Source organism: Ranitomeya imitator, chromosome 3 (genome assembly GCF_032444005.1).
Source record: "Ranitomeya imitator isolate aRanImi1 chromosome 3, aRanImi1.pri, whole genome shotgun sequence".
NCBI lineage: Eukaryota > Metazoa > Chordata > Amphibia > Anura > Dendrobatidae > Ranitomeya > Ranitomeya imitator.
In genome coordinates, this window is record NC_091284.1 from 14,068,061 (window position 1) to 14,343,502 (window position 275,442).

At 50.3% G+C, this 275,442-nt stretch overlaps 9 protein-coding genes across 9 annotated transcripts; 5 read left to right on the forward strand and 4 right to left on the reverse strand.

The window, feature by feature from the left end:
- Positions 1-4,354: 4,354 nt before the first annotated feature.
- Positions 4,355-44,716, reverse strand: NDC80 (NDC80 kinetochore complex component). Its single transcript, XM_069760510.1, has 17 exons — positions 44,614-44,716; positions 38,996-39,089; positions 36,074-36,154; positions 35,627-35,744; positions 34,204-34,376; positions 16,746-16,848; positions 16,404-16,490; positions 13,962-14,055; positions 13,576-13,682; positions 13,162-13,306; positions 12,863-13,068; positions 11,396-11,548; positions 11,192-11,281; positions 9,464-9,556; positions 9,227-9,357; positions 8,949-9,051; positions 4,355-4,735 (listed from the first exon to the last, which is right to left on the reverse strand). Exons 2-17 carry the CDS (start codon positions 39,082-39,084, stop codon positions 4,595-4,597), a joined length of 1,914 nt encoding a protein of 637 aa, XP_069616611.1. The 5' UTR covers positions 39,085-39,089; positions 44,614-44,716; the 3' UTR covers positions 4,355-4,594.
- Positions 39,083-41,974, forward strand: LOC138671519 (collagen alpha-2(I) chain-like). Its single transcript, XM_069759694.1, has one exon. The coding sequence runs from the start codon at positions 39,083-39,085 to the stop codon at positions 41,972-41,974; it is 2,892 nt and encodes a 963-aa protein (XP_069615795.1).
- TAF13 (TATA-box binding protein associated factor 13) lies at positions 44,707-50,795 on the forward strand. Its single transcript, XM_069760511.1, has 4 exons — positions 44,707-44,834; positions 44,989-45,067; positions 45,365-45,462; positions 50,537-50,795. The coding sequence occupies exons 1-4, from the start codon at positions 44,808-44,810 to the stop codon at positions 50,705-50,707; spliced, it is 375 nt and encodes a 124-aa protein (XP_069616612.1). The 5' UTR covers positions 44,707-44,807; the 3' UTR covers positions 50,708-50,795.
- Positions 50,796-53,778: 2,983 nt separating this feature from the next.
- On the forward strand, positions 53,779-101,776 carry KPNA1 (karyopherin subunit alpha 1). The gene is made up of 14 exons (XM_069760513.1): positions 53,779-53,936; positions 73,253-73,386; positions 73,945-74,052; positions 74,263-74,362; positions 80,651-80,745; positions 84,086-84,217; positions 84,340-84,428; positions 84,653-84,752; positions 88,874-89,037; positions 89,122-89,200; positions 89,355-89,480; positions 95,932-96,059; positions 97,545-97,723; positions 100,436-101,776. The coding sequence occupies exons 1-14, from the start codon at positions 53,810-53,812 to the stop codon at positions 100,621-100,623; spliced, it is 1,749 nt and encodes a 582-aa protein (XP_069616614.1). The 5' UTR covers positions 53,779-53,809; the 3' UTR covers positions 100,624-101,776.
- Positions 101,777-112,576: 10,800 nt separating this feature from the next.
- LOC138672492 (protein FAM162A-like) lies at positions 112,577-129,943 on the reverse strand. Its single transcript, XM_069760515.1, has 5 exons — positions 129,815-129,943; positions 127,809-127,895; positions 127,299-127,404; positions 127,093-127,201; positions 112,577-113,041 (listed from the first exon to the last, which is right to left on the reverse strand). The coding sequence occupies exons 1-5, from the start codon at positions 129,858-129,860 to the stop codon at positions 112,964-112,966; spliced, it is 426 nt and encodes a 141-aa protein (XP_069616616.1). The 5' UTR covers positions 129,861-129,943; the 3' UTR covers positions 112,577-112,963.
- A 338-nt stretch (positions 129,944-130,281) lies between these two features.
- On the forward strand, positions 130,282-137,251 carry MIX23 (mitochondrial matrix import factor 23). Its single transcript, XM_069760514.1, has 5 exons — positions 130,282-130,445; positions 131,874-131,999; positions 132,135-132,281; positions 134,087-134,146; positions 136,964-137,251. The coding sequence occupies exons 1-5, from the start codon at positions 130,395-130,397 to the stop codon at positions 137,012-137,014; spliced, it is 435 nt and encodes a 144-aa protein (XP_069616615.1). The 5' UTR covers positions 130,282-130,394; the 3' UTR covers positions 137,015-137,251.
- Positions 137,252-159,506: 22,255 nt separating this feature from the next.
- LOC138672493 (cystatin-B-like) lies at positions 159,507-163,276 on the reverse strand. The gene is made up of 3 exons (XM_069760516.1): positions 163,122-163,276; positions 162,351-162,452; positions 159,507-159,774 (listed from the first exon to the last, which is right to left on the reverse strand). The coding sequence occupies exons 1-3, from the start codon at positions 163,188-163,190 to the stop codon at positions 159,643-159,645; spliced, it is 303 nt and encodes a 100-aa protein (XP_069616617.1). The 5' UTR covers positions 163,191-163,276; the 3' UTR covers positions 159,507-159,642.
- Positions 163,277-180,405: 17,129 nt separating this feature from the next.
- LOC138672494 (leukocyte cysteine proteinase inhibitor 1-like) lies at positions 180,406-199,983 on the reverse strand. Its single transcript, XM_069760517.1, has 3 exons — positions 199,827-199,983; positions 189,272-189,373; positions 180,406-180,610 (listed from the first exon to the last, which is right to left on the reverse strand). The coding sequence occupies exons 1-3, from the start codon at positions 199,902-199,904 to the stop codon at positions 180,485-180,487; spliced, it is 306 nt and encodes a 101-aa protein (XP_069616618.1). The 5' UTR covers positions 199,905-199,983; the 3' UTR covers positions 180,406-180,484.
- A 36,981-nt stretch (positions 199,984-236,964) lies between these two features.
- On the forward strand, positions 236,965-242,510 carry LOC138672495 (cystatin-A1-like). Its single transcript, XM_069760518.1, has 3 exons — positions 236,965-237,122; positions 239,139-239,240; positions 242,291-242,510. The coding sequence occupies exons 1-3, from the start codon at positions 237,051-237,053 to the stop codon at positions 242,414-242,416; spliced, it is 300 nt and encodes a 99-aa protein (XP_069616619.1). The 5' UTR covers positions 236,965-237,050; the 3' UTR covers positions 242,417-242,510.
- Positions 242,511-275,442: the final 32,932 nt, after the last annotated feature.

The following is a 275,442-nucleotide window of genomic DNA, read 5'->3' on the forward strand; positions in this document are numbered from 1 at the left end:
AAGGGAACCCTTCCTTTCAGGCTTATTCCACTCTTTCTGTACCAGCGCCTGGATTTTCTCATTTAACAGGAAACACCTTTTCTTCCTTTTATCCAGGCCACGGAATATCAAATCCTGCACTGACCTCTCAGGCCTAGCGTCCACAATGCCCATGGTAGATTGGACTGTTTAATCGATCCATCAATCTTTTTTTTTTTTATAACTAATTTTTATTACATTTTATAATTTTAACATTCAAAAACAAGAATTTAAACAATTACATAAATAAAACAATGTTAAGAATCCTCAAAGACGAAGAATAAAGATGGATGGGAACAATTTGAAAAAAAATTTCTGTTGAGTTAGGTTTTTGAGCTGATTTATACTAAAATTGGCATGCTGATTCCAAAAATGTAGTCAGTTTTTTTCTAGCACGTCAAGTTTTTCCTCCACAACTTACCTGCCAGAGAAGCATAATTGCACTGATATCTGTAATAAGACTCGTTATCTGATTACAATTCGACTCATATAGAGCTACGTGGCAACTTGTAAGAGTAGTCACAACTTTGTCATGCCTATTTCTTATATATTTCATTTTTTGTTCATATTTGTACTATTTAATAAAAAAAAACACTTTTTAGGTACAGTAGTTTACATAGTTTTGAGAAGACAAAAATCCTATAGTTCAAAAACTTGACGTGATAGAGAAAAACTGAGATCATTTCTGGATTCAGCATCCAAAAATTAATTTAGAACAGTTGTCTGACCTAACTCCTAAAAAATTGTGTTCCCCAGTGTTATTGGGGAACACTCCCCCTAGTGGTGACAGACGAAATTACATAGTAAAACAGTAAGAGCTAAAGTTTAAGTAGGTCACCATAGAGGTTATATTCAACGCCACATTAGACCAACTCCGTCCTTATAACAGAATACTTGTACTTGTCAACACATAAAAAAACACAAAGAGGGGAATGGAAGACACAAGGGTCCGAAGAAACAGAAAACCTAGCTGTTATTTTGAGCCCAGTAGAGTTCCAGGCAGCCCAGACAACACCCAGTCTGTGCACTCTCCCTCCCGATCATGGCCGTCATATACAGGTCCTTCTCAAAAAATTAGCATATAGTGTTAAATTTCATTATTTCCCATAATGTAATGATTACAATTAAACTTTCATATATTATAGATTCATTATCCACCAACTGAAATTTGTCAGGTCTTTTATTGTTTTAATACTGATGATTTTGGCATACAACTCCTGATAACCCAAAAAACCTGTCTCAATAAATTAGCATATTTCACCCATCCAATCAAATAAAAGTGTTTTTTAATAACAAACAAAAAAACCATCAAATAATAATGTTCAGTTATGCACTCAATACTTGGTCGGGAATCCTTTGGCAGAAATGACTGCTTCAATGCGGCGTGGCATGGAGGCAATCAGCCTGTGACACTGCTGAGATGTTATGGAGGCCCAGGATGCTTCAATAGCGGCCTTAAGCTCATCCAGAGTGTTGGGTCTTGCGTCTCTCAACTTTCTCTTCACAATATCCCACAGATTCTCTATGGGGTTCAGGTCAGGAGAGTTGGCAGGCCAATTGAGCACAGTAATACCATGGTCAGTAAACCATTTACCAGTGGTTTTGGCACTGTGAGCAGGTGCCAGGTCGTGCTGAAAAATGAAATCTTCATCTCCATAAAGCATTTCAGCCGATGGAAGCATGAAGTGCTCCAAAATCTCCTGATAGCTAGCTGCATTGACCCTGCCCTTGATGAAACACAGTGGACCAACACCAGCAGCTGACATGGCACCCCACACCATCACTGACTGTGGGTACTTGACACTGGACTTCAGGCATTTTGGCATTTCCTTCTCCCCAGTCTTCCTCCAGACTCTGGCACCTTGATTTCCGAATGACATGCAAAATTTGCTTTCATCAGAAAAAGTACTTGGGACCACTTAGCAACAGTCCAGTGCTGCTTCTCTGTAGCCCAGGTCAGGCGCCTCTGCCGCTGTTTATGGTTCAAAAGTGGCTTTACCTGGGGAATGCGGCACCTGTAGCCCATTTCCTGCACACGCCTGTGCACGGTGGCTCTGGATGTTTCCACACCAGACTCAGTCCACTGCTTCCTCAGGTTCCCCAAGGTCTGGAATCGCTCCTTCTCCACAATCTTCCTCAGGGTCCGGTCTCCTCTTCTCGTTGTACAGCGTTTTCTGCCACATTGTTTCCTTCCAACAGACTTACCATTGAGGTGCCTTGATACAGCACTCTGGGAACAGCCTATTTGTTGAGAAATTTCTTTCTGGGTCTTACCCTCTTGCTTGAGGGTGTCAATGATGGCCTTCTTGACATCTGTCAGGTCGCTAGTCTTACCCATGATGGGGGTTTTGAGTAATGAACCAGGCAGGGAGTTTATAAAAGCCTCAGGTATCTTTTGCATGTGTTTAGAGTTAATTAGTTGATTCAGAAGATTAGGGTAATAGGTCGTTTAGAGAACCTTTTCTTGATATGCTAATTTATTGAGACAGGTTTTTTGGGTTATCAGGAGTTGTATGCCAAAATCATCAGTATTAAAACAATAAAAGACCTGACAAATTTCAGTTGGTGGATAATGAATCTATAATATATGAAAGTTTAATTGTAATCATTACATTATGGTAAATAATGAAATTTAACACTATATGCTAATTTTTTGAGAAGGACCTGTATTCCTTCCTATGATTGTCAGCTATTCTGTTTATTAAGCTTTGATGAGGAGAGGACCGCTTCCACTGAAGAGCGATCAATCATCTCGCTGCAGTCGGAATACGTAGTGTTAATCCAGCGGCGCTCGTCCACGTTCCTCTGGGAGAAGTTTAATAGATTTGGCCGCTTTTTCCCCCAAATGTGCTGCCAACATTGGGGGGACGGCTCCTTCCCATCTGCTGATATAGGAATGTATGACTGGTGGTCCCCGCTGAGGGTGGTTTATAATCTTATAAATGTCCGATATTAACCGTTTAGTCGACGGTTCCTTTTGCATGGCCTTTCAAAACCATTCAGTAAAGACGCCCTCGTAGAGCCGTATAGTGAGGTTACATCTGCATAACCTGAAAAAAACTATTTACTGGTTATAGCAAATTTAGACTTCATAGCATCAAATGAAAGAACCTCCGATGTGTCCCCATCCACCAAGTCTACGAATCTGAATAAGCCATTGTGGAATCCAGACTACGTGGGATCAGCGATTGATAAATAACAGATCTAAACCGCTTCATCCATGAAAACCAAACCTCCCTCGTAAACTACATGGAACCCAATAAAGTACATGGAATCGTCATGGACTTGGTTGTCCACAAAATCGAATTTGGATTAATGGGGGCCAACCATAATTGTTCTATTTCTGTCCATTTATTATAAGCCCATAGTGAAGCCCATGAAGGATCCTTCTCAGGGGGCCGCCCAGTAGTATTTAACGATGTCCGGGACCAACAGACCCCCTGTGATTTATGAGAGGTGAGGACACGCTTGGAGATCCGGTGATCTCTGTCATTCCAAATAAACCTCATTATGAAGAGACCACAGTTCCCCAAAGGGACCCTGACAGGGAGGATCTCAAAATAATAGGGGAACTCGGAAAGGAGAGATCTTAATTGAAGCTATACAACTTATGAACGAGAGCGGCGTTCATTCAGAGATCAGTCTTTTCACTGAAGATGGACGGGCAGGTGCAATTATATAGACCATTATAGGTGGAGGATAGATGGACCCCCAGATATTTCACCGCTTTGTTTTTCCATCTGAATTTAAAGTTAATTTTTGATGGTCAAGAACGTTAGAGGGAATATTCAGAGGTAAGGCTTCTGTCCAATCTATATCCTGGTGACTACACTCAGTGTCCACGAGATTACGGAGCGCTGTGTGACGCCTAGTGAGGCCAGAGGGACGTCACCCGCAAACCTTATAAACTTGGTTTATAATTTCCACTCCTGAGATATTAGGGTTTTAATGGGTCATTGCCGCCATTGTTTTAGACAAGAACCAATTAAGGCCAAAATCCTTCTCTGCATCAGCGATCAGTACGAGGGTCTGTGAGTTACTTTCCTTAGATACATCTATTAGATCTATCGCCCGTCTAGTGTCGTCTCCACCCTGACGGAGGGGACAAAACCCACCTGGTCCTTAGGGTGAAGTGTTCTTACCCCAGCCTATTAATATTTTCAGATCTGAGACTAATAAGGCCGGTGGACGGTAGTTGGGGCAGTCCAGGGGTCCCTTCCCAATTTAGGGATGAGGATCATGTAGGAGTGCGACATTGTATCCGGGAAGGGAGAACCTTCCATGTAAGGAGCCAACTCTTCTGGAATAAATCGCCATGAAGAAAACGCGAGGAAACAAATAAAATCCTTTTATTCTTCGTCACATCAGAAAGGGAACAAAGCAAAACTGTAAATATCATAAAAAAAAAAAAAGACTCAAGAGCGGCATAAATAGGAAATGTGGAGGGGGAACATATATAAGACGAGACTCGTATAAAAAAAAAATCAAACTAAAAATACACAGGAGTAAAACCCACGGGCAGCTCCTGAACAGCGTGGAGAACTTGGAGGAGGAGTCACAAGCATGGAGGCGGAGTCTACATCCCTGGTGCGGTGTGTAAGGCTTTGGCGACTTCCTTGTATTTTGCCACCAGCTCCCGCAGGTCGCGCAGCGGATCCTCCCGGTTGAACTCCTCGTATTGCCGCTCCGTCTGCAGCCGCTTCTCTTCAATGTGTTTCTGTAAAAAGTGTAGAGAAGGTTACATCTTAAAGGGATAGTCCTGAATCACCGCCACATTGATGACCGGCCATTATCCTGCACAGTGAGGGGAGGCCTCCTAATCCTACAAAGCAGGGGTCCGACTGCTGACACCCACCTGGATCGTGAGAATCGGGGTCCTAAAGCCACATATTTGAGTGCAGCGTTACTGAGCATGTGCGACCACCTCTCCCATATCCAGTGGGTGGAGCAGTGGTCGCACATGCTCAGTGCTGCTGTTTGAGACCCCCATTCTTGTGATCGGTAGAGTTCCCAGCAATCAGACCCTCACTGATCAAACACTTATCTTTCATACTGAGGATTTATGTTTATGAGACAACTCCTTTAACCCCTTTACCCCCAAGGGTGGTTTGCACGTCAATGACCAGGCCACTTTTTACAATTCTGACCACTGTCCCTTTATGAGGTTATAACTCTGGAACGCTTCAACGGATCCTGGTGATTCTGACATTGTTTTCTCGTGACATATTGTACTTCATGATAGTGGTAAAATTTCTTTGATAGTACCTGCGTTTATTTGTGAAAAAAACGGAAATTTGGCGAAAATTTTTAAAATGTCGCAATTTTCAAACTTTGAATTTTTATGCAATTAAATCACAGAGATATGTCACACAAAATACTTAATAAGTAACATTTCCAACATGTCTCCTTTACATCAGCATAATTTTGGAACCAAAATTTTTTTTTGTTAGGGAGTTATAAGGGTTAAAAGTTGACCAGCATTTCTCATTTTTACAACACCATTTTTTTTTAGGGACCACATCTCATTTGAAGTCATTTTGAGGGGTCTATATGATAGAAAATGCCCAAGTGTGACACCATTCTAAAAACTGCACCCCTCAAGGTGCTCAAAACCACATTCAAGAAGTTTATTAACCCTTCAGGTGTTTAACAGGAATTTTTGGAATGTTTAAATAAAAATGAACATTTAACTTTTTTTCACAAAAAATTTACTTCAGCTCCAATTTGTTTTATTTTACCAAGGGTAACAGGAGAAAATGGATCCCAAAGTTGTTGTACAATTTGTCCTGAGTACGCTGATACCCCATATGTGGGGGTAAACCACTGTTTGGGCGCATGACAGAGCTCGGAAGCGAAGGAGGGCAATTTGACTTTTCAATGCAAAATTGACAGGAATTGAGATGGGACGACATGTTGCGTTTGGAGAGCTCCTGATGTGCCTAAACATTGAAACCCCCCACAAGTGACACCATTTTGGAAAGTAGACCCCCTAAGGAATTTATCTAGAGGTGTGGTGAGCACTTTGACCCACCAAGTGCGTCACAGAAGTTTATAATGCAGAACCGTAAAAATAAAAAATCATATTTTTTCACAAAAATTATATTTTTGCCCCCAATTTTTTATTTTTCCAAGGGTAAGAGAAGAAATTGGACCTCAAAAGTTGTTGTACAATTTGTCCTGAGTACGCTGATACCCCATATGTGGGGGTAAATCACTGTTTGGGCGCATGGGAGAGCTCGGAAGGGAAGGAGCACCGTTTGACTTTTCATGCCAAAATTGACAGGAATTGAGATGGGGCGCCATGTTGCATTTGGGGAGCCACTGATGTGCCTAAACATTGAAACCCCCCACAAGTGACACCATTTTGGAAAGTAGACCCCCTAAGGAACTTATCTGGATGTGTGGTGAGCACTTTGACCCACCAAGGGCTTCACAGAAGTTTATAATGCAGAGCCATAAAAATAAAACTAAATTTTTTTCCCACAAAAATTATTTTTTAGCCCCCAGTTTTGTATTTTCCCTAGGGTAACAGGAGAAATTGGACCCCAAAAGTTGTTGTCCAATTTGTCCTGAGTACGCTGATACCCGATATGTGGGGGGGAACCACCGTTTGGGCGCATGGGAGGGCTCGGAAGGGAAGGAGCATCATTTGGAATGCAGACTTAGATGGATTGGTCTGCAGGCGTCACATTGCGTTTGCAGAGCCCCTAATGTACCTAAACAGTAGAAACCCCCCACAAGTGACACCATATTGGAAACTAGACCCCTCAATGAACTTATCTAGATGTGTTGTGAGAACTTTGAACCCCCAAGTGATTCACTACAGTTTATAACGCAGAGCCGTGAAAATAAAAAAATCTTTGTTTTCCCACAAAAATTATTTTTTAGCCCCCAGTTTTGTATTTTCCCAACAGGGTAACAGGATAAATTGGACCCCAAAAGTTGTTGTCCTATTTGTCCTGAGTACGCTGATACCCGATATGTTGAGGGGAACCCCTGTTTGGGCACACGGGAGAGCTCGGAAGGGAAGAAGCACTGTTTTACTTTTTCAACGCAGAATTGGCTGGAATTGAGATCGGACGCCATGTCGTGTTTGGAGAGCCCCTGATGTGCCGAAACAGTGGAAACCCCCCAATTATAACTGAAACCCTAATCCAAACACATCCCTAACCCTAATCCCAACAGTAACCCTAACCACACCTCTAACCCTGACACACCCCTAATCCCAACCCTATTCCCAACTGTAAATGTAATCTAAACCCCAACCCTAACTTTAGCCCCAACCCTAACTGTAGCCCTAGCCCTAACCCTAGCCCTAACCCTAGCCCTAACCCTAGCCCTTACCCTAATGGGAAAATGGAAATAAATACATTTTTTAAATTTTTCTCTAACTAAGGGGGTGATGAAGGGGGGTTTGATTTACTTTTATAGCGAGTTTTTTAGCGGATTTTTATGATTGGCAGCCGTCACACACTGAAAGACGCTTTTTATTGCAAAAAATATTTTTTGCGTTACCACATTTTGAGAGCTATAATTTTTCCATATTTTGGTCCACAGAGTCATGTGAGGTCTTGTTTTTTGCGGGACGAGTTGACGTTTTTATTGGTAACATTTTCGGGCACGTGACATTTTTTGATCGCTTTTTATTCCGATTTTTGTGAGGAAGAATGACCAAAAACCAGCTATTCATGAATTTCTTTTGGGGGAGGCGTTTATACCGTTCCGCGTTTGGTAAAATTGATAAATCAGTTTTATTCTTCGGGTCAGTACGATTACAGCGACACCTCATTTATATCTTTTTTTATGTTTTGGCGCTTTTATACGATAAAAACTATTTTACAGAAAAAATAATTATTTTTGCATCGCTTTATTCTCAGGACTATAACTTTTTTATTTTTTTGCTGATGATGCTGTATGGCGGTTCGATTTTTGCGGGACAAGATGACGCTTTCAGCGGTACCATGGTTATTTATATCCGTCTTTTTGATCGCGTGTTATTCCACTTTTTGTTCGGCGGTATGATAATAAAGCGTTGTTTTTTGCCTCGATTTTTTCTTTTTTCTTACGGTGTTTACTGAAGGGGTTAACTAGTGGGCCAGTTTTATAGGTCGGGTCGTTACGGACGCGGCGATACTAAATATGTGTACTTTTGTTTTTTTTTTTTATTATTTAGATGAAGAAATGTATTTATGGGAATAATATATATATTTTTTTTCATTATTTAGGAATATTTTTTTTTTTTTTTTTTACACATTTGGAAATTTTTTTTTTAACTTTTTTACTTTGTCCCAGGGGGGGACATCACAGATCGCTGATCTGACAGTTTGCACAGCACTCTGTCAGATCACTGATCTGATAGGAGTGCAGGCTGCTTCACAGTGCCTGCTCTGAGCAGGCTCTGTGAAGCCACCTCCCTCCCTGCAGGACCCGGATCCGCGGCCATCTTGGATCCGGGCCTGGAGCAAGCAGGGAGGGTGGTAAGACCCTCGCAGCAACGCGATCACATCGCGTTGCTGCGGGGGGCTCAGGGAAGCCCGCAGGGAGCCCCCTCCCTGCGCGGTGCTTCCCTGGACCGCCGGCACATCGCGATCATCTTTGATCGCGGTGTGCCGGGGGTAAATGTGCCGGGGGCGGTCCGTGACCGCTCCTGGCACATAGTGCCGGATGTCAGCTGCGATAAGCAGCTGACACCCGGCCGCGATCGGCGGCGCTCCCCCCGTGAGCGCTGCCGATCGCTATGACGTACTATCCCGTCCAGGGTCAGATAGGCCCAGGGCACCTGGACGGGATAGTACGTCTAAGGTCACAGAGGGGTTAAATAATGTCAGCGGGATCAGTGCAGTGTGTGCACGTTAAAGGGGTTGTCTGGTGTAAACAAGTTATTATCCATCTATGGGATGGGCGACCTCTTGTGCCCACGATTTCCTCACCTCGATGGTGCCCATGTGAGAGGCCACGGCGTTCACCACCCGCACCAGCTTGCTCTCCATGTGCCTCATCTGCTCTTCCGTCTGATGCTCCACCAGCTGCAGCCTGTGGACGGGGACACGGCGTCACTGACATTACATGGACGGCGGCAGCCAGGAGAGGGCGCTATATTCTGCCCTATAACCTCGGTCTCTGGGCTCCGCAGAGACACCGGGAGATCGCCAGACACTGCGGCATATGAATACATGAGCACTCATCATCCGCCCCGCTCATCACTCACTCCTGCTGAGCCTTCTCCAGATCCTTCATGGCCTCCTCCAGACTCTTGTTCACCCCGGACTCCAGCAGGTGGCGATGTTTCTCCAGAGACTTTATCTCCTCTGTCCACCTCTTCTCCTCCTCGTCCGCTTCCTGAGAGGAGAGTAGGGATCACATATATGAAAGAAATGTGCCGATTCCTCCCGTCAGCCGCTATGACACTGACACTGCCCGTCCATTCTGCCCACCCGACCCTCACCTCCGCTTTCTTCGCTAACAGCTCATCCAACTTCTGCGCTTCTTCCTTCAGGATCTTTACATCATTTCTCTTTTCTCCAATCAATGAATTCAACTAAAGGAAAAAAAAAAAAACCAACATGAAATCCTTCCTCCGTGCGGAAACGAGGGGAGCACAATCTGTGGGGTACAGCGGAGGTGAATGTCCCCCGCTACACGTCCTGCAGAGAGAAGCACAATCTGTGGGGTACAGAGGAGGTGAATGCCCCCCGCTACACGTCCTGCAGACAGGAGCACAATCTGTGGGGTACAGAGGAGGTGAATGCCCCCCGCTACACGTCCTGCAGACAGGAGCACAATCTGTGGGGTACAGAGGAGGTGAATGCCCCCCGCTACACGTCCTGCAGACAGGAGCACAATCTGTGGGGTACAGCGGAGGTGAATGCCCCCCGCTACATGTCCTGCAGAGAGGAGCACAATCTGTGGGGTACAGCGGAGGTGAATGCCACCCCCTACTCGTCCTGTAGACAGGAGCACAATCTGTGGGGTACAGAGGAGGTGACCGCCCCCCGCTACACGTCCTGTAGACAGGAGCACAATCTGTGGGGTACAGAGGAGGTGAATGCCCCCCGCTACACGTCCTGTAGACAGGAGCACAATCTGTGGGGTACAGAGGAGGTGACCGCCCCCCGCTACATGTCCTGTAGACAGGAGCACAATCTGTGGGGTACAGAGGGGGTGAATGCCCCCCACTACACGTCCTGCAGAGGAGCACAATCTGTGGGGTACAGAGGAGGTGACCGCCCCCCGCTACACGTCCTGTAGACAGGAGCACAATCTGTGGGGTACAGAGGAGGTGACCGCCCCCCGCTACACGTCCTGTAGACAGGAGCACAATCTGTGGGGTACAGAGGAGGTGAATGCCCCGCGCTACACGTCCTCCAGAGAGGAGCACAATCTGTGGGGTACAGAGGAGGTGAATGCCCCCCGCTACACGTCCTGTAGAGAGGAGCACAATCTGTGGGGTACAGAGGGGGTGAATGCCCCCGCTACACGTCCTGTAGAGAGGAGCACAATCTGTGGGGTACAGAGGAGGTGAATGGCCCCCGCTACACGTCCTGCAGAGGAGCACAATCTGTGGGATACAGAGGAGGTGAATGCCCCCCGCTACACGTCCTGTAGAGAGGAGCACAATCTGTGGGGTACAGCGGAGGTGAATGCCCCCGCTACACGTCCTGTAGACAGGAGCACAATCTGTGGGGTACAGAGGGGGTGAATGCCCCCCACTACACGTCCTGCAGAGGAGCACAATCTGTGGGGTACAGAGGAGGTGAATGCCCCCCGCTACACGTCCTGCAGAGAGGAGCACAATCTGTGGGGTACAGAGGAGGTGACCGCCCCCCGCTACACGTCCTGTAGACAGGAGCACAATCTGTGGGGTACAGAGGGGGTGAATGCCCCCCACTACACGTCCTGTAGACAGGAGCACAATCTGTGGGGTACAGAGGGGGTGAATGCCCCCGCTACACGTCCTGCAGAGGAGCACAATCTGTGGGGTACAGAAGAGGTAAAGGCCCCCCGCACAGCTGCCCACACCAATAATGGCGGCAGCGATAACTCTACATCACTGAGGGTCTCCTTAGTAACAATGAGGGACACACATCGAATATTGGAGGGGGACACAAACATGGGACGTAGATGTAAGATCCAGGGGGGTGGGGGGCTTTGGGGGGGGATGTGCGGCTCTCACCTGCTCCAGCACCTCGTCCGCTTCCATATTCTTGTTGGTGGCGCTGGTGACCTGCTCTTCGGTCTTTGTTAGCAGCTCCAGCAGGGGGAGCTGTGCGAGGAGGAAGAGAGAAGAAACATAAGTGTCCGCTCCTCCCCTGTACTCAGAGCCGCGTCCCCCGGACACGCCGCCTCCGATATCGCAGCGGGGCTGCAGGCGACTCACGCTGATCTTGTTCCTGCACACGTTCAGGCCGTGCTGCTCTCCGTCCAGGTTGCACTCAATCTGGAAGTCGTGGCCGTTGGCGTTTTCTGCCGAGGACGGAATCAGCCGCAGTTTCCGCGCTACTTTGTGGAACTCGGCCACCTGCGTCTCCACCTACAAGACAGACGGAGGGTCACACACCGCACTGGACGCCGCGGCTTCACCTGCTCTGCAGTCATTGGTTCAGTGACGTTGTTCATGAGCAGTTACAGGATCTCTCCTGACTGAGCAGCAGCTTGTGCTCCGGAGCAGCACTTCCTCCTATAACTAATGAGTGTCTGCTGAAAGGGTATGTTCGGGTGCGTGTCCACGGGCCGGATTACATCCGGATTAGGTGCGTACAACCGCAGCATCCACATGTTACATCGTAGTGGAGGGGAGTTTATGAAATCCCGTCTCCACTATGCGTGCGAGCATGCATCCGGCGGCCCTGCATTTCCGGACATGCAGCGCGTCTTTTTAGAACGCAGCATGTGTTAACCTTACGCTCCGTGACCGCAAGGTAAATACCTGTTATTTATGTATGGGGTGCGGAGATTCTGGATGTCTCCAAAGCGCCGACAATCTGGACCGTGGACACTTGGCCTTAGAGGCAGTGGAGCTGCAGACAAACCCCCAGGACCCCCGGCCACAAGACCGCCCCCCAGCACTGTCTGCGGCTATGGAAATACATCAGATTTTCGGGCTCGTCTTGTGGCGCTCTCTGTGTAACGTGATTCTCCCGCCCACCACAATCACAGCGATTCCTCGCTTTTATTGTTTTTTTTATTTTTTGATTTGGCAGTAAAATAGGAAAAAGAAAAAAAATCAAGTTTGCATTAGAAAAAAAAAAAAAAAAAAAAAGTTTTTTTTATTATGTCGCTCTTTTCAAACACCCAAAACTTTTTTTTTAAAGTTTGGCTAGATGGGGCGGGCGAGGGTTTGTTCCCCGTGTGCCGAGCTTACGTTTTTATTAATTACATTTTTCGGCGATGTTGTGGTGTCTGAACAGGGACAATTCTGGGATTTTTATTTTTTTGGAGTTATAAGGAGAGAGGATATGATACACACGCTGCTGGCCACATTCAGACTAGACTTTCCAGCCTCGGCCAATGTAAGGGCACGTCTAGTGGGCATGTGACCGCACGTATGCACATCACACACTCACGGTCAGGTGCCGGCCGCTCCGGGGGAATCCTCACACTGTGCGTCATGTCAGGATTCACAAGTCTGCAGTCACATAGAATAACTGCAGACTTGTAGCCTAAGGCCGGACGACTTCTTTAACCCGTCCACAGTATCGCAGACCGTATGGCGGTATATGGCTGAGAATGCCAGCTGGCTGCTGTAGGAGAACCAAGAAAGCAGTGGTCTCCGGGAGGGCTAGATGGGCATCTCCATGGCTTGGCCCCCCATCATGCTGGACCCATGCGCAGAGCTCCTCATTACCGACTCCTTGATCTTGGCGTACTTCAGCTCCTCGCTCCACAGATGCTGCTTGTCCTCGTCCAGCTCTTTGCTCAGCTTGCTGATGGTCTCCTGCAGCTCGTTCTCTTCGTACTTGATCCTCTCGATGTCGGCCACGGAGTACTTCTGGTGCGCCAGGACGTTCTTCAGCCGCAGGTTCTCCTGTCTTATGGCCTCACTTTCCAACTCTGCAGAAAGAGAAGAGGTGCAGGGAGGTTAACAAGACTCGGCCCACCAGGGCAGAGGACCCCCGTAAGGCAGCTCCGTTTCCTTGGCCTCACCTGCGGCCTCCAGCTCCTCGCTCAGGCTGTGGACTCGCTTTTCCAGTAAGGAGGAGTGAGACTCCATCTCCGTCAGGTAGTTCTGGTATTTCTGGATGTCGGCTTGGAGGGAAACCTTCAGCTTCCTCATGGAGGCCAAGCGGTCCTGGGAGCCCAAAAACACAGAATCAGGTACCCCAACATCCCACCTGAATCAGAAAAACATGGCTGAAATCTCCCAGGAGCAGCGCCGCCCCTGCATGCAGGTTGTGTCTGGTATTACAGCTTCACTGAAACTTATGGTGCTTAGCTGCAGTACCAAACACAACCTGGAGACAGGGGTGGCGCTGTTCTAGAAAAGATGGCCATGATTTCCTAATCCATCTGTACCTGCAGCCGCCATACTGGTCGTCACCCCTCGAGGCCGACACTCACCGGCTCCCGCTCCTTGTCCTTCTCCAGGCGCTCGATCTCCTCCATCAGTCTCCGGATCTCGGCCTGCAGAGACTCCACCTGAGACTCCTCCACGGCGTACATGTCCTCTGCCAGGAGAAGAACCAGTGAGGGGAAGCTACAAAGCCCGAGACCTCTGCCTGCTGTCACACCTGTCTTCTGTTACAGTGCATCAGCGCAGGGAAAATATATCACATTCATCGGCTCAGAGGATTGTCTGCACCGGACAGAACTGCAACAAACCCTCAGCTGTGAAGCTGCAAATTAGGAAAAGATTCCCAGTGGCTCCATGTAAACAAGACGGCCGACAGCAAGCGGAGATCCTGAAAACGGGGCCGGGATGAAATTCAGAGAACAATGGAACTTACTGAGCCGGGAATAAACCTCCGCGTCAATCTCCTCAAACGTGTCCCGGCCATCCATGAACTGCTCGTAGCACCGCGCCGTGTAATCCAAGAAGAGCTGCAGCAGGAGCGACAGATCATTGCACAAGTCACAGCAGAAGAACAGTGAGCGCAGCTCCGGAGAATAATACAGGACATGCAATGTAATGTATGTACACAGTGACTGCACCAGCAGAATAGTGAGTGCAGCTCTGGGGTATAATACAGGATGTAACTCAGGATCAGTAATGTATGTACACAGTGACTGCACCAGCAGAATAGTGAGTGCAGCTCTGGGGTATAATACAGGATGTAACTCAGGATCAGTAATGTAATGTATGTACACAGTGACTGTACCAGCAGAATAGTGAGTGCAGCTCTGGAGTGTAATACAGGAGGTAACTCAGGATCAGTAATGTAATGTATGTACACAGTGACTGCACCAGCAGAATAGTGAGTGCAGCTCTGGAGTGTAATACAGGAGGTAACTCAGGATCAGTAATGTAATGTATGTACACAGTGACTGCACCAGCAGAATAGTGAGTGCAGCTCTGGAGTATAATACAGGATGTAACTCAGGATCAGTAATGTAATGTATGTACACAGTGACTGCACCAGCAGAATAGTGAGTGCAGCTCTGGGGTATAATACAGGATGTAACTCAGGATCAGTAATGTATGTACACAGTGACTGCACCAGTAGTATAGTGAGTGCAGCTCTGGGGTATAATACAGGAGGTAACTCAGGATCAGTACTGTAATGTATGTACACAGTGACTGCACCAGCAGAATAGTGAGTGCAGCTCTGGGGTATAATACAGGAGGTAACTCAGGATCAGTACTGTAATGTATGTACACAGTGACTGCACCGGCAGAATAGTGAGTGCAGCTCTGGGGTATAATACAGGATGTAACTCAGGATCAGTAATGTAATGTATGTACACAGTGACTGCACCAGCAGAATAGTGAGTGCAGCTCTGGGGTATAATACAGGATGTAACTCAGGATCAGTAATGTAATGTATGTACACAGTGACTGCACCAGCAGAATAGTGAGTGCAGCTCTGGAGTATAATACAGGATGTAACTCAGGATCAGTAATGTAATGTATGTACACAGTGACTGCACCAGCAGAATAGTGAGTGCAGCTCTGGAGTATAATACAGGATGTAACTCAGGATCAGTAATGTAATGTATGTACACAGTGACTGCACCAGCAGAATAGTGAGTGCAGCTCTGGGGTATAATACAGGATGTAACTCAGGATCAGTAATGTATGTACACAGTGACTGCACCAGCAGAATAGTGAGTGCAGCTCTGGAGTATAATACAGGATGTAACTCAGGATCAGTAATGTAATGTATGTACACAGTGACTGCACCAGCAGAATAATGAGTGCAGCTCTGGAGTATAATACAGGAGGTAACTCAGGATCAGTAATGTAATGTATGTACACAGTGACTGCACCAGTAGTATAGTGAGTGCAGCTCTGGGGTATAATACAGGAGGTAACTCAGGATCAGTACTGTAATGTATGTACACAGTGACTGCACCAGCAGAATAGTGAGTGCAGCTCTGGGGTATAATACAGGAGGTAACTCAGGATCAGTACTGTAATGTATGTACACAGTGACTGCACCGGCAGAATAGTGAGTGCAGCTCTGGGGTATAATACAGGATGTAACTCAGGATCAGTAATGTAATGTATGTACACAGTGACTGCACCAGCAGAATAGTGAGTGCAGCTCTGGGGTATAATACAGGATGTAACTCAGGATCAGTAATGTAATGTATGTACACAGTGACTGCACCAGCAGAATAGTGAGTGCAGCTCTGGAGTATAATACAGGATGTAACTCAGGATCAGTAATGTAATGTATGTACACAGTGACTGCACCAGCAGAATAGTGAGTGCAGCTCTGGGGTATAATACAGGATGTAACTCAGGATCAGTAATGTATGTACACAGTGACTGCACCAGCAGAATAGTGAGTGCAGCTCTGGGGTATAATACAGGATGTAACTCAGGATCAGTAATGTAATGTATGTACACAGTGACTGCACCAGCAGAATAATGAGTGCAGCTCTGGAGTATAATACAGGAGGTAACTCAGGATCAGTAATGTAATGTATGTACACAGTGACTGCACCAGCAGAATAGTGAGTGCAGCTCTGGAGTATAATACAGGATGTAACTCAGGATCAGTAATGTAATGTATGTACACAGTGACTGCACCAGCAGAATAGTGAGTGCAGCTCTGGGGTATAATACAGGATGTAACTCAGGATCAGTAATGTAATGTATGTACACAGTGACTGCACCAGCAGAATAGTGAGTGCAGCTCTGCAGTATAATACAGGATGTAACCTGTAGAACGACAGCAGATCATCTGTTTGTTCTAGGTTGTATTGCGCTGATGTTTCTGTACCTTGTTGAAGTCGATTCCTTCATCACTTGGTTCTGACGTCTGTGGCTCCTCGAACACGTGTTCGTCTTTCGTCAGCACAATGGACAGCTGGGAGGTGAAGACAGAGGAGAGGTCGGTAATCGTGAGATTTGCATTAAAGCAGAGATTTAGTTATTGTCTCTTCACCGTGGGGCACACGACCGGTCACTGCCTGCACCATAGGGGGGGGGGACATGACCCAGTGCAGGGTCTCCTGTGCTCTCAGGCTGTGGCTCGGCCCCATGCTTTACACTGCAGCTCTTCCCACACACACACACACTTCTGACTGGTCACATGAACTGATTATTACAGAAAAGTCTCCACCTTAATACAGTCCAACAGCCAGACCAGAGCTGCCACGATCTGCGGCCACGTGTGGGGGGCACCAACGGTGTACATGGAGCTTTTGGACAACGCAAAGGGATATCTGCGAGAGAAAAACAGATTTCATTAAGACAATTAAGGGGAGTCGGTCACCCCCAACATACATTTTATAGAGGCAGCACAGTGTTGTAGGGGGATTGCCCCCGTAACATGCACACCAGCACTGCCTGAGAACATGAGGGGCCGTGGGACCCCTGTACAGTATCAGATAGGATCCTGCACGTTAGATACAATGTATACGGCCTGATGATAGGAGAAAATAGATTAGTGACACAAGAACAAGAAAGAAGAAAAGACGAGAATCTCTGCTCTCCGGATACAATGTACAAGTGGACGATCCCGTCAGGGGGCAGGGAGACGGCCGGACGACCCCTGCGGGAAGAAATAGAAGATATATATATATATATATATATATATATATATATATATATATATATATATACATATACAGTGGGGCAAAAAAGTATTTAGTCAGTCAGCAATAGTGCAAGTTCCACCACTTAAAAAGATGAGAGGTGTCTGTAATTTACATCATAGGTAGACCTCAACTATGGGAGACAAACTGAGAAAAAAAAATCCAGAAAATCACATTGTCTGTTTTTTTAACAATTTATTTGCATATTATGGTGGAAAATAAGTATTTGGTCAGAAACAAAATTTCATCTCAATACTTTGTAATATATCCTTTGTTGGCAATGACAGAGGTCAAACGTTTTCTGTAAGTCTTCACAAGGTTGCCACACACTGTTGTTGGTATGTTGGCCCATTCCTCCATGCAGATCTCCTCTAGAGCAGTGATGTTTTTGGCTTTTCGCTTGGCAACACGGACTTTCAACTCCCTCCAAAGGTTTTCTATAGGGTTGAGATCTGGAGACTGGCTAGGCCACTCCAGGACCTTGAAATGCTTCTTACAAAGCCACTCCTTCGTTGCCCTGGCGGTGTGCTTTGGATCATTGTCATGTTGAAAGACCCAGCCACGTTTCATCTTCAATGCCCTTGCTGATGGAAGGAGGTTTGCACTCAAAATCTCACGATACATGGCCCCACTCATTCTTTCATGTACCCGGATCAGTTGTCCTGGCCCCTTTGCAGAGAAACAACCCCAAAGCATGATGTTTCCACCACCATGCTTTACAGTAGGTATGGTGTTTGATGGATGCAACTCAGTATTCTTTTTCCTCCAAACACAAGTTGTGTTTCTACCAAACAGTTCCAGTTTGGTTTCATTAGACCATAGGACATTCTCCAAAAACTCCTCTGGATCATCCAAATGCTCTCTAGCAAACTTCAGATGGGCCCGGACATGTACTGGCTTAAGCAGTAGGACACGTCTGGCACTGCAGGATCTGAGTCCATGGTGGCGTAGTGTGTTACTTATGGTAGGCCTTGTTACATTGGTCCCAGCTCTCTGCAGTTCATTCACTAGGTCCCCCCGCGTGGTTCTGGGATTTTTGCTCACCGTTCTTGTGATCATTCTGACCCCACGGGGTGGGATTTTGCGTGGAGCCCCAGATCGAGGGAGATTATCAGTGGTCATGTATGTCTTCCATTTTCTAATTATTGCTCCCACTGTTGATTTCTTCACTCCAAGCTGGTTGGCTATTGCAGATTCAGTCTTCCCAGCCTGGTGCAGGGCTACAATTTTATTTCAACTCCCTCCAAAGGTTTTCTATAGGGTTGAGATCTGGAGACTGGCTAGGCCACTCCAGGACCTTGAAATGCTTCTTACGAAGCCACTCCTTCGTTGCCCTGGCGGTGTGCTTTGGATCATTGTCATGTTGAAAGACCCAGCCATGTTTCATCTTCAATGAAGATGATGGAAGGAGGTTTGCACTCAAAATCTCACGATACATGGCCCCATTCATTCTTTCATGCACCCGGATCAGTCGTACTGGCCCCTTTGCAGAGAAACAGCCCCAAAGCATGATGTTTCCACCACCATGCTTTACAGTAGGTATGGTGTTTGATGGATGCAACTCAGTATTCTTTTTCCTCCAAACACGACAAGTTGTGTTTCTACCAAACAGTTCCAGTTTGGTTTCATCAGAGAATAGGACTTTCTCCCAAAACTTCTCTGGATCATCCAAATGCTCTCTAACAAACTTCAGACGGGCCCGGACATGTACTGGCTTAAGCAGTGGGACACGTCTGGCACTGCAGGATCTGAGTCCATGGTGGCGTAGTGTGTTACTTATGGTAGGCCTTGTTACATTGGTCCCAGCTCTCTGCAGTTCATTCACTAGGTCCCCCCGCATGGTTCTGGGATTTTTGCTCACCGTTCTTGTGATCATTCTGACCCCACGGGGTGGGATTTTGCGTGGAGCCCCAGATCGAGGGAGATTATCAGTGGTCTTGTATGTCTTCCATTTTCTAATTATTGCTCCCACTGTTGATTTCTTCACTCCAAGGTGGTTGGCTATTGCAGATTCAGTCTTCCCAGCCTGGTGCAGGGCTACAATTTTGTTTCTGGTGTCCTTTGACAGCTCTTTGGTCTTCACCATAGTGGAGTTTGGAGTCAGACTGTTTGAGGGTGTGCACAGGTGTCTTTTTATACTGATAACAAGTTTAAACAGGTGCCATTACTACAGGTAATGAGTGGAGGAAAGAGGAGACTCTTAAAAAAGAAGTTACAGGTCTGTGAGAGCCAGAAATCTTGATTGTTTGTTTCTGACCAAATACTTATTTTCCACCATAATATGCAAATAAATTGTTAAAAAAACAGACAATGTGATTTTCTGGATTTTTTTTTCTCAGTTTGTCTCCCATAGTTGAGGTCTACCTATGATGTAAATTACAGACGCCTCTCATCTTTTTAAGTGGTGGAACTTGCACTATTGCTGACTGACTAAATACTTTTTTGCCCCACTGTATGTATGTATGTATGTATGTATGTATGTATGTATGTATGTATGTATGTATGTATGTATATATATATATATATATATATATATATATATATATATATATATATATATATATATATACACACACATACGCACATATACACTAGCTGAAGAGCCCGGCGTTGCCTGGGCATAGTAAATATCTGTGGTTAGTTATAGCACGTCACTTCTCTTATTTTCCCATCACGCCTCTCATTTTCCCAATCACATCTTTCATTTTCCCCCTCACATCTCTCATTTTCTCCCTCACTCCTCTCATTCCCCCCTAACACTTGTCATTTCAACCTCACATCTGTCATTTTCCGATCACTCCACTATTTGCACTCACACCTTTTCATTTTCACCTCACACCTCTCATTTTCACCTCATCACCTCAGTATATACATGTTTGTCATCTCCCTTATATATAGTATACATCTGTATGTCATCTCCTGTATATAGCATATACCTGTGTGTCATCTCCTCCTGTATATAGTATATACCTGTATGTCATCTCCCCTATATATAGTATATACCTGAATGTCATCTCCTTCTATATATAGTATATACCTGTATGTCATCTCCTCCTGTATATAGTATATACCTGTGTGTCATCTCCCCTGTATATAGTATATACCTGTATGTCATCTCCTCCTGTATATAGTATATACCTATATGTCATCTCCTCCTCTATATAGTATATACCTGTGTGTCATCTCCCCTGTATATAGTATATATCTGAGTGTCATCTCCTCCTGTATATAGTATATACCTATATGTCATCTCCTCCTCTATATAGTATATACCTGTGTGTCATCTCTCCTGTATATAGTATATACCTGTGTGTCATCTCCTCTGTATATAGTATATACCTGTATGTCATCTCCTCCTCTATATAGTATATACCTGTGTGTCATCTCTCCTGTATATAGTATATACCTGTGTGTCATCTCCTCCTGTATATAGTATATACCTGTATGTCATCTCCTCCTGTATATAGTATGTACCTATATGTCATCTCCTCCTCTATATAGTATATACCTGTGTGTCATCTCTCCTGTATATAGTATATATCTGTGTGTCATCTCCCCTGTATATAGTATATACCTGTGTGATCTCCTGTATTAGACCTCGTTCGCACGTTATTTGCTCAGTATTTTTACCTCAGTATTTGTAAGCTAAATTGGCAGCCTGATAAATCCCCAGCCAACAGGAAGCCCTCCCCCTGGCAGTATATATTAGCTCACACATACACATAATAGACAGGTCATGTGACTGACAGCTGCCGTATTTCCTATATGGTGCAATTGTTGTAGTTTGTCTGCTTATTAATCAGATTTTTATTTTTGAAGGCTAATACCAGACTTGTGTGTGTTTTAGGGCGAGTTTCGTTTGTCAAGTTGTGTGTGTTGAGTTTTGTGTGGCGACATGCGTGTAGCAACTTTTTGTGTCGAGTTGCATGTGACAGGTTAGTGTAGCAAGTTGTGTGCAGCAAGTTTTGCGCATGGCGAGTTTTGCGCGTTGCGAGTATTATGTGTGGTGCCTTTTGAGTATGTGCAAGTTTTGCATGTGGCAACTTTTACATGTGTTGCAACTTTTGTGCATGTGGCAATTTTTCCGCGTGTGCAAGTTTTGCGTGTGGCGAGTTTTCCATGAGATGAGTTTTGCACTTGTGGCGAGTTTTGCGTGAGCCTAGTTTTTGCATGTGGCGAGTTTTGCGTGTGACGAGTTTTGAGCGGCGACTTTTGTGTTTCGACTTTTATGTGGTGAGGTTGGTGTATGTGTGGTGAAATGTGTGCTGAGGGTGGTATATGTGTTCAAGCACGTGGTAGTGTGTGGCGCATTTTGTGTGTGTGTTCATATCCCCGTGTGTGGTGAGTATCCCATGTCGGGGTCCCACCTTAGCAACTGTACGGTATATACTCTTTGGCGCCATCGCTCTCATTCTTTAAGTCCCCCTTGTTCACATCTGGCAGCTGTCAATTTGCCTCCAACACTTTTCCTTTCATTTTTTCCCCATTATGTAGATAGGGGCAAAATTGTTTGGTGAATTGGAAAGTGCGGGGTTAAAATTTCACCTCACAACGTAGCCTATGACGCTCTCAGGGTCCAGACGTGTGACTGTGCAAAATTTTGTTTCTGTAGCTGCGATGCCTCCAACACTTTTCCTTTCACTTTTTCCCCATTATGTAGATAGGGGCAAAATTGTTTGGTGAATTGGAACGCGCGGGGTTAAAATTTCGCCTCACAATATAGCCTATGACGCTCTCGGGGTCCAGACGTGTGACCGTGCAAAATTTTGTGGCTGTAGCTGCGACGGTGCAGATGCCAATCCCGGACACACACACACATTCAGCTTTATATAGTAGAGATAGATATATATATATATATATATATATATACACACAGTGGGGCAAAAAAGTATTTAGTCAGTCAGCAATAGTGCAAGTTCCACCACTTAAAAAGATGAGAGGCGTCTGTAATTTACATCATAGGTAGACCTCAACTATGGGAGACAAACTGAGAAAAAAAAATCCAGAAAATCACATTGTCTGTTTTTTTAACATTTTATTTGCATATTATGGTGGAAAATAAGTATTTGGTCAGAAACAAACAATCAAGATTTCTGGCTCTCACAGACCTGTAACTTCTTCTTTAAGAGTCTCCTCTTTCCTCCACTCATTACCTGTAGTAATGGCACCTGTTTAAACTTGTTATCAGTATAAAAAGACACCTGTGCACACCCTCAAACAGTCTGACTCCAAACTCCACTATGGTGAAGACCAAAGAGCTGTCAAAGGACACCAGAAATAAAATTGTAGCCCTGCACCAGGCTGGGAAGACTGAATCTGCAATAGCCAACCAGCTTGGAGTGAAGAAATCAACAGTGGGAGCAATAATTAGAAAATGGAAGACATACATGACCACTGATAATCTCCCTCGATCTGGGGCTCCACGCAAAATCCCACCCCGTGGGGTCAGAATGATCACAAGAACGGTGAGCAAAAATCCCAGAACCACGCGGGGGGACCTAGTGAATGAACTGCAGAGAGCTGGGACCAATGTAACAAGGCCTACCATAAGTAACACACTACGCCACCATGGACTCAGATCCTGCAGTGCCAGACGTGTCCTACTGCTTAAGCCAGTACATGTCCGGGCCCATCTGAAGTTTGCTAGAGAGCATTTGGATGATCCAGAGGAGTTTTTGGAGAATGTCCTATGGTCTAATGAAACCAAACTGGAACTGTTTGGTAGAAACACAACTTGTGTTTGGAGGAAAAAGAATACTGAGTTGCATCCATCAAACACCATACCTACTGTAAAGCATGGTGGTGGAAACATCATGCTTTGGGGTTGTTTCTCTGCAAAGGGGCCAGGACAACTGATCCGGGTACATGAAAGAATGAGTGGGGCCATGTATCGTGAGATTTTGAGTGCAAACCTCCTTCCATCAGCAAGGGCATTGAAGATGAAACGTGGCTGGGTCTTTCAACATGACAATGATCCAAAGCACACCGCCAGGGCAACGAAGGAGTGGCTTTGTAAGAAGCATTTCAAGGTCCTGGAGTGGCCTAGCCAGTCTCCAGATCTCAACCCTATAGAAAACCTTTGGAGGGAGTTGAAAGTCCGTGTTGCCAAGCGAAAAGCCAAAAACATCACTGCTCTAGAGGAGATCTGCATGGAGGAATGGGCCAACATACCAACAACAGTGTGTGGCAACCTTGTGAAGACTTACAGAAAACGTTTGACCTCTGTCATTGCCAACAAAGGATATATTACAAAGTATTGAGATGAAATTTTGTTTCTGACCAAATAACAGGATTTTTGGTTGCTTACCGTAAAATCTGTTTCTTGAAGCCTCCATTGGGGGACACAGGAACCATGGGTGTATGCTGCTGCCACTAGGAGGCTGACACTATGCAAATAAAAAAAAATTAGCTCCTCCTCTGCAGTGTACACCCCACCGACTGGCATTATACTCTTCAGTTAGTGAGAAAGCAGTAGGAGATAATGAAACAAGGTTAAAAAAAACCATAACCACAAACTTGAGAACTGTAACGTGAGAACAGTCATAGAACAGATAACAACAGAAAACATTGGGAGGGAGCTGTGTCCCCCAATGGAGGCTTCAAGAAACAGATTTTACGGTAAGCAACCAAAAATCCTGTTTTCTTTATCGCCTCTCATTGGGGGACACAGGAACCATGGGACGTCCCAAAGCAGTCCCAAGGGCGGGAAAACAGACTTCCATCAGGTCAGAGGACTCACCACTGCCGCCTGCAGGATCCTTCTGCCTAGGCTGGCGTCCGCCGATGCGTAGGTATGGACCTTGTAAAATTTGGCGAACGTGTGGATGGAAGACCAAGTTGCCGCTTTGCAAAGCTGTAGGGCGGAAGCCCTGTGGTGCACCGCCCAGGAGGCGCCGACTGCCCGGGTAGAGTGAGCCTTAATCCCAGGAGGGGGCACTCTGTTCTTGACCCGGTAAGCCTCCAAAATTGCCGTTCTGATCCAGCGAGCAATAGTCGCTTTAGAAGCCGGCTGGCCTCTGCGCGTGCCATCAGGAATGACGAAAAATGAATCCGTCTTCCGGAAAGAGGATGTTCTATCCAGATAAATCCTCACTGCCCTGACTAGGTCCAGCTTGTTCAACGATCGCTCCAGAGGATGAGTCGGAGCTGGACAAAAGGAAGGTAGAACAATGTCCTCGTTGAGGTGGAAGGTGGAAACCACCTTAGGAAGAAAAGAAGGTGGAGGTCGGAAGACCACCTTGTCCTGGTGAATGACCAAAAACGGAGGGCGGCAAGACAGTGCCGCCAGCTCGGAAACGCGGCGAATGGACGTGATGGCCACAAGAAAGGCCACCTTCCAAGATAAAACTGATAGAGGAATCTCCCTAAGAGGTTCAAAGGGAGAAACCTTCAAAACGTCCAGTACCAGGTTTAGGTCCCATGCCTCCACAGGGGCCCTGTACGGCGGAACGGCGTGGGCTACCCCCTGAAAGAAGGTCTTAATCTGTGGCCGAGAGGCCAAGGTCTTCTGAAAGAGGATGGAAAGCGCAGAGACCTGACCCTTCAGGGAACTAAGAGCCAGGCCCGAATCCAGTCCTGCCTGAAGGAAGGCCAAAAGAGAAGGCAGGGAAAAAACCATAGGCGGCACGCGGTTGGACTCGCACCAACGGAAGTAGGCCTTCCAGGTGCGGTAGTAGATCCTGGAAGACGAAGGCTTCCGAGCCTGAATCATGGTGTGAATCACCCGGTCCGAAAGGCCGGACGCTCTTAGAACCGCGGTCTCAACAGCCACGCCGTTAAACTGAGCGACCGAGAATTCGGGTGGCAGATCGGACCCTGGGACAGCAGATCGGGCCTGTCTGGAAGGCACCAGGGAGCGTCCGCGAGAAGGTTGACGAGCTCCGCGAACCAAGCTCTCCTGGGCCAATCCGGGGCGATCAGGATGACCGGCACCCCTTCCGCTTTGATCTTCTTCAACAGTTTGGGAAGTAATGGAAGGGGTGGGAACAGATAGGGCAGCTCGAACTGTGACCAAGGAATGGCCAGAGCATCGACGCCCACTGCGAGAGGATCGCGTGACCTGGAGACGAATTGTGGAACCTTCCTGTTGATCCGAGACGCCGTGAGATCCACATCCGGAGTTCCCCATCGAAGACAAATCTGATGGAAAACCTCCGGATGCAGGGACCATTCCCCTGCCGCGAGACCCTCGCGGCTGAGGAAGTCGGCGGCCCAGTTTTCTACGCCGGGGATATGCACCGCGGATATCACCGGAACCGTTGCCTCTGCCCAAAGGAGGATCTTGGACACCTCGGCAAGGGCCAAGGAGCTCCGAGTCCCCCCCTGATGGTTGACATATGCCACAGCCGTGGCATTGTCCGTTTGGATCCGGACTGGAAGGCCCCTGAGAATCCTTTCCCAATGGCGGAGGGACAGAAAGATGGCCCGAATTTCGAGGACGTTGATCGGCAGCGCGGACTCCTGCAGCGACCAACGGCCCTGAACCGTCAGGTGGCGAAAAACCGCACCCCAGCCGATCAGGCTGGCATCCGTTGTCACCACCTGCCAGTGAACCGGAAGGAAGGACCTGCCCTGGGAGATGAGAGGAGACGTCAGCCACCAGTTGAGAGACCGCTTGACCCGAAAGGAGAGTCTGATCGGCCGATCCAGGGAGAAGACCGACCTGTCCCACTGAGACAGAATGGCTTGCTGAAGGGGTCGAGAATGGAATTGGGCGAAGGGAATCGCTTCCAAGGTAGCTACCATCCTCCCCAGAACCTTCATGGCCGATCGGAGGGAGGGAGGCCGAGGACCCTGGAGCAAGAGTATGTCCCGACAAAGGGTGGATCTCTTGTCCTTGGGAAGGAAGACTCTGGACTGACGAGTGTCGAAGAGCATGCCCAGAAAGATGATGCGCTGAGAAGGAATAAGGCAGGACTTCTTCCGGTTGACCAGCCATCCGAAACGGGATAAGGTGTCGAGAACAATGGACAAGCTTTCGTGGGCCTGAGCAAAGGACGGAGCCTTGATGAGGATGTCGTCGAGGTATGGAAACAGAACCAAGCCTCTGACTCTCAAAATGGCCATCAGCGCCGCCATGATTTTCGTGAACACCCTTGGCGCGGTTGCGAGACCGAACGGCAGGGCGACGAACTGAAAATGATCTTGTTGCACTGCGAAGCGCAGGAAACGGTGATGTCCGGGAAATATTGGAACATGTAGGTAGGCGTCCTGGATATCTATAGAGCATAGAAATTCCTGAGCCTCCATGGAAGCAATTACTGAACGAAGGGATTCCATCCTGAAGTGTCTCAGGCGAACCCTCCTGTTCAACAATTTGAGGTCCAGAATGGGACGAACCTTGCCGTCTTTTTTCGGTACCACAAAGAGGTTCGAGTAGAAACCCGTGTACCGTTCCTTTTCTGGGACGGGAACGATTACCCCGGATTTGAGCAGAGAAGCGATGGCTGCGAAGAAGCCCGGAACCAAAGCGGGATCTTTTGGAGGACGAGATTGGAAGAAACGATCTCTGGGTCGGGAGGCGAACTCTATTTTGTATCCCGAAGACACAACTTCCCTGACCCATGCATCCTCTACTGCGGAAATCCAGACGTCCCTGAAACGGAGAAGACGGCCCCCCAACCTGGGAGTTGGGCTGGAGTCTTGCCGAGAGTCATGCGGAAGTGGATCTTCCAGTCCTGGGCCTGGACGATCTACCCTGGGAATAGCGAGGACGCCAGGACGGAGTGGGCCTGAAGGACACCGCCTTCTTCTCTTGACGTGCCTGTGGCCTCTGTTGCTGCTGGGAAAAGGAGTTTGACGCAGCGAAGCGACGAAAAGGCCGGAACGAGCGAAACTGCCGTCTAGGAGGAGGGCGACGAGGTTTAGCCTGGGGGAGAAGAGAACTTGTGCCCCCAGTGGCGTCCTTAATGATCTGGTCCAGCTGGGAACCAAAGAGACGAGAGCCCTGGAAGGGCAGACTAGTGAGGGACTTTTTGGAGGACAAGTCCGCCTGCCAGGCCTTGAGCCAAACGGTCCGGCGGATGGCAACGGCATTGCTGGAAGCCTGAGCCGCACAAGAGGCGACATCCAGGGAGGCGGAAACCAGGTATTCACCAGCGTGGGAAATCTGGTTGGCAAGTTCCGCTAATTGCGCGGGAGGAGCCCCGTCCAGGATACCTCGCCGCAGATCCTTGGCCCATTTTGAGATGGATTTTGAGGCCCAAGTGGAAGCAAAGGCCGGGCATAGCGCTGCTGAAGCCGCTTCGAAGGCAGATTTTGCGAAGGATTCTATAACTCTGTCGTTAGAATCCTTCAGAGACGCTCCGCCGGACAGTGGGAGCACCGTGTTGGTGGACAGCCTGGACACAGGTGGATCCACCGAGGGAGAGACCGTCCAATTGGCGGTAAGATCTGGTGAAAAAGGATATAACACCCCCAGGCGTTTTCCCCTCTGAAAACGTCTGGTCGGATTCTCTCTCTCTCTGGCCAGGATTTCCTCGAATTCAGGATGAGGGGCAAAAAATCTTGAAGGTGGTTTGGCCCGTCTAAACGAAACCGCCTGATCTGCGGGTTCCGTAGAGGGATCCTTAATGCCACAGGTTTGGTTTATAGCCCGAATGAGGTTCTGGACCGACTCACTCATGGTGGCGATTTGGCTAGGATCCAACTCCGACATCTCCTCTGAGGGCGCATCAGATAAAGCCTCGCCTGACTCAGGGGAGGAGGAACGGTGCGACACCAACCGCGGGGGAGGACCGTGCGGCGAGATGGAACGCGAAGAGGACTCAGACCGACGTTCCTGTCTGGACCTTTTGTGGCTAATCAAGGAGGGCTCGGGCGGCGGTTCCTGCGACCCGCTGGCCACTGCAGGGGTCTGCAGGGGTAACCGATCCAGCGCGGACACCAGGGTTTGAGACACCCGTGTTAAATCGGCCACCGATTGTGACAGAGAAGCGGCCCAGCCTGGGATGGGGGGATCACTCTCGGGCGGAACAGCCGGGGGATCCTGGGCGGTGGGAGCAATCGGGTTGCTGCAGGACTGACACAGCGGGGAGGACTGACCTGAGGGAAGTTTGCTGTTACAGGACGAACATGCAAAGTACGTGACTAAGGTAGTAGATGAAGAAGAAGTAGGGGGGCGAGAGCGGCCCCCTTTAGAGGAAGACATTTTGAGGGACCCTGAAGATGCCAGTTGGTTAGGGGACAGTGGGCAGAGGGGGGTGTCAGACTGCAGTGCAGCTACTTACGGACCCGGTCCTGGAAGATGTCCCACTTGTCCTTGGTGGAGAAAACCCCTGGTGCTGAGCTCACAGAAGATGCGGGCGACGGAGCGTGGCGCGCTGCGTGAGGCACTGCAAGGGCTGCTGCTGTGGTGTGAAGCGATGCTCACACCAGACGAGTGTCCCACAAGGAAGGGGGCGGAGCTAGTCGCAGAGGCGCCGGTGGGCAGGTCATAGTATGTCGGGCGGGAAAAAGCCCGCCCGCAGAAGCGGAAGTGACAGATCCGAAGACCGGAAGTAGGCCCCGGCCGAAGCCGGGGCCTAAATTAGGAACCGGCGGCCGGGAAACGAGCCGCGGCGCCGGGATAGAGCGCCGGAACTATGCGCCGCGACGGGAGGCTGGCGGCACAGGCGCCGCAGCCTGCTAGGCTGCGCCGCTGAAGGGCGCCGCAGATCCACCTCCTGCGGCGCCGGAGCAGTGCGCCGCGACGAGAGGCTGGCGGCACAGGCGCCGCAGCCTGCTAGGCTGCGCCGCTGAAGGGCGCCGCAGATTCACCTCCTGCGGCGCCGGAGCAGTGCGCCGCGACGGGAGGCTGGCGGCACAGGCGCCGCAGCCTGCTAGGCTGCGCCGCTGAAGGGCGCCGCAGATCCACCTCCTGCGGCGCCGGAGCAATGCGCTGCAGCGATAAGCAGCGCGATAGACTGCAGGGCTGCTGCGCTGAGGACTGTGCCTGGTCACGGGTGAGAGCGCTGCGGCCAGAAAAGGGCCCCGCGCTGGAGCAGAAGGCCCTTGCAGAATGGGGAAAATGCTGGATCCGATAAAATATCGACCGCGCCGCAAGGATACAGGCGATGACCGGGTAAGAGAGGGTCACCGTCTGGGAGCCCTTAACAAGAATCCCCCCCCTAACAAGGATCTGGGATGGGATAGGGGAAATACTCACCTAAAACACATCCCACGCCGTACTAACCTTAAAAGAGGGTGAGACATCTAGGGCTGATGGACGTCCTCGTCTCCTCCAACCGACAGGCTCTGGTGGGCGAGTGGGTGGGGGACGGAGCCAGGACCGGACTTCTGAGCACGCTGGTGTGCTAGGATCTTGGTCCTGGAGAGGGATCTATGAGGATACGGGATGGCAGTACACACCGTACTCATAGTCCGCATTGTGGGACTACAGGTGTGACTGTTCACCCTGTATCCCTCCGAGGAAAACTGAAAGAAAACGACGCACATTGAGGTAGATAAGGGTCTAATGAAAGACCCGTGTCCACCTCCTACTGACACTAAGCTAAACTGAAGAGTATAATGCCAGTCGGTGGGGTGTACACTGCAGAGGAGGAGCTAATTTTTTTTTATTTGCATAGTGTCAGCCTCCTAGTGGCAGCAGCATACACCCATGGTTCCTGTGTCCCCCAATGAGAGGCGATAAAGAAACTTATTTTCCACCATAATATGCAAATAAAATGTTAAAAAAACAGACAATGTGATTTTCTGGATTTTTTTTTCTCAGTTTGTCTCCCATAGTTGAGGTCTACCTATGATGTAAATTACAGACGCCTCTCATCTTTTTAAGTGGTGGAACTTGCACTATTGCTGACTGACTAAATACTTTTTTGCCCCACTGTATATAAGATGTGGGTTCCCTATGTGAGGAACAATGGGGTGCCGGATCTAATTCCTACATTATCCTTGTCCGCATCACAAAGGCTGTCCCAAATCTTTCTTATTCACAGATTACATAAGACCCCACGTATCCCATTTAAAATTGGCATAAGAGTTGACATGTGTACAAGATGTGGGAAAAATGATGCTCACTTAATGCCCATGATGTGGGAGTGTGTGAACAATGGGAACTACGTCCCCTGAAGAAGCTGAGGGGAAACGCGCGTTGGGGTCTGTCACCTCCCAGTATCAGGTAAATTCTGGACCTTGCCCTGTACTCTGCTCCCCCTTAGGACCTTTATATTCCTCAGTTATTAGGAGAGGGTGTATCTGTCCTTGGACTCCATGCTTTTTGCTATGAGGAGGTGTGCTGCCACATTCTGGGAACTCTCCCAACTTGACAGAGAATGTATTACTATTCCCCATGTGATGCCCGTCTATGCGAGTTCTTCCGAGACTGAACGTCTGCTCTTACGCACGTAGCACTTTATTATTGCCCCTTACAATGGTCGTGTAATTTATCTGCCACCACATATCAATTATGGGTCTATAACTACTGATTACCTTGGTGCTGTGTGACACTTCTAGTTTATCTTGTACACTGTCTAATAAAGTACAATTTTTTTTACTTTTACGTGTCTGTTGCTTCCCATCTTATAGGATAATTATTGGAGGTGGTCGTACAGATGACCATTGGGCAGCCTATTTAAGGGGGAAGTTGACTTGATAAAATCTGTGCTCGGAGTCCACGCACCGCTGGGACCCAGAATCTGGTCCTTGGTCCGGGGGAGGGGCGCTGGATTCGGACTCCCCTATAGCGCGACACTGCATATAAAAATCCCCCAACAATAGAAGAATTGAAATCCAAACTAAAATGTCTTATGTATGAAAAGGAAAACACATTAAAAAGAAACATCCTCATAACAATGTATAAAGATATGGGAACAATAGGGAACTACGGCGGGGATTGCATGGGAAAGCCGGAGACACCGTGACCGACGTCTGTACATCTCCGGCATGGACCTGTGAAATCTCAGGTCCCCAAGTCACAGACCCAAAGTGAGTGCTTCCCAAGGCTGGGTTCACATTGCTTCCTGGCAGTCTGTTAGATGGACTACGTTACATCGCGGCATAAACGCGGTGTAACGTAGTCCGTTAAGGCCGCCATTGACTGCAATGTCGGACACATCGCTAGCACACGCCCACAATGGGCATGCGCTAGGGATGTGCCGTCATTGAGTGACGGACCTGGAGACGCGGGCTGCAGCGTTTCCGGGTCCATCACTGCTAGTGCAGATAGAGCTAGAGGATGCGCTAGCGCGATGCAAACGTTGGCACTTGCGTTAACAGCAGCCTGTTAGCGTATGTGCTGAACAGGCTGCTGCTAACGCAGTGTGAACCCGGCCTAAGGGTCCTCGATAACTACACGCAAACGCCTCCATTCTCTACTTCTTGGCGCAATACGCGAGCCATCCGACGGTAATCCTTCACATCTGTGTTCATGGAGGAAAACTGGAGGACGCCAAGGAGAAAACAACATGATAGATCATAGGAACAGGCTTTATTTGGTTCCTAAGGATTTAGGTGCGTGCTTTTTTTTTTTTTTTTTTATTTAGTTTTGTTTCTAAAAACAAAATTAAAATGTGAATGTAATATTTTTCACAATAAAAAAAGTTTAAAAAAATGATCCGACTTAAAAAAAAAAAAAAAAAAAAAACACACAGGAAAATGGAAAGCAAGAAGAAAGTAATCAGAAAACAGGAGAAGAAGAAAGTCTCCAGACCGGTCAGTCCAAGACTACACTAATAATGAGACCAAAGCTCCAACCTCAACCAGGAAAGATGGACCCCAATGTATGAGTGATATCAGCCCCTCTTATAACGCTCCAGTACTGATATAACCCCCAGACATTACACCGTATGTCCGCTGGTTTACTTCAGGTCACTGGCCCTTTTTTTTAATCAGATAAATTTTTATTGATCATAATAAATGTTATCTACTTATACAACAAGGTGCATTTGTGTTTTTTATTTTAACAAGAAAATATACCCCTTCTCCCCCCTCCCTCCCTCAGATAACCAACCCCAACTTCCCCCCCTCCTCCCCAAGAAGATCTTCTTTATTACATATTGCATTATTAACATTGTTTTCCACAACCTCTTAATCATTCCCATTTAGCCATGGCTGCCATAGCTTTTGAAAAAACCCCATCCTATTCCTCTTGGTATAGATGCTTTTTTCGAGCTGGACAATATGATTCACTTGTGCAACAAACTCTCGTCTGGTTGGAGGTTCCTCCCTAATCCAGTATCTCACAATCACTTTCCTTGCAACGAAGAGCAATCTAGCTATTGCCATTTTGGCAGTTTCATCGGCCGACAACTCCTCCACATACCCAAGTATACAAACCACTGGATCCCTGGGAACCGCACATCCATAAAGCACCCCAATTTGGTTCAACACTGCTACCCAATACGAAAAGAGCCTGGGGCACCCCCACAACATGTGCAGCATACCCGCCTCAGTCTGAGTGCACCTAGGGCACTCAGAATCCAATCTCACTCCGGCTTTGAACAACAAGTCAGGTGTCCTATAGACCCTATTAACCACATACAGTTGCGACAGTCTCCCAGGCTCACTCATTGACAATTTAGGAATGTATTCCAGAATAGACCCCCATTTGTCATCGTCTATTTCCCCCAGTTCGGCCTCCCATTTCTCTCTAGCTTTAATCGGGTAATCCTCCAAAAATGTGTGTAGTAAATCCCCATATACTTCCGATATAGCCCCCTTTGTTCCATTATTATTTAGTATACAGTCTAACATGAGATCCTTCTGAATCACTATGGGCCCCCTCTTCCTCTGTGCCTGAAAAGCGTGCTGAACTCTCCTATATTGATACCATTTCAACCCCGGGAACTGAAATTCCTGCTGGAGGGCATCATAAGACCTAAGACTCCCATTGGGAATCAGTTGTCCTAATAGCCTAATACCCTTTTCCCTCCATTCTCCCATTCCTTCCATATGGTTAAATTCTTGAAGAGATGAGTTATCCCAGATAGGTGAAAATTCCGTGAATCCCCCAATTCCCTTCAGCATCTGCCATACTCTATGAATTAAATTCATGGTGGGACAACCAGTCCCCAATTTCCTAAATAGTCCTGATTCCAGACCCAAACTCAAGGGCCACACCCCGCTGATATGCACCAGACTACTGTGACCCATTTCTTCCTCTAACCCTTTCCCCCATCCCCTAAGATGTTGGCTCTGTGCAGCCAGAAAGTATAACCATGGGTTGGGTAACGCAAGCCCCCCCTCATCTTTGGGTCTCTGCAAAGTCTCCTGCCTAATCCTCGGGCTCTTCTTTCCCCACACCAACTCTCCGAATAACGATCTCAGCTTACGGAATGTTCTCATCGGGATCCATACCGGAGAATTATGTAGGACATACAAGATCTGAGGCATCACCACCATCTTAAGGAGATTTACTCTTCCTACCACTGACAAATTTAGCTTACTCCAAGCTGAGATCTTAGTGCGTATCTTAGTTACTAAAGGCTCGAGATTAAGTTCCTCAAATCTAGTTAAGGGAAGAGTTACTTGAATCCCCAAATATTTAAACTGAGTGACCACCCTTAATTTTGTATCTTCTTCCACCTCCCTTGTACAATCCACTTCTCTATCTATCTGCATAACGCTCGATTTGTCCCAATTAATAACTAGCCCTGAAATTTGCCCAAATCTCTCGATTAATGCTATTACGTTCCTCAATGGTTCCCCAGAGCTCTCAAGAAAAAGCAGTATGTCATCTGCATATAAGGCGATTTTTTCCTCCATCTTCCCATATAAAAACCCTTTCACCATTTGAGACCTTCTGATAGTCGCTGCCAGTGGTTCCACCGCCAAAGCAAATAGCAGCGGGGACAACGGGCACCCCTGCCTTGTACCTCTAAAAAGCTGAAAGCTGTCTGACATCATATTGTTCACCTTGATTTTGGCCACCGGAGAGGAGTATAGGAGTCTCACCCATGACATAAAGACTGGCCCAAACCCACAACGACTCAGCACCGACCACAGGTACTGGCCCTTTAATAGGGTGTGATCCGGGGCCGCACTCACCCCAGCTCTTTGAACACTTTAGGAATTTCCTCCTCAAACTTGGAATCAGGGAGTTCGTAGTTTGGGCAGATGAAGCTGTAGATGAAAGCGAAGATTTTGAGGAAATCCTTGGTGGAGGGGCCTTGTAAGGACTTCACCGTGAGGGTCTGCGAGTAGCCGTTCTCATTGAGAAACTGCAAAACACAACAAGAAAGGAGACGGGTGAGACGGAGGGGAGGAGACCCCACAGAGCGCCCAGCGAGACCCCCCCAACATCCGTCAGGGAACCAACATGGGAAATCACACAGATCCCACTGCTGCCTCCGACCGCCAGGCTCTGTGCACACGCTGCGGATTTGGCCCTGCGGATCCGCCGCAGTTTTCCATGCGTTGTACAGCACCATGTAAACCTATGGAAAACCAAATCCGCAGTGCCCATGGTGCGGAAAATACAGTGTGGAAACGCTGCGCTGTTTTAGCGGCATGGCAATGCTTTGTGCGGATTCCGCAGCGGTTCACACCTGCTCCTCAATAGGAATCCGCAGGTGTAAAACCGCAGCTGGAATACACAAACAAAAAAAACCCGCTGGAAATCCGCAGTGCGTTTTACATGCGGATTTTGCAAAAACTGTGCGAAAAATCCGCGCACAAATCCGCACCGTGGGCACAGCCTCAGGACAATCGCGCCATTGCCTGATGAGTGATGGACGCGGCTGCTTCCACTACTAGGCCGGGTACTGGGGAAGTCACAGGGAGCGTACGGTATATACACCTCCAATTCCAACACATGGAATATAAAAGATAAATTATACACACTAACAAGAGAATCACTATCTAGAGTTTTTTATACCGTGATTGGATTCCGGTTACAGGCAGCGAATGGCTTCAGGGTGCGGTTTACACGACCGCGCATTATGTACACCGCCATGTGTCAGGCAGGGAGCGGAGCACTCAGCACGGCCGATCCCTCCGTGTCACAGCCTGACTATACACGGCTCCGTCGCCCTCTGCTGCCTCCAGTCCACCAATAGCAATAAATGTCATAAACTCTAGATTGTGAGCCCCAATGGGGACAGAGCCAATAGTGTACGTAAACCGCTGTGGAATTAATGGCGCTATATAAGTGAGTAATATAAATAAAATGTCGCATACTGGATTTGGATTTGCCTTTGTCCATATTACTTCACATGTAGATGCATAATGTAACACAGGAGGAAACTGTCAGCAGGTTGGGCCCCTTTACATTAGTTTTTACAGAGGCTCAGCGAAGGGCAAGGAAAAAGCCCAACCTTCCCCTTATGAGCCAGTAATAATTGTGTGTGCGCCACCTGATTGGGGGGACCCATTATACACAGGATCGCATAGGGGCGGCTTTTTAGGTCAGACTCTCCACATGGCCGGCAGCGTGATCTGATGCGATATAACTCAGGCCGAAGACACTCACCTCGCACAGCTGTCGGATGCACTGCTGGATGAAGGACTTATCGTGTAGAGGTCGGGGGTCCTTAATCTTCTCAGGGGCACCAAAAACCCCATACTGACTGTTCCTGTTATTACTGCTCCTAGAGGAGAAATGTACGGTACACATCGTTACCACAGGTCACTGAAAACACGGCCAGGGACCTCACCCCCAACGGCCCGCCGGGGGACCTCACCCCCAACGGCCCGCCGGGGGACCTCACCCCCAACGGCCCGCCGGGGGACCTCACCCCCAACGGCCCGCCGGGGGACCTCACCCCCAACGGCCCGCCGGGGGACCTCACCCCCAACGGCCCGCCGGGGGACCTCACCCCCAACGGCCTGCCAGGAGTGACTACACACCCAATGGCCCGCCGGGGGACCTCACCCCCAATGGCCGGCTGAGCTCAGTTACCCTATAATGACGTTTTACCTTCTCCCGAAGAAGCTGGTCTTGCGGTCGGAGGCTCCGGAGAGCGGTTTGCTCATACTCAATTTTCCCAGTCGCTCCTTCCTACAAGTGAAAGACAAAAATCAGCAAAGAAAAGATTAAAAACGCACACGGTTCCTGAACAGTACAGGGGATCAGGCTTGTCAGAACACGTCTCCACCGCTGCCTCTAATCTTCAGGATAATTACACCATTGACTGACGAGGCCGTTTCCACTACTAGGCCGGTTATTGGGGATCGCACAGTGAGCGTATGGTATATACACCTCCGATTCCAACATATGGAATATATACAAAAACACACACCCTGGTACAGTCACTGCTAAATCCACAATAACAGGATCCACAGGAACTAGTAGCTGTCACCACCAATCTTCAGGGGCGCGGTTTACAGAGCAAAAGGAAAAAAGCTATTAAATATTATGGAGTGGCATGCCAAAGTATTCACCCCCCTTGGCATTTTTTGTGATTTGCTACCTCACAACCTGGAATTTCAGGGGTTGTTTTTTTTTATTTTTTAAAGAGTTTGCATTAATTCATGTAGAGAAGATGCCGACAACTGTGAATATTTGGTTCTCTTTTTATTGTGAAGTACTCTGCCATAAAGGCCACCTCTATGTGATCATTGTGGTCGTAGGGACAGATGCTCCAGCGTCTGCTTGGGAACTCTGCTGCTCCTTCAGGGTCATCTTTGGTCTTTGTGCTGACTCTATGATTATCATAGGGAGATTATCAGAGACTGGGATATTATTTATAAACCAAAACAAATCAGGGACAAAGTTGTCGAGGTCTCCCTGGTCTGCGTGGTGAAGTTTGGAGGGCTCCCTGGTCTGCGTGGTGAAGTTTGGAGGGCTCCCTGGTCTGCGTGGTGAAGTTTGGAGGTCTCCCCAGTCTTCGAGGTGGAGTTTGGAGGTCTCCCTGGTCACGTTTGGAGATCTCCTTGGTCATCATGGTGGTGTTTGGTTTGTGGTGCCTCTTGTTAATGGTGTTTCAGCCTCTGTAACCTTACAGGAAGATACGGTATATACAGACGTGTGACACTTAGACTGAGGTTTTGTCACCAAGCATGGGACTTATGAAGGGAATTGTTTGCACATGGCATTTTTAGGGGATTCATCGCAAAAGGGGTGAATACATATGTACATAAGTACAAGTTGTTTTATCCCATAAGTTTAATTTAAGCCTTCTATTTTTCTTACTTCACCAACTTGGACTACTTAGTGCTACTTTCACACATCAGGTTTTTGCAGTCAGGCTCAATCCGGTGAATTTTGAAAAAAAAACAGAACAAAAACAAAAACAAAAGAAAAACGGATCCGTCCAAGAGAGACCAAGAATGGAAAACGCATGCTTAGTTTAAAAAACAAACAAAAAAAAAAACAAAAAACACGGAATAAGTCGCCGGATTTCATCATTTGACAGATCCAGCGCAATAGGATTCCATTATAGCAAATGACGGACGGTGTTTTCCTGACGGACACAAAAAAGTTCCTGTATCCATTTTCTCTGGACGCCGGAAAATGATTTTTTTGACAGATCCGGCAAAAAACGGATGAAACGTGATACCATCCATCGCTAGAACAAGTCTATGAGACAAAAAAAAAAAAACGGCTCCGGCGGCAACTTTTGCTGTTTTCTCAAAACTCAAAACCGACGACAAAAAAAAAAAATGGTGTGTGAAAGGGGCCTTAGTGATGACGTATCACACACAAATCTGATTACCAAAATATTTATTAATCAGGCTGTAGTGTAACAGAGTAGGTAAAAAAAAAAAATTGCGGAAGGTCGGGGGGAATACTTTTGCAAGTCACTTTATTTAATCCAGAAAAGTAGGCAGTGTTTATAAAAATATACAAGAAGGAACAAAAACGGGAACAAACAATATAATCTGTACAATCACAAAGGGGAGAAATGTACTAAACCGGATGTCGCAGGGTTGGGGAGCGGTAACAGTAGTGAACGGCAGCACCGGGCCCCAGGACAGGCACTGATCAGAGTAAGGCCGGGTTCACATTGCGTTAACAGCAGCCCGTTCAATACATGCGTTAACGGGCGGCTGTTAACGCAAGTGCCGATATGTCGTATCACTAGCGCAGATAGGGCTAGCAGATGCGCTATCCGTGCTAGCAGTGACGGACGCGGAAAAGCTGCAGCCCGCGTCCCAGGTAAGGTCACTCAATGACAGCACATCTCTAGCGATGCGCCCGAAATAGAGCTAAATGGCAGCGTTAATGGACTGCGTTACACCGCGTTATGTCCGTCTAACGGACTGCTAAAATGCAATCTGAACCTAGCCCTAGTCTTTGGTCACGACCACACACCTCCCCTTCGGTGAATCATAACAGGGATAGTCAGTGATGTGGCTAGTTCCTTCACAAAACTATGGGCTCCCCAACTTTCATATTTTCAACCCTGGGAGGTCCCAGGTGGGAGATATTATGGTCATGTTTCATTATTATTATTATATCATCTATCCATAGAGAGGAAACCTGGTATGGATAGCATCATCCATCTGACAGATATTTCTTTGGAGGTGCTGCCACGAGTGCCATGTGTTGTAAGACAATGTCTATACAGTTCATAAAATTTCAAAAATGAATACTGGATCTTTAACTCAGGCAGTCTGCTTGTATTTGTGGTCACAGTGAGGCCAAGGGTGATATTGGTGGGGGGGGCGCCCTAAGTCCGTCATCTCACAAATGCCTCTGTCAGCGGTGCCTGATCTGCAATCCATCACATAAACAACTTTAATTACTTTTCACAGCAGGGGGGTCCCCACTGCATAGGGGTCATGTAGAAGTTACAAGAGTGAGGTCCTTGAGGTTCACTATGATAACTGTGAGACTCCTTTAGATTTTGCAAATACATCTCTGACCAGGATAAAACAGTTCTGCAGCAGCACTTACGTCTGGGGCGTGGTGAGACCCGTGCGGTTGGTGTCCTGGACCCGCAGAGGCTGCAGGGACTGCCTGCTAGAGACCGAGCTCTTCCGCATGGTTCCTGCAGAAAGAAGAGAGAACATCAACGATCTGAAAACTGGAGGAGGGGAGAGGCCAAGAATAGAGGGTCAGCTCCCGGCGGACTCCTCACTACCAGGGGGCAGCTCCCGGCCCCGCTCCCTCCCGGGCCCCTCACTATCAGGGGGCAGCTCCCGACCCCGCTCCCTCCCGGCTCCTCACTATCAGGGGGCAGCTCCCGGCTCCGCTCCCTCCCGGGCTCCTCACTATCAGGGGGCAGCTCCCGGCCCGCATCCTCCCAGCTCCTCACTATCAGGGGGCAGCTCCCTCCCCCGCTCCCTCCCGGCCACTCACTATAAGGGGGCAGCTCACGGCCCCGATCCCTCCCGGGCTCCTCACTATCAGGGGGCAGCTCCCGGCCCAGCTCCTATCAGGGGGAAGCTCCCGGCCCCGCTCCCTCCCAGCTCCTCACTATCAGGGGGCAGCTCCCTCCCCCGCTCCCTCCCGGCCCCTCACTATCAGGGGGCAGCTCCAGGCCCCGCTCCCTCCCGGCTCCTCACTATCAGGGGGCAGCTCCCGGCCCCGCTCCCTCCCGGGCTCCTCACTATCAGGGGGCAGCTCCCGGCCCCGCTCCCTCCCGGGCTCCTCACTATCAGGGGGCAGCTCCCGGCCCCGCTCCCTCCCGGGCTCCTCACTATCGGGGGGCAGCTCCAGGCCCCGCTCCCTCCCGGCTCCTCACTATCAGGGGGCAGCTCCCGGCCCCGCTCCCTCCCGGGCTCCTCACTATCAGGGGGCAGCTCCCGGCCCCGCTCCCTCCCGGGCTCCTCACTATCAGGGGGCAGCTCCCGGCTCCGCTCCCTCCCGGCTCCTCACTATCAGGGGGCAGCTCCCTCCCAACCCGCTCCCTCCGGGCTCCTCACTATCAGGCGGCAGCTCCCGGCCCCGCTCCCGGCTCCTCACTATCAGGGGGCAGCTCCCGGCTCCTCACTATCAGGGGGCAGCTCCCGGCTCCGCTCCCTCTGGCTCCTCACTATCAGGGGGCAGCTCCCGGCCCCGCTCCCTCCCGGCTCCTCACTATCACGGGGCAGCTCCCGGCCCCGCTCCCTCCCGGCTCCTCACTATCAGGGGGCAGCTCCCGGCCACGCTCCCTCTGGCTCCTCACTATCAGGGGGCAGCTCCCGGCCCAGCTCCCTCCCGGCTCCTCACTATCAGGGGGCAGCTCCCGGCCCCGCTCCTCACTATCAGGGGGCAGCTCCCGGCTCCGCTCCCTCTGGCTCCTCACTATCAGGGGGCAGCTCCCGGCCCCGCTCCCTCCCGGCTCCTCACTATCAGGGGGCAGCTCCCGGCCCCGCTCCCTCCCGGCTCCTCACTATCAGGGAGCAGCTCACGGCTCCGCTCCCTCTGGCTCCTCACTATCAGGGGGCAGCTCCCTCCCCCGCTCCCTCCAGGCCCCTCACTATCAGGGGGCAGCTCTCTCCCCGCTCCCTCCCGGCTCCTCACTATCAGGGGGGCAGCTCCCGGCCCCGCTCCCTCCCGGACTCCTCATTATCAGGGGGCAGCTCCCGGCCCTGCTCCCTCCCGGCTCCTCACTATCAGGGGGCAGCTCCCGGCCCCGCTCCCTCCCGGGCTCCTCACTATCAGGGGGCAGCTCCCGACCCCGCTCCCTCCCGGGCTCCTCACTATCAGGGGGCAGCTCCCGGCCCCGCTCCCTCCCGGGCTCCTCACTATCAGGGGGCAGCTCCCGGCCCCGCTCCCTCCCAGCTCCTCACTATCAGGGGGCAGCTCCCGGCCCGCACCCTCCCGGCTCCTCACTATCAGGGGGCAGCTCCCTCCCCCGCTCCCTCCCGGCTCCTCACTATCAGGGGGCAGCTCCCAGCCCCGCTCCCTCCCGGGCTCCTCACTATCAGGGGGCAGCTCCCGGCTCCACTCCCTCCCGGCTCCTCACTATCAGGGGGCAGCTCCCGTCCCCGCTACCTCCCGCCCCGCTCCCTCCGGGCTCCTCACTATCAGGCGGCAGCTCCCGGCCCCGCTCCCTCTGGCTCCTCACTATCAGGGGGCAGCTCCCGGCTCCGCTCCCTCTGGCTCCTCACTATCAGGGGGCAGCTCCCGGCCCCGCTCCCTCCCGGCTCCTCACTATCAGGGGGCAGCTCCCGGCCCCGATCCTTCCCGGCTCCTCACTATCAGGGGGCAGCTCCCGGCCCCTCTCCCTCCTCACTACCAGGGGGCAGCTCCCAGCCCCGCTCCATCCGGGCTCCTCACTATCAGGGAGCAGCTCCCAGCTCCGCTCCCTCTGGCTCCTCACTATCAGGGGGCAGCTCCCGACCCCGCTCCCTCCGGGCTCCTCACTATCAGGGGGCAGCTCCCGGCTCCGCTCCCGGCTCCTCACTACCAGGGGGCATCTCCCAGCCCCGCTCCATCCGGGCTCCTCACTATCAGGGGGCAGCTCCCGGCCCCGCTCCCTCCCGGCTCCTCTCTATCAGGCGGCAGCTCCTGGCCCAGCTCCCTCCGGGCTCCTCATTATCAGGGGGCAGCTCCCTCCCCCGCTCCCTCCCGGCCCCTCACTATCAGGGGGCAGCTCTCTCCCCAGCTCCCTCCCGGCTCCTCACTATCAGGGGGCAGCTCCCGGCCCCGCTCCCTCCCGGGCTCCTCACTATCAGGGGGCAGCTCCCGGCCCCGCTCCCTCCCGGCTCCTCACTTTCAGGGGGCAGCTCCCGGCCCCGCTCCATCCCGGGCTCCTCACTATCAGGGGGCAGCTCCCGGCCCCTCTCCCTCCTCACTACCAGGGGGCAGCTCCCAGCCCTGCTCCCTCCCGGCTCCTCCCTATCAGGGGGCAGCTCCCGGCCCCGCTCCCTCCCGGCTCCTCACTATCAGGGGGCAGCTCCCAGCTCCGCTCCCTCTGGCTCCTCACTATCAGGGGGCAGCTCCTGACCCCGCTCCCTCCAGGCTCCTCACTATCAGGGGGCAGCTCCCGGCCCCGCTCCCTCCCGGCTCCTCACTATCAGGGGGCAGCTCCCGGCTCCGCTCCCTCCGGGCTCCTCACTATCAGGGGGCAGCTCCCGGCTCCGCTCCCTCCGGGCTCCTCACTATCAGGGGGAAGCTCCCGGCCCCGCTCCCTCCCGGACTCATCACTATCAGGGGGCAGCTCCCATGCCCCGCTCCCTCCCGGCTCCTCACTATCAGGTGGCAGCTCCCGGCCCCGCTCCCTCCCGGGCTCCTCACTATCAGGGGGCAGCTCCCGGCCCCGCTCCCTCCCGGCTCCTCACTATCAGGGGGCAGCTCCCGGCTCCGCTCCCTCCTCCTCACTATCAGGGGGCAGCTCCCATCCCCGCTCCTCACTATCAGGGGGCAGCTCCTGGCCCCGCTCCCTCCCGGCTCCTCACTATCAGGGGGCAGCTCCTGGCCCCGCTCCCTCCCGGCTCCTCACTATCAGGGGGCAGCTCCCGGCTCCGCTCCCTCCTCCTCACTATCAGGGGGCAGCTCCCATCCCCGCTCCCTCTGGCTCCTCACTATCAGGGGGCAGCTCCCGGCCCCGCTCCCTCTGGCTCCTCACTATCAGGGGGCAGCTCCCGGCCCCGCTCCCTCCCGGCTCCTCACTATCAGGGGGCAGCTCCTGGCCCCGCTCCCTCCCGGCTCCTCACTATCAGGGGGCAGCTCCCGGCTCCGCTCCCTCCTCCTCACTATCAGGGGGCAGCTCCCATCCCCGCTCCCTCTGGCTCCTCACTATCAGGGGGCAGCTCCCGGCCCCGCTCCCTCCCGGCTCCTCACTATCAGGGGGCAGCTCCCGGCCCCGCTCCCTCCCGGCTCCTCACTATCAGGGAGCAGCTCCCGGCTCTGCTCCCCCCCGGCTCCTCACTATCAGGGGGCAGCTCCCGGCCACGCTCCATCCGGGCTCCTCACTATCAGGGGGCAGCTCCCGGCTCCTCACTATCAGGGGGCAGCTCCCGGCTCCGCTCCCCCCCGGCTCCTCACTATCAGGGGGCAGCTCCCGGCTCCGCTCCCTCCCGGCTCCTCACTATCAGGGGGCAGCTCCCGGCCACGCTCCATCCGGGCTCCTCACTATCAGGGGGCAGCTCCCGGCTCCGCTCCCCCCCGGCTCCTCACTACCAGGGGGCAGCTCCTGGCCACGCTCCCTCCCGGCTCCTCACTATCAGGCGGCAGCTCCCGGCTCCGCTCCCTCCCGGCTCCTCACTATCAGGGGGCAGCTCCCGGCTCCGCTCCCCCCCGGCTCCTCACTATCAGGGGGCAGCTCCCGGCTCCGCTCCCCCCCGGCTCCTCACTATCAGGGGGCAGCTCCCGGCTCCGCTCCCCCCCGGCTCCTCACTATCAGGGGGCAGCTCCCGGCTCCGCTCCCCCCCGGCTCCTCACTATCAGGGGGCAGCTCCCGGCTCCGAACTATCAGGGGGCAGCTCCCGGCCCCGTTCCCTCCCGGCTCCTCACTATCAGGGGGCAGCTCCCTCGCTCCCCCCCGGCTCCTCACTATCAGGGGGCAGCTCCCTCGCTCCCCCCCGGCTCCTCACTATCAGGGGGCAGCTCCCGGCTCCGCTCCCCCCCGGCTCCTCACTACCAGGGGGCAGCTCCTGGCCACGCTCCCTCCCGGCTCCTCACTATCAGGCGGCAGCTCCCGGCTCCGCTCCCTCCCGGCTCCTCACTATCAGGGGGCAGCTCCCGGCTCCGCTCCCCCCCGGCTCCTCACTATCAGGGGGCAGCTCCCGGCTCCTCACTATCAGGGGGCAGCTCCCGGCCCCGTTCCCTCCCGGCTCCTCACTATCAGGGGGCAGCTCCCTCGCTCCCCCCCGGCTCCTCACTATCAGGGGGCAGCTCCCTCGCTCCCCCCCGGCTCCTCACTATCAGGGGGCAGCTCCCGGCTCCGCTCCCCCCCGGCTCCTCACTACCAGGGGGCAGCTCCTGGCCACGCTCCCTCCCGGCTCCTCACTATCAGGCGGCAGCTCCCGGCTCCGCTCCCCCCCGGCTCCTCACTATCAGGGGGCAGCTCCCGGCTCCGCTCCCCCCCGGCTCCTCACTATCAGGGGGCAGCTCCCGGCTCCGCTCCCCCCCGGCTCCTCACTATCAGGGGGCAGCTCCCGGCTCCGCTCCCCCCCGGCTCCTCACTATCAGGGGGCAGCTCCCGGCCCCGCTCCCTCCGGCTCCTCACTATCAGGGGGCAGCTCCCGGCTCCTCACTATCAGGGGGCAGCTCCCGGCTCCTCACTATCAGGGGGCAGCTCCCGGCTCCGCTCCCCCCCGGCTCCTCACTATCAGGGGGAAGCTCCCGGCTCCGCACCCTCCCGGCTCCGCTCCCTCCCGGCCCCGCTCCCTCCCGGCTCCCCTTCTCCCGGCTCCGCTCCCTCCCGGCTCCGCTCCCTTCCTTCCTTCCTCCCGGCTCCGCTCCCTCCCCCGGCTCCGCTCCCTCCCGGCTCCGCTCCCTTCCTTCCTCCCGGCTCCGCTCCCTCCCGTCTCCGCTTCCTCCCGGCTCCGCTCCCTCTCCCGGCTTCCTTCCTTCCTTCCTTCCTCCCGGCTCCGCTCTCTCCCGGCTCCCTTCCTTCCTTCCTTCCTTTCTCCCGTTCTCACCGTCGCTGTTTCTGTCTTTTTCTTTATTTCGTCGTTTCCAGCAGTTAATTTTAAACTGAGGCGCCGCGCGGTCACGTGGTGTTTGACGTTGGATCACGTGCCGTCGCTTGACATTGACATGGTGGGAGAGGTCCACTTCCTGTTTACCGGCGCCATATTGGTGCTCCCGGAAGTTGTTTCTTGAAGACGGTAAGATGGCGGATGAGGACGAAGATCAGCCGGTGAGCGGAATAATGGGGTGACAATGTTTGTTTCTTGTGTTTCTGTTTGGGGGAGGTCCGTCTGTAGAACCATAAGTCCCAGCATGTCTCCTCCCTCGGTTTTCTGCACGTCCCGTGATTGTTTTCTTCTGACTTCTAATCACTTTCTTTGTAGTTTGAGGAGGAGACTGACGACCCGGCGGGAGGAGCGGAGGGCGGCGGAGGACGCAGGAAGCGGCTGTTCTCCAAAGAGCGTAAGTGCCACTGTCCGCCGTGTCCCCCGTCCTCTGCTGGATGGGGGCGCTGAGAACTACAACTCCCAGCATGCTCCTGTGTGGTAATGCTTTATGGCAGTGCTGTGAGACCGGTCACCTGTATTCCCAGCGCTGCCATAAAGCACAGACCGGGGCTGGTCCTGCTCTGAGGCGCGGGGTCCGGCCGTGCTGGGAGTTGTAGTTCCCCCAGCTGGTGGTGTAGACCCCATGTTGTGTATCCTGCCTGTATCCGTAGAGCCGGAGCCTCCACCGCTCACCGCCGTCTCTTCTCCGCAGTGCGGTGTATGATGTACGGCTTCGGGGACGATCAGAATCCCTACACCGAGTCCGTGGACATCCTGGAAGATCTGGTGATCGAGTTCATCACAGAGATGGTGAGGACACGGCTGATGGCGGGGTGCGGAGCTCGGCAGATGGGGGGGGCCGCGGGGTGCGGAGCTCAGCAGATGGGGGGCCACGGGGGTCAGCTGTGTTGGCGGGTGCAGAGTATTCTGGGGGTGAGCTGTGCTGGTGGGTGCAGAGTATTCTGGGGGTGAGCTGTGCTGGCGGGTGCAGAGCATTCTGGGGGTGAGCTGTGCTGGCGGGTGCAGAGTATTCTGGGGGTGAGCTGTGCTGGTGGGTGCAGAGCATTCTGGGGGTGAGCTGTGCTGGCGGGTGCAGAGCATTCTGGGGGTGAGCTGTGCTGGTGGGTGCAGAGTATTCTGGGGGTGAGCTGTGCTGGTGGGTGCAGAGCATTCTGGGGGTGAGCTGTGCTGGCGGGTGCAGAGCATTCTGGGGGTGAGCTGTACTGGCGGGTGCAGAGCATTCTGGGGGTGAGCTGTGCTGGCGGGTGCAGAGCATTCTGGGGGTGAGCTGTGCTGGCGGGTGCAGAGCATTCTTGAGGTGAGCTGTGCTGGTGGGTGCAGAGCATTCTGGGGGTGAGCTGTGCTGGCGGGTGCAGAGCATTCTGGGGGTGAGCTGTGCTGGCGGGTGCAGAGCATTCTGGGGGTGAGCTGTGCTGGCGGGTGCAGAGCATTCTGGGGGTGAGCTGTGCTGGCGGGTGCAGAGCATTCTGGGGGTGAGCTGTGCTGGCGGGTGCAGAGCATTCTGGGGGTGAGCTGTGCTATCGGGTGCAGAGCATTCTGGGGGTGAGCTGTGCTGGCGGGTGCAGAGCATTCTGGGGGTGAGCTGTGCTGGTGGGTGCAGAGCATTCTGGGGGTGAGCTGTGCTGGCGGGTGCAGAGCATTCTGGGGGTGAGCTGTGCTGGCGGGTGCAGAGCATTCTGGGGGTGAGCTGTGCTGGCGGGTGCAGAGCATTCTGGGGGTGAGCTGTGCTGGCGGGTGCAGAGCATTCTGGGGGTGAGCTGTGCTGGCGGGTGCAGAGCATTCTGGGGGTGAGCTGTGCTGGCGGGTGCAGAGCATTCTTGAGGTGAGCTGTGCTGGCGGGTGCAGAGCATTCTGGGGGTGAGCTGTCCTGGTGGGTGCAGAGCATTTTGGGGGTGAGCTGTGCTGGCGGATGCAGAGCATTCTGGGGGTGAGCTGTGCTGGCGGGTGCAGAGCATTCTGGGGGTGAGCTGTCCTGGCGGGTGCAGAGCATTCTGGGGGTGAGCTGTCCTGGCGGGTGCAGAGCATTCTGGGGGTGAGCTGTCCTGGCGGGTGCAGAGCATTCTGGGGGTGAGCTGTCCTGGCGGGTGCAGAGCATTCTGGGGGTGAGCTGTGCTGGCGGGTGCAGAGCATTCTGGGGGTGAGCTGTTCTGGCGGGTGCAGAGCATTCTGGGGGTGAGCTGTGCTGGCGGGTGCAGAGCATTCTGGGGGTGAGCTGTGCTGGCGGGTGCAGAGCATTCTGGGGGTGAGCTGTGCTGGCGGGTGCAGAGCATTCTGGGGGTGAGCTGTGCTGGCGGATGCAGAGCATTCTGGGGGTGAGCTGTGCTGGCGGATGCAGAGCATTCTGGGGGTGAGCTGTGCTGACATTTATCAATAACCCGTGGCTCCTGGCGGCTTTCTGCCACCTGCGCGGGTGGAGGCGACGTCTGCGGAGCGCGCAGTGCCGCTTCCTCACCTGCCTGTAGTGATGTTACTGAGGCCTCCTGTAGATTCCGGCTCCATGTAGAATATGACTGAATCATCCAGATTTGTGTCTGTTCCCTGTGGGGTGCGCAGTGTACGGGGGGTAATGAGACCTGGGGGCATCTACATACACAGTGCGACTCGTACACACCGGGGCCGTTCTCCAGGGCCGGACTGGGACTAACATTCATCCTTGGCATTTGCAGTCACACAGGCCCACGTGTGACTGTTTAATATCTGTGCAGACTTGTAGGTTATAAGAAGTGAGGGGAACACGACTATATAACATATAATCACCGCTGTATCCAGCATTACAGCACAGCCCCCATAGAATGTAATGCAGCTCAGTGATATTTATGGCTTTTAGTACCAAGAAAAGCCGCTACTTTACCTCCATAACTGGATCTCGTAGATAATGAAGGATTGTGGAACCTCATTCTGATGCTCCATACACTTTGCCTACAGCCACTGTTGGTTCCGCTGCGCAGCACGAGACCCGGTGACTCTGAAGAGCGGAGACATCAATAGAATGTAATACAGCAACCCCCCCCCCCCCCCGTAGAATGTAATACAGCCCCCCCGTAGAATGTAATACAGCCCCCCCGTAGAATGTAATACAGCCCCCCCCGTAGAATGTAATACAGCCCCCCCGTAGAATGTAATACAGCCCCCCCGTAGAATGTAATACAGCCCCCCCGTAGAATGTAATACAGCCCCCCCCGTAGAATGTAATACAGCCCCCTCGTAGAATGTAATACAGCCCCCCCGTAGAATGTAATACAGCCCCCCCGTAGAATGTAATACAGCCCCCCCGTAGAATGTAATACAGCCCCCCCGTAGAATGTAATACAGCCCCCCCCGTAGAATGTAATACAGCCCCCCCGTAGAATGTAATACAGCCCCCCCGTAGAATGTAATACAGCCCCCCCGTAGAATGTAATACAGCCCCCCCGTAGAATGTAATACAGCCCCCCCGTAGAATGTAATGCAGCCCCCCCGTAGAATGTAATGCAGCCCCCCCGTAGAATGTAATGCAGCCCCCCCGTAGAATGTAATGCAGCCCCACCGTAGAATGTAATGCAGCCCCCCCGTAGAATGTAATGCAGCCCCCCCGTAGAATGTAATGCAGCCCCCCCGTAGAATGTAATGCAGCCCCCCCGTAGAATGTAATGCAGCCCCCCCGTAGAATGTAATGCAGCCCCCCCGTAGAATGTAATGCAGCCCCCCCGTAGAATGTAATGCAGCCCCCCCGTAGAATGTAATGCAGCCCCCCCGTAGAATGTAATGCAGCCCCCCCGTAGAATGTAATGCAGCCCCCCCGTAGAATGTAATGCAGCCCCCCCGTAGAATGTAATGCAGCCCCCCCGTAGAATGTAATGCAGCCCCCCCGTAGAATGTAATGCAGCCCCCCCGTAGAATGTAATGCAGCCCCCCCGTAGAATGTAATGCAGCCCCCCCGTAGAATGTAATGCAGCCCCCCCGTAGAATGTAATGCAGCCCCCCCGTAGAATGTAATGCAGCCCCCCCGTAGAATGTAATGCAGCCCCCCGTAGAATGTAATGCAGCCCCCCCGTAGAATGTAATGCAGCCCCCCCGTAGAATGTAATGCAGCCCCCCCGTAGAATGTAATGCAGCCCCCCCCGTAGAATGTAATGCAGCCCCCCCGTAGAATGTAATGCAGCCCCCCCGTAGAATGTAATGCAGCCCCCCCGTAGAATGTAATGCAGCCCCCCCGTAGAATGTAATGCAGCCCCCCCCGTAGAATGTAATGCAGCCCCCCCCGTAGAATGTAATGCAGCCCCCCCGTAGAATGTAATGCAGCCCCCCCGTAGAATGTAATGCAGCCCCCCCCGTAGAATGTAATGCAGCCCCCCCCGTAGAATGTAATGCAGCCCCCCCGTAGAATGTAATGCAGCCCCCCCGTAGAATGTAATGCAGCCCCCCCGTAGAATGTAATGCAGCCCCCCGTAGAATGTAATGCAGCCCCCCGTAGAATGTAATGCAGCCCCCCGTAGAATGTAATGCAGCCCCCCCGTAGAATGTAATGCAGCCCCCCCGTAGAATGTAATGCAGCCCCCCCGTAGAATGTAATGCAGCCCCCCCGTAGAATGTAATGCAGCCCCCCCGTAGAATGTAATGCAGCCCCCCCGTAGAATGTAATGCAGCCCCCCCGTAGAATGTAATGCAGCCCCCCCGTAGAATGTAATGCAGCCCCCCCGTAGAATGTAATGCAGCCCCCCCGTAGAATGTAATGCAGCCCCCCCGTAGAATGTAATGCAGCCCCCCCGTAGAATGTAATGCAGCCCCCCCGTAGAATGTAATGCAGCCCCCCCGTAGAATGTAATGCAGCCCCCCCCCCGTAGAATGTAATGCAGCCCCCCCCCCCGTAGAATGTAATGCAGCCCCCCCCCCGTAGAATGTAATGCAGCCCCCCCACGTAGAATGTAATGCAGCCCCCCCGTGGAATGTAATGCAGCCCCCCCCCCCCGTAGAATGTATTGCAGCCCCCCCCGTAGAATGTAATGCAGCCCCCCCCCCCCCGTAGAATGTAATGCAGCCCCCCCACGTAGAATGTAATGCAGCCCCCCCGTGGAATGTAATGCAGCCCCCCCCCCCGTAGAATGTATTGCAGCCCCCCCCCCGTAGAATGTAATGCAGCCCCCCCCCCCCCCCGTAGAATGTAATGCAGCCCCCCCACGTAGAATGCAATGCAGCCCCCCCGTGGAATGTAATGCAGCCCCCCCCCCCCGTAGAATGTAATGCAGCCCCCCCCGTAGAATGTAATGCAGCCCCCCCCCCCCGTAGAATGTAGCCCCCCCCATAGCCCCATGATCCAGTTATCACTCATTGATATACTGATTAAACCCCCACTCTCCTCACCTCTCTTCTCCTCTCATCCTCGTGCTCCCGGCTCCGGTCTCGGTGGCTGCAGTCTGCCCGGTACACAGCAGGTACGTGGTGATATGACGTCATCGCGCACCCGCAGTGTCAGAGGCAGAGCAGGGAATGATGGGAGAGGGAGCGACAGCGGACGCTCTCTCCTCCATCATTGCATTCAACTAGTAGAAAATAGTTGAAATAGTTGAATGTGGCGGCGCTGGTGGGGGGGGAGTCGGCCCAGTGGCAAAGCGTGCGGGGACCGAGCGGCCCACTACTGGCACCGACCTTCTGGCATTTGCCAGAAGTGCCCGATGGCCAGTCTGCTGTCCTCAGTGCTGCGCCCCTGCTGCTGTTGTGGCATTTAGGAAGCATAAGAAGAGCCTGGATTTCGGGCGCAGGAGCGAGGAGCGGTCTCTGGCACTGAGGGGGCGCAGGGCGATGATGGACCGTGATGCTCAGTGCTGGGGGTGGAGGTCTCCGCAGCAGCCGCTTCTGTCTCCTGATTCTACTCTTCTTCTTCCAGACCCATAAAGCCATGTCTATCGGGCGGCAGGGCCGGGTGCAGGTGGAGGACATCGTCTTCCTGATCCGGAAGGACCCGCGCAAGTTCGCAAGAGTGAAGGATCTACTGACCATGAATGAGGAGCTGAAGAGGGCGAGGAAGGCCTTCGACGAAGCCAATTATGGCTCCTAGTGACTCTGCCTGCTCTGTGGGGGCGGGGCTCTGCCTGCTCTGCGGGGGCGGGGCTCTGCCTGCTCTGCGGGGGCGGGGCTCTGCCTGCTCTGTGGGGGGCGGGGCTCTGCCTGCTCTGTGGGGGGCGGGGCTCTGCCTGCTCTGTGGGGGGCGGGGCTCTGCCTGCTCTGTGGGGGGCGGGGCTCTGCCTGCTCTGTGGGGGGCGGGGCTCTGCCTGCTCTGTGGGGGGCGGGGCTCTGCCTGCTCTGTGGGGGGCGGGGCTCTGTTGATGTGGGCTTCATTATGGTAACAAGGTCATATTTTATTTTATTTTTTTTAAATTATTAAATGTTCTGTAAAACAAAAAAAAAATAAACCCCTTTTTACACCTCGGTGCTGGAGGACTCTGGTGTCTTTAGAGAGGTTTCGCGCTGCTGCTGCTGCAGCAGGAGGTCGGGGCAACGTTTCATCTTTATGACGAGTAGATCGGTGGTTTGAGCCTCGGGCTGAAGGTCAGATGATGCCTCTGTGGAGCTGCGGACTGTTGTGCAGTGTTATCACTGGCTGTCCAGCGTCCAATAAGCTTCAGGCGGCCTCAGTTCTCCCCCCCCCTTGCTCTACACTGCAGCTCTGATTCTATTGGCTTCTGTACACATTGAGCTCACGTCCATTCTACAGAGAACAGTGATTGTCAGCTGCTGGGCCCCGCCTCTGTGGGTGTGGGGGCTGCTGCCTCTGGTGCTGGGCCCCGCCTCTGTGGTGGTGCTGGGCCCCGCCTCTGTGGGTGTGGGGGCTGCTGCCTCTGGTGCTGGGCCCCGCCTCTGTGGTGGTGCTGGGCCCCGCCTCTGTGGGTGTGGGGGCTGCTGCCTCTGGTGCTGGGCCCCGCCTCTGTGGTGGTGCTGGGCCCCGCCTCTGTGGTGGTGCTGGGCCCCGCCTCTGTGGGTGTGGGGGCTGCTGCCTCTGGTGCTGGGCCCCGCCTCTGTGGTGGTGCTGGGCCCCGCCTCTGTGGGTGTGGGGGCTGCTGCCTCTGGTGCTGGGCCCCGCCTCTGTGGTGGTGCTGGGCCCCGCCTCTGTGGGTGTGGGGGCTGCTGCCTCTGGTGCTGGGCCCCGCCTCTGTGGTGGTGCTGGGCCCCGCCTCTGTGGTGGTGCTGGGCCCCGCCTCTGTGGGTGTGGGGGCTGCTGCCTCTGGTGCTGGGCCCCCCTCTGTGGTGGTGCTGGGCCCCCCTCTGTGGTGGTGCTGGGGCCCCCTCTGTGGGTGTGGGGGCTGCTGCCTCTGGTGCTGGGCCCCCCTCTGTGGTGGTGCTGGGCCCCCCTCTGTGGTGGTGCTGGGCCCCCCTCTGTGGTGGTGCTGGGCCCCCCCTCTGTGGTGGTGCTGGGCCCCGCCTCTGTGGGTGTGGGGGCTGCTGCCTCTGGTGCTGGGCCCCCCTCTGTGGTGGTGCTGGGCCCCCCTCTGTGGTGGTGCTGGGGCCCCCTCTGTGGGTGTGGGGGCTGCTGCCTCTGGTGCTGGGCCCCCCTCTGTGGTGGTGCTGGGCCCCCCTCTGTGGTGGTGCTGGGCCCCCCTCTGTGGTGGTGCTGGGCCCCCCTCTGTGGTGGTGCTGGGCCCCCCCTCTGTGGTGGTGCTGGGCCCCGCCTCTGTGGGTGTGGGGGCTGCTGCCTCTGGTGCTGGGCCCCCCTCTGTGGTGGTGCTGGGCCCCCCTCTGTGGTGGTGCTGGGGCCCCCTCTGTGGGTGTGGGGGCTGCTGCCTCTGGTGCTGGGCCCCCCTCTGTGGTGGTGCTGGGCCCCCCTCTGTGGTGGTGCTGGGCCCCCCTCTGTGGTGGTGCTGGGCCCCGCCTCTGTGGTGGTGCTGGGCCCCGCCTCTGTGGGTGTGGGGGCTGCTGCCTCTGGTGCTGGGCCCCCCTCTGTGGTGGTGCTGGGCCCCCCTCTGTGGTGGTGCTGGGCCCCCCCTCTGTGGTGGTGCTGGGCCCCCTCTCTGTGGTGGTGCTGGGCCCCCTCTCTGTGGTGGTGCTGGGCCCCCTCTCTGTGGTGGTGCTGGGCCCCCTCTCTGTGGTGGTGCTGGGCCCCCCCTCTGTGGTGGTGCTGGGCCCCCCCTCTGTGGTGGTGCTGGGCCCCCCTCTGTGGTGGTGCTGGGCCCCCCCTCTGTGGTGGTGCTGGGCCCCCTCTCTGTGGTGGTGCTGGGCCCCCCCTCTGTGGTGGTGCTGGGCCCCCTCTCTGTGGTGGTGCTGGGCCCCCTCTCTGTGGTGGTGCTGGGCCCCCCCTCTGTGGTGGTGCTGGGCCCCCCCTCTGTGGTGGTGCTGGGCCCCCCTCTGTGGTGGTGCTGGGCCCCCCCTCTGTGGTGGTGCTGGGCCCCCTCTCTGTGGTGGTGCTGGGCCCCCCCTCTGTGGTGGTGCTGGGCCCCCTCTCTGTGGTGGTGCTGGGCCCCCCCTCTGTGGTGGTGCTGGGCCCCCTCTCTGTGGTGGTGCTGGGCCCCCCTCTGTGGTGGTGCTGGGCCCCCCTCTGTGGTGGTGCTGGGCCCCCCTCTGTGGTGTGGGGGGGTGTGGGCTGCTGCCTCTGTGGTGTTGGGAGGCCCTCCTCTGTGGGGGTGGGGGCTGCTGCCTCTGTGGTGTCGGGGGCCCTCTGTGGTGTAGGGGGGGGGGGCATCTGTGGGGGGGGGGGGCTGCTGCCTGTGGTGTCGGCCGCCTCTTCTCTACTCTCCTGTGACCTCTGCACTTTGTGGATTTCCCTCTGATGCTTACACTACCTAAACTGAACCAGCAGGTGGCGCCCTGACAGCAGTTAACATCCCGCTGCTGTGCGCTCTTTCCACCAGGCGGTGGCGCTCGCTTCTTCTGGCCGCGTTCTCCATGCGATGTCGTGTTGGTGACAGCAGGCGGCGCTGTTTCCTCTGCTTTTTTACTGGCGATAACACTGAATGTAACAAACGACTGGGATCACCGATTTCTGTACGAGGATTAAAAGATCAAGGTTAATCTCTGGGAGTACCATAATGGCGGATCCCCGTCTACAACGCAGGGGAGTACTAACATGGCGTCCGCTACAGGAGCCGCGGAGGGTCAAAGCGCGTGTCCTGCGTCTGTCATTAGACGAGCCCTTACCAGAAGCGTCCGTGGGGTTCGGCCACTGCGCATGCGCACTTGCCTCACACGCAGGACTAATACCGGCAGCGGCGGCGGAGGGCCTGACACCGGAGACAGCGGCTACCGAGCAGGACAGCGGCGGCAGCGGAGCCAGGAGACCCCGGAGGAGGCAGCAGGTGAGCGGCGGGGCCCGTGCTCTCACGGTGGGATCCTCCGGGCCGGTGCAGACCGAGCGTCCCCGGGAGTGCGGCATTACCGCGGTATACGGCTGCCCCCGGTGACCCCCGTGCGGTATTACTGCTGTGTGTACAGGGCTCTACCACCATTACTATTATTACTACTATTATTATTATTAGTGCTTCCTCTGGTTTTTACAGTAATGTTTCCTGTTCTCATTTTTCTATAAATATTTCTATTATTTCTCTAGAATCTTCCGTTCTCTGCGTTTCTCCGCTTTGTCCCCTTCTCCTCCCGGTACGAGGTCGCAGCTTTTTGCCTTCTGTAATTTTTATATATTTTTTTCATGATACAAAAAATCAGGTGAAAATGTTATTATTTATTTACGTTCCAGGAAGCGGTCGGGACGTAGGTGTCGTCATGGTTACCGTATATTGTGTATATCTGGGCCCGGCAGGACCGCACCCTGCGACCCCCGATGCTTGTGCTGCGATGGGGGTAACGCTACTGATGTGCTATGGCGCAGACAGCGGAGGACACACAGGGGGTCTTCAGTCGCCCCCGCTGCCAGGAGACCATCGGCCGCCATGATGGAGATGCCGCTGTCACTAGGACCAGATTCAGCTCTGGTGTAATGCAGGAGGGAGCCTGTAATGGGGGGCAATCACCTGTGCTGTAATGGGGGGCAATCACCTGTAGTGTAATGGGGGGCAATCACCCGTGCTGTAATGGGGGGCAATCACCCGTGCTGTAATGGGGGGCAATCACCTGTGCTGTAATGGGGGGCAATCACTTGTGCTGTAATGGGGGGCAATCACCCGTGCTGTAATGGGGGGCAATCACCCGTGCTGTAATGGGGGGCAATCACCCGTGCTGTAATGGGGGGCAATCACCCGTGCTGTAATGGGGGGCAATCACCTGTGCTGTAATGGGGGGCAATCACCTGTGCTGTAATGGGGGGGCAATCACCTGTGCTGTAATGGGGGGCAATCACCTGTGCTGTAATGGGGGGCAATCACCTGTGCTGTAATGGGGGGCAATCCCCTGTGCTGTAATGGGGGGCAATCCCCTGTGCTGTAATGGGGGGCAATCCCCTGTGCTGTAATGGGGGGCAATCACCCGTGCTGTAATGGGGGGCAATCACCCGTGCTGTAATGGGGGGCAATCACCCGTGCTGTAATGGGGGGCAATCACCCGTGCTGTAATGGGGGGCAATCACCCGTGCTGTAATGGGGGGCAATCACCCGTGCTGTAATGGGGGGCAATCACCCGTGCTGTAATGGGGGGCAATCACCCGTGCTGTAATGGGGGGCAATCACCCGTGCTGTAATGGGGGGCAATCACCCGTGCTGTAATGGGGGGCAATCACCCGTGCTGTAATGGGGGGGCAATCACCTGTGCTGTAATGGGGGGCAATCACCTGTGCTGTAATGGGGGGCAATCACCTGTGCTGTAATGGGGGGCAATCCCCTGTGCTGTAATGGGGGGCAATCCCCTGTGCTGTAATGGGGGGCAATCCCCTGTGCTGTAATGGGGGGCAATCACCCGTGCTGTAATGGGGGGCAATCACCCGTGCTGTAATGGGGGGCAATCACCCGTGCTGTAATGGGGGGCAATCACCCGTGCTGTAATGGGGGGCAATCACCCGTGCTGTAATGGGGGGCAATCACCCGTGCTGTAATGGGGGGCAATCACCCGTGCTGTAATGGGGGGCAATCACCCGTGCTGTATTGTGTATGAGTCCATCGCCCGCACTGTAGGGGGCCAATCACCCTCTCTATATGGGGGACATTGGCCCACACTGGGGGCTGGCAAGGACGGTGCAGCACACGCATTAATGGCGGACCTGGAGACGGTGCAGCAGACACATTAATGGCGGACCTAGAGAAGGTGCAGCAAACAAATTAATAGTTTTTTTTTTCTTTGTCGCCTCTGAATTCGGGATTTTTCCCCAAAAAATGTCATCACTGTGAGCGTCCCCTGTATGTAAACCTCTAACACAATGGAAATATTCTCCTCATTCAGTAAATTTAATAAACTTATCTTCTCAGGATTTCTACTAATAAAACATAACTTTTAATATTAAATGCTAAAAACTGCACATCCAACAGGACACAAACGAAAAAAACATACAAAGTGCTCAGGTGAACCAGTGCTCAATAAAAAAGAATGGTTGGATCTCACCCAAGCTGCCGGACACTGTATACTTCCGTACGACACAGTAGAGATCCAATTAGATGAGGAGGGGCAGGGCTGAAGTAGTATGTCTACCCTGTAACCCCTCTGTAACTCCTGTCCTGACAAGGACAGGCCCCAAATGGACCTCGCTCTAAGGGACCAGCCCACCCAATGTGTATAAAGGCAGAGTCCCAAAACCTCTTGAAACGTAGAATCTTCCTCCCTACGCGTTTCAACTCCGGTCATGGAGAATCATCAGGGGAGTCATATGGAAAAAAGTGCCAACGGGCACAGAGATGTAAGTCCGTCTAAATTGTGGGGCCTGCAGTGGCTAGGTAACCCACGCTGGAGATGACCGTCTGTGTCCACAGTCTCTGGTAGAGTACTCTACCCCTAGCGGTTTTTTCGTGACATATTGGGCTTCATGTTAGTGGTAAATTTAGGTCAATAAATTCTGCGTTTATTTGTGATAAAAACGGAAATTTGGCGAAAATTTTGAAAATTTCGCAATTTTCACATTTTGAAATTTTATTCTGTTAAACCAGAGAGTTATGTGACACAAAATAGTTAATAAATAACATTTCCCACATGTTTACTTTACATCAGCACAATTTTGGAAATAAAATTTTTTTTTTGTTAGGAAGTTATAAGGGTTAAAATTTGACCAGCGATTTGTCATTTTTACAACGAAATTTACAAAACCATTTTTTTAGGGACCACCTCACATTTGAAGTCAGTTTGAGGGGTCTATATGGCTGAAAATACCCAAAAGTGACACCATTCTAAAAACTGCACCCCTCAAGGTGCTCAAAACCACATTCAAGAAGTTTATTAACCCTTCAGGTGCTTCACAGCAGCAGAAGCAACATGGAAGGAAAAAATGAACATTTAACTTTTTAGTCACAAAAATTATCTTTTAGCAACAATTTTTTTATTTTCCCAATGGTAAAAAGAGAAACTGAACCACAAAATTTGTTGGGCAATTTCTCCTGAGTACGCTGATACCTCATATGTGGGGGTAAACCACTGTTTGGGCGCACGGCAGGGCTCGGAAGGGAAGGAGCGCCATTTGACTTTTTGAATGAAAAATTATCTCCATCGTTAGCGGACACCATGTCACGTTTGGAGAGCCCCCGTGTGCCTAAACATTGGAGCTCCCCCACAAGTGACCCCATTTTGGAAACTGGACGCCCCAAGGAACTTATCTAGATGCATACTGAGCACTTTAAACCCCCAGGTGCTTCACAGAAGTTTATAATGCAGGGCCATGAAAATAAAAAATAATTTTTCTTTCCTCAAAAATGATTTTTTTAGCCTGGAATTTCCTATTTTGCCAAGGATAATAGGAGAAATTGGACCCCAAATATTGTTGTCCAGTTTGTCCTGAGTGCGGTGATACCCCATATGACATTAGTGTTTCCAGCCACGGCCGATGATATTGCAGCATCGGCCAGGGCTGGATTGTAATATTTCACCAGTAATAATAGGTGAAATATTACACATCGCTCTGATTGGCAGTTTCACTTTCAACAGCCAATCAGAGTGATCGTAGCCACGGTGGGGGGTGAAGCCACCCCCCCTGGGCTAAACTACCACTCCCCCTGTCCCTGCAGATCAGGTGAAATGGGAGTTAACCCTTTCACCGGATCTGCAGGGACGCGATCTTTCCATGACGCCACATAGGCGTCATGGGTCGGATTAGCACCGACTTTCATGACGCCTACTTGGCGTCATGGGTCGGGAAGGGGTTAATAACCGGATCCTCCAAGGACCCGACCCCAGAAACCAGCAGTGATCTCAGTCATCCCGCACTCCGGTGACCTCACGGGTTATTTATCCCCCAGTGTATGACCAGGAATGGATGATGTCAACGGGAGCAGTGACATCACACCTCAATATACAACAGCCTCCTGTCCATATCCTGGGTTATAGTAGTTATATTCTTGTACATAGGGGCAGTATTATAGCAGTTATATTCTTGTATATAGGGGCAGTATTATAGTAGTTATATTCTTGTACATAGGGGCAGTGTTATAGTAGTTATATTCTTGTATATAGGGGCAGTATTATAGTAGTTATATTCTTGTATATAGGGGCAGTATTATAGTAGTTATATTCTTGTACATAGGGGCAGTGTTATAGTAGTTATATTCTTGTACATAGGGGCAGTGTTATAGTAGTTATATTCTTGTATATAGGGGCAGTATTATAGTAGTTATATTCTTGTATATAGGGGCAGTATTATAGTAGTTATATTCTTGTATATAGGAGCAGTATTATAGTAGTTATATTCTTGTACATAGGAGCAGTATTATAGTAGTTATATTCTTGTATATAGGGGCAGTATTATAGTAGTTATATTCTTGTATATAGGGGCAGTATTATAGTAGTTATATTCTTGTATATAGGGGCAGTATTATAGTAGTTATATTCTTGTATATAGGGGCAGTATTATAGTAGTTATATTCTTGTATATAGGGGCAGTATTATAGTAGTTATATTCTTGTATATAGGAGCAGTATTATAGTAGTTATATTCTTGTACATAGGGGGCAGTATTATAGTAGTTATATTCTTGTATATAGGGGCAGTATTATAGTAGTTATATTCTTGTACATAGAGAGCAGTATTATAGCAGTTATATTCTTGTATATAGGTGCAGTATTATAGTAGTTATATTCTTGTACATAGGGGCAGTATTATAGCAGTTATATTCTTGTACATAGGGGCAGTATTATAGTAGTTATATTCTTGTACATAGGGGCAGTATTGTAGTAATTATATTCTTGTACATAGGAGCAGTATTATAGTAGTTATATTCTTGTACATAGGGGCAGTATTATAGTAGTTATATTCTTGTACATAGGAGCAGTATTATAGTAGTTATATTCTTGTACATAGGGGCAGTATTATAGTAGTTATAGTCTTGTACATAGGAGCAGTATTATAGTAGTTATATTCTTGTACATAGGGGCAGTATTGTAGTAATTATATTCTTGTACATAGGAGCAGTATTATAGTAGTTATATTCTTGTACATAGGGGCAGTATTATAGTAGTTATATTCTTGTACATAGGAGCAGTATTATAGTAGTTATATTCTTGTACATAGGGGCAGTATTATAGTAGTTATAGTCTTGTACATAGGAGCAGTATTATAGTAGTTATATTCTTGTATATAGGGGCAGTATTATAGTAGTTATATTCTTGTACATAGGGGCAGTATTATAGTAGTTATATTCTTGTACATAGGGGCAGTATTATAGTAGTTATATTCTTGTACATAGGGGCAGTATTATAGTAGTTATATTCTTGTACATAGGAGCAGTATTATAGTAGTTATATTCTTGTATATAGGGGCAGTATTATAGTAGTTATATTCTTGTACATAGGAGCAGTATTATAGTAGTTATATTCTTGTACATAGGGGCAGTATTATAGTAGTTATATTCTTGTACATAGGAGCAGTATTATAGTAGTTATAGTCTTGTACATAGGAGCAGTATTATAGTAGTTATATTCTTGTACATAGGAGCAGTATTATAGTAGTTATATTCTTGTACATAGGAGCAGTATTATAGTAGTTATATTCTTGTACATAGAGAGCAGTATTATAGCAGTTATATTCTTGTATATAGGGGCAGTATTATAGTAGTTATATTATTGTATATAGGAGCAGTATTATAGCAGTTATATTCTTGTATATAGGGGCAGTATTATAGTAGTTATATTCTTGTATATAGGGGCAGTATTATAGTAGTTATATTCTTGTATATAGGGGCAGTATTATAGTAGTTATATTCTTGTATATAGGAGCAGTATTATAGTAGTTATATTCTTGTATATAGGGGCAGTATTATAGTAGTTATATTCTTGTACATAGAGAGCAGTATTATAGCAGTTATATTCTTGTATATAGGTGCAGTATTATAGCAGTTATATTCTTGTATATAGGGGCAGTATTATAGTAGTTATATTCTTGTATATAGGAGCAGTATTATAGCAGTTATATTCTTGTATATAGGGGCAGTATTATAGTAGTTATATTCTTGTATATAGGAGCAGTATTATAGTAGTTATATTCTTGTATATAGGTGCAGTATTATAGTAGTTATATTCTTGTACATAGGGGCAGTATTATAGTAGTTATATTCTTGTACATAGGGGCAGTATTATAGTAGTTATATTCTTGTACATAGGGGCAGTATTGTAGTAATTATATTCTTGTACATAGGAGCAGTATTATAGTAGTTATATTCTTGTACATAGGGGCAGTATTATAGTAGTTATATTCTTGTACATAGGAGCAGTATTATAGTAGTTATATTCTTGTACATAGGGGCAGTATTATAGTAGTTATAGTCTTGTACATAGGAGCAGTATTATAGTAGTTATATTCTTGTATATAGGGGCAGTATTATAGTAGTTATATTCTTGTACATAGGGGCAGTATTATAGTAGTTATATTCTTGTACATAGGGGCAGTATTATAGTAGTTATATTCTTGTACATAGGAGCAGTATTATAGTAGTTATATTCTTGTACATAGGAGCAGTATTATAGTAGTTATATTCTTGTATATAGGGGCAGTATTATAGTAGTTATATTCTTGTACATAGGAGCAGTATTATAGTAGTTATATTCTTGTACATAGGGGCAGTATTATAGTAGTTATATTCTTGTACATAGGAGCAGTATTATAGTAGTTATAGTCTTGTACATAGGAGCAGTATTATAGTAGTTATATTCTTGTACATAGGAGCAGTATTATAGTAGTTATATTCTTGTACATAGGAGCAGTATTATAGTAGTTATATTCTTGTACATAGAGAGCAGTATTATAGCAGTTATATTCTTGTATATAGGGGCAGTATTATAGTAGTTATATTATTGTATATAGGAGCAGTATTATAGCAGTTATATTCTTGTATATAGGGGCAGTATTATAGTAGTTATATTCTTGTATATAGGGGCAGTATTATAGTAGTTATATTCTTGTATATAGGGGCAGTATTATAGTAGTTATAGTCTTGTACATAGGAGCAGTATTATAGTAGTTATAGTCTTGTACATAGAGAGCAGTATTATAGCAGTTATATTCTTGTATATAGGGGCAGTATTATAGTAGTTATATTATTGTATATAGGAGCAGTATTATAGCAGTTATATTCTTGTATATAGGGGCAGTATTATAGTAGTTATATTCTTGTATATAGGGGCAGTATTATAGTAGTTATAGTCTTGTACATAGGAGCAGTATTATAGTAGTTATATTCTTGTGCGGTGTCTGCGCTCTATATCTACAGTTGCATGTAAGTTTGTGCACCCCTGGTCCAAATTACTTTTATCGTGAACAGTTAAGCAAGTTGAAGATGAAATGATCTGTGTATTTTAGGCCCCCAAAAGTACATTGTCCTCCCTTTTTTAACTCTTTCCTGACCTGTGAAGTGTATATATACATCATGAGGACTTTGCCCGCACAGGAGTTGCGCGCGGAGCGATCTCTTCTGGGTGTTCAGGTGATGTGACAGCTGACACCTGACACTCGCTGCCCGGAGCGGTGCCATCACGGTTCCCAACAGTTTAACCCTCTAAATGCTGCTATCGATATTGATCACACCATTTAGAAGGCAGAGCGAGGGGCTGATAATTGCGTGATGACATTTGGGTCACCAGAGCGAGCAAACTTGTTGCACCATGCTAAAATCCTGGTGCATTAAGCTTGTGCATCAGTGCAAAGCTGACGGGTTATGAAGCATAGCAACGCTCGTGCATTGCTATGCTTTATAATAATAATAATAATAATAATGCTTTATAAGCGATCTTAGAGAAAAAAGTGAAATTCCCATAGCGGAACTACGGCAAATAAAAAAGTTTACATTTTTTTGATTTTCCCCGTTAAAGCCAATTCTTCACCTGCTGTTGATTTGTTCATTCTGCCTCCCAGAGATCGCAGTAAGGCTCGGTGCACATTTATCCTTCTCTCTGCGCTGAGCGCTTACATTGTGGGGTTTCCATGTAAATCTCTGAAATACGTGTTTCAGACAGAACCTTTGGCGATGGCGGAAGATTCCCTATAATGAGGCAGATGGACCTGTGATCTGGCGGTGTCTGTCTTTTTAGGATTGCATTAAAGCGTCGTTGGCCACAGTTTTGTGCACTATTGAAAAGCAGGTCACCGCTGAACAGAGGCCATATGGAGTCCAGAGTAACTCTGCTGCCTCATTACAGTGAGTGGATCCCTTGGGGGTTTCACCTGAATCACGTCACTCAGAGATTTAGATGGAAACCCCAAAGTAAGTGATTGGCGTAGAGCGCCGGATAACTGTGATCCCAAGCGTTATGTAAAATGTTCCCATTGTGTGATATCACTATAATCACTGCACCCCTGGATGAATTCAATGAGATCTGTAGTTTGTAAAGTGGGGTCACTTTCGGGGGATTCTGCTATTCTGGCACCTTAGGGGCTCTCCCAATGTGTCATGGCACTCTCAAACAAGTCCCCACAAAATCTGAACTCCAATATGGTGCTTCTTGCCTTCTGAGCTTTGCACTGTGCCCCCAAACAGTAGTTTCCCCCCACATATGAGGTATCTCTGTACTCAGGAGAAATTATACAACAAATTCTGTGGTGCAATATTTCCAGTTACCCTTGGAAAAATGCAAAATTTGGGGCCAAAAACATTTTTGTGGGTAATTTTTTTTTTTTTCACTACTTTACATTATAAACTTCTATGAAGCAGTTAGGGGTTCAAGGTGCTCACCACACATTTAGATATATTCCTCAAGGGGGTCTGTGTTTCCAAATTGGAGAGTACATCAGGGGCTCTCCAAATGCAACATGGCGTCCGTTAGCGATTCTAGCCAATTTGACCTCCAAAAGTCAAATGGCTCTCATTCCCTTCTGAATCCTGCCGTGCACCCAAACAGTTATTTCCCCCCCACTTATGTGGTATCGGCGTACTCAGGAGAAAACGGACCCCACAATTTGTTCTACAATTTCTCTTGTTACCCTGTGAAAATAAAAAATTGAGGTTAAAAGAATATTTTTGTGAGAAAAATTATTATTATTATTTTTTTTTCATGGCTTAACGTTATAAACTTCTGTGAAGCACCTGGGGGTTCAAGGTGCTCACCACACATCTAGATACATTTCTCGAGGGGTCTAGTTGTCAAAATGGTGTCACTTGTGGGGAGTTTCCACTGTTTAGCACATCAGGGGCTCTCCAAATTTCGAAAAGGTGTCCGCAAATTATTCCAGCAAGTTTTGAATTCTAAAAGTCAAACGGTGCTTCTTCCCTTCCGAGTTCTGCTGTGCACCCAAACAGTGGTTTTCCCCCACATATGGGGTATTAGCCTAGGATAAATTGAGCAATAAATTGCATGATGAAATTTCTACTTTTTACATGAGGTACAATATGTCACGAAAAAACAATCTCAGAATCAATGGGATCCATTGAAGTGTTCTAGTGTTATAAACACAAAGTGACAGTGGTCAGAATTGTAAAATTTGACCTGGTCATGAAGGTGAAAACTCGGGCGTGAAAGGTTTAAAACTTACGAAAATGGCCCGATTCAAAAGTTTGTGCACCCTTACATACAGGTCCTTCTCAAAAAATTAGCATATAGTGTTAAATTTCATTATTTACCATAATGTAATGATTACAATTAAACTTTCATATATTATAGATTCATTATCCACCAACTGAAATTTGTCAGGTCTTTTATTGTTTTAATACTGATGATTTTGGCATACAACTCCTGATAACCCAAAAAACCTGTCTCAATAAATTAGCATATTTCACCCATCCAATCAAATAAAAGTGTTTTTTAATAACAAACAAAAAAAACCATCAAATAATAATGTTCAGTTATGCACTCAATACTTGGTCGGGAATCCTTTGGCAGAAATGACTGCTTCAATGCGGCGTGGCATGGAGGCAATCAGCCTGTGACACTGCTGAGATGTTATGGAGGCCCAGGATGCTTCAATAGTGGCCTTAAGCTCATCCAGAGTGTTGGGTCTTGCGTCTCTCAACTTTCTCTTCACAATATCCCACAGATTCTCTATGGGGTTCAGGTCAGGAGAGTTGGCAGGCCAATTGAGCACAGTAATACCATGGTCAGTAAACCATTTACCAGTGGTTTTGGCACTGTGAGCAGGTGCCAGGTCGTGCTGAAAAATGAAATCTTCATCTCCATAAAGCATTTCAGCCGATGGAAGCATGAAGTGCTCCAAAATCTCCTGATAGCTAGCTGCATTGACCCTGCCCTTGATGAAACACAGTGGACCAACACCAGCAGCTGACATGGCACCCCACACCATCACTGACTGTGGGTACTTGACACTGGACTTCAGGCATTTTGGCATTTCCTTCTCCCCAGTCTTCCTCCAGACTCTGGCACCTTGATTTCCGAATGACATGCAAAATTTGCTTTCATCAGAAAAAAGTACTTGGGACCACTTAGCAACAGTCCAGTGCTGCTTCTCTGTAGCCCAGGTCAGGCGCCTCTGCCGCTGTTTATGGTTCAAAAGTGGCTTTACCTGGGGAATGCGGCACCTGTAGCCCATTTCCTGCACACGCCTGTGCACGGTGGCTCTGGATGTTTCCACACCAGACTCAGTCCACTGCTTCCTCAGGTTCCCCAAGGTCTGGAATCGGTCCTTCTCCACAATCTTCCTCAGGGTCCGGTCTCCTCTTCTCGTTGTACAGCGTTTTCTGCCACATTGTTTCCTTCCAACAGACTTACCATTGAGGTGCCTTGATACAGCACTCTGGGAACAGCCTATTTGTTGAGAAATTTCTTTCTGGGTCTTACCCTCTTGCTTGAGGGTGTCAATGATGGCCTTCTTGACATCTGTCAGGTCGCTAGTCTTACCCATGATGGGGGTTTTGAGTAATGAACCAGGCAGGGAGTTTATAAAAGCCTCAGGTATCTTTTGCATGTGTTTAGAGTTAATTAGTTGATTCAGAAGATTAGGGTAATAGGTCGTTTAGAGAACCTTTTCTTGATATGCTAATTTATTGAGACAGGTTTTTTGGGTTATCAGGAGTTGTATGCCAAAATCATCAGTATTAAAACAATAAAAGACCTGACAAATTTCAGTTGGTGGATAATGAATCTATAATATATGAAAGTTTAATTGTAATCATTACATTATGGTAAATAATGAAATTTAACACTATATGCTAATTTTTTGAGAAGGACCTGTATTTGTGTGCTCAGATAATTATGACCGAGGTTTCAAACACAATCAACCTGTTAGGGTTATTTTTCCTTCACCATTATCGTTAGGAAAGGCCAGGTGATACAAGTTTCCCAGCTTTATAAAAAAAAAAAAACAGCCTCCTTTAACCTTCTGCCAAAAACCATCAGCCATAGATTCTTCTAAGCAGCGGCCGAGCACTCTGAAAATGAAAATGGTGGAGGCCCACAAAGCAGGAGAAGGTGTAAGAAGATGGCAACACATTTTCAAGTTGCCCTTTTCCTCAGTTTGAAATGTAATTAAGAAATGGCTGTTACCAGGAACAGTGGAGGTCAAGATAAGGTCTGGAAGACCAAGCAAAATTTTAGTGAGCTGCTTGTAGGATTGCTAGAGAGGCAAATCAGAGCACCTGCTTGGCTGCAAGAGACCTTCAGAAAGATTTTGCAGCCTCTGGAGTTGTGGAACATTGTTGTATTGTTCATAGACACCTGCGCAAATATCGCCTTCATGGAAGAGTCATCAGAAGAAATCCTCTCCTGCGCCCTCACCATAAGTCAGCATCAGAAGTTTGCAAAAGAACATATGTAGATTGTGAGCCTTCGCATGCAGGGTCCTCTCTCCTCCTGTTCCAGTCATGACCTGTATTGTACTTGTGTTTTAATATGTATACCTCTTTTCACATGTAAAGCGCCATGTAATAAATGGTGCTATAATAATAATAATCTAAACAAGTCTGATGCATTTTGGAAACAAGTCCTGTGACCTATGAGGATAAAATAGAACTGTGTGGCCACAATGACCAAAGCTATGTGTGGAGAAAAGGGACACAGAATTTCAGGAGTAGAACATCTCGCCAACCATGAAGCCTGGAGATGGATCAATCATTCTTTGTGTTGTGTTGCAGCTATTGGCACAGGGAAAATTTCACTGATCGAGTGAAGAATGGATTCAATGACATTTCAACAACAAATTCTGTATGAAAACATAACATCATCTGTAAAAAAAAAGGCTAAAGGTGAGAAGAGGAAGAGGATGGCTTCTACAAATGGAGAATGATCCTAAACACACATCACACTCCACAGTAGACCACCTCAAAAGGCGCAAGCTGAAGGTTTTACAATGGCCCTCACAGTCCCCTGATCTGAGCCTCATTGAAAATCTGTGGCGAGACCTCACAATAGCAGAGGATGCAAAACGCCCCTGAAATCTCACAGAAATGGAGGAATTCTCCAAGGAAGAACGGAGGAAAATCCCTCAAAGAAGAACTGAAAGACTCTTGTCTGGCTGCTAGTGATGAGCGAGTGTGCTCGTTATTCGAGTTTTCCGAGTATTTTGGGCGTGCTCGTAGATTGTGACTCTGCAGCTGCAGTCTGTTAGACAACCTGAACCCATGCCGGAATTGCCTGTTTGTTAGGGATTCCCCACATGTATTCAGGCTGTCTAGCAGCTGCGGAGTCCAAAACAACCTATGAGCAGCACTACAAAATACTCGGAGACCACCTGAGCATGCTCAGGAAAACTCAAGCAACGAGCATACTCGCTCATCACTACTGGCTACAAAAAGCGTTTACAAGATGTGATACTTGTGAAAGGGGGTGTTACTAGGTACATCGACCCATTTTCCTTTTTGTAATGTTTAAAATGTAAAAGATTATAATGTATTTTTCATCTGTAACTTTAGGCCTTTTAGAGATCATTTCATCTTCCACTTGCTTAAATGTTCACAATAACAGTAATTCTGACCAGTGGTGCACAGACTTTTAAATGCCGCTGTACTGGATATATTCTTCTGTGTATGTGATCAGTAGTGGCACATTATTATTTTATATCACAATATTTCGTACTGTTCCTGGTGTGTTCTATATCTGCATGTAGCGGTGTTAGTTGCAGTGTGTTGGTTGCGGTGTGTTGGTTGAGGTGTGAGGCGGTGTGTTGGTTGAGGTGTTGCGGTGTGTTGGTTGAGGTGTGTTGCGGTGTGTTGGTTGAGGTGTGGCAGCATGTCGGTTGCGGTGTGAGGTGGTGTGTTGGTTGAGGTTTGTGTTGGTTGCAGTGTGTAGCAGTGTGTTGGTTGCAGTGTGTATAGTGGTATGTTGGTTGCGGTGTGAGGCGGTGTGTTGGTTGCAGTGTGTAGTGGTGTGTTGGTTGCGGTGTGTTGGTTGCGGCATGTTCGTTGCAGTGTGTAGCGGTGTGTTGGTTGCGGTGTGTAGCGTTGTGTTGGTTGCGGTGTGTAGGTTGCGGCATGTTGGTTGTGGCATGTTCGCTGCAGTGTGTAGCGGTGTGTTGGTTGCGGTGTGTAGCGGTGTGGTGGTTGCGGTGTGTAGTGGTGTTTGGTTGCGGTGTGTAGCGGTGTGTTGGTTACGGCATGTTGGTTGTGGCATGTTCGTTGCGGCGTGTAGCGGTGTGTTGGTTGCGGCGTATAGCGGTGTGTTGGTTGCGGTGTGTTGGTTGCTGCGTGAGGTGGTGTGTTGGTTGCGGTGTGTTGGTTGCTGTGTGAGGCGGTGTGTTGGTTGCTGCATGTTGGTTGCGGTGTGTAGCGGTGTGTTGGTTGCTGAATGAGGTGGTGTGTTGGTTGCGGTGTGTTGGTTGCTGCGTGAGGTGGTGTGTTGGTTGCGGTGTGTTTGTTGCTGCGTGAGGCGGTGTGTTGGTTGCTGCATGTTGGTTGCAGTGTGTTGCGATGTGTTGGTTGCTGCGTGAGGCGGTGTGTTGGTTGCGGTGTGTTGGTTGTTGCGTGAGGCGGTGTGTTGGTTGTTGCGTGAGGCGGTGTGTTGGTTGCTGCATGTTGGTTGCGGTGTGTAGCGGTGTGTTGGTTGCTGCGTGAGGTGGTGTGTTGGTTGCGGTGTGTTGGTTGCTGCGTGAGGCGGTGTGTTGGTTGCGGGGTGTAATGGTGTGTTGATTGCGGTGTTGTGTCTGGGTGCAGTTGTCTCCCGCCTTGGTGGAATCTGTTCTCCGGAGATCAGGAAAGCTTTCTTCTCGTGCCCCCATTATTGTGAGTTGCTGTGTGGTGTATTGAGCTGATCTCTCATCCTCGGGGTCCCCAGTCCCTGGTGCGGGGTCTTCCCTGTCTCTCCAGTCCATTATTGCGGGTGAGATCTGTGTAAATCCTGATAATCCCCCCTGGGAGGCCGCTCCATCTGTCCCTGCGCCAGCGCTGACCGTGCTGCCACCATTAATCTGTCATATATCAGGTAATGACCTGAAGTCCTGCGTCGTCCTCCTGTGGCAGCAGATGAGCGCCGGACGTCCCGAGTCATCATCCTGTGGCAGCAGATCAGCGCTGGACATGCCGGGTCATCCTCTTGTGGCAGCAGGTGAGAGCTGGACGTCCCGGGTCGTCCTCCTGTGGCAGCAGGTGAGCACTGGATGTCCCGGGTCGTCCTCCTGTGGCAGCAGGTGAGCACTGGACGTCCCGGGTCGTCCTCCTGTGGCAGCAGATCAGCACTGGACGTCCCGGGTCGTCCTCCTGTGGCAGCAGATCAGCGCTGGACGTCCCGGGTCGTCCTCCTGTGGCAGCAGGTGAGCGCTGGACGTCCCGGGTCATCCTCCTGTGGCAGCAGATCAGCGCTGGATGTCCCGGGTCGTCCTCCTTTGGCAGCAGATGAGCGCTGGACGTCCCGGGTCGTCCTCCTTTGGCAGCAGATGAGCGCTGGACGTCCCGGGTCATCCTCCTGTGGCAGCAGATCAGCGCTGGATGTCCCGGGTCGTCCTCCTTTGGCAGCAGGTGAGTGCTGGACGTCCCGGGTCGTCCTCCTGTGGCAACAGATCAGCGCTGGACGTCCCGGGTCGTCCTCCTGTGGCAGCAGATCAGCGCTGGACGTCCCGGGTCGTCCTCCTGTGGCAGCATGTGAGCGCTGGACGTCCCGGGTCGTCCTCCTTTGGCAGTAGATCAGCGCTGGATGTCCCGGGTCGTCCTCCTTTGGCAGCAGATCAGCGCTGGATGTCCCGGGTCGTCCTCCTGTGGCAGCAGATGAGCGCTGGGCGTCCCGGGTTGTCGTCCTGTGGCAGCAGATGAGCGCTGGATGTCCCGGGTCGTCCTCCTGTGGCAGCAGATGAGCGCTGGATGTCCTGGGTTGTCGTCCTGTGGCAGCAGATGAGCGCTGGACGTCCCGGGTCGTCCTCCTGTGGCAGCAGATGAGCGCTGGATGTCCTGGGTTGTCGTCCTGTGGCAGCAGATGAGCGCTGGACGTCCCGGGTCGTCCTCCTGTGGCAGCAGATGAGCGCTGGGTGTCCCGGGTCGTCCTCCTTTGGCAGTAGATCAGCGCTGGATGTCCCGGGTCGTCCTCCTTTGGCAGTAGATGAGCGCTGGATGTCCCGGGTCGTCCTCCTTTGGCAGCAGATCAGCGCTGGATGTCCCGGGTCGTCCTCCTTTGGCAGCAGATCAGCGCTGGACGTCCCGGGTCGTCCTCCTTTGGCAGTAGATCAGCGCTGGATGTCCCGGGTCGTCCTCCTTTGGCAGCAGATCAGCGCTGGATGTCCCGGGTCGTCCTCCTGTGGCAGCAGATGAGCGCTGGGCGTCCCGGGTTGTCGTCCTGTGGCAGCAGATGAGCGCTGGACGTCCCGGGTCGTCCTCCTGTGGCAGCAGGTGAGCACTGGACGTCCCGGGTCGTCCTCCTGTGGCAGTAGATCAGCGCTGGATGTCCCGGGTCGTCCTCCTGTGGCAGCAGGTGAGCGCTGGACGTCCCGGGTCATCCTCCTGTGGCAGCAGATCAGCGCTGGATGTCCCGGGTCGTCCTCCTTTGGCAGCAGGTGAGCGCTGGACGTCCCGGGTCGTCCTCCTGTGGCAGTAGATCAGCGCTGGACGTCCCGGGTCGTCCTCCTGTGGCAGCAGATCAGCGCTGGACGTCCCGGGTTGTCCTCCTGTGGCAGCATGTGAGCGCTGGACGTCCCGGGTCGTCCTCCTTTGGCAGCAAATCAGCGCTGGACGTCCCGGGTCGTCCTCCTTTGGCAGCAGATCAGCGCTGGATGTCCCAGGTCGTCCTCCTTTGGCAGTAGATCAGCGCTGGATGTCCCGGGTCGTCCTCCTTTGGCAGCAGATCAGCGCTGGATGTCCCGGGTCGTCCTCCTGTGGCAGCAGATGAGCGCTGAGCGTCCCGGGTTGTCGTCCTGTGGCAGCAGATGAGCGCTGGACGTCCCGGGTCGTCCTCCTGTGGCAGCAGATGAGCGCTGAGCGTCCCGGGTTGTCGTCCTGTGGCAGCAGATGAGCGCTGGACGTCCCGGGTCGTCCTCCTGTGGCAGCAGATCAGCGCTGGATGTCCCGGGTCGTCCTCCTTTGGCAGCAGATGAGCGCTGGACGTCCCGGGTCGTCCTCCTGTGGCAGCAGATGAGCGCTGGACGTCCCGGGTCGTCCTCCTGTGGCAGCAGATCAGCGCTGGACGTCCCGGGTCGTCCTCCTGTGGCAGCAGATGAGCGCTGGATGTCCCGGGTCGTCCTCCTTTGGCAGCAGATCAGTGCTGGATGTCCCGGGTCGTCCTCCTTTGGCAGCAGATCAGCGCTGGATGTCCCGGGTCGTCGTCCTGTGGCAGCAGATCAGCGCTGGACGTCCTGGGTCGTCCTCCTTTGGCAGCAGATCAGCGCTGGATGTCCCGGGTCGTCCTCCTGTGGCAGCAGATCAGCGCTGGATGTCCCGGGTCGTCCTCCTTTGGCAGCATGTGAGCGCTGGACGTCCCGGGTCGTCCTCCTGTGGCAGCAGATCAGCGCTGGACGTCCTGGGTCGTCCTCCTTTGGCAGCAGATCAGCGCTGGATGTCCCGGGTCGTCCTCCTGTGGCAGCAGATCAGTGCTGGACGTCCCGGGTCGTCCTCCTGTGGCAGCAGATCAGCGCTGGACGTCCCGGGTCGTCCTCCTGTGGCAGCAGATGAGCGCTGGACGTCCCGGGTCGTCCTCCTTTGGCAGCAGATCAGTGCTGGATGTCCCGGGTCGTCGTCCTTTGGCAGCAGATCAGCGCTGGATGTCCCGGGTTGTCCTCCTGTGGCAGCAGATGAGCGCTGGACGTCCCGGGTCGTCCTCCTTTGGCAGCAGATCAGTGCTGGATGTCCCGGGTCGTCCTCCTTTGGCAGCAGATCAGCGCTGGATGTCCCGGGTCGTCGTCCTGTGGCAGCAGATCAGCGCTGGATGTCCCGGGTCGTCGTCCTGTGGCAGCAGATCAGCGCTGGACGTCCCGGGTCGTCCTCCTTTGGCAGCAGATCAGTGCTGGATGTCCCGGGTCGTCCTCCTTTGGCAGCAGATCAGCGCTGGATGTCCCGGGTCGTCGTCCTGTGGCAGCAGATCAGCGCTGGATGTCCCGGGTCGTCCTCCTGTGGCAGCAGATCAGCGCTGGACGTCCCGGGTCGTCCTCCTGTGGCAGCAGATCAGCGCTGGATGTCCCGGGTCGTCCTCCTGTGGCAGCAGGTGAGCGCTGGACGTCCCGGGTCGTCCTCCTGTGGCAGCAGGTGAGCGCTGGACGTCCCGGGTCGTCCTCCTGTGGCAGCAGATCAGCGCTGGATGTCCCGGGTCGTCCTCCTTTGGCAGCAGATCAGCGCTGGATGTCCCGGGTCGTCCTCCTTTAGTAGCAGCTGAGCGCTGGACGTCTCGGGTCGTCCTCCTGTGGCAGCAGATCAGCGCTGGACGTCCCGGGTCATCCTCCTGTCGCAGCAGATCAGCGCTGGATGTCCCGGGTCGTCCTCCTTTGGCAGCAGATGAGCGCTGGACGTCCCGGGTCGTCCTTTGGCAGCAAATCAGCGCTGGACGTCCCGGGTCGTCCTCCTTTGGCAGCAGATGAGCGCTGGATGTCCCGGGTCGTCCTCCTTTGGCAGTAGATCAGCGCTGGACATCCCGGGTCGTCCTCCTGTGGCAGCAGATGAGCGCTGGACGTCCCGGGTCGTCCTCCTGTGGCAGCAGATCAGCGCTTGATGTCCCAGGTCGTCCTCCTTTGGCAGCAGATCAGCGCTGGATGTCCCGGGTCGTCCTCCTTTGGCAGCAGATCAGCGCTGGACGTCCCGGGTCGTCCTCCTGTGGCAGAGTGATGGTGTGACGGCGGCCGGGCTTGTAACATAACCATCAATGACACCATTGCCGGGGTCATACACCGCAGTTATATAACATAGAGCGCCCTCCGGTGGTGAGATCATGATAGATCTGTACACACAATGCGGCTGCAGTCACAGCGAGAGCTGAGATTACACTCCTGCCGCCATCAGTCAGGGTTTCTGCAGCTGATGTTTCTTTACCGTCTTATCTGATAAACCGCACAATGGCGGACAGTAGAGGACGTCCCTCGTCCAGCAGTGTAATGTCCGGCCTCATGAGCGCAGCTCTGGAGGTGATTGGAGTAGAACACGTGATGCCTGGAGCTCTCCACCGCAGCAGATGGGGAATAGTAATGTAGATAATGGGCGATGATCACAAACAAAAAAAAAATTACGGACTGTCCTAGAATTTCTGGATGGTGGCGACTGCGATCTGGGGGCGGCCGGTCTCTTTCAGCGCCTGTGTGCGAGCGGCCGCGGTATAAAGCCCCAACCACCTCCGGCCCATAGATCCTGGCGGATATAGAGCCCCTCCATGTCCGCAGGGTGGGGACCCCCTCACTGGAGGAGCCTTTATCCACGCCGGGGGTCCAGGTCGTGTGGATCGTCCCATATAGCAGAGGGCTTGTGAGCTTTGTTCCCTGCTTGCTGACTGTCTCCCCTGCCGGAGGCAGCAGATACAATGTGGCCCCGGAGTTATACACAGTGACGATCACCGGTCTGTGCGGCCAGGATTCAAGAGGCGCTGCAGGATCCCATTAAGTAGTAATGTCTCTGGCCTGGGATTGGGCGGCGCCCCCTGCTGGTGGTCATTGCAGCCCATGGTTATTTGGGGTCCGGAGCCCCTCGGTGATGCCGTCTGCAGACCTGGCCCCCCGGAGGACGCCTCCTGGTGGTACATAGACACATTGTCGGCTCCGTTCTCTTCCAGCGACGATGACGAGCTCCGGAAAGGAAAACTCGCGGCTGAAGAGCTACAAGAACAAGTCCCTGAACCCGGACGAGATGCGGCGGAGGCGAGAGGAAGAGGGGCTGCAGCTGCGGAAACAGAAGCGAGAGGAGCAGGTGGGTGCGGGGGTCCAGGGACACACAGGGGGGCCACTACTTATAAAGCTCAACATCGTCACCATCTCTGCTTGCTGTCAGTGAGCGGGAATAGGTTAAAAATAAATGTTGCGGTCCGAATGTTCCCGATTGGTTTTAATGATTTTGTTTTATTTAACCCTTTGCTGTAAAGCGGCAGAGCGGTGCGATGAGATCGGAACCCCGAGGCGTTACGTGTAACCCCTTAGATGCCACGCGGTAACAATGGGGCCCCCACCTGTGTCGTGATGATGGGGCCTGTTAATAGCAGGAGGGGTGAGATAAGCCAGGCTCGGCCAGGACCCCAGAGCAGCCATAGCCACCTGGCGCCATCGATGCATTCACTGACAGCAAGCAGAAATCCTGGAAATAGTGAGTGAAGGATGCGCCGCCTTCATCCTATCCGTTTTTATGGGGTTTTCCCCAATTATAAGGTGACCTTTTTCTACTCACGGGGTCAGGGGGCATCTCACAGGTTGTGGGGTCCGAGCGGCCGGCACCTTCAGGACCTGATCGTCCGATCTTCGCTTTTTCTTGCAGTTATTCAAAAGAAGAAATGTGGCCACCGCAGAAGAAGCGGCCGAAGACGACGGCATGTTTGACCCCAACTACCACGAAGCCCCCACAAATAATATGGAGATGGCAGCGGTGAGTGCGGGAACCCCTGATGGGACGCGGATGGTGACGGGGCCGGCAGACATCTTCTGCTCCACCATTGTGGTCTATTAACGAGGCAGGAAACCAATCAGGAGGGTCCCCCATAATCAGCGAGTGGTGGGACCCCCCAGGGGACAGCGGGAAGGGAGAAAGGGCAGAATGTTCTCCTGTATCTGCGTCACCTCCTCCTTCTCTCCACAGAGCGGCGTCATCACCTCCGACATGATTGACATGATCTTCTCCAATAATCCGGAGCAGCAGCTCGCAGCCACCCAGAAATTCCGGAAACTCCTGTCCAAAGGTAATTTCCCTGCGCCCCCCGTTATATCTGTGCACCCCAGGGACATCCGGCCCTATATCTGTGCACCCCGGGGACATCCGGCCTTATATCTGTGCACCCCGAGGACATCCCGCCCCATATCTGTGCACCCCGAGGACATCTGGCCCTATATCTGTGCACCCCGGGGACATCCGGCCCTATATCTGTGCACCCCGGGGACATCCGGCCCTATATCTGTGCACCCCGAGGACATCCCGCCCCATATCTGTGCACCCCGAGGACATCTGGCCCTATATCTGTGCACCCCGGGGACATCCGGCCCTATATCTGTGCACCCCGGGGACATCCGGCCCTATATCTGTGCACCCCGAGGACATCCCGCCCCATATCTGTGCACCCCGAGGACATCTGGCCCTATATCTGTGCACCCCGAGGACATCTGGCCCTATATCTGTGCACCCCGGGGACATCCGGCCCTATATTTGTGCACCCCGGGGACATCCGGCCTTATATCTGTGCACCCCGAGGACATCCCGCCCCATATCTGTGCACCCCGGGGACATCTGGCCCTATATCTGTGCACCCTGGGGACATCCGGCCCTATATCTGTGCACCCCGGGGACATCCGGCCCTATATCTGTACATGCCGGGGACATCCGGCCCTATATCTGAGCACCCCCCGGCCCTATATCTGTGCACCCTAGGGACATCCGGCCCCATATCTGTGCACCCCGAGGACATCTGGCCCTATATCTGTGCACCCCGGGGACATCCGGCCCCATATCTGTGCACCCCGAGGACATCCGGCCCCATATCTGTGCTCCCCGGGGACATCCGGCCCTATATCTGTGCACCCCGAGGACATCTGGCCCTATATCTGTGCACCCCGAGGACATCCGGCCCTATATCTGTGCACCCCGAGGACATCCCGCCCCATATCTGTGCACCCCGAGGACATCTGGCCCTATATCTGTGCACCCCGAGGACATCTGCCCCTATATCTGTGCACCCCGGGGACATCCGGCCCTATATCTGTGCACCCCGGGGACATCCGGCCCTATATTTGTGCACCCCGGGGACATCCGGCCCTATATCTGTGCACCCCAGGGAAATCTGGCCCCATATCTGTGCACCCCGGGGACATCCCGACCCATATCTGTGCACCCCGGGACATCTGGCCCTATATCTGTGCACCCTGGGGACATCCGGCCCTATATCTGTGCACCCCGGGGACATCCGGCCCTATATCTGTGCACCCCGAGGACTTCCGGCCCTATATCTGAGCACCCCCCGGCCCTATATCTGTGCACCCCAGGGACATCCGGCCCTATATCTGTGCACCCCGAGGACATCCGGCCCCATATCTGTGCACCCCGAGGACATCCGGCCCCATATCTGTGCACCCCGAGGACATCCGGCCCCATATCTGTGCACCCCGAGGACATCCGGCCCTATATCTGTGCACCCCGAGGACATCTGGCCCTATATCTGTGCACCCCGGTGATATCCGACCCCATATCTGTGCACCCCGGGGACATCCGGCCCTATATCTGTGCACCCCGGGGACTTCCGGCCCTATATCTGTGCTCCCCGGGGATATCCGGCTCTATATCTGTGCACCCTAGGGACATCCGGCCCCATATCTGTGCACCCCGAAGACATCCAGCCCTATATCTGTGCACCCCGAGGACATCCGGCCCCATATCTGTGCACCCCGGTGATATCCGGCCCCATATCTGTGCACCCCGAGGACATCCGGCCCCATATCTGTGCACCCCGAAGACATCCAGCCCTATATCTGTGCACCCCGAGGACATCCGGCCCCATATCTGTGCACCCCGGGGAAATCTGGCCCCATATCTGTGCACCCCGGGGACATCTGGCCCTATATCTGTGCACCCCGGGGACATCCCGACCCATATCTGTGCACCCGGGGACATCTGGCCCTATATCTGAGCACCCCCCGGCCCTATATCTGTGCACCCTAGGGACATCCGGCCCTATATCTGCGCACCCCGTGGGCATCCGGCTGTATATCTGTGCACCCCGAGGACATCCGGCCCTATATCTGTGCACCCCGAGGACATCCGGCCCCATATCTGTGCACCCCGGTGACATCCGGCCCTATATCTGTGCACCCCGGGGACATCCAGCCCTATATCTGTGCACCCCAGACAGATATCTGTGCACCCCGGGGACATCCGGCCCTATATCTGTGCACCCCGGGGACATCCGGCCCTATATCTGTGCACCCCAGGGACATCTGGCCCTATATCTGTGCATCCTGGGGACATCCAGCCCTATATCTGTGCACGCCAGGCACATCCGGCCTTATATCTGTGCACCCTGGGGACATCCGGCCCTATATTTGTGCACCCCGGGGACATCCGGCCCTATATCTGTGCACCCCGGGGACATCCGGCCCTATATCTGTGCACCCCGAGGACATGCGGCCCTATATCTGTGCACCCTGGGGACATCCGTCCCTATATCTGTGCACCCCGGGGACATCCGTCCCTATATCTGTGCACCCCGGGGACATCCGGCCCTATATCTGTTCACCCCGGGGACATCTGGCCCTATATCTGTGCACCTCGGGGACATCCGGCTCTATATCTGAGCACCCCCCGGCCCTATATCTGAGCACCCCCCGGCCCTATATCTGTGCACCCTAGGGACATCCGGCCCTATATCTGCGCACCCCGAGGGCATCCGGCTGTATATCTGTGCACCCCGAGGACATCCGGCCCCATATCTGTGCTTCCCGGGGATTTCCGGCCCTATATCTGTGCTCCCTGGGGATTTCCGGCCCTATATCTGTGCACCCCGGGGACATCCGGCCGTATATCTGTGCACCCCGGGGATTTCCGGCCTTATATCTGTGCTCCCCGGGGACATCCGGCCCTATATCTGTGCACCCCGGGGATTTCTGGCCCTATATCTGTGCACCCCGGGGACATCCGGCCCTATATCTGTGCTCCCCGGGGACTTCCGGCCCTATATCTGTGCACCCCGGGACATCCGACCCCATTTCTGTGCTCCCCGGGGACTTCCGGCCCTATATCTGTGCATCCCGGGAACATCCGGCCCTATATCTGTGCTCCCCAGGGACATCCTGCCCTATATCTGTGCTCCCCGGGGATATCTGGCTCTATATCTGTGCATCCCGGGGACATCCTGCCCTTTATCTGTGCTCCCCGGGGACATCCGGCCGTATATCTGTGCTCCCCGGGGATATCCGGCTCTATATCTGTGCTCCCCGGGGACATCCAGCCCTATATCTGTGCATCCCGGGGACATCCGGCCGTATATCTGTGCTCCCCGGGGATATCCGGCTCTATATCTGTGCTCCCCGGGGATATCCGGCTCTATATCTGTGCACCCCGGGGACATCCGGCCCCATATCTGTGCACCCCGAGGACATCCGGCCCCATATCTGTGCTCCCCGGGGATATCCGGCTCTATATCTGTGCTCCCCGGGGACATCCGGCCCTATATCTGTGCACCCCGGGGACATCCGGCCCCATATCTGTGCACCCCGAGGACATCCGGCCCCATATCTGTGCTCCCCGGGGATATCCGGCTCTATATCTGTGCACCCCGGGGACATCCGGCCCCATATCTGTGCACCCCGAGGACATCCGGCCCCATATCTGTGCTCCCCGGGGATATCCGGCTCTATATCTGTGCTCCCCGGGGATATCCGGCTCTATATCTGTGCTCCCCGGGGACATCCGGCCCTATATCTGTGCACCCTGGGGACATCCGGCCCCATATCTGTGCACCCCGAGGACATCCGGCCCCATATCTGTGCTCCCCGGGGATATCCGGCTCTATATCTGTGCACCCCGGGGACATCCGGCCCCATATCTGTGCTCCCCGGGGATATCCGGCTCTATATCTGTGCATCCCGGGGACATCCGTCCCTATATCTGTGCACCCCGGGGACATCCAGCCCTATATCTGTGCATCCCGGGGACATCCGGCCGTATATCTGTGCTCCCCGGGGATATCCGGCTCTATATCTGTGCTCCCCGGGGACATCCAGCCCTATATCTGTGCATCCCGGGGACATCCGTCCCTATATCTGTGCATCCCGGGGACATCCGTCCCTATATCTGTGCACCCCGGGGACATCCGTCCCTATATCTGTGCTCCCCGGGGACATCCTGCCCTATATCTGTGCTCCCCGGGGACATCCTGCCCTATATCTGTGCTCCCCGGGGACATCCTGCCCTATATCTGTGCTCCCCGGGGATATCTGGCTCTATATCTGTGCTCCCCGGGGACATCCTGCCCTATATCTGTGCTCCCCGGGGATATCTGGCTCTATATCTGTGCTCCCCAGGGACATCCGGCCCTATATCTGTGCACCCCGGGGACATCCGGCCCTATATCTGTGCTCCCCGGGGATATCCGGCTCTATATCTGTGCTCCCCAGGGACATCCGGCCCTATATCTGTGCACCCCGGGGACATCCTGCCCTTTATCTGTGCTCCCCGGGGACATCCGGCCGTATATCTGTGCTCCCCGGGGATATCCGGCTCTATATCTGTGCTCCCCGGGGACATCCAGCCCTATATCTGTGCATCCCGGGGACATCCGGCCGTATATCTGTGCTCCCCGGGGATATCCGGCTCTATATCTGTGCTCCCCGGGGATATCCGGCTCTATATCTGTGCACCCCGGGGACATCCGGCCCCATATCTGTGCACCCCGAGGACATCCGGCCCCATATCTGTGCTCCCCGGGGATATCCGGCTCTATATCTGTGCTCCCCGGGGACATCCGGCCCTATATCTGTGCACCCCGGGGACATCCGGCCCCATATCTGTGCACCCCGAGGACATCCGGCCCCATATCTGTGCTCCCCGGGGATATCCGGCTCTATATCTGTGCACCCCGGGGACATCCGGCCCCATATCTGTGCACCCCGAGGACATCCGGCCCCATATCTGTGCTCCCCGGGGATATCCGGCTCTATATCTGTGCTCCCCGGGGATATCCGGCTCTATATCTGTGCTCCCCGGGGACATCCGGCCCTATATCTGTGCACCCTGGGGACATCCGGCCCCATATCTGTGCACCCCGAGGACATCCGGCCCCATATCTGTGCTCCCCGGGGATATCCGGCTCTATATCTGTGCACCCCGGGGACATCCGGCCCCATATCTGTGCTCCCCGGGGATATCCGGCTCTATATCTGTGCATCCCGGGGACATCCGTCCCTATATCTGTGCACCCCGGGGACATCCAGCCCTATATCTGTGCATCCCGGGGACATCCGGCCGTATATCTGTGCTCCCCGGGGATATCCGGCTCTATATCTGTGCTCCCCGGGGACATCCAGCCCTATATCTGTGCATCCCGGGGACATCCGTCCCTATATCTGTGCATCCCGGGGACATCCGTCCCTATATCTGTGCACCCCGGGGACATCCGTCCCTATATCTGTGCTCCCCGGGGACATCCTGCCCTATATCTGTGCTCCCCGGGGACATCCTGCCCTATATCTGTGCTCCCCGGGGACATCCTGCCCTATATCTGTGCTCCCCGGGGATATCTGGCTCTATATCTGTGCTCCCCGGGGACATCCTGCCCTATATCTGTGCTCCCCGGGGATATCTGGCTCTATATCTGTGCTCCCCAGGGACATCCGGCCCTATATCTGTGCACCCCGGGGACATCCGGCCCTATATCTGTGCTCCCCGGGGATATCCGGCTCTATATCTGTGCTCCCCAGGGACATCCGGCCCTATATCTGTGCACCCCGGGGACATCCGGCCCTATATCTGTGCTCCCCGGGGATATCTGGCTCTATATCTGTGCTCCCCAGGGACATCCGGCCCTATATCTGGGCACCCCGGGGACATCCGTCCCTATATCTGTGCACCCCGGGGACATCCGTCCCTATATCTGTGCACCCCGGGGACATCCGGCCCTATATCTGTGCACCCCGGGGACATTCGGCCCTATATCTGTGCTCCCCGGGGATATCCGGCTCTATATCTGTGCCGCCCCACGGACCATCCAGACATCCTGATGATCAGGAATCTGCTCCACTGTCGTGGCCGCTGCTGAAGATGGCGCAGCGCAGGGGATTGCTCCCCATCGTCTAATGTCTGCGCCTGCCCTGGCATCATGCATTTGTGTATAGGCATCCAGTAATCCAGAATATCTGATAATCTGGCATCCTGTATACTATGAGGAAGGCGAATGATCTTTTCCTCCTCGTGGTTCTGTAGATATCGCAGTGGTCGGATTCACACCAGGGCTTAGTGACGTCCCCTCCTCTATTTGTTTTCTCAGAGCCAAACCCCCCGATAGATGAAGTGATCGGGACGCACGGGGTGGTCGCCAGATTCGTGGAGTTTCTGAAGAGGAAAGAGAACTGCACTTTACAGGTGAGAGGAGACCCCCAAAGTGTAATAATAGGAGTCCGCACATTACAGGTGAGGGGAGACCCCCAAAGTGTAATAATAGGAGTCCGCACATTACAGGTGAGGGGAGACCCCCAAAGTGTAATAAAAGGAGTCCGCACATTACAGGTGAGGGGAGACCCAGCAGTGTAATAGTAAATCCTAGAATTTGAGAGCTGGAAGGGACCCGCAGGTTCATCTTGTCCAACCCCCTGCTCAATACAGGAGTCACTAAATCATCCCAGACAGATGTCTGTCCAGCCTCTGTGTGAAGACTTCCATTGAACGAGAACTCACCACCTCTCGTGGCCGCCTGTTCCACTCATTGATCGCCCTCACTGTCAAAAAGTTTTTTCTAATATCTAATCTGTGTCTCCTCCCATTTAGTTTCCTCCCATTGCTTCTAGTCTTTCCTTGTGTAAATGAGAATAAAGATGATCCTTCTACACTGTGACAGCCCTTCAGATATTTGTAGAGAGCTATTAAGTCTTCTCTTTGCCTTCTTTTTTGCAGCTAAACATTCCCAGATCCTTTAACGGTTCCTCGTAGGACATAGTTGTCACCATTCTGGTCGCTCTTCTCTGAACTTGCACCAGTTTTTCAATGTATTTATTAAAATGTGGTTCCCAGAACTGGACACAGTATTCTACATGAGGCCTGACCAAGGAGGAGGAGGGGATAATTACTTCTATACATCCTAGAACTGTGTTTGTCTTTTGCCCTTTTTGCTGCTGCATCACACTGTTGACTCCTGTGCAGTCTGTCATCTATTAGTATACCCAAGTCTTTTTCACACGTGCTGTTGCTTTGTTCTATTCCTCCCATTCTGTAGATTTAATTTTAGTTTTTCTTGCCCAGATGTAGAATCTTGCATTTCTCCCTGTTAAATACCATTCTATTAGTCACTGCCCATTGTTCAAGCTTATCTAGATCCTTCTGAATACTTTCTCTGTCTGCTCTAGTGTTAAGGTACCGTCACACTCAGCGACGCTGTAGAGATATAGACAACGAGCCGATCGCTGGAGCGTCGCTGTTTAGGTCGCTGTAGAGACGTCAAACACGGCAACTCCAGAACGATGCAGGAGCGATCCAGTGACATAACGGCGACTCACTTATCGTTCTCACTGGTTGTTAGCTCCATGTAAAACGTTGCAAGCGTCGTTGCTTTTGATGTCAAACATGACGATACACGCCAACCTGACGACCAAATAAAGTTCTGGACTTCTAGCTCCGACCAGTGATGGCACAGCGGGATCCAGATCGCTGCTGCGTGTCAAACACAACAAGATCGCTATCCAGGACGCTGCAACGTCACGGATTGTTGTCGTTCTCGTTGCAAAGTTGCTGAGTGTGACGGTACCTTTAGCTATCCCTACTAGCTTTGCGTAGTCTAGATTAGATAAGTTTACCTTCAGTTTACTTATCTAGATAATTTATAAAAATGTTGAACAACACTGGGGCGAGGACAGAGCCTTGTGGTCCCCGCTTGAAACACTCTTCCAACTGGATGTGCAGCCATTTATTACCACTCTTTGAGTCTGATCATTGAGCCAGTTATAAATCCACCTAATCGTAGCCTTGTCAATCCCATACTTAGTCATTTTTTTTCAATAAGGATAGTATGAGATACTTTATCAAAGACTTTGTTGAAGTCGAGATATACTATACCACATTTCCATGATCCACCCAGTCAGTGATTCCATCTTAGAAGGAAATTAGATTAGTCTGATATGACTTGTTTGCTGCAAACCCATGCTGGCTCTGGTTAATTACTGTATCCTTATCCAAGTACTTACATACATGCTGTTTAATAACTTGTTCACAGATCTTCCCTGGTATAGAAGGAAGACTCACTGGCCTGTAATTTCCTGGCTTCAACTTCTTTCCTTTTTTGAAGATAGGGTGAACATTTGCCTTTCTCCAATCTTCTGGGACTTCTGTTCTCCAGGATTTTTCAAGGATTCTGTCTAGTGGTTCAGCAGTTTCCTCTGCTAACTCTTTCAGTGCGCTAGGATGTAATTCATCTGGACCAGGAGATGTAAATTCATGTAAATTAGCTCAGTGTTCCCTCACCACCTCTCTGTTTATGGATAGTGGGGATTCTTTTATTCCTTCGATGACATTGAAGATCAGTTGAGGTTACATTTACTTTCTTAGAGAACACAGAAGCAAAATAGGAATTTAAATATTCATCCTTCTCAACATCATTTCTGACCACTTCACTCTTTTCATCCTGTGAAAATCCTATAGCATCTTCACTTTTCTTTTACCTCCAAATCCTTTTTTGCTGCTTTTGGTCTCTCTTACAAGCCTCACTTCATTACTGACTTTAGCTCCTCTAACTCTTGCCCTGCATTCCCTGCAGACAGCATTATATTCTTCTTTAGATATGTCTCATCTTTCCATCTAATATACGTTTCTTTTTAACAAGTGATTAAGTTCTGTGTTCATCCATCCTGATCTCTTTAAATGACTCCAATTCTTCCTTCTTTTCGGGATTGTTACCGATTGTGCGGTGATAATTTCATTTAGTAAAATCGCCCATCCTTCTCGGACATTTCTGTCCTTTAGAACATCTGGCCATTGGACCTTTCCTACCCTCTTCCTGAGTCCATTAAAATCTACCTTTCTGAAGTCCAACCCTAAAGGTCTTCATCTTCTTGTAATCCAAAATTCAAGGATAGTACGATCTCTGTCTCCTAAATTCCCGGCCACCTTTACTCCCTCAACCATTTCCTCCCTGTTGGTAAGAATTAGGTCCAAGATAAGATTGCAGATTATCTTGTTCTCTCTTCTACTTTTTGAAAGATAAAGTTGTCAGCGAGAGAAGATAAGACATTTCTGGACAAAGTATTTTTGCCTGAGAGAGATTCCCAACAAATATCTGGATAGTTAAAATCTCCCATGATCACTATGTCGTACTTTTTTGAGAACAGAGACATCTGATGTAAAAAAAAGTTCATCCATATCTTCAGTCTGTCCTGTCTAGTAAACATCTACAATAGTGTCCTTTCTGGTCTTCTCTCCTTGAATTCTTACCCAAACAGTTTCTGCAGAGCTACCAGTCTCTGAAGCTTGGATCTCTGTGGAGATATAGTTTTCCTAACATACAATGCAACACCCCCTCCCCTCTTGTTAATCCTGTTTATAATAAGTACATGTATTATGGGGGTCTGCATGTTACAGGGGAGAGTAGACCCCACAGTTTAATAATACATGTTTTATGGGGGTTCGCACATTACAGGTGAGAGAAGACATGTAGTAGTGCGTGTGACATGGTGGGGGGGCACTCACACTCACGTTGGGGTCCCATTGTCACCCGCAGTTCGAGGCCGCCTGGGTGTTAACAAACATCGCCTCGGGAAACTCGCTGCAGACCCGGATTGTCATCCAGGCAGGGGCCGTGCCCATCTTTATAGAGCTGCTGAGCTCGGAGTTTGAGGACGTGCAGGAACAGGTAAAGTAATGTTGCCCCTTTCTGTCTGTGTCGCCCTGTTTTGCGTTGTCCCATTTTGTGCCGCCCCGTTCTGTGCCGCCTGCTCGTGTGCCGTCCTTACATGCGTGTTTCCTCTTCGGCAGGCGGTGTGGGCTCTGGGGAACATCGCTGGAGACAGCACGGTGTGCAGGGACTACGTTCTGGACTGTAACATCCTGCCCCCGCTGCTACAGTGAGTGCAATGCGGCCCCTCCTATAGTGACGGTACTGAGTGTTGGGGAGGAGGACGACGGCGCATCCCCTCAGTCAGACAGCAGCCGCTTCTCCGTGGTGTCACCTAGTAATAGATGGACAGACTTCCCCGACCTGCCTGATGTAGATACATAGACACCGCCGGCAGCTTCCCGCGATATGTGTGGTACCGCACATGTCACCTACTGTCATTATATATTGCAGGTTACTCGCCAAACAGAACCGCCTGACAATGACCCGGAACGCTGTCTGGGCCTTGTCGAACCTGTGCCGAGGGAAGAACCCACCTCCGGAGTTTGCCAAGGTGAGAGACGCCATCTGTGTGTGATTGTGAGCGGAGGAACGAGGACCCTTCAGGCTCAAGTAAAGGGGTCTATAGTCTGGGACGGCCCCTTCTATGAGCCGGAGTTGAGCGCTGCTGACAGTCACCGTCCTCGCCTGTCTACGGATGACCGATAGTCTGACAAGCTGCCATGTGAAACTGCCGCACCGCAGGATAGAGAGGGCCGACTGTGACTTCATGGTGGAGATGATTGCTGGGGGGATTCTGAGGCTTGATCTGCACTGTTTACGGTGGGATTCTGAAGCTTGATCTGCACTGTTTACGGGGGGATTCTGAAGCTTTATCTGCACTGATTGCGGGGGGATTCTGAAGCTTGATCTGCACTGATTGCGGGGGGTTTGAAGCTTGATCTGCGCTGATTGCTCGGGGATTCTGAAGCTCGATCTGTACTGATTGTGGGGGATTCTGAAGCTAGATCTGCGCTGATTGCGAGAGATTCTGAAGTTTGATCTGTACTGATTGCGGAGGGGGATTCTGAAGCTTGATCTGCGCTGATTGTGAGGAGGATTCTGAAGCTCGATCTGCACTGATTGCCGGGGGATTCTGAAGCTCGATCTGTACTGATTGCCGGGGGATTCTGAAGCTAGATCTGTACTGATTGCCGGGGGATTCTGAAGCTCGATCTGTACTGATTGTGGGGGATTCTGAAGCTAGATCTGCGCTGATTGCGAGAGATTCTGAAGTTTGATCTGTACTGATTGCGGAGGGGGATTCTGAAGCTTGGTCTGTACTGATTGCGGGGGGATTCTGAAGCTCGATCTGCGCTGATTGCGGGGGGATTCTGAAGCTCGATCTGCACTGATTGTGGGGGGATTCTGAAGCTCGATCTGCGCTGATTGTGGGGGGATTCTGAAGCTCGATCTGCTCTGATTGCGGGGGGATTCTGAAGCTTGATCTGCACTGAATGGGGGATCCTGAAGCTCGATCTGCACTGATTGGGGGGGTTTGAAGCTCGATCTGCGCTGATTGGAGGGAGGATTCTGAAGCTTGATCTGCACTGAATGGGGGGGTTTCTGAAGCTTGATCACTGATTGCGGGGGGATTCTGAAGCTCGATCTGCACTGATTGGGGGGGGTTTGAAGCTTGATCTGTGCTGATTGGAGGCAGGATTCTGAAGCTCGATCTGCACTGATTGCGGGGGGATTCTGAAGCTCCATCTGCGCTGACTGCAGGGGATTCTGAAGCTCCATCTGCGCTGACTGCAGGAGATTCTGAAGCTTGATCACTGATTGCGGGGGGATTCTGAAGCTCGATCTGCACTGATTGCGGGGGATTCTGAAGCTCGATCTGTACTGATTGGGGGGAGGATTCTGAAGCTTGATCTGCGCTTTTTGCGGAGGGGGATTCTGAACCTCGATCTGCACTGACTGCGAGAGATTCTTAAGCTTGATCTGCACTGATTGCGAGGGAATATTGAAGCTCGATCTGCGATGATTGTGGGGGATTCTGAAGCTCGATCTGGGCTGATTACGGGGGGATTTTGAAGCTCGATCTGCGCTGATTACGGGGGGATTCTGAAGCTCGATCTGCGCTGATTGCGGGGGATTCTGAAGCTTGATCTGCGCTGATTGCGGGGGGATTCTGAAGCTTGATCTGCGCTGATTGCGGGGGATTCTGAAGCTCGATCTGCGCTGATTGCGGGGGATTCTGAAGCTTGATCTGCGCTAATTGCGGGGGATTCTGAAGCTTGATCTGTGCTGATTGCAGGGGATTCTGAAGCTTGATCTGCGCTAATTGCGGGGGATTCTGAAGCTTGATCTGTGCTGATTGCAGGGGATTCTGAAGCTCGATCTGCGCTGATTGCGGAGGATTCTAAAGCTCGATCTGCGCTGATTACGGGGGGATTCTGAAGCTTGATCTGCACTGATTGCGGGGGAACATTGAAGCTTGATCTGCACTGATTGCGGGGGAATATTGAAGCTTGATCTGCGCTGATTGCGGGGGGATTCTGAAGCTCGATCTGCGCTGATTACCGGGGATTCTGAAGCTCGATCTGCGCTGATTGCGGGGGATTCTGAAGCTCGATCTGCGCTCATTGCGGGGGATTCTGAAGCTCGATCTGCACTGATTATGGGGGGATTCTGAAGCTCGATCTGCGCTGATTGCGGGGGATTCTGAAGCTTGATCTGCGCTGATTGCGGGGGATTCTGAAGCTTGATCTGTGCTGATTGCGGAGGATTCTAAAGCTCGATCTGCGCTGATTACGGGGGATTCTGAAGCTCAATCTGCGCTGATTGCGGGGGAATATTGAAGCTTGATCTGCGCTGATTGCGGGGGGATTCTGAAGCTCAATCTGCGCTGATTGCGGGGGAATATTGAAGCTCGATCTGCGCTGATTGCGGGGGATTCTGAAGCTTGATCTGCGCTAATTGCGGGGGATTCTGAAGCTTGATCTGTGCTGATTGCAGGGGATTCTGAAGCTCGATCTGCGCTGATTGCGGAAGATTCTAAAGCTCGATCTGCGCTGATTACGGGGGGATTCTGAAGCTTGATCTGCGCTGATTGCGGGGGATTCTGAAGCTCGATCTGCGCTGATTGCGGGGGATTCTGAAGCTTGATCTGCGCTGATTGCGGAGGGGGATTCTGAAGCTTGATCTGTGCTGATTGCAGGGGATTCTGAAGCTCGATCTGCGCTGATTGCGGAAGATTCTAAAGCTCGATCTGCGCTGATTACGGGGGGATTCTGAAGCTTGATCTGCACTGATTGCGGGGGAACATTGAAGCTTGATCTGCACTGATTGCGGGGGAATATTGAAGCTTGATCTGCGCTGATTGCGGGGGGATTCTGAAGCTCGATCTGCGCTGATTGCCGGGGGATTCTGAAGCTCGATCTGCGCTCATTGCGGGGGATTCTGAAGCTCGATCTGCACTGATTATGGGGGGATTCTGAAGCTCGATCTGCGCTGATTGCGGGGGATTCTGAAGCTTGATCTGCGCTGATTGCGGGGGATTCTGAAGCTCGATCTGTGCTGATTGCAAGGGATTCTGAAGCTCGATCTGCGCTGATTGCGGAGGATTCTAAAGCTCGATCTGCGCTGATTACGGGGGGATTCTGAAGCTCAATCTGCGCTGATTGCGGGGGATTCTGAAGCTTGATCTGCGCTGATTGCGGGGGGATTCTGAAGCTCGATCTGCGCTGAAGGCGGGGGATTCTGAAGCTCGATCTTCGCTGATTGCGGGGGGATTCTGAAGCTCGATCTGCGCTGATTTGGGGGGATTCTGAAGCTCGATCTGCGCTGATTACGGGGGGATTCTGAAGCTTGATCTGCACTGATTGCGGGAGAATATTGAAGCTTGATCTGCGCTGATTGCGGGGGGATTCTGAAGCTCGATCTGCGCTGATTGTGGGGGATTCTGAAGCTCGATCTGCGCTGATTGCGGGGGATTCTGAAGCTTGATCTGCGCTGATTGTGGGGGATTCTGAAGCTCGATCTGCCCTGATTACGGGGGGATTCTGAAGCTCGATCTGCGCTGATTGCGGGGGATTCTGAAGCTCGATCTGCGCTGATTGCGGGGGATTCTGAAGCTCGATCTGCGCTGATTGTGGGGGAATATTGAAGCTCGATCTGCGCTGATTGCGGGGGATTCTGAAGCTCGATCTGCGCTGATTGCGGGGGATTCTGAAGCTCGATCTGCACTGATTGTGGGGGATTCTGAAGCTCGATCTGCACTGATTACGGGGGAATATTGAAGCTTGATCTGTGCTGATTGCGGCGGTTTCCTTGTTTGATCAGTCCTTTCCTGCTGTATGCGCCGTGTGGATCCGTGCGACCTCCTCCCTGTGACTACATGATGGGACTGGACTGTGACGATTGAGTCTTGGTGGTCCCCGCGTTTCTCAGGGGTCACCACGCATCTTGCCCTACATCGGGGGGGTGTGTTATGGTCCGCTGCGCTCATGGGCAGCAGATGGTGTTTTTCCCTCACCCTCTTAATCATGGGAGCAGCGTGTGATCCCCGCAAGGCCTGACGGGCGGCTGACGGACGTCGCCTCGTTAGTGACGGTGCCGGACATCCCCTTTAATGTGCAGTAATGGTGATTCCTGGTCTCCGGCATTGATGCGCTGCCGCTGTCTCCGCAGGTCTCCCCGTGTCTGACCGTGCTGTCATGGCTGCTCTTCGTCAGTGACATCGATGTCCTCGCCGACGCCTGCTGGGCGCTCTCTTACCTGTCGGACGGGCCAAACGATAAAATCCAGGCGGTGATCGATGCCGGAGTGTGCAGGCGGCTGGTGGAGCTCCTCCTGTAAGACATGGCGGACGGGCCGAGATCGCTGGGATGAGCGGCGCCTGCTGAGCCGGTAACAACCTTCTGCCTCTCTCCTTCCAGGCACAGCGACTACAAAGTGGTGTCACCGGCCCTGAGAGCGGTGGGGAATATTGTCACCGGGGATGACGTGCAGACTCAGGTACGGAGCAGACGAGAGAGAGAAGTCCATAGATGTGTCAGGTATTCATGCGAGAGTATGACCCCTCCGGTGAACGAGTGCATGAACCGCAGGTGACTCTGCGACCACGTGGGCGACTGTGCCGTGATATAAGAGTGGCGCCTCTGCTCCGCAGGTCATCCTGAACTGCTCCGCTCTGCAGAGCTTACTGCACCTACTGAGCAGCCCCAAGGAGTCGATAAAGAAGGAGGCGTGCTGGACGATATCCAACATCACCGCCGGGAACCGAGCTCAGATCCAGGTCAGTGCGGCCTCCGTGGCCCGGGAGACTGCCCAGGTCCAGCCGGCCACTGATAGACTATAGAGGTGGCCGGTAACCTTGGCAACGAGCTGTAAACTAAACAAAAATCCCTATCTTCTTGAGAACGGAGGGAAATCATCACACCGCTCGAGTCTAAAGGAAATTTACTTATTTAATAAGGTGAGAAACCCCCGTGTCCCATGCCGGACCTGGAGCTTTGTGCGCTGGGTCGGTGCAGTTCTGGTGCCGGGGCCGCTGTAGTTTTTATTATTTTGGGGTACAACCAACGTCTTGATTTTTTTTTTCCATATTTGTCAGGAGGTAAATTGACCACATAACAGCGATTGTTCCGTTATTTATCTTCTTGCCCGTGATCTCCATATTGGGTGGAGGGTTAATAGGACGTTTAGTTTGTGCGGCTCGCGGCGCTCCGAAAAGTGATGATTCTTTTTCTTTTTTTCTTTAACCCCTTCCCGACCTTTGACGCATACGCTGCGTCATGAAAGTCGGTGCCATTCCGACCCATGACGCAGCATATGCGTCATGGAAAGATCGCGTCCCTGCAGGCCGGGTGAAAGGGTTAACTCCCATTTCACCCGATCTGCAGGGACAGGGGGAGTGGTAGTTTAGCCCAGGGGGGGTGGCTTCACCCCCTCGTGGCTACGATCGCTCTGATTGGCTGTTGAAAGTGAAACTGCCAATCAGAGCGATTTGTAATATTTCACCTAAAAAACTGGTGAAATATTACAATCCAGCCATGGCCGATGCTGCAATATCATCGGCCATGGCTGGACACACTAATGTGCACCCACCCCACCCCTCCGATCGCCCCCCCAGCCCCCCGATCTGTGGTCCGCTCCCCTCCGTCCTGTGCTCCGCTCCCCCGTCCTCCTGTCCGCTCCCCCCGTGCTCCAATCACACCCCCCGTGCTCCAATCAAACCCCGCACACTCTGATCCCCCCCCCCGCACACAGCGACCCCCCCCCGTGCTCTGATCCACCCCCCCGCACAGCGATCCCTCACCCCGTGCTCCAATCCTTCCCCGTGCTCCAATCCTCCCTCCCGTGTTCCGATCCACCCCCCCCATGCTCCGATCCACCCCCCCGTGCTCCGACGCCCCCCCCGTGCCCTGATCTCCCCCCCTTATACTTACCTGGCCGCCCGAGGTCCGTCCGTCTTCTTTCCTGGGCGCCGCCATCTTCCAAAATGGCGGGCGCATGTGCAGTGCGCCCGCCGAATCTGCCGGCCGGCAGATTCGTTCCAGAGTGAATTTTGATCACTGAGATATAACCTATCTCAGTGATCAAAATAAAAAAAATAGTAAATGACCCCCCCCTTTGTCACCCCCATAGATAGGGACAATAAAAAAAATAAAGATTTTTTTTTTTTTCACTAAGGTTGGGGTAAGAACTAGGGTTAGGGTTAGGGGTAGGGTTAGGGGTAGGGTTAGGGTTAGGGTTAGGGGTAGGGTTAGGGTTAGGGGTAGCGTTAGGGGTAGGGCTAGGGGTAGGGTTAGGGTTAGGGGTAGGGTTAGGGCTAGGGTTAGGGTTTCGGTATGTGCACACGTATTCTGGTCCTATGCGGATTTTTCCGCAGCGGATTTGAAAAATCCACAGTGCTAAACCGCTGCCGATTTATCGTGGATTTACCGCGGTTTTTCTGCGCATTTCACTGCGGTTTTACAACTGCGATTTTCTATTGGAGCAGTTGTAAAACCGCTGCGGAGTCCGCAGAAAGAAGTGACATGCTGCGGAATGTAAACCGCTGCGTTTCCGTGCAGTTTTTCCGCAGCATGTGTACAGCGATTTTTGGTTCCCATAGGTTCACATTGAACTGTAAACTCATGGGAAACTGCTGCGGATCCGCAGCGTTTTCCGCAGCGTGTGCACATACCTTTAGAATTAGGCTATGTGCACACGGTGCGGATTGGCCGCTGCGGATCCGCAGCAGTGTTCCATCAGGTTTACAGTACCATGTAAACATATGGAAAACCAAATCCGCTGTGCCCATGGTGCAGAAAATACCGCGCGGGAACGCTGCGTTGTATTTTCCGCAGCATGCCAATTCTTTGTGCGGATTCCGCAGCGTTTTACACCTGTTCCTCAATAGGAATCCACAGGTGAAATCCGCACAAAAAACACTGGAAATCCACGGTAAATCCACAGGTAAAACGCAGTGCCTTTTACCCGCGGATTTTTCAAAAATGATGCTGAAAAATCTCATACGAATCCGCAACGTTGGCACATAGCCTTAGAGTTGGGTTGGAATTAGGGTTGTGGTTAGGGTTAGGGGTGTGTTGGGGTTAGGGTTGTGGTTTGGGGTGTGTTGGGGTTAGGGTTGTGATTAGGGTTACGGCTACAGTTGGGATAAGGGTTAGGGGTGTGTTGGAGGTAGAATTGAGGGGTTTCCACTGTTTAGGCACTTCAGGGGGTCTCCAAACGCAACATGGCGCCACCATTGATTCCAGCCAATCTTGTATTCAAAAATTCAAATGGTGCTCCCTCACTTCCGAACCCCGACGTGTGCCCAAACAGTGGTTTACCCCCACATATGGGGTACCATCATACTCAGGACAAACTGCGCAACAATTACTGGGGTCCAATTTCTCCTGTTACCCTTGAGAAAATAAAAAATTGCTTGCTAAAACATCATTTTTGAGGAAAGAAAAATGATTTTTTATTTTCACGGCTCTGCGTTGTAAACGTCTGTGAAGCACTTGGGGGTTCAAAGTGCTCACCACATATCTAGATAAGTTCCTTGGGGGGTCTAGTTTCCAAAATGGGGTCACTTGTGGGGGGTTTCTACTGTTTAGGCACACCAGGGGCTCTGCAAACGCAACGTGACGCCCGCAGACCATTCCATCAAAGTCTGCATTTCAAAAGTCACTACTTCCCTTCTGAGCCCCCACGTGTGCCCAAACAGTGGTTTACCCCCACACATGGGGTATCAGCGTACTCAGGAGAAACTGGACAACAACTTTTGTGGTCCAATTTCTCCTGTAACCCTTGGGAAAATAAAAAATTCTGGGCTAAAAAATTATTTTTGAGGAAAGAAAACGTATTTATTATTTTCACTGCTCTGTGTTATGAACTTCTGTGAAGCACTTGGGGGTTCAAAGTGCTCACCTCACATCTAGATAAGTTCCTTTCGGGGTCTAGTTTCCAAAATGGGGTCACTTGTGGGGGGTTTCTACTGTTTAGCCACATCAGGGGCTCTGCAAACGCAACGTGACGCCCACAGAGCATTCCATCAAAGTCTGCATTTCAAAACGTCACTACTTCACTTCCGAGCCCCAGCATGTGCCTAAACAGTGGTTTACCCCCACATATGGGGTATCAGCGTACTCAGGAGAAACTGGACAACAACTTTTGGGGTCAAATTTCTCCTGTTACCCTTGGGAAAATAAAAAATTGCGGGCTAAAATTCATTTTTGAGAAAATAATTTTTTTTTTTTATTTTCATGGCTCTGCGTTATAAACTTCTGTGAAGCACTTGAGGGTTCAAAGTGCTCACTACACATCTAGATTAGTTCCTTTGGGGGTCTAGTTTCCAAAATGGGGTAATTTGTGGGGGATCTCCAATGTTTAGGCACACAGGGGCTCTCCAAACGCGACATGGTGTCCGCTAATGATTGGAGATAATTTTCCATTTAAAAAGCCAAATGGCGTGCCTTCCCTTCTGAGCCCTGCCGTGCGCCCAAACAGTGGTTTACCCCCACATATGGGGTATCTGCATACTCAGGACAAACTGGACAACAACATTTGTGGTCCAATTTCTCCTATTACCATTGGCAAAATAGGAAATTCCAGGCTAAAAAATCATTTTTGAGAAAAGAAAAATTATTTTTTATTTTCATGGCTCTGCATTATAAACTTCTGTGAAGCACCTGGGGGTTTAAAGTGCTCAGTATGCATCTAGATAAGTTCCTTGGGGGGTCTAGTTTCCAAAATGGGGTCACTTGTGGGGGAGCTCCATTGCATAGGCACACAGGGGCTCTCCAAATGCGACATGGTGTCCGCTAACAATTGGAGCTAATTTTCCATTCAAAAAGTTAAAAGGCGCGCCTTCCCTTCCGAGCCCTGCCGTGTGCCCAAACAGTGGTTTACCCCCACATATGAGGTATCGGCGTACTCGGGAGAAATTGCTCAACAAATTTTAGGATCCATTTTATCCTATTGCCCATGTGAAAATGAAAAAATTGAGGCGAAAATAAATTTTTTGTAAAAAAAAAGTACTTTTTCATTTTTACGGATCAATTTGTGAAGCACCTGAGGGTTTAAAGTGCTCACTAGGCATCTAGATAAGTTCCTTGGGGGGTCCAGTTTCCAAAATGGGGTCACTTGTGGGGGAGCTCCAATGTTTAAGCACACAGGGTCTCTCCAAACGCGACATGGTGTCCGCTAACGATGGAGATAATTTTTCATTCAAAAAGTCAAATGGCGCTCCTTCCCTTCCGAGCCTTACCATGTGCCCAAACAGTGGTTTACCCCCACATGTGAGGTATCGGTGTACTCAGGAGAAATTGCCAAACAAATTTTAGGATCCATTTTATCCTGTTGTCCATGTGAAAATGAAAAAATTGAGGCGAAAATAAATTTTTTGTAAAAAAAAAGTACTTTTTCATTTTTACGGATCAATTTGTGAAGCACCTGAGGGTTTAAAGTGCTCACTAGGGATCTAGATAAGTTCCTTGGGGGGTCCAGTTTCCAAAATGGGGTCACTTGTGGGGGAGCTCCAATGTTTAAGCACACAGGGTCTCTCCAAACGCGACATGGTGTCCGCTAACGATGGAGATAATTTTTCATTCAAAAAGTCAAATGGCGCTCCTTCCCTTCCGAGCCTTACCATGTGCCCAAACAGTGGTTTACCCCCACATGTGAAGTATCGGTGTACTCAGGAGAAATTGCCAAACAAATTTTAGGATCCATTTTATCCTGTTGTCCATGTGAAAATGAAAAAATTGAGGCTAAAAGAATTTTTTTGTGAAAAAAAAGTACTTTTTCATTTTTACGGATCAATTTGTGAAGCACCTGGGGGTTTAAAGGGCTCACTATGCATCTAGATAAGTTCCTTGGGGTGTCTAGTTTCCAAAATGGGGTCACTTGTGGGGGAGCTCCAATTTTTAGGCACACGGGGGCTCTCCAAATGTGACATGGTGTCCGCTAAAGAGTGCAGCCAATTTTTCATTCAAAAAGTCAAATGGTGCTCCCTCACTTCCAAGCCCTGCCGTGCGCCCAAACAGTGGTTTACCCCCACATATGAGGTATCAGCGTACTCAGGACAAATTGGACAACAACTTTCGTGGTTCAGTTTCTCCTTTTACCATTGGGAAAATAAAAAAATTGTTGCTGAAAAATCATTTTTGTGACTAAAAAGTTAAATGTTCATTTTTTCCTTCCATGTTGCTTCTGCTGCTGTGAAGCACCTGAAGGGTTAATAAACTTCTTGAATGTGGTTTTGTGCACCTTGAGGGGTGCAGTTTTTATAATGGTGTCACTTTTGGGTATTTTCAGCCATATAGACCCCTCAAGCTGACTTCAAATGTGAGGTGGTCCCTAAAAAAAATGGTTTTGTAAATTTCGTTGTAAAAATGAGAAATCGCTAGTCAAATTTTAACCCTTATAACTTCCTAGCAAAAAAAAATTTTGTTTCCAAAATTGTGCTGATGTAAAGTAGACGTGTGGGAAATGTTATTTATTAACTATTTTGTGTCACATAACTCTCTGGTTTAACAGAATAAAAATTCAAAATGTGAAAATTGCGAAATTTTCAAAATTTTCGCCAAATTTCCGTTTTTATCACAAATAAACACAGAATTTATTGACCTAAATTTACCACTAACATGAAGCCCAATATGTCACGAAAAAACAATCTCAGAACCGCTAGGATCCATTGAAGCGTTCCTGAGTTATTACCTCATGAAGGGACACTGGTCAGAATTGCAAAAAACAGCCAGGTCATTAAGGTCAAAATAGGCTGGGTCATGAAGGGGTTAAAGGGGTTTTCCATTTATAATGAAGTGGTCCCCAAACGGTGCCAGTAATATAATAAGCAATGACAGATAGTTTTGCTCCAGCGCAGTGTCGGTGCTCTGGTCTGAGTGATTGGCTGCAGCGGTGACATCACACTGACGGCTCACATCACTGCTGCAGCCGATCACTGAACTTGGCGGCTTTTTTGCTTTTTGCTTTCACCTTCTGTCATAGTTTGTCCTGTTTTAAAATGAGACCAAATATCTTCATTTTATTTTACATTTTGGGAAAAGGGGGATTTAATTTTTTTTAAAGATTTTTACCCTTTTGCACATATAGGAGCCGCGGTCACAAACTGTAAGATTCCCATTATCCGCCATTTGCTGGAAGCTCCGGTGCGCGGTCCCGGTGTCTGCGGGGGTGGATGATGGGGGTTCTGCTCCGTGTTAACCCTTCCCCCACCTCTCCTCTCTCTACAGACTGTGATTGAAGCCGACATCTTCCCTGCTCTTATTAACATCCTGCAGACGGCCGAATTCAGGACCCGGAAGGAGGCGGCGTGGGCGATCACAAACGCCACGTCCGGGGGCTCCGCAGAGCAGATAAAGTAAGGCTCCGGATACATGTGTGTACAGGGTCCACCGCTGATAGCAGTGCGGTGCTGGTGCGGTGTTGGTAACGGTGCAGTGCTGGTGCGGTGTTGGTAACGGTGCGGTGCTGGTAGTGGTGCGCTGCAGGTAACGGTGCGGTGCAGGTAGCGGTGCGCTGCAGGTAACGGTGTGGTGCAGGTAGCGGTGCGGTGCAAGTAGCGGTGCGCTGCAGGTAACGGTGTGGTGCTGGTGCGCTGCAGGTAGCGGTGCGCTGCAGGTAGCGGTGTGCTGCAGGTAACGGTGCGGTGCAGGTAGCGGTGCGCTGCAGGTAACGGTGCGGTGCAGGTAGCGGTGCGCTGCAGGTAACGGTGCGGTGCAGGTAGCGGTGTGCTGCAGGTAACGGTGCGGTGCAGGTAGCGGTGCGCTGCAGGTAACGGTGCGGTGCAGGTAGCGGTGCGCTGCAGGTAACGGTGCGGTGCAGGTAGCGGTGCGCTGCAGGTAACGGTGCGGTGCAGGTAGCGGTGCGGTGCAGGTAACGGTGCGGTGCAGGTAGCGGTGCGCTGCAGGTAACGGTGCGGTGCAGGTAGCGGTGCGCTGCAGGTAACGGTGCGGTGCAGGTAGCGGTGCGCTGCAGGTAACGGTGTGGTGCTGGTGCGCTGCAGGTAGCGGTGCGCTGCAGGTAGCGGTGCGGTGCAGGTAGCGGTGCGCTGCAGGTAACGGTGCGGTGCTGGTAGCGGTGCGCTGCAGGTAACGGTGCGGTGCAGGTAGCGGTGCGCTGCAGGTAACGGTGCGGTGCAGGTAGCGGTGCGCTGCAGGTAACGGTGTGGTGCTGGTGCGCTGCAGGTAGCGGTGCGCTGCAGGTAGCGGTGCGGTGCAGGTAGCGGTGCGCTGCAGGTAACGGTGCGGTGCTGGTAGCGGTGCGCTGCAGGTAACGGTGCGGTGCAGGTAGTGGTGCGCTGCAGGTAACGGTGCGCTGCAGGTAATGGTGCGGTGCAGGTAGTGGTGCGCTGCAGGTAGCGGTGCGCTGCAGGTAACGGTGGTGCTGGTGCGCTGCAGGTAGCGGTGCGCTGCAGGTAGCGGTGCGGTGCAGGTAGCGGTGTGCTGCAGGTAACGGTGCGGTGCAGGTAGCGGTGCGCTGCAGGTAACGGTGCGGTGCAGGTAGCGGTGCGCTGCAGGTAACGGTGTGGTGCTGGTGCGCTGCAGGTAGCGGTGCGCTGCAGGTAGCGGTGCGGTGCAGGTAACGGTGCGGTGCTGGTAGCGGTGCGCTGCAGGTAACGGTGCGGTGCAGGTAGCGGTGCGCTGCAGGTAACGGTGCGGTGCAGGTAGTGGTGCGCTGCAGGTAACGGTGCGCTGCAGGTAACGGTGCGGTGCAGGTAGTGGTGCGCTGCAGGTAACGGTGCGCTGCAGGTAGCGGTGCGCTGCAGGTAGCGGTGCGGTGCTGGTGCGGTGCTGGTAGCGCACACGGTTCCGCTGATTCTCGTCCTTGTCGTCTTCTGTGTCAGGTACCTGGTGGATCTGGGCTGCATCAAACCGCTCTGTGACCTCCTCACCGTCATGGATTCCAAGATCGTGCAGGTGGCATTGAACGGCTTAGAAAATATCCTGAGACTGGGCGAGCAGGAATCGAAGCGAAGCGGCTCGGGCATAAACCCGTACTGCGCTCTCATCGAGGAAGCCTACGGTAAGGATGAGAAGGACTGCGCGACCAGGGATCGGGAGACTCGGCCTCCGTCTATTATACTCCAGTCACATCCAGAGCTGCTGGCACAAAGTTCACTGCACAGAACCCTGTACGTCCTTATAAATCATTAGGTGAGCATTGAGCTCACAGGGGTCATCGGAGAAATGAAGCGGCAGCGTTGTGAGTGCAGCTCTGGATATACAGGGGCTTGTGATAGTATTCACCCCCTTGGTATTTTTCATAGTTTATCTCATAATCTGGAATTTTACAGGTTTTTTTGAGGGTTTGCATCATTCATGTAGAGAAGATGCCGACAACTGAGAGCGTTTGGTTTACTTTACTTATTGTGAAGCAAACAACAAATAGGGCAAAATAACTGAGTATTTCAGTGTGCATGTCAGTGTGCAAAACTCTTCACCCCCCTAAAGTCAGTACTTTGTGGAGCCTCCTTTTGCGGCAGTTACAGCTGCAGTCACTTTGGATAAGTCTCTATGACTTTTCCACATCTTGTCACTGGGATTTTTCCCCTTCCTCAAGGCCAAACTGCTCCAGCTCCTTCAGGTTAGATGTTTCCTCTGGTGAACCGCGATCTTCACGTCTGACCACAGATTCTCCATTGGATTAAGCTCTGGGCTGTGACTCGGCCGCTCCAGAACATCTCCATGTTTCCCCTTACTCCCCTCGAGTGTTGCTCTAGCAGTATTCTTCGGGTCATTGTCTTGTTGGAAGGTGAATCTCTTTCCCAGTCTCAGATCACTAACCGACTGAAACAGGTTTTGCTCATGAATATCCCTGTATTTCGCACCATCCTCTTCTCTTGGCAGGTTGTTGTGTACCATGTTCTTTACATTTCATGATAATTAATTTTGTGGTTCTCCGGGGATGATCAGAGATTGGGATATTTTCTTATAACTCAACCCTGACTTGTACTTATCAACAATTGTCCCTGACTTGATCTCCTTGGTCTTCATTGTGTTGTTTGGAGATCTCTTTGATATTCATGGTGGTGGTTGGAGATCTCCTTGGTGTTCATGATGGTGTTTTGAGATCTCCTTGGTCTTGTCAGTGTTGTTTGGAGATCTCCTTGGTCTTCATGGTGGTGTTTGGAGATCTTCTTGGTCTGCATGGTGTTGTTTGGAGATCTCCTTGGTGTTCGTGATGGTGTTTGGAGATCTCCTTGGTCTTGTCAGTGTTGTTTGGAGATCTTGGTTTTCATGGTGGTGTTTGGAGATCTCCTTGGTGTTCATGGTGATGTTTGGAGATCTCCTTGATCTTCATGGTTTTGTTTGGAGATCTCCTTGATCTTCATGGTGTTGCTTGGAGAGCTTGTTGATGTTCATGGTGGTGGTTGGAGATCTCCTTGGTCTTCATGGTGGTGGTTGAAGATCTCCTTGGTCTTCAGGGTGGAACTTGGCGATCTCCTTGGTCTTCATGGTGGTTGGAGATCTCCTTGGTCTTCAGGGTGGAAGTTGGAGATCTCCTTGGTCTTCATGGTGGTGTTTGGAGATCTCCTTGATCTTCATAGTGTTGTTTGGAAATCTTCTTGGTCTGCATGGTGTTGTTTGGAGATCTCCTTGGTGTTCATGATGGTGTTTGGAGATCTCCTTGGTCTTGTCAATGTTGTTTGGAGATCTCCTTGGTCTTAATGGTGGTGTTTGGAGATCTCCTTGGTGTTCATGATGGTGTTTTGAGATCTCCTTGGTCTTGTCAGTGTTGTTTGGAGATCTCCTTGGTGTTCATGGTGGTGTTTGGAGATCAATTTGGTCTTCATGGTGGTGTTTGGAGATCTCCTTGGTCTTGTCAGTGTTTTTTGGTGATCCCCTTGGTGTTCATGGTGTTGTGTGGAGATCTCCTATGTCTTCATGGTGTTGTGTGGATATCTCCTATGTCTTTATGGTGATGTTTGGAGATCTCCTTTGTCTTCATGATGTTGTTTGGAGATCTCCTTGGTCTTCATGGTGGTGTTTGGAGATCTCCTTGGTCTTCATGGTGGTGTTTGGAGATCTCCTTGGTCTTCATGGTGGTGTTTGGAGATCTCCTTGGTCTTCATGGTGGTGTTTGGAGATCTCCTTGGTCTTCATGGTGGTGTTTGGAGATCTCCTTGGTCTTCATGGTGGTGTTTGGAGATCTCCTTTGTCTTCATGGTGGTGTTTGGAGATCTCCTTGGTCTTCATGGTGGTGTTTGGAGATCTTCTTGGTCTTCATGGTGGTGTTTGGAGATCTCCTTGGTCTTCATGGTGGTGTTTGGAGATCTCCTTGGTCTTCATGGTGGTGTTTGGTTAGTGGTGCCTCTTGTTAATGGTTTTTCAGCCTCTGTGGCCTTTCAGAGAAGGTAAAGTATATACTGACAGACATGTGACACTTAGATTGCACACAGGGGGACGTCCTGTCACTAAGCATGGGACTTATGAAGTGAATTGCTTGCACCAGAAATTTTTAGGAGCTTCATCGCAAGAGGGGTGAATACATATGCACATGCCAATTTTTAGTTACCTGATCCCATACATTTAATTTGTGTCCATATTTTTCGCATTTCACTTTACCCACTTAGACTATTTAGTGCTGATTCATCACACATAGATCAGATGCCAAAATAGGTAAAAAGCCAAGGGGGTGAATATTGTCGCAAGCCCCTTTAGAGTAAGTCCAGGTGGGTGACGCAGAGATATTCTTACCCGGTCTCACCTTTCCGCGTCTTTCTCCCCCGTCCAGGCCTTGACAAGATCGAGTTCCTGCAGAGCCACGAGAACCAGGAGATTTACCAGAAGGCGTTTGACCTGATCGAGCATTACTTCGGCACGGAGGATGAAGACAGCAGTATTGCCCCCCAAGTAGACCTGAGCCAGCAGCAGTACATCTTCCAGCAGTGTGAGACCCCAGTAGAGCGATTCCAGCTGTAACGCCATCCTCCGGGGCTCAGCATGCCACACAGTTAGATCTCCACCATCCTCCTCCATCTGTCTGCCGCGTGCACAATTTTCTCTTCCCTCTCTCTTTCCACACCGTAAATCTTTATTTCTTCTTTTCCTCTGTATTTTTTTTTTTTTTTTTCCGTTTCTTTTTTTTCCAAACCTTCTTCGCCTTTCCTTTTTGGCGCCCCCCAACCTACGCCATGACGGAATGGCGTCGCCCATCTGATTGCTTTTAAACATATCTCCATTATTTCACCTCCGACATCAAGGACACAATGACAAAAGGAAAAGACCAGACCAACCGCACACACCTGACTGTACTGACAAAGCGAGGCCCGGACCCAGGAGACTGGCTCCGCCGGGAAATGGACCCTCCCGATACAAGATGTCAGAGAAGGACGAAGTAAAAGACTTCTTCTACGAGGCCGAGGGACACGGAAAGTCCAGGATGGACCTAGCGCCGGGATCGGCCGATCACTACTGACCATCTCACTCCCTGGTGGTTCAGATCTCACCGCGATCTTCAGGCTGCCTTGATTTTTTTTTTTTCCCCATTTTGCTCCATTTTGTGTCTCTTCCCTCGGACCCCATGAGACTGTGGACGGCTGATGTCCTTACTCTCTTCCCCAGAGACACGACGGACTTTGGAAAATTCTTTTTGTGGAGACTTTTCTAGTGACTCTTTAAATTAAAAAAAAAAAAACATGAAAAAAATGACAAAAAAAAAAGTTCCCCGTCCCTTTAAACGGACCTCCTCCAATCACAACACAAAAAAATAATAGTAATAATAATAATAATGTGACGGGACTGAATCTTGGACGCCGCTGTCGGCCGTGACGTTCCTGAGTGAGGTCTCCTCCTCCCCTCTCATCTGTCTGGTTTACAAAGAGAAGCCGCCGTAGGTTAGAGTATATATATATATTTTTATTTTACGTTGATGCAGCAATTTTTTCTTTGCTGTGTAAATTATTGCATTATTTTAATGTCGTTTATTGTTCCCACGGCCATTTTACAGGTCACAGGGCGGTGACCCTCTAGAGATCTATACAGAGCATTTCCCGGAGCGGACGCCCGGCGTCCTCAGGGCTCTCCTGCATTTTCTGGATTTGCCACAATTAAACCATGCTCATTTCTCTCCGTACGGTGATTCCTGTCTGTGACGACCGAGCACAAACGTGTAAATTATATGTGTGTGTACAGCGCCGTGCGGAAGAGGCGCAGCAACGGAGGAAGCCGCAGACATAGAAGGGTTAATTGTATCCGCAAAATACTGAGCAAACAAGAGAAATGTAAATACCATCAGTATCTGGTGACCGCCCGTCTCCTCCATCATCAGTATCTGGTGACCGCCCATCACCTCTATCATCAGTATCTGGTGACCGCCCGTCCCCGCCATCATCAGTATCTGGTGACCGCCCGTCCCTTCCATCATCATTATCTGGTGACCGCCCGTCATCTCCATCATCAGTATCTGGTGACCACTCGTCACCTTCATCATCAGTATCTGGTGACCGCCCGTCTCCTCCATCATCAGTATCTGGTGAACGCCCGTCACCTCCATCATCAGTATCTGGTGACCACTCGTCACCTTCATCATCAGTATCTGGTGACCGCCCGTCTCCTCCATCATCAGTATCTGGTGACCGCCCGTCTCCTCCATCATCAGTATCTGGTGACCGCCCGTCTCCTCCATCATCAGTATCTGGTGACCGCCCGTCTCCTCCATCATCAGTATCTGGTGAACGCCCATCACCTCCATCATCAGTATCTGGTGACCACTCGTCACCTTCATCATCAGTATCTGGTGACCGCCCGTCCCCTCCATCATCAGTATCTGGTGACCACCTGTCACCTCCATCATCAGTATCTGGTGACCGCCCGTCACCTCCATCATCAGTATCTGGTGACCGCCCGTCATCTCCATCATCAGTATCTGGAGACCGCCCATCTCCTCCATCATCAGTATCTGGTAACATTTCTCTTTACATTCTGGTAATTGATACAAATAATCTATTAACCCTTTTCCTGCTGACATCTTCCCGCGGTGCCGCCCGTTTCCACCTCTGCACGATACGTTATATATGTAGATAGCAGGCGTTATTACATTATACAGTGTGTAGAGCCGGGTCCGTCCCAGGAGGACGAGGTGATCTCTGGTAAGTACTTTTCTCCTTCGCCACATTGGGGGACACAGGACCATGGGTTATGCTGCTGTCACTAGGAGGCTGACACTAAGCTGAGACAAACAAAGGTTCGCTCCTCCCCTGCAGTATACACCCTCATGCTGGCTTCCAGAGACCCAGTTCAAGCTTAGTGTCCGTAGGAGGCACACTGATTTTTACTCTTTCTATCCGGACGAAGGGGGCGACGGATTCTTTCATGTTCCGATCTCCCCCGAACCTACAACAGGCGAGCACGGGAGTTTCACCTCTCCGTATCCTCTCCTGCGACGTGGGAGCCACTGCCTGAGCTGACCCTTTTGGGCGACGGTCCCTTTCACGGGCGCCGATCTCCCCACGAAGTACAGACGAGCACTGGTGTTTTACCTCCAGTATCCTCTTCTGCAGCCAGGCCTTTTTATTGCCAGACATCAGCCTTGTCCACCAGGTTTCACCCTCTGCTGTACAGAGGCACTATTACCCGTGGCGTCCGTGCAGCCCACTCTGCATCACCACTGTTTATGCGGCTGATTCAGGTGGTTGGCGGTTCCTCTCCACCCCCCTTTCTGGGGTTGGTGGATGGAGGCTTCCCAACCCCTGCACCGTCCCTGTCTTTCACCCCAGGCACTCCTCACCTCAGGCCCCTTGTGCAGCAGCTGCTCCATCGGGGTAAGTGTCTGGGGGGGGCTCTCTCTTAGTGGTGGCACACTTTTTTCTGGGCCCCTTATATTCCGGCCATCAGCAGCCACGCGCCGGGCCGAAGCCGCAAATTTAGTCCCCGGCTTCGGCCTAGCCGCAGGCCGCATCCCGATAGGCTCCGCCCCCTCTTTCGCGTCATCTTGCGGCGGCGCCTCCCGGTCCTGGCGCTTCTCGCCGCCTGCGAGATCTCTCTCCCTGATCTCGGCGACCATCTTGGATTTTTTTCACTGCACGCCGCAGCTCCAGCTCTCTCAGCCGCAGCTTCCCCCACATGCAGCGCTGTTATCGCCGGCCGTCGCCTACGTCTTCTGCGGGACACAGGACCTCGGGTAAGGAGACTACGTCAGCCTCTCCTCTGCAGTGCCGCCCTCGCTTCCGTAGTTTATAGACCCTGTAGTCTATTTTTCATTAGGTACACCATGTCCCAGTCAAGGTCTAAAAAATCCTCTAAGGTGCATACGACCTTTTTTTCTGCGTGTACCACAGGCTCCACTTCCTCGGCCTCAAAGTTCCCCCCTCTGCTCAGCCTGCGATGCCCCATGTACCCAGGAGCCCTCCACCGCCACCGCCTCCGGCGTACCTAGTCCCCCCGCGTGGGTCGCGTCACTTTCGCAGTCCGTGGATTTTTTTTAGCCAATGCCATCAAATCCATTCAGAACCCTCCTGGTGAACGGGGCAATCCGTTACAGGTGTTAAGAGATCCCTCCGTAGCAGGGGAATCGTCGGCCAGCAGGGGCCGCTCTCTCCGGAAAGAGGCACGGTCATCCAGAAAACGGATCCGCACTACCTCTCCTGAGCGCTCACCTCGCCACTCAGCTTCTTGCAGCTCCACCTCTCGCTCACCCTCTTTGGGGGCTCGCAGCGTTCACGACTCTGAATAGGAATCTGATGTATCCTTAGACCCGGAGGCTCCGGAGTTTAGATCTACGGTTGACTCCCTCATTGTAGCAGTCAATCACGCACTTAAAGTGGACGATGACTAATTCTACTCTGGACCACGCAGTCTCCTTTACTAGAACCAAGCGTTCTCATAAGACTTTCGCCTCTCACCCAGATTTTCTGGATATAGTCAGGCGACACAGGGAGCGTCCAGATAAGCGTTTCACGGGAAAAAAGGACCTGGTATCGAAGTATCCTTTTTCAGCAGATCTCGTGAAAGACTGGACGGATCCCCCACTAGTAGATCCTCCGGTTTCGCGCCTTGCTTCCAAAACGCTCCTATCCGTTCCGGATGGCGCTTCGATTAAGAGTCCCACTGAACGCCAGCTAGATGCCCAAGCTCGCTCAGTGTACGAAGCCTCAGGTTCTTCCCTATCTCCCTCCTTCGCCGCGGCTTGGGTGGCCAAGGCAATGGTTTCCTGGGCGGATGCTCTAGCGAAATCCATTCATGAACAGGATCTCCCGTCTGTGATGGCGGACCTTGCTAAACAGATAGCCATGGCTGGTGATTACGTGATGTACGCATCTCTCAATGCAGCGAATTGCGCAGCATCGGCGGCCTCAAACGCCATCACTATCAGAAGGGCTATTTGGCTCAGAGAGTGGCGCGCAGATTCCTCCTCTAAAAAATCTCTGATTTCTCTCCCTTTTCAGAGCGGGCGTCTTATTGGTGAAAAGCTAGACCAGCTTATTTCCGACGCTACAGGGGAAAAGAGCAAGTTCCTTCCCCAACAGAGGCCCAAGGCGGCCTTCCAGCGCCAGCCATATTTTCGCTTTCGGCCCTTTCGTACCAGCCCAGCCTGGTCCAATCCTGCCGGTTTTTTCCAGATCAGACCGATCCGCTCGCTCAGACAGAGACGTTCGTCCCTCTTTCAGGCCAAATCCGTCCTGGCGAGGAAAGCCTAGGCAGCCCAGGACCAGAGGTTCCAGACCCCCCAGATTCCCTTCTCAATGACTCGGGAACGGCGCCAGTCGATACCACCAGAGTAGGCGGACGCCTACTTCTTTTTCAGCAAGCCTGGCTCTCCGTCGTTCACGACGAATGGGTCAGGGATCTGGTGTCGTCTGGCTACAAAATAGAGTTCTCCGCTCCTCCTCCAACTCGTTTTTTTCCCTCTCGTCTCCCCAGTTCGGGAGCTCAGACTCGCGCCCTCCTTTGCGCCATTCACTCCCTCCGCCAGAGCGGGGTCATTGTTCCGGAACACGAGAAGTTCAAAGGTTTCTACTCAAACCTCTTCGTCGTGCCAAAGAAGGACGGGAAAGTGCGCCCCATTTTGGATCTGAAGCTCCTGAACAAGTGCGTAAAGGTACGGCACTTCAGGATGGAATCGCTCAGGTCGGTCATCTCCTCGATGGAAAGAGGGGAATTCTTGGCATCGATAGACATCAAGGATGCCTATCTTCACATTCCAATATTCCCGCCACATCAAAGGTTCCTCCGCTTTGCCATTCTAGAGGACCATTTCCAGTTCACGGCCTTACCCTTCGGTCTTGCCACGGCACCCAGGGTATTCACGAAGGTCATGGCGGCTGTCATGGCGGCTGTCATGGCCATTCTTCATTCTCGAGGAGTCGTCGTGTTGCCTTACTTAGACGACCTCCTCATAAAGGGTCCGTCTTATCAGGCCTGCGAGGCAAGCGTCCACATTACCTTGGATTCTCTTTCGGGCCTGGGCTGGTTGATCAACTTGGACAAGTCCTCTCCCGTTCCTGCCCGACGGATCTCCTTTCTGGGAATGATCCTGGACACTTCAAGGGGTCTGGTCTTGCTTCCTCGGTCCAAGGCCCAAGCGCTTTAGCAAGGAACCCGAACGCTCTGCCATCCTCGCCCGCGACCCATTCGATTCGCCATGAAGATCCTGGGAAAGATGGTTGCAGCAATCGAAGCGGTTCCTTTTGCTCAACTCCATCTCCGCCCCTTGCAACAGGCTCTGCTGGACAACTAGGACAGGAGTCTCATCTCTCGACCGTCCTTGCCCGTTGTCTCCGCGGATCAGACAATCTCTTGTATGGTGGACCCTGGGTCCATCTCTTCTCCAGGGGAAGTCCTTTCTCCCGATCCGCTGGTTAGTGGTAACTACCGACGCCAGTCTCCTCGGCTGGGGTGCGGTGTTTCTTCACCACTCTGCCCAGGGCCGTTGGACAGTTCGGGAGTCAAGGCTCCCTATCAACATCCTGGAGATTCGTGCGATCAGACTTGCCCTGAGTCGCTTTCACGCCCTGCTCGCGGGTCACCCAATACGAGTCCAATCGGACAACGTCACAGCGGTGGCTTACATAAACCACCAGGGGGGTACCCGCAGCAGGGCGGTGATGCAGGAAGTCTCCCACATTCTTTGTTGGGCCGAAACCAACCATTCCACCATTTCCGCAGTGCACATTCCGGGAGTCGAAAACTGGGCGGCGGACTTTCTGAGCCGCCAGGGCCTTGCCTCGGGGGAGTGGGAACTCCAAGAGGTTTTTCGACAGATCTGCCTTCGCTGGGGGACCCCGGACGTGGATCTGATGGCGTCCAGATTGAACGCCAAGGTCCACAACTTCATTGCGCATTCTCGGGATACCCAGGCTATAGGAGTGGACGCGTTGATATCCCCGTGGCATCAGTTTCAACTCCCATACGTGTTTCCTCCCCTTCCCTTACTGCCGAAGGTGATCCGAAAGATCAAGACGGAGGGGGTTCCGGTCATTCTGGTCGCCCCAGATTGGCCACGTCGCGCTTGGTACGCGGAGCTCGTTCAGCTCGTAGCCGACGTTCCCTGGCGGTTACCAGACCGCCCAGACCTGCTTCGCCAAGGACCGATCTACCACCAGAGCTCAGGGGCCCTACGTTTAACGGTGTGGCTGTTGAAACCTGGATTCTAACTCGAGCCGGTTTCTCTCAGCAGGTCATTCCCACCATGTTAAGCGCTCGCAAGGCGTCTTCCGCCTCCATTTACCACCGCGCCTGGAAAACCTTCTTCTCATGGTGCAGGCTCCGAGGTCACCCTCCGCTCGTTTTCTCTATCCCTTGCATCTTGGATTTCCTTCAGTCCGGTTTGGACTCCGGCTTGGCACTGAGTTCCCTCAAAGGTCAGATCTCAGCGTTATCCGTGCTGTTCCAGCGCAGAATCGCCGCCAACCTTCAAGTCAAGACTTTCATTCAGGGAGTCTCCCATGTGGTACCCCGCTACAGAATGCCGTTAGAGACCTGGGATCTCAACTTGGTCCTGGGGGTTCTTCAGGAACCTCTGTTTGAACCCCTTCAGGACGTTCCGCTTTCTGTACTCTCCTGGAAGGTTGCCTTCCTGGTAGCTGTGACGTCTATCAGAAGGGTCTCAGAGTTGGCCGCTTTATCCTGCCGGGCTCCTTTTCTTGCCTTTCATCAGGACAAGGTAGTCCTACGTCCTTCTCCGGCCTTTCTTCCTAAGGTGGTCTCATATTTTCATCTTAACGAGGACATCATTCTTCCCTCTTTTTGCCCGCAGCCCAAACACAGGGTTGAGAAGGCCCTTCCTACCCTGGATGTGGTACGGGCCCTTAGGAGGTACATTTCCAGAACGGCTCATTTCAGAAAATCGGACGCCCTTTTCGTGCTCCCGGAGGGTCACAGAAAGGGTTTGGCTGCGTCTAAAGCCACGATAGCCAGATGGATTCGATCTGCTATCCAGGAATCCTATCGGGTCAGGGGCAGCCCTATCCCGGCGGGGATTAGAGCACACTCCACTCGGTCGATGGGTGCTTCCTGGGCCATCCGGCACCAGGCAACAGCGGAGCAGGTTTGCAAGGCCGCAACGTGGTCCAGCCTGCATACTTTCTCAAAGCACTACAATGTCCACATTCACTCCTCTGCGGACGCGGCCCTTGGCAGGCGTATCCTGCAAGCGGCCGTTGCGCATCTGTAGTCAGATGGTACACGGAGTTATTTGGTTGTATTGTTTCCCTCCCAGGGACTGCTTTGGTACGTCCCATGGTCCTGTGTCCCCCAATGTGGCGAAGGAGAAATAGGGATTTTTGTGTGTACTCACCGTAAAATCCTTTTCTCCGAGCCACTCATTGGGGGACACAGCACCCACCCTGGTAGCCTTACAGCTCGTTACCTTTTTTAGTTTTTGACTGTTTTGTTGACATGTTATACTCTAATGTTACTTGATATTTTGTTGTTATTATCCTACTGCTTTTGCACTGAACTGGGTCTCTGGAAGCCAGCATGAGGGTGTATACTGCAGGGGAGGAGCTAACCTTTTTTTGTCTCAGCTTAGTGTCAGCCTCCTAGTGACAGCAGCATAACACCCATGGTCCTGTGTCCCCCAATGAGTGGCTCGGAGAAAAGGATTTTACGGTGAGTACACACAAAAATCCCTATTTCCATGATGTCTTATATTCCAGTCACCTCCAGAGCAGCCCTCTCCATCCATCAGCGGTTTCTCTGTACAGATATTCTGCCAGCGGTGCCGAACCTGAGAGCTAACAGAAAGGCAGCAGGATTCTGTCAATGTGAAATAATACAGGATCAGAGGAGGATAAGGCACATGGCTGCACAGAGAAATGGTGTACTGGGGATCCAGGAGGTGGTTCTGTGCAGGGACCTGTCTCTGCGGTGCGACCCGTCTCTGCGGTGCGGCCCCTGCTGTACAGCCTGTCTCTGCGGTGAGGCCCCTGTCTCTGCGGTGCGGCCCCTGTCTCTGACCTGCCATCCCTCAGGCCACCAGTTATTGTATCACCTGGTGCAGGTTCCCATTTAATGCCACCAGTGACCCCCAGATACACGTCCTGACCCGGGAAACCAAATGCTCCATATCCTGCACTCGTCTCATCTGCTCCATGTCCCAGAGAACTTCATCTGTGGTGTTCAGTCCTAAGAGGCGTCATGTCCTCTCTGCTGCAGATAACATCACCCGAGGACGGCCGCCAAATACCCGAGCTCAGAATATTCCTGACCAGCACAGCATCATCTGTGAGCTCACTGATAGTTATCACAAGTGTCTGTAGCTGCAATGATTACACTTATCTGCAGTCAAAGCTCCAGCACAACGCTCCATTACTGGGAGAGAACTCACATCTATGTCTAGGCAGTACCTACCGTATATGACAAGCATACAGCAACCTAACATTACATTACTGATCCCGAATTACATTCCTATTATACTCCAGAGCTGCAGTCACTATTCTGCTGGTGCACTCACTATTCTGCTGGTGCAGTCACTGTGTACATACATTACATTACTGATCCTGAGTTACATCCTGTATTATACTCCAGAGCTGCACTCACTATTCTGCTTGTGCAGTCACTGTGTACATATGTTACATTACTGATCCCGAATTACATTCCTATTATACTCCAGAGCTGCACTCACTATTCTGCTGGTGCAGTCACTGTGTACATACATTACATTACTGATCCTGAGTTACCTCCTGTATTATACCCCAGAGCTGCACTCACTATTCTGCTGGTGCAGTCACTGTGTACATACATTACATTACTGATTCTGAGTTACATCCTGTATTATACCCCAGAGCTGCACTCACTATTCTGCTGGTGCAGTCACTGTGTACATACATTACTGATCCTGAGTTACATCCTGTATTATACTCCAGAGCTGCACTCACTATTCTGCTGGTGCAGTCACTGTGTACATATGTTACATTACTGATCCAGAATTACATTCCTATTATACTCCAGAGCTGCACTCACTATTCTGCTGGTGCAGCCACTGTGTACATACACTACTGATCCTACGTTACATCCTGTATTATACCCCAGAGCTGCACTCACTATTCTGCTGGTGCAGTCACTGTGTACATACATTACTGATCCCGAATTACATTCCTATTATACTCCAGAGCTGCAGTCACTATTCTGCTGGTGCAGTCACTGTGTACATACATTACATTACTGATCCTGAGTTACCTCCTGTATTATACCCCAGAGCTGCACTCACTATTCTGCTGGTGCAGTCACTGTGTACATACATTACATTACTGATTCTGAGTTACATCCTGTATTATACCCCAGAGCTGCACTCACTATTCTGCTGGTGCAGTCACTGTGTACATACACTACTGATCCTACGTTACATCCTGTATTATACCCCAGAGCTGCACTCACTATTCTGCTGGTGCAGTAAGAAAGGGTTAATAAAACACGCACACATTAGGAAAAAAGTATGTTAATATTCTTCATTTAATATACTTACCATACTTCAGTGCCTGGAAAAAACGTAAAATAAACCGTATACAACCTGTCCGCCGTAGTCCAATTAATAACGTGTGTCCCACGACGATCTCCCCTATAGAACAGTGACATCGGGTGATGTCACTGCTCTGTAGGACCCTCAGTGACACACTGACAGGAGACAATGGCTCCTGCAGTGCATCACTGAGAGGTTGCCTAAGGGTACCGTCACACAGTGGCATTTTGATCGCTACGACGGCACGATTCGTGACGCTCCAGCATCATAACAATATCGCTCCAGCGTCGTAGACTGCTGTCACACTGCAATGCACGACGCTGGAGCGATAATTTCATGACGTATGTGCGATGTAGAAGACGTTGGTTACTATGCGCACATCGTATACAATATCGTGCACACCTTTGTTACACCATGCGATCATGCCGCCACAGCGGGACACTAGACGACGAAAGAAAGTTTCAAACGATCTGCTACGACGTACGATTCTCAGCGGGGTCCCTGATCGCAGGAGCGTGTCAGACACAGCGAGATCGCTGGAACGTCACGGATATATCGCTCGAACGTCACGCCGTCGTAGCGATCAAAATGCCACTGTGTGACGGTACCCTTAGGACAAAGTCTCACTTTATGGCAATTGCTGCGTGGGAAAATTTCTCACCCAGCAATGCCAAAAGTGAGACTAGGGACTATTTTTTTTTTTTTTTACAGCGGTGGAGGAATACAGTGAGGAAGGATACCTCCCTCCCGTCATTGTGTTCCTGGAGCCCCTAGAGAGCGGTCGCATCAGCTGATGCTGCCGTTCTCCACGGGAGATCATCGTGGGACACTCGTGGATTTCTGCGGACAGGGAGTATATTGGTTGTTTGTTCCCCGAAGCCAGTGTCAACCTGTAAAAAAGATTAAAATGACAAAGTGACAAGTAATGGTGAGTATGTAATCTATATTATATGTACTGTATGTCTATATGAATGTATTGTATGGAGTATGTATGTGGGTTTTTTTTTTTCATTCAACACATTAGCCGGATGATGGGACTACTCCTGTCCCATCATTGGCTAATGTGTCAATCACTGTCAGTGTAGCAGGCATCGTCCGATGGGACTTGTAGTCCCATCGAACAATGCCTGCACACACGTACAGAGCCCCGGCAGGCCCGCACAGAGCCCCGAGAGGCCCGTACAGATATCCAGCAGGCCCGCACAGACCCCGCCCGCACACACAAACACGCACAGTGTTCGCCCACACTCTTCCCCTCTCCGGAACAGGATGTAGAAGGACAGAAAGGGCTTATTTACGTTCCGATATTTGTGTCCCATTGACTTGCATGGGTATCGGTATCAGTGATATCCGATATTTTTTGGATATCGGCCGATCCAATCCGATACTTCTGGATATCGGGAGGTATCGCTCAACACTAATCATGTTCATTATTTTTGCGGATTTTATGCGCATTTCCCATTATATTATGGCATTTGGAGTGTCTGAGAAAAAACGCAAAAAATCTGCATAAAATCCACAAAAAAATATGCATGCAGAATTCCTGTAGGTTTATCTCAGGAGAATTCTGCATGGATTCCGGACGTGTGCACACACCCTTAATGTTCAAGATTTGGAGCTCAGTAGCAAAATCCTGGAGGCCAACTACGCTGGGTCTTTTTCCATAGAAGTGAATGGCGACGTGACGGCACATCCCCTTCTAAAATTAAAATTTATGTAAGTTATTGAGCAGCCGCAGTGCGGACCCCGTTACATCCCCTCTTATATTATGTTCGTGCCATAAAGCTGAAGCTCAATAAACCCCATTTCAGGGATTAAAGCTTCAAGTTGGGTTAGGAAAAGGAAATCCTGGTTTTTGGACAGGTATTCACTTAAACATTTTACTCCTTTTTAAAAGGTGCGGTCTGCTATTAAAGGGATTGTCCCGCGTACACTGAGCAGCCGCCCTCCACACACAAACTGTCCTGCTACCGGATCGGTGATAACTTAGTTTATTGTGCACAAAAACCTGTGAAATGAAACGAAGGACCGCCGAAATAATACTGGGGAGCGGCGACATGATATGGGGACCCATGTAACATTAGATTACGCACGTGTTCCTCTCGCACCCTCCATGATGGCTTCCGGGGAGCCTCCGAGAACCTTCCCTACAGCAGCCGATATCTCAGCTTCCGGAACCATTGTGCCATATCAGATGCAGCTTTGCGGACCCCCTCCCATTCCCCAGCAGTGAGCCGGACCCCCTGTCTCTCATAATGGGGACATAGACAATCACATGTGGGGAAGAGACATGACTACAGCTACAATCTAGGTGTCAATGGCGGGTGAGACCCTGCGCAGCGTCCTCGTCACCCTGTGCTGCGGCTACTTCTCCGCTTCGCTCCGGAGACGCGCCTTCTTCTCCAGGTTTATCTTGGCCAACGTCTCCTGCTTCCGCGCGGCCTGAGAAAAGACAAGAAGAAACCCAGGAGGAGTCAGCAGTGTTCATGTCCGGGCGTCTACAGGGGCGGTTGGGGTCTTCTTCCAAAATCTAGAAACTCCTTATTTTTCCTTCCCTAAATCTGGATGAACTTGGCTTATTTTGGGACGAGTTGTAATTTTCAAGAACGTCATTCACTTTGCTAAAGGAAAAAAAAAATGCATAAACCCCCCCACCATTTCCGCCATTTTTCTTAATTTTGCTTTAAATCGGGAAATGTTCGTTGTGCAATAAAAGTGTCCCGAGCGCAGGATTCTCTCACTCTACCGGAATCCGGTGATTCCATTTTTTGTGGTTTTTTAAATATTTACTAATTTAAAAAAAATTCAGAAAATGGTTAAAAAAAACAAAACAAACAAACATCTGTCATTTGTATTTTCTGAGATCTGTAACTTTACTCCTTAGTTGTTGGAGCCTCGTCGGGTCTCGGTTTTTGCGCTCTGAGCCGCAGGTTTCATAGACTCCATTGTGGGGGGGGCGGCGCACCATTATTTTTTATTCCATTTTTTTTTTTTTTTTTTTTTTAAGTGGATAACAAAAACACAGTTTTGGTGTTTTCTTTTTTTTTTTTTTTTTACAGGTAATTTAATATTTTCACAGACTGGAGTTTCACAGACTCGGTGATAAATATCTGGGGATTTGTACTTATATTTTCCAGATTGGGAAAATTAGAAAGATTTGAACTTAAGAATAATTTAAAAAATTGCACAAAACTTTTTCCTTCCCCCAAAAACTTAATATTTTTTTTATCCCCATTCTTTACCCCTCTGATGGCTGTGACCTGTAGACGGCCGATAGCTCGCGCTTCCATAATATCCAGGTTTATTGCATTAGAGATCAGCTCTGAAGCCGCAGGGGCTGCCGGAGACAGAGATGACGGTGATTTAGGGGGACCCTGGCTACAGGATTACCCATCTGCACCCCACCCTTAGACTGTGGTGGTACGGCGGGAAATGGCGTCGGAACAGAAGTCGGGGCCGATCAGAGCCTTCTAAATGCTGCAGACAGAGGCATCTAAGTGGTTAACAGCAGCGACTGCGGCCCTGCTGTCAGCGCTCCGCACACCGGTCACCGACATACAATGTCCCATGTCAGGAAGGGGGTCAAATAAATAAACATATGTACATATATTTGGTACTGCCACAATGGTAACAACTCTGGGATTAAATATCATTTTTTTAAAAATTGCTGGGTTTTTTTTTCAATTAACTCAGGTCGTGCATTTTTGCGGTAAATAGATGCAAATTTGCAGCTTTTTCTCTTTTTTTTTTGGTGCAAATTCCACGCGTGTTTTGCTGTTTAATAAAGTTAGTTTTACACGGGTTTCCTGTTTTTTTTTTGCATCAATTTATTTTTTTCACCGTCTCATTGTTTTCGCCGAAAGGAAGAATCGACGCTGCAGATTTTCAGTTCAATCAAAAAAAACAAAAGAAGAATTTTGTGCAGATTTCGGACATCTCGCAGGTTTTGCTGTAAAAAAGAAGATTTTAACTTGCATTAAAAAAAAAAAATGCTGCTGCAAATCCGCACCGTGTGCACACGGCCTTATGGCGTCATTTTTGCTGCATCTTTTTCTTTCCAGGTGACTATGAGAGAATCACTGTGCGACATAAAATAATAACTACAATCACTGCCAACATTTCATAATGGAAGATCTAAAAAAACAAACAAGTAACAAGTGTGTGTGTGTGTGTGTGTGTGTGTGTGTGTGTGTGTGTGTGTGTGTGTGTGTGTGTGTGTGTGTGTGTGTGTGTGTGTGTTGTCAGGACTTTCTCACAGGCGCCGGGCGTGGGGAGCGATGTGATGAGCGGCCGGGGTCATGCGAGGACGCCGCTCTCCGGCACATCTACACCAGGCATGAGAATGACACAGGAGTGGGAGGACTACAAAGCCCAGCAGTGCCCCTACATACCGCACATCACTAGGACTACCTCCCCTGTGGCTCCTGCTCTCAGCACGGGGCCCCATCAAGTGCGGCCTCTATCAGGGAGGAGTAAAATAAAAAAAAATCAGTGATCACTGTGGTCTCATATTATAATCAGGGGTCTTTACCAAGCAGGGGTCACACAAAGCAGAGACAACAGGGCTGACAGATACCAGAACCTGCAGAGGACGAGGAGGAGGCAGAGCCCCAGCTACTAATACACAGCGAGCGACACGAGCACAGGAGGACGAGGGTCACAGAGAAGGACAAAGAGAAGGAGAAGGACAAAGAGGAGGAGGAGGACAAAGAGGAGGAGGAGGCAGAGCCTCAGCTACTAATACACAGCAAGCGACACGAGCACAGGAGGACGAGAGTCACGGAGGAAGACAGAGGAGGAGAAGGACAAAGAAGAGGAGGAGGAGGTAGAGCCTCAGCTACTAATACACAGCAAGCGACCTGAGCACGGGAAAAATACGAAAAGGAGGAGGAGGACAAAGAGGAGGAGGCAGAGCCTCAGCTACTAATACACAGCGAGCGAACTGAGCACGTGAGGATGAAGAGGAGGAGGAGAAGGAGGAAGCAGAGCCCCAGCTACTAATACACAGCGAGCGAACTGAGCATGGGAGGACGAGGAAGAGGAGGAGGCAGAGCCTCAGCTACTAATACACAGCGAGCGAACTGAGCCCGGGAGGATGAAGAGGAGGAGGAGAAGGAGGAAGCAGAGCCTCAGCTACTAATACACAGCGAGCGAACTGAGCCCGGGAGGATGAAGAGGAGGAGAAGGAGGAAGCAGAGCCTCAGCTACTAATACACAGCGAGCGAACTGAGCCCGGGAGGATGAAGAGGAGGAGGAGAAGGAGGAAGCAGAGCCTCAGCTACTAATACACAGCGAGCGAACTGAGCTCGGGAGGGCAAGGAAGGAGGAGGACGAAGAGGAGGAGGAGGCACAGCCTCAGCTACTAATACACAGCGAGCGACCTGAGCACGGAAGGACGAAGAAGAGGAGGAGGAGGAGAAGGAGGAAGCAGAGCCCCAGCTACTAATACACAGCGAGCGAACTGAGCATGGGAGGAAGAGGAGGACGAAGAGGAGGAGGAAGCAGAGCCCCAGCTACTAATACACAGCGAGCGACCTGAGCACGGAAGGACGAAGAAGAGGAGGAGGAGGAGAAGGAGGAAGCAGAGCCCCAGCTACTAATACACAGCGAGCGAACTGAGCATGGGAGGAAGAGGAGGACGAAGAGGAGGAAGCAGAGCCCCAGCTACTAATACACAGCGAGCGACCTGAACACGGGAGGACGAAGAAGAGGAGGAGGAGGAAGAGGCAGAGCCCCAGCTACTAATACACAGCGAGCGACCTGAACACGGGAGGACGAAGAAGAAGAGGAGGAGGAGGAGGAGGAGGAGGCAGAGCCCCAGCTACTAATACACAGCGAGCGACCTGAGCATGGGAGGACGACGAAGAGGAAGAGGAGGAGGAGGAAAAGGAGGCACAGCCTCAGCTGCTAATACACAGCGAGCGACCTGAGCACAGGAGGACAAAGAAAAGGAGGACGAAGAGGAGGAGGAGCCCCAGCTACTAATACACAGCAAGCGACCTGAGCATGGGAAGACGAAGAAGAGGAAGAGGAGGAGAAGTACAAAGAGGACGAGGAGGCAGAGCCCCAGCTACTAATACACTGCGAGCGACCTGAACACGGGAGGACGAAGAAGAGGATGAAGAGGAGGAGGAGGAAGAGCCTCAGCTACTAACAGAGAGCGACCTGAGCACGGGAAAAATACGAAGAGGAGGAGAACGACAAAGAGGAGGAGGCACAGCCTCAGCTACTAATACACAGCGAGCGACCTGAGCACGGGAGGACAAAGAAGAGGAGGACGAAGAGGAGGCAGAGCCTCAGCTACTAACAGAGAGCGACCTGAGCACGGGAAAAATACGAAGAGGAGGAGGCACAGCCTCAGCTACTAATACACAGCGAGCGAAACGAGCACAGGAGGACGAGAGTCACGGAGGAAGACAGGAGGAGGAGGACAAAGAGGGGGAGGCAGAGCCTCAGCTACTAATACACAGCGAGCGACCTGAGCAAGGGAGGACGAAGAAGAGGAGGAGTACAAGGGCGGCGGCGGACAAAGAGGAGAAGGACAAAGGAGGAGGAGGACAAAGAGGAGGAGGACAAAGAGGAAGAGGAGGACAAAGGAGGAGGAGGACAAAGAGGAGGAGGAGGAGGAGGAGGAGGACAAAGAGGAGGAGGCAGAGCCTCAGCTACTAATACACAGGGAGCGACCTGAGCACGGGAGGATGAAGAAGACGATGACGACAAAGGAGGAGGATGAGGACAGAGGAGGAGGAGGAGGAGGAGGAGGAGGAGGACGACAAAAGAGGAGGAGGAGAGGACGACAAAAGAGGAGGAGGAGAGGACGACAAAGGAGGAGGAGGAGGACGACAAAGGAGGAGGAGGAGGACGACAAAGGAGGAGGAGGAGGACGACAAAGGAGGAGGAGGAGGACGACAAAGGAGGAGGAGGAGGACGACAAAGGAGGAGGAGGAGGACGACAAAGGAGGAGGAGGAGGACGACAAAGGAGGAGGAGGAGGACGACAAAGGAGGAGGAGGAGGACGACAAAGGAGGAGGAGGAGGACGACAAAGGAGGAGGAGGAGGACGACAAAGGAGGAGGAGGAGGACGACAAAGGAGGAGGAGGAGGACGACAAAGGAGGAGGAGGAGGACGACAAAGGAGGAGGAGGAGGACGACAAAGGAGGAGGAGGAGGACGACAAAGGAGGAGGAGGAGGACGACAAAGGAGGAGGAGGAGGACGACAAAGGAGGAGGAGGAGGACGACAAAGGAGGAGGAGGAGGACGACAAAGGAGGAGGAGGAGGACGACAAAGGAGGAAGAGGAGGACGACAAAGGAGGAAGAGGAGGAGGAGGACGACAAAGGAGGAAGAGGAGGAGGACGACGACAAAGGAGGAAGAGGAGGAGGATGACGACAAAGGAGGAGGACAAAGGAGGAGGAGGACAAAGGAGGAGGAGGACAAAGGAGGAGGAGGAGGACAAAGGAGGAGGAGGAGGACAAAGGAGGAGGAGGAGGACAAAGGAGGAGGAGGAGGACAAAGGAGGAAAAAGGAGGAGGAGGAGGAGGACAAAGGAGGAGGAGGAGGAGGACAAAGGAGGAGGAGGAGGACAAAGGAGGAGGAGGAGGACAAAGGAGGAGGAGGACAAAGGAGGAGGAGGAGGACAAAGGAGGAGGACAAAGTAGGAGGAGGAGGACGACAAAGGAGGAGGACAAAGGAGGAGGAGGGGAGGAGTACAAAGAGGAGGGGGCGGAGTACAAAGAAGAGGGGGAGGACGAGTAGGACAAAGGAGGAGGAGGAGAGGACGACAAAGGAGGAGGAGGAGGAGGAGGACGACAAAGGAGGAGGAGGAGGACGACAAAGGAGGAGGAGAAGAGGACGACAAAGGAGGAGGAGGAGGAGAGGACGACAAAGGAGGAGGAGGAGGAGAGGACGACAAAGGAGGAGGAGGAGGAGGAGGAGAGGACGACAAAGGAGGAGGAGGAGGAGGAGGACGACAAAGGAGGAGGAGGAGGAGGACGACAAAGGAGGAGGAGGAGGAGGACGACAAAGGAGGAGGAGGAGGACGACAAAAGAGGAGGAGGAGAGGACGACAAAGGAGGAGGAGGAGAGGACGACAAAGGAGGAGGAGGAGAGGACGACAAAGGAGGAGGAGGAGAGGACGACAAAGGAGGAGGAGGAGAGGACGACAAAGGAGGAGGAGGAGAGGACGACAAAGGAGGAGGAGGAGAGGACGACAAAGGAGGAGGAGGAGGAGGACGACAAAGGAGGAGGAGGAGGAGGACGACAAAGGAGGAGGAGGAGAGGACGACAAAGGAGGAGGAGGAGGAGGAGGAGGAGGACGACAAAGGAGGAGGAGGAGGAGGACGACAAAGGAGGAGGAGGAGGAGGACGACAAAGGAGGAGGAGGAGAGGACGACAAAGGAGGAGGAGGAGGAGAGGACGACAAAGGAGGAGGAGGAGGACGACAAAGGAGGAGGAGGAGGACGACAAAGGAGGAGGAGGAGGACGACAAAGGAGGAGGAGGAGGACGACAAAGGAGGAGGAGGAGGACGACAAAGGAGGAGGAGGAGGACGACAAAGGAGGAGGAGGAGGAGAGGACGACAAAGGAGGAGGAGGAGGAGAGGACGACAAAGGAGGAGGAGGAGAGGACGACAAAGGAGGAGGAGGAGGAGAGGACGACAAAGGAGGAGGACGACAAAGGAGGAGGAGGAGGACGACAAAGGAGGAGGACGACAAAGGAGGAGGAGGAGGACGACAAAGGAGGAGGAGGAGGACGACAAAGGAGGAGGAGGAGGACGACAAAGGAGGAGGAGGAGGACGACAAAGGAGGAGGAGGAGGACGACAAAGGAGGAGGAGGAGGAGGACGACAAAGGAGGAGGAGGAGGACGACAAAGGAGGAGGAGGAGGAGGACGACAAAGGAGGAGGAGGAGGACGACAAAGGAGGAGGAGGAGGACGACAAAGGAGGAGGAGGAGGAGGACGACAAAGGAGGAGGAGGAGGACGACAAAGGAGGAGGAGGAGGAGGACGACAAAGGAGGAGGAGGAGGACGACAAAGGAGGAGGAGGAGGAGGACGACAAAGGAGGAGGAGGAGGACGACAAAGGAGGAGGAGGAGGACGACAAAGGAGGAGGAGGAGGAGGACGACAAAGGAGGAGGAGGAGGACGACAAAGGAGGAGGAGGAGGAGGACGACAAAGGAGGAGGAGGAGGACGACAAAGGAGGAGGAGGAGGACGACAAAGGAGGAGGAGGAGGACGACAAAGGAGGAGGAGGAGGACGACAAAGGAGGAGGAGGAGGAGGACGACAAAGGAGGAGGAGGAGGACGACAAAGGAGGAGGAGGAGGACGACAAAGGAGGAGGAGGAGGACGACAAAGGAGGAGGAGGAGGACGACAAAGGAGGAGGAGGACGACGACAAAGGAGGAAGAGGAGGAGGAGGAGGACGACAAAGGAGGAAGAGGAGGAGGAGGACGACAAAGGAGGAAGAGGAGGAGGACGACGACAAAGGAGGAAGAGGAGGAGGATGACGACAAAGGAGGAGGAGGACAAAGGAGGAGGAGGACAAAGGAGGAGGAGGACAAAGGAGGAGGAGGACAAAGGAGGAGGACAAAGGAGGAGGACAAAGGAGGAGGAGGAGGACAAAGGAGGAGGAGGAGGAAAAAGGAGGAGGAGGAAAAAGGAGGAGGAGGAGGAGGAAAAAGGAGGAGGAGGAGGAGGACAAAGGAGGAGGAGGAGGACAAAGGAGGAGGAGGAGGACAAAGGAGGAGGAGGAGGACAAAGGAGGAGGAGGACAAAGGAGGAGGAGGACAAAGGAGGAGGAGGACAAAGGAGGAGGAGGACAAAGGAGGAGGAGGACAAAGGAGGAGGAGGACAAAGGAGAAGGAGGAGGAGGAGGAGGAGGACAAAGGAGGAGGACAAAGTAGGAGGAGGAGGACGACAAAGGAGGAGGACAAAGGAGGAGGAGGGGAGGAGTACAAAGAGGAGGGGGCGGAGTACAAAGAAGAGGGGGAGGACGAGTAGGACAAAGGAGGAGGAGGACAAAGAGGAGGAGGATGATGACGACAAAGAGGAGGAAGATAAAGATGAGGAGGAGGAGGACAGAGGAGGACGATGACGAGAAGGCAGAGCCTCAGCTACTAATAAACAGCGAGCGACCTGAGCACGGGAGAACAAAGAGGAGGACGACTACGAGGACAAGGAAGAGGACACCCACACTGCTTACCAGCAGAATAGTGAGCGCAGCTCTGGGGTATAATACAGGATGTAACTCAGGATCAGTAATGTAATGTATGTACACAGTGACTGCACCAGCAGAATAGTGAGTGCAGCTCTGGAGTATAATACAAAATGTAACTCAGGATCAGTAATGTATGTACACAGTGACTGCACCAGCAGAATAGTGAGTGCAGCTCTGGGGTATAATACAGGATGTAACTCGGGATCAGTAATGTAATGTATGTACACAGTGACTGCACCAGCAGAATAGTGAGTGTAGCTCTGGAGTATAATACAGGATGTAACTCAGGATCAGTAATGTAATGTATGTACACAGTGACTGCACCAGCAGAATAGTGAGTGCAGCTCTGGAGTATAATACAGGAGGTAACTCAGGATCAGTAATGTAATGTATGTACACAGTGACTGCACCAGCAGAATAGTGAGTGCAGCTCTGGGGTATAATACAGGATGTAACTCGGGATCATTAATGTAATGTATGTACACAGTGACTGCACCAGTAGAATAGTGAGTGCAGCTCTGGGGTATAATACAGGGTGTAACTCAGGATCAGTAATGTATGTACACAGTGACTGCACCAGCAGAATAGTGAGTGCAGCTCTGGGGTATAATACAGGATGTAACTCAGGATCAGTAATGTAATGTATGTACACAGTGACTGCACCAGCAGAATAGTGAGTGCAGCTCTGGGGTATAATACAGGATAAATAATAGCCTTAAGGTACCGTCACACTAAGCGACGCTGCAGCGATACTGACAACGATCCGGATCGCTGCAGCGTTGCTGTTTGGTCGCTGGAGAGCTGTCACACAGACCGCTCTCCAGCGACCAACGATGCCGGTAACCAGGGTAAACATCGGGTAACTAAGCGCAGGGCCGCGCTTAGTAACCCGATGTTTACCCTGGTTACCATCGTTAAAGTAAAAAAACAACCGCTACATACTTACCTACCGCTGTCTGTCCCCGGCGCTGTGCTTCTCTGCTCCGGCTGTGAGCACAGCGGCCGGTTACGTCACCGCTCTGCTTTCCGGCCGCTGTGCTCACAGCCGGAGCAGAGAAGCACAGCGCCGGGGACAGACAGCGGTAGGTAAGTATGTAGCGGTTGTTTTTTTACTTTAACGATGGTAACCAGGGTAAACATCGGGTTACTAAGCGCGGCCCTGCGCTTAGTTACCCGATGTTTACCCTGGTTACCAGTGAAGACATCGCTGAATCGGTGTCACACACGCCGATTCAGCGATGTCAGCGGGAGATCCAGCGACGAAACAAAGTTCTGGACTTTCTTCCCCGACCAGCGACAGCACAGCAGGGGCCTGATCGCTGCTGCCTGTCACACTGGACGATATCACTAGCCAGGACGCTGCAACGTCACGGATCGCTAGCGATATCGTCTAGTGTGACGGTACCTTTAGTTGCACCTAGTTTGTCGAGGCAAAATGGATCACAGTGTTGGATACATTAACCCCTAAGGGGCTGAATGAGTCCCTTTCCTTTGCCTCCTTTCTGGGACCGTAATCATTTACTCCTTATACTTTATTGGCATCTGCTCCTGTCTTGGCCCTGTGGATACTATGGATATTTTGGTTAGGGTGTTAAGTTGTTTTTATCGTTTTTTATTTCTTTTTATATGGTGTATAATTGTGTTTTATTTATAACCTTGCAGTGGGACCTCAAAAGTCTGTGGCCCTCCTTTATATTGGACACTGGATACTAACTGTCACCATCTGCGTTATGTGACAAGCACCGGATGAGGCATAAGATAATAGGATGGGAAACTGATGGACTGAGAACTATCTTCTGGATCGGCTTTTTATTGTACGATTTATGACATGACTGTTATTATACTATGATCCCCATGATGTTGTACATATATGTCCAATTTCCCACCTTTGGGTGCCTTACTTAATACTGCACTTCCGGTGCAATGTAGAGACTTCTGTTCCTTACGTTGGTGATATAGTGGTTGCGCGCATGCGCGCCGAGGCCCGGGATCCCTGCTGTGCGACGGCGCGTCCTTTTGCCTTGCTCGCACGCCTGGGGATTCTCTTCTGATCCCCGCGCGTGCGCAGTAACGCGGACGCTCCTTTGCACTGTCAGGACCTGTGGCGTGCGGTGCGCATGCGCCGCTAATTGGCCACTTTGATTGGCTCATTATGGGCATGTGATGAATTTCTTGACTTTAAAAGGTCCTCCTATATGGGTTAATGTCACTTCCCTTGAGAAAGCGTTCTATTGGAGACGCGAAACGCGCGTCGGGCTTTGTCTACACCCACCCCAGGTTCCATTCAGTGTGTGCCCGTGGTAAGTGTGTCCTGACCCTGTTGGGTACTATGTTACATGGACCCCCTTCCTTATTATAAGTACTATACTGGGCAGGGCCGCTTACTAGTGCTATATCCGAATGCACATGCACTTTATGATTAGATGGATTACTTTGCACTAAGGGAAAAACTCTGTTTGTGATTCCTGGTTCCCCCTGTTTTGTATCTGCACATGTGTCACTTTATTTGATTGCTGTATTTATTAAAATCTATTATATGTAATATGAATTATCAATAAATTTTGACCTTTTTACTCTTATTACCCAAGAAAACTCGTTTTCCTCCTTATAAATATAGTTTGTCCTTATGTTGGTATGTCCCTGTATGTTTCATGTTTACCTTTCCTTTTCCGGGTATTCAAGATAAGTAATACATCAGATTTGCCAACTTCCAGGGAAGGGCGAGACATTTGCACAATGTAAAAGGTGACTGTTATTACACATAAGCAGATGTCAGACTCTAGTAACAGATGTCACTGGCTCACGGTGTCCGGTCGGTGTCGGTGTGCACACTGTATCTATCGTTTATTCCGGTCCGGTTCTGTGTTAGCAGCAAACTTTCCTGTTAATTTTTACCATTGTTTTAATCATCCTGCGGGTCTCCCTGTGATCTCTCCCTTCTTAGATTTAGATGTGCAGCATTGGCGAGTGCACATCACAAATCTACCAGAAGATTAGAGCCCCAGCTGCTTGCTGACTGTCTCCACCACTATAGTATACATAGCCCCAATACTGTCCATGGGTTTCAATGCAGTGGACTTCAGGAAAATGGCAGCCGGAGGCGGTGCATGTGCACATTACGATCTTGGTACCTTCTTCACCCTCCTCGTATCATCTTTATCCCACAACCCCAAACAGTTATACATCACTTTTAACTCCCTTCTCGGCCCATCACTGCCCCTCCGACTTCCCTAATCTCTGCAAAAGACTTTGCCGTACACTTCAACAAGATCGATCAAATCAGGCAAGACTTTACTACTCAACCACCACAACCCCTATGTATACCAGACCACTGCCCTCCCCCACTAGCCTTCCTCCCACCATCACTGCAGGAGATCACACCTCACCACCTGTGCACTGGACCCCATCCCATCTCCTCCCCAACCTCGCCACCACGACACTTATCCCAGCCCTAACCCATCTATTCAACCTATCAATCAATACTGGCACCTTATCTTTTGCTTTTGAACATGCCACGATCCCACCTATTGTCAGCAATCCCTCGACCAGACCTCCACGTCCAGCTATCGCCCCATATCGCTGCTCCCGTTCACCTTCAAACTCCTCGAAAACCATGTCCACCTTGTACTTCCCACCTCTTATGTAATCTACTCTACCAACCGTCAATACGGCTTCCGTCTTCACCTCTTCTCCGAAACTGCGCTGACAAAATGACTAACTACTTACAGCCTAAGTGACCAGACACTTCTCTGCACTCCTCCTTCTAGACCAGTCGTCTGCCGTTAACACAGTTGAGCACTGCCTCCTACTACACATCCTCTCTTCCCTCGTATCACAGTCCTCGCCCGCTCCTAAATCTCTTCATACCTTACTAACCGCACATTTACCGTCTCACACTCCCACATTACCTCCTCGTCCTGCCCTCTCTCTGTCAATGTTCCTCAAGACTCTGTCTCGGGACCCCTCTTCTCAATCTATATCTTTGGCTTGGGACAACTGACAGTCCCACGGCTTCCAGTAACATCTATATGCTATATGTCTGTCAGCCATATCCTCCTTCTCCTCTCGCTTTCTAATGATCAACGTACACAAAACTGACCTCATCATCTTTCCTCCATCTCACCTAACTCCCCTACCCGATCTAACGATCACAGTAGCTGATATCACTCTTTCCCTTGTAGCGGACGCCCATTGCCTCGGAGTAACCATCGACTTTGCTCTGTCCTTCACACCGACGCCAAGCTCTCGCCACCTCCAACCCAAAAATATTTCCAGAATCCGTCCTTTCTTCAACCCTCAATCTACTAAAATAATTGTGCCTTCATTATGTCCAACCTCGACTACTGCAATATCCTCCTCTGTGGCCTCCCCGCTAACACTCGCCCACCTCTCCAGTCCATCCTTAACTCTGCTGCCACCTCTCTCCTCACTGCTCCTCCATTTCTCCCCTCTGAAAATCCCTTCATTGACTCACAATTCCCACTTGAAGCTACTAACACTGACCTACAAAGCCATCCATAAACTGTCTCCTCCATGTATCTCTGAACTAATCTCCCTATATCTCCCACCACATAGTCTCCGGTCCTCCCAAGACTTTCTCTCTTCCACGATCGCACGTTCCTCATCCAATTGCCTGCAAGACTTCGCCCGAGTGTCCCCATCCTCTGGAATTCTTATCCCCTACATTCAGAACTTTCAAGCAAAACTTGAAAACCCATCTCTTCAGAACAGTTTACAGCCTGCAATGACCATGATGACACATCACCACCACAAAGCTTCGCCTCACCACCAGAGCTGCTGCCTCACCAACCAACACCAGAGCTGAAGCCTCACCAACACCATAGCTACTGCCTCACCAACATCGGAGCTGTTTACTCACCAACATCGGAGCTGTTTACTCACCAACATCGGAGCTGCCGCCTCACCAACACCAGAGCTGCCGCCTCACCAACACCAGAGCTGCCGCCTCACCAACACCAGAGCTGCCGCCTCACCAACACAAGAGCTGCCGCCTCACCAACACAAGAGCTGCCGCCTCACCAACACAAGAGCTGCCCGCTCACCAACACCGGAGCTGCCGCCTCAACAACACCAGAGCTGCCACCTCACCAACACCACCAGAGCTGCCGCCTCACCAACACCACCAGAGCTGCCGCCTCACCAACACCACCAGAGCTGCCGCCTCACCAACACCACCAGAGCTGCCGCCTCACCAACACCACCAGAGCTGCCGCCTCACCAACACCACCAGAGCTGCAGTCTCACCACCCAATACCATAGCTACTGCCTTACCGACACCATAGCTGCCGCCTCACCAACACCAAAAGAGCTGCCGCCTCACCACCCAACACCAGAGCTGCCGCCTCACCAACACCAGAGCTGCCGCCTCACCAACACCACCAGAGCTGCCGCCTCACCACCCAATACCATAGCTACTGCCTTACCGACACCATAGCTGCCGCCTCACCAACACCAAAAGAGCTGCCGCCTCACCACCCAACACCAGAGCTGCCGCCTCACCAACACCAGAGCTGCCGCCTCACCAACACCACCAGAGCTGCAGTCTCACCACCCAATACCATAGCTACTGCCTTACCGACACCATAGCTGCCGCCTCACCAACACCAAAAGAGCTGCCGCCTCACCACCCAACACCAGAGCTGCCGCCTCACCAACACCAGAGCTGCCGCCTCACCAACACCACCAGAGCTGCCGCCTCACCACCCAACACCAGAGCTGCCACCTCACCACCCAACACCAGAGCTGCCACCTCACCACCACCAGAGCTGCCGCCTCACCAACATCAGAGCTGCCACCTCACCAACATCAGAGCTGCCACCTCACCAACACCACCAGAGCTGCCACCTCACCAACACCACCAGAGCTGCCGCCTCACCAACACCAGAGCTGCCGCCTCACCAACACCAGAGCTGCCGCCTCACCAACACCAGAGCTGCCGCCTCACCACCCAACACCAGAGCTGCCACCTCACCACCCAACACCAGAGCTGCCACCTCACCACCACCAGAGCTGCTGCCTCACCAACACCACCAGAGCTGCCACAGCCCCCAAACCTACTCTCCGCTTCCCAATTATCCTGTAGGCTACAAGCTGCGGGGCCGGGCCCGCTCCTCTCTGTACCCGTCTGTCACTATTAATAATAACAATCCACACACTGCGATCGTACAGACCCAGTAATGGGACGATCAGTGTCAGTGTTACAGATTTGCCCCCTCGCCCCATAGTAACCAGTGCCCCCAGTACAGAAGCCGCTCACCTGCTTCCCAGATATGACCATTACGATGCAGCCCGCGATGGTCAGAAGCATCATCAGGACGGAGAACTTGACTCGCACTTTGCTCTTGGCTGAATCCACCATCTCGTATCTGGGAGAGAAGACAGACGCCATTTATACTGGGAAGAGCGGCCCCCGGTGTGAGCAGCACCACAACCCCCATTCTCCCCCACAGATCATAAACTTACGAGACAATTTCAGGAATATCGGATTCGTTCTTGAATCGTCCTCCCCAGACCAAAATCTTCTTCTCGAAGTTGGTGGGTTTATGGCCGGGGATTTTGAAGGACTGACCTGGAAGATAAGAAGGAGCTGGATGACAGGGGGACTGGGGGCAGCAATATCCCTCTGACCACCGGGGGCGCTGCGACACGTGTCTGAGATAACGCGACCTCCATCCAGGAGGACACTGACATCACACAAGGGCTTTCTGGATAAGAAGTGGTGTGTGCAGTCTGCAGAGACGCGGCCCCTCGCTGTGGGGTGCGGGGGCAGCTTGGTGGCTGAGGGAACACAGGATTTGGTCACAAACATATAAAATATCAGCTATGGAAGGAAATTATATCTCCAGGGGTAAACCCCACCTGGACGGCCTCGTTATTACAGGGATTTCTCTTTGGACATCACACAAGGGGTTAATCAGGCAGGAATGGTGGGGACCCAGGAGCGCGGCCCCCCGGCAGTGACGCTGGACTCACCTTCTGCTTTGGTCTTGTCCCCCTCGGGTTTGCTGCACTGCCATCTCCTGCCCACCAGAGACTGAGGGACGGGAACCACAGACCTCCCTGGAAAAAGACAATAAACTGGTCATGTACACAGGGGGACTACAACTCCCAGCAGGCTACAGCTCAGGGCACGTGGAGAGCTGGAGAAAGTACAGCGGAATGATAGGGGGAACACTAATCCGGGAGACCCCCACAAGACCCGCCGCATACCGGGAACCCCCCACAAGACCCGCCGTATAGCGGGAACCCCCCACAAGACCCGCCGTATAGCGGGAACCCCCCACAAGACCCGCCGTATAGCGGGAACCCCCCACAAGACCCGCCGTATACCGGGAACCCCCCCACAAGACCCGCCGTATACCGGGAACCCCCCCACAAGACCTGCCGTATACCGGGAACACCCCACAAGACCCGCCGTATACCGGGAACCCCCCCACAAGACCCGCCGTATACCGGGAACCCCCCCACAAGACCCGCCGTATACCGGGAACACCCCACAAGACCCGCCGTATACCGGGAACCCCCCACAAGACCTGCCGTATACCGGGAACCCCCCACAAGACCCGCCGTATACCGGGAACACCCCACAAGACCCTCCGTATACCGGGAACACCCCACAAGACCTGCCGTATACCGGGAACCCCCCACAAGACCCTTCATATACCGGGAACCCCCCACAAGACCTGCCGTATACCGGGAACCCCCCACAAGACCCTTCATTATTATTATTTATTATTATTATTATACATTTTTATAGCGCCATTTATTCCATGGCGCTTTACATGTGAATACGGGCAAATATAGACAAATACATTAAACATAAGCAGATAACAAGGCACACGAGTACATAAGGAGGGAGGACCCTGCCCGCGAGGGCTCAGTCTGCAGGGGATGGGTGAGGATACACTAGGAGAGGGAAGAGCTGGCTGTGCGGCAGTTCAGTAGGTTGAGGATCACTGCAGGCTGTAGGCTTGTCGGAAGAGGTGGGTCTTCAGGTTCTTTTCATATACCGGGAACCCCCCACAAGACCTGCCGTATATCGGGAACACCCCACAAGACCCTTCATATACCGGGAACACCCCACAAGACCTTTCATATACCGGGAACACCCCACAAGACCCGCCGTATACCGGGAACACCCCACAAGACCCGCCGTATACCGGGAACCCCCCACAAGACCCTTCATATACCGGGAACGCCCGACAAGACCTGCCGTATACCGGGAACCCCCCACAAGACCCGCCGTATACCGGGAACACCCCCACAAGACCCGCCGTATACCGGGAACACCCCCACAAGACCCGCCGTATACCGGGAACCCCCCACAAGACCCGCCGTATACCGGGAACACCCCCACAAGACCCGCCGTATACCGGGAACCCCCCACAAGACCCGCCGTATACCGGGAACCCCCCACAAGACCCGCCGTATACCGGGAACCCCCCACAAGACCCGCCGTATACCGGGAACCCCCCACAAGACCCTTCATATACCGGGAACGCCCCACAAGACCTGCCGTATACCGGGAACACCCCCACAAGACCCGCCGTATACCGGGAACGCCCCACAAGACCCGCCGTATACCGGGAACAACCCACAAGACCCGCCGTATACCGGGAACACCCCACAAGACCCGCCGTATACCGGGAACGCCCCACAAGACCTGCCGTATACCGGGAACACCCCACAAGACCCTCCGTATACCGTTCACAGTGAGTACTGGGGTCCTGCACTTTCCAGGTGACGATCGGTCGCAGCGCTGCCGCCTGCACAGCTCTGTACCCTCGGTGTATATATATATATATATATATATATATATATATATATATATATATATATATAGGTCACACTGTCCCCTCCCCCGCTCACATTACTCCGGCTATACAGTACTATGGGGGCGGGAATCAGCAGCCCCTTCCCCCGTAGTGACAGCCCGGGGCCCTCCTCCTCCTCAGCTCCGCGGTCACCTGACCACTCACCAGCCAATAGCCGCGTCCCGCTCCTCCCGAGCGCCGCTCGCAACATCTTTACATTCACAGTTTCACACAATGTCAAACTGCTGTCTGACGTCACTGCTCATAGGCCCCGCCCAGGACAGAACAGCCAATGGAATGTCGACGAGAAAATGCAGAATTAACCAATAGTAAAAGTCACATTGTTTGTCGTTAACCAATGAGATAACAAAATAAACAATTATTTGACCAATAAGAGAAAGGCACTGTGGCGCAGTAGCCAATCAGATTGACCAGAACGTTGTCAAACGTTCAGGCGTTAGTGAGTCGCCATTTTCTTGTAGCCAAATCCTGACATTCCTATAAAGAATCACCGAGAAAATGGCGGCCTCACCGTCTGTGTCGGAGACATATGTTGAAGTGAAACATGGGTCCGTGAGACGCAGACTGCGTGTCACCGCTGCTCCGTAGAGCTGATGACAACGTGTAACCAGTAAAGCAGATTTACGTCATGGATGCGGCGCCGTACGCGGGTCAGGCGGTCTCCGCGGACACCTCATGAGGAGGTCAGAGGTCGGGGACGCGGAGGACCCCTGGCTGTCCCAATATGGCGGCGCCCAGTGGAGAGGTGAGCTGCGAGGATTTCACCGAGTTCCAGGTGAGGATTGTGTGAGACGTTACCGGGGACCGGGGAGTGCGAGAGCCGGAGAGGGAGGCCCGGGGCTGCGGGGGGTTCTGTGCCGCTGCCTGGTCAATGGGACGGCGCTGCCTGTGACCTCCGGGGCCCCTGGTAGAGAGCTCACGTGGTGCTGAGGGGGCCCTGGTGGAGAGCTCACGTGGTGCTGAGGGGCCCCTGGTGGAGAGCTCACGTGGTGCTGAGGGGCCCCTGGTGGAGAGCTCACGTGGTGCTGGGGGGGCCCCTGGTGGAGAGCTCACGTGGTGCTGGGGGGGCCCCTGGTGGAGAGCTCACGTGGTGCTGGGGGGGCCCCTGGTGGAGAGCTCACGTGGTGCTGAGGGGCCCCTGGTGGAGAGCTCACGTGGTGCTGAGGGGCCCCTGGTGGAGAGCTCACGTGGTGCTGGGGGGGCCCCTGGTGGAGAGCTCACGTGGTGCTGGGGGGGCCCCTGGTGGAGAGCTCACGTGGTGGTGGGAGGAGGGCCTCATAGAGAGCTTGGCATTATCTCCAGCGGCTGCAGGACTACAAGTCCCAGCTCTGAGATCGGTCTGTGTGGCGGCTGCCAATAGAATCCTGGGAGAGCTGGTGCCGCCCGACACGTCTGATATTGGGGTCTCGGCCCCCTTCCATCACTGATCTCGGCATGTTTGCAGTTCTGAGTGTGGAGATGGCGGCCGTATAGAGTCCGTTCTGCGGCCCCCGGACTTGATGTTTCCGGCCTCGGTGTCAGGGCTGAGAAAGTGATCAGAGCCGAAATCCAGCATCCCTGGTCTGACAACATGGGGATCAGAGCTGTGGCCGGGACCCCCAGTGACCGCGGAGCCCCCTGCAGTGCCGGCCCCTGTGCCCATGGGAATGTACGGCACAATATGGGGTGGAGGGGGGATGCAGACCTCAGCGCTGCTGTTTAAAGTTTTCATAGATTTCCACAGGGGGGGGGAGAGGGGTAAGTTGTGTATTATACTCCGGTCACACCCAGAGCTGCGCTCAGTGCTCTCATACGCCCCCCGCAGGGCGTGCACTTATCCAGCAGATGGTGCTGGTCATTGGGATAGCTGTCAGGTTGGCAGCAGGACTGGTAGCGCAGCTTTGAATGTGACTGGAGTAAAATCTGTATTGGAGCTTGATGCACATTATGTCAGATCCTGCAGCCGTGACCCGGGAGTGATCCCATGATGCACTGCGCTCAGACATCAGGCTGCCTGTCAAGGTGGTAATGAAGCTTTGGGTGTGGCTAGAGTAATGTACATGTTACACTTTAGTTTCACAGTTTCTTATGCTCCAGTCACAGCCATAGCTGTATTTGCTTTGTTCACTGTTGTGCCTGTTTAACGAAATCAGAATAACGCCTGCAGCTTTGGCTGTGACTGGAGTAGCGCTGATTTTAGTTGTGCTGTCACCGGTCTCTGCAGGAAATCCTCCGGGTGATGAGAACGATAGACGACCGGATCGTCCACGAGCTGAATACGACCGTCCCCACTGTGTCCTTCGCTGGAAAGATCGATGCCAGTCAGACGTGCCGGCAGCTGTACGAGTCTGTGAGTGCCCGCGCTGCCTCCCTGGGGCCCGGTCCCCCGCGCTGCCTCCCTGGGGCCCGGTCCCCCGCGCTGCCTCCCTGGGGCTCCGTCCACGCGTCAAAATCACCTCCCCCGTTCACTGTGTTTCCTCCTCAGCTCCTCGCCGCTCACCGCTCCCGGGAAAAGACCATAAAGAGCTGCATATCTCAGACGTCCATTACTGTGAATAGCTTCCAGGAGGAGAGAAAGAGGAACCCGGACAACCTGGCGGTAATGAGGCAGCTCAGGAAGGAGCAGACTAAGGTGAGGGCGCCTGGTGCTGTTGTCCCCGGACACTGCTGTCTCCATGTCTGCTCCTGTGCCGGTCTCTACCCTCGTTCCCTTCTCGGGCCGCGCTCACATCATTTATCATCCTCTCTGATTTTTTTGTACCATCATTAATTTCTGTGTGTGATTTCATTGCAATGTCCGGGAAATCTGACGAGATTCCCGGCTGCCTCATTTTTGACATTATTATCTTACTGTTCGCCTCTGGCAGCTGCTCGCGGTGTGCGGGCGGCTGCTGCTGCTCGGGGTGTGCGGGCGGCTGCTGCTGCTCGGGGTGTGCGGGCGGCTGCTGCTGCTGCTCGGGGTGTGCGGGCGGCTGCTGCTGCTGCTCGGGGTGTGCGGGCGGCTGCTGCTGCTGCTGCTCGGGGTGTGCGGGCGGCTGCTGCTGCTCGGGGTGTGCGGGCGGCTGCTGCTGCTCAGTGTGACCTCCGGCCTTTTTGCATGGAATCTTTGTGGTGTGGCTGCAGGCGGGTGATCCGGGACTTGCTGCCTGTGGACAGAACATAGAGAGTTTCCTGCTCAGCGTCACGGTTCCCATCATTGTTTGCTGCGTTGTCGACGTGTCGTGCAGAACGCTGGGGGTGCGGAGACCGCCGCACATGTGGTAGAGAATCTGCAGGAAGAGGAGCTGTGACGCAGGTGGAGCAGAATGTGCGGCGTCCTGATAACAGAAATCATCGCCATATAATGGTGATTTCCGGCCCCCCTCCTGTGATGTAGAAGGCTCTGCTCTGCTGCTGCCTCTGCAGGTGCCATTGTGTCTACTGATAACCACGGTGTCGTGTGCGCCGTCAGCAGGTATGATGCACATGTCCCATTAATTAAAATGGCAGCACAGAGACCACTTCAATGAAAGGTCTTGTATACGAATGACCTCTCCTCAGGATAAATTGTTATTTTCTGATTAGTGGGGGTCCGGGACCCTCAGCGACCATCTGCTTGTAGCAGCACGATATGACCCATGTCCAGCTCCTATTGTAGTGATTGCAGTACCTGAGCTCGGCCACCTGATGGTGCTCTGGTGCTTAGCAGCTGACTATTGGGGGCTGAGTGTCTGACCCCACAGATTTTGTCATTAATGATTTGCCCTAATGAGAGGTCATCAATATATGACCTGGACATCCCCTCTAAGGTGGATCCAGGGCAGGAGGCGTCATGGAGGCTTCTGGGACTGGTTAGTACCAGGCAGTCGCGGTGTTGCGGGATTTTTCTCTCTTCCCTGCGGCTCTTCAGTAGTTCGCTGACCCGTCCTCTCGCTCTCTGGAGGACGTCGGCCCCGTGTGATGCAGTTTCCTGTATGACCTCGCTGCTGATTTTTCCAGGGTTGTCGATGTCTATTTATTTATTCTCCGTATTTTTCGTTTTTCTTCCATTGCTTCGTTTCCGGGAGGTTTTCGCCGCTGACGAGCTGTAACATTCACCTATTTCTGGGCTCAGTGCAGGCGGGGGCCGCGACAACCCACGGCACGGCCCTGACAACCTGCCGGCAGCACGGCCCTGGGCACCAATTACCTCTCCTCCACTATCGTCAATAATATCTGCACTGGTCGTCACTGTCTGCGGCACCTAACAGGTTAAACCGGAAGATCCCGACTATTGCAGGTCGGTGTTGGCTCCATTACACGGCAGCGGGGTAAATGTCAGCACGTCGTCCAGCTGTCCCCCCATTACTAAACTACATCTCCCACAATGCACTGCACCGCACTGCGAGCTATTGCTCCCTGTTATCTGGCGGTGATGACCTCTGACCCCTCCTCACCGTTGTTTGTTTTTTTTCTCAGTTGAAGCTTCTGCAATCTGAGCTGAATGTGGAGGAAGTGGTGAACGACCGGAGCTGGAAGGTAAGAAGCGGCCTCCACCTCTGCCGTAAACTTGTCGGTGACGCCCCCCATGCCCGCTGCCCCCCCCCCCCCGTAAGGACATAAGTCGCCCCCGCGTGGAGGATGTGCGCGTCCTGTATAGCTGGGTATATAGAAGCTCGCTGCACACATGGACGCCATCTGCGCCTGGCGGACCCCACTGATTGTAATGGGGTCTGCTGCAGACACACCGGACTCTCTTCACTGCAGTGACAGAAGGCACCTGAGCGCCACATTGCTGCTCCTATGAAGACCATGATTGGATCTAAAGAGGATACAAAAAGTCTACACGCCCCATTTGATATGTTAAAAAAAAAAAATCCTAAGAACGTTTTCCACCTTTATATGTCGCCCATAATCTCTACAGATCAATTGAGAAGGAAACTGGAAAAAAAAAATACGGTTGCATAAGTCTGCACACCCTTAAACTAATACTTTGTTGTAGTTCCCTGTGAGTTTCTGGCAGTGTTCACTGTTTTTGGGTCGGGTCTATCAGAATTGTCGATCTTTGCCGGCTCCTCCTTGCAGTAGCTCCCCCATCTGTCAGATTATGGGGGCTCCTACTGTGCACAGCGCCCTCTTCAGGTCACCACAGATTGGCCCTTGGGTTCAGGTCTGGGCTCGGCCGTTCCAGAACTTCCACTTTCTTCTGGAGAAGTCGTTCTTTTCGTGATTTGGAGGTCATTTAGGGTTGTTTTCCGTTGAAAGGTGAAATTTCTCCTCCTCCTTCCGCTATTTAGAAGAGGCCGAAAGGTTTTGTGATGAATTTGACTGATCTTTGTTCTGTATATATCTCCTCCCTCTTGTTTAAAGCCCCAGTTGCAGCTGCTGAGAAAAACAACCCAGAGCAAACTGCTGCCTCCACCATGCCTCACTGGGGGGATGGTGATCTTCTGGCGATGTCCAGTTGCAGCTGCTGAGAAAAACAACCCAGAGCAAACTGCTGCCTCCACCATGCCTCACTGGGGGGATGGTGATCTTCTGGCGATGTCCAGTTGCAGCTGCTGAGAAAAACAACCCAGAGCAAACTGCTGCCTCCACCATGCCTCACTGGGGGGATGGTGATCTTCTGGCGATTGTGTGTTGTTGGGTTTGCACCTTTTGGGATTATGGCCCATAACTTCTCCTTTGGTCTCATCAGAGAGAACACATTCCCCACATATTTGGCAGACGTTTTAAAGGTTTGACAAAATATAACTGGGCTTGAATGTTGTTTTTTTTTTGGAAAAAAAAGTCTTCCATCTTGCCCCTCGACCCAACAGACCGGTCAGATGGATACTACGGAAGAGTGTCACACGCAGGACACAACCAGGACAGGCCAGAAATTCGGCAGCACCTCTAAATTGCGATCTGGCCCTGGCAACCTCCAGGGACAATTTTCTTGTCTTTTCATCAATTTTTGAGGGGCGTCCATATCTAGGTAAAGTCACTGTTGTGTCAAACTGAAGCCTCTTTTTGATGACGTCTTCACAATACTCCATCTAATGCCGGGGGAATGTTTTTATACTCTTCTCCTGGCTAATAACGTTCCACATTGAGATCCTTTGCTGTGTTGTCAGCTGTTTACAGACCAGGAAAATCCTTATAGAGCAGCCACACTTTCTCTGGGGTTAATCAGAATCGCAGTAAATGACGGCGGCTGAGCGCTGACTACCGTGTAATATGGGGGAAACGTGCCCGGCTGATCCTCAACACAACCACATCCACAATCATAAGGCAGTCTATAAAAGGGTATGTGCACACGTAGAATGGTCCACTGCAGATTTTTCCGCAGTGGATTTGCTAAATCCGTAGGGCAAAAACACAGCGTTTTTCCTGCGGATTAACCGCGGTTTTTGTGCGGATTCCACTGCGGTTTTACACCTGCGGTTTTCTATTATGGAGCAGGTGTAAAACCGCTGCGGATTCCGCACAAAGAAGTGACATTCTGTGGAATGTAAACCGTTTCGTTTCCGCGTGTTTTTTTTCCGCAGCATGGGCACAGCGTTTTCGGTTTCCCATAGGTTTACATTGTACTGTAAACTCATGGGAAACTGCTGCGAACCCATTGTGTGCACAGAGCCTTAAGCTGACCACTGGCAGCGCAAAATACCACCCGGCCCTCTCACTGCTCAATTGACGGACAGATAAAAAAAAAATAATACGGATCTCAGAAAAAGGTGACAAAACAAATTTCCTTTTGTATTTGGTTAGCAAAGTTCTGTAATTTTAGTGTTTTTATAGTAAAAAATAAAATCTATAACTGCAGAGGTTTGGTGTCGCCGTAATCGCGGTGACCAGGAGAATTGTTTGCCTGGGTCATTCTTACTGACTAATGAACGCTACAAAAACTCCAAAATCAATGACGGAATTTGTTTTTTGTTTCCCATTTTACCACATTTGCAGTTTTTTTTTTTTTTTTTTTAGTATATTATAAAATGGTAAATTTCAAATCTACAACTCGTCCCTCAAAAACAAACAAAAAAAAACAACAATCCCTCGTATAGATGTGGAGACAACATAGAACTGTTATGGATCTTGAAAAAAGGGAGGAAAATGCAAAAATTAAAATTGGCCTAAGCGGGAAGGGGTTAAATCTGAGAGGGCAGAAGTTAGTATGGTCAGTTACATTGTGTCTGTTTCCTCCAGTAATTCCGCTGCTTTGCTGCTAGCTCTCAGGCGCTGCACCTTTTATCTTCCTGCAGGTTTCGGGGGAGATGTAGCAGTAATCTGATGTTACAAGGATTGTCTGTCCGTGGGGATGCGTGCGCCGCTCTGGATGTGATATTTTCATTATTCTCATCGTCTTTGTGATTGCAGGTATTCAGCGAGCGCTGTCGACTGCACTACAAGCCCCCAAAGGAGCAGTAACTCAGGGACTGTGATCTGAGACCGCCGCGCTCCCGTCTGGGGATGTGAACGTTTCCTCCGAGGAGCCCGAGCCGGGACAATAGGATGAAGAATATTTTTATCTCGTCTATTATCAGACGTAGCCCGAAATGAGCGCAATTCATTGTGACTGCGAGGAGGACGGCGTCCGGAGACGAGGACAAGCTGACGTTTTCTATTAAATCTGTAGTTTTATTACCATTAAATATCATTTTCAGACGCAGCGTGACACGTTTTTTTCCTCCATCTTCTCACAGTAACGATAGATTGTCATCATCGGATGTAAGACCAAGACGTGGTGCACCTTCTCGTGTTTGGTGGTATTCCTCCACCAGGAAAGAAGTATCTACATCTGTACATTGTGCCAGAAACCCATCATGTTTTAGATGACATTGACAATTTTATTTTTTTCTCTGATCGGTTTTTATGTTGGCTTTATTTTTACCTGTGATCTATTTGCACAAGAAAAATGTTGATAAGGAATATTACCCACACAGAAAAGTGTCCACATGTAAAATTACTTGTGTGCTGCATAAAGCTCACACGTGCTCTGCGATCCTGGCAGCTCAGTTATTGGAGCAGCTCGGTGATGTCTCATAACTGAGCAGTCAGATCCTGACTAGTGGTAACGTCTGAAGGTCCAGTGTACAGATGACACGAAGTTCAGTAATCTGGGCTGGTTCTGAGCTGTCAAGACGTCCTAGCCATGTCCCAGTTCCAATAACTGCACTGCCAGACTCGCACAATGTGCATGTGAGCTTTATACAGCGTCACTAATTTTACATGTGGACATTTGTCACAGATGGTTGGGTTTTTTTTTTTTTTACCCTATAGGATTTTTCATTGAACCTTTTTACATATATTTGCACATTTTATTCAATTACAGGGAACCGTAATGGGGTCAATTTTCATCCCTAATACCTCCATACTGTAATATCCAATGGATATTCTCTCCTCTTCCCACAGGTATGCACTGACTTTACCCAGCTCTCCCTGGCTCCAGAATATCTCTGTATACTGCATTGATTTTCCATGGTATGCACTGACTTTACCCAGCTCTCCCTGGCTTCTGAATGTCTCTGTGTACTGCACTGGCTTTTCTATGCTTCCCCTGGATCTGAGTGTCTTGGTGCAGCACATATAATCCTTTTAGTATGCTTTCTTACCTATCAGCTTGTTTCCACCACCTGTTTTCATGTCTCTCATTGTGTGATCCTGGCATCTCTTTGAGTGGTCAGTCTTACCCCTCCCTCACTTTATGACCTTTGCTTAACTCTCTACATCTGGTCTCCCATACCCAGCCACCCCCTCATTCACACCTGATTGCCCTTAACTGGGGATATATTCACATGCAGGAGTCTGCTATAGACTCAGTCTGCTGCAAATCATCTTTTAACTTCCATCTTTTAAATTACATCTTTTTAATTATGATTCTGAATTAGACTGAATTGGACTGGAATTGACTGGAAGGTAACAGACTACTAACCACTACAATGTTTCGGTTTCTTTTCTCTTTCACCCCCATACTACTTTCCTTCTTACAATCTCCTGCAATCACTCCACCTAGTAAGGAACTAGTCATTTCTTCCTCCATACTCCCCAGCCATCTCACCTTCTCCTCAGAACTGTTCCTCCACATACAATCCTTTCTCTCCAGACACACACGGCCGCATCATGTCCTATCCTGCTCCCACCTTCTAATGCTCTGTCTGTTACTCCTCATTGCTGGTGACATATCCCCAAATCCCGGCCCTCCCCAATTCATCCCCACACTCGTTTCTAACCCCCTGCCACGATCCTCCGCATGTTTTCCCAACCACGACAACCTCATACCCATTCATCCAGCCCCCACTCCCCAGCTCCCCCTACTTGGAGCACTATGGAACGCACGCTCCATCTGCAACAAACTGACATTTATCCATGACCTCTTCATCACCAACAAACTCTCCTTCCTCGGCCTCACTGAAACCTGGCTCACCCCCTCTGACTCGGCCTCTCCAGCTGCGCTCTCCTATGGCGGATTCCACCTCTCTCACACCCCTCGCCCCAGCAACAAACGCGGTGGAGGAGTTGGCTTGCTCCTGTCCGACACCTGCTCCTTCACTCCAATCCCGCTACCACCCTCCGCTACTCTTCCCTCGTTTGAGGTGCACTCTGTCCGCATCTATACCCCCTCCAACCTCCAGCTGGCTGTCATCTACCGCCCCCCAGAACTAGCCATCTCCACCTTTCTCGACCACTTCACCACCTGGCTACTTCATTTCCTTTCTGTTGACATCCCCACTATCATCATGGGTGATTTCAATGTCCCCATAGACACTTTCACCTCAGCTACCTCTAAACTTTTATCACTGACTGCCTCCTTTGGCCTCACTCAATGGTCCTCTGAGGCCACTCACAAAGATGGCCACACGCTGGACCTCATCTTCACCCGCCTCTGCTCCCTTACTAACCTCACTAACACACCCCTCCCCCTGTCTGACCACAACCTACTGACATTCTCGTCCCTCTCCTCTCCTAGTGTGCAACCCCCACTCCACAAACTCACTCACCCTCGCCGAAATCTCAAACATCTCAACTTACAATCACTCTCTGAGTCCCTTCTCCCTCTCACAGACATAGCTTCCCTTCATGACACAGATGCTGCTGCCACTTTTTATAACACCACAATAACAACAACACTCGATTCGGCCGCCCCACTCATGCATAGTAAAACTCGTACAATTAACAGGCAGCCCTGGCTGACCAGCCTGACCAAAGAATTGAGACGGGCTTCCAGGATTGCTGAGCGGAGATGGAAGCGATCCCACTCTGCCGACCACTTCACTGCATACAAGCAGTCCCTCGCCAGCTTCAAGTCTGCGCTCACTGCCGCAAAACAAACTTACTTCTCATCCCTCATATCCTCCCTGTCCCACAACCCTAAACAGCTTTTCAACACCTTCAATTCTCTACTCCGTCCCCCCGCACCTCCTCCTTCCCCCCTCATTTCTGCTGATGACTTCGCCTCTTTCTTTAAACAGAAGATCGATACGATCAGAGAAAGCTTTGGCCCACAGCGCCCACTGCCCCTCTTAGCTGCTCAACCCTGCTCCTCCAAAACCAGCTTCTCCACCATGACAGAAGATCAGCTCTCCACCCTCCTGTCAAGATCACACCTCACCACCTGCACGCTTGACCCACTCCCATCCCACCTCATCCCTAACCTTTCCACGGTCTTCATCCCAACCCTAACGCACCTCTTCAACCTCTCACTCACAACAGGTGTCTTTCCCTCATCCTTCAAGCATGCCAAGATCACACCCATCCTCAAAAAGCCCTCCCTCGACCCATCCTCTGTGTCTAGCTATCGCCCGATATCTCTTCTCCCTTATGCCTCCAAATTGCTGGAGCAACACGTCCATCTTGAACTGTCCTCCCACTTCTCCTCCTGCTCCCTCTTTGATCGGTTACAATCAGGCTTCCGTTCCCATCACTCAACTGAAACTGCCCTAACTAAAGTCACCAATGACCTACTAACTGCCAGGAGCAAGCGACACTACTCTGTCCTCCTTCTCCTGGACTTGTCTTCTGCCTTTGACACTGTAGACCACTCCCTTTTGCTACAAATCCTCTCATCCCTTGGCATCACAGACTTGGCCCTTTCCTGGATCTCGTCATATCTGACAGACCGAACATTCAGTGTCTCCCTCCCCCACACCACCTCCTCACTTCGCCCCTTGTCAGTCGGTGTTCCTCAAGGCTCTGTTCTAGGACCCCTACTCTTCTCCATCTACACTTTCGGCCTGGGACAGCTCATAGAACCCCACGGTATGCAGTACCATCTCTACGCTGACGACACGCAGATCTACCTCTCCGGACCTGACCTCTCCTCCTTGCTTACCAAAATCCCGCACTATCTGTCTGCCATTTCAGCCTTCTTTTCTGCTCGCTTTCTACAACTGAACATGGACAAAACAGAATTCATCATCTTTCCCCCATCTCACTCTACCCCTCCACCAGACCTATCCATCAATGTCAATGGCTGCTCACTATCCCCAGTCCCACACGCCCGGTGCCTCGGGGTGATCCTCGACTCTGCCCTCTCTTTCAAGCCACATATCCAAGCCCTTGCCTCCTCCTGTCGTCTCAAACTCAAAAATATTTCCCGGATCCGTGCTTTCCTTGACCGCAACACTGCAAAAACGCTAGTGCATGCCCTTATCATCTCCCGCCTCGACTACTGCAACCTCCTACTCTCTGGACTCCCCTCTAGCACTCTGGCACCACTCCAATCCATCCTACACTCTGCTGCCCGACTAATCCACCTGTCCCCCCGCTATTCCCCAGCCTCTCCCCTGTGTCAAGCCCTTCACTGGCTTCCTATCGCCCACAGACTCCAGTTCAAAACCCTCACACTGACATACAAAGCCATCCACAACCTGTCTCCTCCATACATCTGTGACATGGTCTCCCGGTACCTACCTACACGCGACCTCCGATCCTCCCAAGACCTCCTTCTCTACTCCCCTCTCATCTCTTCTTCCCATAACCGCATCCAAGACTTCTCCCGTGCTTCCCCCATACTCTGGAACTCTCTACCCCAGCACATCAGACTTGCGCCTACCATAGAAACCTTCAAAAAGAACCTGAAGACTCATCTCTTCCGACAAGCCTACAGCCTGCAGTGATCCTCAACCTACTGAACAGCCGTACAGCCAGCTCTTCCCTCTCCTAGTGTATCCTCACCCACCCCCTGCAGACTGTGAGCCCTCGCGGGCAGGGTCCTCCCTCCTTATGTACCCGTGTGCCTTGTTATCTGCTCATGTTTAATGTATTTGTCTATATTTGCCCCGTATTCACATGTAAAGCGCCATGGAATAAATGGCGCTATAAAAATGTATAATAATAATAATAATAATATATACACTGTGTTCCAAATTATTATGCAAATGATATTTTTCTCGGATTTTCCTAAATGGTTGGTGCAAATGACAGTCAGTCTAATAAAAATCATCACCCGTTAGATTATACCTCAAATTTTATTGAAGAAACCTCCCAATGATAACAGTATAATTTCCAAAATAAATAAAAACTCAAAATGCACTGTTCCAAATTATTAGGCACAGTAGAATTTCGAAACATTTGATATAAAGAACTGAAAAGTCTCATTTGTGGAATTTGCAGCATTTTGGAGGTCACATTCACTGAGCAAAAAAGCGATTTAACTCCAAAACATCTTAACAGGCCAAGTTACATGTTAACATAGGAGCCTTCTGTGATTTCACCTACACAATTCTTGCCTCCATTGAGTTTCTGCTTGTATTTCTTCTCTCCCAGAGCTGCTGTTTTGATGTGAGCGGCCTGCCACCCTCGTAGATCTTTTGATGATTCTCCAAAGGTTCCCTATAGGGTTGAGGTCAGGGGAAGATGGTGGCCGCACCATGAGTTTATCTCCTTTCATGGCCATAGCAGCCAATGACTAAGATGTTTCTTTGCAGCAGATGGTGCATTGTCACCATGAAGATGATTTTGCTCCTGGTTTCTGCTTTTTAGACCATGGAAGAAAGTTGTCAGTCAGAAACTCTATTTACTTTGCAGAGGTCATTTTCAAACTTTTAGGAACCTTAAAGGGCCCACCAGCTGTTTCCTCATGATTCCGGCCCAAAACACGACTCCACCACCTCCTTGATGACGTTGCAGCCTTGTTGGGACATGGTGGCCATCCACAACCATCCACTACTCCATCCATCTGGACCATCCAGGGTTGCTCGACACTCATCAGTAAACAAGCTATTTGGAAATTAGTGTTCATGTATGTCATAGTAACATAGTTAGTAAGGCCGAAAAAAGACATTTGTCCATCCAGTTCAGCCTATATTCCATCATAATAAATCCCCAGATCTACGTCCTTCTACAGAATCTAATAATTGTATGATACAATATTGTTCTGCTCCAGGAAGACATCCAGGCCTCTCTTGAACCCCTCGACTGAGTTCGCCATCACCACCTCCTCAGGCAAGCAATTCCAGATTCTGACTGCCCTAACAGTAAAGAATCCTCTTCTATGTTGGTGGAAAAACCTTCTCTCCTCCAGACGCAAAGAATGCCCCCTTGTGCCGTCACCTTCCTTGGTATAAACAGATCCTCAGCGAGATATTTGTATTGTCCCCTTATATACTTATACATGGTTATTAGATCGCCCTTCAGTCGTCTTTTTTCTAGACTAAATAATCCTAATTTCGCTAATCTATCTGGGTATTGTAGTTCTCCCATCCCCTTTATTAATTTTGTTGCCCTCCTTTGTACTCTCTCTAGTTCCATTATATCCTTCCTGAGCACCGGTGCCCAAAACTGGACACAGTACTCCATGTGCGGTCTAACTAGGGATTTGTACAGAGGCAGTATAATGCTCTCATCATGTGTATCCAGACCTCTTTTAATGCACCCCATGATCCTGTTTGCCTTGGCAGCTGCTGCCTGGCACTGGCTGCTCCAGGTAAGTTTATCATTAACTAGGATCCCCAAGTCCTTCTCCCTGTCAGATTTACCCAGTGGTTTCCCGTTCAGTGTGTAATGGTGATATTGATTCCTTCTTCCCATGTGTATAACCTTACATTTATCATTGTTAAACCTCATCTGCCACCTTTCAGCCCAAGTTTCCAACTTATCCAGATCCATCTGTAGCAGAATACTATCTTCTCTTGTATTAACTGCTTTACATAGTTTTGTATCATCTGCAAATATCGATATTTTACTGTGTAAACCTTCTACCAGATCATTAATGAATATGTTGAAGAGAACAGGTCCCAATACTGACCCCTGCGGTACCCCACTGGTCACAGCGACCCAGTTAGAGACTATACCATTTATAACCACCCTCTGCTTTCTATCACTAAGCCAGTTACTAACCCATTTACACACATTTTCCCCCAGACCAAGCATTCTCATTTTGTGTACCAACCTCTTGTGCGGCACGGTATCAAACGCTTTGGAAAAATCGAGATATACCACGTCCAATGACTCACCGTGGTCCAGCCTATAGCTTACCTCTTCATAAAAACTGATTAGATTGGTTTGACAGGAGCGATTTCTCATAAACCCATGCTGATATGGAGTTAAACAGTTATTCTCATTGAGATAATCCAGAATAACATCCCTCAGAAACCCTTCAAATATTTTACCAACAATAGAGGTTAGACTTACTGGCCTATAATTTCCAGGTTCACTTTTAGAGCCCTTTTTGAATATTGGCACCACATTTGCTATGCGCCAGTCCTGCGGAACAGACCCTGTCGCTATAGAGTCACTAAAAATAAGAAATAATGGTTTATCTATTACATTACTTAGTTCTCTTAGTACTCGTGGGTGTATGCCATCCGGACCCGGAGATTTATCTATTTTCATCTTATTTAGCCGGTTTCGCACCTCTTCTTGGGTTAGATTGGTGACCCTTAATATAGGGTTTTCATTGTTTCTTGGGATTTCACCTAGCATTTCATTTTCCACCGTGAATACCGTGGAGAAGAAGGTGTTTAATATGTTAGCTTTTTCCTCGTCATCTACAACCATTCTTTCCTCACTATTTTTAAGGGGCCTACATTTTCAGTTTTTATTCTTTTACTATTGATATAGTTGAAGAACAGTTTGGGATTAGTTTTACTCTCCTTAGCAATGTGCTTCTCTGCTTCCTTTTTGGCAGCTTTAATTAGATTTTTAGATAAAGTATTTTTCTCCCTATAGTTTTTTAGAGCTTCAATGGTGCCATCCTGCTTTAGTAGTGCAAATGCTTTCTTTTTACTGTTAATTGCCTGTCTTACTTCTTTGTTTAGCCACATTGGGTTTTTCCTATTTCTAGTCCTTGTATTCCCACAAGGTATAAACCGCTTACACTGCTTATTTAGGATGTTCTTAAACATTTCCCATTTATTATCTGTATTCTTATTTCTGGGCCCACTGCAATGGTTTCTGCTCATGAACACTGTTTAGCGGTGGCCGAATAGTGGGTTTATGCACCACAGCAAGCCTTTGAAGGATCCTACACCTTGAGGTTCGAGCGACTCCAGAGGCACCAGCAGCTTCAAATAACTGTTTGCTACTTTGTAATGGTATTTTGGCAGCTGCTCTCTTAATCCCATGAATTTGTCTGGCAGAAACCTTCCTCATTATGCCTTTATCAGCACAAACACGTCTGTGCTCAGATTCGGCCACAAATCTTTTAAAAGTACAATGATCACTCTTAAGTTTTAGGGAAATATCTAATGCTTTCATCCCTTGACCAAGGCATTGCACTATTTGATGCTTTTAGGGTATGTGCACACGTAGAAATCTACTCTGCGGATTTTTTCCGCAGCTGATTTGATAAATCCACAGTGCAAAAACTGCTGCGGTTTTTACTGTGGATTTATCGCGGTTTCTATTGCGGATTCCGCTGCGGTTTTACATCTGCAGTTTTCTATTGGAGCAGATGTAAAAACGCTGCGGATTCCGCACAAAGAATTGACATGCTGCGGAAAATAATAAAATGTCCTGATTCTGTTCTGCAGTATCTATTGGACGCAGACTGAAGAGATGATGGAGGTATAATACAAAGCAGATCTACACTCATCAAGTCAGGTGTCATAAATAATGACTTCATGATGCATAAACAACAGCCTCATGAATTTACTATTTCTGACATATGTTCAGGTGAGTATAGAGACCTCCATCGTCTCTTTCGTTTGTGTGAAATAGATTACGTACACTGAAGAAAAAATGGAGGTTATACAAGGCAGTTCTCTACTCACCAGGTCAGGTGTCATAAGTAATGAGTTCATGACGCAGAGTTTTGTGCATCGTGAACTCACTATTTATGACACATGACCTTGTTAATTATACTTCTGCTTTGTATTACCGCCATTTTCTCTTCAGTCTGCGACACAGATTACTCCGACTGAAGAGATTATGGAGAAAATACAAGTTATGTTTATTTTTTGCCACCTCATAGCTCTATACCAAACACACAAAGCTGCACTCTTGTACTTAATAACTACTGGAGCTATGTGTTGGCAAAACAATATAGTGTGCGGCGCAGTGTTTTATAGGCGCACGGTGTGTGTTGTCGGCGGCAAAATACACAAATAACCAAACATTGGGGGCAAAAAAACATTATTATTTATTTTGTTAACAATAAAAAAAAATGTAACTGCGCCTGCTTGGGGTAGAGTGACGGATCTGTGGTGTCTGTGAGGCCTGGCTAAGTGTGGACGATGCAGGGGTGGCAGGAGAAGGGGCAATTAAAGTAGTGGGGTCTGGGAGTTCGTGGATGGGACTTCACGCATGAGAAGAAGACAGAGACACAGGGGTTTGGTAAAGGATCCAAATAGGGAGAATCACAACCCCCGGGGGAGAAGTCCTCCATACTACTGTCTGAGGAGTGTGAAGATTATTCGTATGAATCATGCGTTAGTGGAGAATGTTCACATAGGGAAGATCTTGAGGAGGATAAGGACGAGGAGGAATGCAGACTTTCCGCAATGGATGTCAACGCACCCTCTATGTATGACTCTGATGCTATAGCTGTGCTGGGTGGTCGAGTGCTTGGCGGATTAAAAGAAAGTAATATTTTGTCCATTATTAGGGAATGTTCTTCCACTTTTTTGTTGAAGCGGTCGCAGAAGACTTTCATCACATTGTCTATAAACAGTTCAGACGGGGGTTTTCCTGTAGCTCTTAACCCTTCTGCCCTGGGGAAAGATTCTGTGTTTTCTGTAACATAGCTCTTCTCCCCCATGATTGGTGCACTCATTGGGTTTCTGTAAAGATGCCACTTGTGAAAGGCGATTTATGTGTGGCATGTCACCTGACATCACTTTGTCGCCTTCAGCCCTGTGCCTCTCTATCATTTGGTATTTGGGCTGGGGTACGAAAGCGGGGGCATTGTAGTTCAGTGTGCGACAGGGAGCCAGACTTTTTGTTTCCCCAGCTGCGGTTCCTCTGTTAAATGTGGGCGGGGTTTCATCTTCCCTCCTGCTCCCCATCCCCCCCCCAGTGATTGTAAAGCCACTGCGCCATTTATGGGTATCGCGCCGGTCTGGGGGGGGCATTATTATTCAATATGCGGCAAGCAGCTTGTCTAGATGTTTCCCCAGCTGCGGTGCCGAATGTGGGCGGAGTCGAGGGCGGGGTTTCATCTTCCCTCCTGCTCCCCTTCCGCTGCTCTAGTTTTACTCATTTCGCCGGTCTGGGGGGTCGGAGCGGGCGGACCCAGAGATTGTGGAGCGGGAGTCGCCGGTAAATGAGACTCACCCGCTGTTCCTACTGTGATCGGTCCGATGCCTCTGCTTCTTGCAGCCATGCCGGCACGAGCCGTGAGCGGAACAGTGGGCGGCGCCACCGCGAGCCTTCTGCCTCCCGCTCTCGCTTGTTCATGCGATGCCGCTGCTTTGAGTCCTTTCCCGGCGGCTTCCCTAGAGTGCGCGCACGTAGCAGGGAGCCCCGGGGACTTCAGGGCGGGGGCCGCTTGTAGAAGAGGTTTATCCGGAGTCTCACCCGCAGCTGTGTCCGGGTTCCTCATTTTGGAAGCGGCGCTGCTGCGCATTGTGGGCGTGGTTTCAGGCGGGGTTTCAGCGCTACTTTTTCCTCCCGGTCTTGCCTGTCCAGACCGCGGCTTTAGGCCTACCTCAGTCAGCGGCAGCGTTCTCTGAGCTCCTCATGTAGGGTCCTGCGGGCCTCAGCTTGGGAGTCGCTGTGGACGGGAGCCCGTCCAGAGATCTTCCTTGACGTGAAATCAGTCCGGGGCTTGATGGCACCGATGAGTGCAGCCTCTTGTTTTCTGGTGGACCCATGCCTGCAGCAGGGCCACAGCTAGAGTCCGCATGTCCCAGATTTGCTTTTGCTTTCTTAAAAGCCGTTTTCTTCATTGTGTGTCCTGGTCCTGAAGGTTTCAAATAAAGATTTATGCAGTTTCTTACCAAAATGTAAGCATATTGCCGCTTATAATAAAGGAATTTTCAGGAGCTCCTGTAGCACAGGTCTACTCCTGATCCTTAGCAAGCCACGCCCCCTTACATCAGTATTCGGTCAGTATTTTACATCAGTATTTGTAGCCAAAATCAGGAGTGGAACAATTAGAGGAGACGTATAATAGAAACATCTGCACCAGTTCTGTATTATCACCCACTGCTGGTTTTGGCTACAAATACTGATGTAAAATACTGACCAAATACTGATAGTGTGACGGCAGCCGAAGGGTGAGACAAACCTGACATTACAGACACATTGGGAGGTGAGGGGGGAGGAATTGAGATAGTCCGCTGTTTCTTTTTCCCTTTTTGGGATCGGCGCTGCTGTCTGGGGAGCCTCGGTGGGATCATTTCTTGCGGCCTGGTCATAGTGGCCGAACTGTTAGGGTCTTTGTGCCGCTGCTGCTGCATGGTTGTGGTGGGAGAGCAGAAGGCCATGCCAGGGTCCTGCCGCTGCATGGTTGTGGGAGAGCAGAAGGCCATGCCAGGGTCCTGCCGCTGCATGGTTGTGGGAGAGCAGAAGGCCATGCCAGGGTCCTGCCGCTGCATGGTTGTGGGAGAGCAGAAGGCCATGCCAGGGTCCTGCCGCTGCATGGTGGAGGCAGTGGAGGAGGTCCAAGCAGGAGCAGCTGTTGTCATGGTGGTGGCGGTGGGCTGTCCAACAGCACTCGGAATGGTGGTGGTGCTGTTGTGGTGTCCGGCAGTGCTTGGAATGGAGGTGGCCGTGCAGTAGTATGCAGCAGAGCTCGGCATTGAGGTCAAGCATGACAGTGTTGGCACAGGTGGATATGCCGCCACTGTCTGCTGAAAATACCGACTCTAGCCTGCATGTAAGCAGCATTGCAGGCCTGCATGACACTAATGCCGGGATCACACACAGCGAGATACGGCCGAGTCTCGCAGGTTAAAACCAAGTTCTGGCACCTGCACTCCAAAGCGTAGCATGTGGCCGCATAGCAATACATGGAGCCTTTGGCAAAATGGGTCAGAAGAGAGATTTGACGGTCTCTGAAAAGTCCACAATTGTGAGATGTCTTGCAGAGGGATGCAGCAGTCTGGAAATTGCCGAACTTTTGAAGCGCGATCACCGAACAATCAAGCGTTTCATGGCAAATAGCCAACAGGGTGGCAAGAAGTGTGTTGGGCAAAAAAGGCGCAAAATAACTGCCCATGAATTGAGGAAAATCAAGCGTGAAGCTGCCAAGAAGCCATTTGCCCCCAGTTTTGCCGTATTTCAGAGCTGCAACGTTACTGGAGTAACAAAAAGCACAAGGTGTGCGATACTCAGGGACATGGCCAAGGTAAGGAAGGCTGAAAATGAGAAACAGAAGATAAAACGTCAAGACTGGGCCAAGAAATATCTGAAGACTGACTTCTCACAGGTTTTATGGAGTGATGAGATGAGAGTGACTCTTGATGGGCCGGATGGACGGGCCGGAGGCCGGATCAGTAAAGGGCAGAGAGCTCCACTCCGACTCAGACACCAGCAAGGTGGAGGTGGGGGACTGGCAGGGCCGGCGTTAGGGCCAGGCAGACTAGGCAGCTGCCTGGGGCCCCCACTCCCTTGGGGGCCCCCAGAATCTACAGCAGAAGCTTCACTGCAAAGGGCATTATCAGTGAAGCTTCCGATGTAGAGACTGGTTCAGGATCTGTAGTGAGGTCACGATCAGGTGACCTGCCATGTGACTGTGATGTCACCACAGGCCATGTACTCTGGGACTGTTTGGACTCTGGATGTTTCTGGCACAGTCAGTGGCAGTGAAGAAAAAAAGAGTGCGCAGTGAAGCACAGGAGCAGCGGCCACTGAACCTCCCCCATCATAGTGATAGAAGTGCTCATTGGCCAGTGCTCCTGTCCTCCTGCATGGAGCCTCTGAGGGGAGAGACACCTACAGATGGCAGCTACCAACCTGAGCTGTGAGGTAAGTAGTGCAGCACTGTGTGTGCTGGGGATGATGTCGGCAGCCCCAGCAGAGCAGAGGGCAGGGAAGTGCTGGGACAGTGCTGCAGGAGGAGCTGCATTGGATAGTGTGCAACATGTCATTCCCTCCAGCATAAAGCAGTGTGTGTGTATCTGAGGTGTGTGTATGTGTGGTGTGTATAGTGTGTGTTGTGTACTATGTGCTGTCTGTGAGCTATGTGGTTATGTGAATCACATGTATCAAATTTGTTGTGCAGCATGTGTGTGCCATTTATGCCTGTATGTATAAATGTGTGCTGTGTGTGTCTATATCTAAGTGCGTGCCATGTATGTGTGTGTATAATTGTGTGCTATATATGTATGTATAAATGCGTGCCATGTATGTGTGTGTGTATAAGTACATGCCATGTGTGTGTATATGAATAAGTGTGCGCCATGTATGTGTGTATAAGTGCGTGCCATGTATGCATTTGTGTATATAAGTATGTGCCATGTGTGTGTATAAGTATGTGCCATGTGTGTGTATAAGTATGTGCCATGTGTGTGTATAAGTATGTGCCATGTGTGTGTATAAGTATGTGCCATGTGTGTGTATGTATGAATAAGTGTGTGCCATGTATGTGTGTGTGTATAAGTGTGTGCCATGTATGTATGTGTGTGTATAAATGCGTGCCATGTACATGTATGTATGTGTGTATATAAGTGTGTGCCATGTATGTATGTGTGTGTATAAATGCGTGCCATGTACATGTATGTATGTGTGTATATAAGTGTGTGCCATGTATGTATGTGTGTGTATAAATGCGTGCCATGTACATGTATGTATGTGTGTATATAAGTGTGTGCCATGTATGTATGTGTGTGTATAAATGCGTGCCATGTACATGTATGTATGTGTGTATATAAGTGTGTGCCATGTATGTATGTGTGTGTATAAATGCGTGCCATGTACATGTATGTATGTGTGTATATGTGCTTGCAATGCATGTGTGTATAAGCATGTGCCATGTAGATGTGTGTGTGTTTAAATGTGTGATATATGTATGTATGTGTGTATAGATAGATATATACATATATATATATATATATTTATATATATACTGAACAGACGGGAGTTCATATATATAAACATGTTGGCAATTGTTCACGAATTAGCAAAATGCTCATTTATAGAACATTTCATAACGTTCCCACATTATTATGAAAAAATTACAGCACATCCTGCACCCAATGTATTATATAATGTATTTAAGGAGTCAGAGTCTGTCCATTTGATACCAACTCCACCAAAATGGACACTGACTCCGGACTCGCCAGCCCTGCTGCTTATAACATGATACTATATGGAGACAGATTGATCTTCTAGTGTTCTGTCTCCATCATTCTTCATTAGTGTAAAGAGGCCGAGAAACAAGAGCCAAACGACTTCAATATTGTCGATCACACGCATCGAATGGTCTGAACTCAATGCATGTCAATACAACCAAAATGTTTGAGTGTCATGGTGCAATATGTGAGCATTTGGGGCCTCATTTTAAACTTTTGCCTAGGGCCCCACTTTGTCTAAAACCGGCCCTGGGTACTGGTCTGGGCTGGTATCATCAAAGATGGACTTGTGGGACCTTTTCGGGTTGAGGATGGAGTTAAGCTCAACTCCCAGACCTCCTGCCAGTTTCTGGAAGACTTCTTCAAACAGTGGTACAGGAAGAAGTCGGTATCGTTCAATAAAAACATGATTTTCATGCCGGACAATGCTCCATCACAGCCTCCTACTACTCCACAGCGTGGCTGGCCAGTAAAGGTCTCAAAGAAGAACAAATAATGACATGGCCCCTTGTTCCCCCGATCTGAACCCCATAGAGAACCTGTGAGATCTACAGGGAGGGAGAACAGTCCACCTCTCGGAGCAGTGTCTGGAGGCTGTGGTGGCCGCTGCACCAATGTTGGTCGTAAACAGATGAAGCAACTGACAGAATCTATGGATGGAGGCTGCCGAGTGTCATCATAAAGAAAGGGGGCTGTATTGGGCACTAAGTTTTTGGGGTTTTGTTTTTGCATGTCAGAAATGTTTATATCTAAATTTTGTGCAGTTATATTGGTTTACCTGGTGAAAATAAACAAGTGAGATGGGAATATATTTGGTTTTTATTAAGTTGCCTAATAATTCTGCACAGTAATAGTTACCTGCACAAACAGATATCCTCCTAAGAGCCAAATCTAAAAAAAAACCACTCCAACTTCCAAAAATATTAATCTTTGATATTTACGAGTCGTTTGGGATGATTGAGAACATAGTTGTTGATCAATAATAAAAATAATCCTCTAAAATACACAGTTGTGTGATCACGGCCAAGGTCGCTGCTGCAACACACGGCATTGCAATACTTAAAAAATGCATTTCGGACCCGAGTCGGGGCGTTGTCCCAGCCATCCCACATCGCTTTGGCCACCTCATTCCATAGCCTCCGGATCGTCACGTTGTCCGAGTGCTGCGGAACCTGGTTGTCCAACAACAGGACTCACTCATGGACCAGGGAGATAAGGAGGTCATTTTCAATGAGGTCCTCATCCCGTTCTGGAACCTAAAAAATAAATAAATATATTAATGTTGGAGAGATTAACATAAGAAGAAGAAAGAAGACAGACAGAAACCTGGCATGAATATTGAAAGTCAAGAAAAAAAAAGAAGCCAAGAAGAAAAAAGTAAAGAAAGAGGAAAGTAAAGAAATGAACATTCAAGAATAGTAAAGTCAGGATACAATAGTCAGCCAGGTATATTTACACTCTGTCGCCTTGCCACCCGACCGTGTCCCCGCTGCTCCTGCTCAGCCTCTGCCGCAGTGGAAGAAGTGCTGTAAAGAGAGGGAAAAAAAAAATTTGACACGAGTAGATGTGACAGTGAATACTTACCAATCTGAGGAGGTGAGTACTCGCTTCACTGACATGTTCAGCTTGTCCAGGCCCAGGATGTTGCTCCTTTTCAGAAGAAGAAGACAATAATGACATTGGCTTTGATACTCACATTGTTCAGAGTCTTCTTTGCTCCAAGGTTCTTGCCTGCGTCTGCACTGCTTCACTGTCTGCTGGGTAGTGATCTGCCAATGCCCACTCCCTCCCTTTATCACCTAGTATGTGGGGGGTGGCTAATCAGTGTCTAGACATGTTTTTCTGTGGTGCTACGCATGCGTTCACAAACGCAAGCAAACGCATGTGCTTGCGAACGCATGCGTTCACATAGACCGTGATGCCTTTTTGTTGCCGCATTCCTTCCGCTAACAACCGCATACGTTTAGAGGCGGCAAATTGACGCCTCTAAAATTACTACATGTAGCGTTTACCGCGCCAAACCGCAGACGACGAAACGACACATGCGTTGTCAAACACGGCAAAACGCAACTGATCGCAGACACATGCGTCCCTAATGTTAAAGATAGGAATACAAGATGCATGCGGAAAGTTGCGGCACAAGCGCTGCGGACACAACCGCAAATGTGAAATCAGCCATAAAGATGAAACTGGAACCCAAATCTTCTGATTGTTTTTCCAATGGGTCGAGAAGAGAGTTATCCGAGAGATAGCGGATTAGATGGGAGTGGACCAAGCGTTCCAGAGATGAAGGAAAGGTTAGAGACAGGTCTGTAGTTAGCCGTGCAGTTCTGGTACAGGGATGGCTTTTTAAGTAAAGGGGTAATGATGGCATGTTTAAATGAGGAGGGAAAGATACCTGAAGAAAAAGAGAGGTTAAATATTTTACTCAGGTGAGTGGTGACCACTGGTGAGAGAGACTGCATGAGAGGTGAAGGAATGGGGTCACTATTGCAGGTTGTAGGCCGAGCAGAAGCGATGAGCTTGGAAACTTCTTCTTCTGAAACAGGCTCAAAGATGTCTAATGAGCTTGAGGTGCGGCAGGGAAGGGGATCTAGGCACTGAGGAGAGTGGGCTGAGATATCCTGATGGATGTGATTGATTTTTTCTAGGAAATAAGTGGCCAGATCCTCACCACTGAGATTGGAGATGGGGGTCTGTACTTTAGGTTTCATGAGGGAGTTTAAGGTTTCAAAAAGTCGTTTAGGGTTGTTGGATAGTGAGGTGATGATGGTGGTGAAGTAGGATTGTTTGGCCAGATGAAGGGCAGAGTTATAGGTTTTGAGCATGAACTTATAGTGGATGAAGGCTTCTGCTAAGAGAGATTTTCTCCACTGCCGCTCTGCACACCTTGAGCAGCGCTGAAGAAAGCGTGTTTGCATAGTGTGCCAGGGCTGCCGTTGTCTGTGTCGGGTCTTTCTACGTGTAGAAGGTGCTGCTTCATCCAGGGCATTCTTCAGTGTAATATTGAAGTGTGACAATGATAAGTCTGGACAGGAGAGGGAGGAGATGGGGGCTAAAGATGTGTGGAGGTTGTCCATAAGCTGCTGGGTATTAATGGTACGTGTATTCCGATAAGTGTGGTAAGTGGGGGTGTCCCGGGTGAGGAGACAATTCTTGACAGAGAAGGAAAGAAGGTTGTGGTCCGAGAGCGGGAGAGGGGAGTTAGTAAAGTCGTGCAGCAATCCGGAACGGGAGAAAACCAGGTCCAGAGTATTCCCGTCCTCATGCGTAGGAGAATTAGTAAACTGTGAGAGGCCGAATGAAGAAGTTAGAGAAAGAAGATGAGAGGCAGATTGGGAGAGGGGATCATTGATGGGGATGTTAAAGTCTCCCATGATGAGGGCGGGGATGTCACAGGATAGAAAGTGAGTAAGCCAGGTGGCAAAGTGGTCTAGAAACAGGTGGGAGGAGCCTGGAGGGCGATAAACAACCACCACTCGCAAGGAGAAGGGCTTAAAGAGTCTGACGGCATGGACTTCAAAGGAAGGAAATGTAAGTGAGGGAACCGGGGGGGATGACCTGGAAAGCACATTGTGATGAAAGGAGCAAACCAACACCTCCACCCTGTCTGTTCTCAGGTCTGGCGGTATGTGAAAATTTCAGCCCACCAAACGAGAGAGTGGCAGCGGCGGTGGTGTCTGAATGCTGGATCCAGGTTTCTGTAATAGCCAAAAGGTTAAGTATGAGGATAAGTAAAGGATGAGTAAAAAGGATAAGTGTAAGGATGAGTAAAACCCCCAAAACACCGTCCCAAAGGTGAAGCATGGTGGGAAAAAAATCGTACTTTGGGGGTTCTTTTCTGCAAAGGGACAGGATGACTGCATTGTATAGAAGGGAGGATGGATGGGGTCGTGTACCTTAAGAATTTGGCCAACATTCTCCTTCCCTCAGTAAAAGTATTGAAGATGGGTCATAGCTGGGTCTTCCAAGATGAGAATGACCTGGAACACAGCCAGGGCAACGAAGGAGTCGCTATGTAAGGCCGGGATCACACATGCGAGAAACACGTCCGTGTCTCGCATGTGATATCCAAGCTCTGGCGCCGGCACTCCAGAGCGGAGCGTGCGGCTCCATGTGTTGTTATGCGGCCGCACGCTCCGCTCCACAGTGCCGGCGCCAGAGTTTGGATTTCACATGCGAGACACGGACGTGTTTCTCGCATGTGTGATCCCGGCCTAATAAGTATTTCAAGGTCCTAGTCAGTCCCCAGACCTGAACCCAACAGAAAATCTTTGGAGACAGTTGAAATTCAAAGTTGCCCAGCAACAGCCCCGAAACATCTGGAGAAGATCTGTAGGGAAGAGTGGGCCAAAATCCCGGCTGCAGTGTTTGCAATCCTGGCCAAGAACTACAGGAAACATCTGACCTCTGTAATTGCAAACAAAGGTTTCTGGACCAAATATTAAATTCTGTTTTATCAAATACGTATTTCATGCAAACTATGTAAAAATCATAGATTTTATTTTTAGATTATCTCTAAGGTGAGTGTATAAGTATCATCAGTATCTGGTGACCGCCCATCACCTCCATCATCAGTATCTGGTGACCGCCCGTCACCTCCATCATCAGTATCTGGTGACCGCCCGTCTCCTCTATCATCAGTATCTGGTGACCGCCCGTCTCCTCCATCATCAGTATCTGGTGACCGCCCGTCACCTCCATCATCAGTATCTGGTGACCGCCCGTCTCCTCTATCATCAGTATCTGGTGACCGCCTGTCACCTCCATCATCAGTATCTGGTGACCGCCCGTCTCCTCTATCATCAGTATCTGGTGACCGCCCGTCACCTCCATCATCAGTATCTGGTGACCGCCCGTCTCCTCTATCATCAGTATCTGGTGACCGCCCATCACCTCCATCATCAGTATCTGGTGACCGCCCGTCACCTCCATCATCAGTATCTGGTGACCGCCCGTCACCTCCATCATCAGTATCTGGTGACCGCCCGTCTCCTCTATCATCAGTATCTGGTGACCGCCCGTCACCTCCATCATCAGTATCTGGTGACCGCCCGTCTCCTCTATCATCAGTATCTGGTGACCGCCCGTCACCTCCATCATCAGTATCTGGTGACTGCCCGTCCCCTCCATCATCAGTATCTGGTGACCGCCCGCCTCCTCCATCATCAGTATCTGGTGACCGCCCGTCTCCTCTATCATCAGTATCTGGTGACCGCCCATCACCTCCATCATCAGTATCTGGTGACCGCCCATCACCTCCATCATCAGTATCTGGTGACCGCCCATCACCTCCATCATCAGTATCTGGTGACCGCCCATCACCTCCATCATCAGTATCTGGTGACCGCCCGTCTCCTCTATCATCAGTATCTGGTGACCGCCCGTCACCTCTATCATCAGTATCTGGTGACCGCCCGTCACCTCCATCATCAGTATCTGGTGACTGCCCGTCTCCTCCATCATCAGTATCTGGTGACCGCCCGTCTCCCCCATCATCAGTATCTGGTGACCATCACCTCCATCATCAGTTTCTGGTGACTGCCCGTCTCCTCCATCATCAGTATCTGGTGACTGCCCATCACCTCCATCATCAGTATCTGGTGACCGCCTGTCTCCTCCATCATCAGTATCTGGTGACTGCCCATCACCTCCATCATCAGTATCTGGTGACCGCCTGTCACCTCCATCATCAGTATCTGGTGACTGCCCATCACCTCCATCATCAGTTTCTGGTGACCGCCTGTCACCTCCATCACTTCTTCCCATCACATGTACACAGGTCATTTCGACAGGAGGTTGTACCAAACAGCTTGGAAAACTGACCCCAGATCTTCGGAGGCTTGTGTCGATCCGTTTGCCTCTTGTGATCCCAGACAGATGATGTGAGCTTAGGGCTCTGGGGCCCGGTCATCACCCCAGGACTCCTCATTGTTAATGACATTGGCTGGAAGTTGGGGGTCGTCTGACTATGTAATGTAGAGCCGATGAGACGCCTCCCGATGGTCTTACATGATGGGTAAGTGTCTGCCTGGATTTCTCAGCATTGAGGGCACCATTAATCCTGACCAAATTCCCAGCTCCACTTGTGGAAATACAGCCACAAACTTGTCGGACCCTCCACCACACGTCACTGCTCCTGAAGACCCTCTTTGTTGTGCTGTTATCCTTTGGGAACAATCTGCTTCTGTCTGAATTGAATATTTTACTCCTCAGTCCGGAGGTGTGCTGACATTTTTATGCTACACAGCTCCTATATTTTCGTGTATAGTTGAGTCACTTCTTGTGAAGACAACTCCTGGTAATTGGTCGCTGTTCTGAGCCGATGGCACTGCTGGACATCTTCAGAATTTGATGAGAAGTAACACAATGTGTCTCATCTGCTGCACTAAACTTCCTGGGCCGACTACTACGTCTGCGGTCCTCAACATTCCCCATTTCTTGGTGCTTCTATAGTTTTATCAGCACAGCCTGAATCCAGGTCTGCTGTGAAAGCTTTCCCTGGTAGAGACCTTGCTCATGCACTACGACTACCTTGTTACCACATTGTCTTGCCATGGTCTATGACCATTGGTGTGATACGGTCTTCCACAACCTCACCTTTGTCTGTTCCTCTCCCAGTTTTAAAGTTACTGATACTGATGAACTTGACAGGTGATCACCAGATACCAACGATTGAGGCAACGGGCTTTCACCAAATATTTACAGGATTTACATTTCTCTTTCAATTTGGATCACCTGAATGTTTGAAAGCTTCTAACATTGCAGAGTTTTTTCCACATCCGTCTGAGCCTTTAGCACAGATTTTATGGAGACCTTTCAATGACAAGAGGAAAAAAAAGTGTTTGTGGGTTAATGATGTGTTACTCTTTCTGGTTATGCAATGGATGAGCCTTTTCCAAATTATAGTCCGGTAACCCGGACCCACAATAGAGTAGTGTCCGCATGTGTACGAGGCCCAAAGCTCCCGGAGCAGAACAAAGATCAAACACACTTTAGGCCACATGCAAGATGTGACAAACGCATTTTCTTAATTATCCAGATGTCTATTTTCAATAAGCCAGGAGGATAAGACCTCTATATGTTGACTTTTGAATTTGTTTCTTGGGTTGGTTAAGACTCTGAAATGTTGACTCTACTTGTAGGTTAAATTTATATATGGTTATTTACCTCTTACATCAGCTCCTACAGTTTATTGTACTGTTATCGCTGACAACCAGGTACGCAGGGGGCACTGAACAATGATATTTGCTGATATATTGATCACACATTATACCAGGCCATGCAGTTTGTTAAATTCCAAACATTGAAGGATAAGCAATGCAAGTTAATCTCGTCACCACTTCCCCTGTAATAACTTGAACTATAAAAATGGGATATGCCTCTAACAATATACGTCCAAGAGAACCAGAGACTTTACAAAATCACGGTCCAGAACACATCGGCCAAGAAATCAAGGCTCCATCACGACGGACAGATTTGACATTTTACAGGATGCCCGCTTAGGGAACCACAGTCCTGGCTGAAAGAACACAGATCTGCTCCATTGACCTTCACATCTGCTCTTATCCCGGCGAGTCAGTGGAAGGGTGAGACTAATGAGTGGAATAGGTGGCCACAAGTTCTTCTTCCATGGAATTCTTCAAAGGCTAGACAGACACCAGTCTGGGATGATTTAGTGCAGTGTTCCCCAAGAGCCACCAACAGGTCATGTTTTGAGGATATCCTTAGTATTGCACAGGTTATTGAATGCTTGCCTGTCTATGTGATGCAATTATCACCTGTGCAATACTAAGGAAATCCTGAAAACATGACCTGTTGGTGGCTCTTGAGGACCGGACTTGGGGAACACTGATTTAGTGAGTCCTGCTTTGAGCAGGGGGTTGGACCAGATGACCCAAGAGGTCCCTTCCAACTACCATTCTATAATGCGCACCACCTTGTGTATTTGCTGGGACTGTTCTATGTGTTATTTGCCTCTTTTTTGATTCAGTAAACTATTACCACTGTTTTACCTTCACCCTGTGTTGTCCGAGTAGTATTTAGCCCACAGGAACAAGGAGAGCAGGTGTTCAGTGGAATGAGCCCCAGTCCATGAGGTTTCGGCTAGCGGATTAGAGCACCTGCTTCTCTTCCATAATGTGAGACCACCCAGGCTCCACTCTTCATCAGATCAGTGCAGTAAGGTGTTTTTTTTTTTTTGTGCACACATCTTACTATAACATCACAAGAAAAAAAAACAAATATTTAGTAGAAAAAGTTTATTTTGCTTCCTAGTTCAGGAGCAGAAGCCATTGAATACAAAGGCATTTATAGACCATTAGTAACAAAAAAAGCCAAGATAATGAGAGCAGAGTTTAACAGCAGCAAGGAGCGACAGGCTTATTGGAAGTGGACAATTTCATCCGCCTTTGTCTTCCCGACCTGGGAGGCAGAAAGGCTCAGCTTCTCCCCGTCGTGGGGCAGGGTCTGGTACATGCGCAGGTGGATGTATTCCTCATCTCCGGTAAGGACCTGAAGACAGACAATGGGGAACACAAAGTATAAATCAGGGGCCAGATTCACTTTATATCTGGGGGGCATTAAAGGGTGTGAATATTTACCCTCATGCATCTATGGGCACCCTGTCATAAGGAATATACCCACAACATGACTAAACCCCTCACCACACAGATTTAAAATTGCTCTAGGTTGCGTTTTTGGGATGCGAGGGTTGGGGGAGCCCAACCTGTACATATAATTTGCAATCACTGCTTGAACATCTGATGAAGAGCAATTACCTGAAAAGGTATGCATTTCTACACTCAACTGCTGTTAACAAGGAGATATTTATAATAAATCCTAATAAAACATCTTATGGAGTGCAGTTCCTATTGTTTTTACAGGTGCTAGATACGGTATTTGGTCTGAGTAGTATAGGGTGTTAGTTCTTTTGAAGCCATCTTCAAAGGATGAGGCACTGACCCTTTAGGGAAAGCATTCACCAGGTTATATTTGCATATTTTATCATTAATGGGGGACCGCAATGGGGTCAAATCTTACCCCCAACTACCCAAATGGTGTAAAGTGTGATCTTGTACCTTTATATGTGCAACCACAGTTACTGACAATGTCTTCACCATCAGGACTTGCTACAATGTGCAAGTTAGTTACCATGGTAAGTAATATTGTTTTAGGGGAAATATTAGTAAGTATAAAATAGGGAAGCGGTTACATCATCCACCATCTCATTCAACCAGATCAAATAACTATTCAGGAAGCTTGTGGTGGATACAGCTGGTCACTTTTTTTTCTAGTTTTGAGGACCAGTGATTACCTTTTATGTTCACCTTTGTGGGTTTAGTTCTCAGATGTTTGCAGCTGATCCATCAACTGAGTCTTTATGAAGTTAGAAAAATGTACACCCTACCCCTCCCCATGGAGATTTTTCATACAGAAATTTACACAAGTGTTAAGTTTTGCATGTGACGATTAGCAGTTTAAGAAAGAACAAAAAAAGTAGTCACTTAAATGTAGATTATTATAATAATAATAATAATAATAATTTTATTTATATAGCGCCAACATATTCCGCAGCGCTTTACAAATTATAGAGGGGACTTGTACAGACAATAGACATTACAGCATAACAGAAATACAGTTCAAAACAGATACCAGGAGGAGTGAGGGCCCTGCTCGCAAGCTACAAACTATGGGGAAAAGGGGAGACACGAGAGGTGGATGGTAACAATTGCTTTAGTTATTCGGACCAGCTATAGTGTAAGGCTCGGGTGTTCATGTAAAGCTGCATGAACCAGTTACCTGCCTAAGTATGTAGCAGTACAGACACAGAGGGCTAATACTGCATAAAGTGTATGAGAACATGATGCGAGGAACCTTTTTTTTTTTTTTTTTTTTTTTTATTATAAATAGGCCACACAGGGATCGTTAGGTTAATGCATTGAGGCGGTAGGCCAGTCTGAACAAATGAGTTTTTAGGGCACGCTTAAAACTGTGGGGATTGGGGATTAATCGTATTAACCTAGGTAGTGCATTCCAAAGAATCGGCGCAGCACGTGTAAAGTCTTGGAGACGGGAGTGGGAGGTTCTGATTATTGAGGATGCTAACCTGAGGTCATTAGCGGAGCGGAGGGCACGGGTAGGGTGGTAGACTGATACCAGGGAGGAGATGTAGGGTGGTGCTGAGCCATGGAGTGCTTTGTGGATGAGGGTAGTAGTTTTGTACTGGATTCTGGAGTGGATGGGTAGCCAGTGTAATGACTGGCACAGGGTAGAGGCATCGGTGTAACGGTTGGTGAGGAATATGATCCTGGCTGCAGCATTCAGGACAGATTGGAGCGGGGAGAGTTTGGTAAGAGGGAGGCCGATTAGTAGAGAGTTACAATAGTCCAGACGAGAATGAATAAGTGAAACAGTCAGAGTTTTTGCAGAGTCGAAATTAAGAAAAGGGCGAATTCTAGAAATGTTTTTGAGATGCAGGTATGAAGAGCGAGCCAGTGATCGGATGTAGGGGGTGAATGAAAGCTCGGAATCAAGGATGACCCCAAGGCAGCGGGCATGTTGCTTTGGAGTAATGGTGGAACCGCATACGGAGATGGCAATGTCAGGCAAAGGTAGGTTAGTAGAGGGAGAGAACACGAGGAGTTCAGTTTTTGACAGGTTCAGTTTCAGATAGAGGGAGGACATGATGTTAGAGACAGCGGTAAGACAATCACTGGTGTTTTCTAAAAAGGTCGGTGTGATATCGGGAGCAGAAGTGTATAGTTGGGTGTCGTCAGCATAGAGATGGTACTGGAAACCAAATCTACTGATTGTTTGTCCAATAGGGGCAGTATACAAAGAGAAGAGTAGGGGGCCTAGGACTGATCCTTGAGGAACCCCAACAGTAAGGGGAAGGTGAGAGGAGGAGGAACCAGCGAAACATACAGTGAAGGATCGGTCAGAGAGATAGGAGGAGAACCAGGAGAGAACGGTGTCCTTGAGGCCGATGGAGCGGAGCATAGTGAGGAGGAGCTGATGATCCACAGTGTCAAATGCAACAAAATGTCCAAGTGGCTGCAAACTACAACTCTCAGCATGCACCGGCGTACCTTAACGAAGAAGTTGGTCCCAGCAACCAACTGTGTCTTGTACTCGACGGCCACAAACTTGGGGTATTTCTTGCCGTGTTTCTCTTCCACCTCGGCCTTCACCTGGAGGAGAGACGATGCCGCCGTCAGATACCGTCACCCCCTGTACATCATGCTCTGCAGCGGGTGCACAGATTTCTGCAATCCTCATCACTAAAGGCCGCAGACGTCACCCGCGCACCCCCGGGATCCTGCTGACAAGGCTGGGGAAAGGGGAACTTGGGGCCAGCTAGTCACATGACCCAGACAAAGCATCATATGGGGGGAGGGGTGAGTCACCTGGAGGGGGGAGGGGCAGCCCAGGAAGACAAGTGAAGTTAACCAGTTCCTGCCCAGTGCAGTCATCACCAGTCCCCAGCTACAGGAGGAAGACATTGAACCACAATCCCTGCAGGGACAAGATTATTAAAGGACCCAATACTCCGCACAGCAGAAGGTCTGTTACAGTGCGTCAGTCATCTATGAAACATTGTATCAGCCTGGAATGTATACTAGAGGCCAGGTACAACTGTAACAGACCCTCAGCTGTGAGGACGACCAGGGCCAGACAGTAACACCGCCCAGGCTCCATTCACTGACAGCAAGAGGAGTGTGAGACCAGTAAGGAGCGCAGGATACAGAGTCTGAGGAGGTTTATTACTGGGGCCGAATATGTCATAGAAAAAAGTAAGTACACCCCCTACTAAGGAGGACATTGCCGGGCAGTAATGCACCGGGGAGAGCCGCGGTCACCTGGTCGCACAGCGCCTGCACCGCCTCCGTCGCCGGCTTCACGCTCCCGAGTCCCCCGCACAGCGCCATCCTGATGTGTCAGCTGAGGGCAGTGGGCGCCGCTAGTTATACTGCGCGGAAGAAACCATCCGGAGGTGGAGAGAGGGGCGGCACGCCCAGAGTCTGCTGCAGCCACACGTAACGGCCAGCTGCATCCCCCCCCTCTCCTGCGTCCTAACAGCCCGCCTGATCACGTGGTGTCGGCCGCGGTCACGTGATCCGCGGTGAGTCAGTCTTCAGACTCCTCGTGCCCCGCGGTCATCAGTGACGTCACGCATCACTACAACTCCCAGCAGAACCTCGGATTCCTGCTCACAAGTCGCTGGGAAATGCAATTTTTCCTGTGTATTTTTAACCCCTTGTTCACTGAGATACTTTTTCTTTTTTTTCCCCCCTCCCTTCCTCTCTTCCTCATTCTTGTGGTGTCTCCGTCCCCTCAGCCGTGTCGGGGTCGTATACTGTAGCGTTGAATGTCGCAGGTTATTTTACCACGTGACGCGCTGAAGACGGGAGAACTATTCGACGTCGGCTCCGCGGGGGCTTTTTGGGCCTTGTTTTTCCATCGTCCGTCGTCTGGCAGATTCCAGGTCGCCGTGGTAACCAACGCGACATCTGCGTGACCATGGGCGTGCGGTTCTAGGACCCCCGGCCATACCCTCAGAGTTTGATGTCCTGCCGCCGTTCCTGGTCTCTGCTATTGTCGGCAGCGCTGTTATGTCAATAGCGCTGCTGCCAATCATTGAGCTCGGCGGTTCTGTGATTGGCTGCAGCAATGTGGACGTGACATCAGCGCTGCAGACAGACACCAGAGTAATGGAGACAGTGGTGGACCAGGGGAGGGGAGGAAAGCTCAGTTCTTACAGAGCACCCTGCAGCTGGGGGAAGGGGGGTTCCTGGAAACAGAGGCCCTTTAAGTCTCACAACGCAGCAGATTCTGGTCCACATGGCCGTCCCTTTAATGATGCAGCCGGCGGGTGAGGTTCTGGTCCACTTGGCCGTCCCTTTAATGATGCAGCCGGAGGGTGAGGTTCTGGTCCACATGGCCGTCCCTTTAATGATGCAGCCGGAGGGTGAGGTTCTGGTCCACATGGCCGTCCCTTTAATGATGCAGCCGGAGGGTGAGGTTCTGGTCCACATGGCCGTCCCTTTAATGATGCAGCCGGAGGGTGAGGTTCTGGTCCACATGGCCGTCCCTTTAATGATGCAGCCGGAGGGTGAGGTTCTGGTCCACATGGCCGTCCCTTTAATGATGCAGCCGGAGGGTGAGGTTCTGGTCCACATGGCCGTCCCTTTAATGATGCAGCCGGAGGGTGAGGTTCTGGTCCACATGGCCGTCCCTTTAATGATGCAGCCGGAGGGTGAGGTTCTGGTCCACATGGCCGTCCCTTTAATGATGCAGCCGGAGGGTGAGGTTCTGGTCCATTTGGCCGTCCCTTTAATGATGTAGCCGGCTGGTGAGGTTCTGGTCCACTTGGCCGTCCCTTTCATGATGCAGCCGGCGGGTGAGGTTCTCGTCTACTTGGCCATCCCTTTAATGATGCAGCCGGCGGGTGAGGTTCTGGTCCACTTGGCCGTCCCTTTAATGATGCAGCCGGCGGGTGAGGTTCTGATCCACGTTATGTAAATGGGGGGAAGAACAAACCTCACGGGGCGCCGTTACTTATATTCACATTGTAGTGGGCGGCGCCCCTCCCCCATCCTGGCTTCGGTCATACATGGCGCAGACTTTGGCCGTCGTCTCTCTCCACCACTGATCTGGATTATTTTCTGTTTGCAAAATATTAAAGGATTGTGAAAAGTCAAATAATGACCAGGGCAAATATACAGGGAGCCAACACCCAGTATACAAAGCCAAGGACCAGTATACAGAGCCAAGGACCAGTATACAGAGCCAACGACCAGTATACAGAGCCAAGAACCAGTATACAGAGCCAAGGACCAGTATACAGAGCCAAGGACCAGTATACAAGGAGCCAAGGACCAGTATACAGAGCCAAGGACCAGTATACAGAGCCGAGGACCAGTATACAGAGTCAAGAACCAGTATACAAGGAGCCATGGACCAGTATACAAGGACCAGTATACAGAGCCAATAACCAGTATACAGAGCCGAGGACCAGTAAACAGAGTCAAGAACCAGTATACAGAGCCATGGACCAGTATACAGAGCCAATAACCGGTATACAGAGCCGAAGACCAGTATACAAAGCCAAGAACCAGTATACAGAGCCAAGGACCAGTATACAAAGCCAAGGACCAGTATACAGAGCCAAGGACCAGTATACAGAGCCAAGGACCAGTATACAGGGAGCCAACGCCCAGTATACAAAGCCAATAACCAGTATACAGAGCCAAGGACCAGTATGCAGAGCCAAGGACCAGTATACAAGGAGCCAAGGACCAGTATACAGAGCCAAGGACCAGTATACAGAGCCGAGGACCAGTATACAGAGCCGAGGACCAGTATACAAGGAGCCATGGACCAGTATACAAGGAGCCAAGGACCAGTATACAGAGCCAAGGACCAGTATACAGAGCCAAGGACCAGTATACAGAGCCGAGGACCAGTATACAAGGAGCCATGGACCAGTATACAAGGAGCCAAGGACCAGTATACAGAGCCAATAACCAGTATACAGAGCCGAGGACCAGTATACAGAGTCAAGAACCAGTATACAGAGCCATGGACCAGTATAGAAGGAGCCAAGGACCAGTATATAGAGCCAAGGACCAGTATACAGAGCCGAGGACCAGTATACAGAGCCGAGGACCAGTATGCAGGGAGCCATGGACCAGTATACTGAGCCAAGAACCAGTATACAGAGCCAAGGACCAGTATATAGGGAGCCAAGAACCAATATACAGAGCCAAGGACCAGTATACAGGGAGCCAACGCCCAGTATACAAAGCCAAGAACCAGTATACAGAGCCAAGGACCAGTATACAGAGCCGATGACCAGTATACAGAGCCGAGGACCAGTATACAGAGCCAAGGACCAGTATACAGAGCCAAGGACCAGTATACAGAGCCATGGACCAGTATACAGGGAGCCAAGGACCAGTATACAGAGCCATGGACCAGTATACAGAGCCAAGGACCAGTATACAGAGCCAAGAACCAGTATACAGAGCCGAGGACCAGTATACAGGGAGCCAAGGACCAGTATAGAGAGCCAAGAACCAGTATACAGAGCCGAGGACTAGTATATAAAGCTCCAGGTGGCGGTGTCAGCAGTCGGACTCCGGTGGTCGTACTTATACAGTATCTCGTGTATATAGGGGACTTATGTTGTTTATAGGACGAGGCCTTTAGGTTCTGGTCCACTTGGCCGTCCCTTTAATGATGCAGCCGGCTGGTGAGGTTCTGGTCCACTTGGCCGTCCCTTTCATGATGCAGCCGGCGGGTGAGGTTCTGGTCCACTTGGCCGTCCCTTTAATGATGCAGCCGGCGGGTGAGGTTCTGGTCCACTTGGCCGTCCCTTTAATGATGCAGCCAGCTGGTGAGGTTCTGGTCCACTTGGCCGTCCCTTTCATGATGCAGCCGGCGGGTGAGGTTCTGGTCCACTTGGCCGTCCCTTTAATGATGCAGCCGGCTGGTGAGGTTCTGGTCCACTTGGCCGTCCCTTTCATGATGCAGCCGGCGGGTGAGGTTCTGGTCCACTTGGCCGTCCCTTTAATGATGCAGCCGGCGGGTGAGGTTCTGGTCCACTTGGCCGTCCCTTTAATGATGCAGCCGGCTGGTGAGGTTCTGGTCCACTTGGCCGTCCCTTTAATGATGCAGCCGGAGGGTGAGGTTCTGGTCCACTTGGCCATCCCTTTCATGATGCAGCCGGCGGGTGAGGTTCTGGTCCACTTGGCCGTCCCTTTCATGATGCAGCCGGCGGGTGAGGTTCTGGTCCACTTGGCCGTCCCTTTCATGATGCAGCCGGCGGGTGAGGTTCTGGTCCACTTGGCCGTCCCTTTAATGATGCAGCCGGAGGGTGAGGTTCTGGTCCACTTGGCCGTCCCTTTCATGATGCAGCCGGCGGGTGAGGTTCTGGTCCACTTGGCCGTCCCTTTAATGATGCAGCCGGAGGGTGAGGTTCTGGTCCACTTGGCCGTCCCTTTAATGATGCCGCCGGCGGGTGAGGTTCTGGTCCTCTTGGCCGTCCCTTTAATGATGCAGCCGGCGGGTGAGGTTCTGGTCCACTTGGCCGTCCCTTTCATGATGCAGCCGGCTGGTGAGGTTCTGGTCCACTTGGCCGTCCATTTCATGATGCAGCCGGCGGGTGAGGTTCTGGTCCACTTGGCCGTCCCTTTAATGATGCAGCCGGCTGGTGAGGTTCTGGTCCACTTGGCCGTCCCTTTCATGATGCAGCCGGCGGGTGAGGTTCTGGTCCACTTGGCCGTCCCTTTAATGATGCAGCCGGCGGTTGAGGTTCTGGTCCACTTGGCCGTCCCTTTAATGATGCAGCCGGCTGGTGAGGTTCTGGTCCACTTGGCCGTCCCTTTAATGATGCAGCCGGAGGGTGAGGTTCTGGTTCACTTGGCCGTCCCTTTCATGATGCAGCCGGCGGGTGAGGTTCTGGTCCACTTGGCCGTCCCTTTAATGATGCCGCCGGCGGGTGAGGTTCTGGTTCTCTTGGCCGTCCCTTTAATGATGCCGCCGGTGGGTGAGGTTCTGGTCCTCTTGGCCGTCCCTTTAATGATGAATGCTACGAGCGCTCAGGTCTCGTCCAGACTCATATCCTGTTTTGCTCTTATAGGACAATTATGTAAGTTCTGGTTCTGGCACATCGAGGCAACCAGTGTCTGCGCTGACTTACAGGGTGGTCCCGCCATTTAGCGGGGGCTTCTGCATTTTATCAGTAGGTCGCCTCCACCTCTCCCATAAGAGTTAGATGAAACTGAAAATGGCGTCAGAGGATCGATCACCACAGTGAGCGATGTTATGTGTAAATGGGGGGAGAACAAACCTCACACGGGGCGCCGTCACTTATATTCACATTGTAGTGGGCGGCGCCCCTCCCCCATCCTGGCTTCGGTCATACATGGCGCAGACTTTGGCCGTCGTCTCTCTCCACCGCTGATCTGGATTATTTTCTGTTTGCAAAATATTAAAGGATTGTGAAAAGTCAAATAATGACCAGGGCAAATATACAGGGAACCAACGCCCAGTATACAAAGCCAAGGACCAGTATACAGAGCCAAGGACCAGTATACAGAGCCAAGGACCAGTATACAGGGAGCCACGGACCAGTATACAGAGCAAGGACCAGTATACTGAGCCAAGGACCAAAATACAGAGCAAGGACCAGTATACTGAGCCAAGGACCAGTATACAGAGCTGAGGACCAGTATACAGAGCCAAGGACCAGTATACAGAGCCAAGGACCAGTATACAGAGCCAAGGACCAGTATACAGAGCCAAGGACCAGTATACAGGGAGCCACGGACCAGTATACAGAGCAAGGACCAGTATACTGAGCCAAGGACCAGTATACAGAGCTGAGGACCAGTATACAGAGCCAAGGACCAGTATACAGAGCCGAGGACCAGTATACAGAGCCAAGGACCAGTATGCAGAGCAGAGCCAAGGACCAGTATACAGAGCCGAGGATCAGTATACAGAGCCATGGACCAGTATACAGGGAGCCATGGACCAGTATACAGAGCCATGGACCAGTATACAGAGCCAAGGACCAGTATACAGAGGCAAGGACCAGTATACAGAGCCGAGGACCAGTATAGAGGCAAGGACCAGTATACAGAGCCAAGGACCAGTATACAGAGGCAAGGACCAGTATACAGAGCCGAGGACCAGTATACAGAGCCATGGACCAGTATACAGAGCCAAGGACCAGTATACAGAGGCAAGGACCAGTATACAGAGCCAAGGACCAGTATACAGAGGCAAGGACCAGTATACAGAGCCGAGGACCAGTATACAGAGCCAAGGACCAGTATGCAGAGTAGAGCCAAGGACCAGTATACAGAGCCAAGGACCAGTATACAGAGCCATGGACCAGTATACAGAGCCGAGGACCAGTATACAGAGCCAAGGACCAGTTTGCAGAGTAGAGCCAAGGACCAGTATACAGAGCCATGGACCAGTATACAGAGCCAAGGACCAGTATACAGAGGCAAGGACCAGTATACAGAGCCGAGGTCCAGTATACAGAGCCAAGGACCAGTATGCAGAGTAGAGCCAAGGACCAGTATACAGAGCCGAGGACCAGTATACAGAGCCATGGACCAGTATACAGAGCCGAGGACCAGTATATAGAGCCATGGACCAGTATACAGAGCCATGGACCAGTATACAGAGCCAAGGACCAGTATACAGAGCCGAGGACCAGTATATAAAGCTCCAGTTGGCGGTGTCAGCAGTCGGACCCCGGTGATCACACTTATATCTCGTGTATATAGGTGACTTATGTTGTTTATAGGACGAGGCCTTTAGATCAATAACTTATAGGAATCGTCTGTGAACCCCGGTGATGGGATCGTATCGAGGCCACAGTCTGATGAAGGCAATAAAATAATTGAGAAACATTTTAAAAAGTTTCCTTTCTCCACCGAAAAAAATAAAAGTTGGGAGATCTGCCATTTTTTGTTCCAGCCCATCTCTGCCCCTAAAATAGTCCATAAATGGTCCCCAAATCACGGAGTCCTGTCAAAGCGAAAAAAGCAAAATCCGCTCCTATAACGACCCCTCCGGGGATACAGACTCGACTCTCAGAAGACGAAAATGACCCCGGAGGGCTGATCTGACGTCATCGTCCTCCCGACCCCTAGAGGGCAGCACCATGGGAATAGTAGCAGGTAAAAACCATCCCAAAATACAGGCAGAAATACCCCCCAAATACCCTAAGTGAGTCACATGGCTGTAATATAGCTCCTACATGGTGGCATAAAAAAAGCAAAACTTGTGCTGCAAAAAAAGGCAAAAAATATATATTGTATTGACCTTTAAAGGGATTTTCCGGGGTTATGAAATTGTTGACTCGTCCTTAGGATAGGTCATCAGTGTCCTGTAGGAGTGGTTAGTAACATTAGTAACATAGGGTCCTTAGTAAACACTGTGATCAAAAAAGTATAAAACCGCATCCCACCGCAACTGGGTGCACCTTAATCAGGACAGTCCTAACCTCTAGTGTTCCTCACCTTGTGTCAGACGACTTTGTGTAGATGGGACAGAGCAGGACTGGGGTCTAATCGGTCAGACACCCGGCCACGGGAAGCCATATAAACAAAAAGAGAAGCTTAGGAAAAGGAGGCCACACCTCTTCATGTACAAAGTACAAAAAAAGTACAGCAAAACCAAACAAATGAGCCGGAGTATAACTCATAACTAACGCATAACTTATACTCCGGCTCAGTTTTTTTTCTTCTGGTTTTGCCATCGTAAGGACAGGTCAACAATAGGTTATGACAGTAATAATAATAATCGTTCTTCATAAGAATGCATTCTCTGTACAATTACTCCGATACCAAAGGTTTTTGTTTTTATTTAAGAGGTTTTAACAAGTTTAGAATTTTGTAAAAAAGATACATTTTGGGTCTATGTGACACCATTTTCTGAGATCTTTGACTTTTTGATTTTTCCTTCATTGTAGATAAATGTGATAAATTGTTAATGCCATTTTTTGGGGGGCTACGACACGACAGACATTGGGGTATTTCAATCTTTTCCCTACAGATTTGGGTTACTGAAAGCTTAACCCCTTCACCACCTTGAGTTTTTCCATTTTTGACTTTCCGTTTTTCGCTCCCCTTCTTCCCAGAGCCATCATTTTTTTTGTTTTTTCGTCAATATGGCCATGTGAGAGCTTGTTTTTTGTGGGACAAGTTGTATTTTTGAACGACAGCTTTGATTTTACCATATTATGTACTGGAAAACGGGTAAAAAAAAATCCAAGTGCAGTGAAATTGCAAAAAAAGTTAAGTTCCTAGGTGGTGAAAAAAATCCTAAGTTTGTAAAAAAAAAAAAAAAAATGTTACCATTTTCCAAGCCCTGTAGCGTCTCCATTTTTCGGGATCTGGCCCTGGGTGACGGCTTATTTTTTGCTCCCTGGCCTGTTGTTTTCAACCCCTTTCTGACCTCGGCTGGGATAGTACGTCCGAGGTCAGATCCCCTGCTTTGATGCAGGGCTCTGCGGTGAGCCCGCATCAAAGCCGGGACATGTCAGCTGTTTTGAACAGCTGACATGTGCCCGTAATAGGCGCGGGCAGAATCGCGATCTGCCCGCACCTATTAACTAGTTAAATGCCGCTGTCAAACGCAGACTGCGGCATTTAACTACCACTTCCGGCCGGGCGGCTGGAAATGACGTCATCGCCGACCCCCGTCACATGATCGGGGGTCGGCGATGCGTCAGGATGGTAACCATAGAGGTCCTTGAGACCTCTATGGTTACTGATCGCCGGCAGCTGTGAGCGCCACCCTGTGGTCGGCGCTCACAGCACACCTGATTTTCAGCTACATAGCAGCGATCAGCAGGTCGCTGCTATGTAGCAGAGCCGATCGTGCTAAGCCAGCTTCTAGCCTCCCATGGAGGCTATTGAAGCATGGCAAAAGTTAAAAAAAAAAGTTTAAAAAAATGTGAAAAAAATAAAAAAAATATAAAAGTTTAAATCACCCCCCTTTCGCCCCAAACAAAATAAATGAATAAAAAAAATCAAATCTACACATATTTGGTATCGCCGCGCTCAGAATCGCCCCATCTATCAATTAAAAAAAACATTAACCTGATCGCTAAACGGCGCAGCGAGAAAAAAAATGCGAAACGCCAGAATTAAGTTTTTTTGGTCGCCGCGACATTGCATTAAAATGCAATAACGGGCGATCAAAAGAACGTATCTGCACCGACATGGTATCATTAAAAACGTCATCTCGGCACGCAAAAAATAAGCCCTCAACCGACCCCAGATCATGAAAAATGGAGACGCTACCAGTATCGGAAAATGGCGCAATTTTTTTTTTTTTAGCAAAGTTTTGAATTTTTTTTCACCACTTAGGTAAAAAATAACCTAGTCATGTTAGGTGTCTATGAACTCGTACTGACCTGGAGAATCATAATGGCAGGTCAGTTTTAGCATTTAGTGAACTTAGCAAAAAAGCCAAACAAAAAACAAGTGTGGGATTGCACTTTTTTTGCAATTTCACCGCTCTTGGAATTTTTTTCCCGTTTTCTAGTACACGACATGCTAAAACCAATGATGTCGTTTAAAAGTACAACTCGTCCTGCAAAAAATAAGCCCTCACATGGCCAAATTGACAGAAAAATAAAAAAGTTATGGCTCTGGGAAGGAGGGGAGTGAAAAACAAACACGGAAAAACGTGCACAGGTGGTGAGATGTGATCTTGAGAGTAGAGTGGAGAGTCCGTCTTCTGTAATGGTGGAGAAGTTGGTTTTGGAGGTGGAGGGCTGGGTAGTTGGGAGGAAGGGTTCTGGGGGTTGTTTACTAAAACTGTCTCTGATGTTCTCAATTTTCTGCTTGAAAAATGAGGCAAAGTCTTCAGCTGAGATGAGTGGGGAGGGAGGAGGTGCTGGGGGACGGAGGAGAGAGTTGAAGGTGTTGAATAACTGTTTGGGGTTGTGAGACAGGGAGGATATGAGAGATGAGAAGTAGGTTTGTTTTGCTGTGGCGAGCGTGGTTTTGAAAGTAGTGAGGGACTGTTTGAATGTGATGAAGTGCTCGTTGGAGTGGGATCTTTTCCATCTGCGCTCAGCAGCCCTGGAAGCTCGCCTCAGTTCTTTGGTCAGGCTGGTGTGCCAGGGTTGTCTGTTGATTTTGCGAGCTTTGGTATGTGTGAGAGGGGCAAGAGATTCCAAAGCTGCAGCTATTGTGGTGTTATATAGAGCGGCAGCATCATCCGCATTGTGTAGGGAACTTATGTCTGTGAGAGGGAAGAGGGATTCAGAGAGTGAGTGAAGATCAAGGTGTTTAAGATTTCTGCGAGGGTGTGAAAGTTTGTTGGGTGGGGTTGTAGACAAGGAGTGGAAAGGGAAGAGAATGTGAGTAGGTTGTGGTCAGAAAGAGGAAGAGGTGAGTTTGAGAGGTTAGATAGGGAGCAGAGGCGGGTGAAGATGAGGTCCAGTGTGTGACCATCTTTGTGGGTGGCTGTAGAAGACAATTGAGTGAGGCCGAAGGAGGAAGTGAGGGATAGAAGTTTAGTGGCAGCTGAGAAGGAAGTGTCAATGGGGATGTTGAAGTCGCCCATGATGATAGTGGGGATGTCAGCGGCGAGGAAATGGAGTAGCCAGGTGGTGAAGTGGTAAAAGAAGGTGGTGGCTGGCCCTGGGGGGCGGTAGATGACAGCCAGTTGGAGGTTGGAGGGTGAGTAGATGCGTACAGAGTGCACCTCAAAGGAAGGGAGGGTAAAAGAGGGTGGCAGTGGGATTGGGGTGAAGGAGCAGTTATCTGACAGGAGAAAACCAACTCCTCCGCCATGCTTGCTGCTGGGGCGGGGTGTGTGAGAAAGGTGGAAGCCAACATACAAAAGTGCAGCAGGGGAGGCGGTGTCAGAAGGGGTGAGCCAGGTTTCAGTTATGCTGAGGAAGGAGAGTTTGTTATTGATAAAGAGGTCATGGATAAATGGAAGTTTATTGCAAACAGAGCGTGCGTTCCATAGTGCTCCAGATAGGGAAATTGGGGGAGAGGGGGCAGGATGAATGGGTATGAGGTTACTGTGGTTGCGAGGACGTGTAGAGAATTGTGGCAGGGGATTAGAAATGAGTGTGGGAATGTGATGAGGAGGGCCAGGATTTGGGGATATGTCGCCAGCAATGAGGAGCAGCAGACTGAGCGTTAGAAGGTGTGAGCTGGATAGGTCATGATGTGGCCGTGTGTGTCTGGAGAGAATGGATTGTATGTGGAGGAACAGTTCTGTGGAGGAGGTGAGGTGGCTGGGGAGGATGGAGGAAGAAATGACTAGTTCCTTACTGGGTGGAGGGACTACAGGAGATAGGAAGAAATAAAGTAGTATGGGGGTGAATGTTAAAAGAAACCGAAACATTATAGTGGTTTTCTATTCCTTTACCTTCCAGTCAATTCTAGTCTAATTCATAGCAATTTAAAACTGCAATTTCTAAGATGGTCAGACACGTCTGGTCAGACTCATGGCTTTGAATTTATGTGCACCTAAGGGTACCGTCACACTATAACATTTCGATCGCTACGACGGTACGATTCGTGACGTTCCAGCGATATCGTTACGATATCGCTGTGTCTGACACGCAGCAGCGATCAGGGATCCTGCTGAGAATCGTACGTCGTAGCAGATCGTTTAGAACTTTCTTTCATCGCTGGATCTCCCGCTGTCATCGCTAGATCGGTGTGTGTGACACCGATCTAGCAATCTAGCGATGCGATCCAGCGATGCGTTCGCTTGTAACCAGGGTAAACATCGGGTAACTAAGCGCAGGACCGCGCTTAGTTACCCGATGTTTACCCTGGTTACAAGCGTTAAACTAAAAAAAAAAAAACAGCACATACTTACATTCTGGTGTCCGTCAGGTCCCTTGCAGTCTGCTTCCCGCACTGTGACTGCCGGCCGTAAAGTGAAAGCAGAGCACAGCGGCTGTGCTTTCACTTTCACTTTACGGCCGGCAATCACTGAGTGCGGGAACCAGACGGCAAGGGACCTGACGGACACCAGAATGTAAGTATGTGCTGTTTTTTTTTTTTTAGTTTAACGCTTGTAACCAGGGTAAACATCGGGTAACTAAGCGCGGTCCTGCGCTTAGTTACCCGATGTTTACCCTGGTTACCCAGGGACCTCGGGATCGTTGGTCGCTGGAGAGCTGTCTGTGTGACAGCTCTCCAGCGACCACACTACGATTTACCTACGATCACGGCCAGGTCATATCGCTGGTTGTGATCGTAGGTAAATCGTATAGTGTGACGGTACCCTAAGGGCTCACAGCTGAGAGAGAGGATGTGGGCGTGTGTGTCCAGAGCACATGTTCACAGTTAAGCCAGGTCATAAAGAGGGGGTGGGGTAGATGGCCACTCAGGTATGCAAGGAAGAAGCAAGGGGAGTGAAGTACGAATGGATAGAAAATAATGGGTAAGCAAAGAATGCCATGTGGCAATTACATGCACTTCATATAGACAGAAAGCAGGAAAGCTGAGTATAGAGCGTTAAATAGTTAGGAGTTAGAGGAGGACGGTACAAAGCCCCAGGAATATGGAGAAAGGACTTCCTGTATAGGGGCCAGAGCCCGGTCCGGCTTACCCAGGGCTAGACATGCACAACAGTGTTTAAAACAGCTGACATGTCTCGGCTTTGAGGTGGGCTCACTCAAAAAGGGGGATACTGCCAGCTGACGTACTATTCCGTCAACTGGTAGTAAGGGGTTAAAGGGAACCTGTCAGCAGGAATGTGCACAGTAACCTCCAGACAGTGTCAGGTCGGCGCAGTTATACTGATTAAAATGGCAGCTCGGTTGATGAAATCCGTCTTGTGGTTGTTGTTTAATCTTTATTTTCAGTTAGTGAGATGCCCGTGCTCCGGGGCGGTCTGTGGGGTGGGGGGTCTTCATGGGGTCCTCTGCTTATGTATTCACCAGTATGGCTTCTGACAGGTCACTGATCCCTCACTGACCTGCCCCCTGGTTTACATCCTGAAATTATATATATTAAAAGATTAAAATAAATTACCTTCAGCAGGCAGGCGCCTGCACTGCAGCATGATTGCACGTATAATGTGAATTTCTTTTATTTGCTGGTATAAAATCTGTATAAAAATGGCGACACCTGCGCAGTAGCAGCTAGCGACGATCCAATAGATGCTACTACGCAGGCGGCGCCATCTTGGTGGAGGATTTTTTTTTCTCTCTCTCTAGCAAAATGGCGTGCTGGCGCAGTAGCATCTATTGGATCGCCATTTTGAGACATATATATATATTTTTTTTTTTTTAAATAAATGTATACCAAATAAAATAATTCAATTAATATATAAAATATTCAGTGACCTGTCAGAAGCCATACAGTTGAATAGCCAATCAGAGCACCACATGAAGCCACCACACAGCAGGAGCATATCGGTAATCTTTATCTTCAGTTTTGAGTTAAACAACCACTAGACGTATTTCATCGCCAGGTATCATTGTAATCAGTATAATGGGCCAAATCAGCATTTCAATTGATATATAAATAATGCCTAACCACTAAGGTGGATCGTAACCCTCTGTCACTCCAGCTCTATCACTGACAGCCTCTATGCTGGATTTCCTTCTGGAAAAAAAAAGAGCTGCAAGTCGATCAGGAAGAGGTGGCAGTGAGCGGGTATAGAGCTGGAGTAACTGATCTACTCCCTCATTTGCATATGTATGCAAATCGATTTCAGATGAATGGACTGAACATGTAAAAAATATTCTTGGAATAGTCTTTGAAAGAGCTACATGGGCATATACATAGGTTCAGCCTCATTCATTCCCTACGCGATTTGCGGACATCTGCGGCTCTTGCAGTGAGACAAAAAAACAGCGCCAGCAGCGTTTTTTTTTCTGTTGCTGCAAGTACCGCATTTGCTGGATCACAGCAAAACCGCAAGTCCCATAGGGAATGAATGAGGCCGAACGCAGTGTTGCCGTAAGTGATCCGTTACGGATGCGGAAAAACTGCCGGATCTGCTGCAAATGTCAAAAATCGCTGACGTGAAAGTAGCCTAAGGGTACCGTCACACTATACCATTTCGATCGCTACGACGGTACGATTCGTGACGTTCCAGCGATATCGTTACGATATCGCTGTGTCTGACACGCAGCAGCGATCAGGGATCCTGCTGAGAATCGTACGTCGTAGCAGATCGTTTAGAACTTTCTTTCATCGCTGGATCTCCCGCTGTCATCGCTAGATCGGTGTGTGTGACACCGATCTAGCGATGCAATCCAGCGATGCGTTCGCTTGTAACCAGGGTAAACATCGGGTAACTAAGCGCAGGACCGCGCTTAGTAACCCGATGTTTACCCTGGTTACAAGCGTAAAACTAAAAAAAAACAAACAGTACATACTTACATTCTGGTGTCCGTCGGGTCCCTTGCCGTCTGCTTCCCGCACTGACTGACTGCCGGCCGTAAAGTGAAAGCAGAGCACAGCGGCTGTGCTTTCACTTTCACTTTACGGCCGGCAGTCAGTGAGTGCGGGAAGCAGACGGCAAGGGACCTGACGGACACCAGAATGTAAGTATGTGCTGTTTGTTTTTTTTTAGTTTTACGCTTGTAACCAGGGTAAACATCGGGTTACTAAGCGCGGTCCTGCGCTTAGTTACCCGATGTTTACCCTGGTTACCCAGGGACCTCGGCATCGTTGGTCGCTGGAGAGCTGTCTGTGTGACAGCTCCCCAGCGACCACACTACGATTTACCTACGATCACGGCCAGGTCATATCGCTGGTCGTGATCGTAGGTAAATCGTATAGTGTGACGGTACCCTAAGTCACTGCCGATAGTGTCTACATTAGTCATACTCACCAAAGAGGGTGGAGGGGGAAGCAGCACGAAAAGTGCCTAGGGCGGCAGAAACTTGAAATACGGCCCTGGATGTGAAATATAGTATGGAAGAAAAAGAGAACAGAACATGCCCAGAGAATGGGAACACCCGTAACAGGTAAAAAACGTACTTTATTATCCAACAAATACAAAAAATTCACAATTCAAACAATTTTGAACAGGACACTGCAACAACAGTGTTATAAACCATGAAAGATGCATGTGCTCGTCATGCCTTGTGGTAACGGCAATGGGAACCCACAAAATGACCCCTCGCAGCATAATGGTATAATATGGCTCACAAAAAAGATAGATCAGATGATAGCAATATAATGCTACACAAAACCAAGGCACGGTCAAATAAACACGAAAAACCGTGTTTATCCACAGGACCATACTGGAAATAGAAAGGGGAGTTGCCGTTCCTTTTCTGATAGTAAGAAAAACCCAAATACTCGGACCAAAAGATGTGGGAATCCTCAAGACCTGGATGGAGCCATAGTAGCTGTGAGGGGCGAGAGTGTGGGATAGACACCCGCGCGTATCGCCGCACTGACTGCGGCTTCTTCAGGGAACATAGCGTACTGTGTCCCAGAAGTATGAGGTATATACTGTATGCAAAAGTAGCAACAGCTTAATTGGTCTCTTGGAAGAGACGGCCGGCCGGCAATGGAACAGAAAGAAAGCACATGGTGGCTGCCATCTTGTCAGTGTCAGTCTGTCGTCAATGGTCAATAAAGTTAATTGGGGAAAAAAGGGGCCACACAGAAATTGTGCATGTACGACCAACATGTCAAACATGAGGCTGATATGCATTTTCTGTTATTTTATTTTTCATCATAATTTTTTTTTTCATTTTTGTGCATGTGTTTACTCCCTTACACTCTTCTAAATTTTCTGTGTATCGGAACCACTGCCGATGCATCTCAGCCTCATGATTGACATTTTGGTCGTATATGCGCAATTTCTGTGTGGCCCCTTTTTTCCTAATTAACTTTATTGACCATTGACGACAGACTGACACTGACAAGATGGCAGCCACCATGTGCTTTCCTTCTGTTCCATTGCCAGCTGGCTCGCTCGTCCAGGTTTTGAGGATTCCCACATCTTTTGGTCCGAGTATTTGGACCATTTGTGTAGGATTATATTGCTATCATCTGATCTATCCTTTTTGTGAGCCATATTATACCATTTTGCTGCGAGGGGTCGTTTTGTGGGTTCCCATTGCCATGACCACAAGGCATGACGAGCACATGCATCTTTCATGGTGTTTAAATGTTTTTAACACTGTTGTTGCTGTGTCCTGTTCAAAATTGTTTGAATTGTGAATTTTTTGTATTTTTTGGATAACAAAGTACGGTTTTTTTCACCTGTTACGGGTGTTCCCATTCTGTGGGCATGTTCTGTTTTCTTTTTCTTCCATAAACGGAAGGTTGAGACAAAAGCGTAGTCAGGTAACATTCTGAGGTCAGAGTACCAGGAGGATAACGGATCAGAGCTGAAGGGGTTAATCAGGCGGATGGTCAGAACAAAGTCCGAGGTCAGGCAACAGATCAAACATATAGAAGACCAGGCACAGAGAGCGCAAACCTCACAAGATGAGTGTACCTCCGGCAATGTTCTGGGAAACTCAGCTCAGTTAAGAAGCACGGCCATTAAGTGGAATAGTAAACACATGAGACAGCCGATGCCTCACAGTTTCAGATTGGATAGTCGAGCTGTCAATCAAAACACTGACGGCTCAGCATGTCCCTGTACCAGATTGGATGGCCAAGCTCTCAATCACAGTGCTGACAGCTTCAGCACACCCCTATACAGATTGGACGGCCGAGCTGTCAGTATCTGCATCCCAGACACCCTGAGAGGTGAAACCATGACAGCTGCATTGTTTTGTCCCCTTTGTAAAATCTTTCATATATTTTTTTTTATAAACACTGCCTATCGTCTTGGATTAAATATAAAATGTAATAGTTCTCATCCTATTGTTCTATAAACCGCACCCCAAAGCCATACGTTACCAGAACCAGGCCTCCAGTCAGTATCTGCATCCCAGACACCCTGAGGGGTGGAACCGTGACAGCTGCATTGTTTTGTCCCCTTTGCAAAATCTTTCATATATTTTTTTTATAAACACTGCCTATCGTTTTGGATTAAATATAAAATGTAATAGTTCTCTTCCTATTGTTCTATAAACCGTACCCCAAAGCCATACGCTACCAGAACTAGGCCTTCAGTCAGCCTGTATAAATGACTGGTGGTGGCAGTGAGTAGTCTTGGGTTATTGTGGAGCTAGCAGTGAAGGTATCGACACATATCCCAGGTGTTGGAATCAGACGTGTACTGTATATACCATACACTCACTGTTAGTTTAACGATACTGACCTATTAGTGGAAACAGCCTACGGCCTCGTCCATTGCTCGTTGGTCAATTGTGTAATTGTCTTGATGATAGGGGCAGCAGAGAGCTGTTCGCTCTAAAGATCACACCTGGTGGGTTCCGTTATGACCCCCTTGGCTGCGATCTTTGACATTTATAATTTTGAATGGCCACAAATGATGGTATAAATATCCAAATGCCCTTGACAGAAAAAAGGCTCCCCGCACTGACATGAAGTGACACGTCAGATTAGAAAATTTGGGCTCAGTTATTAACATCAAAATTGGCAGCGGTAGGAAGGGGTTAATGCGCCTTATGTCCAGTCTCACATATCGGATCTCCTACTTTCATCTTTATCATTAGTTCACCAATTACAGACTCAGCCGAGATAGGAGAAGATTTATTTATTACTCTGCCCATCGGAGCAGGAATTCTGGAAGATCTCCACATATATTCTGCATACATCTTTTAAAAAAATGTGAGGGCTTCTTTCTTAGTTTTCCCGCACTGCCAGCCTGATAGTTGTGGTTCTTCTCCAGTATGAGGTAGAGGGACAAATATTTTCAAATGACAAAACTGATCTCCAGTATCGACCTGCAGAGACACAGACGGACACGTTACACGGGGAGCCCTCCGCTCACTGCTCAAACCTTTGTATAAAGTATCCTGACATCCCATAATGTGATCAGTGTATGACCTCACATGTCTGTATGTATCCTGACATCCCATAATGTGATCAGTGTGTGACCCCACGTGTCTGTATGTATCCTGACATCCCATAATGTGATCAGTGTGTGACCCCACGTGTCTGTATGTATCCTGCCATCCCATAATGTGATCAGTGTGTGACCCCACGTGTCTGTATGTATGCTGACATCCCATAATGTGATCGGTGTGTGACCCCACGTGTCTGTATGTATCCTGACATCCCATAATGTGATCAGTGTGTGACTCCACGTGTCTGTATGTATCCTGCCATCCCATAATGTGATCAGTGTGTGACCCCACGTGTCTGTATGTATGCTGACATCCCATAATGTGATCGGTGTGTGACCCCACGTGTCTGTATGTATCCTGACATCCCATAATGTGATCAGTGTGTGACTCCACGTGTCTGTATGTATCCTGACATCCCATAATGTGATCAGTGTGTGACTCCACGTGTCTGTATGTATCCTGACATCCCATAATGTAATCAGTGTGACCCCACGTGTCTGTATGTATCCTGACATCCCATAATGTGATCAGTGTATGACCCCACCTGTCTGTATGTATCCTGACATCCCATAATGTGATCAGTGTATGATCTCACGTGTCTGTATGCATCCTGACATCCCATAATGTGATCAGTGTGTGACCCCACGTGTCTGTATGTATCCTGACATCCCATAATGTGATCAGTGTGTGACCCCACGTGTCTGTATGTATCCTGACATCCCATAATGTGATCAGTGTATGACCCCACCTGTCTGTATGTATCCTGACATCCCATAATGTGATCAGTGTATGATCTCACGTGTCTGTATGTATCCTGACATCCCATAATGTGATCAGTGTATGACCCCACCTGTCTGTATGTATCCTGACATCCCATAATGTGATCAGTGTATGATCTCACGTGTCTGTATGTATCCTGACATCCCATAATGTGATCAGTGTGACCCCACGTGTCTGTATGTATCCTGACATCCCATAATGTGATCAGTGTCTGTATGTATCCTGACATCCCATAATGTAATCAGTGTGTGATCCCACGTGTCTGTATGTATCCTGACATCCCATAATGTGATCATTGTGTGACCCCACGTGTCTGTATGTATCCTGACATCCCATAATGTGATCAGTGTATGACCCCACCTGTCTGTATGTATCCTGACATCCCATAATGTGATCAGTGTATGATCTCACGTGTCTGTATGTATCCTGACATCCCATAATGTGATCAGTGTGTGACCCCACGTGTCTGTATGTATCCTGACATCCCATAATGTGATCAGTGTGACCCCACGTGTCTGTATGTATCCTGACATCCCATAATGTGATCAGTGTCTGTATGTATCCTGACATCCCATAATGTAATCAGTGTGTGATCCCACGTGTCTGTATGTATCCTGACATCCCATAATGTGATCATTGTGTGACCCCACGTGTCTGTATGTATCCTGACATCCCATAATGTGATCAGTGTATGACCCCACCTGTCTGTATGTATCCTGACATCCCATAATGTGATCAGTGTATGACCCCACGTGTCTGTATGTACCCTGACATCCCATAATGTGATCAGTGTGACCCCACGTGTCTGTATGTATCCTGACATCCCATAATGTGATCAGTGTGTGACTCCACGTGTCTGTATGTATCCTGACATCCCATAATGTGATCAGTGTGACCCACGTGTCTGTATGTATCCTGACATCCCATAATGTGATCAGTGTGTGACCCACGTGTCTGTATGTGTCCTGACATCCCATAATGTAATCAGTGTGTGACCCCACCTGTCTGTACGTATCCTGACATCCCATAATGTGATCAGTGTATGACCCCACCTGTCTGTACGTATCCTGACATCCCATAATGTGATCAGTGTGTGACCCCACCTGTCTGTATGTATCCTGACATCCCATAATGTGATCAGTGTGTGACCCCACCTGTCTGTATGTATCCTGACATCCCATAATGTGGTCAGTGTCTGTATGCATCCTGACATCCCATAATGTGATCAGTGTGACCCCACGTGTCTGTATGTATCCTGACATCCCATAATGTGATCAGTGTGTGATCCCACGTGTCTGTATGTATCATGACATCCCATAATGTGATCAGTGTGACCCCACGTGTCTGTATGTATCCTGACATCCCATAATGTGATCAGTGTGACCCCACGTGTCTGTATGTATCCTGACATCCCATAATGTGATCAGTGTGTGACTCCACGTGTCTGTATGTATCCTGACATCCCATAATGTGATCAATGTGTGACCCCACATGTCTGTATGTATCCTGACATCCCATAATGTGATCAGGGTGTGACCCCACCTGTCTGTATGTATCCTGACATCCCATAATGTGATCAATGTGTGACTCCACGTGTCTGTATGTATCCTGACATCCCATAATGTGATCAGTGTGTGACTCCACGTGTGTGTATGTATCCTGACATCCCATAATGTGGTCAGTGTGACCCCACCTGTCTGTATGTATCCTGACATCCCATAATGTGATCAGTGTGACCCACGTGTCTGTATGTATCCTGACATCCCATAATGTGATCAGTGTGTGACCCCACGTGTCTGTATGTATCCTGACATCCCATAATGTGATCAGTGTGTGACCCCACGTGTCTGTATGTATCCTGACATCCCATAATGTGATCAGTGTGTGACCCCACGTGTCTGTATGTATCCTGACATCCCATAATGTGATCAATGTGTGACCCCACGTGTCTGTACGTATCCTGACATCCCATAATGTGGTCAGTGTGACCCCACCTGTCTGTATGTATCCTGACATCCCATAATGTAATCAGTGTGTGACCCCACGTGTCTGTATGTATCCTGACATCCCATAATGTGATCAGTGTGTGACCCCACGTGTCTGTATGTATCCTGACATCCCATAATGTGATCAGTGTGTGACCCCACGTGTCTGTATGTATCCTGACATCCCATAATGTGATCAGTGTGTGACCCCACGTGTCTGTATGTATCCTGACATCCCATAATGTGATCAGTGTGACCCCACGTGTCTGTATGTATCCTGACATCCCATAATGTGATCAGTGTGTGACCCCACGTGTCTGTATGTATCCTGACATCCCATAATGTGATCAATGTGTGACCCACCTGTCTGTACGTATCCTGACATCCCATAATGTGATCAGTGTGTGACCCCACGTGTCTGTATGTATCCTGACATCCCATAATGTGATCAATGTGTGACCCCACGTGTCTGTATGTATCCTGACATCCCATAATGTGATCAGTGTCTGTATGTATCCTGACATCCCATAATGTGATCAGTGTGTGACCCCACGTGTCTGTATGTATCCTGACATCCCATAATGTGATCAGTGTGTGACCCCACGTGTCTGTATGTATCCTGACATCCCATAATGTGATCAGTGTGACCCCACGTGTCTGTATGTATCCTGACATCCCATAATGTAATCAGTGTGTGATCCCACGTGTCTGTATGTATCCTGACATCCCATAATGTGATCATTGTGTGACCCCACGTGTCTGTATGTATCCTGACATCCCATAATGTGATCAGTGTATGACCCCACGTGTCTGTATGTATCCTGACATCCCATAATGTGATCAGTGTGTGACTCCACGTGTCTGTATGTATCCTGACATCCCATAATGTGATCAGTGTGACCCCACGTGTCTGTATGTATCCTGACATCCCATAATGTGATCAGTGTGTGACTCCACGTGTCTGTATGTATCCTGACATCCCATAATGTGATCAGTGTGACCCACGTGTCTGTATGTATCCTGACATCCCATAATGTGATCAGTGTGTGACCCACGTGTCTGTATGTATCCTGACATCCCATAATGTGATCAATGTGTGACCCCACGTGTCTGTATGTATCCTGACATCCCATAATGTGATCAGTGTCTGTATGTATCCTGACATCCCATAATGTAATCAGTGTGTGATCCCACGTGTCTGTATGTATCCTGACATCCCATAATGTGATCATTGTGTGACCCCACGTGTCTGTATGTATCCTGACATCCCATAATGTGATCAGTGTATGACCCCACCTGTCTGTATGTGTCCTGACATCCCATAATGTAATCAGTGTGTGACCCCACCTGTCTGTACGTATCCTGACATCCCATAATGTGATCAGTGTGTGACCCCACCTGTCTGTATGTATCCTGACATCCCATAATGTGATCAGTGTGTGACCCCACCTGTCTGTATGTATCCTGACATCCCATAATGTGATCAGTGTGTGACCCCACCTGTCTGTATGTATCCTGACATCCCATAATGTGATCATTGTGTGACCCCACGTGTCTGTATGTATCCTGACATCCCATAATGTGATCAGTGTATGACCCCACCTGTCTGTATGTGTCCTGACATCCCATAATGTAATCAGTGTGTGACCCCACCTGTCTGTACGTATCCTGACATCCCATAATGTGATCAGTGTATGACCCCACCTGTCTGTACGTATCCTGACATCCCATAATGTGATCAGTGTGTGACCCCACCTGTCTGTATGTATCCTGACATCCCATAATGTGATCAGTGTATGACCCCACCTGTCTGTACGTATCCTGACATCCCATAATGTGATCAGTGTATGACCCCACCTGTCTGTATGTATCCTGACATCCCATAATGTGATCAGTGTGTGACCCCACCTGTCTGTATGTATCCTGACATCCCATAATGTGGTCAGTGTCTGTATGCATCCTGACATCCCATAATGTGATCAGTGTGACCCCACGTGTCTGTATGTATCCTGACATCCCATAATGTGATCAGTGTGTGATCCCACGTGTCTGTATGTATCATGACATCCCATAATGTGATCAGTGTGACCCCACGTGTCTGTATGTATCCTGACATCCCATAATGTGATCAGTGTGTGACTCCACGTGTCTGTATGTATCCTGACATCCCATAATGTGATCAATGTGTGACCCCACATGTCTGTATGTATCCTGACATCCCATAATGTGATCAGTGTGTGACCCCACGTGTCTGTATGTATCCTGACATCCCATAATGTGATCAGTGTGTGACTCCACGTGTCTGTATGTATCCTGACATCCCATAATGTGATCAATGTGTGACCCCACATGTCTGTATGTATCCTGACATCCCATAATGTGATCAGGGTGTGACCCCACCTGTCTGTATGTATCCTGACATCCCATAATGTGATCAATGTGTGACCCCACATGTCTGTATGTATCCTGACATCCCATAATGTGATCAGTGTGTGATCCCACGTGTCTGTATGTATCATGACATCCCATAATGTGATCAGTGTGACCCCACGTGTCTGTATGTATCCTGACATCCCATAATGTGATCAGTGTGTGACTCCACGTGTCTGTATGTATCCTGACATCCCATAATGTGATCAGTGTGTGACTCCACGTGTCTGTATGTATCCTGACATCCCATAATGTGGTCAGTGTGACCCCACCTGTCTGTATGTATCCTGACATCCCATAATGTGATCAGTGTGACCCACGTGTCTGTATGTATCCTGACATCCCATAATGTAATCAGTGTGTGACCCCACGTGTCTGTATGTATCCTGACATCCCATAATGTGGTCAGTGTGACCGCACATGTCTGTATGTATCCTGACATCCCATAATGTAATCAGTGTGTGACCCCACGTGTCTGTATGTATCCTGACATCCCATAATGTGATCAGTGTGTGACCCCACGTGTCTGTATGTATCCTGACATCCCATAATGTGATCAGTGTGTGACCCCACGTGTCTGTATGTATCCTGACATCCCATAATGTGATCAGTGTGACCCCACGTGTCTGTATGTATCCTGACATCCCATAATGTGATCAGTGTGTGACTCCACGTGTCTGTATGTATCCTGACATCCCATAATGTGATCAGTGTGTGACCCCACGTGTCTGTATGTATCCTGACATCCCATAATGTGATCAGTGTGACCCCATGTGTCTGTATGTATCCTGACATCCCATAATGTGATCAGTGTGTGACCCCACGTGTCTGTATGTATCCTGACATCCCATAATGTGATCAGTGTGTGACCCCACCTGTCTGTATGTATCCTGACATCCCATAATGTGGTCAGTGTGACCGCACATGTCTGTATGTATCCTGACATCCCATAATGTAATCAGTGTGTGACCCCACGTGTCTGTATGTATCCTGACATCCCATAATGTGATCAGTGTGTGACCCCACGTGTCTGTATGTATCCTGACATCCCATAATGTGATCAATGTGTGACCCACCTGTCTGTACGTATCCTGACATCCCATAATGTGATCAGTGTGTGACTCCATGTGTCTGTATGTATCCTGACATCCCATAATGTGATCAGTGTGTGACCCCACGTGTCTGTATGTATCCTGACATCCCATAATGTGATCAGTGTCTGTATGTATCCTGACATCCCATAATGTGATCAATGTGTGACCCACCTGTCTGTACGTATCCTGACATCCCATAATGTGATCAGTGTGTGACCCCACGTGTCTGTATGTATCCTGACATCCCATAATGTGATCAGTGTGTGACTCCACGTGTCTGTATGTATCCTGACATCCCATAATGTGATCAGTGTATGACCCCACGTGTCTGTATGTATCCTGACATCCCATAATGTGATCAATGTGTGACCCACCTGTCTGTATGTATCCTGACATCCCATAATGTGATCAGTGTGACCCCACGTGTCTGTATGTATCCTGACATCCCATAATGTGATCAGTGTGACCCCACGTGTCTGTATGTATCCTGACATCCCATAATGTGATCATTGTGTGACTCCACGTGTCTGTATGTATCCTGACATCCCATAATGTGATCATTGTGTGACCCCACGTGTCTGTATGTATCCTGACATCCCATAATGTGATCAATGTGTGACCCACCTGTCTGTACGTATCCTGACATCCCATAATGTGATCAGTGTGTGACTCCATGTGTCTGTATGTATCCTGACATCCCATAATGTGATCAGTGTGTGACCCCACGTGTCTGTATGTATCCTGACATCCCATAATGTGATCAGTGTCTGTATGTATCCTGACATCCCATAATGTGATCAGTGTGTGACTCCACGTGTCTGTATGTATCCTGACATCCCATAATGTGATCAATGTGTGACCCACCTGTCTGTACGTATCCTGACATCCCATAATGTGATCAGTGTGTGACTCCATGTGTCTGTATGTATCCTGACATCCCATAATGTGATCAGTGTGTGACCCCACGTGTCTGTATGTATCCTGACATCCCATAATGTGATCAGTGTGACCCCACCTGTCTGTATGTATCCTGACATCCCATAATGTGATCAGTGTGACCCCACGTGTCTGTATGTATCCTGACATCCCATAATGTGATCAATGTGTGACCCACCTGTCTGTACGTATCCTGACATCCCATAATGTGATCAGTGTGTGACTCCACGTGTCTGTATGTATCCTGACATCCCATAATATGATCAGTGTGTGACCCCACGTGTCTGTATGTATCCTGACATCCCATAATGTGATCAGTGTGTGACCCCACGTGTCTGTATGTATCCTGACATCCCATAATGTGATCAATGTGTGACCCACCTGTCTGTATGTATCCTGACATCCCATAATGTGATCAATGTGTGACCCCACGTGTCTGTATGTATCCTGACATCCCATAATGTGATCAGTGTGTGACCCCACGTGTCTGTATGTATCCTGACATCCCATAATGTGATCAGTGTGTGACCCCACCTGTCTGTATGTATCCTGACATCCCATAATGTGATCAATGTGTGACCCACCTGTCTGTATGTATCCTGACATCCCATAATGTGATCAGTGTGTGACCCACCTGTCTGTATGTATCCTGACATCCCATAATGTGATCAGTGTGACCTCACCTGTCTGTACGTATCCTGACATCCCATAATGTGATCAGTGTGTGACTCCATGTGTCTGTATGTATCCTGACATCCCATAATGTGATCAGTGTGTGACCCCACCTGTCTGTATGTATCCTGACATCCCATAATGTGATCAGTGTGACCCCACGTGTCTGTATGTATCCTGACATCCCATAATGTGCCCCTTCTCATACCCCTTGCCTTCTGCCTCATTCCCTCGGTGTTGGCACTCGGTCTCCCATACAGTTGTTGCGACATGTGACTCCAGCACCCAATCAGCACTGGCGTCACTGTCTCCGCCTCCAGCCGAATTGAACAGGAAGAGGAAGTGAGAGATCAGCAGCAGTCCGGACTTCCTCTTCCTGTTCGATTTGTCCGAAGGCGGGGACAGTGACGCCAGTGCTGATTGGGCGCTGCAGTCACGTGTCACAAGAGCCCCAGGAGACCACGTGCCATCACCGTGGGAACGACGCCGGCACGGGAGGTGAGTATAGGCTGCGTTATTTTATCAGCACCACACAGTTTGATCCAGAAGGGGTTGTCCTAGTAGTGGATTTCTCTATTATTCCAGAGCGCCCTCTGCTGGATACTGATCACCCCCAGGACCCGGCTTTGTACATCACTTACCTTCACTAAGTAGTTTTTTCCAGCCACAACTTGACTTCTGTAAACCAGAGCCACAAACTTTGTGGCATTTGTCCCGGATTGTTTTAGAAACTGCGCTTTTACCTGACGAAAAGAAAAAAAGAATAGAAAACCTTGTTAGTTTGTCTGGAGCCACATGTGCAGGGTGTGTTGTGTGAATGACGCCGACACCAGGAGCCAGGGCCGGCTCCAGGTTTTTGAGGGCCCCGGGCGAAAGAGTCTCAGTGGGCCCCCCCTTTAACACATACCCCGATTCATGATCGCATATAAACACAGCCATGTAGTATATAACACTGCCCACATAGTATATAGCAGCCCATGTAGTATATAGCAGCCCACGTAGCATATAGCAGCCCACGTAGTATATAGCAGCGCAGCCCACATAGTATATAGCAGCGCCACTCACTCATGCACTGGTAGGACTAGGAGCTCCTCCTGAATCTGCCTTATAACTTTAGCAGCAGGCAGCCAGCCAGGGGCGGAGATCAGAGCAGAGAAATTGCTCTCTCCCCCCACAAACAATGTAACATAGTAACATAGTAACATAGTTAGTAAGGCCGAAAAAAGACATTTGTCCATCCAGTTCAGCCTATATTCCATCATAATAAATACCCAGATCTACATCCTTCTACAGAACCTAATAATTGTATGATACAATATTGTTCTGCTCCAGGAAGACATCCAGGCCTCTCTTGAACCCCTCGACTGAGTTCGCCATCACCACCTCCTCAGGCAAGCAATTCCAGATTCTCACTGCCCTAACAGTAAAGAATCCTCTTCTATGTTGGTGGAAAAACCTTCTCTCCTCCAGACGCAAAGAATGCCCCCTTGTGCCCGTCACCTTCCTTGGTATAAACAGATCCTCAGCGAGATATTTGTATTGTCCCCTTATATACTTATACATGGTTATTAGATCGCCCCTCATTCGTCTTTTTTCTAGACTAAATAATCCTAATTTCGCTAATCTATCTGGGTATTGTAGTTCTCCCATCCCCTTTATTAATTTTGTTGCCCTCCTTTGTACTCTCTCTAGTTCCATTATATCCTTCCTGAGCACCGGTGCCCAAAACTGGACACAGTACTCCATGTGCGGTCTAACTAGGGATTTGTACAGAGGCAGTATAATGCTCTCATCATGTGTATCCAGACCTCTTTTAATGCACCCCATGATCCTGTTTGCCTTGGCAGCTGCTGCCTGGCACTGGCTGCTCCAGGTAAGCTTATCATTAACTAGGATCCCCAAGTCCTTCTCCCTGTCAGATTTACCCAGTGGTTTCCCGTTCAGTGTGTAATGGTGATATTGATTCCCTCTTCCCATGTGTATAACCTTACATTTATCATTGTTAAACCTCATCTGCCACCTTTCAGCCCAAGTTTCCAACTTATCCAGATCCATCTGTAGCAGAATACTATCTTCTCTTGTATTAACTGCTTTACATAGTTTTGTATCATCTGCAAATATCGATATTTTACTGTGTAAACCTTCTACCAGATCATTAATGAATATGTTGAAGAGAACAGGTCCCAATACTGACCCCTGCGGTACCCCACTGGTCACAGCGACCCAGTTAGAGACTATACCATTTATAACCACCCTCTGCTTTCTATCACTAAGCCAGTTACTAACCCATTTACACACATTTTCCCCCAGACCAAGCATTCTCATTTTGTGTACCAACCTCTTGTGCGGCACGGTATCAAACGCTTTGGAAAAATCGAGATATACCACGTCCAATGACTCACCGTGGTCCAGCCTATAGCTTACCTCTTCATAAAAACTGATTAGATTGGTTTGACAGGAGCGATTTCTCATAAACCCATGCTGATATGGAGTTAAACAGTTATTCTCATTGAGATAATCCAGAATAACATCCCTCAGAAACCCTTCAAATATTTTACCAACAATAGAGGTTAGACTTACTGGCCTATAATTTCCAGGTTCACTTTTAGAGCCCTTTTTGAATATTGGCACCACATTTGCTATGCGCCAGTCCTGCGGAACAGACCCTGTCGCTATAGAGTCACTAAAAATAAGAAATAATGGTTTATCTATTACATTACTTAGTTCTCTTAGTACTCGTGGGTGTATGCCATCCGGACCCGGAGATTTATCTATTTTAATCTTATTTAGCCGGTTTCGCACCTCTTCTTGGGTTAGATTGGTGACCCTTAATATAGGGTTTTCATTGTTTCTTGGGATTTCACCTAGCATTTCATTTTCCACCGTGAATACCGTGGAGAAGAAGGTGTTTAATATGTTAGCTTTTTCCTCGTCATCTACAACCATTCTTTCCTCACTATTTTTTAAGGGGCCTACATTTTCAGTTTTTATTCTTTTACTATTGATATAGTTGAAGAACAGTTTGGGATTAGTTTTACTCTCCTTAGCAATGTGCTTCTCTGTTTCCTTTTTGGCAGCTTTAATTAGTTTTTTAGATAAAGTATTTTTCTCCCTATAGTTTTTTAGAGCTTCAATGGTGCCATCCTGCTTTAGTAGTGCAAATGCTTTCTTTTTACTGTTAATTGCCTGTCTTACTTCTTTGTTTAGCCACATTGGGTTTTTCCTATTTCTAGTCCTTTTATTCCCACAAGGTATAAACCGCTTACACTGCCTATTTAGGATGTTCTTAAACATTTCCCATTTATTATCTGTATTCTTATTTCTGAGGATATTGTCCCAGTCTACCAGATTAAGGGCATCTCTAAGCTGTTCAAACTTTGCCTTCCTAAAGTTCAATGTTTTTGTGACTCCCTGACAAGTCCCCCTAGTGAAAGACAGGTGAAACTGTACAATATTGTGGTCGCTATTTCCTAGATGCCCGACCACCTGCAGATTTGTTATTCTGTCAGGTCTATTAGATAGTATTAGGTCTAAAAGTGCTGCTCCTCTGGTTGGATTCTGCACCAATTGTGAAAGATAATTTTTCTTGGTTATTAGCAGAAACCTGTTGCCTTTATGGGTTTCACAGGTTTCTGTTTCCCAGTTAATATCCGGGTAGTTAAAGTCCCCCATAACCAGGACCTCATTATGGGTTGCAGCTTCATCTATCTGCTTTAGAAGTAGACTTTCCATGCTTTCTGTTATATTTGGGGGTTTGTAACAGACCCCAATGAGAATTTTGTTACCATTTTTCCCTCCATGAATTTCAACCCATATGGACTCGACATCCTCATTCCCTTCGCTAATATCCTCCCTTAAAGTGGACTTTAGACAAGACTTTACATAGAGACAAACCCCTCCTCCTCTCCGATTTTTACGATCCTTTCTAAACAGACTGTAACCCTGTAAGTTAACTGCCCAGTCATAGCTTTCATCTAACCATGTCTCGGTTATTCCCATTATGTCAAAGTTACCTGTAGATATTTCTGCTTCTAGTTCTTCCATCTTGTTTGTCAGGCTTCTGGCGTTTGCGAGCATGCAGTTTAGAGGATTTTGTTTTGTTCCAATCTCCTCACTGTGGATTGTTTTAGAAATGTTCTTACCTCCCTTCAGAGTATGTTTTCCTGGGTCGTCTTTGTTCGAGTCTAATGTTTTTCTTCCCGTCCCCTCTTCTTCTAGTTTAACGCCCTCCTGATGAGTGTAGCGAGTCTTCTGGCGAATGTGTGTTTCCCAGGTTTGTTGAGGTGTAGTCCGTCTCTGGCGAGGAGTCCATCATACCAATAATTCACACCGTGGTCCAGGAATCCAAATCCTTGTTGTCTGCACCATCGTCTTAGCCAGTTGTTTGCATCAAGGATCCTGTTCCATCTCCTGGTGCCATGCCCGTCTACTGGAAGGATAGAAGAAAAAACTACCTGTGCATCCAGTTCCTTTACTTTCTTCCCCAACTCTTCAAAGTCCTTGCAGATTGTCGGTAGGTCCTTCCTTGCCGTGTCATTGGTGCCAACATGTATCAGAAGAAATGGGTAGACGTCCTTGGAGCTGAAGAGCTTTGGTATCCTATCGGTCACATCCTTGATCATCGCACCTGGAAGGCAGCATACTTCTCTTGCAGTTATGTCCGGTCTGCAGATGGCTGCTTCTGTGCCTCTCAGTAGTGAGTCTCCCACCACCACCACTCTTCGTTGCTTCTTGGCTGTACTTTTTGCTGTCACTTGTTGCTGTGTGCCCTTTTCTTTTTTGCTTGCTGGTATTGCTTCATTCTTAGGTGTGCCATCTTCATCCTCTACAAAGATTTGATATCGGTTCTTCAGTTGTGTGGTTGGTGATTTCTCCATGGTCTTCTTGCTTCTTTTGGTCACATGCTTCCACTCATCTGCTTTTGGAGGTTCTCTGACACTTTTTTCACCTTCTGTGACCAGTAGAGATGCTTCTGTTCTGTCTAGAAAGTCTTCATTCTCTTTGATGAGTTTCAAAGTTGCTATTCTTTCTTCCAGACCCCGCACCTTTTCTTCTAAAAGGGCCACTAGTCTACACTTCTGACAGGTGAAATTGGATTCTTCTTCTGGTCGATCTGTGAACATGTAGCACATGCTGCAGCTCACCATGTAGGTTGTCACATCTGCCATGTTGCTCCTAGATCCTGCTGACTTGCTGTGTGTTTTCCTTCTTGTGTAATCTACTCAGCCAAGCTCTCTTGCAATAATGTCCTACAGGCAAAAATTCTGGAATATGCCAATTAGCCTCCTGAAGCTTGAATCCCTGGTTTGGTGATGCTTTCGAAGCAGCTGGTCCCGGCTGTACCCAACGATCTTCTAGCTTAGGGAGACTTCGCTTCTCCCAGAAGGCACCTGGAATATGCAAATTAGCCTCCTGAAGCTTGAATCCCTGGTTTGGTGATGCTTTCGAAGCAGCTGGTCCCGGCTGTACACAACGATCTTCTAGCTTAGGGAGACTTCGCTTCTCCCAGAAGGCACCTGGAATATGCAAATTAGCCTCCTGAAGCTTGAATCCCTGGTTTGGTGATGCTTTCGAAGCAGCTGGTCCCGGCTGTAGCCAACGATCTTCTAGCTTAGGGAGACTTCGCTTCTCCCAGAAGGCACCTGGAATATGCAAATTAGCCTCCTGAAGCTTGAATCCCTGGTTTGGTGATGCTTTCGAAGCAGCTGGTCCCGGATGTAGCCAACGATCTTCTAGCTTAGGGAGACTTCGCTTCTCCCAGAAGGCACCTGGAATATGCAAATTAGCCTCCAGAAGCTTGAATCCCTGGTTTGGTGATGCTTTCGAAGCAGCTGGTCCCGGCTGTAGCCAACGATCTTCTAGCTTAGGGAGACTTCGCTTCTCCCAGAAGGCACCTGGAATATGCAAATTAGCCTCCTGAAGCTTGAATCCCTGGTTTGGTGATGCTTTCGAAGCAGCTGGTCCCGGCTGCACGCTGGCTGCCTTCTCTTAACCCCTATGTGTGCCTGCCTGGCTGCACTCACTGAGTGATAAGATGCTTGTGTCAGAGCTGGCACATAGGGGTTAAGAGAACGCAGCCAGCAGTGACTTTATAGGCGGAGAGAGCATGTTATCTCCTGCTCTGCTCTCCCAGCTGTATCTATGACAGCATGAGTGGGCCCCCCTCTCTCCCCAGGGCCCCGGCATTTGCCCACTGTGCCGGGTGCTGACGCCGGCCCTGCCAGGAGCGGACGGGTGTGACCGTCTCGCCGTATGTCTGCTGGTAGACAGGAGCGGACGGGTGTGGACGTCTCGCCGTATGTCTGCTGGTGGACAGGAGCGGACGGGTGTGGACGTCTCGCCGTATGTCTGCTGGTGGACAGGAGCGGACGGGTGTGAACGTCTCGCCGTATGTCTGCTGGTGGACAGGAGCGGACGGGTGTGAACGTCTCGCCGTATGTCTGCTGGTGGACAGGAGCGGACGGGTGTGGACGTCTCGCCCTATGTCTGCTGGTGGACAGGAGCGGACGGGTGTGAACGTCTCGCCGTATGTCTGCTGGTGGACGGGTGTGAACGTCTCGCCGTTTGTCTGGTAGTGGACAGGAGCGGACGGGTGTGAACTTCTCGCCGTATGTCTGCTGGTGGACAGGAGCGGACGGGTGTGGACGTCTCGCCGTATGTCTGGTAGTGGACAGGAGCGGACGGGTGTGAACTTCTCGCCGTATGTCTGCTGGTGGACAGGAGTGGACGGGTGTGAACTTCTCGCCGTATGTCTGGTGGTGGACAGGAGCGGACGGGTGTGGACGTTTCGCCGTATGTCTGCTGGTGGACAGGAGCGGACGGGTGTGAACGTCTCGCCGTATGTCTGGTAGTGGACAGGAGCGGACGGGTGTGAACTTCTCGCCGTATGTCTGCTGGTGGACAGGAGTGGACGGGTGTGAACGTCTCGCCATATGTCTGGTGGTGGACAGGAGCGGACGGGTGTGAACTTCTCGCCGTATGTCTGCTGGTGGACAGGAGCGGACGGGTGTGAACGTCTCGCCGTATGTCTGCTGGTGGACAGGAGCGGACGGGTGTGAACGTCTCGCCGTATGTCTGCTGGTGGACAGGAGCGGACGGGTGTGAACGTCTCGCCGTATGTCTGCTGGTGGACAGGAGCGGACAGGTGTGAACGTCTCGCCGTATGTCTGCTGGTGGACAGGAGCGGACGGGTGTGAACGTCTTGCCGTATGTCTGGTGGTGGGCAGGAGCGGACGGGTGTGAACGTCTTGCCGTATGTCTGGTGGTGGACCGGACTCGGCAGATGAAATATGATCTGATTGTGGTTAAACCAAAGCCACTTTACACTGAGGTTCGGCCGTAGCTCCAAACTCTGAAGAACAGGAAGAGTGAAGAATGATGCAGCCCCCTGGACACACCACGATCTACGCCCATTTACTACTTATTTATCCCCCGGCAGGAGGAGTTGTCAGAGAGGCGGTGGTAGAGGGACATCCAGCAGACGCCTGACACTGCAGGACGTAGACCCAAATCCTGGACTGTCCGCTGTGTCTGAGATGATCGGATGGATTCGTTGACTCTGGTTCAGGGTCCAGATCAATGGTACCTGACACCTGGACAGGAGGCTGCGATTCTCTAACCTTCGGGCGTCCCCAGTGGCTTTTGTTCCCCCAGGGCCGATACAACGTCATCTGTGTGTCCGGCTCTTGTTAGGACCAGCGGATTATTTTTTTGTTCTTCATTCACAGTCAGGGCCACCAGAACGTTCTCATCTTTATGTAGCGTCAGTATACAACATCTGGGTTCTGGTTTGTAAGGCCGTGGTCATACAGTGCAGAAATACTCAGTTTTTTTATTTTCTGCAGGATCCGCACCAAACTACACAATAACAGTCTTCTATGATGTGGCACTGGCTCATTGTAAAGACTAAGAAGCTTCAGAACAAGGCTCCACAGTCTGTGCACCGAGGATTAGATGGACTTCACTGGATTCACTTGGACGTGGTGATGAACGAGGGAAAATGTGGGGGAATGTTTATTTAAATAAAGTATTTTTTTCTGTGTGTGTTTTTATTTTTCATTACTAAGTTAGTAATGAGGGTGTCTTGCACTCCTTTCCATTAATAATCCCAGGGCTTGATGTCTGATAGACCCCTCTCCATTACTAACCCCAGGGCTTGATGTCTGATAGACCCCTCTCCATTACTAACCCCAGGGCTTGATGTCTGATAGACCCCTCTCCATTACTAACCCCAGGGCTTGATGTTTGACAGACCCCTCTCCATTACTAACCCCAGGGCTTGATGTTTGACAGACCCCTCTCCATTACTAACCCCAGGGCTTGATGTCTGATAGACCCGTCTCCATTACTAACCCCAGGGCTTGATGTCTGATAGGCCCCTCTCCATTACTAACCCCAGGGCTTGATGTCTGATAGACCCCTCTCCATTACTAACCCCAGGGCTTGATGTTTGACAGACCCCTCTCCATTACTAACCCCAGGGCTTGATGTTTGACAGACCCCTCTCCATTACTAACCCCAGGGCTTGATGTCTGACAGACCCCTCTCCATTACGAGCACCAGGACTTGATGTCTGACAGACCTCTCTCCATTACTAACCCCAGAGCTTGATGTCTGATTGACCCCTCTCCATTGCTAACCCCAGGGCTTGATGTCTGATAGACCCCTCTCCATTGCTAACCCCAGGGCTTGATGTCTGATAGACTCCTCTCCATTGCTAACCCCAGGGCTTGATGTCTGATAGACTCCTCTCCATTGCTAACCCCAGGGCTTGATGTCTGACAGACCCCTCTCCATTACTAACCCCAGGGCTTGATGTCTGTTACACCCCTCTCCCTTACTAACCCCAGGGCTTGATGTCTGATTGACCCCTCTCCATTACTAACCCCAGGGCTTGATGTCTGATAGACCCCTCTCCATTAGTAACCCCAGGGCTTGATGTCTAATAGACCCCTCTCCATTACTAACCCCAGGGCTTGATGTCTGTTACACCCCTCTCCCTTACCAACCCCAGGGCTTGATGTCTGATAGACCCCTCTCCATTACTAACCCCAGGGATTGATGTCTGATAGACCCCTCTCCATTACTAACCCCAGGGCTTGATGTCAGCTGTGTTTTTGGACAATTCACAGCTGACATCAACTCCAAGTCTCATTACCGCACCAGGGAAATTGGAAGAGGTGGGCAAAGTGCACTTCCCCTGACGAAGTTATATGGCATAGCGACACGTGTTGGGACGTGGCACATCTTCTACCCCTCATTGGCCTGGGTAAGTATAGTTTCCTCTGATACATAGGTTGCTATCATCTGTCTTGGGATACTTGGGGCAGCATGTCCTTATTCTGGGCACATGGCTTCTCAAGATTCAAGATTCAAAGAAGCTTTATTGTCAGGACCAAATACACATCAGTTTTGCCAAAGCAAGTGTATAAAGGCAATAGGGATAGGGACTGTGGGGATGTTGGGTAGGAGCTGTAGGGAAGGTGGATGGGGCAGATCCATTGTGGGGGCTATAGTCCATGGCATAGGGGAGGTGGATGGGGGCAGATCCAGGGTGGGGGCTATAGTCCATGGCATAGGGGAGGTTGATGGGGCAGGTCCAGGTTGGGGGCTCTTTAGCTCTTATAAGTTAAACATTTTCTCACTTATTAGAACTTTAAGACAGCAATATATACCCAGCAATATATACGGGCACAAGGGGGCATTCTTTGCGTCTGGAGGAGAGAAGGTTTTTCCACCAACATAGAAGAGGATTCTTTACTGTTAGGGCAGTGAGAATCTGGAATTGCTTGCCTGAGGAGGTGGTGATGGCGAACTCAGTCGAGGGGTTCAAGAGAGGCCTGGATGTCTTCCTGGAGCAGAACAATATTGTATCATACAATTATTAGGTTCTGTAGAAGGACGTAGATCTGGGGATTTATTATGATGGAATATAGGCTGAACTGGATGGACAAATGTCTTTTTTCGGCCTTACTAACTATGTTACTATGTTACTATGTTACCCTGCCTTTTATCTTGGCAAACTGTCACCAGGGATGAGTGAAATTTAGTTTCCATGCATATGATTATTTAATGGCCTATTACAGGGATGTGATGTATTCTCTATAACTCACAGGTATGGGAAAATGTAACATGATTTAACACATATGCTATCATATCTAGGACACATAGGTTATCATGGTCTTATAGAAATTTGGTATTGTTCTAGTCCTTAAAGAATTTTTGATAAATATTACCTTTTAGTATCTATTTGGAATCATTAAACATATTTGTGTCCATATAATTGGCCATTTCGCATACCCTTAGGCACAAGTTTTTTTAAGCTAATCCATATATCAATATACCTGCTGAGACATCATATGGCAGCATTTGGAATCGTCCCTTTGTTGGCATATGCTCCGATATAATTGGTGCATTATAGCATTGCCAACGCCGGCCTGGAGGGTTCCTTTATTATAATTATGTATTTACCATCATGCCTTACTGTGAGTCACAACTATGCTTCACTTTTTATGTTTTTAATGTTTGCACTGATTGTTTCACACCTCATTTAGTGGTGTGCACCGTTGGTGTGCACCTTCTTTTTCCTTTGTCTGTTTTAGCACTTACCTGGGCGCAATGGTGGCACCCCGTTATCAATATTATTTCTTTACATATGAGCGGTGCCAGCTTTTCTTTTACATAGCAAAGCGCCAGAATTTAATGTGATGCTCCACTTCTGGGGCGGCTGCGGGCTGGTATTTTTAGGCTGGGAAAGGTCCAATACCCAGTGACCTTCCCTGCCTGATAATATCAGCTCACACCTGTCTGCTTTACCTTGGCTGGTTATCAAAAATAAAGGGGACCCCACGTCATTTTTTCATTTATTAGCTTAATACACGTACAGTAAACTGCACAGGTAAGACACTATATATCTCACGGATATCTATCCATTGTCTGTCTAGCTCTATCTGTGCACAAACACCTAAAAATCTGTTATTTCTATTTTTCATTTCATTCTTCCCCCGTATGTATCTATCTTCATCCGTGCTGCTGGACAAACATGGACCAAAGAGAACTTTAGGGAGTGGAGACCACAAGTATAAAACATAATTTCACATTAATCATGCTGCTAAAACCTTTATCAGTCTCTTATCCAGAGATGTCAGAAGTCGAAGAATTTAGAAGAAGCTGATAATACGCCATGATGTTACTCACCTTGTTACAGGCAGCTTGTACTTCTGCATTAGCCGGCTTTTCTGAGCCAAATCCACCGACCATAACTTGTGGATCCATCCTGAGTGCGAGCTCTACAGACTGAACCCAGAAAGTGCAGTCACCTGCTTATATATCCACGGAGCCGACCACTTATCCTCCACCCTTTATTATGTGACCTCACTGAACATACATTCCTCTGTCGTAATCTATAAAGCCGCCCCCCTTCTAGAACAATGGTCGAGCCGGCTATACCTGTCTGGTATAAGGGAGGCGGCTCCTACATGACTGACACGGAGGGAGATATCCGCATTACTCATCATGGTCTATACATTATCATCACGTCACAATACATTACACAACATATACAAAAAATATTCACATGAAGCAATTGGTGACTTCAAGGGTAGGAACATGTTAGGACAATCCATCACTTTTACACATGTGAACTGTCCGATGCCACATTGCTCACTGGGCCTGGCTTATTTAACAGGGAGAAATGGAATATTCTACCTCTTGGCAAGAAAAACAAAAATGACATCTACAGAATGGGAGGAATAGAACTAAGCAAGAGCACGTGTGAAAAAGACTTGGGTATATTAATAGATCACAGACTGCACAGGAGTCAACAGTGTGATGCAGCAGCAAAAAAAGGCAAACACAATACTAGGATGTATTAAGAGACACATAGAGTTTAGATCCCGTGAAGTAATCATCCCCTCTACTCCTCTTTGATCAGGCCTCATTTGGAATATTGTGTCCAGTTCTGGCAACCACATTTAAAAAAAACAAAATTGAAAAACTGGAGCAAATTCAGAGAAGAACGACCAGGATGGCGAAAGGACTGTAAAGTATGTCCTACGAGGAACGGTTATACGGTCTGGGAATGTTTAGCTGCAAAAATGAAGACTGAGAGGAGACTTAATAGCTCTCTACAAATATCTGAAGGGCTGTCACATTGTAGAGGGATCATCTTTATTCTCATTTGCACAAGGAAAGACTAGAAGCAATGGGATGAAACTGAATGGGAGGAGACACAGATTAGATATTAGAAAAAACTGACAGTGAGTGTGATCAATAAGTGGAACAGGCGGCCACGATAGGTGGTGAGTTCTCCTTCAATGGAAGTCTTCACACTGAGGCTGGACAGACATCTGTCTGAGATGGTTTGGTGACTCCTGTATTGAACAGGGGGTTGGACACGAGGACCCGTGAGGTCCCTTCCAAATCTAACGTTCTAGAATTCTATGATCCCAGAAGACATACTGCACATAAGCGAGAAGTGTGCAATCTGACTGGATGCCTAGCGGGGAGAGAGAAGATGCAAAGTCAAAGTCCACATACGCCCACAGGAAACATAAATCTCAATATTGGAGAGGGAAGCATGATAGGATATATACATGTGGCCAGAACATTTACCATAGATATGAAATCAGATTGGAGTAAAACGTACAGAGCAACATACCATCAACATTAAATGTGCATCAAATTAGAGTAACCTAGATCAAGGTTCTAGAGCGCTCTGCTGGCATCTCGTGGCTGAATAGTAATATTGCATGTTTCAAAAGGGTAAAATATATTTCTATAAGGAAACAATTCATAATGACAAATATATGATCCAAGAAATTTAACCCCTTAGTGACGTAGCTAATTTTGACCTTAATGACCAGGCCAGATTTTTCAAACCTGACCACTGTCTCTTAAAGGGAAGGTGCCACCAGTTTTCTTGCATTTTGTTTTTTTGTGAAATTAAGCTTAAAATAGTAATTAAAATGTATTAATGGAATGTTTGCACTGTTTGCAAACATTTCTATATGAAAAATATTATATATTTTTCTACAAATATACATATTTACCACTAGGGGGAGCATTTTCCGTTTTAGACCTCAAGCGGCTATAGTAAGATTTAGCAGCTCTGCCCCAGGGATATTAGACCACCCAAAAGGGGAGGGAAATGCTGATGTCAGCAGTTACTGCCCCAATTTTGCTTCTAACAGTAAGAATGAAGAGCAGCATCACAGGGCAGCACCATTTTGTGTGTGACTGCCCTGTGACCTGCTGTCACCAGCAGTTACTGCATCAGAGGCACAGCTTGTTTACAGAGGAGCAGAACACAGTGGGCTCAGCAGCATTTTTTGTGAATAACATTCTTGTCATCCCCCTTCCCCCACCTTAATCCCTGTCCTGTCAGCTGCCCTTCCTGCTCTCTCCAGGTGTCACCTTCCTCTCTGCAGGCTGTGAGTGCAGCTTACTGGAGATCATAGGGACTGTGTGTGAGGGGGAGGCAGAGACACAGCAGGAGAAGCACACAGGGACTGTGTGTGAGGAGGAGGCAGAGACACAGCAGGAGAAGCACACAGGGACTGTGTGTGAGGAGGAGGCAGAGACACAGCAGGAGAAGCACACAGGGACTGTGTGAGGAGGAGGCAGAGACACAGCAGGAGAAGCACACAGGGACTGTGTGTGAGGAGGAGGCAGAGACACAGCAGGAGAAGCACACAGGGACTGTGTGTGAGGAGGAGGCAGAGACACAGCAGGAGAAGCACACAGGGCAGCGTGTGAGGAGCAGAGGACGTGCCTGCCTGGAGTACAGAGGAGCAGTGAGGGTTTCTTCTGTCCTGTGATAGAGAGCACTGGGCTATAATAAAATGGCAGCTAGTCACACCTACAGCAGTGAGTTGTGCAGCCCACAGAGGCGTGCCCAGCTCACTGCTAATGCTGCTGCAATGTTACAGATGGGGTCCGTGCTGGTCTATTATCTCCTATGTCCATGGGGTGCCGTAATCTGACACTGATAGTGCCCTGCTACTGCTGCAAAACCAAGATGTCAGCCCCCAGTGCCTTCTTTAAACTCATATAACACATGAAATCTGTTTCACATGCATTTCAAACTTGGTTATAGCAGCATGTTATGCTACATTACAGTGATTTATTAATGACCTACAAACGCGGTACCTTCCCTTTAATATGGTAATAACTCTGGAGCTTCAACGTATCCCAGTGATTCTGTTTTTTTTCATGACATATTGTGCTTCATGTTAGCGATAAATTTTGGTTAATATCATTTGCATATATTTATGAAAATTTTTAAAAATGTGTAAATTTCACAATTTTCAAACGTTAAATTTTTATATCCTTAAATCAGAGAGTTATATCACACAGAGTTAATAAATAACATTTCCCACATGTCTCCTTTACTTCTGCGTCATTTTTGAAACATTTTTTGTATTATGAAGTTAGAAGGGTTCAAAGTTGACCAGCGATTTCTCATTTTTCCAATAAAAATTACAAAACCAGTTTTTTAGGGACCACCTCACATTTGAAGTCACTTTGAGGGGTCTATATGATAGAAAATACCCAAAAGTGACACCATTCTAAAAACTGCACCCCTCAAAGTCCTTAAAACCACATTCAAGAAGTTTATTAACCCTTCAGGTGATTCACGAGAATTAATGGAATGTGGAAGGAGAAAATTAAAATTTGACCTTGTTTCACAAAAATGTTACTTTAGGTCCAAATGTTTTAGTTTCATAAGAGTAACAGGAGAAAAATGAACCAAACTTTATTGTACAATTTTTCCTGAGTACGCCAATACTCCTTATGTGGGAGAAAAATACTGTTTGTGTGCACAGCAGGGCTCAGAAGGGAAGGAACAACTTTTGACTTTTTGAATGCAAAAATAGCTGGAATTGAGAGTGGACACCATGTCGCTTTTGCAGAGCCCCTGATGTGTCCAAACAGTGGAAACCTCCCACAAGTGACCCTATTTTGGAAGCTAGACCCATCAAGGAACCTATCTAGATGTGTGGTGAGCACCTTGAACCCCCAGGAGCTTCAAAGGAGTATCGTAGGATAGGTCGTGAATGTCTGATTGGTCGGGGTCCTACACCCGGCACCCCCACCGATCAGTTGTTATCAGTCTTGGCGGTGGCTGCTGGTCAGAAGTGCTCACTTGCGGAGCTGAGTACAGGGTACTACATATCCGCCTTCTATTGTTTTGAATAGGTTGTAGATGTGTATTATTATTTATTTATATAGCACCATTAATTCCATGGTGCTGTACATGAGAAAGGGGTACATACAAGGTTATAGATATCATTTACAGTACACATTTACGATGACAGACTGGTACAGAGGGGAGAGGACCCTGTCCTTGTGGGCTTACATTCTACGGGATACTGGGGAAGAGACAGAAGGTCGGGGGTGCGGCAGCTCTGGTGGTGGTGAGGCGGCAGCTCGGGTGGTTGGTGATGTGGCGGCAGCTCGGGTGGTTGGTGAGGCGGCAGCTCAGGTGGTTGATGAGGTGGCAGAATGGTTATTGCAGGCTGTAGGCTTTCCTGAAGAGATGGGTTTTCAGGTTCCATCTGAAGGATCTGAGGTTGGTGGATAATCGGACGTGTTGAGGCGTGGAATTCCAGAGGATGGGGGATATTCGGGAGAAATCTTGGAGGCGGTTGTGTGAGGAAGGAATAAGTGTGGAGGAGAGTAGGAGGTCTTCGGAGGATCGAAGATTACATGAGGGAAGATAGTGGGAGATTAGTTCAGAGATATAGGGAGGGGACAGGTTGTGGATGGCTTTGTAGATCAATGTTAGTAGTTTGAACTGGATTCGTTGGGGATTTGGGAGCCAGTGGCGTGATTTGCAGAGGGGAGAAGCAGGGGAGTAGTGAGGAGAGAGATGGATTAGCCGGGCAGCAGAGTTGAGGACAGACTGGAGTGGTGCAAGAGAGTTAGCGGGGAGGCCACAGAGGAGGGTGTTGTAGTAATCGAGGTGGGAGATGATGGGGGCATGCACAAGAGTTTTAGTAGTTTGTGGGGTGAGGAAGGGACGGATTCTGGCAATATTTTTGAGTTGGAGGCGACAGGAGGTGGCAAGAGTTTGGACATGCGGTTTGAAGGACAGGGCAGAGTCGAGAGTTACCCCGAGGCAGCGTATTTCAGGTGCGGGAGAGAGCGCGGTGCCATTTACCATAATAGATATATCAGGTAGGGGGGATACACGAGATGAGGAAAAGATGATGAGTTAGGTTTTGTCTACATTGAGTTTTAGGACGCGAGAGTTGAAGGAGGAGGATATGGCTGACAGACACTCCGGGATTCTGGACAGCAGAGAGGCGACATCTGGGCCAGAGAGGTAGATCTGAGTGTCGTCTGCATACAGGTGGTACTGGAAGCCATGGGACTTTATGAGTTGTCTTAGGCCAAGGGTATAGATGGAAAAAGTAGGGGCTCTAGGACAGAGCCTTGGGGGACACCAACAGAGAGAGGGCGGGATGAGGAGGTAGTGTGGGAGTGGGAAACGCTAAATGTGTGGTCGGAAAGGTATGAGGCAATCCAGGACAGGGTAAGGTCTTTGATGCCAAGGGGAGAAAGAATCTGTAGCATTAGGCAGTGATCGACTGTGTCGAAAGCAGAGGACAGATCAAGAAGGAGGAGGATGGAGAACTGTCTGTTAGCTTTGTCTGTAAGTCATTAGTAATTTTTGTCAGAGCAGTTTCAGTGGAGTGGTGGGGGCGGAAGCCAGATTAGAGGTTGTCAAGGAGAGAGTTAGATGAGAGGTGGGAGGAAAGTTGAGCATGGACGTGCTGCTCCAGGAGTTTGGAAGCAAACGGGAGCAGTGATATGGGGCAATAGCTGGGCATAGCAGTTGGGTCAAGGTTAGCTTTTTTGAAGATGGGTGTGATGGTGGCATGTTTGAAGGCAAAGGGGAAGGTACAAGAAGATAACGATAGGTTGAAGAGATGGGTTAGGGCTGGAATGAGCATGTTAGTGAGGTTGAGGAGCATGTACGAAGGGATGGGGTCAAGTGCACAGGTGGTGAGATGTGATTTGGAAAGGAGGTGAGTAATTTCTCCTTCAGTGATGTTGGAGAGGGAAGTTATTAGGTAAGGGCAGAGGTTTGATATATGGAGTGGTTGGGGTGGTGGAACAGTAAAGGTTTGCCTTGTTTGGTTGATCTTGTTTTTTAAGTAGGTGGCAAAGTCCTCAGAAGAGATGAGGGGAGTTGGAGGTGGCAGTGGTGGGCGGAGGAGAGGGTTAAATGTGCTGAACAGTAGTTTTGGGTTGTAGGATAGTGAGGATACAAGGTTAGTGAAATAGGTCTGTTTAGCCGAAGTGAGGGCTAGTTTAAAGGCAAGTGTAGCTTGTTTGAAAGCAGTGAAGTCACCTGGCAGGCGTGTTTTCTTCCAACACTGCTCTGCGACCCTGGATGCTTGTCGGAGTTTTTTTGTGAGGTTGTAATGCCGGGGTTGCCTATTGATTTGTCGCACTTTGCCATGCATGAGAGGGACGACTGAGTCTATGGCTGATGTGAGGGTGGAGTTATAGAAAGCGGTGGCGCTATCTATGTCGTGAAGATATGGAGGACAGGGGTAGAAGAGAGTATGAGAGTCTGTGAATGTCTTGGTGTGCAAGGTTTCTGTGAGGATATAGTGGCTGGACATGGGGGCAGGTGAGGAGGATAAGGATGAGAAGGTGAGAAGATGGTGGTCAGATAGGGGAAAGGGAGAGGTTGTGAGATTTGATAAGGAACAGAGGCGGGTGAAGATGAGGTCTAGTGTATGTCCGTCTGTGTGGGTGGCTGTGGAGGACCACTGACTAAGTCCAAAAGGATGAAGTAAAGGACAGGAGTTTGGAGGCTGCTGGCTGGCGGGTGTCAATAGGGAAATTAAAGTCACCCATTATGATGGTGGGGATGTCAGCAGAGAAAAAGTGAAGAAGCCAGGTGGAGAAATGGTCAATCAAGGCAGTGGCTGAGCCCAGTGGTCGGTATATGACAACCATTTGGAGATTAGAGGGAGCGTAGATACGGACAGCGTGAACCTCGAAAGAAGGGAGGATAAGGGAGGGTGGGGGTTGGATAGGGTTGAAGTAGCAGTTTTTAGAAAAAAGGAAACCCACTCCTCCGCCATGTCTGTTGCCAAAGCGAGGAGTGTGGGTAAAGTGGAGACCACCGTAACTCAGTGCTGCAGACGATGCCGTGTTAGGGGGCATCAGCCAGGTCTCAGTGATGGCCAGGAAGGAAAGGTTGCGGAGATTGAAGAGATCGTGGATCACGTGGAGCTTGCAGACAGAGCAGGCATTCTAAAGTGCCCCAGAAAGAGGAAGCAGATAGGGGTGAGGATTAGTGGGATGTATGAGGCGGGGGGGGGGGGGGCAGGATTGGGGAATATGTCCCCAGCAGTGAGAATGAGAAGAAAAACGGAAAGAAAGTTGGGTGAAGGAGAGCAATCGGCTTATATTATATTTTAGTAGGTGAGGTCTGAAGTTAAAGAGCAGGTCTGCGGATGAAGCGAGGTAGTGGGGTGGGAGAGGGGGAGATAATTATTTGGTTTTAGGGTGCAGGGGTAAGGGTTAGCGAAGGAGAGTGAGGATTAGTGGAGCAGAAACAGTGAGGGCAAATTAAAGTATGGTTAAAGAGCAGGGGAAGAAAAGAAAAGCAAGTACATTTAGAAAACAATGATTAGTCTTACCGTCTGGCCAATTTCTGGCATATTTCTGTTGATACACTTAAAAGATGTCACTTCAAAGATGTCACATCTGACTAAAGTCAGATCGGACCAGCTCCATTCAATTTATACCATTCAAGTGTCCATGAAATGGAGCCAGATGAGAGAGGGAGGGGGGAGGAGGAAAGAGGTGGAGGACTCTTCACAGCAGGGAACAATTAGCAGATTGAAGTTAAAAGAAACATTTGACGGCCATCAAAGCTGAAGAAAGATAGAATAAGATAGAAGGAGAGTTAGGTGTGAAGAGCATAGATATATCAATCTGCATGCAGTAAATTGGAGTATGATACATGGAATTAAAGTCAGGGAAAAAGTAGCAGCGTACCAGGTAGAACAGAGGGGGAGAGGTGCATGGATTCAGGGGTACAGTGGGTATTCCAGGTTAGGAGACCGTTCAAACATACCTGTGGATGCGAGCAGATGGGTCAGGGCATGACAGCATGAAGGACAATATACCATGGGTTACCATTGTGGCATATTTCTGACGATACACTTAAAAGATGTCACTTTATCACATCTGACTAAAGTCAGATCTGACCAGCTCCATTCAACTTATACCATTCAAGTATAGCACCCTCAGTACGGAGGATAATTCCTGGGTTGATGCTGAGGATTTGCAAGCGGGTCACATAGTGAGAGTTCTGTCAGTGGCATCAGTGGTTGGGAACCACTGTGGGTCCAGTGGCCCCTTTTAGAAACAGGTTACTGTCATTCTCTTGGGTTCGAACCCATGAGCTTGTGTTTTGTGGTCGCCTTCTCTGTCTGCGGAACCACAGCAGTCACACCTTTTCTCTGGGTGTTTAGGTTCTGTTAATCTGTCTGCAGACTGTTTAGCATTACAAGGGTGTTTTCATTTGTCTGCCCTATCACCTTTTGGGTGGGGCTTTATATTCTGTCCCCCTGCTGGCATTTCCTGCTGGTGATAGTCTCTTTTGGATGTCCAGCCATTCTATTGTAATTTAAAGCCAGTCAGTGAAGTGGATGTCCAGCTGATTCAGTTCACCTTAGCAAAAAATAAAAATATCATCGATGAACCGAACCCACATGTGAATTGTGCCAGATTTACAGGCGGGGGGTAGTCAATGTTTTGCTCGCAACAATTAAGAATGAGGATTGCATATGAGGGTGCACAAGATGCCCTCATTACGGTACCTCTCTCTTGGAGGTAAAAATGACTTTGAATAAAAAGTAAATATAAAGCGCAATAGAAAAAGAAGATCAATCGGATCACATTCTAGGTTCGTTGATCTCAAACAAAATCCAACATCTTGTGGCCATCCTCATGTGTAATGGAGTTATATAGAGACTCGATGTCAGCAGAGGCCATGAGGATGTCACAATCACAGGACGGTCCTTCCAACCTGATCAATAATTCCGTTGAGTCTCGAATATAAGAGGGTAACATAGACACAAGACAACTGAGATAATAACACAGATCTGCAAGGGGAAAATTGTTTGACAAGTAAGAGGTGATTTTTATATATTTTTGATCTCTGAACTCAATAAAAAAAAATCGAAAAAAATTCCATCACGTACATTTTTTTCCACAAACTAGGTTTTTTCATGCACCATACTTTGACCCTTTTTGCGTGGGCTCCACATGTAGTGTGTTCTGTTTGTAGAAGAACTAGGACAGATGTCTAAAGGGAAAACAGAGCTTTCGTTTGGTATGCTTATGATCTGGAGGGAACCGCAAAATCATGGTGATGACTCCTACTTTTATATGTGAAATGTGCAGGGATTCAACCTTAAACATAAGAAGGAAATTATATACCTGGACTTCCTGTTAGGAATTCCCCCTGTGCCTCATGATCCAGGAATACCTGTCCCGTCACCTCCACAGAGACTTCAAGATACGCCTGATTCAGAAGATTCAGAACATGAAAAGCAGGATTCTGACGAGAACTTTCACGCAAGTACCAACAAGACGCAGCTTTTTTTCACAATTTTTTACATTTCAAATTAAATGATTTAGTCAGGGCTTTGGATCTTCCTAAACATTATGCATAACTTTTAGTCTCCAGCCTGAAGGAAAAGAACCTGCTAGCTCCTGCTACCTGTTTTTCATGGTACAGAAGCAGAGAAAAGGAATTCCTTCTATAGTTTTCTCAAGACAGTGTCCTAGTGTATTGCAGTGATGTTCTTCGGCTCATGGAAAAATTTGTGAGCGAGAGGAGACTTTTTATTGATTCATCCATAAAAAAAGTTGAACGCTGTGCTACTGCACAATGGCAGCAAGTATGCTTCAGTGCCTGTAGGGCTTTCTGTGCACTTAAAGGGAAGCTATGAGAATTTAGACTTTATTCTAAAGAAGCTTAACTATGAGGATCAAGGATGGTCAATATGTGGTGATCTGAAAGTTCTCTCTATGTTCATTGGACAGCAAGCAGGATACACAAACTACCCATGCTTTTTGTGTGAATGGGACAGGCGGGATAGGAGTCTTCACTGGAGCCAAAAAAGTTGGCCAACAAGAATATCTTTGCAACCTGGATTCAAGAACATAGTTGTGGAAAGTTTAGTTGATCGCTCTAAAGATCTCCTGCCATCACTCTACATTAAGTTTGGACTGATGAAGCAGTTTGTTAAAGCTCTTTCAAGAGAAGGAGAGACTTTTAAATACCCGTGTACCAACTTTCAGGGACTGTCAGAAGCAAAACTGAAGAAAGCATTTTTGTAGGTCCGGACATTCGGAAACTTATGAATGATGATGTGTTTGAAACAAAAATGAAAGCTGATGAGACAAGGTCTTGGGATTATTTTAAAGAAGTCGTGAAGAAATTTCTAGGTAGCTGTCATGAAATGGCAATTCAGAACCACAATGGATGTTGAAATTCAGAGCACATACAGTGACCTGGCAATAACCCAAAAACATAGGACGAGCTCTGAGACGTGGGAACTCTGTTGACCGCAATCCCTGAACCTCACCAACCACACTAAAGGCAGCCGTGGATTGCGCCTAACGCTAACCTATGCAACTCGGCACGGCCTGAGAAACTAGCTAGCCTAAGAAGGAAAAATAAGCCTACCTTGCCTCAGAGAAATTCCCCAAAGGAAAAAGGCAGCCCCCCACATATAATGACTGTGAGTGAGATGAAAAGACAAACGTAGAGATGAAACAGATTAAGCAAAGTGAGGCCCACTTTCTGAATAGACCGAGGATAGGAAGGATAACTTTGCGGTCAACACAAAACCCTACAAACAACCACGCAGAGGGGGCAAAAAGACCCTCCGTACCGAACTAACGGCACGGAGGTACACCCTCTGCGTCCCAGAGCTTCCAGCAAGCAACTAAAACCAATAGAGCACGCTGGACAGAAAAAACAGCAAACAAAAAATAACACAAGCAAAAACTTAGCTTATGCAGAGCCGCAGGCCACAGGAACGATCCAGGAGGAAGCTAGACCCACACTAGAACATTGACAGGAGGCCAGGATCAAAGCACTAGGTGGAGTTAAATAGGAAACGTCTAACGACATCACCACATCACCTGAGGAAGGAGACTCAGAAGCCGCAGTACCACTTCCTTCCACCAACGGAAGCTGACAGAGAGAACCAGCCGAAGTACCACTTGTGGCCACAGGAGGGAGCTCTGCCACAGAATTCACAACAGTACCCCCCCCCCTTGAGGAGGGGTCACCGAACCCTCACCAGAGCTCCCAGGACGACCAGGATGAGCCATATGAAAGGCACGAACCAGATCGGGAGCATGGACATCAGAGGCAAAGACCCAGGAATTATCTTCCTGAGCATAACCCTTCCACTTAACCAGATACTGGAGTTTCCGCCTTGAAACACGAGAATCCAAAATCTTCTCCACAATATACTCCAACTCCCCCTCCACCAAAACCGGGGCAGGAGGATCAACAGATTGAACCATAGGTGCCACGTATCTCCGCAACAATGACCTATGGAATACATTATGTATGGAAAATGAATCTGGAAGGGTCAGACGAAAAGACACAGGATTAAGAACCTCAGAAATCCTATACGGACCAATAAAACGAGGTTTAAACTTAGGCGAGGAAAACTTCATAGGAATATGACGAGAAGATAACCAAACCAAGTCCCCAACCCGAAGTCGGGGACCCACACAGCGTCTGCGATTAGCGAAACGTTGAGCCTTCTCCTGGGACAAAGTCAGATTGTCCACTACATGAGTCCAAATCCGCTGCAACCTGTCCACCACAGTATCCACACCAGGACAGTCCGAAGACTCAACCTGTCCTGAAGAAAAACGAGGATGGAACCCAGAGTTGCAGAAAAACGGTGAAACCAAGGTAGCCGAGCTGGCCCGATTATTAAGAGCGAACTCAGCCAAAGGCAAAAAGGACACCCAATCATCCTGATCAGCAGAAACAAAGCATCTCAGATATGTTTCCAAGGTCTGATTGGTTCGTTCGGTCTGGCCATTAGTCTGAGGATGGAAGGCCGAGGAAAAAGATAAGTCAATGCCCATCCTACCACAAAAGGCACGCCAAAACCTCGAAACAAACTGGGACCCTCTATCAGAAACGATATTCTCTGGAATGCCATGTAAACGAACCACATGCTGGAAAAACAATGGCACCAAATCAGAGGAGGAAGGCAATTTAGACAAGGGTACCAAATGGACCATCTTAGAGAAGCGATCACAGACCACCCAAATGACTGACATCTTTTGAGAGACGGGAAGATCTGAAATAAAATCCATAGAGATATGTGTCCAAGGCCTCTTCGGGACCGGCAAGGGCAAAAGCAACCCACTGGCACGAGAACAGCAGGGTTTAGCCCGAGCACAAATCCCACAGGACTGCACAAAAGCATGCACATCCCGCGACAGAGATGGCCACCAAAAGGATCTAGCCACTAACTCTCTGGTACCAAAGATTCCAGGATGACCAGCCAACACCAAACAATGAACCTCAGAGATAACTTTATTCGTCCACCTATCAGGGACAAACAGTTTCTCCGCTGGGCAACGATCAGGTTTATTAGCCTGAAATTTTTGCAGCACCCGCCGCAAATCAGGGGAGATGGCAGACACAATTACTCCCTCTTTGAGGATCCCCGCCGGCTCAGATACACCCGGAGAGTCGAGCACAAAACTCCTAGACAGGGCATCCGGCTTCACATTTTTAGAGCCCGGAAGGTACGAAATCACAAAGTCAAAACGGGCAAAAAACAACGACCAACGAGCTTGTCTAGGATTCAACCGCTTGGCGGACTCTAGATAAGTCAAGTTCTTGTGATCAGTCAAGACCACCACGCGATGCTTAGCTCCTTCAAGCCAATGACGCCACTCCTCGAATGCCCACTTCATGGCCAGCAATTCACGATTGCCCACATCATAATTACGCTCAGCAGGCGAAAACTTCCTGGAAAAGAAGGCGCATGGTTTCATCACTGAGCAATCAGAACTTCTCTGTGACAAAACAGCCCCTGCTCCAATCTCAGAAGCATCAACCTCGACCTGGAACGGAAGCGAAACATCAGGTTGACACAACACAGGGGCAGAAGAAAAACGACGCTTCAACTCCTGAAAAGCTTCCACAGCAGCAGAAGACCAATTGACCAAATCAGCACCTTTCCTGGTCAAATCGGTCAATGGTTTAGCAATACTAGAAAAATTGCAGATGAAGCGACGATAAAAATTAGCAAAGCCCAGGAATTTTTGCAGACTTTTCAGAGATGTCGGCTGAGTCCAATTATGAATGGCTTGGACCTTAACAGGATCCATCTCGATAGTAGAAGGGGAAAAGATGAACCCCAAAAATGAAACCTTCTGAACACCAAAGAGACACTTAGATCCCTTCACAAACAAAGAATTAGCTCGCAGGACCTGAAACACCGTTCTGACCTGCTTCACATGAGACTCCCAATCATCCGAGAAGATCAAAATGTCATCTAAGTACACAATCAGGAATTTATCCAGGTACTCTCGGAAGATGTCATGCATAAAGGACTGAAACACTGACGGAGCGTTGGCAAGTCCGAATGGCATTACTAGATACTCAAAATGGCCCTCGGGCGTATTAAATGCAGTTTTCCATTCATCGCCTCGCTTAATACGCACAAGATTATACGCACCACGGAGATCTATCTTGGTAAACCAACTAGCCCCCTTAATCCGAGCAAATAAATCAGATAACAATGGCAAGGGGTACTGAAATTTAACTGTGATGTTATTAAGAAGGCGATAATCAATACAAGGTCTCAGCGAACCATCCTTCTTGGCTACAAAAAAGAACCCTGCTCCTAATGGCGACGACGACGGGCGAATATGCCCCTTCTCCAAAGACTCCTTCACATAACTCCGCATAGCGGCGTGCTCAGGCACAGATAAATTAAACAATCGACCTTTTGGGAATTTACTACCAGGAATCAAATTGATAGCACAATCACAATCCCTATGCGGAGGTAGGGCATCGGACTTGGGCTTATCAAATACATCCTGATAATCAGACAAGAACTCAGGAGCCTCAGAAGGGGTGGATGATGAAATATTCAGAAATGGGACATCACCATGTATCCCCTGACAACCCCAGCTGGACACAGACATGGATTTCCAATCCAAAACTGGATTATGGACTTGTAGCCATGGCAACCCCAACACGACCACATCATGCAGATTATGCAGCACCAGAAAGCGAATATCCTCCTGATGTGCAGGAGCCATGCACATGGTTAGCTGGGTCCAGTACTGAGGCTTATTCTTGGCCAAAGGCGTAGCATCAATTCCTCTCAATGGAATAGGACACTGCAAGGGCTCCAAGACAAACCCACAACGCCTAGCATACTCCAAGTCCATCAAATTTAAAGCAGCGCCTGAGTCCACAAATGCCATGACAGAATACGATGACAAAGAGCAGATCAAGGTAACGGACAAAAGAAATTTAGACTCTACCATACCAATGGTGGCAGACCTAGCGAACCGCCTAGTGCGTTTAGGACAATCAGAGATAGCATGAGTGGAATCACCACAATAGAAACACAGCCCATTCTGACGTCTGTGTTCTTGCCGTTCAACTCTAGTCAAAGTCCTATCGCACTGCATAGGCTCAGGTTTATTCTCAGATAATACCGCCAAATGGTGCACAGATTTACGCTCGCGCAAGCGTCGACCGATCTGAATAGCCAAAGACATAGACTCATTCAGACCAGCAGGCATGGGAAATCCCACCATGACATCCTTAAGGGCTTCAGAGAGACCCTTTCTGAAAATCGCTGCAAGCGCACCTTCATTCCATTGAGTGAGTACGGACCACTTTCTAAATTTCTGACAATATACTTCTATTTCATCCTGACCCTGACACAGAGCCAGCAAATTCTTCTCTGCCTGATCCACAGAATTAGGCTCATCGTACAGCAATCCAAGCGCCAGGAAAAATGCATCGATATTACTTAATGCAGGATCCCCTGGCGCAAGGGAAAATGCCCAGTCCTGAGGATCGCCACACAAAAAAGAAATAACGATCCTCACTTGTTGAACAGGATCACCAGAAGAACGAGGTTTCAAAGCCAGAAATAGTTTACAATTATTTTTGAAACTCAGAAATTTATTTCTATCTCCAAAAAACAAATCAGGAATAGGAATTATCGGTTCTAACATAGAATTCTGAGTCACAAAGTCCTGAATATTTTGTACCCTTGCCGTGAGCTGATCTACACATGAAGACAGACCTTTAATGTCCATCGCTACACCTGTGTCCTGAACCACCCAAATGTCTAGGGGAAAAAAAAAGGCAGAACACAGTGCAGAGAAAAAAAATGGTCTCAGAACTTCTTTTTTCCCTCTATTGAGAATCATTAGTACTATGGCCTCCTGTACTGTCATGAAATGGCAATTCAGAACCACAATGGATGTTGAAATTCAGAGCACATACAGTGACCTGGCAATAACCCAAAAACATAGGACGAGCTCTGAGACGTGGGAACTCTGTTGACCGCAATCCCTGAACCTCACCAACCACACTAAAGGCAGCCGTGGATTGCGCCTAACGCTAACCTATGCAACTCGGCACAGCCTGAGAAACTAACTAGCCTAAGAAGGAAAAATAAGCCTACCTTGCCTCAGAGAAATTCCCCAAAGGAAAAAGGCAGCCCCCCACATTTAATGACTGTGAGTGAGATGAAAAGACAAACGTAGAGATGAAACAGATTAAGCAAAGTGAGGCCCACTTTCTGAATAGACCGAGGATAAGAAGGATAACTTTGCGGTCAACACAAAACCCTACAAACAACCACGCAGAGGGGGCAAAAAGACCCTCCGTACCGAACTAACGGCACGGAGGTACACCCTCTGCGTCCCAGAGCTTCCAGCAAGCAACTAAAACCAATAGAGCACGCTGGACAGAAAAAACAGCAAACAAAAAATAACACAAGCAAAAACTTAGCTTATGCAGAGCCGCAGGCCACAGGAACGATCCAGGAGGAAGCTAGACCCACACTAGAACATTGACAGGAGGCCAGGATCAAAGCACTAGGTGGAGTTAAATAGGAAACGTCTAACGACATCACCACATCACCTGAGGAAGGAGACTCAGAAGCTGCAGTACCACTTCCTTCCACCAACGGAAGCTCACAGAGAGAACCAGCCGAAGTACCACTTGTGGCCACAGGAGGGAGCTCTGCCACAGAATTCACAACAGGTAGCAACAAAGATCCAAAATGTAAGTCCATCGTGGAGAACATGCTGAAATGTTTCAAAGCCATATTGCTGGATTAGTATAAATCACGTCTCACCAAAAAACTAATACCATAAAAATAATATTTTATTAAATTGCTCTTAAAAATAACCAATAAACCTAAAAACAAACAACACTAAGCAATAATTAATCCACTATACCAGACAACACTCACGGGTGGGTTGGGGGATGGGTATCCCTGTTACACCCTTATAATCCCTACCTGAACCCTACCTGTCTGCGGAGGGTGGCACCCTCTTGGATGCAATATGGCGCCCCCGCTCCTCGGCGGCTTGCCCTTATCTCCCTAACAAATCCCTAGTATGCACACCAATAGGGGATTCCCGGATAATACCCCTACACAGGGATACTGTTACGTACGCTGCGCATACTTACCCGGCTTCTCCCATCCCTCGGCGCACTCACGATCCTGTCCAGCGCCGCTCTGCTTCCTCCTTCTCCTGCTCACGGCGTCCGGTCCCTCTGCGCATGCGCGGTCGCGTCTCCTCCATCGCAGAGCCTTCTGGGAGGTCGCGACCCGGTGGCTCCGCCCCAACATGGCGGCGCCCATCGGGTATTTCTTCCCGGCGTCTCCCTAGGTAAGACGCCTTTGCTTTGTAGGTGCACTGCCTGTCGTCTGTGTCCCTATGCCCTAGGCTCCCCTGCTCCAGAGTCTTCTCTCAGCCCAGTCTTTACTTTGTCTTAGTGTCCGTGTTCCTGCTGTGTCCTGCCTGTCCGTGTTCCTGCTGTGTCCTGCCTGTCCGTGTTCCTGCTGTATCCTGCCAGTCCGTGTTCCTGCTGTATCCTGCCTGTCCGTGTTCCTGCTGTATCCTGCTAGTCCGTGTTCCTGCTGTGTTCTGCCAGTCCGTGTTCCTGCTGAGTCCTACCGGTCCGTGTTCCTGCTGAGTCCTGCCAGTCCGTGTTCCTGCTGTATCCTGCTAGTCCGTGTTCCTGCTGTGTTCTGCCAGTCCGTGTTCCTGCTGACTCCTTCCAGTCCGTGTTCCTGCTGAGTCCTGCCAGTCCGTGTTCCTGCTGTGTTCTGCCGTTCCGTGTTCCAGTCATTTTCAGTTAAGTCTTGTTTTCCTACTATTCCCTGCCATCCCTGTAGCCCTGTGGTTTCCTTCTTTGTCTTGGGTCGCCCCTTTGGCTCTAGCTGTCGTGTCTCCATTCCCCCGAGGTCCTGCTCCTAACGCTTCCTGTATAGGGGGTGATTCCATCTGGTCCGCTCGACCCCGGGGGCTCTAGAGTCACGACCCAGAGGGTCCACTCTCGGATTTCTTCCCGAGTACTTACAGTAAGCAAAGGCCATGGACCCCGCTGGGGCCTCTGCTGCGCAGAAAGAGCTACTCTTTTTGCGAGAGAATCAGTCCCGCATGATGTCTTTTATGAAAGCTATGGATTCCCGTTTGTCCACGCTCCAGTCCTCCGATCCTGGCAATGCCGCTCTACTTGTTGGCTTACAGCAAGAGTTAGCGCAGCAGCGTGACACCCAGGCCCATATACTTAGTTATATGTCTTCTATTGACGATCGGCTGCTCTCCATCCAGACAGCCGCTTCTACGTCTGCTCCTGCGTCCCATCCTCCACCCCGCTTGGCTAAACCGCCTCGGTACAATGGGGATCCTAAATCCTGCCGAGGATTTCTAAACCAATGCCGTCTTCACTTTGAGCTTCTGCCTCAGCATTACCCGACGGATCGGTCCAAAATTGCGTTTTTGATTTCCCATCTGGAGGGTGACGCCTTGGCATGGGTTAATCCACTCTGGGAGCGAGACGATCCCCTAGTCTCCCGGTTGTCTGAATTTTTGGAGACTTTCCGTCTTGTCTTTGACGAACCTGGACGTCTGGCCTCTACAACTGAAGCTCTATTTTCTCTCCATCAGGGGTCGTTATCCGTAGGCCAGTACGCTATTCAGTTCCGCACACTCTCCTCTGACTTAGGTTGGAACAATGAGGCGTTGGTGGGTGCTTTTTGGCGGGGTCTCTCTGGGCGCATAAAAGATGAGTTAGCCGGTCGGGACACCCCTACTGTTTTGGAGGAATTAATTTCCTTAGCTACCCGTATTGACCTTCGGTTCCAAGAACGCGCCCGTGAGCGGAGGTCTCTTCGTCCTTCTTCTGCCACCCGTAAGCCACTCAGTCCTCAGCCTAGAACCTCCTCTCAGGCATCCGCACCGGAACCTATGCAAGTGGACCGTCTTAAGATGTCTGAACAACGTCGTAAAGAGAGGCGCACTCAGGGGTTATGCTTTTACTGCGGGAGTGCTGCTCATTTATTACGCTCTTGCCCTGAGCGTCCGGAAAACTCCTCCGCCTAGGTCAGGTAAGAGAGGCCTCCCTAGGTGTGTGTGATCCCTCTCAACCCCTTACTTTGTCCGTTCTTTTGCATATTGCGGGCAAAGGCATTTCTCTGGATGCGTATGTGGATTCGGGCGCAGCAGGGAATTTTATTAGGTTGGAGGAGGTTTTGAAATTCTCCGTTCCAGTCAAAACCTTAGAGGCTCCTGTGATTCTTGCATCTGTGGATGGTAAACCGTTACTGGAGACCATTACTCAAGTAACACTTGAGGTGGAACTTCAGGTTGGGGCTCTACACAAGGAGAGAATCGCATTTTATGTTTTAGCGGGTCTGTCTCATCCTATACTCTTAGGTCTTCCTTGGTTACGGAACCACGAGCCCATTTTAGATTGGCGCAATGGTAATATCTTGCGCTGGGGTGAGTTTTGTCGGGAACGTTGTCTGCTGCCGGTGCGTCCTGTGGGATCTTCTTCTAATTCTTCTCCTTCCTCTTCTTTTCCTGCCTTACCCTGTGTCTACAGCGCTTATTCTGATGTCTTCAACAAGAAGGAGGCTGAGGGTCTTCCGCCTCACCGGCTCTATGATTGTCCCATAGATCTCGTGCCTGGAACGAACCCGCCCAGGGGCAGGATCTATCCTCTCTCTCCTGCCGAGACTCAAGCTATGTCTGAGTACATTCAAGAAAATCTTGCTAAAGGATTCATTCGCAAGTCTTCTTCTCCGGCCGGAGCAGGGTTCTTTTTCGTGAAGAAGAAAGACGGTTCTCTTCGTCCCTGCATTGATTATCGAGGCCTAAACAACATCACGGTGAAGAACAAATATCCTCTACCACTCATTCCGGAACTCTTCGACCGTCTTCGGGGTGTGCAAATTTTTACCAAATTAGATCTACGTGGCGCATATAATCTGGTTCGTATTCGTGCAGGCGATGAGTGGAAGACTGCCTTCAATACTCGTGACGGTCACTACGAGTACTTGGTTATGCCGTTTGGTCTCTGCAACGCCCCCGCGGTTTTCCAGGAATTTGTGAATGACGTATTTCGGGATCTTCTCTACTCCTCGGTTGTGGTTTACCTTGACGACATTCTCCTCTTTTCTCCGGATCTCTCCACTCACAGGCGAGATGTCCGTCGTGTTCTGCAAAGGCTAAGAGAGAATCATCTGTTCGCTAAGATTGAGAAGTGCGTCTTTGAACAATCTTCTCTTCCCTTCCTGGGATATATTGTCTCAAGGTCTGGCTTAGAGATGGATCCAGAGAAGGTTTCTGCTGTCCTGAATTGGCCTCGTCCTCTTGGAACAAAAGCAATCCAACGATTTCTTGGCTTTGCCAACTACTATAGACAATTTATTCCTCATTTTTCTTCCATGACCAAGCCTATCTCTGCTCTAGTTCGCAAGGGAGTCAACTCCAGTCTTTGGACCCCTGAGGCTGAAGAGTCCTTTCTGTCTCTTAAACAAAGCTTCGCTACGGCCCCTGTGCTTCATCGTCCTGATGCCAATAGACCGTTTGTCCTTGAGGTCGACGCATCCTCTATTGGAGCTGGTGCTGTACTTTTGCAAAGATCCTCGTCCGGACGTTTGGTGACCTGTGGTTTTTTTTCTAAAACCTTTTCCGCTCCTGAGCGTAACTACTCTATTGGAGATAAAGAACTTTTGGCTATCAAGCTAGCCTTGGAGGAATGGCGTTATCTCCTTGAGGGGGCTCTTCATCCATTCACCATTTACACAGACCACAAGAATCTGGCCTATATCCAGTCTGCCCAAAGACTAAATCCACGACAGGCCAGATGGTCTTTATTCTTCGGACGATTTGAATTTGAACTTCATTTCCGACCCGGAAATAAGAATGTCAAAGCTGATGCTCTTTCAAGATCCTTTCAGCCTCTGGACCTAGAGGATTCTCCGGCTCACATCATTGATCCTACGAAGATCGTCACTCTTGCTCCTCTAAGAGTGATTTCAACTCCTCCTGGCAAGACTCTTGTGGCTAACCAAGACAAGGAGAGAGTTTTGCGTTGGGGTCACTCCTCCAAAATTGCAGGTCACGTAGGAGTCAAGAAGACACTTTCTCTTATCTCTCGGCATTATTGGTGGCCATCTCTCCGACAAGACGTTACCAAATTCATCGCTTCTTGTCCTTCTTGTGCAAAAAATAAAGTCCCTAGGCAGCTTCCTTCCGGTCTCCTGCATCCTCTGCCTGTGCCTTCCGTCCCTTGGAGTCATATAGCTATGGACTTCATCACTGATCTACCTTGTTCCTCGAATTGCTCTGTCATCTTGGTTGTTGTAGATCGGTTCTCCAAGATGGCTCACTTCATCGCATTGCCTGGTCTGCCTTCCGCTCCTGAGTTGGCAAAGATCTGTCTACACCAAGTCTTCCGTCTTCATGGTTTCCCACATCATATCGTCTCAGACCGTGGAGTACAATTTACCTCACGTTTTTGGAGAGCTCTCTGCAGTCTATTAAAGGTTAACCTGGACTTTTCTTCCGCCTATCACCCTCAGTCCAACGGACAAGTGGAGCGAGTTAATCAAGTCCTAAATACATATCTGCGACATTTCTCCAATGCACACCAAGATGACTGGGTCTCTCTTCTCCCCTGGGCTGAATTCTCTTACAACAATCTTCCCAGCGAGTCTTCCTCCAAATCTCCCTTTTTTGTAGTCTATGGTCAACATCCGAACATTCCTCTTCCTGTTTCTCTTTCCTCGGGGGTACCGGCAGCGGATTTCTTGTCCCGGGAATTCTCTACGATTTGGAGTGAGACCAAAGTGGCGCTTGAGAGAGCTAGCCTTAATATGAAAAAGTTTGCTGACAAAAGGCGTTTGGATGCTCCGCCATATTCCCCGGGTGATAAAGTTTGGCTTTCCTCTCGCTATATCAAGCTTAAAATTCCCTCTTGCAAACTGGGTCCCCGCTATATTGGTCCTTTTCCTATCTTGAGTCGCATTAATGATGTTTCTTATAAGTTGAAGTTGCCTGCCTCTTTACGCATTCCCAATGCCTTCCATGTGTCTCTTCTCAAGCCTGCAGTCTTTAATCGTTTTCACTCCGCTACCTCTCCCTCTCCTCAGCTCTGTACTTCTGATGGAATCTTTAATGTTAAAGACATTCTTGCCAAAAGGGTAGTTAGGGGTAAAACCTATTTTTTGATTGATTGGGAGGGATTTGGTCCTGAGGAGAGGTCCTGGGAGCCCCAAGAGAACATCAATGCTCCTCTTATCATGAAAAGATTCCTTTCTAGTCTTAATAAGAGGGGGACTAAGGAGGGGGGTACTGTCACGCCCGCTGCGCATACTTACCCGGCTTCTCCCATCCCTCGGCGCACTCACGATCCTGTCCAGCGCCGCTCTGCTTCCTCCTTCTCCTGCTCACGGCGTCCGGTCCCTCTGCGCATGCGCGGTCGCGTCTCCTCCATCGCAGAGCCTTCTGGGAGGTCGCGACCCGGTGGCTCCGCCCCAACATGGCGGCGCCCATTGGGTATTTCTTCCCGGCGTCTCCCTAGGTAAGACGCCTTTGCTTTGTAGGTGCACTGCCTGTCGTCAGTGTCCCTATGCCCTAGGCTCCCCTGCTCCAGAGTCTTCTCTCAGCCCAGTCTTTACTTTGTCTTAGTGTCCGTGTTCCTGCTGTGTCTTGCCTGTCCGTGTTCCTGCTGTGTCCTGCCTGTCCGTGTTCCTGCTGTATCCTGCCAGTCCGTGTTCCTGCTGTATCCTGCTAGTCCGTGTTCCTGCTGTGTTCTGCCAGTCCGTGTTCCTGCTGAGTCCTACCGGTCCGTGTTCCTGCTGTATCCTGCTAGTCCGTGTTCCTGCTGTGTTCTGCCAGTCCGTGTTCCTGCTGACTCCTTCCAGTCCGTGTTCCTGCTGAGTCCTGCCAGTCCGTGTTCCTGCTGTGTTCTGCCGTTCCGTGTTCCAGTCATTTTCAGTTAAGTCTTGTTTTCCTACTATTCCCTGCCATCCCTGTAGCCCTGTGGTTTCCTTCTTTGTCTTGGGTCGCCCCTTTGGCTCTAGCTGTCGTGTCTCCATTCCCCCGAGGTCCTGCTCCTAACGCTCCCTGTATAGGGGGTGATTCCATCTGGTCCGCTCGACCCCGGGGGCTCTAGAGTCACGACCCAGAGGGTCCACTCTCGGATTTCTTCCCGAGTACTTACAGATACAACACACACAATAACTTGTCTAAACTATAACCAAAGAAGGGAGTAGGACAAAAAACCAAAACCACCAAAAACTAGTACAGTGAATAAAAAACCAGTCTGATATTCTGGGAACATAAATACGGAGATATCTCACTTACCAGATCCCTAGAGTAGTTGCAGCGCCCCAGAGATCTGGTTGTTGCAGTAACGTTGCTCTGCCACTAAAGGGAGTGATGCTACGTCTGATGGCACTAAAGGAGTTCTTCTGACCAGGTATCACCAGCACACATTACACTTCACACTCCGGCCACTAGGGGGAGAAAAAGGCTTTATTTATTGGGCCACTCCTCACACTGGTAAAACTAGGGGCTGGATAGGAAGTTAGTCAGAAGCTGACTGGGTTGGATTCAGGCAACATCCCGTGGCAGGGGGTGTTGCAGGGAGAAGACACAGGGGGGTCCTTGTCAGGCGTGGGAACCTGGCAGGTGCCTAGCGAACAGAACAGAACGTTACGGAACCGCGCCTGCACACCCCGCAGCGGTATCCTAAGAAAGAGACATGAAGGGAAGGATATTGTGGAACAGTGAGAAATGAGATCAAGCACAAAGGAGAGCCAGTAGGAGTCGTGCCCCGAGAATGGCAACATCCTACTGAGGTGCGTAGCTGGTTGCCGTAACACCGAGGAAGTAACTGACTCTATGCCTTACTTCAAACTCTGCAGGACAGTTAATTATAGTGTTACAGAACCCCCCAGCACCAAGAATGTTATGCAGTATATGTAGCAGCGTAGGACTGGAGCACCTTGGGCCTACCAGAGAAAATCATTCTTGGGGCCCACTATGTAGCTACATAGAAATAGATACAAGACCACCAATTGTGCGGTAAAAAGCGCTAATATCAGGGTATAATATAAGGTAGTTCACGTCTTAATAATGTAGCAAGGGTTGGGGTAGCCCCCTCACAGAATATAATGTAGCCCCCTCATAAAATATAATGCAGTCCCCTCTCATAGAATATAATGCAGCACCCCACAAAATATAATGCAACCCTCTCAGGTATGACGCAGCCCCCCCATATAGTATAATGCCATCCACCACAGAATATAATGTAGTCCCGAGAGAATGCAGTTCCACCACAGAATATAATGCAGCCCCCCATAGAGTATACTGTAGCCCCCTCATATAGTATGATGTAGCCCCCATAATATTATGTAGTCCCCTGAGAGAATAATGCAGCCCCACCACAGAATATAATGCAGCCCCCCATAGAGTATACTGTAACCCCTCATATAGTATGATGTAGCCCCCCATAATATAATGTAGCACCTTGAGTATAATGCAGTCCCCCCACAGAATATAATGTAGCCCCCCAGGGCCGTATTTAGATTTTATGCTGCCCTAGGCACTTTTAGTGCGGCCTCCCCCTTTGGTGAGTATGACACTATCCGCAGTGACTTTGGCAAGAATCACTGATGTGAAAGTCGCCTTTTGCAGCAGATCCGGCAGTTTTTCTGCATCTGCCACGTAACGGATCACTTACGGCAACACTGCATTCGGCCTCATTCATTCCCTATGGGATTTGCGGCACTTGCCGTGATCTGGCAAATGTGGTACCATACCTCCCAACTTTTGAAGAAGGGAAGGAGGTATTAAGTTTGCGGCGCGCGTAGTGCGCCGCGGCAAATTTTAGGCCACGCCTCTGACCAGACCCATTTCACAACTAGTCACACCCATATCCACGTCCCAACCGCAGCCATTTAGCATTGCTGATCACACTGTTTTATATACAATAATTATAAGCAAACAAAAATATGGCCACACAGTGCTCCATACTGTATAATGACCGCACATGATGCTCAATACTGTATAACGGCCACACATGATGCTCCATACTGTATAATGGCCACACATGATGCTCAATACTGTATAACGGCCACACATGATGCTCCATACTGTATAATGGCCACACATGATGCTCAATACTGTATAACGGCCACACATGATGCTCCATACTGTATAATGGCCACACATGATGCTCAATACTGTATAACGGCCACACATGATGCTCAATACTGTATAATGTCCACCAGACATTATGCTCCATACTGTATAATGGCCACACATGATGCTGCATACTGTATAATGGCCACACAGTGCTCCATACTGTATAATGGCCACACATGATGCTCAATACTGTATAATGGCCTCACACAGTTCTTCATACTGTATAATGGCCACACATGATGCTCCATACTGTATAATGGCCAGACAGTGCTCCATACTGTATAATGGCCACCCACACATAGTGCTCCATAGTGTATAACGGCCACACAGTTCTCCATACTGTATAATGATCCCACATAATGCTCAATACTGTATAACGGCCACATATGATGCTCCATACTGTATTATGTCCATTGGCCACACATGATGCTCCATACTGTATAACGGCCACACATGATGCTCCATACTGTATAATGACCCCCCTCCTGTATGCATGGCTCATCTCCCTCCTATCCCATATACATAGCTCATATTACCCCCCCCCCCCCCCCTGTATGCATGGTTTATATTCCCCCCTGCATGGCTCATATTCCTCCCTGTATGCATGCCTTATATTCCCCCCTGCATGCCTTATATTCCCTCCTGCATGGCTTATATTCCCCCCTGTATGCATGGCTTATATTCCCCCCTGTATGCATGGCTTATATTCCCCCCTGTATGTATGGCTTATATCCCCCCTGTATGCATGGCTTATATTCCCCCCTGCATGGCTTATATTCCCCCCTGTATGCATGGCTTATATTCCCTCCTGCATGGCTTATATTCCCCCCTGTATGCATGGCTTATATTCCCCCCTGCATGGCTTATATTCCCCCCTGTATGCATGGCTTATATTCCCCCCTGTATGGTTTATATTGCCCCCTGTATGCATGGCTTATATTCCCCCCTGTATGCATGGCTTATATTCCACCCTGTATGTATGGCTTATATCCCCCCTGTATGCATGGCTTATATTCCCCCCTGCATGGCTTATATTCCCCCCTGTATGCATGGCTTATATTCCCTCCTGCATGGCTTATATCCCCCCTGTATGCATGGCTTATATTCCCCCCTGCATGGCTTATATTCCCCCCTGTATGCATGGCTTATATTCCCCCCTGCATGGCTTATATTCCCCCCTGTATGCATGGCTTATATTCCCCCCTGTATGGTTTATATTGCCCCCTGTATGCATGGCTTATATTCCCCCCTGCATGGCTTATATTCCCCCCTGTATGGCTTATATTCCCCCCTGTATGCATGGCTTATATTCCCCCCTGTATGGCTTATATTCCCCCCTGTATGGCTTATATTCCCCCCTGTATGCATGGCTTATATTCCCCCCTGTATGCATGGCTTATATTCCCCCCTGTATGCATGGCTTATATTCCCCCCTGTATGCATGGCTTATATTCCCCCTGTATGCATGGCTTATATTCCCCCCTGCATGGCTTATATTCCCCCCTGTATGGCTCATATTCCCCCCTGCATGGCTCATATTCCCCCCTGCATGGCTCATATTCCCCCCTGCATGGCTTATATTCCCCACTGCATGGCTTATATTCCCCCCTGCATGGCGGCTTATCTCTCTGCACCAGCACCCGCTCCTGCTCGGCGCGCCGGCTTATGTCCTCCTTCATCCCCCCGTCCCTCCATCCCTCATACTCACCTGTCCCACTGCACGGCCGTGCCGACATCCCTTGCGCTCTGTCCCGACTCCAGGCGGCGGCGCCGGCGCAGCACCTTCTTCCTGCTTGGGCGGTCATGTGACACCGTTCATTAAGATCATGAATATGCACATATTCATGATCTTAATGAGCGGTGTCACGTGACCGCTCGTTCAGGACGAGCTGCAGTGCAGACGCCAAGACCATCGCTGGAGCAGGGTGAGTATTCAAGGCGGGGGGGCCCTGGAGGCTGGAGCAGTGGGGGCCCTGGAGCAGTGGGGGCCCTGCCAGTAGGTGTCAGTGCCAGGGCCCACCGGAGGATCCTCCGGTTCCCCGGTGGGCCAGTCCGAGCCTGTATGTATAATAGTTTCCATGTGAAATGCATCAGTCCACAGGCTGCGCCCCTGGACAAGATATTCTCTTTCTGACCTCCCCCACCTTTGTAATTCCCACAGTAAATATCAGCAGGCTCCGGCCCCCTGCGGCTATTGTAATGTATGTCTGGCCTGCTGTTTTCCTATTGGCCTGCCCTGTGTATCTGTGTTATATATTCTGTGTGCTGTAAATAAAGGGTGTTCTTAGACTGGAAATACGTGGAGAAGCAGTCAGCTTTTATATGCTCTCATGTAATCAAGAAATTCCTGCCAGCGTCCTTCATTCAGAATCTAGCAAAAGCAGAATGGACCTCCTGAAACACGGGGGGTGCTGAAAGAGGTACTCCAGCACAGTAGACCCCGTTACATATAGGTTGGCTGTCTACCTTACATCACCTACGCAGACATAGGGGGCAATGCGTGGAGAGGGGCATCTCTAGGGTCCCGGAAGAGCTCCGAGCCTACCCGTCAAACGGGTGCTTCCTAGCCATAACATACCTGGGGGACGGAGAACTAGAAAGAACTGGAATGATTTAGAACGAACGAGAATAGAAGTTGTGAGGACTATTCCGAATGCTCAGCAGGGTAGCACTACAACACACAGGCGCTATTGGTAGGCAACGATTTCCACCTGCAAAGGGAACTCTGGATCTGCCTTCGGACCGGCCGGTCTCAGACAGCCCTGTTAACTGTGCTCTGGATTGCGGATCCTGAAGTCTTCAGTAAAGAGGTAAAGAGACTGCAACCCTGTGTCCTCGTTATTGCCTGCACCTCACACCATCACCATTCACCTTACCGGGAAGCCCTGGGGACATACTTCACCTGTCGGAAGGTATACCATCTAGCTGCCATCACATCACCCCAGTGGACCCCAAGCAGCATCGGTCACACTGACCGAACACCACAGGTGGCGTCACGAAACCTTGACAGACTCCTTTCACCTTTCATTGGACGCCCCTTACCAGGGTCACGGACCGGGTCCAGCCACCGTGACATCCCCAGAACTGAGCCAGTAGAGGACCGGTGCCGAGTAACCCACGGCCCTGCATCTCGGGGCGCTTCAACTTGGCATCACGAACAGGATTGTACTTAAGCCTGAAGAATCAGGTCATGTGTGCCTTGGAACTGTGATTGAATTGTGCTTGAACCATGATTTATTGCAAGGACTGTGTATTGCTGATTGCCGCAAGATTACCGCCAAAACCGCCGCCATTACAGTGCCACGAGGAGCGCAGGAGAAGAAGAAGGGCGTGGAAGTGGGCGTGAACAAGCTGCAGAGCGCGAACGACAATGACCGCCCAGTCTAAATATTTCTGTACCTTGAGGACGTATCCGTCAGCGGCTGAGATCTGCCTCCTGATTCTTAATGGAGGGCAGAGACAAAGAAAATGGAACCGCCCACGAAGGAGAGAGCGGGAAAAGGACAAGGAGGAAGAAGTGAGCCACGTGGGAGACGCCATGGCCAGCCAACCGGGATCGGAGCGTGGGGTCGGAGCAGAGGACTCCCCCAGCTACCCAGAGAGATACCGCGGCCGAGCGTCACCTGTGGGCCCTGACTTCCTGTAGGCCGGAGTGGATGAGCTCAGCGATCAACTCCGGCGAACGCAGCTGAGCACTGAGGCCGGGTGGAAGGAAACCGTCATCGGGGGCCTCACCCGACGTCTGTCGGCAGCCTCGTCTGGTCCGGAGCAAGAAAGAAGTTCCAGCGCTCCGAAGCCAGAAAGCAAGGCCCTGCCGGAAAGCGAGATATTGCAAACAGAGATGACAACGTCGCAGCGCAAGGCCCCGAAGTCAGCGTTCCAGATCCCAGCGGAGACGGAGCAGGCCGGCCCCCGGAGGGACCGCATCTGAAGCAGGTATGAAGAACGACCCTGCCCCAGTGACAGAAGACCTACTGGTAGGCCCCGTAGCAGCGCCACCTGCTGCCATGACTAAGACTAACTCTGAACTGACAAATCCTAATACTACTACCACAGTGGGCATTATTGCCGCTACTGAACCTACTACCATAAGTGACATTTGAACCCAGATTATACCTGAAAAACCGATTAGTGACATTGATACCGCATCGGATGAGAAGTCAAACACAGATCTCCCTAGCCCAGGAAGTGTTCGCTACCAACTGATGCCTTGCAACCTACCTTCACAAGACTAAACCTCGAAACCCCGACAAATGTAAATAGTTAACTGTTTCCTGCTCTTTTGCCTAAACCCGTTTAGGGTTAACTCATAGGGATCTGTTGTGAATTCTGTGGTCAAGCTCCCTCCTGTGGTCATGAGTGGTACTTCGGCTGGTTCTGTCTATGAGCTTCCTTTGGTGGATGTGAGTGGTACTGCGGCTTCTGAGTTTCCTTCCTCAGGTGACGAGGTTAAGTCGTTAGGTGCTGCTCTATTTAACTCCACCTAGTGCTTTGCTCCTGGCCTCCAGTCAATGTTCCAGTATTGGTCTTGCTCTTTCCTGGATCGTTCCTGTGGCCTGTCTATCCTGCATAAGCTAAGTTTTGCTGGTGTTACTTTTGTTTGCTATATTTTCTGTCCAGCTTGCGATATTGGTTTTTCTTGCTTGCTGGAAGCTCTGGGACGCAGAGGGGGTACCTCCGTACCGTTAGTCGGTGCGGAGGGTCTTTTTGCACCCTCTGCGTGGTTGTTTGTAGGGTTTTGTGTTGACCGCAAAGCTATCTTTCCTATCTTCGGTCTGTTCAGTCAGTCGGGCCTCACTTTGCTAAAATCTATTTAATCTCTGTGTTTGTATTTTCATCTCAACTCACAGTCATTATATGTGGGGGGCTGCCTTTTCCTTTGGGGAATTTCTCTGAGGCAAGGTAGGCTTATTTTCCTCTCTTCAGGGCTAGCTAGTTTCTCAGGCTGTGCCCGAGGCGCCTAGGACTGGTCAGGAGCGCTCCACGGCTACCTCTAGTGTGGTATGATAGGATTAGGGATTGCGGTCAGCAGAGTTCCCACGTCTCAGAGCTCGTCCTATGTTTTTGGTAACTGTCAGGTCACATTGTGTGCTCTTAACCACTAGGTCCATTGTGGTTCTGAATCACCAGTTCATAACAGTACTGGAGGCCCAAAGTACTAATGCTTCTCAATAGAGGGAAAAGAGAAGTTCTGAGACCATTTTTTTTTCTTTGCACTGTGTTTTGTCTTTCTTTTCCCCTAGACATTTGGGTGGTTCAGGACACAGGTGTAGTGATGGACATTAAAGGTCTGTCTTCATGTATGGATAATCTCACTGCAAGAGTACAAAATATTCAAGACTTTGTGGTTCAGAATTCTATGTTAGAACCAAGAATTCCTATTCCTGATTTGTTTTCTGGAGATAGAGCTAAGTTTCTGAGTTTTAAAAATAATTGTAAACTATTTCTGGCTTTGAAACCCCGCTCCTCTGGTGACCCAGTTCAACAAGTTAAGATCATTATTTCTTTATTACGTGGCGACTCTCAGGACTGGGCATTTTCCCTTGCGTCAGGAGATCCTGCATTATGTAATATTGATGCGTTTTTTCTGGCGCTCGGTTTGCTCTATGATGAACCTAATTCAATGGATCAGGCAGAGAAAAATTTGCTGGCTCTGTGTCAGGGTCAGGATGAGGTAGAGGTATATTGTCAGAAGTTTAGGAAGTGGTCTGTGCTCACTCAGTGGAATGAATGTGCACTGGCAGCAATTTTCAGAAAGGGTCTCTCTGAAGCCCTTAAAGATGTCATGGTGGGATTTCCTATGCCTGCTGGTTTGAATGAGTCTATGTCTTTGGCCATTCAGATCGGTCGACGCTTGCGTGAGCGTAAAACTGTGCACCATTTGGCGGTATTATCTGAGTATAAACCTGAGCTTCTGCAGTGCGATAGGACTTTGACCAGAGCTGAACGGCAAGAACACAGACGTCAGAATGGGCTGTGTTTCTACTGTGATTCCACTCAAGCTATCTCTGATTGTCCTAAATGCACTGAGCGGTTCGCTAGGTCTGCCACCATTGGTACGGTACAGTCGAAATTTCTTTTGTCCGTTACTTTGATCTGCTCTTTGTCATCTTATTCTGTCATGGCATTTGTGGATTCAGGCGCTGCCCTGAATTTGATGGACTTGGAGTATGCTAGGCGTTGTGGGTTTTTCTTGGAGCCCTTGCAGTGTCCTATCCCATTGAGAGGAATTGATGCTACGCCTTTGGCCAAGAATAAGCCTCAGTACTGGACCCAGCTGACCATGTGCATGGCTCCTGCACATCAGGAGGATATTCGCTTTCTGGTGTTGCATAATCTGGATGATGTGGTCGTGTTGGGGTTGCCATGGCTACAAGTCCATAACCCAGTATTGGATTGGAAATCAATGTCTGTGTCCAGCTGGGGTTGTCAGGGGGTACATGGTGATGTCCCATTTCTGTCTATTTCGTCATCCACCCCTTCTGAGGTCCCAGAGTTCTTGTCAGATTACCGGGATGTATTTGATGAGCCCAAGTCCAATGCCCTACCTCCGCATAGGGATTGTGATTGTGCTATCGATTTGATTCCTGGTAGTAAGTTTCCTAAAGGTCGACTGTTTAATTTATCTGTGCCTGAGCACGCCGCTATGCGGAGTTACGTAAAAGAATCCTTGGAGAAGGGTCATATTTGCCCGTCATCATCGCCATTGGGAGCAGGGTTCTTTTTTGTGGCCAAGAAGGATGGTTCGCTGAGACCTTGTATTGATTACCGCCTTCTAAATAAAATCACGGTCAAATTTCAGTACCCCTTGCCGCTGCTGTCTGATTTGTTTGCTCGGATTAAGGGGGCTAGTTGGTTCACCAAGATAGATCTTCGTGGTGCGTATAATCTTGTGCGTATTAAACGGGTCGATGAATGGAAAACTGCATTTAATACACCCGAGGGCCATTTTGAGTACCTGGTTATGCCATTCGGGCTTTCCAATGCTCAATCAGTATTTCAGTCCTTTATGCATGACATCTTCCGAGAGTACCTGGATAAATTCCTGATTGTATACTTGGATGATATTTTGGTCTTCTCGGATGATTGGGAGTCTCATGTGAAGCAGGTCAGAATGGTGTTCCAGGTCCTGCGTGCAAATTCTTTGTTTGTGAAGGGGTCAAAGTGTCTCTTTGGTGTTCAGAAGGTTTCATTTTTGGAGTTCATTTTTTCCCCTTCTACTATCGAGATGGACCCTGTAAAAGTTCAGGCCATTTATGATTGGACTCAGCCGACATCTCTGAAGAGTCTGCAAAAGTTCCTGGGCTTTGCTAATTTTTATCGTCGCTTCATCAGTAATTTTTCTAGTATTGCTAAACCGTTGACTGATTTGACCAAGAAGGGTGCTGATGTGGTCAATTGGTCTTCTGCTGCTGTGGAAGCTTTTCAAGAGTTAAAGCGTCGTTTTTCTTCTGCCCCTGTGTTGTGCCAACCAGATGTTTCGCTCCCGTTCCAGGTCGAGGTTGATGCTTCTGAAATTGGAGCAGGGGCTGTTTTGTCGCAAAGAAGTTCTGATTGCTCGGTGATGAAACCATACGCCTTCTTTTCCAGGAAGTTTTCGCCTGCTGAGTGAAATTATGATGTTGGCAATCGAGAGTTGCTGGCCATGAAGTGGGCATTCGAGGAGTGGCGTCATTGGCTTGAAGTAGCTAAGCATCGCGTGGTGGTCTTGACTGATCACAAGAACTTGACTTATCTCGAGTCTGCCAAACGGTTGAATCCTAGACAGGCTCGTTGGTCTCTGTTTTTCTCCCGTTTTGACTTTGTGGTTTCGTACCTTCCGGGCTCTAAAAATGTGAAGGCGGATGCCCTGTCTAGGAGTTTTGTGCCCGACTCTCCGGGTTTGCCTGAGCCGGCGGGTATTCTCAAAGAGGGGGTAATTTTGTCTGCCATCTCCCCTGATTTGCGGCGGGTGCTGCAAAAATTTCAGGCTAATAGACCTGACCGTTGCCCAGCGGAGAAACTGTTTGTCCCTGATAGGTGGACGACTAGAGTTATCTCTGAGGTTCATGGTTCGGTGTTGGCTGGTCATCCTGGAATCTTTGGTACCAGAGAGTTAGTGGCTAGATCCTTTTGGTGGCCGTCTCTGTCACGGGATGTGCGTTCTTTTGTGCAGTCCTGTGGGATTTGTGCTCGGGCTAAGCCCTGTTGTTCTCGTGCCAGTGGGTTGCTTTTGCCCTTGCCGGTCCTGAAGAGGCCTTGGACACATATCTCTATGGATTTTATTTCAGATCTCCCCGTCTCTCAAAAAATGTCGGTCATTTGGGTGGTTTGTGATCGCTTCTCTAAGATGATCCATTTGGTACCCTTGTCTAAATTGCCTTCCTCCTCTGATTTGGTGCCTTTGTTCTTCCAGCATGTGGTTCGTTTACATGGCTTTCCAGAGAACATCGTTTCTGACAGAGGTTCCCAGTTTGTTTCGAGGTTTTGGCGAGCCTTTTGTGCTAGGATGGGCATTGATTTGTCTTTTTCCTCGGCTTTCCATCCTCAGACAAATGGCCAGACTGAACGAACCAATCAGACCTTGGAAACATATCTGAGATGTTTTGTTTCTGCTGATCAGGATGATTGGGTGTCCTTTTTGCCTTTGGCTGAGTTCGCCCTTAATAATCGGGCCAGCTCGGCTACTTTGGTTTCGCCGTTTTTCTGCAATTCTGGGTTCCATCCTCGTTTCTCTTCAGGGCAGGTTGAGTCTTCGGACTGTCCTGGTGTGGATACTGTGGTGGACAGGTTGCAGCAGATTTGGACTCATGTAGTGGACAATTTGACTTTGTCCCAGGAGAAGGCTCAACGTTTCGCTAACCGCAGGCGCTGTGTGGGTCCCCGACTTCGTGTTGGGGATTTGGTTTGGTTGTCATCTCGTTATATTCCTATGAAAGTTTCCTCTCCTAAGTTTAAGCCTCGTTTCATTGGTCCGTATAGGATTTCTGAGGTTCTTAATCCTGTGTCTTTTCGTTTGACCCTTCCAGCTTCTTTTTCCATCCATAACGTATTCCATAGGTCATTGTTGCGGAGATACGTGGCACCTATGGTTCCATCCGTTGATCCTCCTGCCCCGGTTTTGGTTGAGGGGGAGTTGGAGTATATAGTGGAGAAGATTTTGGATTCTCGTGTTTCGAGACGGAAACTCCAGTATCTGGTTAAGTGGAAAGGTTATGGTCAGGAAGATAATTCCTGGGTCTTTGCCTCTGATGTCCATGCTGCCGATCTGGTTCGTGCCTTTCATATGGCTCATCCTGGTCGGCCTGGGGGCTCTGGTGAGGGTTCGGTGACCCCTCCTCAAGGGGGGGGGGTACTGTTGTGAATTCTGTGGTCAAGCTCCCTCCTGTGGTCATGAGTGGTACTTCGGCTGGTTCTGTCTATGAGCTTCCTTTGGTGGATGTGAGTGGTACTGCGGCTTCTGAGTTTCCTTCCTCAGGTGACGAGGTTAAGTCGTTAGGTGCTGCTCTATTTAACTCCACCTAGTGCTTTGCTCCTGGCCTCCAGTCAATGTTCCAGTATTGGTCTTACTCTTTCCTGGATCGTTCCTGTGGCCTGTCTATCCTGCATAAGCTAAGTTTTGCTGGTGTTACTTTTGTTTGCTATATTTTCTGTCCAGCTTGCGATATTGGTTTTTCTTGCTTGCTGGAAGCTCTGGGACGCAGAGGGGGTACCTCCGTACCGTTAGTCGGTGCGGAGGGTCTTTTTGCGCCCTCTGCGTGGTTGTTTGTAGGGTTTTGCCACCGTGACATCCCCAGAACTGAGCCAGCAGAGGACCGGTGCCGAGTAACACGCGGCCCTGCGTCTGGGGGCGCTTCAAAGTCCCTGCCTGTCAGCGGAGGTTGACACCCTCTTGAACGCAATGTGGCGCCCCCGCTCCTCGGCGGCTCTCCCTGGTGTCCCTAACAATCTCTTGGGTTGTAGATGATAGAGAATATGCACCCAAAAAACTTGGCAATCATAAGCCATCGATCTTCTACATTCAAAATTAGAGACAACTCCCAGGGATCTCCAACTCAAAAATATGAAACCACAGTGAAAAAGGATATTTAAGGCTGCATGAAAATCACACTCAGGACTATGTCATTGAAGTCCCATTACACTAAGATCTTCTGTTAGAACCTCCTTTGCTTCCTCCATTGTTTTGCTCACTGTGGCAAGTGCCCAGTCATCGGCATATCAAAATTTCGGTGATATTGTGTCTGAAATGTCAGCTAGGTACAAAGCAAACAGGAGAGGTGCCAGCACTGATCCCTGGGCCAAACAATTGTTTAAGGTTTTCTTACAACTGGTCCTTCCCTCCGCACAGTGTCATATACGGCAGAAAGATCGATGATCGCCACTGAAACCTTCTTGTTCTTTTGAAATTCAGCTTCAATTAAAGTATTCAAGGCTAAGACTACCTTCACACATAACGATATTGTTAACGATATCGTTGCTTTTTGTGACGTAGCAACGATATCGTTAATTAAATCGTTATGTGTGACAGCGACCAACGATCAGGCCCCTGCTGGGAGATCGTTGGTCGCTGAACAAAGTCCAGAACTTTATTTCGTCGCTGGATCTCCCGTGGACATCGCTGGATCGGCGTGTGTGACACCGATCCAGCGATGTCTTCACTGGTAATCAGGGTAAACATCGGGTAACTAAGCGCAGGGCCGCGCTTAGTAACCCGATGTTTACCCTGGTTACCATCCTAAAAGTAAAAAAAACAAACACTTCATACTTACCTAACGCTGTCTGTCCCCGGCGCTGTGCTCTGCACTCCTCCTGTACTGGCTGTGAGCATCGGTCAGCCGGAAAGCAGAGCGGTGACGTCACCGCTCTGCTTTCCAGCTGACGGACGCTCACAGCCAGTACAGGAGGAGTGCAGAGCACAGCGCCGGGGACAGACAGCGGTAGGTAAGTATGTAGTGTTTGTTTTTTTTACTTTTAGGATGGTAACCAGGGTAAACATCGGGTTACTAAGCTCGGCCCTGCGCTTAGTTACCCGATGTTTACCCTGGTTACCGGCATCGTTGGTCGCTGGAGAGCGGTCTGTGTGACAGCTCTCCAGCGACCAAACAGCGACGCTGCAGCGATCCGGATCGTTGTCGGTATCGCTGCAGCGTCGCTTAATGTGAAGGGGCCTTAAGACTTAGTGACTGCAGTTTCGAGCAGGTCTAAAGCCGTCTTGCTCTACAGGTATTGAGTCGAAAATCTTTAAGTTGATCTTGTTATAGATTAAGCGTTCTAACAGCTTGTAAAGGCAGCTCAATAAAGCAATGGGTCTATATCTTGATGGATTATCTTCAGGCTTCCCAGGTTTTAACAATGCAATGATCTTGGCGTCTTTTAATTTACTGAGGACTTGAGCATTCTCCATGATATCTGAGAACTTTGCCAGCCATTTTTTCGCAAAAGGTCCACAATTTTTGAGAAATTCGGGATGAAGCCCATCAAATCCAGGAGCTTTGCTACTTTTAGTATCAACAAGGGCAATTTCAATATCACAAGTTGTAAAAGGACGGGAATATCCTTCAGTTGATGCCACAGATGATTTTAGTAGCTTAAACTTATTTTGAACTTCTACGGTACGAGTCTCGGTCTTTAGGGGTTCTTGAGGTGTTCACGATGTGTGCATGGAACAGATGGAACGTGAACTTGATGGGTGACTACTGCTAGATGCTGCACAGAGAAGGTCTGCAGGCCTTCTATAAGAGAAGAGGTATCAAGAGAAGCTTGGAAGAAAAGGAAAAGGTGCAAGAATGAATCAGTGCATAAGACGGCAGAAGAATCAGTCATTGGATTTGAAAAGAAAATGTCGTAAACCCAAATTTGGCATAATGTGTAATTGATAAATTCACCATTTCTATACACATCACTGTCTCTAGTCTCTTCCATCCCTGTGGTGTTGGATGGGTTGGGGTCCGGACTCTTGTGCGGCTGGACATGTTCACCAAACTCCCCAACATGTCTGTATGGACCTTATGCACTGGGCACGGTCATGGGGAACATGATACGCCAGGACAAAGCTGGAGCTAAGCTACGATTGTCCACAATGTCTTGTCCTGAAGATGAAGTTCTCCCATCGCTGGACCCAGAGCATTACCCCTCCTCCACCAACTGCACAGCGGGCACAATGTAGTCAGGTGGATATTATACACTGGGGAAATGGGGCCGGATGTTATATAATGGGAGCAATGGACACCAAGGACAACGGAGCTGAAAAAAATAACATTTCTTTCCATACAATGTAACTTTCCAAGTTGTTTCCTCCATATTTCCATGCATTCTCATTGGCCCAGATTGAATGTCGCGTCTCTAGAGATTTCATCACTGGCCGCCCTGATAATGAGAGATTACTAATAATTATAAAGATGCATTTACAGCTCATGAATATTGTGGATGTCTCTTCCCTCCAGCTTCCCTACCTTTCCCGTCAGCCACCCCTGACAGGTCTAACCGGCTCCAACCACTGTGCTGAGGGGGCGGCTTCATAGATTAATGTGGAGGAGTATGTTCTCCGCGACGTCAGATACCCCCATCACTGAGTGGTTCGCTCCATGGATATATAAGCAGGTGTCTGCACGTCCTCGGTCCGCAGAGCTCGCACTCAGGATGGCAGGGTTACCTGGTGGATTTGGCCCAGAGGAGCCGGCTGATGCTCATGTACAAGCTGCCTCTGACAAGGTGAGTAACATCATGGCGTATTATCAGCTTCTTCTAAATTTGGGCTAGAAGCTCCTTGAACGGAGACAGTCAACAGGTTGGATCCTGCACAACTTGTGATGTCTCTGGATAGGAGACTGATAAAGTTGTCTGCACTGTTCTCGCAGCAGTAAGAATGGGAAAATGATGTCTTCTTCTTGTGGTGTCCTCTCCCTACAGAGCTGTCTGGACTCTCGGCTCCACATCTTCTCCCTCAGCAGATGTTGATGTGGAGGGTTCTGGTTCTGGAGCCATGAGTGCAGCTCAGCCTTAACGTGAGGTAGCAGGTGTGGCTGAATGCAAGTGGCCGAAATGTGCCCACAAGACCCCTGGCTCAGCTCGTCATTATTGCGGGGTCTTCTTGGGAAGGGTCCGGGCGACACCTTGTCCGTTCATCCATTCCCATCCGCTCCTCCGTACTCCTCATCTTCAGTCCTTCTGCAGTGTAGACATCCAGTCCCATCCGCTCCTCCGTACTCCTCATCTTCAGTCCTTCTGCAGTGTAGACATCCAGTCCCACCCGCTCCTCCATACTCCTCATCTTCAGTCCTTCTGCAGTGTAGACATCCAGTCCCATCCACTCCACTCCTCCATACTCCTCATCTTCAGTCCTTCTGCAGTGTAGACATCCAGTCCCATCCGCTCCTCCGTACTCCTCATCTTCAGTCCTTCTGCAGTGTAGACATCCAGTCCCACCCGCTCCTCCATACTCCTCATCTTCAGTCCTTCTGCAGTGTAGACATCCAGTCCCACCCGCTCCTCCGTACTCCTCATCTTCAGTCCTTCTGCAGTGTAGACATCCAGTCCCATCCGCTCCTCCGTACTCCTCATCTTCAGTCCTTCTGCAGTGTAGACATCCAGTCCCACCCGCTCCTCCGTACTCCTCATCTTCAGTCCTTCTGCAGTGTAGACATCCAGTCCCACCCGCTCCTCCGTACTCCTCATCTTCAGTCCTTCTGCAGTGTAGACATCCAGTCCCATCCGCTCCTCCGTACTCCTCATCTTCAGTCCTTCTGCAGTGTAGACATCCAGTCCCACCCGCTCCTCCGTACTCCTCATCTTCAGTCCTTCTGCAGTGTAGACATCCAGTCCCATCCGCTCCTCCGTACTCCTCATCTTCAGTCCTTCTGCAGTGTAGACATCCAGTCCCACCAGCTCCTCCGTACTCCTCATCTTCAGTCCTTCTGCAGTGTAGACATCCAGTCCCATCTGCTCCTCCGTACTCCTCATCTTCAGTCCTTCTGCAGTGTAGACATCCAGTCCCACCCGCTCCTCCGTACTCCTCATCTTCAGTCCTTCTGCAGTGTAGACGTCCAGTCCCATCCGCTCCTCCGTACTCCTCATCTTCAGTCCTTCTGCAGTGTAGACATCCAGTCCCATCCGCTCCTCCGTACTCCTCATCTTCAGTCCTTCTGCAGTGTAGACATCCATTCCCACCCGCTCCTCCGTACTCCTCATCTTCAGTCCTTCTGCAGTGTAGACATCCAGTCCCATCCGCTCCTCTGTACTCCTCATCTTCAGTCCTCCAGTGTAGACATCCAGTCCCATCCGCTCCTCCGTACTCCTCATCTTCAGTCCTTCTGCAGTGTAGACATCCAGTCCCATCCGCTCCTCCGTAGTCCTCATCTTCAGTCCGCCAGTGTAGACATCCAGTCCCATCCGCTCCTCCGTAGTCCTCATCTTCAGTCCGCCAGTGTAGACATCCAGTCCCATCCGCTCCTCCGTACTCCTCATCTTCAGTCCTTCTGCAGTGTAGACATCCAGTCCCATCCGCTCCTCCGTACTCCTCATCTTCAGTCCTTCTGCAGTGTAGACATCCAGTCCCATCCGCTCCTCCGTAGTCCTCATCTTCAGTCCTCCAGTGTAGACATCCAGTCCCACCCGATCCTCCGTACTCATCATCTTCTCTCCTTCTGCAGTGTAGACATCCAGTCCTTGTGTCGGGCGTCGTGTGCTCACATACAACCTTTTATTCTTTTCTTCTTTTGTCGTCGTCAGGTAAAAGCTCAGTTTGTAAAAGAATCCGGGATAAATGCCGGAAAGTTTAAAGCTTTGTCATACATAAGTCAAGTTGTGGCTGGAACCATCTACATAGTGAAGGTAAGTGATCTACAGGGGTCCACGTGATCCTGGTGGGCCGGGGGGTGATAAGAATCCAGCAGAGGGCGCTCTGTAATAACAGGGAAATCTAATTAATCTGGTAACTCAGAATCATACAATCACTCTGAGCGATAACTTATCAAGTCAAAGAACATCTCTTTCCTCATGTGCAGGCATTGCAAGAACTTAGGTATCCATGGTTACGACCATTAGTAACTAGCTTTCACTTCATCAGTGGATGTAACCATGGATACCTAAGTTCTAGCAATGCCTGCACGTATGAATTAAAAAACTATCCTACATTTGTAATTGGAGATGTGTGTTATTATTACACCTACTACATATTGGGACAGGATCTGTGAGATGGAAGATCCCTCTAAGGCTTCTCTGCTGAGAACACAGGAAGAATCACAGAATCTCCGCCCCTTATACAATGTATCCACCATTATCACCAGTGTCCAGTTATCTCTGAGCTAGTGGATACACACAGACACTGACCACATTATGGGATGTCAGGATACATACAGACACTGACCACATTATGGGATGTCAGGATACATACAGACACTGACCACATTATGGGATGTCAGGATACATACAGACACAGGGTCATACACTGACCACATTATGGGATGTCAGGATGCATACAGACACTGACCACATTATGGGATGTCAGGATACATACAGACACGTGGGATCACACACTGATCACATTATGGGATGTCAGGATACATACAGACACGTGGGGTCACACACTGATCACATTATGGGATGTCAGGATACATACAGACACGTGGGGGTCACACACTGATCACATTATGGGATGTCAGGATACATACAGACAGGTGGGGTCACACTGATCACATTATGGGATGTCAGGATACATACAGACAGGTGGGGTCACACTGATCACATTATGGGATGTCAGGATACATACAGACAGGTGGGGTCACACTGATCACATTATGGGATGTCAGGATACATACAGACACGTGGGGTCACACACTGATCACATTATGGGATGTCAGGATACATACAGACACGTGGGGTCACACTGATCACATTATGGGATGTCAGGATACATACAGACACGTGGGGTCACACACTGATCACATTATGGGATGTCAGGATACATACAGACACGTGGGGTCACACACTGATCATATTATGGGATGTCAGGATACATACAGACACGTGGGGTCACACACTGATCATATTATGGGATGTCAGGATACATACAGACATGTGAGGTCACACACTGATCATATTATGGGATGTCAGGATACATACAGACACTGACCACATTATGGGATGTCAGGATACATACAGACACTGACCACATTATGGGATGTCAGGATACATACAGACACAGGGTCATACACTGACCACATTATGGGATGTCAGGATGCATACAGACACTGACCACATTATGGGATGTCAGGATACATACAGACACGTGGGATCACACACTGATCACATTATGGGATGTCAGGATACATACAGACACGTGGGGTCACACACTGATCACATTATGGGATGTCGGGATACATACAGACATGTGGGGTCACACACTGATCACATTATGGGATGTCAGGATACATACAGGCACGTGGGGTCACACACTGATCACATTATGGGATGTCGGGATACATACAGACACGTGGGGTCACACACTGATCACATTATGGGATGTCAGGATACATACAGACAGGTGGGGTCACACTGATCACATTATGGGATGTCAGGATACATACAGACACGTGGGGTCACACACTGATCACATTATGGGATGTCAGGATACATACAGACACGTGGGGTTACACTGATCACATTATGGGATGTCAGGATACATACAGACACGTGGGGTCACACACTGATCACATTATGGGATGTCAGGATACATACAGACACGTGGGGTCACACACTGATCATATTATGGGATGTCAGGATACATACAGACACGTGGGGTCACACACTGATCATATTATGGGATGTCAGGATACATACAGACATGTGAGGTCACACACTGATCATATTATGGGATGTCAGGATACATACAGACACTGACCACATTATGGGATGTCAGGATACATACAGACACGTGGGGTCACACTGATCACATTATGGGATGTCAGGATACATACAGACACGTGGGGTCACACTGATCACATTATGGGATGTCAGGATACATAAAGACACTGATCACATTATGGGATGTCAGGATACATACAGACACGTGGGGTCACACACTGATCACATTATGGGATGTCAGGATACATACAGACACGTGGGGTCACACTGATCACATTATGGGATGTCAGGATACATACAGACACGTGGGGTCACACACTGATCACATTATGGGATGTCAGGATACATACAGACACATGGGGTCACACACTGATCACATTATGGGATGTCAGGATACATACAGACACTGACCACATTATGGGATGTCAGGATACATACAGACACGTGGGGCCATACACTGATTACATTATGGGATGTCAGAATACATACAGACACGTGGGGTCACACTGATCACATTATGGGATGTCAGGATACATACAGACACATGGGGTCACACACTGATCACATTATGGGATGTCAGGATACATACAGACACGTGGGGTCACACACTGATCACATTATGGGATGTCAGGATACATACAGACACATGGGGTCACACACTGATCACATTATGGGATGTCAGCATACATACAGACACGTGGGGTCACACACTGATCACATTATGGGATGTCAGCATACACACAGACACGTGGGGCCATACACTACTGATCACATTATGGGATGTCAGGATACATACAGACATGTGAGGTCATACACTGATCACATTATGGGATGTCAGGATACATACAGACACGTGGGGTCACACACTGATCACATTATGGGATGTCAGGATACATACAGACACGTGGGGTCACACACTGATCACATTATGGGATGTCAGGACACTTTATATAAAGGTTTGCGCACAGAGCAGTGATCTGAGGACTGCCGATGTAATGCGTCCGTCTGTCTCTCTGCAGGTTTTTGTTGGAGATCAGTGCTGTCATGTGAAAATATTTGTCCCTCTCCCTTATACTGGAAAACAGCCGGAGTTAATGGGCTTTCAGTCCGGGAAAACTAAGGAAGAATCCATCACAGTTTTTTAACTATGATTTTTAACAGTATGTGATACAGAATATATGTGGAGATCTTCCAGAAATCCTGCTCTGATGGGCAGAGTAATAAATAAATCTTCTCCTATCTCGGCTGAGTCTGTAATTGGTGAACTAATGATAAAGATGAAAGTAGTGGATCCAGTAGCATAGTTACTGGGGAAGTAAAGAAGGCCGCTGCCCGGGCCCATCACGTGAAGGAGACCACTTGGACTATTGGTGCCAGGGTCATAGTCGTGGCCCGCAATGACAGCTGCTGGAGCGCACCCTGGCCACCCGACACATGAAAACAATGTCCCTTTGTCAGCGTACCTGTCTCTCCAATCTCCGAACCATCAGGGTCACCTCTGGTTTGCTGCAGGCTCACTCCCAATGATTGCACACAAATAGAGACAGAATCCAGTTCCAACTGTAAGGGAGCGCCAGGACCGCAGTCATGGCTGAACACTCCGGTGTATCTTTGCCAGGGCTCTAGTCATGTCCGAACACTCCGGTGTATCTTTGCCAGGGCTCTAGTCATGGCCGAACACTCCGGTGTATCTTTGCCAGGGCTGTAGTCATGGCTGAACACTCCGGTGTATCTTTGCCAGGGCCGCAGTCATGGCCGAACACTCCGGTGTATCTTTGCCAGGGCCGCAGTCATGGCCGAACACTCCGGTGTATCTTTGCCAGGGCCGCAGTAATGGCAGACGCGGTACTGATTAAGGAACGCGTCTCTGACTGGGGAGCACATAGAGAGAGCTGCACGTAAAGGTTGTAAGTGCCAGTTCCCCCCTAGCATCACTCCCCCCTTAGTGATGCACTGATTGGAAGACCCCCAGCCGGCCAGTGGGCACTAGAGGGGAGGGGTCCTACGGCCACTCCTACAGGGGTTAAATCCAGGTGTCCTGTCGAGAACTTTCTCTTTCACTCCCGGCAGAGCCCGGACAGAAGTCGCGCACGTGGCAAATCATATAAATCGCGGGCACCCTCTAGGGCTTTCAGCCAGGGAGAACAATCCCCCGCGGCTTCCAGCCACAACAACCACCGCGCAGTCGCTGAAGACGGAGCCATCAATCCGCCACTATGTGGTAGTAATCGGGCTCCCGCGGCTTCCAGCCACAACAACCACCGCGCAGTCGCTGAAGACAGAGCCAACAATCCGCCACTACGTGGTTGTAATCGGGCTTCATCGCAAGATACTCAGCATCAATCCCTCGCTGTAGCGGGAGCCAGAGTTTCCCCGTCCTGCGACATCCCCACGTCAACATCTGCGGGGGTTCCTCCAGGATCGGTGTACACTCGTCCAGAGTCACACAGCGGTGAGTGTACCAAGGATAGCGAGGAAACGTTACGCTACGGGGTTAATGTAAAGGAAATGGAGCTAACTTCAGCGTTAAAGGAGATAATCCTACAACTTTCACATTCGAGCGGTAAAGTGGTGAACAATTCAACAGCTAATCTACACAAAGACGCCTTCTTCTGCGGGATCAGCCCGCTAGGCGCTCATATAGATCTGGACACTAGACAGAAAATCTGGAACAACGATTATATTGATATTTGGTCGGTGTTATCAGTGGACCAGCAAACGGGGGATAGAGCTGAGCGTAACCGCAATGGGCACCCCCCCCACCCCCCCTAAAGCTAAAGCTCTACCCTAATAAGAAAGCGGCTCAGCAGCTGCAGGCAGGATTCTCCGACGATTTCTTTATCCCCTTTAGGCTAACAAGAACGCCAACCCTATCTGATAACCTAAAATCAGCCCGCGAATTTCCCCCAAATTCTCAGACTAAAAATCGAAAAGGAAGTAGAAATGGGTAGAAAAGAATCCGGTAAATACCGCCTAATCCACCATTTATCTCACCCAAAGGGCGATTCGGTTAATGACGCAATTTCCACAGAAGAAGCTTCCGTCTCATACGCGTCGTTTGATAAAGCGGTAGAATTAGTCCGGGCAGCCGGACCCGGCGCTCTGCTAGCCAAATCCGACATAGAATCGGCATTCCGGTTACTACCCGTGCACCCCGAATGTTTCCACCTTCTGGGCTGTAAAGTGGACCAATACTATTACTTCGACATGTGCCTCCCAATGGGATGTTCCATCTCATGTCACTACTTCAAGCTATTCAGCACCTTCCTAGATTGGGTAGTTCGGTACGAGACGGGCAGTAAATCCCTAATTCACTACCTCGACGATTTCCTGTTCGTCGGCCCCAGAAATTCTAAACTCTGCTCCAATCTACTAGAAAAATTCAAATCTATCTCACTGAAATTCGGCGTGCCCTTGTCACCGGAGAATACGGAGGGTCCATGTAATGTATTGCCCTTCTTGGGCATTGAAATAGATACCAACATGATGGTGTTCCGCTTACCAGAGGATAAAATACAAAAAACCCAGCAAATGTTGAAAGGCTTCCGCGAAGTTAACAAGGTAACCCTACTGCAAATGCAGGCGTTATTGGGTCTACTGACGTTCGCCTGCCGCGTAATGCCGGTCGGCAGAGCATTCTCGCGCAGACTATCGCTGGCAACAAAAGGCGCTTCTCAGCCCGGCCAAAGAATTAGGCTCACTCGTTCGCTAAAAGCTGATCTGCTGGTATGGCAGACGTTCCTACAATCGTACAACGGTCACACGTGCGTCATGGCTAGAGAGATCACAAGCGAGGATTTAGGGCTGACAATAGGGTGGAACAAAAAAGAGGGTTTCGCAGCAATCTATAAAAACCAATGGTGCAAATCTGGTTGGCCAGAGAAAGGGACGACAACAAAGTGGGGGCAAGACCCAGCCCTATGGGAATTGTTTGCGGTAGTAGCAGCGATGGAGTTATGGGCCGATCAGTTGAGGAACATGAACATTTGTTTCCAAACTAAAAATGTGAAAACAGCAAAGAGTCTAAATCACATGTCCTCTTCATCCTTGCCCATACTCGCTCTCTGGCGACGGCTCGCACTGATATGCCTAGAAAACAATATTTGGTGTAGAGCCACCGTGGTGGCGGAAGTTGACGATAATATCTTTAACCCATTGTTATTTTCCAATTGGCAAGCTTTCAGAATCCAGCAGCCCAACGCGCAACCCCTGGGTATCCTGTGTCCACTGTCCCTGTGGGATACAGTGGCCAATCATTGATGCCCTTAATCCGGGCCTCCGTTTCGCCAGCTACCTGGCAGATGTATGGTAAGGCTTGGGAGGAGTGGTGCTCATTAATTCAGGGTAGGCCAGTCGATAAATGCAACCGAGCACGAAGCGCGGTGACAACCGATTTCCTATTACGGATGAGGGAAGGTGGGGCGTCGGGCACCTCGGCTCAACGGAAATTATCGGGGCTAGCATTTTTCTTTCAATTATTGGATTGGGTAGACGTAACTAAGTCCTTCTGCATAAGACAAGCCATAAAAGGTTGGAAGAGGCTTCAGCCGAGCCAAGAATGTCGCCGCCCCATTTCACTGAGATTATTGCAGGAACTGATTGCGATATCCCCGTCGGTCTGCTTATCGCAATATGAGGCGGCCCTCATATCAGCAGCTTTTGCGACCGTCTTTTTCGGAGCACTGCGTATCAGCGAATTGCTACCGCGGTCAAAAAAAAAAAAAAAAGGCGTCGGTAGGAGGCCTAATTAATGAGGACATAGTTATATGCAGTGACGCCCTGCGCATCAGGGTTAGAAAATCCAAATGCGACCCCACCGGTAGGGGCACATGGGTACTGGTTAACTCCACAGATGGCCCAGCTTGCCCGCTAAAAATAGTTAGAAGATACGCCGGGATAAGACACGCTGGTAGATTTTTCTTCACTCATACAGACGGGTCCCCTCTGACCAAGTACCAATTTCAGGCGATGTTCAAGCTATGCTTGGAAAAAGCCGGCGCAAATCCAAAGGAGTACGGAACACATTCGTTCAGGATAGGGGCAGCCACAGAAGCGGCTAGGGCAGGAGTGTCAGAGGCCGAGTTGCAGAGAATGGGTCGTTGGAAGTCCGCATGCTTCGCCAGATACATAAGACCCGACTTGCTTACTTAACATGTGTTGTCTCTTACAGGGGTTGAAGTTTGTGTTGTAGGAGATTCCTACGTTTACTGGGCCGAAAAGAGGGCCGAACGGCGGCCAGGAGGGACAAATCTTTACCTCCCGAAAAAAAAAAAAAAAGAAAAAAAAAAAAAAATTAACTGGAGGGGTGTCAGAGGCCTCCAGTGGAGACAGGTGTTCAAAGAGATGGTTGGCATAGCAAGGATGGCGGAACACCTGGTGAGAATGGTGGTACATGCGTGTGGCAATGACCTCGGCAAACAAAAGGTGGCTGAATTGTACAAATGGGTGACAACGGATATGGAAAGGTTCAACTGCCTATTCAGGAACATAATACTGGTGTGGTCGGATATAACACCACGGGCCGTGTGGCGAGGTGTAAGAGATAAAAAAGCCATAGAGTGGACAAGAAGGAAATTCAACGCGCGGATTGGAAAATATGTGAGAGGAAGAGGCGGTATCGTGATCCGGCACCGCCAGCTACAAGGGGATAACACGCCACAATTAAGGCCGGACGGAGTTCACCTAACGGACATTGGCATCGATATTTTTCTGTCTGGTTTACAGGATGGGGTTGAACAGGCCCTAGCATCGAGGGGTGGGGTCGGAGTCCCGCGTAGTTAATACACGGGATCCTCCGTGGCGGAAAAAGCGGAGGAGGGCAAAGGTCGTAACCGCTCGTTGGGCCAATTCCCCTGTCGATCACGGACAGGAGCTCGGCGCGAGCCGCTCGTTACGATATGTAATTGCCCTTTCTCCGATTATTTAATTAATAAACTGTGACCGACCTGTTCAACCCAACTAGGACTGTGTGTGTTTCATTACGGGACTGATGGGAGGGGGGAAGGCACTGGTTACGACACCCAGGTCTCCACAGTCTGGCAGACGCGGTACTGATTAAGGAACGCGTCTCTGACTGGGGAGCACATAGAGAGAGCTGCACGTAAAGGTTGTAAGTGCCAGTTCCCCCCTAGCATCACTCCCCCCTTAGTGATGCACTGATTGGAAGACCCCCAGCCGGCCAGTGGGCACTAGAGGGGAGGGGTCCTACGGCCACTCCTACAGGGGTTAAATCCAGGTGTCCTGTCGAGAACTTTCTCTTTCACTCCCGGCAGGACACCTGGAAGCTTTTGTCCCACCCACCCTCCCTTTTTAAAGGCTAATGATTAAACTAACCAACAGGAGAATGTAAATGTGTGAATTATGTTGTAAGATTTATAAAAAAAAAAAAAAAATTATTACGCATGTTGATAGAACTAACCCCTGGTAACCTTTAATAAGTCACAGCGGAAAAAGCGGAGGAGGGCAAAGGTCGTAACCGCTCGTTGGGCCAATTCCCCTGTCGATCACGGACAGGAGCTCGGCGCGAGCCGCTCGTTACGATATGTAATTGCCCTTTCTCCGATTATTTAATTAATAAACTGTGACCGACCTGTTCAACCCAACTAGGACTGTGTGTGTTTCATTACGGGACTGATGGGAGGGGGGAAGGCACTGGTTACGACACCCAGGTCTCCACAGTCTGGCCGAACACTCCGGTGTATCTTTGCCAGGGCCGCAGTCATGGCTGAACACTCCGGTGTATCTTTGCCAGGGCCGCAGTCATGGCTGAACACTCCGGTGTATCTTTGCCAGGGCTGCAGTCATGGCCGAACACTCCGGTGTATCTTTGCCAGGGCCGCAGTCATTGCCGAACACTCCGGTGTATCTTTGCCAGGGCCGTAGTCATGGCTGAACACTCCGGTGTATCTTTGCCAGGGCCACAGTCATGGCCGAACACTCCGGTGTATCTTTGCCAGGGCCGCAGTCATGGCCGAACACTCCGGTGTATCTTTGCCAGGGCCGCAGTCATGGCCGAACACTCCGGTGTATCTTTGCCAGGGCCGCAGTCATGGCCGAACACTCCGGTGTATCTTTGCCAGGGTCGCAGTCATGGCCGAACACTCCGGTGTATCTTTGCCAGGGCCCCAGTCATGGCCGAACACTCCGGTGTATCTTTGTCAGGGCCGCAGTCATGGCCGAACACTCCGGTGTATCTTTGCCTTGGCTGCAGTCATGGCCGAACACTCCGGTGTATCTTTGCCAGGGCTGTAGTCATGGCTGAACACTCCGGTGTATCTTTGCCAGGGCCGCAGTCATGGCCGAACACTCCAGTGTATCTTTGCCAGGGCCCCAGTCATGGCCGAACACTCCGGTGTATCTTTGCCAGGGCCCCAGTCATGGCCGAACACTCCGGTGTATCTTTGCCAGGGCCGTAGTCATGGCCGAACACTCCGGTGTATCTTTGCCAGGGCCCCAGTCATGGCCGAACACTCCGGTGTATCTTTGCCAGGGTCGCATTCATGGCTGAACACTCCGGTGTATCTTTGCCAGGGCCGTAGTCATGGCCGAACACTCCGGTGTATCTTTGCCAGGGCCGCAGTCATGGCCGAACACTCTGGTGTATCTTTGCCAGGGCCGCAGTCATGGCCGAACACTCCGGTGTATCTTTGCCAGGGCCGTAGTCATGGCCGAACACTCCGGTGTATCTTTGCCAGGGCCCCAGTCATGGCCGAACACTCCGGTGTATCTTTGCCAGGGCCGTAGTCATGGCCGAACACTCCGGTGTATCTTTGCCAGGGCCCCAGTCATGGCCGAACACTCCGGTGTATCTTTGTCAGGGCCGCAGTCATGGCCGAACACTCTGGTGTATCTTTGTCAGGGCCGCAGTCATGGCCGAACACTCCGGTGTATCTTTGTCAGGGTTGCAGTCATGGCCGAACACTCCGGTGTATCTTTGCCAGGGCTGTAGTCATGGCCGAACACTCCGGTGTATCTTTGTCAGGGCCGCAGTCATGGCCGAACACTCCGGTGTATCTTTGCCAGGGCTGCGTTCATGGCCGAACACTCCGGTGTATCTTTGCCAGGGCCGTAGTCATGGCTGAAGACTCCGGTGTTTCTTTGCCAGGGCCGCAGTCATGGCCGAACACTCCGGTGTATCTTTGCCAGGGCTGCAGTCATGGCCGAACACTCCGGTGTATCTTTGCCAGGGCTGCAGTCATGGCCGAACACTCCGGTGTATCTTTGCCAGGGCTCTAGTCATGGCCGAACACTCCAGTGTATCTTTGCCAGGGCCGCAGTCATGGCCGAACACTCCGGTGTATCTTTGCCAGGGCTCTAGTCATGGCCGTACACTCCAGTGTATCTTTGCCAGGGCTGTAGTCATGGCCGAACACTCCGGTGTATCTTTGCCAGGGCCGCAGTCATGGCCGAACACTCCGGTGTATCTTTGCCAGGGCCCCAGTCATGGTCGAACACTCCGGTGTATCTTTGCCAGGGCCGTAGTCATGGCTGAACACTCCGGTGTATCTTTGCCAGGGCCGCAGTCATGGCCGAACACTCCGCTATATCTTTGCCAGGGCCCCAGTCATGGCCGAACACTCCGGTGTATCTTTGCCAGGGCCCCAGTCATGGCCGAACACTCCGGTGTATCTTTGCCAGGGCCGTAGTCATGGCCGAACACTCCGGTGTATCTTTGCCAGGGCCGTAGTCATGGCCGAACACTCCGGTGTATCTTTGCCAGGGCCCCAGTCATGGCCGAACACTCCGGTGTATCTTTGTCAGGGCCGCAGTCATGGCCGAACACTCTGGTGTATCTTTGTCAGGGCCGCAGTCATGGCCGAACACTCCGGTGTATCTTTGCCAGGGTTGCAGTCATGGCCGAACACTCCGGTGTATCTTTGCCAGGGCTGTAGTCATGGCCGAACACTCCGGTGTATCTTTGCCAGGGCCGCAGTCATGGCCGAACACTCCGATGTATCTTTGCCAGGGCTGCGTTCATGGCCGAACACTCCGGTGTATCTTTGCCAGGGCTCTAGTCATGGCCGTACACTCCAGTGTATCTTTGCCAGGGCTGTAGTCATGGCCGAACACTCCGGTGTATCTTTGCCAGGGCCGCAGTCATGGCCGAACACTCCGGTGTATCTTTGCCAGGGCCCCAGTCATGGTCGAACACTCCGGTGTATCTTTGCCAGGGCCGTAGTCATGGCTGAACACTCCGGTGTATCTTTGCCAGGGCCGCAGTCATGGCCGAACACTCCGCTATATCTTTGCCAGGGCCACAGTCATGGCCGAACACTCCGGTGTATCTTTGCCAGGGCCCCAGTCATGGCCGAACACTCCGGTGTATCTTTGCCAGGGCCGTAGTCATGGCCGAACACTCCGGTGTATCTGTGCCAGGGCCGTAGTCATGGCTGAACACTCCGGTGTATCTTTGCCAGGGCCGTAGTCATGGCCGAACACTCCGGTGTATCTTTGCCAGGGCCCCAGTCATGGCCGAACACTCCGTGTATCTTTGTCAGGGCCGCAGTCATGGCCGAACACTCTGGTGTATCTTTGTCAGGGCCGCAGTCATGGCCGAACACTCCGGTGTATCTTTGCCAGGGTTGCAGTCATGGCCGAACACTCCGGTGTATCTTTGCCAGGGCTGTAGTCATGGCCGAACACTCCGATGTATCTTTGCCAGGGCCGCAGTCATGGCCGAACACTCCGGTGTATCTTTGCCACGGCTGCGTTCATGGCCGAACACTCCGGTGTATCTTTGCCAGGGCCGTAGTCATGGCTGAACACTCCGGTGTTTCTTTGCCAGGGCCGCAGTCATGGCCGAACACTCCGGTGTATCTTTGCCAGGGCTGCAGTCATTGCCGAATACTCCGGTGTATCTTTGCCAGGGCTGCAGTCATGGCCGAACACTCCGGTGTATCTTTGCCAGGGCTCTAGTCATGGCCGAACACTCCAGTGTATCTTTGCCAGGGCCGCAGTCATGGCCGAACACTCCGGTGTATCTTTGCCAGGGCTCTAGTCATGGCCGTACACTCCAGTGTATCTTTGCCAGGGCTGTAGTCATGGCCGAACACTCCGGTGTATCTTTGCCAGGGCCGCAGTCATGGCCGAACACTCCGGTGTATCTTTGCCAGGGCCCCAGTCATGGTCGAACACTCCGGTGTATCTTTGCCAGGGCCGTAGTCATGGCTGAACACTCCGGTGTATCTTTGCCAGGGCTGCGTTCATGGCCGAACACTCCGGTGTATCTTTGCCAGGGCTGCGTTCATGGCCGAACACTCCGGTGTATCTTTGCCAGGGCTGCGTTCATGGCCGAACACTCCGGTGTATCTTTGCCAGGGCCGTAGTCATGGCTGAACACTCCGGTGTTTCTTTGCCAGGGCCGCAGTCATGGCCGAACACTCCGGTGTATCTTTGCCAGGGCTGCAGTCATGGCCGAACACTCCGGTGTATCTTTGCCAGGGCCGCAGTCATGGCCGAACACTCCGGTGTATCTTTGCCAGGGCTGCAGTCATGGCCGAACACTCCGGTGTATCTTTGCCAGGGCTGCAGTCATGGCCGAACACTCCGGTGTATCTTTGCCAGGGCTCTAGTCATGGCCGAACACTCCAGTGTATCTTTGCCAGGGCCGCAGTCATGGCCGAACACTCCGGTGTATCTTTGCCAGGGCTCTAGTCATGGCCGTACACTCCAGTGTATCTTTGCCAGGGCTGTAGTCATGGCCGAACACTCCGGTGTATCTTTGCCAGGGCCGCAGTCATGGCCGAACACTCCGGTGTATCTTTGCCAGGGCCCCAGTCATGGTCGAACACTCCGGTGTATCTTTGCCAGGGCCGTAGTCATGGCTGAACACTCCGGTGTATCTTTGCCAGGGCCGCAGTCATGGCCGAACACTCCGCTATATCTTTGCCAGGGCCCCAGTCATGGCCGAACACTCCGGTGTATCTTTGCCAGGGCCCCAGTCATGGCCGAACACTCCGGTGTATCTTTGCCAGGGCCGTAGTCATGGCCGAACACTCCGGTGTATCTTTGCCAGGGCCGTAGTCATGGCCGAACACTCCGGTGTATCTTTGCCAGGGCCCCAGTCATGGCCGAACACTCCGGTGTATCTTTGTCAGGGCCGCAGTCATGGCCGAACACTCTGGTGTATCTTTGTCAGGGCCGCAGTCATGTCCGAACACTCCGGTGTATCTTTGCCAGGGTTGCAGTCATGGCCGAACACTCCGGTGTATCTTTGCCAGGGCTGTAGTCATGGCCGAACACTCCGGTGTATCTTTGCCAGGGCCGCAGTCATGGCCGAACACTCCGATGTATCTTTGCCAGGGCTGCGTTCATGGCCGAACACTCCGGTGTATCTTTGCCAGGGCTCTAGTCATGGCCGTACACTCCAGTGTATCTTTGCCAGGGCTGTAGTCATGGCCGAACACTCCGGTGTATCTTTGCCAGGGCCGCAGTCATGGCCGAACACTCCGGTGTATCTTTGCCAGGGCCCCAGTCATGGTCGAACACTCCGGTGTATCTTTGCCAGGGCCGTAGTCATGGCTGAACACTCCGGTGTATCTTTGCCAGGGCCGCAGTCATGGCCGAACACTCCGCTATATCTTTGCCAGGGCCACAGTCATGGCCGAACACTCCGGTGTATCTTTGCCAGGGCCCCAGTCATGGCCGAACACTCCGGTGTATCTTTGCCAGGGCCGTAGTCATGGCCGAACACTCCGGTGTATCTTTGCCAGGGCCGTAGTCATGGCTGAACACTCCGGTGTATCTTTGCCAGGGCCGTAGTCATGGCCGAACACTCCGGTGTATCTTTGCCAGGGCCCCAGTCATGGCCGAACACTCCGGTGTATCTTTGTCAGGGCCGCAGTCATGGCCGAACACTCTGGTGTATCTTTGTCAGGGCCGCAGTCATGGCCGAACACTCCGGTGTATCTTTGCCAGGGTTGCAGTCATGGCCGAACACTCCGGTGTATCTTTGCCAGGGCTGTAGTCATGGCCGAACACTCCGATGTATCTTTGCCAGGGCCGCAGTCATGGCCGAACACTCCGGTGTATCTTTGCCACGGCTGCGTTCATGGCCGAACACTCCGGTGTATCTTTGCCAGGGCCGTAGTCATGGCTGAACACTCCGGTGTTTCTTTGCCAGGGTCGCAGTCATGGCCGAACACTCCGGTGTATCTTTGCCAGGGCTGCAGTCATTGCCGAACACTCCGGTGTATCTTTGCCAGGGCTGCAGTCATGGCCGAACACTCCGGTGTATCTTTGCCAGGGCTCTAGTCATGGCCGAACACTCCAGTGTATCTTTGCCAGGGCCGCAGTCATGGCCGAACACTCCGGTGTATCTTTGCCAGGGCTCTAGTCATGGCCGTACACTCCAGTGTATCTTTGCCAGGGCTGTAGTCATGGCCGAACACTCCGGTGTATCTTTGCCAGGGCCGCAGTCATGGCCGAACACTCCGGTGTATCTTTGCCAGGGCCCCAGTCATGGTCGAACACTCCGGTGTATCTTTGCCAGGGCCGTAGTCATGGCTGAACACTCCGGTGTATCTTTGCCAGGGCCGCAGTCATGGCCGAACACTCCGCTATATCTTTGCCAGGGCCCCAGTCATGGCCGAACACTCCGGTGTATCTTTGCCAGGGCCCCAGTCATGGCCGAACACTCCGGTGTATCTTTGCCAGGGCCGTAGTCATGGCCGAACACTCCGGTGTATCTTTGCCAGGGCCCCAGTCATGGCCGAACACTCCGGTGTATCTTTGTCAGGGCCGTAGTCATGGCTGAACACTCCGGTGTATCTTTGCCAGGGCCGTAGTCATGGCCGAACACTCCGGTGTATCTTTGCCAGGGCCCCAGTCATAGTAACATAGTAACATAGTAACATAGTTAGTAAGGCCGAAAAAAGACATTTGTCCATCCAGTTCAGCCTATATTCCATCATAATAAATACCCAGATCTACGTCCTTCTACAGAACCTAATAATTGTATGATACAATATTGTTCTGCTCCAGGAAGACATCCAGGCCTCTCTTGAACCCCTCGACTGAGTTCGCCATCACCACCTCCTCAGGCAAGCAATTCCAGATTCTCACTACCCTAACAGTAAAGAATCCTCTTCTATGTTGGTGGAAAAACCTTCTCTCCTCCAGACGCAAAGAATGCCCCCTTGTGCCCGTCACCTTCCTTGGTATAAACAGATCCTCAGCGAGATATTTGTATTGTCCCCTTATATACTTATACATGGTTATTAGATCGCCCCTCAGTCGTCTTTTTTCTAGACTAAATAATCCTAATTTCGCTAATCTATCTGGGTATTGTAGTTCTCCCATCCCCTTTATTAATTTTGTTGCCCTCCTTTGTACTCTCTCTAGTTCCATTATATCCTTCCTGAGCACCGGTGCCCAAAACTGGACACAGTACTCCATGTGCGGTCTAACTAGGGATTTGTACAGAGGCAGTATAATGCTCTCATCATGTGTATCCAGACCTCTTTTAATGCACCCCATGATCCTGTTTGCCTTGGCAGCTGCTGCCTGGCACTGGCTGCTCCAGGTAAGTTTATCATTAACTAGGATCCCCAAGTCCTTCTCCCTGTCAGATTTACCCAGTGGTTTCCCGTTCAGTGTGTAATGGTGATATTGATTCCCTCTTCCCATGTGTATAACCTTACATTTATTATTGTTAAACCTCATCTGCCACCTTTCAGCCCAAGTTTCCAACTTATCCAGATCCATCTGTAGCAGAATACTATCTTCTCTTGTATTAACTGCTTTACATAGTTTTGTATCATCTGCAAATATCGATATTTTACTGTGTAAACCTTCTACCAGATCATTAATGAATATGTTGAAGAGAACAGGTCCCAATACTGACCCCTGCGGTACCCCACTGGTCACAGCGACCCAGTTAGAGACTATACCATTTATAACCACCCTCTGCTTTCTATCACTAAGCAAGTTACTAACCCATTTACACACATTTTCCCCCAGACCAAGCATTCTCATTTTGTGTACCAACCTCTTGTGCGGCACGGTATCAAACGCTTTGGAAAAATCGAGATATACCACGTCCAATGACTCACCGTGGTCCAGCCTATAGCTTACCTCTTCATAAAAACTGATTAGATTGGTTTGACAGGAGCGATTTCTCATAAACCCATGCTGATATGGAGTTAAACAGTTATTCTCATTGAGATAATCCAGAATAACATCCCTCAGAAACCCTTCAAATATTTTACCAACAATAGAGGTTAGACTTACTGGCCTATAATTTCCAGGTTCACTTTTAGAGCCCTTTTTGAATATTGGCACCACATTTGCTATGCGCCAGTCCTGCGGAACAGACCCTGTCGCTATAGAGTCACTAAAAATAAGAAATAATGGTTTATCTATTACATTACTTAGTTCTCTTAGTACTCGTGGGTGTATGCCATCCGGACCCGGAGATTTATCTATTTTAATCTTATTTAGCCGGTTTCGCACCTCTTCTTGGGTTAGATTGGTGACCCTTAATATAGGGTTTTCATTGTTTCTTGGGATTTCACCTAGCATTTCATTTTCCACCGTGAATACCGTGGAGAAGAAGGTGTTTAATATGTTAGCTTTTTCCTCGTCATCTACAACCATTCTTTCCTCACTATTTTTTAAGGGGCCTACATTTTCAGTTTTTATTCTTTTACTATTGATATAGTTGAAGAACAGTTTGGGATTAGTTTTACTCTCCTTAGCAATGTGCTTCTCTGTTTCCTTTTTGGCAGCTTTAATTAGTTTTTTAGATAAAGTATTTTTCTCCCTATAGTTTTTTAGAGCTTCAATGGTGCCATCCTGCTTTAGTAGTGCAAATGCTTTCTTTTTACTGTTAATTGCCTGTCTTACTTCTTTGTTTAGCCACATTGGGTTTTTCCTATTTCTAGTCCTTTTATTCCCACAAGGTATAAACCGCTTACACTGCCTATTTAGGATGTTCTTAAACATTTCCCATTTATTATCTGTATTCTTATTTCTGAGGATATTGTCCCAGTCTACCAGATTAAGGGCATCTCTAAGCTGTTCAAACTTTGCCTTCCTAAAGTTCAATGTTTTTGTGACTCCCTGACAAGTCCCCCTAGTGAAAGACAGGTGAAACTGCACAATATTGTGGTCGCTATTTCCTAAATGCCCAACCACCTGCAGATTTGTTATTCTGTCAGGTCTATTAGATAGTATTAGGTCTAAAAGTGCTGCTCCTCTGGTTGGATTCTGCACCAATTGTGAAAGATAATTTTTCTTGGTTATTAGCAGAAACCTGTTGCCTTTATGGGTTTCACAGGTTTCTGTTTCCCAGTTAATATCCGGGTAGTTAAAGTCCCCCATAACCAGGACCTCATTATGGGTTGCAGCTTCATCTATCTGCTTTAGAAGTAGACTTTCCATGCTTTCTGTTATATTTGGGGGTTTGTAACAGACCCCAATGAGAATTTTGTTACCATTTTTCCCTCCATGAATTTCAACCCATATGGACTCGACATCCTCATTCCCTTCGCTAATATCCTCCCTTAAAGTGGACTTTAGACAAGACTTTACATAGAGACAAACCCCTCCTCCTCTCCGATTTTTACGATCCTTTCTAAACAGACTGTAACCCTGTAAGTTAACTGCCCAGTCATAGCTTTCATCTAACCATGTCTCGGTTATTCCCACTATGTCAAAGTTACCTGTAGATATTTCTGCTTCTAGTTCTTCCATCTTGTTTGTCAGGCTTCTGGCGTTTGCGAGCATGCAGTTTAGAGGATTTTGTTTTGTTCCAATCTCCTCACTGTGGATTGTTTTAGAAATGTTCTTACCTCCCTTCTGAGTATGTTTTCCTGGGTCGTCTTTGTTCGAGTCTAATGTTTTTCTTCCCGTCCCCTCTTCTTCTAGTTTAACGCCCTCCTGATGAGTGTAGCGAGTCTTCTGGCGAATGTGTGTTTCCCAGGTTTGTTGAGGTGTAGTCCATCTCTGGCGAGGAGTCCATCATACCAGTAATTCACACCGTGGTCCAGGAATCCAAATCCTTGTTGTCTGCACCATCGTCTTAGCCAGTTGTTAGCATCAAGGATCCTGTTCCATCTCCTGGTGCCATGCCCGTCTACTGGAAGGATAGAAGAAAAAACTACCTGTGCATCCAGTTCCTTTACTTTCTTCCCCAACTCTTCAAAGTCCTTGCAGATTGTCAGTAGGTCCTTCCTTGCCGTGTCATTGGTGCCAACATGTATCAGAAGAAATGGGTGGACGTCCTTGGAGCTGAAGAGCTTTGGTATCCTATCGGTCACATCCTTGATCATCGCACCTGGAAGGCAGCATACTTCTCTTGCAGTTATGTCCGGTCTGCAGATGGCTGCTTCGGTGCCTCTCAGTAGTGAGTCTCCCACCACCACCACTCTTCGTTGCTTCTTGGCTGTACTTTTTGCTGTCACTTGTTGCTGTGTGCCCTTTTCTTTTTTGCTTGCTGGTATTGCTTCATCCTTAGGTGTGCCATCTTCATCCTCTACAAAGATTTGATATCGGTTCTTCAGTTGTGTGGTTGGTGATTTCTCCATGGTCTTCTTGCTTCTTTTGGTCACATGCTTCCACTCATCTGCTTTTGGAGGTTCTCTGACACTTTTTGCACCTTCTGTGACCAGTAGAGATGCTTCTGTTCTGTCTAGAAAGTCTTCATTCTCTTTGATGAGTTTCAAAGTTGCTATTCTTTCTTCCAGACCCCGCACCTTTTCTTCTAAAAGGGCCACTAGTCTACACTTCTGACAGGTGAAATTGGATTCTTCTTCTGGTCGATCTGTGAACATGTAGCACATGCTGCAGCTCACCATGTAGGTTGTCACATCTGCCATGTTGCTCCTAGATCCTGCTGACTTGCTGTGTGTTTTCCTTCTTGTGTAATCTACTCAGCCAAGCTCTCTTGCAATAATGTCCTACAGGCAAAAATTCGGCGCGCGGTTTGGTGATGCTTTCGAAGCAGCTGGTCCCGGCTGTACCCAACGATCTTCTAGCTTAGGGAGACTTCGCTTCTCCCAGAAGGCACCTGGAATATGCAAATTAGCCTCCTGAAGCTTGAATCCCTGGTTTAGTCATGGCCGAACACTCCGGTGTATCTTTGCCAGGGCCGCAGTCATGGCCGAACACTCCGGTGTATCTTTGTCAGGGCCGCAGTCATGGCCGAACACTCCGGTGTATCTTTGCCAGGGCTGCAGTCATGGCCGAACACTCCGGTGTATCTTTGCCAGGGCTGTAGTCATGGCCGAACACTCCGGTGTATATTTGCCAGGGCCGCAGTCATGGCCGAACACTCCGGTGTATCTTTGCCAGGGTTGCAGTCATGGCCGAACACTCCGGTGTAACTTTGCCAGGGCTGTAGTCATGGCCGAACACTCCGGTGTATCTTTGTCAGGGCCGCAGTCATGGCTGAACACTCCGGTGTATCTTTGTCAGGGCCGCAGTCATGACTGAACACTCCGGTGTATCTTTGCCAGGGCTGCGTTCATGGCCGAACACTCAGGTGTATCTTTGCCAGGGCTGTAGTCATGGCTGAACACTCCGGTGTTTCTTTGCCAGGGCCGCAGTCATGGCCGAACACTCCGGTGTATCTTTGCCAGGGCTGCAGTCATGGCCGAACACTCCGGTGTATCTTTGCCAGGGCTGCAGTCATGGCCGAACACTCCGGTGTATCTTTGCCAGGGCTCTAGTCATGGCCGAACACTCCAGTGTATCCTTGCCAGGGCCGCAGTCATGGCCGAACACTCCGGTGTATCTTTGCCAGGGCTCTAGTCATGGCCGAACACTCCAGTGTATCTTTGCCAGGGCTGTAGTCATGGCTGAACACTCCGGTGTATCTTTGCCAGGGCCGTAGTCATGGCCGAACACTCCGGTGTATCTTTGCCAGGGCCTCAGTCATGGCCGAACACTCCAGTGTATCTTTGCCAGGGCTGTAGTCATGGCCGAACACTCCGGTGTATCTTTGCCAGGGCCGTAGTCATGGCCGAACACTCCGGTGTATCTTTGCCAGGGCTCTAGTCATGGCCGAACACTCCAGTGTATCTTTGCCAGGGCTGTAGTCATGGCCGAACACTCCGGTGTATCTTTGCCAGGGCCGTAGTCATGGCTGAACACTCCGGTGTATCTTTGCCAGGGCCTCAGTCATGGCTGAACACTCCAGTGTATCTTTGCCAGGGCTGTAGTCATGGCCGAACACTCCGGTGTATCTTTGCCAGGGCCGTAGTCATGGCTGAACACTCCGGTGTATCTTTGCCAGGGCTGTAGTCATGGCCGAACACTCTGGTGTATCTTTGCCAGGGCCGCAGTCATGGCCGAACACTCCGGTGTATCTTTGCCAGGGCTGCAGTCATGGCCGAACACTCCGGTGTATCTTTGCCAGGGCCGTAGTCATGGCCGAACACTCCGGTGTATCTTTGCCAGGGCCGTAGTCATGGCCGAACACTCCGGTGTATCTTTGCCAGGGCTGCAGTCATGGCCGAACACTCCGGTGTATCTTTGCCAGGGATGCAGTCATGGCCGAACACTCCGGTGTATCTTTGCCAGGGCCGTAGTCATGGCCGAACACTCCGGTGTATCTTTGCCAGGGCTGCAGTCATGGCCGAACACTCCGGTGTATCTTTGCCAGGGCCGTAGTCATGGCCGAACACTCCGGTGTATCTTTGCCAGGGCCGTAGACATGGCCGAACACTCCGGTGTATCTTTGCCAGGGCTCTAGTCATGGCCGAACACTCCAGTTTATCTTTGCCAGGGCTGTAGTCATGGCCGAACACTCCGGTGTATCTTTGCCAGGGCCATAGTCATGGCTGAACACTCCGGTGTATCTTTGCCAGGGCCGTAGTCATGGCTGAACACTCTGGTGTATCTTTGCCAGGGCCGCAGTCATGGCTGAACACTCCGGTGTATCTTTGCCAGGGCCGTAGTCATGGCTGAACACTCCGGTGTATCTTTGCCAGGGCCCCAGTCATGGCCGAACACTCCGGTGTATCTTTGCCAGGGCCGTAGTCATGGCCGAACACTCCGGTGTATCTTTGCCAGGGCCCCAGTCATGGCCGAACACTCCGGTGTATCTTTGTCAGGGCCGTAGTCATGGCTGAACACTCCGGTGTATCTTTGCCAGGGCCGTAGTCATGGCCGAACACTCCGGTGTATCTTTGCCAGGGCCCCAGTCATGGCCGAACACTCCGGTGTATCTTTGCCAGGGCCGCAGTCATGGCCGAACACTCCGGTGTATCTTTGTCAGGGCCGCAGTCATGGCCGAACACTCCGGTGTATCTTTGCCAGGGCTGCAGTCATGGCCGAACACTCCGGTGTATCTTTGCCAGGGCTGCAGTCATGGCCGAACACTCCGGTGTATCTTTGCCAGGGCTGTAGTCATGGCCGAACACTCCGGTGTATCTTTGCCAGGGCCGTAGTCATGGCCGAACACTCCGGTGTATCTTTGCCAGGGCTCTAGTCATGGCCGAACACTCCAGTGTATCTTTGCCAGGGCCACAGTCATGGCCGAACACTCCGGTGTATCTTTGCCAGGGCTCTAGTCATGGCCGAACACTCCAGTGTATCTTTGCCAGGGCCACAGTCATGGCCGAACACTCCGGTGTATCTTTGCCAGGGCCGCAGTCATGGCCGAACACTCCAGTGTATCTTTGCCAGGGCTGCAGTCATGGCCGAACACTCCGGTGTATCTTTGCCAGGGCTCTAGTCATGGCCGAACACTCCAGTGTATCTTTGCCAGGGCCGCAGTCATGGCCGAACACTCCGGTGTATCTTTGCCAGGGCTCTAGTCATGGCCGAAGACTCCAGTGTATCTTTGCCAGGGCGGTAGTCATTGCCGAACACTCCGGTGTATCTTTGCCAGGGCCGTAGTCATGGCCGAACACTCCGGTGTATCTTTGCCAGGGCCCCAGTCATGGCCGAACACTCCGGTGTATCTTTGCCAGGGCCCCAGTCATGGCCGAACACTCCGGTGTATCTTTGCCAGGGCCGTAGTCATGGCCGAACACTCCGGTGTATCTTTGCCAGGGCCCCAGTCATGGCCGAACACTCCGGTGTATCTTTGCCAGGGCCCCAGTCATGGCCGAACACTCCGGTGTATCTTTGCCAGGGCCGTAGTCATGGCTGAACACTCCGGTGTATCTTTGCCAGGGCCGTAGTCATGGCTGAACACTCCGGTGTATCTTTGCCAGGGCCGCAGTCATGGCCGAACACTCCGGTGTATCTTTTCCAGGGTTGCAGTCATGGCCGAACACTCCGGTGTATCTTTGACAGGGCTGTAGTCATGGCCGAACACTCCGGTGTATCTTTGTCAGGGCCGCAGTCATGGCCGAACACTCCGGTGTATCTTTGCCAGGGCTGCGTTCATGGCCGAACACTCCGGTGTATCTTTGCCAGGGCTGCGTTCATGGCCGAACACTCCGGTGTATCTTTGCCAGGGCCGTAGTCATGGCTGAACACTCCGGTGTATCTTTGCCAGGGCTGCAGTCATGGCCGAACACTCCGGTGTATCTTTGCCAGGGCTGCGTTCATGGCCGAACACTCCGGTGTATCTTTGCCAGGGCTGCGTTCATGGCCGAACACTCCGGTGTATCTTTGCCAGGGCTGCGTTCATGGCCGAACACTCCGGTGTATCTTTGCCAGGGCCGTAGTCATGGCTGAACACTCCGGTGTTTATTTGCCAGGGCCGCAGTCATGGCCGAACACTCCGGTGTATCTTTGCCAGGGCTGCAGTCATGGCCGAACACTCCGGTGTATCTTTGCCAGGGCTGCAGTCATGGCCGAACACTCCGGTGTATCTTTGCCAGGGCTCTAGTCATGGCCGAACACTCCAGTGTATCTTTGCCAGGGCCGCAGTCATGGCCGAACACTCCGGTGTATCTTTGCCAGGGCTCTAGTCATGGCCGAACACTCCAGTGTATCTTTGCCAGGGCTGTAGTCATGGCCGAACACTCCGGTGTATCTTTGCCAGGGCCGCAGTCATGGCCGAACACTCCAGTGTATCCTTGCCAGGGCCGCAGTCATGGCCGAACACTCCGGTGTATCTTTGCCAGGGCCGCAGTCATGGCCGAACACTCCGGTGTATCTTTGCCAGTGCTCTAGTCATGGCCGAACACTCCAGTGTATCTTTGCCAGTGCTGTAGTCATGGCTGAACACTCCGGTGTATCTTTGCCAGGGCCGTAGTCATGGCCGAACACTCCGGTGTATCTTTGCCAGGGCCTCAGTCATGGCCGAACACTCCAGTGTATCTTTGCCAGTGCTGTAGTCATGGCTGAACACTCCGGTGTATCTTTGCCAGGGCCGTAGTCATGGCTGAACACTCCGGTGTTTCTTTGCCAGGGCCGCAGTCATGGCCGAACACTCCGGTGTATCTTTGCCAGGGCTGCAGTCATGGCCGAACACTCCGGTGTATCTTTGCCAGGGCTGCAGTCATGGCCGAACACTCCGGTGTATCTTTGCCAGGGCTCTAGTCATGGCCGAACACTCCAGTGTATCTTTGCCAGGGCCGCAGTCATGGCCGAACACTCCGGTGTATCTTTGCCAGGGCTTTAGTCATGGCCGAACACTCCAGTGTATCTTTGCCAGGGCTGTAGTCATGGCCGAACACTCCGGTGTATCTTTGCCAGGGCCGCAGTCATGGCCGAACACTCCAGTGTATCCTTGCCAGGGCCGCAGTCATGGCCGAACACTCCGGTGTATCTTTGCCAGGGCCGCAGTCATGGCCGAACACTCCGGTGTATCTTTGCCAGTGCTCTAGTCATGGCCGAACACTCCAGTGTATCTTTGCCAGTGCTGTAGTCATGGCTGAACACTCCGGTGTATCTTTGCCAGGGCCGTAGTCATGGCCGAACACTCCGGTGTATCTTTGCCAGGGCCTCAGTCATGGCCGAACACTCCAGTGTATCTTTGCCAGGGCTGTAGTCATGGCCGAACACTCCAGTGTATCTTTGCCAGGGCCTCAGTCATGGCCGAACACTCCAGTGTATCTTTGCCAGGGCCGCAGTCATGGCCGAACACTCCGGTGTATCTTTGCCAGGGCCGTAGTCATGGCCGAACACTCCGGTGTATCTTTGCCAGGGCTCTAGTCATGGCCGAACACTCCAGTGTATCTTTGCCAGGGCCACAGTCATGGCCGAACACTCCGGTGTATCTTTGTCAGGGCTGCAGTCATGGCCGAACACTCCGGTGTATCTTTGCCAGGGCTCTAGTCATGGCCGAACACTCCAGTGTATCTTTGCTAGGGCCACAGTCATGGCCGAACACTCCGGTGTATCTTTGCCAGGGCCGCAGTCATGGCCGAACACTCCAGTGTATCTTTGCCAGGGCTGTAGTCATGGCCGAACACTCCGGTGTATCTTTGCCAGGGCCGTAGTCATGGCTGAACACTCCGGTGTATCTTTGCCAGGGCCTCAGTCATGGCTGAACACTCCAGTTTATCTTTGCCAGGGCTGTAGTCATGGCCGAACACTCCGGTGTATCTTTGCCAGGGCCGTAGTCATGGCTGAACACTCCGGTGTGTCTTTGCCAGGGCTGTAGTCATGGCCGAACACTCCGGTGTATCTTTGCCAGGGCCGCAGTCATGGCCGAACACTCCGGTGTATCTTTGCCAGGGCTGGAGTCATGGCCGAACACTCCGTTGTATCTTTGCCAGGGCCGCAGTCATGGCCGAACACTCCGGTGTATCTTTGCCAGGGCTGCAGTCATGGCCGAACACTCCAGTTTATCTTTGCCAGGGCCGCAGTCATGGCCGAACACTCCGGTGTATCTTTGCCAGGGCCGTAGTCATGGCTGAACACTCCGGTGTATCTTTGCCAGGGCCGCAGTCATGGCCGAACACTCCGGTGTATCTTTGCCCTGGCTGCAGTCATGGCCGAACACTCCGGTGTATCTTTGCCAGGGCTGTAGTCATGGCTGAACACTCCGGTGTATCTTTGCCAGGGCCGCAGTCATGGCCGAACACTCCGGTGTATCTTTGCCAGGGCCCCAGTCATGGCCGAACACTCCGGTGTATCTTTGCCAGGGCCCCAGTCATGGCCGAACACTCCGGTGTATCTTTGCCAGGGCCGTAGTCATGGCCGAACACTCCGGTGTATCTTTGCCAGGGCCCCAGTCATGGCCGAACACTCCGGTGTATCTTTGCCAGGGCCGTAGTCATGGCTGAACACTCCGGTGTATCTTTGCCAGGGCCGTAGTCATGGCCGAACACTCCGGTGTATCTTTGCCAGGGCCCCAGTCATGGCCGAACACTCCGGTGTATCTTTGCCAGGGCCGCAGTCATGGCCGAACACTCCGGTGTATCTTTGTCAGGGCCGCAGTCATGGCCGAACACTCCGGTGTATCTTTGCCAGGGCTGCAGTCATGGCCGAACACTCCGGTGTATCTTTGCCAGGGCTGTAGTCATGGCCGAACACTCCGGTGTATCTTTGCCAGGGCCGCAGTCATGGCCGAACAGTCCAGTGTATCTTTGTCAGGGCCGCAGTCATGGCCGAACACTCCGGTGTATCATTGCCAGGGCCGCAGTCATGGCTGAACACTCCGGTGTATCTTTGCAAGGGCTGTAGTTATGGCTGAACACTCCGGTGTTTCTTTGCCAGGGCCGCAGTCATGGCCGAACACTCCGGTGTATCTTTGCCAGGGCTGCAGTCATGGCCGAACACTCCGGTGTATCTTTGCCAGGGCTGCAGTCATGGCCGAACACTACGGTGTATCTTTGCCAGGGCTCTAGTCATGGCCGAACACTCCAGTGTATCTTTGCCAGGGCTCTAGTCATGGCAGAACACTCCAGTGTATCTTTGCCAGGGCTGTAGTCATGGCCGAACACTCCGGTGTATCTTTGCCAGGGCCTCAGTCATGGCCGAACACTCCAGTGTATCTTTGCCAGGGCTGTAGTCATGGCCGAACACTCCGGTGTATCTTTGCCAGGGCCGTAGTCATGGCCGAACACTCCAGTGTATCTTTGCCAGGGCCACAGTCATGGCCGAACACTCCGGTGTATCTTTGCCAGGGCTCTAGTCATGGCCGAACACTCCAGTGTATCTTTGCCAGGGCTGTAGTCATGGCCGAACACTCCGGTGTATCTTTGCCAGGGCCGTAGTCATGGCTGAACACTCCGGTGTATCTTTGCTAGGGCCTCAGTCATGGCTGAACACTCCAGTGTATCTTTGCCAGGGCTGTAGTCATGGCCGAACACTCCGGTGTATCTTTGCCAGGGCCGTAGTCATGGCTGAACACTCCGGTGTATGTTTGTCAGGGGTGTAGTCATGGCCGAACACTCCGGTGTATCTTTGCCAGGGCCGCAGTCATGGCCGAACACTCCGGTGTATCTTTGCCAGGGCTCTAGTCATGGCCGAACACTCCAGTGTATCTTTGCCAGGGCTGTAGTCATGGCTGAACACTCCGGTGTATCTTTGCCAGGGCTCTAGTCATGGCCGAACACTCCGGTGTATCTTTGCCAGGGCCGTAGTCATGGCCGAACACTCCGGTGTATCTTTGTCAGGGCTCTAGTCATGGCCGAACACTCCAGTGTATCTTTGCCAGGGCTGTAGTCATGGCCGAACACTCTGGTGTATCTTTGCCAGCGCCGTAGTCATGGCTGAACACTCCGGTGTATCTTTGCCAGGGCCGTAGTCATGGCTGAACACTCCAGTGTATCTTTGCCAGGGCCGTAGTCATGGCCGAACACTCCGGTGTATCTTTGCCAGGGCCGCAGTCATGGCTGAACACTCTGGTGTATCTTTGCCAGGGCCGCAGTCATGGCCGAACACTCCGGTGTATCTTTGCCAGGGCGGTAGTCATGGCTGAACACTCCGGTGTATCTTTGCCAGGGCCGCAGTCATGGCCGAACACTCCGGTGTATCTTTGCCAGGGCCGCAGTCATGGCTGAACACTCCGGTGTATCTTTGCCAGGGCGGTAGTCATGGCTGAACACTCCGGTGTATCTTTGCCAGGGCCGTAGTCATGGCTGAACACTCCGGTGTATCTTTGCCAGGGCCTCAATCATGGCTGAACACTCCAGTGTATCTTTGCCAGGGCTGTAGTCATGGCCGAACACTCCGGTGTATCTTTGCCAGGGCCGTAGTCATGGCTGAACACTCCGGTGTATCTTTGCCAGGGCTGTAGTCATGGCCGAACACTCCGGTGTATCTTTGCCAGGGCTCTAGTCATGGCCGAACACTCCGGTGTATCTTTGCCAGGGCTCTAGTCATGGCCGAACACTCCGGTGTATCTTTGCCAGGGCTGTAGTCATGGCTGAACACTCCAGTGTATCTTTGCCAGGGCCGTAGTCATGGCTGAACACTCCGGTGTATCTTTGCCAGGGCCGCAGTCATGGCCGAACACTCCGGTGTATCTTTGCCAGGGCCGTAGTCATGGCCGAACACTCCGGTGTATCTTTGCCAGGACCGCAGTCATGGCTGAACACTCCGGTGTATCTTTGCCAGGGCCGTAGTCATGGCTGAACACTCCAGTGTATCTTTGCCAGGGCCGTAGTCATGGCTGAACACTCCAGTGTATCTTTGCCAGGGCCGTAGTCATGGCCGAACACTCCGGTGTATCTTTGCCAGGGCCGCAGTCATGGCCGAACACTCCGGTGTATCTTTGCCAGGGCCGTAGTCATGGCTGAACACTCCGGTGTATCTTTGCCAGGGCCGCAGTCATGGCCGAACACTCCGGTGTATCTTTGCCCTGGCTGCAGTCATGGCCGAACACTCCGGTGTATCTTTGCCAGGGCTGTAGTCATGGCTGAACACTCCGGTGTATCTTTGCCAGGGCCGCAGTCATGGCCGAACACTCCGGTGTATCTTTGCCAGGGCCCCAGTCATGGCCGAACACTCCGGTGTATCTTTGCCAGGGCCGTAGTCATGGCTGAACACTCCGGTGTATCTTTGCCAGGGCCCCAGTCATGGCCGAACACTCCGGTGTATCTTTGCCAGGGCCGCAGTCATGGCCGAACACTCCGGTGTATCTTTGTCAGGGCCGCAGTCATGGCCGAACACTCCGGTGTATCTTTGCCAGGGCTGTAGTCATGGCCGAACACTCCGGTGTATCTTTGCCAGGGCCGCAGTCATGGCCGAACACTCCAGTGTATCTTTGCCAGGGTTGCAGTCATGGCCGAACACTCCGGTGTATCTTTGCCAGGGCTGTAGTCATGGCCGAACACTCCGGTGTATCTTTGTCAGGGCTGCAGTCATGGCCGAACACTCCGGTGTATCTTTGCCAAGGCTGCGTTCATGGCCGAACACTCCGGTGTATCTTTGCCAGGGCTGTAGTCATGGCTGAACACTCCGGTGTTTCTTTGCCAGGGCCGCAGTCATGGCCGAACACTCCGGTGTATCTTTGCCAGGGCTGCAGTCATGGCCGAACACTCCGGTGTATCTTTGCCAGGGCCGTAGTCATGGCCGAACACTCCGGTGTATCTTTGCCAGGGCCGTAGTCATGGCCGAACACTCCGGTGTATCTTTGCCAGGGCTGTAGTCATGGCCGAACACTCCGGTGTATCTTTGCCAGGGCCGTAGTCATGGCTGAACACTCCGGTGTATCTTTGCCAGGGCCGTAGTCATGGCTGAACACTCCGGTGTATCTTTGCCAGGGCCGCAGTCATGGCTGAACACTCTGGTGTATCTTTGCCAGGGCCGAAGTCATGGCTGAACACTCCGGTGTATCTTTGCCAGGGCCGCAGTCATGGCTGAACACTCCGGTGTATCTTTGCCAGGGCCGCAGTCATGGCTGAACACTCTGGTGTATCTTTGCCAGGGCCGAAGTCATGGCTGAACACTCCGGTGTATCTTTGCCAGGGCCGCAGTCATGGCTGAACACTCCGGTGTATCTTTGCCAGGGCCGTAGACATGGCTGAACACTCCGGTGTATCTTTGCCAGGGCCGCAGTCATGGCTGAACACTCCGGTGTATCTTTGCCAGGGCCGCAGTCATGGCTGAACACTCCGGTGTATCTTTGTCAGGGCTGTAGTCATGGCCGAACACTCCGGTGTATCTTTGCCAGGGCCGTAGTCATGGCTGAACACTCCGGTGTATCTTTGCCAGGGCCGTAGTCATGGCTGAACACTCCGGTGTATCTTTGCCAGGGCCGCAGTCATGGCTGAACACTCTGGTGTATCTTTGCCAGGGCCGAAGTCATGGCTGAACACTCCGGTGTATCTTTGCCAGGGCCGCAGTCATGGCTGAACACTCCGGTGTATCTTTGCCAGGGCCGTAGACATGGCTGAACACTCCGGTGTATCTTTGCCAGGGCCGCAGTCATGGCTGAACACTCCGGTGTATCTTTGCCAGGGCCGCAGTCATGGCTGAACACTCCGGTGTATCTTTGTCAGGGCTGTAGTCATGGCCGAACACTCCGGTGTATCTTTGCCAGGGCCGCAGTCATGGCTGAACACTCCGGTGTATCTTTGCCAGGGCCGTAGTCATGGCCGAACACTCCGGTGTGTCTTTGCCAGGGCCGCAGTCATGGCCGAACACTCCAGTGTATCTTTGCCAGGGCCGCAGTCATGGCTGAACACTCCGGTGTATCTTTGCCAGGGCCGTAGTCATGGCTGAACACTCCGGTGTATCTTTGCCAGGGCCTCAGTCATGGCTGAACACTCCAGTGTATCTTTGCCAGGGCTGTAGTCATGGCCGAACACTCCGGTGTATCTTTGCCAGGGCCGTAGTCATGGCTGAACACTCCGGTGTATCTTTGCCAGGGCCACAGTCATGGCCGAACACTCCGGTGTATCTTTGCCAGGGCTGCAGTCATGGCCGAACACTCCGGTGTATCTTTGCCAGGGCCGTAGTCATGGCTGAACACTCCGGTGTATCTTTGCCAGGGCCGCAGTCATGGCCGAACACTCCGGTGTATCTTTGCCCTGGCTGCAGTCATGGCCGAACACTCCGGTGTATCTTTGCCAGGGCTGTAGTCATGGCTGAACACTCCGGTGTATCTTTGCCAGGGCCGCAGTCATGGCCGAACACTCCGGTGTATCTTTGCCAGGGCCCCAGTCATGGCCGAACACTCCGGTGTATCTTTGCCAGGGCTGTAGTCATGGCTGAACACTCCGGTGTATCTTTGCCAGGGCCCCAGTCATGGCCGAACACTCCGGTGTATCTTTGCCAGGGCCGCAGTCATGGCCGAACACTCCGGTGTATCTTTGTCAGGGCCGCAGTCATGGCCGAACACTTCGGTGTATCTTTGCCAGGGCTGCAGTCATGGCCGAACACTCCGGTGTATCTTTGCCAGGGCTGCAGTCATGGCCGAACACTCCGGTGTATCTTTGCCAGGGCTCTAGTCATGGCCGAACACTTTAGTGTATCTTTGCCAGGGCCGCAGTCATGGCCGAACACTCTGGTGTATCTTTGCCAGGGCTCTAGTCATGGCTGAACACTCCAGTGTATCTTTGCCAGGGCTGTAGTCATGGCCGAACACTCCGGTGTATCTTTGCCAGGGCTCTAGTCATGGCCGAACACTCCAGTGTATCTTTGCCAGGGCTGTAGTCATGGCCGAACACTCCGGTGTATCTTTGCCAGGGCCTCAGTCATGGCTGAACACTCCAGTGTATCTTTGCCAGGGCTGTAGTCATGGCCGAACACTCCGGTGTATCTTTGCCAGGGCCGTAGTCATGGCTGAACACTCCGGTGTATCTTTGCCAGGGCTGTAGTCATGGCCGAACACTCCGGTGTATCTTTGCCAGGGCCGCAGTCATGGCTGAACACTCCGGTGTATCTTTGTCAGGGCTGTAGTCATGGCCGAACACTCCGGTGTATCTTTGCCAGGGCTGTAGTCATGGCCGAACACTCCGGTGTATCTTTGCCAGGGCCGTAGTCATGGCCGAACACTCCGGTGTATCTTTGCCAGGACCGCAGTCATGGCTGAACACTCCGGTGTATCTTTGCCAGGGCCGTAGTCATGGCTGAACACTCCAGTGTATCTTTGCCAGGGCCGTAGTCATGGCCGAACACTCCGGTGTATCTTTGCCAGGGCCGCAGTCATGGCTGAACACTCTGGTGTATCTTTGCCAGGGCCGCAGTCATGGCCGAACACTCCAGTGTATCTTTGCCAGGGCCGCAGTCATGGCTGAACACTCCGGTGTATCTTTGCCAGGTCCGTAGTCATGGCTGAACACTCCGGTGTATCTTTGCCAGGGCCGTAGTCATGGCTGAACACTCCGGTGTATCTTTGCCAGGGCCGCAGTCATGGCTGAACACTCCAGTGTATCTTTTCCAGGGCCGTAGTCATGGCTGAACACTCCGGTGTATCTTTTCCAGGGCCGTAGTCATGGCTGAACACTCCGGTGTATCTTTGCCAGGGCCGCAGTCATGGCTGAACACTCCGGTGTATCTTTGCCAGGGTCGCAGTCATGGCCGAACACTCCGGTGTATCTTTTCCAGGGCCGTAGTCATGGCTGAACACTCCAGTGTATCTTTCCCCTGGCCGCAGTCATGGCTGAACACTCCGGTGTATCTTTTCCAGGGCCACAGTCATGGCCGAACACTCCGGTGTATCTTTGCCAGGGCCGCAGTCATGGCTGAACACTCCGGTGTATCTTTTCCAGGGCCGTAGTCATGGCCGAACACTCCGGTGTATCTTTGCCAGGGCCGCAGTCATGGCCAAACACTCCGGTGTATCTTTGCCAGGGACGTAGTCATGGCCGAACACTCCGGTGTATCTTTCCCCTGGCCGCAGTCATGGCTGAACACTCCGGTGTATCTTTGCCAGGGCCACAGTCATGGCTGAACACTCCGGTGTATCTTTTCCAGGGCCGTAGTCATGGCTGAACACTCCGGTGTATCTTTGCCAGGGCTGCAGTCATGGCTGAACACTCCGGTGTATCTTTTCCAGGGCCGTAGTCATGGCCGAACACTCCGGTGTATCTTTGCCCTGGCCTCCGCTTACATGAAAACAGCATTCTCTCACCCGCATACCTGTGTCTTCTCCCGCTGCGCCATCTTGGATACCACTGAGGTGCTGAGGCCTTTCTGCAACTGACTTCACAAGAACTGAGACACAGTCCGGTTCAAATGCAACATGTGAAACTTTACTGGAACAACATGGCAGCACATTCTTGTCAGTAACATCAACAAGTCCCATGCAGTTCTCATTTTGCTCTTTCCCTGCACTCAGTTCCACGTCCTCCAGTACATTACTGGGTAATAGCGCCTTAGGCAGTACCGCAGTGTTCTCCCTGTTCAGACTCACTGTCTCTGGGGAATCTCTAGTCCGTTTCGTCCCAGTTCTGAGAGCATCGAACCAGGCAATAATCTGCCACATGCTGAACAATCTGCGCCCTGTACTATTCCAGACCGCTTCCCTCCTCCAGCTATGAACTGCTGCAATCGTGCTGCTTGACACCACAGAAGTATGGTCCTATAGACTCTGAATGGCTATACTCCTCTTCTTAAACATTACGTGACTGCTGTGGTGTCCTAGACCTAGATCCCATGTGGACTATTCGGGCGCCCTTCTCCTTGTACCAGGAAACATTCCTATCCTTATCACACAGCAGCCCCTCCTATGTTAACCATTTCCTACACTACACCCTAGCTGGAAGCTCTTTACACTATAATGCCCCCATCTAGTGGCCAATTCAATAACTGCACTTATCCTATACACTATACATAACAGCATTACAATAGTATAACATTACACATTTATACATTTAGCCAGACACGGTAACACACATGACAGTGTAGCAGTACCATTGTATAGGAGTGGTAATACACTAAATCGTGTAGCAGTACCGTCATATGTTAACAAATATACAAACACTGATAATATATAGCACCGGGACGAAAGAGAAAGGCAAAGGTATAAACATAATATATCATCCCCCTGCCCAACTTTAAACGGGTAACTTTACTGGTTTCTTTTTTCAGCACATCCAAATCCGTTACAGCATCGACATAGGGTTCCACTCGGTTTACATCCTTCACTTTCCCTGTGCTCTCCCTCATGTCCGTCAGCACATTCCCGGATCGTACTGTCTTGACCGCTACTGCAGCATCCTCCCTACCCAGCTTTACTACTCTTAGGAGTTCCCCACTTTGCTTCGCCCCAGATATAAGGGCATGTGCCCACGTAGTAAGCTGCCACATGATAGAGCCACCTGCGTTCCTGTGCTGCTGCAAGTTCTGGTTCCCTGGCCTTGGACAACTGGGTTTCTAGCTTTCAACGTTACGGGCCCACTGTGTGGCTCGGGCTCTAAGGCCCTGCTGAGCTATCTGGGCTCCCTGGCCCTACTGACTACATTCAGAAAATGCTCCTATCTTGCCCACAGCTGGCCTCTCCTAAATTAACTATGTACCGTACTATCACTATATGGTCCTAACATACCCCCTTTAGTGGGCTAATTTTAATACTGCACTTACCCTATAATACTGTTGCACATATATATATATATATATATATATATATATATATCAGCCTAGGTAAATAACATTACAAACAGACAAAACCAGGACGTATTAAAGGCATCCTGCAACTCCCTTACAGACTCATGGCCGCTTCTTTTATTAGGCAGAAAGTGACACTGTGAAGTTGCAGAGACTGTGGCAAAATGCCCGCTCCCTTGTGTGAGTGAGACTCTGCACACTGCGCAATGGCCGATCACAGATTCTCAGTGCAGTGTGCGGTGCGGGCGTGCGCTCACCTGACACGTTTCCTCCTCCGGGCTGGCAGCGCGCTGCACCACAAGTGGCTAATCTTGCATTATGCCTCGATGGTCGGACCCTGGTGAATCCTCTTCAGCACGCCATCTGAAGGATGCTATACTATTTACCCTGAGCAGGATCTCTCAGGATCATCAGTGTGGACTGTATGTTTGATAAAGGCGTATGTGAGACTGACACGTCGCGTATTTTACACACAGTTTGGACCCCGTAATACATTTTCCATCTGATTTCACCACAACCCCCATTCGAACGCCAGATTCTTTCTATTTGTGGATTTGGGTTAGGACCCTGTCTGGGCACCGACTTATCCAGGAGGGCCATATTCCTACTGACTTATGGGAAAATGTCACCAGGTTTTCCCCTATGAGGAGCAGCCAACACCTGTAAGCCTCTGTTACAGCATTCTAGTATGTTATATGCAAGTCTCCAATCCTCTACGCCAGGCACAAAATAGAGCTCTTATTATACCCCCATCCGGTCCAGTGGACATCTCTGGTCTTGGTCCTCAGCCTCTTTCTTATTGCGATCGCCGTCCTTCTTCCCTGCTTCTTGTGGATGATTGTGTCCTCCATCGCACTCCTGCGCAGTCTCATTTCTCTCTGCACAGCACTGTAGTGAGCATGCGCCGGCTTCATCTACAGGTTATCCACGCTCTTTAGCCGTTTCCAGCACATGTGCACCACAGTACCGTGCTCTGCCCTCGGCAGGGAAGAGAGAAGTGCGCCTGTGCAGGAGCGCCAATGAGGACACTACCTGCGGATACATGACCGCCTGCTCACATAACCGATGCTGGGAACTAAGGGAACATGTGGAGACTCGGGGAACATTATTAAGTGTTAGCTGGGCACTTTAGAAGCATTATTGGGGCACTCAGAGTAGTGTGACCATCAAAGGAGGATGGAGGCATTATTACTTTGTTGGGGCTATTTTCTAGGGCATTTGCACTCGGCATTAATAGTTTCAAGGGCTCAGTTTCACCATCTGGAGGGAACAAAGGAGGCCTTATTACTAGTGGTGACATTATTATGTGGGGCACAGTGGTAGTATTACTAATATGTAAGGGGCACCAAGGTGGCATTATTATGTGGGGGCACTGTGGTGGTATTATTACTATGTAATACAGGGTTAACTGTAATTTCATCCGGCCTGCAGGGATGGGGAGTTGTACTTTAGCCCAGGGGAGCCCTCCCCCCCCCCTGGCTGCGATCGCTCTGATTGGCTGTTGAAAGTGACGTTTCACTTTCACTTTCAATCAGAGCGATAGTAATATTTCACCAATGAATATTGGTGAAATATTACAATCCAATCATGGCCGATGCTGCAATAGCATCAGCCATTGCTGGAGATTGTGATCTGACCCCCCCACCACCACCGATCTCCTCCCCTCCGTCCTGTCAAATGCTGTCCTCCGCTCCCCTCCGTCCTCCTGTCCGCTCCCCCCGCTGTCCGCTCCTCCTTCCCCCGCTGTCCGATCACCCCCCCTACTCATACTTACCGACCTGTGTCCCTCCCGGTGTCCATCTGTCTGTTCGATGGGCGCCGCCATCTGCCAGCCGGCAGATTCGTTACAGGTACATTTTGGTCGCTGTGATAGGTTCTATCACAGCGATCAAAAAAAAAAATAACCCCCCCTTTATCACCCCCATAGGTAGGGACAATAATAAAATAAAGAATTGTTTTTTCTTTGTCCCACTAGGGTTAGGGTTAGGGTTGGTTCACACTGTGTCTAAGCAGTCCGTTAGACGGACTACGTTACACCGCGGCATAAACGCGGTGTATCGTAGTCCGTTACGGCTGCCATTGACAGCAATGTCGGACGCATCACTAGCGCACGCCCACAATGGGTGTATGCTAGGGATGTGCCGTCATTGAGTGACGGACCCGGAGACGCGGGCTGCAGCATTTCCGGGTCCGTCACTGCTAGCGCAGATAGAGCTAGCAGATGCTCTATCTGTGCTAGCGCGATGCAAACGTCGGCACTTGCGCTAGCAGCAGCCCGTTAGCGTATGTGATGAATGGGCTGCTGCTAGTGCAGTGTGAACCTAGCCTTAGGGTTAGGGTTTGGGTTACGGCTAGAATTAGGGTTAGAACTAGGGTTAGGGTTAGAATTAGGCTATGTGCACACGGTGCGGATTTGGCTGCGGATCTACAGCGGATTTGGCTGCGGATCCGCAGCGGATTGGCCGCTGCGGATTCGTAGCATTTTTCCATCAGGTTTACAGTACCATGTAAACCTATGGAAAACCAAATCCGCTGTGCCCATGGTGCGGAAAATACCGCGCGGAAACGCTGTTTTCCGCAGCATGTCAATTCTTTGTGCGGATTCCGCAGCGTTTTACACCTGTTCCTCAATAGAAATCCACAGGTGAAATCCGCACAAAAAACACTGGAAATCCGCGGTAAATCCGCAGCTAAAACGCAGTGCCTTTTACCTGCGGATTTTTCAAAAATGGTGTGGAAAAATCTCACACGAATCCGCAACGTGGGCACATAGCATTAGGGTTAGGGTTGGAATTAGGGCTAGGATTGGAAATAGGGTTAAGAT

Coding starts and splice junctions, on each gene's coding strand:
- NDC80 (XM_069760510.1), bottom strand. CDS start 39,084: ATGCGGAAGAGCTCGGTCTCTAGCAGGCAGTCCCTGCAGCCTCTGCGG. Junction 34,377..35,626: donor GCATCCGACAGCTGTGCGAG/GTGAGTGTCTTC, acceptor TGTGTTTTGCAG/TTTCTCAATGAGAACGGCTA. Junction 16,849..34,203: donor AAAGTGTTCAAAGAGCTGGG/GTGAGTGCGGCC, acceptor TTTCTCTCGCAG/ATATCCCTTTGCGTTGTCCA.
- LOC138672494 (XM_069760517.1), bottom strand. CDS start 199,904: ATGGATCCACAAGTTATGGTCGGTGGATTTGGCTCAGAAAAGCCGGCT. Junction 189,374..199,826: donor TACAAGCTGCCTGTAACAAG/GTGAGTAACATC, acceptor TCTTTTCGTCAG/GTAAAAGCGCAGTTTCTAAA. Junction 180,611..189,271: donor GAAAAAACTACTTAGTGAAG/GTAAGTGATGTA, acceptor GTGTCTCTGCAG/GTCGATACTGGAGATCAGTT.
- TAF13 (XM_069760511.1), top strand. CDS start 44,808: ATGGCGGATGAGGACGAAGATCAGCCG. Junction 45,068..45,364: donor GCGGCTGTTCTCCAAAGAGC/GTAAGTGCCACT, acceptor TCTTCTCCGCAG/TGCGGTGTATGATGTACGGC. Junction 45,463..50,536: donor TCGAGTTCATCACAGAGATG/GTGAGGACACGG, acceptor TTCTTCTTCCAG/ACCCATAAAGCCATGTCTAT.
- LOC138672492 (XM_069760515.1), bottom strand. CDS start 129,860: ATGTTGCGAGCGGCGCTCGGGAGGAGCGGGACGCGGCTATTGGCTG. Junction 127,405..127,808: donor GGACAAGACCAAAGCAGAAG/GTGAGTCCAGCG, acceptor CTTATCTTCCAG/GTCAGTCCTTCAAAATCCCC. Junction 113,042..127,092: donor TGGTCATATCTGGGAAGCAG/GTGAGCGGCTTC, acceptor GTCTTTTCTCAG/GCCGCGCGGAAGCAGGAGAC.
- KPNA1 (XM_069760513.1), top strand. CDS start 53,810: ATGCGCACTTGCCTCACACGCAGGACTAATACCGGCAGCGGCGGCGGA. Junction 53,937..73,252: donor GACCCCGGAGGAGGCAGCAG/GTGAGCGGCGGG, acceptor GTTCTCTTCCAG/CGACGATGACGAGCTCCGGA. Junction 96,060..97,544: donor GGCTCCGCAGAGCAGATAAA/GTAAGGCTCCGG, acceptor CTTCTGTGTCAG/GTACCTGGTGGATCTGGGCT.
- LOC138672493 (XM_069760516.1), bottom strand. CDS start 163,190: ATGGCGCTGTGCGGGGGACTCGGGAGCGTGAAGCCGGCGACGGAGGCG. Junction 162,453..163,121: donor TGCAGGCGCTGTGCGACCAG/GTGACCGCGGCT, acceptor TCTCTCCTCCAG/GTGAAGGCCGAGGTGGAAGA. Junction 159,775..162,350: donor GGACCAACTTCTTCGTTAAG/GTACGCCGGTGC, acceptor GTCTGTCTTCAG/GTCCTTACCGGAGATGAGGA.
- LOC138671519 (XM_069759694.1), top strand. CDS start 39,083: ATGGTTCCTGCAGAAAGAAGAGAGAACATCAACGATCTGAAAACTGGA.
- MIX23 (XM_069760514.1), top strand. CDS start 130,395: ATGGCGGCGCCCAGTGGAGAGGTGAGCTGCGAGGATTTCACCGAGTTC. Junction 132,000..132,134: donor GCCGGCAGCTGTACGAGTCT/GTGAGTGCCCGC, acceptor TTTCCTCCTCAG/CTCCTCGCCGCTCACCGCTC. Junction 134,147..136,963: donor TGAACGACCGGAGCTGGAAG/GTAAGAAGCGGC, acceptor TTGTGATTGCAG/GTATTCAGCGAGCGCTGTCG.
- LOC138672495 (XM_069760518.1), top strand. CDS start 237,051: ATGGCAGGGTTACCTGGTGGATTTGGCCCAGAGGAGCCGGCTGATGCT. Junction 237,123..239,138: donor TACAAGCTGCCTCTGACAAG/GTGAGTAACATC, acceptor TGTCGTCGTCAG/GTAAAAGCTCAGTTTGTAAA. Junction 239,241..242,290: donor GAACCATCTACATAGTGAAG/GTAAGTGATCTA, acceptor GTCTCTCTGCAG/GTTTTTGTTGGAGATCAGTG.